The sequence below is a fragment of the Saccopteryx bilineata genome, chromosome 4, assembly GCF_036850765.1.
Source record: "Saccopteryx bilineata isolate mSacBil1 chromosome 4, mSacBil1_pri_phased_curated, whole genome shotgun sequence".
Lineage (NCBI taxonomy): Eukaryota > Metazoa > Chordata > Mammalia > Chiroptera > Emballonuridae > Saccopteryx > Saccopteryx bilineata.
In genome coordinates, this window is record NC_089493.1 from 213,722,453 (window position 1) to 213,965,056 (window position 242,604).

General features: G+C 36.6%; 2 protein-coding genes across 6 annotated transcripts; one reads left to right on the forward strand and one right to left on the reverse strand.

Annotated features, from left to right (window-relative positions):
- The first annotated feature begins 18,907 nt into the window (after positions 1–18,907).
- RASA1 (RAS p21 protein activator 1) lies at positions 18,908–133,615 on the forward strand. The gene is made up of 25 exons (XM_066273755.1): positions 18,908–20,037; positions 75,031–75,183; positions 76,174–76,313; positions 76,916–76,982; positions 82,209–82,326; positions 85,584–85,615; positions 89,251–89,303; positions 90,499–90,649; positions 91,800–91,878; positions 99,912–100,032; positions 100,837–100,993; positions 106,898–106,985; positions 109,855–109,932; positions 111,731–111,888; positions 112,380–112,456; positions 113,782–113,954; positions 114,275–114,434; positions 116,184–116,326; positions 118,134–118,249; positions 118,999–119,085; positions 121,372–121,439; positions 124,046–124,134; positions 125,526–125,603; positions 128,425–128,559; positions 129,794–133,615. Exons 1-25 carry the CDS (start codon positions 19,523–19,525, stop codon positions 129,875–129,877), a joined length of 3,120 nt encoding a protein of 1,039 aa, XP_066129852.1. The 5' UTR covers positions 18,908–19,522; the 3' UTR covers positions 129,878–133,615.
- CCNH (cyclin H) lies at positions 92,992–168,644 on the reverse strand. Of its 5 annotated transcripts, none has more exons than XM_066273758.1 (9): positions 168,089–168,358; positions 165,742–165,864; positions 161,785–161,858; positions 160,092–160,302; positions 157,435–157,598; positions 142,986–143,056; positions 137,211–137,322; positions 134,795–134,855; positions 92,992–93,257 (listed from the first exon to the last, which is right to left on the reverse strand). In XM_066273758.1, the coding sequence occupies exons 1-9, from the start codon at positions 168,122–168,124 to the stop codon at positions 93,144–93,146; spliced, it is 966 nt and encodes a 321-aa protein (XP_066129855.1). In that variant the 5' UTR covers positions 168,125–168,358; the 3' UTR covers positions 92,992–93,143. The 5 variants fall into 5 exon arrangements, with proteins under 5 accessions (XP_066129855.1, XP_066129857.1, XP_066129853.1 ...); XM_066273760.1 differs by lacking the exon at positions 168,089–168,358 and adding an exon at positions 166,049–166,139 and having other exon boundaries at positions 92,993–93,257; XM_066273756.1 differs by lacking the exon at positions 168,089–168,358 and adding an exon at positions 168,387–168,644 and having other exon boundaries at positions 92,998–93,257.
- Positions 168,645–242,604: the final 73,960 nt, after the last annotated feature.

A 242,604-nucleotide genomic window follows, 5' to 3' on the forward strand; every position in this document is an offset into this window, starting at 1 on the left:
AGAACTTTTTATTCTTATGGCAATAGGAAAGAGCAAGATTGTTGGCAGCATTATTCAATGGCAGGTCACTTCTGTTTACATATCATTGGCCAAAGCAAATCACATGACCAACCCTGACAATGGGGCAAAGTATAGCCATTTACAGGAAGGCACTACAAGTCACATAGCAAGGGGTTGGGACATATAATCCTCTAACAGATAAACAGGGAGCAATACAAACTACTGATCATATCCTCTGAGGCTTCAAAATTTTGAGATATTAAAAACAAAAAAACAAAAATACCTCTGTCATCTTTGATTCTCACATTTAGTCAGTTACAAACTCCCTACTATTCTTTCTCCCAGTTTAGTCTGAGTACTCCTTATCTGCAGATTAACCTAAGAAGAATCTGTGATCTAAGATAAGTGAGGGAATACTAAATGAAAACTAAGTCAAAAACATGATTTTTTTGACTGGGCTCCAATAGCTTCATAAAAATTACATCTTAGTCTACTGAAAAACTTACAGATGTGGTAATGGATTCCCTGATAAGTTGGGTGAGTTATTGTAATGATTACAAAAGAAACCAGAAGACAGATGTTGGATACATCTTCTGATTGAAAGAATACTGTGGTAGAGTGACTGGCAGGTAGTTTAAACTTCAGAGCATTAGTTTTCTTATTTACTGAATGAAATTAGCAATATCTATTCCATAAGGTCATTGACAGGATTAAATGAAATGAGATAAGACGAGATGACATATAACACAGAGTAGAATTAAAAATATAGCTTTTTTCTATTAAAAAAGTTTAAAGAAAGCCCTGGCTGGTTGGCTCAGCGGTGGAGCATTGGCCTGGCGTGCAGGAGTCCCAGGTTCGATTCCCGGCCAGGGCACACAGGAGAAGTGCCCATCTGCTTCTCCACACCTCCCCTTCTCCTTCCTCTTTGTCTCTCTCTTCCCTCCCGCAGCCAAGGCTCCATTGGAGCAAAGATGGTCTGGGCACTGAGGATGGCTCAGTGGCCTCTGCCTCAGGTGCTAGAATGGCTCTGGATGCAACAAAGCGACGCTCCAGAGGGGCAGAGCATCGCCCCCTGGTGGGCATGCCGGGTGGATCCCGGTCGGGCGCATGTGGGAGTCTGTCTGACTGCCTCCCCGTTTCCAGCTTCGAAAAAATGGAAAAAAAAAGTTTAAAGAAATACATAACAAATACCCCAGTTCCCAATGAAACTTTAGAAAACATTTTTAACCAATTGTATTGAGTGTAGAATGGAAACAATCAATTAACTTTTCCTTTATTTATTTTGTTTTTTAATATAAGCTTATTAAATTGATGAAAAAATATTGTAGACTTTTTTTTTTCAAAATATTTTTTAAAAGCATATATAGTACACATGGGAAAATGATAAAGGAAGGTTTAAGAGTATTTATTGCTTGTTGAACAAATATACTTAAGCAGTATTTAATAAAGGATATGTCTGCACAGAGAGATTACTGTACTTGTTCTTTCACTGTATTATTGATTTGGATTTGAGTGATAATATGCATGATTTGCTTTTCACATTATTGGGCACTATATCAGTCAGGGTTCTCCAGAAAAATAGAACCAATAGGAGACCAATAGATGATAAATTGATAGCCAAATAGACCTACTGACCTATCTATAATCTATATCTATCTATAGATACTTATCTATAATTGTCTATCTCTCTCAAGAGATCTCTGTATATATGTATTAGAGAGAGAGAGAAAGAGAGAAAGAATTTTATTTTTTGGAATTAGCTTATAAAACTGGAGCTGGGCAAGTTTGAAATCTGTAGGGCAGGCTTGAAAGCTTGGAAACTTGGTAGAAGTTGACCCTTGAGTCTTGAGGCAGAATTTCTTCAACAGGACATTTCAGTTTTTGTTATGAAGGCCTTCAACTGATTCGATAAAGCCCAGTTACATTACTTGTAGTCAACTGGTAACCACATCTTCAAAATACCTTCACAGAAACACCTACTGTAGATAGTATTTAATTGGGTAGTATAGCTTAGCAAAATTGAAACACAAAATTAACTATCACAGATAACAAAAGGATAGAAGAAATAGTCAATATATTGTATTACATAATGTGGATATTAAAAAATCTTGAAAGCTCGTAATATTAAACCCAAACTATAAGCCTTGGCAGGTTCACTCAGTGGATAGAGTGTCAGCCTGGCATCCAGATGTCCTGGGATTGATCTCCAGTCAGAGCACACATGAGAAGCAACCATCTGTTTTTCTTTTCCTCCCTTTCCTCCTTGTCTTTCTCTTCCTTTTTTTCAGCCAGTGACTCAGTTGGTTGGAGTGTCAGCTCCAGGCACTGAGTATAACTTGGTTGATCCAGACATCCATCTCAGGTGCTGGTTGGTTTGACCATTGGCCCCAGACAGGGGTTAGCAGGTGGATCCCAGTTGGGGCACTTGTGGGTGTTTGTTGCTCTATTTCTCCTCTTCTCACTTAAGAAAAAACACATAGGCCTGACCTGGCTGTGGCGCAGTGGATGGAGCGTCAGACTGGGATGCGGAAGACTCAGGTTTGAGACCCAGAGGTCGCCAGCTTGAACGCCGGCTCATCTGGCTTGAGCAAAAAGCTCACCAGCTTGGACCCAAGGTCGCTGGCTTGAGCAGGGTGTTATTTGGTCTGCTGTAGCCCCCCAGTCAAGGCACATATGAGAAAGCAATCAATGAACAATTAAGGTGTTGCAATGAAAAGCTAATGATTGATGCTTCTCGTCTCTCTTCGTTCCTGTCTGTCTGTCCCTATCTATCCCTCTTTCTGACTCTTTCTCTCTGTCTCTTAAAAAAAAAAGAAAAAGAAAAACACACAGCCCTGGCCAGTTGGTTCAGTAGTAGAGCATCGCCAGGTGTGTGTAAGTCGCAGGTTTGATTCCTGGTCAGAGCACAGAGTACACAGGAGAAGTGACCATCTGCTTCTCCATCCCTCCTTCGTGTGTGTGTGTGTGTGTGTGTGTGTGTGTGTGTGTGTGTGTGTCTCCCCTTCTCCCATGGCCATAACTCATTCGAACAAGTTGGCCCCAGGTGCTGAGGATTGCACCATGGCCTCGCCTCAGTTGTTAAAATAGCTCAGGTGCCGAGCAATGGAGAAACGGCCTCAGATGGACAGGGCATCGCCCCATCGTGGGCTTGCTGGGTGGATTCTAGATGGGATGCATTAGGAGTCTGTCTCTCTGCTTCCCTGTCTTTCACCTAATAATAATAAACAAGCAAACAAAGAAACAAAAACACAAAACACCCTAAATGAACGCACCAGATTAAATACTATATGAGTTTTACAAACACTGGGGAGACTTACTGTATTTCCCATCTATAAGACGCACCTTAATTTTTAGACCCAAAAAAATTTTTTAATGTATTACATAAAGTTATTGAACTCAAGTTTTTTGGAGGTTTTTTTTGTGAACTCAAGTTTTATTCATTATGAAATTCATACGTCTCATCAGTGTCAAAACTCCCATCCATTAGCTTCTCATCATCTGTGTCTGATGACGAATCATTGTCTTCATATATTGCCTTGTCCTCAGTTCTATCTATGACATTTGAAATGCCACACTTCTTAAATGACTTGACAACAATCTCAGTCTTGATATTATCCCAGGATCTTTTCATCCAGTTACAAACTTCTCCTATAGTTGGTTTCTTCACTCTTCCTGCTTGGTGTCAAATTGTCCCCAGAAGACTTCATCCATTGGTTCCATTCATCTCTCATGGCAGCTTTAAAGGGTTTGTTAATGATGACATCAAGTGGTTGGAGCTGGGATGTCAAGTCTCCAGGTATGACGGCAAGTTTTGTTTTTTGCTCTGCAGCAATCTTCTTTGTCTTTTTTTTTATGTGTGCCCTGAACTGATCAAGCACCAATAGGGCAGGTTTGTGTAAGAGCCCACCTGGTCTCCTTCTCCAAACTTTCTCAAACTAGATCATCACCCCATCCTGATCCATCCAACCCTTGTCATGAATGTGGATAATCACTGCTCGAGAAATGTCTTCTTTGGCATTGTTTTGTGTTTGAAAATTAGCATAGGAGTCAGCTTGGTTCTGTCAGCACAACAAGCTAGACAACAGCTCTTTTTATGTCCATTTGTCTTCAGTTTTCACTACCCTTCTTATCAACAGTTCTATTACTTGGAACATCAAATTGAAGGGGGACTTCACCCATATTTGCAAACTGTCCCAACTCTAACTGATGTGTCTTCTGACATTGAAAGACAAAACGATGAAATTCAAGGACCTTCTGCTCATAGCTTCCAGGTATCTTTTGGGCAAGTTTGGTGCATGTATGCATGCATGCTTAGCCCCTTCCATTTCATTAAACTGAAGCACCAATTGTGTCCTTCTTTGAAATCAGTAACTTCTTTTTCATCAGCAATTCTTCTTGCCTCATGCTGGACCATCTTTGTGAACAAAGAAATTCCCATTGTCCTTTGCTCTTCAATCCATGTTTTCAATTTCCTCTCTAAATGAGGCCATTTTGCTGACTTGTCTCTTATGGTCTTCTTCTTCTGTGGCATTTTCAGCAGGTTTCTTTTTCCCAGAGCCAGCCTTGGATTGAGTTCTCAGTTGGAGGAGGACAAACTTAAGTTCAGCAGCACAATTTCCATTCACTTTTGCAAACTGTATCATTTTTAACTTGAATTCAGCACTGTATGAAAATCTTTTCTGAGCCATTTCTTGGCAGAACATGGCAAAATATAACCTACTGTAATATACTGGTAACAAGTGTGAAACAATGAGTGCAAAGGCAACAGTGCGAAAAAGCAGGAAATGCAAGTAAAAAAATCTACAACAATGAGCTCAAAAACAAGGGTGAAAAGCAGGAAATGCAAGTAAAAAAATCTACAACCAATGTGTAAGATACACCCAGTTTTTAGACCCCAATTTTTTTGGAAAAGGGTACGTCTTATACATGGGGAAATATGATAATTTGATGAACATTCATAAGGAAAATATTTCAATAGTAATTAATGTAAACTCAGTGTTTTTCAAGGGATGTGAATCGCCAAGAATCCTAGTTCCCTCCTTTCTTCCTTCCTCTCTTCCTTCCTTCCTCTCTCCCTCCTTCCCTCCTTTCTTTTTTTCCTTCCTTCCTTCCTTCTTCATTTTTTTCCTATTATTTTTTCCTTCCACAGAGATGTATTGAGCACTTACTATGTGGCAAGCAAACAGAATATAGCAGTTAATGCAGGTAGAAATTGTGCTTTCATGAAGCTTACAATCTAGTTGTAGAGGTAGACAATAAATAAGAAAACAAATAAAAATATCCTATAATTTCCAGCACTGAAAAGCACTAAGAAGAAAAATCAAACATTGTAAGTGGAGGTTTTTCATGGTTCGAGAGGTCAGTGAAGACCTTTATGAGGATATGGCATTTGAGCAAACTCCAATGAAGGATGTAAGCTAGGCAAAGCTCTGTTGAAGAGTATTGTATGCAGAGTGTATAGTAAGTCTAAAGGCTCTGAGATAGTAGGATTCTTGAGCAAGACAGTCAGTGTGACAGCACTGCAGTAGAGGGTGGAATTATGTGGTAGGGGCTGAGGTTTATGAGAGGGCAGAGGCCATGTCATATAGGGCCTTCTAGGTCATGGGAAGAAGTCTGAACTATATTATGTGTGATGGGAGGATTTCAAAAAGAGATGTAAGGGGATTTGATCTACATTTTAAAAAGGTCATTCTTTCTAATGTGTATAGAAGAAACAAGAGGAGTAAGAGTGAAATCAGGAAGACTGCTAGAAGATGCCATTACAGAATTCTAGGTAAGAGATGATGGTGGCTTCGACTAGGCAGTAGCAATTAAGATCGAAATTCAGTCAAACACAGGATATATTTTGAAGGCAAAGCTGACAGAATTCCCTGATAAGTTAAATATGAGTTGTGAGAGAAAGAGGAATCAATGATATTATCTAGGCTTTTGGCCACTAAAAGACTGATGATATCTTAGCTATATGGGGATACTTGGAGAGGAGATTTTATGTATAGTAAATTTAAGAGTTCTATTTTGCATATGAGATATTCAAAGGGAGATGCGAAGGAACGGTTTGAGCTAATAGAAGAGGCTAGGGTTGGAGACATTTTTATTTTATTTATTTATTTATTTACTTCTTCATTGAATTTATTAGGGTGACATTGGTTAGTAAGATTACATAGGTTTCAGGTGTGCAATTCTATAATAAAGCATCTGTTTATTGTACATATTGTGTGTTCAACAACTTTTGGAGATATTTATTTGGGAGTCATCTGCATATAGTATTTGCTATTTAAAGTCATGGATATAGATTAAGCTATTTTGAAAGAGCAGTAGACAGTAAAGAAAGCCAAAGTTTTTCCTAACATTAGAACTTTGGAAGATGTCTTGGAGGACTTATTAGTTATCTTCAAGTATTTTAAGGGCTCTATGTTCAATATAAATTTAGAGACATGAATTAAGACCAATGTGAGGAAGTCACCAGGAGCACAGTTCTGCTCAATAAAGGCAAAAGGCAGAAACTGCGGGACGAATCAAAAACAGGAGGCAAGTGTGTTCCAAAAGGAAAGTTTATTTTAAAAATGTTAGGGTAGCCCTGGCCAGTTTGCTCAGTGGTATAGCGTCGGCCTGGCATGCAGGAGTCCCAGGTTCAATTCCTGGGCACACACGAGAAGTGCCCATCTGTTTCTCCACCCCTCCCCCTTTCCTTCCTCCTTCCTCTCTGTCTCTCTCTTCCCCTCCTGCAGCCAAGTCTCCATTGGAGCAAAGTTGGCCTGGTTGCTGAGGATGGCTCCATGGCCTCTGCCTCAGGTGCTAGAATGGCCCTGGTTGCAACAAAGTAACGCCCCAGATAGGCAGAGCATCGCCCCCTGGTGGGCATGCCAGGTGGATCCCGGTTGGGCGCATGTGGGAGTCTGTCTGACTGCCTCCCCGTTTCCAATTTCAGAAAAATACAAAAAATAATAATAAAAATAAATAAAAACGTTAGGGTACAGGCAGGCTGAGACCAGCAAAAGGTCAGCCCTGAGGAAGGGATGGGGCAGGGGTTATATGGATTCATCAAAAGGCTTTGGGCAAAGGTGGCTGCAAGATCCCTTCTGTTTGTGGTTGGATGGTGCCACAGCTCCTCAAAATTATCTGCACTCTGATCCAATCGTCCTTCATCAGCATCCAGTTACAAAGGAGGTCTGAGCTGGACTATTGAGTAGGCAAGTCCTTCCTCCTCCCTCAGGCCTGCATTGTGTTTAAGAAAGATGGTGGCTGAGCAGCCATTTTACCAATCAAAAGGGACCCACTTTCTAACATTTACAGCTAATGCTTAATCTTCAGAACATTGATTCACTGAAAATGTTCACATTTCACCAAGTCACAGCCTTTCTATAAAGGCCACCTATATTGGGTAGGGTTTATACTAGAACAGATGATCTCCAATGTCCTTTTCAAGATCTAGATCTTAATGTTCTTAGATTTTTGTTTTTGTAATGGTCATCTTTATTCACAGTCTTTAGCAGCTGTCTATTTGACTCAAGATAAAATCCAAATGCCTCTGATGAGGTCTTTAAAACTTCCCTAACTTTGCACTTATCTTCATCTTTCTTTCTGATTACAAATTCTCTGCTCTGCTAAGGCTGGTTTCTTCCTTCTCTACCACAAAAAAATGTTCATCATGTATTCTCACTTTCCCTTATCTCCTTGCCTAGATATCCAGTCCCTTTCCTTTCATTATTAAAGGAATTAATAGAAAACATTAATAAAAGCTTTAAAAATACAAATAAAAAGCTTTATTCCAGGACACAAACTACGTAACCCTTTTGAATTGCCATTTCATTAATCTAACGTGTTAATTCATTTTGATGGATATTGTTGGGCAGATAAAATATATTATGCTCACTTTGTTAAAGATGGCACTGCCCATGTGGAAGCCTGTTGCCCAGGTGATATTAGTTGCTTTTCTTGCTTGGGATGGGCATGATTATATTAATGTGTGTTGGGGGAGGGCTTTCGCACCAAAAGGTTTTAAAAGAAAGAGAGATCACGTTGTTCCGGAGAAGAGTGATTACGTTCTAGGAGTAAGGCCATGTGGAGGAGAGGAGAAGCAGCCAAGATGGCAAAATGCTGAAGGAGAAGCCACTTTGTGCAGAGTTTGTGCAGAGAAGGAGATGGGAAACAGAGGTGAATAAGGCTGGTGAGGTTAGAAACCTTAGATTCTAGGAAACTTGAATAAGTCAGTAGCTTTGTGAGCCCTGAATGAGTGGGTTTTGGAGCCCAGTGTGTGTTTTTACTTGACTGCTGGGTGCAAGCTAGAATTAAAGCTAATGGCCCACCAGTTCTTGGCTCTGTTGTTTCATTACTGACTGTCCGAATCAAATGCAAACCTGCATGGGCCAGGCAGCTGTGATGGTGGCCGTGGCTACTGGCTTTACAGATATTAAAAATTAAATATTAAATTTTACATTGTAGTGTATTATTGTAAGGTGACCTACTTTTTTACAATGAAAAGAACAAAAATAAATTGAAAAAAAACAATATCATAAATAAAAGAAACATTTTATTCATTGCAACAATATACTATAATATGATAAATGCATAATAAAATATTTGTAATATTTTATATTGTAATTATGCTTACATGCCTATTAATTTTTAATAATAATTTTAAGAAATATGTAATAATTGTAATAACATTATAATAATAATGTTATCTAAATGGGTACTTTCCACTGAATGAATTTTTTTGTCAATGTATCATCTTGTAACAATATATTGGAAATATCTGAACAAAAAATATCCTTCATATTGAATTTTATGGCACCTGCTGCAAACTAGAGTATCAACATTCAATCTCGATTTCTCACTTGTCAAAAAATCATTAGCAATTGAAAAATTCTTTCAACTGCTGCATTAGTTCCAGGGCAGCACAATGTAAATTAAATAAGAGTAAATAAATTTTCACATGGAATATGTTCATTTTTGAAATGGCTGAATATTTCACCCATGTTTTATCAATTTTGACATGTTCATTTTCCCATTATATTAATTTTTCAGAATTTAAATATACATTCAATCTTCTAATTTCTTCAAAGAGACAATTGTTGTCTATTTTGATGTTTGGCATTTTTTTAGATAAAAATCAAGACAAGATTTTATATCTGTCCAATATACTTGTGATGAAGTAAAAAAACAACAACATTGAAAACTGTTATTTCCCGTGATGTTTGTTTCAGACTGTTCTTCAATATATTGAAAACATGTCTGGTAAAAATTCTGCACTTTTTTGATAAACTTTTCTGTTATGCCTGGATTTGATCCTCTAAGTCTGACAATTTTCTTTTTATAATTAAAGGAAAAAGTTTTTCTTCAAAACATGATTTATATTGAAGGATAAAGTCATTCAAAATAAGACTAACTTCCGTAGCTGAAATGTGTTCACCTTCAATATTTTGAATTGTTTTGTGAAAAATAGATGCTTGATTATGTACAAAATACATTAATATCTCAGATATTTTGTTATAGAAAAATGATTCCAGGATTTTAGGACATTTGTCTAACCTTAAAAAATATGAACGGAGAGGCTCAAATAATTGTAGAACATGCTCTATAGCGGGTGTTAGAGCAAGCCATCTGACTTTTAAATATCCTAAAAGATTTTGTATTCAACATTTGCTTCTTCACAAAAGTATTTTAAAGTAGCAACATGAATGGTAAAATGACCAAAATGCAAATAAATTGTAGTTATTATTACTTCTACATCAATTGGCATGGCACATGATGCTGTGTTGATTGCATTTGACAAAATATATGCATTACAGCCTGTTCCTAGTATTTTCTTTTGGAGTAACTCTTGTAATTTTACATACACATTATTCACCCCTTTGTGTCTTTGCCCACCAAAATGTGTATTTGTATTATCAGCCTTTAGTGCAACAACTTTGCCTATCAAATTGTTTTCATTTATTACATTGTATAGATGGTTTGACAAAATTTCAGAAGTTTCACCCTCAATGGATTCTAAATTTAAAATTTTTACTAGAATGCCCTTGGTAACATTAAAATATCTTACTATTATTGGATACAATTTAATTTCATTATGATTTGATGCATCAGATAAAATCTTTACAAATGCAGAAGTTTCCAAGTCCTCAGTAAGTATTTTGTCACAGTAATTTTTAAATACTGATTTCAAAATAACCTCTCATTTTGTCCTGGCACTTGAAAATTTTGCAGTGTGAAACTTTTTCAATAATTTAGTTGTACAATCCATACTATGAAAACTTTTGTGAATTTTGGTATGAAATGCAAATGTTCCCTCCATTGCAGACAACTGTTTTTCATCTTCAGAATAATTTGAAGTTTAAAAAAAATCTTGTTACTTTACAACTGGAAGCTGATGTATCTAATGATTGCTTATGTTTGTTGGTGGTCGTTTCATGATCGCTGCTCTGCCCCCAATTGCAATACAAAATTCTCCACTGCAAATATTGCAGAAGACAATGGTATCTTTCTTTGATATGAAGAATGGAAATTCCTTTTTCAATTTGTCATTGAAATGGTATTTTCTCTTTTTTGATTTTTCCATTACTTAAATGAAATTAAAAATAAAATATAGAACTACACGAATAATGCAAGCACATTAGGAACTGAAAACATTACATCATGGTAGGCGAATTTTCCAGAAGCTAAATTAACAAAACTAAATATCAAACAAAACCACTAATTTGGAGTGATATTTGGGTGTATTTATCATTTTCTAATTTAAAAATGTCTGTTTTATGCAACTATTTAGTCAAAATGCATTAATAGATGTGGTTTGAGGTTAGATTTCCACTTTAAAACTTGAATTTTGGAAAAATACTTGTAAATAAAATGATTAGTATTTGGAAATTATTAAATAGATAATGAATTAATAAAACGTGAATTGTGCTTACCTATGATTGAATGTTCAGTGAGAAAGAAATAATCGTGAGTCTACAATGTCATATGTGCCGTGTCATTTTCAGTAAAGAAGGACTGTCCTCCCTAAAGGAGGACGATTGGTCACTTGAATTATTGTTACCATCTCAGAAATACCAATTTAATCCTCTCAACACTTTCATTCACTGTAATAGATACAATTTATTGAGCTTCTACTTTGTTACATTATCTCATCATCTCAAATCCTCATAAAAGCACCTACAGGTAGGTAGGTATAGAAGCTGTCAGCACCCCACCCATATTCCCTTATCACTTATCCTTCTGGTACAAAGCCATGGAACATTCCTGATGCCTATTCGGGAGCTTTCACTTGCCTATAAGCACATGGGACATCTTAGAAGTGTAAGCACTTCTAGGGTCATAGAGTCTAGGAGCAGCCTTCACAAAAGATAGAAGGGAGTTGGAAGATAAGTACCCAGCTTTCTCACTCCTTATGTAGGATAACTCTGAGGCATGATTAACTTGGTTTCTTAAAGCTCCCCCATGGAATTGAGCCCCTTTCCCACAGGGTTTACCTATTTGATAACAGATCCTTTATTGGCTTCCTTCCCTTCCCTGCCCTGTCACCCCTTCCCCTCTCTGCAACCGGGCTTCTTGGGATCACTACCAATTTACAATCCAATTCAGGTCTCAGGTTTGCTTCTGGGGAAACTCTAGTTAAGCTAATAGATACTTCTATTCCTACAGTTAACAGATGCGAAAACTGAGACTCAGAGAGGTTAAGAAACTTTCACTGAGTGATAGATCTAGTAGTGGCGCAGGAGGGACTTACGTATAATCTACCTGATCTGGCCTCCCAGGTTTAGGGCTGATTGACTCTCTGCATTATCATATTGCAACACTCCATGAACCCTCAACAAAGACTCTGTCAAGTGACTCTAAAATCTTGACCAAAAAAAAATTCCATTCAATTTAGTCTTTCTTTCCCTAATTATAATCTTAGTGTTAAATACTGCATTGATGTGGCTAATTGATTAACCGCCTTCCTCACCTTTAATTTGTGCTCCATGAGAGCAAAACAAAGACCATGCATGTTTGGGTCACCATTGTTTCCCTGATACTTAAACATCTGCAAGTGGAAGCAAAGAAGCAGTGGAAGCCACAAGTAAGCAGAAATCAAGAGGTAGGAAGGTGTGGGAAGAGGGGTGGTTGGTACCGCGGGTAAAATAATCAGAATCAGTAGGAGTGGTGGTTGTATTGAACAGAGAACAGAACAAAGTAGTGACAGAGTACTCAAGTCATGGAAATGGTGCTGCCACTAAGGGAGATAACAGCACAGTTCCCAGTCTTCAGATATAACCGCAAGTATGCTGGGTAGTTTCCCAGCTGCTTTTGGATCCCGAACAATAAGTTATTATGGTTCCCTTAGTTGTGGGACAGTTTTCTTGCCCTGTTTTACTTCCCCAGGAATATATATTATAAACCTTGAGGTGAGTGGACCACACCTTTGGAACTCAAAATCTTACAGATCTGTCATTTGACAATAATATTGTCATAATTTTTCAGAGTTGTGAAAAAGACAATGGACAAGAAAGCACTTTAATAACTTTAAAATTTTGTACAAATTCAAGGCATAGTTTTGGGGCCACTTTTAATAAAGCATTTTATCAAATTATTGTTTTCAAAAACACTGTTTTAATATTTTTTCCTGAATATTTCCCATTTGGTGGTCAATATGGTGTTTTATGTCCAATGTATAATCACTTTTGCTTCTATTATCTAGTTCACAATACATGTTAAAAAATGACAGTAAATATATTTGGAATCAAGCAATGTATAGATACTCTTAGAAAATCACCCCTCTGCTCAGCACTGCTCCTGTGGTAATGTGCATTACTGGGAAATAATGAGTTCTCACTCATCCCAGCCACACTATAATGAACACTGAAAGAACATCTTAGCCATTTGTACTAAATAGCCTTAGTAGGTCAAAGAGTAGGGTACATGAAATATAAAATGGCTCAAGTATAGCAACATTCCAAAGTACCAATATTTCACAGAAATAAGTTAATGTCAGTACCAAGCCCATTACCTCCTTGGCACACACCTGTTCTGTGCATTCAGTGGCCTGTCACTACAAAGACCAGTAACTTTCTACCTGAGGGCTTTCTCTAACTATTGCAGATGCCTGCACACAAGTCAGTCCAGAGATTTTGGAGAGGAGATGCTCAACCAATGACAAATGGGAGCCTATAAATAAAAACCACAGTTTCTTTATCCCCCACAGTTTCTTTAACCTACAACTCTCAAGTAGGTTCTGTGCTTTTTTCCAGAGCTCATCAGTGGGATTGAGCCCCATTACTCTTACCAATACCTGCTCATTAACACTGATTAATACTGTACTGGCTTCCTTCCCTTCCCTATTGTCTCACTGAAATTTCCTGGGATCACCTCCCCCCCAAAATGACTTAATACTAATGGCATAGTTTCAGATTCTGCTTCTCTGGAAACTCAAATTAAGATAGCTGGTCTGCAGATGAATGCCAGCTTTTTAATAAATCCACAAAAAAAATGAATAAGAAGGATATGACATACAATGCACATTTCGTGAAGCTAAATTTATGTAATTAAATATATATATATTTTAAAACCTGTAATTATCATATTTCCTTCCCTTTTTTTTCTCTCTCCCTCCCTCCCTTAATTTCTTCTGATGTACTTAAAAGTTTCACCATATTTTATCTATAATTGTCTGAACTCAAGGCTCCATTTAACCTTTTCATTGTATAGGCATTTTAAAGACAATTAGAGAGGCTTGTGTATTCAATGTGCTAAGGGATTTTAGAAATGAGGGTATACCTGGAGATTCTCAGGTAGATCTAAGAATGCAATCTGAATTAATGACTTTCTAGGACTTGTAAGGGGAAGACGTCAAAGGCTAGGTGGATTCCATGACTGTGCCTCAGGTGATGTTTAAATCGTAGCTGGTATGGACTAAGAATGGTAGTATAATTATGAGAAAAATATAGACTGAAGGCTTACTTACCCTGACCCCCCAATTTCCCTTCACCTGGAAGCATTGCACTTGCTTTTTTCTTTTACTTCTATCTTGGTTCACTAACAGGGGTCCCCAAACTTTTTACATAGGGGGCCAGTTCACTGTCCTTCAGACCATTGGAGGGCTGCCACATACAGTACTCCAGTACACTGACCACCAATGAAAGAGGTGCCCCTTCTGGATGTGCGGTGGTGGGGCTGGATAAATGGCCTCAGGGGCAGCACGCGACCCGCGGGCCGCAGTTTGGGACGCCCAAAAAGAACCAAGACACAGAAATGAAATATAGAAATGTTCCTGGTCAGAGAAAAATAGTAGGCAAAGAAGGACAGAATAGAAATAAAGAAGGAAGAAATTTTCTGATAAAGAATAATAAAAAAAAGAAATGATGCCTGACCCGTGGTGGCGCAGTGGATAAAGCGTTGACCTGGAATGCTGAGTTCGCCGGTTCGAAACCCTGAGCTTGCCTGGTCAAGGCACATATGGGAGTTGATGCTTCCTAGATGCTTCCTCCCCCCTTTCTCTCTCTCTCCCTCTCTCCACTTCTCTCCTCTCTAAAATGAATAAATAAAATCTTTTAAAAAAATGAAAAATCAGCAAAATAAAAACAAGAATAAGGATAAACCAAACATTTTTAAAAATACATTTTCCTACTCTTCTTTGAAAAGAAGGGATACTTAGATCCAACCATTCTAAGCACCTTCAACCATATATAAGTTTAGATGTTCCAAGAGGGCTCCTGATTATTTTCCCTTAAATTTATTTTATAGCCTCAGAGATTGCATTATTCTTTAATTTCTTCAATGGTGTTTATAACTTTAAAAAATCTTATGTTGTTAGACCGCATACTGTAATATTTGCAGGACTATTTACTTTTTCATCAAAATAACTTTCTTTAACCTGTACCTCCTCAATGTTATTTTCTCAAAACATCTCTCTAGTAAGGAAATTTGTTGTCTGGAGGATTTTAAGATGAGGTCAACAAATGTAGTAGGGATATTAGGGGTTAGGGATAAAGGCTTTCTTTCATGTTTTTGACACTCTTTAGATAAGCTTAGAAGGCTATTTGTATAGTAAAGAATGTACTGGGGCATGAAACAAAGTTTGGGACTCTTTAAACACAGCTGTAAGCTCTTTATCATTTCTTGTTTAGTCTTCCCCTAAGAAGCTACTTACATATTTGCTGTAAACACCTTGAGGTTCTCTAAAATTGTATTACTGACTCAGAATTATCTTTCGCATACTGAAATATGACAATATTTAAGAACGTATTACATTCATATTTCAGTCTCCAATAAAATAAGAATAAGCCAAATTTTTTTTAATTATTGATAAATGTTCAGATTCTTTTCATCCACTAGTCTTTGGCATTTTTGATCAGTTATTCTTCATTAAATATTATGTTTAATTCACTCTCTGGAGTAACTTTTCTTAAGTCATAGATATTGAAGATTGTTTTACTAAAGGTAAAAACTATTTTGAATTTTCCTCTTTTTTTTTGTATGATATATTGTTCTGTTTTTCAGTATCTCCCTGTTTAATATTATCTGTGAATTTTTAATTTTTTTTAAAAAGCTTAGTCTTTTTTTTTTACGATTTATTTATTTTTTACATTTTATTTATTCATTTTTTTAGAGAGAGGAGACACAGAAAGAGAAAGAGACAGAGAGAGGAAAGAGATAGAAAGAGCAGAGGGAGGAGCAGGAAGCATCAACTCCCACATGTGCCTTGACCAGACAAGCCTGGGGTTTCAAACCAGCAACCTCAGTGTTCCAGGTCAATGCTTTTATCCACTGCACCACCACAGGTCAGGCTATTATCTGTGAATTTAATTAACAGATTGTTTACTTCCCTTTGTTAACTGATGTTACATAATTCCACACCTAACACCAATTCCTGCAGAATCCCTGTAAGGCTTTTCTCTACATAAATATTTCAGTGTTTTTTTTAAATTGTTCTTCAGTTTTGTTTTGTTTTCTTTTCTTTTTAAAGATTTTATTTATTGGCTTTAGAGGGAGGAGAGAGAGAAAGATGGTGGTGAGAATAAGCGAGAAGCAGCTCATAGGTAGTTGCTTCTCTCATGTGCATTGACTGGGCAAGCCTGGGGTTTTGAACTGGTGATCCCAGCATTCCAGGCTGATGCTTTATCCACTGCATCTCCAGAGGCCAGGCTATTCTTTAGTTAAAAACTAAAGAATACTTGGAACTACAAGGAGAATATCTATATCAGGAAATTCAGGGAAGAATAAAGGAAAACACAGAAGTAGAAACTGAGGGAGGAAGAGAAAAAGAAAGAACGCTAAGACTCTAAATAAGACCAGGACAGAAGATTAGGTGAGTAGAAAAAGAAAAAAGGCAACAGACGAAAATAAACAATGTAGAAACATTTAACCCTTTTGGAACAAAAAGTCACTGAGGATAGATCACTGATTTGAGATTAAGGAAGTACACAAGGGAAAGTAAAATTCAAAGCTTAGATCTATCCAATAAAAGGAATAATTTGAAAATACCTCAACAATATGTGGTAATCTTTTTTAGATGAAAAGGACAGGACCATACTAAGATTGAATAAAAGGTAAGATTAATATTGGATTGATTTACACATAGACTTTTAGTCGTTCTTTCCTACTGGTTGAACAATTGATGGCTGAAGATGCTAGCTGAGCACCTGGCGAGGATACTCAGGGTTGGGCTAGGGCTAGGCAGTAGACTACAGGCTGTTATCTGCAGTATATAATATTGCAGTATTATAGTCTAGTATTGTAGACAAACACACAAGAAAACAATATAACTCAGTATCTAACTGGTGTTGAACTGCATTAAATATTGACCTTTAATTGCCAAAGAATTTTCAAAAAAGGGCAAGGAGGTAATTCTGCACGTTAGATTAGTGAGCCTGAATTGAAATCTCAGGCAGCATAAAGATGGCGTGTGAACACTTAGAGAAGAGAGATCAGTGATAACCAAGAGCTGGTGATAACCTGCCAGTCCAACCTCCTACAGGCAAAGGCTGATGGTGGTAATTAGGGTGGGAGTGTTGGGAAGATTGGGATGCTAACACACAGGTTTTCAAACACAGACAGGCACATGTAAATTAATTGGCAATGGGTGAAATAGGTTTCTTCTAACACCGAGGATCTAAATTAAAAAAAAAAAAAAAAGTGTTTTCAGGTAGGTCACTGTAAGCCTTCATTATTCTCTTTAGCATGAAATTATTTCATTATGTACATTCTCATTTCCTAACCTCCTTTCCAAAAGAGTACAAGTTTGGTAACCCAATACCGTCAATCTCTCACCCACCTACATTGGGTTGGCTTTCTTATGATTGATTTTGTCTTTCTTTCAGATCCATTTTTAGGTATTGCATAACTCCTTTCCTGATTAGCATAGTATAAAATAGTGGTTCTTTAGTGTGGAAAATTTAAGGCTCACTAAAACATAGATTGTTGCAGTTTCTGATTCAGAGGGTCTGGGACAAAATTTGCATTTCTAACAAGGTCCTAAGATAATGCTAGTGTGAGACAACTCTTATGACTAGTCCATCTTCATTCTCCCAAGCCGTACATGGCATAAGAGGTAAGAACAATGAAGGAATCCTTGGGATTACTTTTCAATCAAGTTTGTCACTGATTTGGTAAATAGATTTATGCAAATTTCTAAAGTAAATGTTTTGATTGCATCTTGCCACATCTTTCAGCTGTCTTTTTTTTTTTTCCTGGGCCTCTATTACAGCCCCTTCCCAACCCCAAGTGCTCCTATGTTGGTTTGATCATCCTTAGCAGAGAAAATAATGAGCTCAAAGATTATTTAACGGAGTTTAATGTGGGATTCTTCTTGGGAGTATTTACAAGAAAAGAACAATGTATGAATCCAAAAAGGCAAATTATTAATACTGTAATTTCAAACAAAGGGAATGATTCCTCCACCAATATGAATGCATATAATAGTTTATATATATTCTAGTATAAAAGACAAAACAAACCCCATCTCTTTGGCTATATTAAGGGTGAGATTTCAATTTATTGATAATTTTTGAACCCATACGTTACTGGCACTTTAGGACCTTCTTTGGCATTTGATGTGTTGAAAGTGCTCTGGTATCGTATGTGCATTGTGGAGCATGCCCTGCTCTGTTTTAAACATAAGTAAGGACATAGTGCAGATTGGTGTCCTATGTAATATCCCTTCTCTCCACCTTTCATTAGTAGCTCACAGACTTGCAGTGGCACAGGTGTGTGTGCGTGCGCGCGCGCGCCCAAGAAAGCGGAGGGAGGCGGCGGTGTTGGTCGGTGAAGAAATTGTGTACGACTGCAGAAATCTGACTTCACAACTATTATTTCCACCAAAATTCTTAAGCTTTCCATATAGCCTCTTCTTTATCCGTTTCGTTTTCTCCTCTTGAGTTTCAGAATCTAGTGTTTTATTTCATTTTATTTTTTAGTTTGAGTCAATAATTTACATTATGTAACGAAATGAAAATATTGATAGTATTGCCTCAACCTTGGAAGCAGTGGGCTACACCTCCTACTCCGATCCTTGGCCATTAGGTTTCTGCGCCGCCGGTAAGGGTCAGTAAGCAGGGCACTGCCTTCGCGGCGTCTTCCTTCCTTTCCTTTCCCCCTTTCCGTCCTCTCCGCACTCCTCACCCCGCTCTGCACGGTGCCGGGCCGCAGCTTGCTTAGTACCCCGTCCTCCCCTCCTCCGGCCCCATCAAACAAAACCCAGCGAGACAGGCGCGCGTCGCTGGCGACACCGATGGGAAGAGCGGACACACCGCCACGCGCTCTACACCGTGTTGGACAGCTATACCCGGTCTGCACCGCGCGTCCCCGCCGCTTCCTTCCCTCCCGACTCTTCCTTTTCCTCCCTCCAGGCCCAGCCCCCTCCCGCCCCCGCGCCGGGGCCGCGCCTGCGCAGAAGTCCCCTCTCCCTCCTTCCCCGCCCTTCCTTCCCTGCGCTCCTCCTCTGGTGCCCCGCCTTCCTTTCTCTCGGGACGATTTCACTGAGAGCTCCAGGTTGGGAGCAGTTGGGTCGATTTCCCCACTACCCCGCCCCCCTTCCTCTCTTCCACCCAACCCTCTTGTGTGCAGCCGGGTGGAGGATGAAGCGGCTGCAGCGGCCCCGGCCCCAGCAGCGGCCCCGGCGGTGGCTGCGGTGGGGGTGGCCGGGACTCGGGTGGTGAAGAAGCGCTGGAGGCGGCGGCGGCGGAGGCTGGAGGAGCGGCAGCTGCCCGGCCGCTTCCCCTGTGCTTCCCTTCCTCTTGAGCGCAGCCAGGAAGTTTGTGGCTTCTGTGCATGTGCGCCCGAGTGCGGGTGTACAAGGTGAAGGTTGGGGCGGCAGTCGTGCGGGCGTGGGCATTTTTGCCCACTTCGCTTCCCGTAACCGGGCAGCTCCGGAGCCTGGGCTGTGGCCCGAGGAGGGGGCGCGGCGGCGGGCTCTCGCCTTTTGTTGTGTTTCCTCCGCCTGGGGAATTGAAGTGGGGACGCGCCCGGGTGGGGCGGCTCGGAGCCCGGGCCTGCTGGCCCCCGGGGCTGCCGGGCGGGCAGGGGAAGGCTGAGGAGAGCGGGCTTCAACATGATGGCGGCCGAGGCCGGCAGCGAGGAGGGCGGCCCGGTGACCGCGGGGGCAGCAGGAGGCGGCGCGGCGGCGGGCTCGAGTCCCTATCCCGCAGTGTGTCGGGTGAAGATCCCCGCGGCCCTGCCGGTGGCAGCCGCCCCCTTCCCTGGGCTGCCGGAGGGTAGAGGGGCGGGCGCTGGGGATGGAGGCGCCGCTCTGGGGTCGGGATTCCTCGGAGCCGGGTCTGCGGCGGGGGGCCCGGGGGGCGCTGGACTGTCAGGGGTCGGTGCTGCTGCGGGCGTGGCTGCCGCCGCCGGCGGACCTGGCGGGGACATGGCTCTCACCAAAGCCACCGCTTCGTTGCCCGCTGAGACTTTCGGGGCAGTCGGCGGGTTCCCTCCTCTGCCGCCTCCTCCTCAGCTGCCCTCTTTGGGCGCGGGCCTGGGAACAGTGGACGAAGGTGACTCTCTAGATGGACCAGAATACGAGGAAGAAGAGGTGGCCATCCCGCTGACCGCTCCTCCAACTAACCAGTAAGTGAAGACCGCTGTTCAGGGACTGGGGAAGGTGGCTCCTAGAAAACAGTGGGAAAACGTACTCGTTCTGTCAGCCGTGACTTCTTGAAAAGTTTTGAAACGTCAAGTTTCCTGCGTAGGGATTTAATTTGATCACTTATCTTCCCTACAGGCATACTCCCTGGCGTCTTTGTATGTTTATTGCTACTCTGGGGAGATGTAAAGTTTTTAAGATAGGAAGCATGAAAAAATGTGTATCAGGTGAGAACTTCCAAATTGAGATGGCGTCCTGGGTTTCAGCTGAGCTTGCAGCTACCAAGGCAGTCGTATATACATAGTATTATAATCTCTGTATGTTCTGTTGAAACTAGATGATTAGTGAAAAGCTTTGAACATAAGTATTTGAATGAGTTTTGTACTAATATAATTTGAAACATGCCTTGGTTGGAATGCTTTGTTTTTGTTGCCCTGTAAATGCAAAACTTCAGCCTGTTGAAACCATAGGGATGAAAAAAAGTATTTGGATGACATGAAGACGTGCGTCTGCGAGAAAGGAAAAGTGTTCTGTGAATTATAGGTGTGACTAAGGCCCATACTCCCAACAGTATCTGTAACTTGTGTCTTAAAATTCTCATTCATTAATATCAGTGCGATTCTTTATAGTTACGACTCTGTTAAGTACGAAATTGAAGTAAAACAATATACATTTTGTTGATGGCCAATATAGTATTCTATTTCAAAATTAATTTTGACAGTCTACTGCAGAATATATAAAACAAATGACTTTTCTATTGATATATAGAGTCAGCACCTCTCTTTTACTCATTCCCTTCATTAGTCAGCTTAGGTATGTATTATATACAAAGGTGGACTTGGACGAGAGGAAGATATTCATGGGAAGTGGTATAGTAGGCAAAAATTGATTTATAGATCTCTCACATATGGCCTAAATGAACTTTAGAATTTGACAGCCTTGGTGAGTATCAGAGGAAAAAGGATTTAGTTCATATGTTGACACTTGAAAGTATTATTTTTTAATTTTTTGAGAAAGTTTCTTTGGAGAATTTAGGAAGGAATTAAAAAACAAATTAGGAAAAGATTCTGTAGTACTAATTTGTTTTTGACTTATGGCTACATCTTTTGATACTTACATGGAAAGGTAAAGTTAGTCTTTTGTTAGCCGTGGTATAGGGGTATTGCCTTCCTTTTATATCGTCCATTAGAGTTCTTTTTTACTTTTGTCTAATTTTATGTCATGTCTAATTTTCCAACTTATCTCTAGTATTGCAGACTTTTCTGAAGGTTTTCTGAGAGTGATAAAAGTTCTAATTTTGCACACTGTTTACACATCTTCAACCTTTTTGCAAAAAAGCAGTCAGTGAAATATTAAGCTCAGCACTGTGGTTATGACAGGCAAATCAGAACTTTTTATACTGAAAGAATATAGTCTTATGCCAGTTCATAAGTGAATTGAATAGGCATATTTAGTATATTGTAGTTCTAAACTTTTGAAAAGTAGAGTTTATTTTTGTAGAGCATGTTTAGATTTACAGCAAAGTTGAGCAGAAAATACAGAGGCTTCCCATTAACTTTTTAATAATAAATATGGGTGACTACATAGGAAAAATGGTGTTTGTGAGTTCATCATGTGAGATTTTCATTATTACATGTATTTGAGAATAAAATTATTTGTGTGACTATTGAGGTTTGTTATATTTCTGAAAAGTATCCTCCATTTCTAGTGTGTTTTTTAAATTTGCCACTGAGAAGTACAAATTTCCCTCTTTTCTTTATCTTAGATATCAACCCAGAGTCACTGGAGGCAATACAGTGTAGTGGTTAAGCGTGCAAATTCTGAAGTTAGACAAGATTTGGGTTGGAATCCTGACTCTACCACTTACTAGCTGTGTGATCTTGGAAAGGTCAGTTTCCCCATCTGTAACATGGGGATAAAAATTGTACCTTCCTCACTTATCTGGTCATTTTTAAGGTTTAATGAGAACCTTGAACATATTCAGTACAGCGCCGGGACCATAGTAAGTGTTCAACAAATAAGTGGTCTCCCAAAATAACAATAATATAATTTTATTATCATTAAATTGCCTACTAATTCTATTGGTATAGGGACTACCATACTAAAAGCTATTTTAGAGAATATTTTGAACTCCAAAGGCCTGTCTACAATGATTAATTATATTAAAATTTTTATTTTAACTTTATAAAGGCTTCCATCAAATTAAGTAGGTTTATAGATGAAATTTGTGTTTGTTATAAATTCCTATTTTTAAATGAAAATACCTTAATGACTTGGTTAAATGACAAATCTTTCATAAAAGTATGAAATGTTTTTGTAATTTAATGTAAATTAATGTTTGTTTAATTAATGACTAGTTGTCTTAGTTATTGATAATTTTGTTTGGAGGTTCGGGTTACAGGATTGAGTCCACAATCGTTTATTAGACAAGGGTTCATCGGTTATAGAGTTCAACCTTGTATCCATCTAGTTTGGTGCTTACAAGTGTCAAGTGTTAATATATATATATCAATAAGTACAAATATGATAATACTATAGTATTTGTATCTTGTTTTTCTGTGTACATGAATCATTAGTCTCATGTTTATTATTGCACATTTTAATTAGATTGGCCAGAAGAATTTGTATAATTTTAACTATCATACTTATTTGAATATTTTCCTTCCTGCAAGTTTAAAGAAAAAATTTAAAAAGAAAAATAATTCTTCCCATATAATTTTATGCTGTAGAAGTTTCTATATCTAAAACTGGTAATGAATATTCCTTTGCAAAAGAGAGAAGTGTTAAAGGAGTTTGTCCTTGGTACTCCCTGTAATTTTATGGAGCTGCTCTTCATGGTTCTTGTTATTTTTTTTTCTCTTCCCTAGAGGTGAGGAGCAATAGTAAAGGTGTATTGTTTTCTCTCCACCCTCAGTTATATAGAGAGAGTTTTAATTTTGAGCCTGCGGTAGTAGCAGGAGGCCTATCCTACCCACAGATATATATTGCCTGGGCGGAATCCTACCGACAGATATATACTGCTTGCTCTTAGTGTATTTGGAAAACAGAGTAATTAGTTGCTACCATTTTAAAACTGGAAACTTCACATTTAAGAAGGCACAATTTCCAGTATCGCTTGAGAAGTCACAGGTTGCTGTTCCTGCTGGAGAGTAGATTGCTAGAATTGATGGAGGTTGTCCCTTCTAGGTGGGTTCTGAGTTCTTCATTTTGCTGTAGTATCCACCAGGTCTGCTTTGCCTTTGATATTATTTGTCATCTGGCCTAGATCTTATCCTGGACCTAATATGCAGGCTTCTCAAGCCTGAGACTTGAAGAAAAAAGAAATAAAGAATATAAATAATGCCTTTCCCCCCCTTAAAAATCATCTTACTGTCTCTATAAAAATAAAATCATTAAAATCATTTTTAATTAAGTCAAAGAATTGTTAAAGTCAATGTTAGGACATGTAGTATTCATTTCCTTTGTCACTGATTGTATTATAACTATGGGTGAGTCATTATTTCTTAATGAAAATGAGGGTGAGAATTGCAAGGATCAGTTATGGAGAGAGTGGTTGCTGACCAGGACCCAGATTTTGTACCATATTTGTAGGACAGCAATGTAGTAGATGCTTAGTTTGAGCAATTACAACAATAAGCAAGATGCCCCTTAATGAGAGTTTTCCGAGAGAGTTTTAGATCTAGTAGGAAGTTAAGGAAACCAATTATTGTGATTCAGAATAGGTTAAGATAAATATGAGTGAAGTATGAGCAAAGGGTCATGGGGGTTAAAAGAATGAGAAATTTATATAAATAGGATTAGTAAAGTCTGAAGGAAAGTAGCAGGTATAGTTTCCCTGCTGCTTAATTTCTTTTCTGAACATGAAGTAATTGGTTTCTAAATCCTTTTTTTAAAATTTCATTAGTGAGCAAGAGAGAGAGAGGGAGGGAAGGAGATAGAAACCAAGACAGAGATAGGAAGGGAGAGAAGAGAAGTATCATCTTGTAGTTGCTGCACTTGGGTTGTTCATTGATTACTTTTCATACATGCCTTGACCCCGGGGGCTTCAGCCGAATCAGTGACCTCTGGCTTCAAGCCAGCGACCATGAGATCATCTCTAGGATCCCATGCTCAAGCTGGCAACCCCTCGCTCAAGTTGGTGAGCCTGAGCTCAAACTGGTGACTTTGGGGTTTTGAATCTGGGATATAGGTTGATGCTACCACCTATACCACTGTGCCACTACCATTTCAGTGGTTTCTAAGTTTTTTCCCTAATAATTTTACCACCTAAAAAAGAATTATGACTTAAATGAATATATACTAACTTTTGACTGTAGTAAAGAGTTTGCCCTACTGCAGGGATCCCCAAACTACGGCCTGTGGGCCGCATGCGGCCCCCTGAGCCCATTTATCCGGCCCCCGCCGCACTTCAGAAGGGGCACCTCTTTCATTGGTGGTCAGCAAGAGGAGCATAATTCCCATTGAAATACTGGTCAGTTTGTTGATTTAAATTTACTCGTTCTTTATTTTAAATATTGTATTTGTTCCCGTTTTGTTTTTTTACTTTAAAATAAGATATGTTTTTTTACTTTAAAATAAGATATGTGAAAAAAGTTTGGGGACCCCTGCCCTACTGAATTCTTTATTTACCTGTGGTCTGAAGGGAGGTTGAAAGATGTGCCTATAGTTACTAAGATTACAGAGCACACAGCCAAAGGCTAGAATTGGCCTGGATCATTGAAAACCAGACCAACATTATTGACAGACAAAAAAGAAAAAGGATAGCAGTAAATTAGCAAGAAGAAAGGGAAAGCTAAGAGAGGATGAGGGTGAGAGAGAGAGAGAGAGAGAGAGAGAGAGAGAGATATGGTTAGGGAGGAGGGGAGAAAGGGGCAAGAGATAGAGAGAGGAGGATAGGAGGAAAGGCTGGGGTGGGGGGGAGAGAGAGAGAGAGAGAGAGAGAGAGAGAGTGTGTGTGTGTGTGTGTGTGTGTGTTATGCCCAGCTGTCCACCAGCTATTTGAGCCATCCCAGCTGAGGCCACAGACCTTGGAGGTAGGAAGCCACTTTGGATGTTGGATATTATAGCCAACAGATGTCACACAGGTAGGAAGCCACCTTGGATGTTGGATGTTGTAGCCAACAGATGACACATGGAACATCCAAAGTAGCTTCCTACCTTGTAGGTCTGTGGCCTCAGCTGGGATGGCTCAAATAGCTGGTAGACAGCTGGGCATAACATCCTTCCCCCCCACCTCCCCTTTCTACCTCCCCCTCCCACCTCTTACCCTCTCTCACCCTCCCCTCTCTCTCTTCCTATAGCTTCTCTACTTTATTACAATAGCTTGAGCTTGTTCACAGCATGGCACCTGGGTTCCACAAGGGATTATTCTTAAAGGACAAGCCTTCCTGTGTCAACACTTACCAAGCTTCTGTGTTCATCCCATGTACTAATATTGTGGGACCAATGCTGGTCACATGACCAAGTCCAGCTTTAGTATGAGATGTTGGTAATAGCTTATTGTTTGAAATGCAACGGCATTAATCCTGGGAGGTGAGCTTTCTTGGGAGCACCAAAGTTATACCCCGTGTATTCATTTACATGTGATAATAGATGTACTAGAATGCCTCGTGATAAGGAAGGAGATGGGAGAAAGGACAAACACCTACTAGTTCTTCCCTTAGGCTCAGCGTGGGAATTGTCTTTTATTAAATATCCCTCCACAATAGATTTTGCTTAACACCGTTATGTTAATTTTAAACCAAAAATATTAAGTATGGATGTTGATTTTGCTCATTGTTTGAATATGCAAATGTATAGAAGGTAGGTGTGTTGTCTTGAAATTATGTGCAATACATTTCAGTTGTGGGCTAAGTTAAAAATAGTTGTCAGATACAGTTTACTTCTCGATATGTCTGATCACATCTCAACAGGTTTTTAGGTGGTTGAGTGATTGTGATTTTTGTGAATAAAACAGTGAACATTATGGGAGACAAAATATAAAAGAAGATTAGACATTGATGATAGAGAAATAAGATGATAAAATTAATCTGCCGACACATTTGTACAGATGTTTCTCAAATTAGAGGATAGTTGTGGAAGAGTTGAAAGAATGAAAGTGTATGAAAGAATGATACTGAAATTTTGTCCTATAATCCTTTTTACTGAAGATTAATAGAAAGTTTGATTAGCTTTTGTAGCATTGGTGTTTGATGTTATAATAAGAGTGATACACACCAGTACATAATATTGTAGTGATAGAGAAACTTTCATTACCTAGGTACAGAAGCCAACCCAGGTAGAATGGCTTGCTTAATTTCATCATAAAGCTAGGTAGTGGTAGAACTGGGGCAGAATCCAGTGTCCATAATTTTTCATATATGTTCTAATTTGAGTAATATTTATAATTAACATTTTTGGGGGAGGGGATGGAAAGGCAGAGGCCCAGTATTGACTTATTTATTATTGACCAAATACTAGGTACTTTATATAGAATCTCATTTAATGTAATTCTCACAGCTGTATAGTGTGAATGGATAATTTATGTTTTTATTATTGAGAAAAGTTAAGTGATAGAACTGGAATTCTAATACAAAAAGTATACTTTTTCCTTTGCTTTGCCTCCCTTTTCCAGTACATGTAACCTGTGTACCTGTACAAGACTTAATATACTTAAGGGCTGGCCAGTCTCTGGGTGTGATGATCCCCCCCCCCCAAAAAAAAAATTCATAGGTTGAAGCCCAAATCCCCATTGCAGCTGTATATGTAGATAGGGCCTTTAGGGAGGTAATTAAGGCTAATGAGGCCACATGGACTGGTCTGTGATCCAATAGGACTGTTGTCCGCATGAGAAGAGGAAGAGACAGCAGGCATGCACCTGCACTGAGAAAAGGCCATGTGGATTCACAGTGAGAAGGTGGCTACCTGCAAGCCAAGGAGAGAGGCCTCACTAGAAACCAACTCTCTTGGCATCTTAATCTTGAACTCAGCCTCCAGAACTGTGAGAAAATACATTTCTTTTGTTTAAGACATTCACTCTTTGGTATTTTGTTATGATAGCCCAAGCTGACTAATAACATTGGGTAACCCTGCATCTTTAAAAATGACTTCAGATGACTTTGGAGCAGACTGAATGCACATCTGCTATTTGAGAAACAGGGTCCTCATTCTTTCATTTTCTTTCTTTCACTATATAAAAGAAAAACTTTTTTTCAAATTAATTTTGTTCATTGATTGCTATCTCATATGTGCCTTAACTGGGGGGCTCCAGCTGAGCCAGTGACCCCTTGCTTAAGCCAGTAACCTTGGGCTTCAAGCCAGCAAACTCCAGGCTCAAGGAAGCAACCATGATGTCATGTCTATGATCCCATGCTCAAGCCAGCGATCATGTGCTCAAGCTGGTGACCCTGTTTCAAACCTGGCTCCTCAGCATCTCAGGCTGTCGCTCTATCCACTGCGCCAACGCTTGGTCAGGTGAAAGAAAAACTTTAATCCTTATACTTTACCTTCTTTCTTTATGAGTTAGTGACTTATAGCTCCTCTTTTGATGATACCCATGTTGAAAGATGGAACATATTTAAATGATGTCTCATCATTACTGTGTAAAAAGATTCTACACATGACCATGGATGGTAGCCATGGAAAATCCTATGGGTGAGACATTACTCTAACAAGTTTTCTGTATTCATTCTGTAGTCATTGTTGTAACATTTAATATTACTTTTTGTGTGTGTGACAGAGACAGAGAGACTGAGGGATAGATAGGGACAGACTGACAGGAAGGGAGAGAGAGATGAGAAGCATCAGTTCTTCCTTGTGGCTCCTTAATTGTTCATTGATTGCTTTCTCATATGTGCCTTGATGGGAGGGGGGGTTTACCGCAGAACCAGCGACCTTTGGGCTCAAGCCAGCGACCGTGGGCTTTAAGCCCGTGACCTTTAGGCTCAAGCCAGTGACCAGGGGGTCATATCTGTGATCCCAGTGACCCCGCACTCAAGCTTGTGAGCCTGCACTGTAGCCTGATGAGCCCTCACTCAAGCCTGCGACCGTGGTGTTTCGAACCTGGGTCCTCTGTCCCAGTCTGATGCTCTGTTCACTGTGTCACCGCCTGGTCAGGCTTAGTATTACTTTTAAATTTCTTTTCTCTTATATAGCTGTCCTATACTAAGGGAATGACCTAGAAAACCCTGAAAGTCTTTTTTGTAGAAATAATCCACTAGATTGGGTGCACAGTCAAGAAATTATATAATAATAGAACCATATCTCTCTATCCATGTCTACTGAAGTATTGATTTATCATGATTTTTAAAAATTTATATGTCTTATTTTGAGGTAAAGCAGATTCACTTTCAGTTGTGAGAATAACAGAGTTGTACCCTTTACCCATTTTTTTCTCAATTGCAACATCTGGTATTACAGCCAGGAAATTAACATTGATAAAGTTCACTTATCTTATTCAGATTTCACCAGGTCTACATACACTTGTGTGTGTGCATGTGTGTATGTGTAATGTACATTTAGTTATATTAAGTTTTATCATGTGTAGATTTAGTGACATAAGGAGAGATACAGAACACTTTCATCACTTCCAGGAACCTTTATGCTACCTTTTTATAACCAAATTTACCTCCCTTCTCCACCTCCTCCATCTCTAATCCCTGGCAACCACTAATCTGTTCTTTATTTTGTCATTTCAGAGGGTATATAAATGGAATCATACAGTATGTAACCTTTTGGGACTAGCATTTGGATTTCAACATAACTCCCTTCAGTATTCATTTAGTTTATTGCATGCATTTATCTTTTGTTCATTTTTGTTGCTGAGTAGTATTCCGTGGTATGGATATATTACAGTTTGTTTAACCATTCACCCATTGGAGAATATTTGGGTTATTTCTAGTTTTGACTGTTATGAACATTTATTTTTGTGTGTGAACATAAGTTCATTTTTGTCAGATAAATGCCCAAGAGTGCAGTTGCTGGATTGCATGGTACTTCAATGTCCTGTTTTATAAGTTGCTGCCTGTGTGTTTTCTAATATAGTGGCTGTGTCCTTTTATACATTGTCAGTAAATGAGTGATCCTAATTTTCTATACTCATACCAGCATTTCATATTGTCACTATTTTTTATTTTAGCTAAAACCATAGATATCTAGTGATATCTCATTGTGGTTTTAATTTGCATTTCCCTAATGGTTGATGATTAAATTTTTTCAGGTGCTAATTTGTTATCTGTATATCCTCTTTCGTGAAATGTCTGTCTATCTCTTTTGCCTATTTTCCTACAGAATTTTTATTGTTGAGTTTTGAGAGTTCTTTATGTATTCTAAATATTAGTCCTTTGCTTGATATATGGTATGCAAATATTTTTTCCATTCTGTAGCTTCTCTTTTTTGCCTCTTAACAGAGCAACAGTTTTTAATTTTAAAGAAGCTTACTTTATTTATATTTTCTTTTATAAGTTGTATTAAGACAAGTCTAAGAACTCTTCACCTGGCTTAGGTCTCAAAGATTTCTCCTATGATTGTTTCTTACAGTTTTTGAGTTTTACAGTTAAATCCATGATCTATTTTTATTTAATTTTCATAAAAGATATGAAGTTAAAATTGAGGTCCATATTTTTGCTTGTGGATATCCAATTGCCCAGCAACATTTGTTGAAAAGTGAATGTCCTCCTTCCATTGAATTGCTTTTGCACTTTTGTCAAAAATCAATTGAGCATATATGTATATAGATTTACTTTTGGATTCTTGTGGTCCGTTGATTTATATGTCTTCATCTGACATTTATTTTATTTTATTTTATTTTTTTATTTTGAGAGAGTGAGTGACACAGGCGAGGGTGAGAAGCATCAACTTGTAGTTGCTTTCACTTTAGTTGTGCATTGATTGCTTCCAAGAGAGGAAGGAGAGAGAAAGAAGCATCAACTTGTAGTTGCTTTCACTTTAGTTGTACACTGAGCTGCTTCTTGGTTTATTGACCAGGGCAGTGCCAGTGTCTCCTTGCTAAAGCCAGTGATCTTGGGCTTTTCACGCCAGTGACCCTGTGCTCAGGGCCAGCGGCCTCAGAGTTTTGAACCGTAGACCTCAGCGCTCTTGGTTGGTTCTTTATCCACTACGCTGCCACTGGTCAGGCTATTATGACATTCTTGATTAGTGTAGCTTTGTAGTAAGCCTTAATGTTGAATAGGGTGATTTTTCTCACTTTTCAGTAAGGTTTTAGTTACTTGAAGGCTTGTGTCTTCATATACAAATTTTAGAGCAAGTTTGCCATGTCAAAAAAAACTTTGCTGAGATATTCATGGGATTTTATTAAACCTATAGATCAGTTTGGGGAGAACTGATATCTTGACTATATTGGCATGGTATATATTTCCATTTATTTAGGTCCTCTTTGATTTCTTTTGTCAGCATTTTATAATTTTTAGTGTATCAGTCCTGTATACCTATTGTTAAATTTATACCTAATTTTTTTGTTTCCTTTGGAGCAGTTTTGTAATGTTTCTGTTTTAATTTCAATTTCCACATGTTCATTGTTAGTATATATGAATGCTATTGATTTTTGTATGTTGATCTTTTATCCTGTGACCTTGCTATACTTACCTTTATTTCTAAGAGGCTTTTTACAGGTTTCTTGAAATTTTCTACAATTATGCTAACTGCACATAGTGACAGTTTTGTTGCTTTTTATTCTTATGTTTTTTATTGTCTCATTGCGGTGGCTAGAATTTCTATTATATTGAATGAGAGTGGTTATAGCAAACTTCCTTGCTCCGTTATACGTCTAAGGGGAAAACTGTAGTATTTCATCATTTAGTATAGTAACTATAGACTCTTAGTGTGAGTCTTGCTAAGATTGATCAGTTTTTTTCATTCTTTTTAGAGGATTAACTTTTCATTTCATGCATTTTTCTCTATGATTTTATTTTCAATTTCATTGATTTTTATTATTATTTTCTTTTAATTTTACCCCCATTTTTTCTAGTTTCTTGAGATACGAATTTAATATTATATTTGAGACCTCTTCTGTTTCTTTTAAAAAATATTTTATTTTTTACTTATTGATTTTAGCGAGAATGGAAAGGGAAGAGAGAGACGGGAAAGGGATTGAACTGGCAACCTCTATGCTTTGGGATGATGCTCTATCCCACTAGTACGAGACCTCTCCTTTTTTTTTCTTTAATAGAAGCATTAAATGCTATATACCTTTTCTTCTTAGCACTGTAGCTCACATCTTTTGATATGTTGTCTCCATCTTCATTTGATTCTGTTTCTTTTTTTTTTAACTTTACTTTGAGACTTTTTCTTTGACTTACGGATTATTTAGAAGTGTGTGATTTAATTTCCAAGTGTTTTGAGATTTACCAGTTATCTTTCTCTTATTGATTTCTAGTTAAATTCAAGTATGGTTGGTAAGGGAACGTGATATTATGATTTTAATACCTTTAAATGTATTAATTTTTTTAATGGCTCAGAATATGGTCTGTCTTGTGAGTGTTCCATGAGTGCTTTAAAAATGTGTATTTGACTGTTATTGTTGTAGTACTCTATATATGTCAATTAGATCTTTTAAAAATTTATTGTATTTAGAATTTTCATTCTTCGCTGATTTTCTATTTAGTATTTCTGTGAGTCTCTTGAAGTTCCTAACTACAATTATATTTCTCCTTTTAGCTCTATTAGCTTTTGCTTCATATATTTTAGAGCTACAGTTTTTGGTGTATACACATTTAGAATTGTTTTATATTCCTGGTGGATTGATCCTTTTATCATTATCTAATATTCCTTTTTTGTATCTAGCAATTATGTTTGCTCTAAAGTCTGTCTAAAACTAGCAAGTCACTTCTTCCTGCTTTTACTTTGTGCAAATGCACTTTTCCCTTGTCCTTTTACTTTTCATGTCTTATTTTCAGTGGGTTAATTACAGACAGTCTATAATTGAGTCTTTAAACAATATTTCACTTGACCAATCTCTGCCTTTTTTGATGTATTTTAACTTTATATTTACAGTAATTATTGATATGTTAGGACTTAAGTGCCATTTTATTGTTTGTTTCCTATTCTCTCTGTTTTTTTTATCATTTCTCACCTTCTTATAGGTTACTTGAACATTTGTTAGGATTTCATCCTCATTTATCTATAATGTATTTTAAATATTTCACTTTATAGTTTTATTACTGGTTGTCCACTAATGGATATTAAAATGTACATATGCAGTTTACCACAATCTATTGGTATAAACATTTTGTCCATTTGAAGTGTGAAAACTAATCCTTTCATTTAGATCCCTTTATCCTCCTACTTTGTAAATATTGTTGTTTTAAATATTTCTGCCATCCAGTATATTGAGCAGTTCATCAGAGGGTGTGGATATTTTTTTATTGTGGTAGTCTATACATGGCATAAAATATATTATTTTTATATGTACAATTCTCTTGCATAAAGTACATTCACACTGTTGTGCACCCCTTACCCCCCCTCTCCAGAACTTGACTATCTTACCATCTGAAACTCTGTACCCCTTAAACAGTAACTTACCATTCCCCTCTTTTTCACCTCTTGGCAACCGCCATTTTTCTTCTCGTCCCTATGAGTTTGACTACTTTAGGTACCTACCTCATAAGTAGAATCGTACAATATTTGTCCTTTTTTAACCAATATGTCATTTAGCCTAATGTTTTCGAGATTCATCTATGTTGTAGCATTTGTTGGAATTTTCTTTTTTTAGGCTGAATACTAGTCTGAGTTTATCCCGCATTTTGTTTATCCATTTATCTATCAGGCTTTTAGTTTCTACCTAAGAAAACTAATTAAGGTGTGTAGAGTAGAATGGGTACTGCACTTACTTACTTAGGGATATAGCAGTGCTTATGACTGCTGGTTAGAGAAATAAAATTTAAACTGGTCCATAATAGTTCTTAGGAATCATCAAAGAATTCTCTACATTTGTTATTGCTGGAAATCAAAGACGAGTTAACTATGTGGTTTGACGTTTACTTTAATTTTGCATGAAATTCAGAACAAAGGATATAAACCTCATATTAACAGGTGACTATATCCTTCTCTAATTAGTACTAGTATTCCCAAATATCATGTTTTCATCATAGAGCCATTATTGGAATAATTATAAAAATGAATACAAAATACCTATTATTTTTATTTTGACATTTTTTAGGGTCTTAACTTATATAACGTGATAAAATAACTTTAACATGATAGTGTTAGAAATAATACAAAATCTTAGAGTGCTGTGGAGAAATTATACCTTTTAATAAATTAACATTGCTTTTTATGGATGTGGGAATATTTACCTAGTGCACATGGCCTGTGAGTGACTTCAACAGAAGAAAAGTTGAAATGAGTAACTAGCAGGCGTATGGTGGTGTGTATATATATATATATTTTTTTTTGTATTTTTCTGAAGCTGGAAACGGGGAGAGACAGTCAGACTCCCGCATGCGCCCGACCGGGATCCACCCGGCACGCCCACCAGGGGCGAGGCTCTGCCCACCAGGGGGCGATGCTCTGCCCCTCTGGGGCGATGCTCTGCCCAGACCAGAGCCACTCCAGCGCCTGGGGCAGAGGCCAAGGAGCCATCCCCAGCGCCCGGGCCATCTTTGCTCCAATGGAGCCTTGGCTGCGGGAGGGGAAGAGAGAGACAGAGAGGAAGGGGGGGGGTGGAGAAGCAAATGGGCGCTTCTCCTGTGTGCCCTGGCCGGGAATCGAACCGGGGTCCCCCGCACGCCAGGCCGATACTCTACCGCTGAGCCAACCGGCCAGGGCCTATGGTGGTATATTTTAAGTGCCATGTTAAGGAGCTTGTGCATTGTAGTGTAGAGTGTAGGTATATGGAATAAATAGAATGCATCCTCTTCTACTTTACTTTTCAAAACAGTTTTTTTAAGAAAGGATTTTAGTCAATGGCCTTTCTTTTTCTCCTTCCCCAGTCCAACCTAATTATTTACCAAAGTTTTTTTCTACCTCCTAAATTGCTTTATAATCTAGCATTTCTTTTGTCTTTTATGACTTTTAAAGCTTTTAGAATATTCTTAATTTTCTCACTTTTCTTGGTCATGTACTCTGCTAGTTAATAACTCATTATCAATGTTTTTTAATTCTTAAAATTACATTCAAGTAAAAATTAAGAAATTTATCGTATATTGTGACATAGAACTTGTGTGTGTGTGTAAACACAAAAACATGAAACACAAATTACATAAAATAGCCTTTTTAATTACTACTTGTGGCTCATTCTACTACTTCCTTTGTAACTCTGTTCTATTCTACTTAAAAAAAAATGAGATGCTCAGCAGTTTTCAAAAACTACTTGATGTTCCTGCAAGGATGGTTTTGTAAAGACAAATGTACTCTTTCTTGAAACCTTTCCATTTAGACAATAAACCTGTCCAGTTTAGACAATAGTGGCTTTCAAACCTAATTTGACCATGATTCACCAAAAGAAATAGATTTGTCTCTGACCCAGCATGCACATATAAACAGATACGTAACAGAAATAAAAGTTTAATGAAACAAACTCACCCTTACTACCAGTGATGCACTTTATACAGAGTTGTGTTCTATTCTGTCTTCTATTTCGCTTGATTAAAAAAAAGTGCTGTTTGTGACCTCTTAAATTGTTTTCTTGTTCCAATGGCTTGAGGTCTGCAGATTGAGACAAAAAATTAAAGCTTACTTTAGTATGGCATATAATGCCAGTTTAACCTGTTCTTCAATATTTTGTATTTCTGCAGTACTATACTGTTTGTTTTTTAAATTTGCTATGCTGTTTTGTCTGTTTACTGTTTTTTTCTGTGTGAGTTGTCCTTCTCCCTACTTGATCGTGTGACAAGTTCTCATTCATGCTTCTGAATACATCTGAGACATTACTGAAGGTGTTGTATTATGACAAAAATAAAGGTTTCTTCTCGAGCACTGACTAGTGATCTCATCAAACAAACTTGGAAAGAAGTGTTGTCTCAGAAAATTAACTGAGAGTAGGGTATCTCAGTTAAATTAACATGTGATGAATTACAGTTGCTTTCTGGTTAGAAAGACTCGACATTAAAGTGGTTGTTATTATTGACATGTTTAAATAATGGGATTGTAGCAAATGAAATGCTCACAATGTAATCAGAAAATGGAACCTTAAGAAGGTTAGCTTGTCAGTGATCATCTAAGTTCAAGGGAGTGGGTTTTTTTTTTTAAGCCCAAAGATGAAACATGTTTGTTTTCTGTTATTTTTTTATTGCATGTGTATTTTTATGAAATACATAATTAACTACATCCTTTTGTCCAGATTTCATGCTCAATAAGGAACCTCCCAAGCAAGATTTTAAGTTGAAAAATCTGGAGAGAAGTTCCAAGAATAGTGTACTTAGTAACCACATATCCTTTTCTTTACATTTTGCCTTACTTGTTTATCCCTTTGTTTTTATACATACATGCTCTTTCTACTGAACTGTTTGTGGATTGTAGCGATCAAGCCGCTTCCCTCTTAAATACTTTATCATGTATTTCCTAAAAATAAGGACAATCACTACATAGCCAAATATAATGTTATAATTGAACATTAATATAATAGTCATATACAGCTATCCTCTGTTCCTATAATGTTCTTTATATGTTTATTTTAATGAATTGCATTTGTTATTTCTTTTGTCTCTTAATCTAGAACAGTTCCTTCAACATTTTTTCCCTTAATGATACTGTTATTTTGAAGAATCCAGGAAAGTTGTTTTGCAGAATGTGTCTTACTTTGTATTTGTCTGATTCTTGACTCATATTTAGATTTGGGGTAACCATTCTTGGCAGATATACTCTATAAGTCATCTGTACCTGTTACCTTGCATCCAGGGATGCATGATGTCAGTGGTCCTATTGATGATGTACATAAGTTTGAACTTAGTTTAGGGGATTCCACCAGATTTTGCCATTAAAAAAAGGTAATTAATAAATAATATGTACCCAGTGCCATTAGCATTCATGATTTTTACCCAAATCAGTTATACCAGCGGTTCTCAACCTGTGGGTCACAACCCTGGCCGGGGTCGAACGACCAAAACACAGGGGTTGCCTAAAGCCATCGGAAATACATATTTTATTTAAAAATGTATTGTATAATAAATATGTATTTTCCAATGGCTTTAGGCGTATAATAAATATGTATTTTCCGATGGCTTTAGGCGTATTATAAATATGTATTTTCCGATGGCTTTAGGGGTATAATAAATATGTATTTTCCGATGGCTTTAGGCGACCCCTGTGTTTTGGTCGTTCGACCCCCCCCCCCCCCCCGCGGGGGTCGCGACCCACAGGTTGAGAACCGCTGAGTTATACTCTGTTGTAATGGTATTGTAAAAGGAGGATTTTTTTGTCCTCTGTCATTTTTTTGAAACTTTTTAGTTGGCATTTATTGTTGCACAGCCCTATGATTACAGTTTACTTCCTACTTAGCAGGCTTCAAGGGGAGAATAAGATGGGAAGAGATATGAAGGCTTTTATTTTTTGTTACTAATAGAAAAACTGTTTTGGTTTCCACAATAGTCAATTATAAGCTTTGTTAGGATGGATCTATAACTTAAGTTAGTCAACTTTTGAAACTTAAGTAACTTGCATTTGAGTTGCAGACCTGGGAGGAGAAGTCATCATGGCTCCTGTTACTTTAATGAAATCTCTTGGCATCCAGCAAGTTATTTCTGCCTAGCATTTTACCACTTTGTTTCATGTGTTTTTTACAGTGATTGCTTCTAAATAATAAGGGCTAGGAGGGTGCTTATCAGAAAAGGTGTCAATTCAATGGTTAAAGGTAATGGTTAAGTAACAGGAATGCTGTTTGAATAAAAGAGCGGATACTTGTAAATAGGCTTAAAAGGAATGATGGATCCTGACCAAGAGGTGGCGCAGTGGATAGAGTGTCGGACTGGGATGCAGAGGACCCAGGTTCAAAACCCCAAGTTCACTAGCTTGAGCGCCAGCTCATCTGGTTTGAGCAAAGCTTACCAGCTTGAACACAAAGTCACTGACTTGAGCAAGGGGTCACTCGCTCTGCTCTAGCCCCCTGGTCAAGGCACATGTGAGAAAGCAATCATTGAACAACTAAGGAGCTGCAACAATCGATTCTTCTCATCTCTCTCCATTCCTGTCTGTCTGTCCCTATCTGCCTCTCTCTCTCTGTCACCAAAAAAAAAAAAAAAAAAAAAAAAAAAAGGAAAAGAAATGATGGTGTTTTTTTCCAACTCACATTTTAAAAATTAATAAACTTGAGTCTTTAGAGAAATTTTAAGTTCAAGGCCAAATTGAACAGAAAGTGCCGAGAATTCTTATATATTCCCTCTCCCCTTGCGTGCACTATCAACGTCCTCCACTGTCAGCGTCCTGTAGCAGTGGTGGTACTTTTGTTAAGATTGATGAACCTACATTCATCATTATCACCCAAAGTCCATGATTTGCATTTAATTCACTCTTGGTGCTGTACATTTTATGGGTGTACATTAAATGTGAAATATATGTACCTACCAGGGTAGTATACAGAATTGTTTCACTGCCCGAATAGAGCTGCCTGTGTATTGCCACCTTTTTATCATTTCTCCTTCCCCTCTCCAATCCCTGGCGCTCTTTTTATTGTCTCCATAGTTTTGCCTTTTCCAGAATGTCATAGTTGGAATCATACTGTATGTAGCTTTTCAGTTTGACCTTATGCTTAATAATGTGTATTTATGGTTCCTGCATGTGTTCTCATTGCTTAGTAGTGCTGACTGAATAGTATTCCATTGTTTGGATGTACAGTATCTCAGTTAATTTCTCCATTCACTCACTGAAGCATATCTTCATTGCTTCTAGATTTTGTCAGTTATGAATAAAGCTGCTATAAACATCTATGTGGAGGTTCTTATATGGCCATAAGTTTTTGATTCTTTTGAGAAAATATTAACGTGCACAGATGCTGTACTATATGGCAAAAATGCTTAGTTTTTAAGAAACCCCAGAACTCTTTCATCGTGGCTATATCATTTTCATTCCCATGAGCAATGAGTATAGGTTCCTGCTGCTTGTCATCCTTGCCAGCTCTGGCTCAGTGTGTGGGAATTGGTTATTGGATTTGGTTATTCTAGCAAGTGTCAGTGCTTATAGATAGAATGTGTTTTCTGCAAATATTTTCTCCCAGTCTGGTTTATCTTCTCACTCTCTTGACATTGTCTTTCATGGAGCAGAAAATCTGAATTTTAATGAAGTTTAGTTATCTATTATTTCTTTTATGAGTAATGATACCTTTGGTGTTGTATCTAAAAACTCATCAGTATACCTAAGGTCATCTCAGTTTTTCTCCTGTGTTATTTTCTAGGACTTTAATAGTTTTAAGTTTTACATTTAGGTCTATGCTCCATTTTGAGTTAATTTTTAAGATTTTTTTTTCTTTTTTTACAGAGACAGAGAGTCAGAGAGAGGGATAGATAGGGACAGACAGACAGGAACGGAGAGAGATGAGAAGCATCAATCATTCGTTTTTCGTTGTGACACCTTAGTTGTTCATTGATTGCTTTCTCATATGTGCCTTGACCGTGGGGCTACAGCAGACCGAGTAACACCTTGCTCGAGCCAGCGACCTTGGGTCCAAACTGGTGAGCTTTTGCTCAAACCAGATGAGCCTGAGCTCAAGCTGGCGACCTCGGGGTCTCGAACCTGAGTCCTCTGCATCCCAGTCCGACGCTCTATCCACTGCGCCACTGCCTGGTCAGGTGTAAATATATATTTTTAATATTTTTCTTTTTTTAACTTATAACAGTACAGTATACATTACTGTATATAGTTCAGTAACAATACACATACAAAATATGTGTCATTGACTGGTTATGTTATCAGTAAGGTTTCTGGTCAACAGTAGGCAATTACTATTTAATTTCTGGGGGAGTCAAAAGTTATATGCAGATTTTGAACTGCTTAGGGGGGGGGTTGGTGCTTAGTTTTTAAGACACTAGGCATTATTCAAAGGTCAACTCTAGTTTGTTGATAGTTACACAATAACTTCCTGGGATTTTGATTGGAATTACCTACCAGTGGTCTGTAAACCATGGCTCGAGAGCACATGCAGCTCTTTGGCCTCTTGAGTGTGGCTCTTCCACAAAATACCACGTGCGGGCGCTACCTTGATAAGGAATGTATCTACCTATATAGTTTTAGTTTAAAAAATTTGGCTCTCAAAAGAAATTTCAATCGTTGTACTGTTGATATTTGGCTCTGTTGTCGAATGAGTTTGCCAACCACTAGCCTAGACTGTAGATCAAGTTGGGGAAGAAATGACATCTTGACAGTGAGTGTGTGTGGGCATGGGTTATCTCCCCATTTTGTTTGTCATGATTTTGTAGTTTTCCTCATATAGGTCTTATACATATTTTGTTAGATTTATACCTGTTTTTTTTTTAAGGTGCTAATATAAATAGTAATGTGTTTTAAATTTCAAATTCCAATTGTTCACAGCAGGTATATAGAAAAGCTATTGGCTTTTGTATATTAACCTGTATTCTCCAACCCTGCTTAATGTGTTATTAGTTTCAGACATTTTTCTGTTGATTTTTTTGGATTTTCTACATAGACAACCATGTCATATGTGCATAATGACAATTTTATTCCTTCCTTCTCAATTGTATACCTTTTATTTCCTTCATGTCTAATTCATGAAGACTTTCAGTGTGATAATTAAAAGGCATGGTGAGTGAAAACATACTTGACTTGTTCCCAATTTAGTGGGAAAATTTCAAGGTTCTCTCCATTAAGTGTGATGTCAGTTGTAGATTTTATGTCAAGTCCATTAAAGTTGTGAGATCTTTACCATATGATTTTTACTCATATGTGGAATCTAATGAACGAAGTAAACTAACAAACAGAATGGAAGCAGATTCATAAATAGAGACTGACAACTGTCAGAGAGGAGGGGAGTTGCCAGGCTGGATGAAAAAGGTGAGGGGATTAAACAAGCAAACACAAACCTCATAGACATAGACAACATGTGGTGATTACCAGGGGAGAAAGGGGGCAGAGGGAGGTAGAAGAGGGTATGGGGTTGATAAATGGAGATGGAAGGAGACTTGACTTGGGGTGGTGAACACACAGTACAGTATTACAGATGATTTATTATAGAATTGTACGCCTGAAACATATGCTTTTATTAACATATATGCTCCAATAAATTAAGTAATATAAAGTTAATACTGTACTGCTTCACAGACAGTACAAGTACTTATAATAATAAAACATTTGTAATTCCTCCTTCTTGTCTCTTGTATCATTTCTCATTTATTTTACTTATACATAAGTTTATATATGATAGACATAAGCATACACAATCAAACACATTACTGCTATCATTTGAAAAAAATCTTAGATCAATTAATAAGAAAAATTAATCCTCTATTTTACCTTCATTTGTTTATTCTCTGATATTCTTCTTTTTTTATGTAGATCTGAGTTTTTGACCTATATATCATTTTTCTTAAAGAACTTCTTTTAACTTTTTTTTGCAAATCAGATCTGTGAACAGATCCCCTCAGTTTTTATTAGTCTGAGATATTCTTTATTTTTCCTGCACTTTTGAAGGATAATTTTACAGGGTACAAAATTCTAGGTTGGTGGTTTCTCTCAATACTTCAAATACTTTACTCTCTTCTTTCTGATTTTGGAAAAGAACTTGATTTTAATTTTTATCTTTGCTCCTCTATGGTTAAAATGTTTCCCCCTCCGGCTTCCTTCAAGACTTTATCTTTGATTTTCTGGAGTTTGACTATGATATGCTTAGCATAGTTCTTTTGTTTATCTTGTTTGGTGTTCTGCGTTTTCTGGTTTTGTGGTTTGGTGTCATTAATTTGGGGCAATTCTCAGTCATTATTACTTAAATATTTCTTGTCTTCCTTTCTCTTTTTCTTCTTCTGGTATTCTCACTACATGTATATTACATATTTTGTAGTTGTCCCATAGTTCTTGGATATTGTTTTCTCTTTTTTCCCCCAATTTTTTTTTCTTTTTAGTTTTTGAAGTTTTTATCATGTCCTCAGTTGTTTTCAGTCTGTTAATGAGTGCATCAAAAGCAATCTTCATTTCTGTTACATGTTTTTGATCTCTAACATTTCTTTTTGATACTTTTGTAGAATTTACATTTTTTTTGCTTACATTAACCTGTCCTTGCATGTTATCCACTTTTTCCATTAAAACTCAATACATTAATAGTAGTTTTTTAAAAATGATTTCTGGAATGCTGGTTCCACCATTCCTGCCATATGATTTTGGTTCTAAGGCTTGCTTTGTCTCTTCAAATTATAGTGTGGTATTTTTGTTGTTGTTGTTTTGTTTTTCCTTTTAGTATGCCTTGTAATTTTTGTAGAAAGGTGTACATGATGTACTGGGTAAAAGTAACTTTGTTAATTAGGCTTTTAATAATGTAGTGTTAATGCTCACAGGGAAGGAAGTGTTCTGTAGTACTGTGGTGAGGACTTGGTCATATGGAAGCCTAGAGCTAGCTGGAGTTGAATATTTCCCTTCTCTCCGTGGGTTGAATTCTTGATGAATAAAAACCCAGCTGGTTAGCCTCTGCTATGTTAATTTCTCTCTGGAGCCGGCCTTGTTATGAAGAACAAGAATGCTCTGATGTTTTTCAAAATGGTTCCTTTCTTTCCCCATCAGAACATGAAGTGACTTTTCTCATCTCTTCACTGCAAGGAGCTGATAGAACTCCAGAAAATAAAACTCACGAAAGTGTTGGAGGGTTACCCTGCAGTTTTTTAACTCTTGAGGGTTGGGCTACCCCAAGCCTCCAATCATTTGTCAATTATAGTTTAGGTTTTTCTATCTGTTACTAGTTCCCAGGGTGGTTTCTGGGTTTCTGCTCAGGTAAGTTACGCTTCTCTTTCCCTCCTTCCCTCCCTCCCTCCCTACCTCTCTCCCTTCCTCCCTTCATCTTCCTTTCTCTTTCTTTTCCTTTCTTTCTCTCTTTCTTATTGATTTGTTTATTCATTCATTTATAAATAAGAGGAAGGGAGATAGACTTCTGCATGTGCCCTGACAGCAACTGAGCTGTCCTTAGTACCCAGGGCTGACGCTCAAACCAGTCGAGCCACTGGAGGAGGGAAGGGAAAGAAAGCAGATGGTTACTTCTCATGTGCGCCCTGACTGGGTATTATACCCAGGACATCTGCACTCTGGCCGACGCTCTGTCCACTGAGCCTACTGACCAGGGCCACTTTCTCAAGTTTTGCAGCAGTTTGTCCTGTGATACCACTCGTTTGATGGATCTAAGAAGAAGTTTTTTTTTACTTTATTTTTTAATTTGTTCAGCTTTTAACTTGTATAGTTGTGACTCCTAAATTCTTTATGTGCCTGACTAGAAACTGGAAGTAGCTTAAAGGAATCTAGAAACTGGAAGTAGCTTAAAGGAATCTTAATTTTAAAAGTTTTAAAGAGGTTAAAAAGAATTTGGTTTGTGGGAATTGGGAGGCTAAAATCTTCAAGAATGGTACCTAGGAGGGGGATAACAAAGAGAAGCAGCTTTTTCAAAATAGCAAAGATAAGTAATTTGAATGAGAATAATTTTATTACTAATTATAAATATTTAGGTATCTTTTAAAACAGTCATTTAGCTTGGATTTCTTGTTTCTACTCAAATATATTTAAAAACAAATTATGCTTTATTTTTTAACATGTTAATGTATTTAATCAAAACCTAGAGAATTAAGGTAGTGATTATATCATTAGATGAAAGCATTTTGAACAAATACAATGAATTACTAGCCAGTCAGCAGGTGTCCACTGTTTCTTAACTCTCATAGAATTTTGTAAGTTGTGGACGGCATTGTTCAGTTATAGGAATTGGTACTCTGTGACTTTTTTGACAGTTAAATAACTTGTGTCCAATGCTCTTGGGAAACCAGAATAGTACAGGATTATGTTTTTGTTAACTCTGCTTTTCCTAAACTTAATTACATGCTTAGTGGAATTCTTGGCAGAACATGTTTGGAGAATAGTGAATAACAAATAGCTAGGTTTCTATCCCCCTGTTACTTACAGGGGAAGTAATATACAGGAAGAACCCATAGTTTAGTGTTTGGAAAATCTGAATTTCTGTTTTTAATGCTTTTAGTATATCAGTGTATTGGAAAATTTAGTTACCTTATGATTCAATTTTCCTTTTGTGAAATATAACTTTCCTCATTTTTAAATTTACACTGATGTTGATGTTTTATAATGATCAGAAAAGCTTTAATAAAGCACTTACGGCTTATATATGATTTCTTTCTTTTTTTTTTGGTAACAGAGAGATAGATGGACAGGTAGGGACGGACAGACAGACAGGAAGGGAGAGAGATGAGAAGCATCAATATTTTGTTGCGGCACTTTAGTTGTTCATTGACTGCTTTCTTGATGTGCCTTGATGGTGGTGGTGGTGGTGGTGATGGTGCTACAGCAGAGCGAGTGACCCGTTGCTCAAGCCAATGACCTTGGGCTTCAAGCCAGTGACTTTTGGGCTCAATCCAGCAACCATGGAGTCATGTCTATGATTCCGTGCTCAAACTGGTGAGCCCATGCTCAAGCCGGCGACCTTGGGGTTTTGAACCTAGGTCAGTGGTTCTCAACCTGTGGGTCGCGACCCTGGCGGGGGTCGAATGACCAAAACACAGGAGTCGCCTAAAGCCATCGGAAAATACATATTTATTATATGCCTAAAGCCATCGGAAAATACATAATTAGTATACAATACATTTTTAAATAAAATATGTATTTCCCGATGGCTTTAGGTGACCCCAGTGTTTTGGTCATTCGACCCCTGCCGGGGTTGCGACCCACAAGTTGAGAACCGCTCCCCGTCCTTATCTGACACTCTACCCACTGTTCCACCACCTGGCCAGGCTTGTATATGATTCTTATAGAAGAAGGTGAACATTTGATTCCTGCCTTTTGGGGGCAGGTGACATTCATGTGAATTTCCACAGAAATCTGAAACGTGTATAAATATTCAAACAGTAAATGAAGTACATACGTGAGTGGTGTGTTAATGCTACGTAGAGGCAGCAATACAAGGAACTTATGTTTTTATGTAATTTTTTCTTTGCACACACTATAATATGTGGCCAGGTTGAGATGACAATAAAACAAGAATAAATATATATTTTAATATTACTTATTAAGATTTAAAGGGATAAGAAGTTTGCTTAGCAGAGAAGGTCATCTAATTTATCAATGACAAATATGATAGAAAAATGATAAAAATATTTTGGAAAAGATATGCAGTGTTTTTTAGATAACATACATACTTTTTTTTTTTAACATACATACTTCTAATTGCTTTGTTCTAAAAAAGTTAAAACTGTATTTTAGAATAATTACAATAACTGGAGATAAAGAGCTTTTTATATGGAGAGACTGAAGTATTGTTTTTTTATTGAAAAAGTTTCAAAATGATGGATATGATGAAAGTTTGCATAATTTCTTAATGAATGAAGAAAAGTGAAAAGTGGTAACAAAATTCTGAGAGGTATAAAAATGCATGTGTCCAAAATACAGAAGCATATATTCCCATCATATCTCTGAGCTCAGTAATCATAAGTTGTTAGTCATAGGAAGACAGAAGAGATGACACAGGGCTGGGGCCTGGCTCTGTGTCACCCACTGAGACAGCTGCTCGTACTGACCATAGAGTCTTAGGCTGTTGAGCTGAATGTAACATATATTTGCAGAATTTACAACAGTCTTAGTGCATTATTAATACTATGTATTAATACATATAAATATATTATTTATATTATTTACTAATATCTCTTCAATCCATTTTTAAATCAAGGAACATAATATTACCAGCATCCTAGAAGTCCTTTGGGCCTACTCTAATACCCATAGTCCCTCCCTTAATGATAAACACAATACTAACTTCTTATAGTATACATTTTTTGGATTTTTAAATTTTATAGTCATTGAATTCTATAATATGCATATTTTTGTATCACTTCACAAACTTTATGAGGTTTATCCATGTTTCATGTTGCAGTATTTCACTCATTTCATTACTTGTAGTATTACATTGTGACTGTACCACAGTTTATTTTCCTATTATTGATAGACATGATATTTAGATTATATCCAGTTTTTTCTATTATAAATAGTATTACTACAAGTTTTCTTGTACTGTTTTTTGATCAGTATGTATATATCGTTATGTTAGTTGTATGCCTAGGATTAGAATTGCTGGGTCATAGGGTATTCATATAAGCTTGGTAGATACTGTTAAATAGTTTTGCAAAGTGCTTGTACCAGGTTACATTGTCAATAGCATTGTTTGAGAATTGCAGTTACTCCACATTTGTGCAACACTTGTTATTGTTTATTCTTTTCATTGTAGCTAGTTTGGTGGGTAGATGATGAAATAGCCCTTTTGGTTTTAATTTTGATTTTCCTAATATGATAAATAATGATGGTGTGCATGTTTTTATCCTTACTGACTTATTTGGATAACTTCTTCAACCAATTGTCATTTTTCTGTTGGCTTTTCTTTATTTCTTACTGATTTCTAGTTCTCTATCCTGGCTATGAGTCCTTTGTTGGATGTATGTCTTATAGATATTAATTTTGTATCTTGCTTTTTCACTTGCTTAATACTGTCTTTAATGAACAGAAGTTCTGAATTTTATTATATCAATTTTTCTCTTTATGATTGGTGGTTTTATTTTGATGATGTTTAAATAATCTTTGCCTGCCCTAAGGGTGTATTTTTGCCTTTTTTTTTATAGAAGCTTTATTGTATTATCTTTCACTTTTAGACATAACACACATATGGAATTAATTTTTACATATAGAGCGAGGGAAGGGTTCAAGATTTTTTTTTTATAACTATATTATCTAATTGAACCAGTAACTAAAAAACCTTTTTCAGGTTAATCATTGTTGTAAATCATAGTCAGTCTTTGTATGAGTCTGGTACATGTTGCTTCTATTCCTTTGGTGTATCTATTTTTGCAACGAGTCTTGATAAATGAGAACATAGCTCATTGCCTTTTTTTTTTTTTCTGTAGAATCTATAGGATTTCTGCCTTATTACTAAAATTGACAGTTTATGACTTTTTTATTCTTTTGAGTACTCTTGCTAGACCTACCAATTTTATTATTCTTTCCAAAAGCCGACTTTTGATTTTTTTCTGAAGCTTTCTATGCTTGCCTTTTTCTTTTTTTTTTTTTTAAGTGAGAGGCAGGGAGGCAGAGAGACAGACTTCAGTCCCCCATCCCTCCACTCCCACCATAGGGAGGCAAACTCCCTGTGGGGCGATGCTTCGCCCATCTGGGGTCATTATTCCATTGCTTGGCAGCTGAGCTATTTTAGTGCCTGAGGCAGAGGCTATGGAGCCATCCTCAGCCCTGGGGCCAACTTGCTCCAACCCAGCCAAGCAGCCAAGGCGGCTGGAGAAGAGAGAGAGGGAGAGAGAGAGAGAGAGAGAGAGAGAGAAGGGAGAGGGGGAGGACTAGAGAAGCAGATGGTTGCTTCTTCTGTGTGCCCTGACCGGAAATTGAACCTTACGTCCACATGCTGGGCCAATGCTCTGCTGCTGAACCAACCAGCCAGGGTATATGCTTTCTTTTGATTTCATTAATTTTGTTTTTCTACATTCTTTCTTCCTTTTTCAGGTTTAACTTTTTGTCCTTTCACTTTCCTTGAGGTAGATAATTGTTGTCATTCTCCTTTCTTTGATAAAAGCATTTAAGGCTACGTATTTCATTCTAAATATAGCTTCAACTACATGTCACAAATTTTGATTTTTTTTATCATTTATTTAAATATTTTTTGTTTTCCATTATGATTTCTTCTTTGATTCAACAGTTAAGAAGTATGTATATTTTTTAATTTCCAAATAGTTGTTATACTGATTTTTTTCTTAGCTTCTTTTACCAACTATTAAGAGAAGTATGTTAGAATCCCAAATTAGTATGGTTTATATTTTGATGTTATGTTATTGGGAATATACCCTGTTAGCTTAACTTAAATTCCTGGTGAATTGGTTTATTATTATTATTATTATTATTATTATAAAATGCCCTTTATTATCTTTAGTAATACTTTTTGTCTTGAAATTTAGTTTGTCTGACATCATTTTTCTTTTTATTAGTGGTAGTATGGTATAAACTTTTTCATCTCTTTTATTTAAGATGTATGTCTTATGATTGTGTTTTATTTTTTAATTGATTCAGAACAATCATGATCTTTTAGTGGTTGCCCTGGAGATGACAACACATTTCAGTTTACTGAAAGTGTTTACTTTTACAACCTCCCTAACAATTTTAAGAACTTTACATAGATCACTTGAACTCTTATACTTCTCTTGCTTTTAACATTGCTCTGAATTTTTCATTGTGCATATGCTTTAATACACATTAGGTATTATTCTTATATACAATCAATGTTTGTTTAGATTTTCCCATATACATAGTTACTCTTTCTGCATTTCTATTGGGAACCTTTTTTTCTTTTTTTTTCCTGTGGAACTTCTATTTCTTTTAGTAAGCATCAACTGGAAACAAATTTACTTTCTGTTTATCTGAAATCATACTTGTTTTTGGTTTTGAAAGATAGTGTTTCTGGGCATAAAATTCTAGGTTAATAGTTATTTTCATTCAGAAATGTGAAGATAACCCATTCCTTAACCTTGCATTGTTTATGTTGGTATGTCAGTAAGGATTTTAATTGGTATTTTTTTTAAGATAATGTCTTCTTGTTCTGGTTACTTTTAAAGTTTAGTATTGTCTTTGGTTTTTAGCATTTTTACCATGATGTACCCAGGTGTAATATTTTTCTTCTTTTTTCTTCTTACTTTCTTCTGAGCTTTTTTTTTTTTAATATATTTTTTAAAATTTTTATTTATTCATTTTAGAGAGGAGCGAGAGAGGGAGAGAGAGACAGGGGGGAGGAGCTGGAAGCATCAACTCCCATATGTGCCTTGACCAGGCAGGCAAGCCCAGGGTTTCGAACCGGCAACCTCAGTATTTCCAGATTCTGAGCTTCTTAAACCTGTGGGTTGATAGCTTTTGTTGTGGTTGGAAAATTTACAGCCATTTTCCCTTACACTCTTGTTTTTCTTCCATTTTCTTTTTCTCCTTCTGAGACTTCACATATACAATGTAATCTCTTTTTAAAAATTATGTTCCATTTATCTTTTATTCTCTATTTTTCTAAGTGGGAGGAGGGGAGACAGACCGATTCCTGTATGCACTCTGACTGGGATCCAGCTGGCAGCCTCTATCTGGAGCCAATGCTCTGTCCATCTGGAAGATATTCTTGCAACTGAGCTATTCTTAGGACCAGAGGCAGAGGCTCCACGGAGCCATGCTTAGCTCCCAGGGCTGATGTGCTCGAACCAATCAAGCCATGGCTGCAGGAGAGGAAGAGAGAGGGAGAGAGAGAGAAAAGGGAGGGAGAAGGGTGGAGAAGCAGATGGTTGTTTTTTCTGTATACCCTGACTGGAAATTAAATTCAGGACATCCATATGCTGGGTGGATGCTCTACCACTGAGCCAACCGGCCAGGGCCTTTAAAAAAAATTTTTTTGTATTATCTATCCAGTTTTTTTTTTGTACTTTAGTAAAGTTATTTTCTGTAAAAATTGTCCATTTATTAGTTTGTTTTAACTATACCTAATCAGCTTTTCATCTCATATATTTAGTTCTTAATTTTGTGAATTTGGTTATTTTTTAATCATTTCAGTGTTACGGTTAAACTTCATGTTTATCTTTTTAAAATATTTCAATTGTTAAAATTATCTATTTCAAATTTATTCACTTATGGGTCTGAAATTGATAATTTGAGACTTTTTCCCCCTTTGATCAGTTTTGCTAGAATCTGTTGACTTTATTAGTCTCTCCAACAAACAGTTTTTGATTTTTTTCTGAAGTTTTATATTATACCTTTAATTTTAGAGTTTTGTTCATTTGTTTCCTTTTATTGTGTCCTGCTTTTTGTTATGTTGCTAATTTTCAATTAAATGCCAGACACGTGTTTGACAGTTTGGAGTGGGTATGAATTGACTAAAGAAGATGATCATCCTTTCTTCACTTAGCAAATAGAATGCAGTCAAATCACTTTAATCACAGATTTTTCAGATACTCCATTTGCTGTGCAGAGTCTCTGCTGAGCATCATCCCTGTAGCTTTAGAATTCAGTAAATGTCTTTAGACCGGAATAGTTCAGTCTGTGGTTCAGTTCTCTCCATGTCCCTCTTTTTTTTTTTTTTTTAATTTTTTTTATTTATTCATTTTTAGAGAGGAGAGAGACAGAGAGGGAGAGAGAGGAGAGAGAGACAGAGAGAAGGGGGGAGGAGCTAGAAGCATCAACTCCCATATGTGCCTTGACCAGGCAAGCCCAGGGTTTCGAACCGGCGACCTCAGCGTTCCAGGTCGACGCTTTATCCACTGCGCCACCACAGGTCAGGCTCCATGTCCCTCTTTTATGACCAGAATACTGGGCTTTCATGTCTCTGTTAGGTATTTTACCAGCTTTGTTAAACTGCTAAAACCTCTGGTGGATTCTTTTCCTCCCAGTATGACCCAGCAGAAGAACTGGGTCTTTTGCAGGAATTCTCAGCCTCTTGCTTTGTGACCATAATCAGTAAATACTCTGAAGAAAATGTGGCGAAGAGGCTGCAGAATGGCCATCTGCTTTCTCTGAATTTTAGCTCCTCAAGATCTGATTGCCTCAGCAACTCTTAGATGACTTGGAATGGAAAAAGCTTTTTTCCTTGTATTTTATTAACCTTTCGTGGTTATTCTTGTTAGGAGGATTAATCTGCTACAATTGCTGTTACAAGTATTACATGAATACCTCTTGTGAAAAAAAGAACATGGGCCCTGGCCGGTTGGCTCAGTGGTGGAGCGTCGGCCTGGCGTGCAGGGGACTCGGGTTTGATTCCCGGCCGGGGCACATAGGGGAAGCGCTCATTTGCTTCTCCACCCCCCTCCCCTCCTTCCTCTCTGTCTCTCTCTTCCCCTCCTGCAGCCAGGGCTCCATTGGAGCAAGGATGGCCCGGGCGCTGGGGATGGCTCCTTGGCCTCTGCCCCGGGCACTGGAGTGGCTCTGGTCCCGGCGGAGCGACGTCCCGGAGGGGCAGAGCGTCGCCCCTGGTGGGCGTGCCGGGTGGATCCCGGTCGGGCGCATGCGGGAGTCTGTCTGTCTCTCCCCGTTTCCAGCTTCAGAAAAATACAAAAAAAAAAAGAAAAAAAGAAAAAAAGAACATGGACAAAAAATGAGCAATACAGAAGTCTCCACTTCTTCATACCTCCACAATCTCACTGTTCTTAGGAGTGACCATCGGTGTTATATATCTATGTATGTTTGTTAATACATATATATGTGATTATTATGAGTGATAAGATTTTAAAGTTTTTCAATAGGCGATATATATGTGAACAAAGTATAAAAGTGCAATGTGTATAAAAAGGTATGAAAGTTCTTTTTTCTTTTTTTTTTTTTTTTTACAGAGACAGAGAGTGAGTCAGAGAGAGGGATAGATAGGGACAGACAGACAGGAATGGCGAGATGAAAGCATCAATCATTAGTTTTTCATTGCGCGTTGCAACACCTTAGTTCATTGATTGCTTTTCTCATATGTGCCTTGACCGTGGGCAGACCGAGTAACCTCTTGCTGGAGCCAGCGACCTTGGGTCCAAGCTGGTGAGCTTTTGCTCAAACCAGATGAGCCCGCGCTCAAGCTGGCGACCTCAGGGTCTCGAACCTGGGTCCTCTGCATCCCAGTCCGATGCTCTATCCACTGCACCACCACCTGGTCAGGCATAGAAGTTATTTAATAAAAAAAACCTTTGTACCATTGACTCTCGGTTCTTCAGTTTTACTTTCTGAGGTCAAACATTTACCACATTTTTGTATATTTACTTACTTAACAGGTAAAATTTTTATGCCCTATCTCATGCCAGGAACTCTACTGGATGCTTAGGACAAATAAATGAACTTGATGATACCTGATCCTTTGGAGGTTACATTTTGCTGAATGAAAGACAATAAATAAAATGAATAAATTGTACAAAATACTAGCAGTAATAAGTGCTATGACAAAAAAACAAAAGAAGAAAACATTGAATAGGATAAAGGAGTAGTACCAGAGGGAGAGTGCAATTATATTTTATTTATTTTATTTTATTTATTTTTATTTTTAATTGATTTTGAGAGAGAGAGAGACAGACAGACAGAAACATCAATCTGTTCCTGTATGTGCCCTGACCGGGAATTGAATCTGCAACCTTTGTGTATCAGGACGATGCTCTAACCCAGTGGTCCTCAAACTTTTTGAAGTCGGGGCACATTTAAAATCCTACAAATAATTGTAGGTGCACTATATGCAAATTTCTGAGAACTATGTTATTAAGTCAAATATTAAAGAAAAATAATAAAGTCCAAGCGTGCTTTTATGGTAATTAAACAAAGTAAATACGATAAAATTAAATTTATTCTGACAATAAAAAATTTTTGTTACATTTTTTGAGTTATGCTTTTTAGAATTAATAAAAAAGGGGTTAAAAAATAAAAAAACTAAAAATTATTTTTTTATATATATAGATACATTCTTAGTAAGATTTAGTAAATTTGGCAAGTCCCAGCATGAATGTGTTGTTTTTTCATTTATACATATCATCTTAACTTTACACCAAAGGATAGAAAAAACTTGCCTCCAGTCTTTCCGGGGAACATGGGGGGCAGTGTAAACAATCCAGCACCACAGCCTAACAGCCTTTTGCAACCTAATCAGGCAAGTGAGGTGGGGGGTTGGGCAGACTGTCAGCTTACAGCCAATTCCCCACACCTGTTCCCCAAAAATCTAAACTCCAAAAACCCTGTTGGTTTTTTGGTCCCCAACAGGCACATATTTCTCTGGAAGGAATACCATAGGGCACACCTGGAAATCTTCTAGGGCACACCAGTGCACCCTGGCACATACTTTGAGAACCACTGTTCTAATCAATTGAGCTATTTGGCCAGGGCAGTGAGAGTGCAATTTTAAGTAAGATTGTCAGCCTGACTTGTAGCGGCACAGTGGATAGAGCATTGGCTTGAGACACTGAGGTCCTGAGTCTGAAACCCCGAGGTTGCCAGTTTGAGTGCGGGTTTGCTGGCTTGCGTGGGGTATCCCATGATCGCAGGCTTGAGCCCAAAGTTTGCTGGCTTGAAGTCCAAGGTTGCAGTCCTGAGCAAGACATCACTGGCTCAGCTAGACCCCCCAGTCAAGCAAGCACTTATGAGAATCAATGAGCAGCTAAAGTGATGCAACTATGAGTTGATCCCTCTTCTCTCTCTCTCTTTCCCTCCCTGTCCTCTCTCTCTGTCTTCCTTTCCCTGTCTTACATCCTCTCCCTTCGTCTCCCTCTCCCTTCCCCAAAACTAAATAAATAAAAATAAAAAGTTTGCATTGTCAGGAATAGGACTCACTGTTTTGTTTTTTTTGTTTGTTTTTTTACAAAGACTATATTTGTGTGTTTGTGTATCTTTGAACTACCTTATTCTTTTAGTATCTACATAGTTTACTATTGGGAGTACAGTAGTCCATCTTATTAACAACAGGATATGTTCTAAGATGTCCAGTGCATGCCTAAAACTGCAGATAGTACCAAAACCTAAATGCTGTTGTGTTTTTTTTATCTGTACATACATAGCAATGATGAAGTTTAAATTATAAATTAGACACAGTAAGCAATTAGCAACAATAACTAAAAATATAATACACTTATAAAAACATACTGCAATAAAAGTTATGTGAATTTGTCTTTCAAAATATCTTACTGTATTGACCTTTTCACCTAAAGGAAGCACTTTATAGCTTTTTTTTGGCATACCCTATTGCCGGCATCACTACTTTTGTGCTTTGGGCTATTATGAAGTAAAATAAGGGTTACTTGAACACAAATACAATGATACCCTGGCAGTCAATCTGATAACCAAGACAGCTACTGACTTACGGGTGGGTAGTGATAATTGTGGATACCCTGGACAAGGGGTGATTTATGTCCCAGGTGGATGTGATCTATGAGACATTCTTAAATAATCGCTGAAATTCTGTTAAAGGTGAGGAACATAGTAAACCTCAGGTAAAACTAAGATATTAAAAATATTTTTTAAAGAATTCTGTAAGCCTATAATTAAATTAAAATAATTAGTAATCTAAAGAGAATGGAATTGATCATCAAAATATTAGTAAGCAGAAGAAAGATGTCAAGCTAGGAAGTTAAAATCTGAAACAGTATAATAAAATAACATTTGAATTAAGTTATTTGTAAATAATATACTTCATAGTAGAATTGATTATATATAAAAACAACGACAAGCAAAAATTTATAAGTAATGGAGGCTGGGTGGGCTTGGCATGAAGAAATAGAGAGGAAAGGATGAAAATTTTGTTTATAATATTGGGAATGGCCTTGTTTTCCATAAAAAAGCTGACAGGCTTACCAGGGACTGTTAAAGATGAAAGATGTGATCGCTCCCCTAGGGTTAATAGCTACTTCTGGTCCACTTGCCTAGGATATTCGTTCTGAACCATGGGGTTTTTTTGAGACCCTTTCAGGAAGTCTGTAAAGTCAAAATGGTTTCATAATAGTAAACCATTATTTGCTATTTTCACTTTAATGCAGTTTCAGTGATGGTGCAGAGGAATGGGAGGTAACACTTTGGTACTTCTGTATAAAGCAATGCAGAGCCATCAAACTACTGGTAGTCTTGCATCATCACTGCCCTACACTTGCTGAGCAAAAGAATAAGAATAAGATATTCAATTAAGAATATCTTTGATAAAATGATCTGGAGATGTTTTCTCTGAATCTGTATATTCTCTTTTTTTTGTATTTTTCCGAAGCCAGAAACAGGGAGGCAGTCAGACAGACTCCCGCATGCGCCCGACCGGGATCCACTCGGCATGCCCACCAGGGGGCGATGCTCTGCCCATCTGGGGCGTCACTCTGTTGCGAACAGAGCCATTCTAGTGCCTGAGGCAGAGGCCACGGAGCCATCCTCAGTGCCTGGGCAAACTTTGCTCCAGTGGAGCCTTGGCTGCAGGAGGGGAGGAGAGGGACAGAGAGGAAGGAGAGGGGGAGGGGTGGAGAAGCAGATGGGCGCTTCTCCTGTGTGCCCTGGCCGGGAATCGAACCCGGGACTCCTGCACGCTAGGCCGATGCTCTACCACTGAGCCAGCTAGCCAGGGCCTGAATCTGTATACTCTTAATTGATCAATGTCACCCCATTAAAATTAATTGTCTAAATAAAATTTAAAAAAAATTCTCCCAGGCTTCGGGAAAAAAAAAAAAAAAGAGCCACATCTGGCTTGTAAGCCATAGGTTTGCTACACCTGAACTAGAAAAAGAACAAATACAACCCAAAACCAGCAGAAGAAAGGAAGTAATAAAAATCAGAGCAGAAATAAACAAAATAGAGAACAGAATAACTATAAAAAAATTAATAAAACAAGGAGCTGGTTCTTTGAAAAGATCAACAAAATTGAGAAACCCTTGGCACTTGGCAAGACTCACCAAGGAAAAAAGACCCATATAAACAAAATCCAAAATGAAAGAGGAGAAATCACCACAGATATCATAGATATACAAAGAACAATTGTAGAATAGTATGAAAAACTATATGCCACCAAATTTAACAATATGGAAGAAATGTATAAATTCGTAGAACAATACAATCTTCCTAGACTGAGTCATGAAGAAGCAGAAAGCCTAAACAGCCCCATAAGCAGGGAGGAAATAGCAACAACTATTAAAAATCTCCCCAAAGACCCTGGCCGGTTGGCTCAGTGGTAGAGCATCGGCCTGGCGTGCAGAAGTCCTGGTTCGATTCCTGGCCAGGGCACACAGGAGAAGCGCCCATCTGCTTCTCCACCCCTCTCCCTCTCCTTCCTCTCTGTCTCTCTCTTCCCCTCCCGCAGCCAAGGCTCCATTGGAGCAAAGATGGCCCGGGCGCTGGGGATGGCTCCTCGGCCTCTGCCCCAGGCGCTAGAGTGGCTCTGGTTGTGGCAGAGCGACACCCCGGAGGGGCAGAGCATCGCCCCTGGTTGGCGTGCCGGGTGGATCCCGGTTGGGCGCATGCGGGAGTCTGACTGTCTCTCCCCGTTTCCAGCTTCAGAAAAAAGAAAAAAAGAAAAAATTCTCCCAGCCATCCAGTAAAAGGGAGGACAAGCAAAAAAAAAAAAAAATCTTTGACAGAGAAGTAAAAATTGTTTATTAAGTTGCAGTTCTTGAGTGTGTGTATGTCTTTTCTGTGTGGTGAAACAGAAAATACACATAATGCTGCATCCCTAAGTACATTGTCTTGAACAAAATCAATTGTGTGATTAAGTTGAGAGTAGATTAGCCTCTTTTCTTATATACACTATGTTTACTATAAAGAATGACTAATAGATAACTATGGTTAGTCAGACTTGAGTATTTAACAGAAATTTTCTTGAAAAAGAACAAAGTGAGCCTTTCACTTTAAGGAAAATAATAGGCAGTATTTGGTGCTTTCAAGTAAAATTTGAGCTTTCAAGTAAAATTTAGAATTTTGGATATCTTGTACCTGCAACTTTGAAAGCTTCCTAAATAATGACTTTTCTGAGGATATACAGTATATATATATATCATCAAATATATAAATGTATAAAATATATAAAAATATATAGCTATAAAAATATATAAATATATATTAGATTTATTATGACACTATTAAACTTTAACATTTTTTTCAAAATATAAAAATTATTTGGGTGAAATATTTATTACATACAGTGGTACCTTGACACACGAGTTTAATTTGTTTCATTGCCGAGCTCGTGACTCAATTTGCTTGTGTGTCAAATCAAGTTTCCCCATTTAAATTAATGGGAATGCAATTAATCCATTCTGGCCCCCAAAAACGACATGAATTTTTTGTTTTATATGCTTTTAAATAAGAAAATGTGCTTTATAAATAACAAGTACATACACACACACCACATACACGCAATACACACATAATAAGAGAGAATGTAAAGAAATAAACTGGTTTATGAAGTATATTTACCTTCAAGGTCAGGTGAAGGTGCTGGCGGAGGGGGAGGAGACATTAGCATAACAATGGCCCTTCCCAAGTGGGAAAGTAATTAGCAATTTCACAGACAGCTGCCCAGCACCATTTTTAACAATAAAGGTGAGCAGACTCAACACAAATTCTACAAACTCATTTGGTCAACATTCCACCCCTTTTGTTCACTTTGCAATTCACACCACAGGCATTCCTGTGCAAAGTAGGCACATCACACAAATTACAGCAACAGCATAAGTTATACAATTTCAATTGTTACCCCCTCCATCAGAGTCTCTCATATTGTCCAAAAACCACATGTCCATCCAACAAGGGAGCTGGTGCCCCCTCTAGTCGCAGTCCAAGAGTCAGTCCACGCACATGGGGCCTCAGGCCTCACCCTCATCCCTACTATCCTGGCAGCTCTTAAGACGCTGCCCCAAGGAGGAGCACGTGGTAATGGCGGCCAACATTTCCACCTCTGCTCCAGAGAGCATGCTGCCATCCACCCCTATATCCCATAACCGTAGCAAGTCTCCCCGGATCTCAGTAGGTAGTCTTTGCTGCTGGGCTTTTATCTTCTGGAGTCTTTGGATGGCAGCTTCAGCCCCTGTCTCCTCATCCCCAGAAGAGGAGCTGGAAACGCCTGCTCCACCTACTCAAAATCACTCCACCTGCCAGGCTCCAGTTTAGGCTCCTGCAACTTCTGGTGCAAACTGCAACTCACGAACTTGTAATTCCTGCTCCAGAGACTGCTCCATTTCCAGGTACAGCTCGGGAACCGAGTTCCAGGGTCTGCATCTCTTTCTCCCGTCGCCATTCCAACTGCTTCCGGTCCTTGGTTTGCAGGTCCCGGGCAGCCTCTTGCACAGAGCTCTCGGTTTCCTCTCGCAGGACTGTAAAAGTCAGCCAGCCCACGGTCCCCAGAAGGACAGCCATGGGGAACCAAAACAACCACCAGTCCTACCCACTCCTCAAGGGTGGTGGCGGTTCCATACTGATCTGATCCTAATCCTGCTGCAAACTACCCCAAATGTAGGGCCAGTAGTCACGGCAGTCATGGCCATTCACATGCAGGTTCCCATTAGATTCAGACAGATGGTAAGCAAACAGTGGGGCCAAAAAATAGTGGGCCATTCCTTTATTCAAGACTTGTACAGGCCACCGAGCAAATACACACAGGGCTCCCAAAGCCACCTACACATTCTCCGGTTCCATAACCAGAAGAATCTTCTCCGGTGTCTCCTAGAATCAAAGGCCCCCACCAGTCTCAGTCATCTCTGGTTCCCCAACTGCACACCTTCTCCCTTCTCCTCTCTGCACAAACTGGCTTCTCCTTCAGCACCGGCCATCTTGACCCCTCCTTCAGCACTCTGCATCCTCGCTGCTCTCACTCTGCCATCATGGTTTCTTCTCTTCCTTCCTCTCTCCTTTTTAAAACTTTTCTGGCTCCTAAACCTTTCCTCCAGCCTTCATTAGCATAACAATGGTACTTCCCAAGCAGTAAGGTAACCTGAAATTTGCAATCAACTACCCTGCTTTGAGGGCAAGCACACATGTGGCTGCCCAGCACCATTTTTAACAATAAAAGTGAGCAAACTCAAAAAACACATTTTACAAACTCATTACAAACTCGTGATTCAAATATCTGCTCGTTACTTAAAGCAAAAAATCCTGCAAGTGACTGCTTATCTCTCAAATTGCTCGTGATTTCAAGTGCTCATGGGTCAAGGTACCACTGTACTATAAACTTACTATACCTTTATAAGCTGTACTCATTTACAGAATAAATATAGTTTAACATATATATATTTTTCCAACTTATTTTTTCAAAAAAGCAAAATCATTTGTGAAGAATTCTTTCTGTGCTCCAGAATGTTCTAATAATGTTGCACTCAACTAAGTGGCATACTCATATTTAAATTTCTGATAATTTTAAAAGAATAAATCTAATGTTATAAGGGGTAACATATATTAACTTTAAACATTTTCTTATTTTTAATTCTGTTAAGGGATAATTTAAAAATAATAAGCCTGACCAAGTAAGTGGTGGCACAGTGGATAGAGCATTGACCTAGAATGCTGAGGACCCAGGTTTGAAACCCCGGGGTTGCTGGCTTGATTGTGGGCTCATCCAGCTTGAGTGCGGAATCATAGACATGACCCAGTGGTCATTGGCTTGAATCCAAAGGTCCCTGGCTTGAGTCCAAGGTCACTGGCTTGGGTCACCAGCTCAGCTGGAGTCCCCATATCAAGGCATGTATAGGTAAGCAGTCAATGAACAACTAAAGTGCCTCAACTAAAAGTTGATGCTTCTCATCTCTCTCCCTTCTTGTCTGTCTCTGTCTGTCTCTTTTGCTAAAATAAACAATGAATAAATAAAAAAAAAATATAACAAATTTAGACTTTTCTTGGGCTAAGAAAAATATGTATATTGATAAACAGCCAAAAAGATTTCAGGTCCATATTTCAATATATCATTTATTTGAAATGCTACTAGTCCATAAACTGCATATAGATGTTTCTCACATGGGCAAGTATAATAGCTAGAATTTGAAACAGACATGGCATTTCAGTAAAACAATAAAACAAAGTAGTGTCTTTTTATGCTGAACCTTAGAAGAAAAAGCAGCGGTCACCTAGAAAGGATAATATACACATGGGTGCTTTTCAGTTGTGTCTTTTACTTACCAAAGCCAGGAGAGGTCACTTTTCTGAATACAGTGCTACTTTTTTTCCAGGGTTACACCGACTACCTGAAAAAAGTCCTGTATGTTAGTTCTGGCTGCAACTTTTCTGATGATATTGATGGTTATGGTTATTGTTGTAGGTTCCTACCCTCCGGTTCAGTGATTTTCTAGGACTAACAACTCAACACAGCTGTTACACTTACTGTAAAGGTTTATTTTAGTAAAAGGATACAGATTAAATGAGCAAAGAAAGGCAGTGCCTAAGCAGAGAGTAGGAGAGACTAAATGCAGGCTGCTGGTTTTCCTCTCCCATTAGAATTAATACAAACTGTGTTAATTATCCTAGCAGCAGTGTATGACAATACATATGAACTATTACCAACCAGGAAAGCTCACCTGGTCCATGGTGTCCTGAATTTTTTGTGTGTTGCCGGGACCACGAGAGGGAAAGTTGGTTATGTAGGTTTGGAGCCCCCTTGGTGGCCAACCTTAGTTACTTCATCAGTTTGACTTCAGAAAGCAAACATGTGGCCCCCACCACAAATCCCATTGATAGTGTAAGGATCTGGCATAGCCCTTGCTTCTCAGTAAACAAGACATTCTTATTGGGCTAAACATTTGAAGGATTTAGAGGTCTAGATAAGGTTCAGGTGTGTAGAGTTTGGACATCTGAGGCCTACTTGACAGCATAGTGGTGACATGTGATTTTGATATTACAAAACTTGTTAACGCTTGGAATATTTCACGTCACAGTGAACCAATCAGTATTATTTGAATCAATCAATTTTTTTGAACCAATCAATACTTCCAAATGACTTGCATGGTGCTACAAAATATGCATGAATAAATAATAGACCAATGAATTTTAATGGATCAGTGCATAATGTTTATTATAAATGTGGTTAGATTGTAGTACATTTCTTCTGACTTTTTAGGAATTACATTAAGTATCAGTCTTTGTTAACTGTGAACCAAACAGGGCCCTGGCCAGTGTGCTCAGTGGATAGAGTATCAGCCTGGTGTGCAGACGTCCCAGGTTTGATTCCTATCAGGGCACACATGAGAGGTGACCATCTGTAGGCTTGTAACTGGGATCTCAGAGATAAATGGACAGGGATTTGAATGCTGTCATCAGTCTCCATTTTCATCTCCATATCTGTTAGGTCCTGTCAGCCTTATTCTTTATTATAGACTGGCTCTTCTAAGTGGTAGAAAACAGAAAATAAAACCTTTTCTTTGATGTTGTATCCTATAGCTTTTGTCAGAGTGACTTTTGCTTCTAGTGTGAAAAAAAATACTTGAAGTTTTGACTCTGCTTGGTTCAGTTGCTCACCATAGAAGGATCGATTTTGATGAAGTCAGGTTCTGCAAATACCATGAAAGCTTTCTCAGAAACCGTGTTGTCAGAATTGGGGGACGAAGAGGTCTCAGAGAGAGTGTGAATCTGTTTTCCTAGAATGTGATAGGTGATGAATAGGCAATTCCCAAGTCAGCATTTTTGAGTGTCAGCAAGCTGTATAGATTGCAAACACATATTATGTGAATTTAGAGTAGTAGGGGAAGGTAAGGGTATCCAGGTGAGGGCAGTATTTCTACTTTGGTTTGTTTTTGTTTTGTTTTGTTTTTTAATATGTGATCACAAGCATTATGTGGTAGGTGGTTTTTAGATTTAAAACATCCCTTTGAGCAAGAGTGGCCTTTAGATGATTTCTTTGAGGAGGTGGATTTAGCTCTGCCTGATGGCATAGATATTCCTGGAGGGCAGAGTAATGAAAAGATCTCTGGAATGGGGGTGGGAAGGACAATGCAGGTTGTGCACATAGCTTGAATGGGGAATGCAAGACATGCTCCAGTTTGGCTAGATATGTGGATTCCAGTCAGGGATTATGATTTCAAAATTTCAGTATAGGCAGGGAGTTTTGACTACTTTGTTTTACTTAACCTTCCACCTGTCAATGCCTACTGTGTTCGGAGAATTGTGCTGACTGCTAGATTAGAGACTTAAATGCCCTCAATATCTTTTAAGTGCCTTTTAATTTAATGGAGAAAACATGTGAAAATGACTGACTATATTACAGATGTAAAAAAAAAAGTGTAAGAAATAAGCTGGGATGTGGTAGAAGATGAATTATGACCAGAGAATTAAGGAGATGGCACTTGAGCTGGAATGACGTGGATTTCCATAGGCAAAGGCAGGGGTCCCCAAACTCTTTACACGGGGCCAGTTCACTGTCCCTCAGACCGTTGGGCCGGATTATAAAAAAAAACAATGAACAAATCCCTATGCACACTGCACATATCTTATTTTAAAGTAAAAAAACAAAACAAGAACAAATACAATATTTAAAATAAAGAACAAGTAAATTTAAATCAACAAACTGACCAATATTTCAATGGGAACTATACTCCTCTCACTGACCACCAATGAAAGAGGTGCCCTTTCCGGAAGTGCGGCAGGGGCCAAATAAATGGCCTCAGGGAGCCGTAGTTTGGGGACCCCTGGGCAAAGGGATGGCAGTATGGGCATTCCAAATGAAAGGAATTGGATGGTCTTGAGAGTGCATGCTTGAAATGTTTTGGAAGTGGCAAATAGTACTCTGGGGAATGAAAAAGTCCTAAAAATTACTGAGTGCCATGCCAATAATTTGGACTTAATTCTGTAACCAATGGGACCATTCCAGTTTTTGAGTTGTGATTCAGGGGTAGCTGTTTCTGAAGGTATTATTACAATTGTATAAGGCAGTGTTTTTGAACCAGTGTGCCGCGAGACATGGTCAGGTGTGCCGTGGGGAAATTAAACATAGGTCCCCAAACTACGGCCCACGTGCCGGATACGGCCCGCCACCAGCCACCTCCATCCAAACATAAACATTCCCCTCACAATCCCTCCAGCTATCAGCAACAGGAAGAGTGGAGGCACAGGGAACCGCTCACTGACCAATCACCTCCTAGGATTCATCCCAACCACTAGCAATGAACCAATAGTAGGCCACCTCTCATCCACACCCAGTAAGGTCCCCGCTCTGGCTGCCACACACTTGTCTTTGTGTGTCCGCAGCGAGTACTTGAAGCTGCTACTCCTCCCCATGGTCCCGATTTCTAATCCTGGTCTGGATTGGAGGTAAATGTTGCCACCACTAGATGAAGCCTCAGCATCAGCGGTTATGTCTATTCCGATAGTGTATATAGATATTTGACCTTTTTCTTTTTAAAAGAGGCCCCCGCAGAGGGTGATATACAGTGCATCACAATGTTATCTAACTTTAAAGCTAAAGTTTGCTGATCTTCCTTTGGACAGTTTTTGGTTATCTGTTGCCAAGGAGTTCCCCATTCTGGCCAACAAAGCTATTTTGACATTGCTCCCGTTTTCAACCACATATCTATGTGAGCTGAGCTTCTCAAGCTTGACTGCGATAAAATCTAAAAACAGAGAGAGACTGAGAACTGTTGAGGAAGAGCTTCGTGTGTGTCTTTCTACCATTCCTGCCAGGATATCCCTTTTGTGTTCATCGAAACAGGCCCAGGTTTCACACTGAGTATAAATACATTTAGAAACTGTATTATTAACTATACGTATAATATGTACTGTGTTAGAGTGTCATTTTGTGTCATTTTGGTAGGTGGTGTGCCCCAGGATTTTGAAAATGTAAAAAATGTGCTGCGGCTCAAAAAAGGTTGAAAACCACTGGTATAAGGAAATGCAAGAGCAGTGAAACTAGGCGACCTGTTGCAGGAATTGCTACATATCATGAGAAAAGGCATTCATTGACAATGGGAGAGGAAAAGATTAGTGAGATAAGAGGGCATTGAGAAATTGGAATTTTAATGCTTTTTGATTATGTATGAAGGAAATGGAGCAGTGTTTTTCAATCGCTGGTCTGTGGACTGGTCTGCCAGAAATTTTGTGCCATTCTGTGAATGAGTTAACTACCCTGATGTATGAAGATTTTGAATCCAGTGATCTTAGTCGAATTTGCTTGTGATTTCTGCCTTAGCGATCCCTGACATTATTCTATTTTCACTGGTCCCAAGTGTAAAAAGGTTGAAAACCACTGGGGTAGAGGAATTAATGTCAGAGCTGCTGATGAGAGGTTTTCACTAGGTTGAACCATGTGTAATTGGGTTTTTTTTGTTTGTTTGCCTGCCTTTTTTTTTTTTTAACCTTAGAAACCAACATTAAATGGTTCTACCTAATAGTTTGGGTGAGTGGATTGATGTATGGCTTGAGTAAAGATGAGAAGCAGGAGAGAAAGAAGCAGTTAGGAGAAGGGAGGTCAGAAGAATGAGGATGGTCTTTTTTTCTTGAGGGATTCAAGTTGTCTGTTGAGATGTTCAGATTGAAAGTTCCAACACCTGTTGTTAATGAAGGACTATCCTTAAGGTTGGCAGGAGAAATAGGGATGAATTCTAGTACATGGCTTATTACTCTAGCTATCATGACTGGATACAAGTATGATGAATATTTGACCTAGATTACATAAGTGGTGCATATTTGGAGGTCTTAAAAGAGTTTTTTTTTTAATATTATACCAGTTTTGGAGGACAATTATATATGAGAGGTAGGTAGAATGAAGTTCATAAATTATTTAAAATAAATTTATATTTAAATAAACATTCTGATTTTCATATTTACTGTATTCATAAGTACAGAATTATGTTGCAGCTTTTATTAATGGCTAACAGGCAAAAGCTTGCTTTTAAAAATTTTTGTGTTTTTAAAGAAATACGCTCTTTTGGGGTTTTCAGAGAACATCTCAATCTGAAATAAATATACAGTATTGTTTTATATTTCATGTATATTTAAATATACAGTAATGCTTGATATGAGGGAGGGTTGTACAACTGCTCTTTGTATTTTATGTACTATTAAACAAGTAGCAGCTTGAGAATAATAATCTTGTTTTCCATTGTTTTAATATATGAGTAATCAAGCAAATTAAATTCTTTGTAACATTTGGTTATTTGTTTTGCTTGAGAAACAGTGTTGATGTAAAATAGGGTATATGACAGGTAAAAAATAGACCTAATTTTGAGAAATGAATATGTAGGCTGACCCTTCAGCTTCTATTAGTGAAAGTTCACTTTCTTTTTTTAAGTTTAAAATGAAAGAGAATTTACTAGTGAAGCAGCAGGATAGAAAGAAGGCTACTCAACAGAGCCACCAAAAGTTGACATTTTTTTTATTTTTTTGAAGTTGGAAACAGGGAGGCAGTCAGACAGACTCCCGCATGCGCCGACTGGGATCCACCCGGAACGCCCACCAGGGGGCAATGCTCTGCCCATCTGGGGTGTTGCTCTGTTGCAACCAGAGCCATTCTAGTGCTTGAGGCAGAGGCCTCAGAGCCATCCTCAGTGCCCGGGCCACCTTTGCTCCAATGGAGCCTTGGCTGCGGGAGGGGAAGAGAAAGACAGAGAGGAAGGAGAAGGGGAGGGGTGGAGAACCAGATGGGTGCTTCTCCTGTGTGCCCTGGCCAGGAATCGAACCCGGGACTCCTGCACGCCAGTCCTACGCTCTTCCACTGAGCCAACTGGCCAGGGCAAAAATTGACATTTTTAATAAGACTTTTCTCTGACTTCTTAATTTATTTGTAATTCAATTTATTTGTAACTTCATTAAAACTTAGAAAAAAAGTAGATATTCAAATCTAGAAAAGTTATCCATTAGACTGAAATTTTTGTGTATAAATTTATAAGATTATTAATGTTTAGTTTCTTTGTGTTAGATCATGAGCCCACATCTGTTTATTTGAAAAGACAAGCTAGAAAAGTATAAATTTAAAGCAAATTTGAGGAATAATTATTAGCTTGTACATTGACTTTCCAGCCTGTAACAGGTGCTCTCTAAGGCATCGTTGTTCTGCCATGGTTCTTACCTGGAGAACAATCACTTCTTTGGATGGTTAATATGGTTATTTTATTAAGCGCCTATTGGTTTCATAATGCACTTGAGAAATGTAAAAACTTGTTATGAAAAGAAAATCAATGTTTCAAAAGGTAGTGGATAGTTCATTCTGATTTTCAGGTAGCAGCAGACAGTTATATTTGACTATCACAGACATACTTCAGAATTGAAATCACTTTCTCTTCTCTGAATTCTGCACCTCTCTTCTTCAAAGGTACATTGGAGCTTTTCATGATGTCCTTTGAATACCGAGTTGAATAGTTTGTATTTCATTTCATCATGGATAGATGGCTATTTGAGATTTTTGAGTTAATAGAATGAAATTATTAAACCTATAGTTTAGGAAGAGCCTTTTTGGATGATGAATCTTTCTGCAGTTGTAGGAAGAGTTGAAACAGTGTGAGAAGAAAAGAGGGCCCAAACTAGAGTAATCAGTGCTGGAATGGAAAATTGAAAAATAATTTGTTGGCAGTAGTTTAATGGGTTGAGAATAGTAAGGAATCAAAATTGCTTTTTCAGTTTTGAGTCTGAACACAAGGAAGGATGCTTATGCCATTAACAATAAGAGGAATAAGGAGGAAGAGGAGTGTGTGTGTGTATGTTCATAGGGATAGTTGCTAATTTTTAAGATTCAGATATTCACCTTAAAATGAAGATTCTTAACTTGGGCCTGAAGCTTAGGAGGAAACCCAGGTTTAGAAAGATGAATTTGGGGCTCATACTGATAGATGTTATAGTTTGAGCTGAAGAGGTATTGATATTTTTGTGAATAAGAGTAAATAGAGAAATAGAAAATTCTGTTGAAATAAACCCATAGGAAATGCTTTAGTGTTAGAAAGTCCTTTGGCTAAATTTCATAATCTTTTACCTTTTTAAAAAAAAATTTTATTTAAAATATTAAATTTAACAGGGTGACATTGATCAATAAGAGTGCATAGGTTTCAGGTAAACGTTTCTACAGCATAAGCTGTTGATTATGTTGTATGCCCAGCACCCAAAGTCAGATCATTTTCTATCACCACATATTTGTCTGTCTTAATTCCCACACCACATCCCCCTCCCCCTGGCAACCACTTCACTTTTATCCATGTCTATGAGTCTCAGTTTTACATCTCACCTATGTGTGAAATCATACAGCTTATAGCTTTTTCTGATTTATTTCACTCAGTTTAATGTTCTCAAAGTACATCTGTGTTGTCATAAATGTCGCTAAGTCATCATTTCTTATGACAGAGTAGTATTCCATTGTATATAGGTACCACATCTTCTTTATCCAGTCCTCTATTGAGGGACACTTTGGTTGTTTCCCTGTCTTGGCCACTGTGGATAATGCAGTGATGACCATGGGGTACTACATGTGTCTTTACATACCAGTGTTTTTGAGTTTGGGGGGTATATCCCCAGTAAAGGGATTGCTGGGTCATATGCTAATTCTATTCTTAATTTTTCGAGGAACCACCATACTTTCTTCCATAATGGTTGCATTACTTTACATTCCCACCAGCAGTGAATGAGGGTTCCTTTTTCTCCACAGCCTCTCCAGCACTTGTTATTACCTGTCTTGTTGATAATAGCTAAGCTAACAGGTGTGAGGTGGATTCTCATTGTAGTTTTGATTTGTATTTCATGGTTAGTGAAGATAGCATCTTTTCATATCATCTGTTGGTAACCCCTTATCAGAGCTGCTGTTTACAAATATCATCTCCTATTTAGCTGGCTGCCTATTTGTTTTGTTGTCATTTTCCTTTATTAAAAAAAATAAAAAAACTTTCACCTTTATTTAAAAAAGTGTTATGAAGGAAAAAACACCTTGAGAAAGTATAGAGGGTTAAAACCAGTATCTAAAACAGTGCCTAAAATATAGTAGGTACTTAAGAGAGATTTGTTGAGTGAATAAATGTAGTTTGGTTGGGATAGGGGAGTTGCAGGAGAATACGGGCATGTTGTGGAAAACTTTGAGTGCTATGGAATAATGTCTCCTCCCAAAAAAGAGTCATTGCTGGAACCAGGCGAGAGAATAGATCTGAAAATATTTTGAATTTTTAAAATGTTCTTTGAGACATAGTTCTGTTTAAGGAACTGAAAGAAGTTCAGTAAGTAAGATTTTAAGCCTAGTTTAATTGGAAAGCTTACATTTCCATTTCATCTGATAAGAATGAGACTTGGAAAATATATTTTAAAAGTTTAAAATATTCTTATGTTTCTATATCTATATATAAACGGTTTCCCTGTACTTTTCCCTCTGTCTGTGACATCTTTCTCATCTTACCTTGCTTTCTTTAAATTAGTTACTACTCATCTTTCAGGTTTCTGTTTAGCAATCAGTTTTTTCAGGGAAGTATATACTAAAACCCTAAGACTGATACTTTTCTGTATGCCCCACTTTCTAGTACTTACTGTATACCAGATTGCAATGTTTGGGTTTTGTTTTTATTCTCCACTAGATCATAAACTTCTGGGTCAGAGTGTTCTTTGGTATTAACTTGTTTTTCTACCATAGCACAATGCTTGGCATATAATTTGTTGGAAATGGACTAAATAAAAGGAAATGTTCAACTAAAGTTTGCTTTTAACCTTGAGATTTGGTATTTTAAAGGTATATGTCTTAAAATACAGGTAAAAAATGCTTTAGCTGCAATAGGTAGGAATCACCATATCCTCCAAAGTTTAAAATTGAGCACTGTGAGAGTAAAAAAAATCAGTGTGTCCTTTTTTAAAAATTTTATTTAGAAAATTAAATTTAATGAGATGACATTTATCATTAAGAGTATGTATGTTTCGGCCCTGGCTGGTTGGCTCAGTGGTAGAGCGTCGGCCTGGCGTGCAGAAGTCCCGGGTTCGATTCCCAGCCAGGGCACACAGGAGAAGCACCCATCTCCACCTCTCCCCCTCTCCTTCCTCTCTGTCTTTCTCTTCCCCTCCCGCAGCCGAGGCTCCATTGGAGCAAAGATGGCCCGAGGCTCCATTGGAGCAAAGATGGCCCGGGCCCTGGGGATGGCTCCTTGGCCTCTGACCAAGGCGCTAGAGTGGCTCTGGTCGCGACAGAGCGACGCCCCTGGTGGGCGTGCCAGGTGGATCCCAGTCGGGTGCATGCGGAAGTCTGACTGTCTCTCCCCGTTTCCAGCTTCAGAAAAATACAAAAAAAAAAAAAAAGGAGTATATATGTTTCAAGTATTTCTATAGCATTTGAACTGTTAATTATGCTGTGTGCCCATCATCAAAAGTCAAATCATTTTCTGCCTGTTTTTTTTAAGTGAAGGATTGTTTCAAGGTAGTTGCTCCAGATTATGGAACAGATGGCAACAAGTGATTTCACTGCCCTAGGGTCATGCATTTAGTGGTATGACACTAATGTTGAAGTTCTAAGAAAAATTCAACTGTGGGAATTAGTAATTTTTGAGGAATGAAATTACATAGCTATTATGAGATTGAGGATGTGAGGTAGGAACTGATGTTAGCATCCTGCTAGAGGTATTGTGCTTTTTCTTATTTTTTTTAAACATGTTTAGTTATTGCATATCATTTTTGGAGAGAATGTGGCTTTTTCTATTCTTCATTATCTATTTCTAAGGTGATGGGAGTTAAGGGTAGTGAGAACAAGAGTTGGTTGTATGCATTTTTTTTAAGTGAGAGGAGGGGAGATAGACTCCCACATGCGCCCCCACCAGGATCTATCCAGCACCCCCATCTGGGGCTGATGCTCATGGCATCAGCTGAGCTGCCCTCAGTGCCCAGGGTCAGTGCTCGAACCAGTCGATCCACTGGCTGCAAGGGGGGATGAGAAGTGATGGTCGCTTCTTGTGTTTGCCCTGACTAGGAACCAAACCCAGGACTTCTGCATGCTGGGCCGATGCTCTATCCACTGAGCAAACGGCCAGGGTCAGTTGTGCGCATCTTATTTGTTTGTTTGTTTGTTTATTTATTAAAATTTAAGTGAGAGGAATGGAGGCAGACAGACTGACTCTTACACATACCCGACCAAGATCCACCTGGCAACCCCCCCATCTGGGGCCTATGCTTGAATCAGCTGAGCTATCCTTAGCATCCTGGGCCAATGTTCAAACCAGTCAATCCACCGGCTGCAAGAGGAGAAGAGAGAAAGGGGAAGAAAAGCAGATGGTTACTTCTCATGTGCCCTGACCGGGGATTGAACCCAAGACGTCCGCACGCAGGGCTAGTGCTCTATCCACTGAGCCAACCGGCCAGGGCTTTCCCCTTTATTTTATAAAGTCGATTTCTTTTCCTTAATCATCAGCCCAGATAGTACGGCTGTAGGAACTATGTTTGTTAAAAATAAATATCGGGGCTTTCGGAGAATATGGTAGTCTTAATACATTTGTGTGTGTATGTCTTTAAACCAGAAATAACCATTTATCATATTTCCCCATGTATTTTTACGGTTCCATGTGTAAAACACACCTTACTTTTGGGGCCCGAAATTCGGGAAAAAAAAGACAAGTACGAAAAAGCGGGAAATGCAAGTAAAAAAATCTACAACAATTATTGCAAATACAAGTGTGAAAAAATAGCAAATGCAAGTAAAAAAATTAAAACCACTGTATAAGATACACCCAGTTTTTAGACCCCAAAATTTTTGAAAAAGGATGCGTCTTATACATGGGGAAAGATGGTAATTTCAGAAAGGACAAGCGTGTGTAAGCAAATCTGATTAGCATCTTTGAGTGTTGTAGAAAAACTTAGAAGTTTGTATTCAGTAATAGGATCAAGCACACAGAGTCCCCAGTGATTCTGGTGATAGATTTATTGGCAATTGGATTTCTGGATTTGTATTTCTTTGTAAGGACTTTGGTGCCTGTTGGTGACATATCTAAGTGGAAGAGCACTGTGGAAAGTAAAAGTGATCTGCTGGGAACTTCAGTTTGGTCTCGTTTTTAGAAGGAAGCCTGTTGATGGTAGCACTGTTTTAACTGTTTTCTACTGTAGTAGACAGTTTCGATTTGAGATCGTCAAGTTAGTTTTAAATAAATGTGCAGTTTGAATGAGGTTTCCATCTGTATTCAGACTAGGTTGTTTGCTCATTGCATAGATTATTCTTCCTGATTAGGAGAGACCGTCTAACAACTAATGTACAAAGGCCTCTCGTAGGCCCCTCAGATGTTATAATGTACATCATATGTTTAGAAAACCATTTATGTGATTCTAAATTTAAAAGTACAGTGATTCCTGCAACTAGTCTTTTTTGTTGTTGATTCATTTAATATATAATTTTATCTTTGATATTGTGGTATTTTAGAGAAAGTGATTGTGTATTTTCTAAGGAAATGAAATTAAGGGACTTCATATATGCCTGTATCATTTCTCAACCAAAATTTGCAAAGCAAGCTGAGAAAAATTTATTCTTAAATTCCCTGCTGCTTAAACTTTACTAGTCTTGAGAGAAAAAGAGAATAAATTTACTTTTACTTTTATTTATTATTTTTTTTAAGTGAGAAGGGAGAAGATAGACTCCTGCAAGCACCCTGACCGGGATCCACTAGGCAACCCTATCTGGAGCTGATGCTCCATCAACTGAGCTATTCTCAGTACCTGGGCCATTATTCGAACCAATTGAGACACTGGCTGTGAGAGAGGAGAAGGAGAGAAGGCGGGGAGGGAGAGAGAGAAGCAGATGGTCACTTCTCTTGTGTGCCCTGACTAGAAATTGAACCCAGGATGTCTGCACGCTGACCAGTATTCTGTCTACTGGGCAAACCGGTCAGGACCTAAATTACTTTTAGATAGGAGAACATTATCACAGTATTTAAAATGCATACTGTCCTTGGCACCCTCCAAATAATACAGAGGGGGACAAAAGTAGGTTTACAGTATGAGTACACAAAACATAGTTTATTCTTGTATGTTTATGAATTATTGTATTATTTTCCATATGAACAACTGTAATTCTACTTTTGGCCCACCCTGTATATCCATTTTAGGGAAAGAGTGGGCCTATTTGAAGGTTTCCTTCATGAGTTGCCAGGAGAAATGGAAGAATTTCTAGTTTATAAATACTGTGATGCCTCCAGCCCCAGTTAATATGTGTGATCTGTAATGCTTAAAAGGTTTGGGAAAAGAAATGTCCTCTTAAAAACAATGCTTAGCAGCAATAAGAGTGGAAAATAGGAAGATAATTGTGGCTTAGGTGATTTTTTCAAATTAATCATTCATTATACAGCAGTCATAAAATTTATGATTTTCATTAAGTTGTATTAATCAGTCCTGTAGTCTTTTTTGTTATATATGGTATATAATTTATATGTTGCTATTAGTACATTTAATAATACCAAGCCAACTTTCTGAGCTAGGTACTGTTATTATATGCCTCTTGTAGATGAGGAAACTAAGGTTCAGAAATTAAGTAATTGGCCCATGTCTGTACAGGGAGCCAGGCAGAGTTAGAATTCAAACACAAGCAGTGGCTCCAGAGTTTTTACCTGACCCCATTCTACTATAGACTAGAATAGTACTTACTCATTTTCATATTTTTCTTTGAAGGAGTTTAGAACAAATAGTTAATTTTTTCTGAAGTTGAGATAGAGATTATTTCCCCTGTTTTACAAGTCAGGTACAAAATGTTGTGACTTGACTATAGTTATGGAGATGGTTTCTGGTAAATCCTCGTCTCACTTGTTGGCTTAGTCTCTTTTGAAGGAGTTTAGGGGGTGTCACTATAGCCATTTTCCTTGAGCTCTGTCAGCCTAGATTGTTTTCATATCCTTTTAGACAAAGATAGTATAGTTGTCAAAGATTAGAACTTTCTTATTTGTGGACATTAAAGAAAATAATCTTTTTTGCATTGGCAAAGAGGTCAAACTGGACTTCTAAAGTCTTTTCTAGTATTTTGTTTTATAATTTCATGTCTTCTTTTCTTCAACAAATACTTTTAAAATTAATATTACTAAGTACCACGTTCAGTCTGTGAGTTATAATTGCCACAAATATAAGCAGAGTAAAAAATTTAAGTGATTTAGCTCATAAATATTTGGTAATCTCATGTTACACTCAGAGTATCTTCATGTCCCTGATATGACACTTCAGTTACTGTGTTCCTTACAAGTATTCTAGATTCCAGTTGCGTTTCTTGTTGCTCTTGTTTACTTATTTGAGAACAATCACTAGCAAAACTACCATTAAAGAAATATAATAAAGCTTTGATTGTACTGTATAGACTTAGAGAAATAGTGTGCATGATTAAATAAATGTTTTCATTTCCTTGTATTGATGCTACTGTAGCTATTAGAACAGTGAGAAAGTATAGCATTTTTATTAAATTGAATTTTTATTCAAATATTCACTAGGGAAGTGACTCTTTAGGGAGTGTTATATCTATGGTATGGCGGTTATGTTTTGAGAGGCATATTATGCTTTATCTTTTATATAAAATGCATTAAATTACAGATTTCACAAAGGGTAAGCAGCTTGTTTCTGGCTGCTGAAGTTAAATATATAATTCTCTTTGCGATTTTGACATTAAAAGGGAACTCTGATTCTCCTGATGGGTGAATTACTGTATGTTTATCAAAAAGGTCACAGGTTAAGAATAGATTGAGAAACATGGTTTGAAAGTAGACCCAAGGAATGATTCTCAATGGATATAGAGTGTACTTAGGTTCTGTAAATTCGTGAAGTATTTGAATCAAATCATATCACATTGGATATGTGATTTACTTGTAGAGCAGTTATAACCATATGTGATTAAAATAAAATTATTTTTATCTAGTTTGATACTGATTGTTTTGATTTCCAATTTTTTAAATGGATAAAAATTGCCTATTGTATCAGCTTGATTGAATTGCTTTTTATGCTTCAGTAATAGCTTTAAAATAACCTCTGCAGAAACTTTAAAGTACTTTTGTTAGTATAATTTAGCTTGATAATTTAAAGTAAACAACAAAGATAATTCAAGAAATTCTGAATTTTTAGACCATTCAATTTATTTTATTTTTTTTAATTTTTATTTGTGTGTGTGTGTGTGTGTGTGAGAGAGAGAGAGAGAGAGAGAGAGAGAGAGAGGCAGGGACAGACAGGAAGGGAAATGAGAAGCATCAATTCTTTGTTACAGCTCCTTGGTTGTTCATTGATTGTTTTCTCATAAGTGCCTTGATGCGGGGTGGAGGGAGGCTACAGCAGAGAGAGTGACCCCTTGTTCAAGCCATCAACCTTGTGCTTCATGCCTGCGATCTTTGGGCTCAAGCTAGTTAGTGACCCTGTGCTGGTGAGCCCACACTCAAGCCAGTGACCTCAGAGTTTCAAAGCTGGGTCTTCTGCATCCCAGTCTGACGCTCTATCCACTGCACCACCACCTGGTCAGGCTCAGTTGTTTTTCTAGACTATCCTGACACTTGTAACAGTGAAATGTTTTAATCCTTTTTGAGGATCTATTGTTGGAATGTTTCAGTTTATACTCATAATCAAGAATTGACTTGTTTTTGTATTTAAAGCTTATGAGCTTTTGGCATGAAGGGAATCGGTAATATTCAGGGAACAAAGTTTTTTTTTAATGTCTCTGTCTTGAATGTAATACCCATTTCAATGTCAAAATCTTACAGAAAGTACACAGATGTAAAAACAAAATCACAAATAATATCTTTTATATATCAGTAAAGGTATCCGTTAGGTACTTATTATAAATTAATAATTGTGTATTGCCTTACATACCTCTGTGTATGTGGTTTCATCAGGTGAGTTCACAAAGTGAAGGTAACTAAATATCTTTTAATTTTGATATTTTGCATAAAGCACAACAGCAATTTAAGAACTACCAAGTACACAAAAATAGGAACTTCACTTAAAATTGTCCTTGATTTAAACTTTGATGTTTAAATCTGCTCTGTGGTATAGTTTCACTGCTTTGGCAATAAAGAATTACCAGTTTTATATACTCAGGAAGTTCCATATGTTTTCACAACTGAGTAAATGCCTGTCCTGGAATTCAAAATTTTGTATGGATCATCTATTGTTTAATTTTAGCTCTTTAAGGAACTTTTAATGATTATCAACCTAAACTTTCTTTTAGATTAATGAAACACTCTTCGAAGTTATATTTACTTGTTAGTAATCCCAGGAAATGGCTGAAATGAGACTAGAATTTTAGAGAAAGGCAATGTTGATTGTTCTTTCCCTTCTAATACTGTTTACAATTATGTTTTTCCTATTCAATTATAATGAAGTTTCATGATTGCATTTTTCATTATTATAGTTTTATGTATAGATTTCTAGATAAATGGGTTGATTTTTAGAAGAAAGCTAAAAATAATTATGTGGAGAACGGCTAAAGCTTTTTAAAAAAATAAACTAAGGAGTCAAGAATAATACTTAGTTTTTATTATAGCAAGCTTACAGAAATAGTCATAGTAGTTTGGTAGTTTTGACTGACATATTATTGCTAGTTATTATAGTAATATTAATGTTTATTATTTACCTTGGAATGTTTCAAATTAGACTCCCAAGTATCAGAGGATAAGTTTGGATGACTAACATATTTAGGAGTGTGAGAATATTTCGTAAAAATTACTTTATAGATTCGTTACCATGACCATATGAAAATTCCAGTCTGTTTCTACGTGTGCTTCTCTTTATCTCAATCCATGAGGCTTTTATAGGCATAGATTGGTAGCATGAATGATGCTAGAGTTACTGCCAGTCATTTAAGCCTATTGTCTGGTAATATGGTTTGAAATAAATAATATCTTTATCATTTTAACTTTCCTGCTCTCAGTTAAAATGACAAAGATGCTATTTACTTCTCACATGTTCATTAAATAAATTTGAGGAGTTGAGTTCAAATGAGTGATTATAGAGTAGATAATCATAAGATCAAAGGGAATAATGAGCTTCCTGATGAAATAGGAAATTAGAACAGTAGCCATTAGCTTTAGCTACTGTTTTCCTATCCTAGGGCAAAACACTAAAATGGAATAAAGTTTTATTGTCCCACAGGCAGCATGTGCCTTGTTCCTTAGTAGGTAGAGAAGCAGTAAATCATTTTGTTTCCATTTTTCCATCTTACTCTTGTTTTTCTAAGTAAGGATTTGATTGTACATAATAAGTGATTGTGTCTTGAACAAATAGACATAATCCTGGCAGTAGAGAGATGGGCACAAGTGGAGGAGATTCATAGGTGAGATGATAAGGCCTGAGCTTATAGAACAAATTAAAAACTTAATAAATGAATTTTTTGAGAGTCTGCAAAGAACAATTGAGTTAAAATTGGAGTAACTGTTCAGAATAAAATGTAAATGTTCAGGTTACATGTGTGTATTTAAAACCTCTAGTAGTATGTTTTCCAACTACCATAAGTATTTTTATGATTGCTATTTTTATTCTAATCTCTTAATTTTCCCCCTTAGGTGGTATCATGGAAAACTTGATAGAACTATGGCAGAAGAACGCCTCAGACAGGCAGGGAAGTCTGGCAGTTACCTTATAAGAGAGAGTGATCGGAGGCCAGGGTCCTTTGTACTTTCATTTCTTAGCCAGACAAATGTTGTCAACCATTTTAGGTAAGTCTTTATTCTTACCATAAGGCTGTATAATGTAGCTATTTTGCTTTAGTATTCATAAAAATATCTGCTTTAATAAAGATGAATGACTGACATTTAAATAATGGAAAGCATGAATCTGTTTTCAATGAAATGATTTAATCAGTGATTGAGAGTAGATGTTGAATGTTTACATTTTTGTTTAAAAAGATTACTATTATTGGGTATTACTGTGCTAATCCAAATATAATTACCACTTTTAAAGTATAAATTCTTTAAATTACAAGGAAACTTTGAGTGGTAAAGTGGAAATAACAGAGTAACAGATAATATAGAAAACAGTTTTTAAGAGTAAAGGTATGTGCTTTTAATTTATTTTAGCTATACTTTTCTTAAACTCTTTGTAAATGTTCATTTCAATTAAATGAACATGTAGATTTTCAAGTACAGATATCGTCTGTGTGTATAAATATATTCACATATTTTATTTGATTTCAGTTTTATAGGCAAGATTGAAAAAAATCACCCAGTTGCTTATAAGTTACCTGATAAAATGTTTATATACTCTTGATGTTTACATTTTAAAATAAGCTCTAAGAGTACTATTATACCACATATAGAATGGAAATTATTATAATCTGTAAATATTTCAAGAGATCTATAAGCTGCTTTTAGCCAGAGAAAACTTATTAAAATTGCTATTCAGCCTTTGTATGGAAAGTGAGAAGTAACTGAGGATGAAGTCACAAATATTTTAATGAATTATGTAATAGAGGTTTATAAGTGTTATATGTACCCTGTATTTCATTTCAAATGCACACATACATATTTTAGAAGAAATAACGTCAAGTAATTTAGCACATGGTGATGACATTAATAAGTGGTATGTTAATACAGGGGTGCCGATAAAAGAGTATGTAAATAATAGATTTATAATTTCTTTATGGAACTTGGTCTTCAAAATTGTCTCTAAATATTTTTGTTATACTCTGTTTTTTCCTGTACAAATAGGATTATTGCTATGTGTGGAGATTACTACATTGGTGGAAGACGTTTTTCTTCTTTGTCAGACCTAATAGGTTATTACAGTCATGTTTCCTGTTTGCTTAAAGGAGAAAAATTGCTTTATCCAGTTGCACCACCCGAGGCAAGTAAAACTTGAATAAAATATCTTTCAAAACTTTTATTATTTTACTCTAGTAATTGGTTTAGCTCTTGTTCAGTTTCATGTGATGTTTATTTAATATAATTCAAGAGTGTTGTATTACATTTTAATTCTGGTTGTATCAGAACAAAACTCATAAATAACTTCTTTAAAAAAGAAAAAGTTGTTCTTCTGTAATTTTGTATTTAAGTTACTTGATTTTTTATAATACTATATGGTGATAGCCTAACAAATATTTTTGAATGAATGACGAGTAATAAGTGATTTCATGGTGCTAATGCTGAAGTTGCTGCAAGATTCTGACCTTCTATATTATCAGAGAAAGGTTAATTTATATGTTCATAGAGTTTAATATTAATGATTGTTCATATTACTGGATAAAGCATACTGGTTGTACCGTTAATTTTTATAAAAACAACAAAAATAAACATATTTAGGCTTTGAGTATTTGGAGCCTCAGAAAAAAACAATTCGAATGATACTGTTTGGGTTTTATTGGGTCTCACCTAGTGTGGACATACTTGATTTAGCTTTGACATAAGAAGTTTATATATCTTCTATAAATCACTTTTTATGGTTTTTAGCCAGTAGAAGATAGAAGGCGTGTTCGAGCCATCCTGCCTTATACGAAAGTACCAGACACCGATGAAATAAGGTATTTATAGCATGTTCTCATTTACTGACATTTGAAATAGACAATTGAAAGACTGGGTAATTTATTGCTCTTGGACCAGTAAGGTTTTGGAATTTGTGGAAATATGCATCAAGGTAAAAAGTGCCTTAATATTGAGTCTAATATGCTTGTACTCCTAATTAGCTCTATTGGTTCAAATGGTCGTTTTGGATCAGAGTGGCCACAGTGAAGGTGACAGGTGAAATAACATAGCTTCTATTAGACTATTTCTAACACAGTAAGGAGAATTCTGTTATATTCTATACTTTTAATTTTTATTACATGACATTTATGCCTGAACTGTAAATGCCTCTCAAATGATTATTAAGCTTCTGTTTTACATTATGGGTGAATAAATTTAAGTATTACTAATGGTATAGAACTATAGACCATAGTAATTTTTTTGCTTTTATTTCTATATAATTTGATTTATATAACTTTACAGTTACATTATTGGTGTCTCTATAAGCTATTTAACTTTTTAATTTTTTTTTTTTTCTTTTTTCATTTTTCTGAAGCTGGAAACGGGGAGAGACAGTCAGACAGACTCCCGCATGCACCCGACCGGGATCCACCCGGCACGCCCACCATGGGGCGACGCTCTGCCCACCAGGGGGCGATGCTCTGCCCATCCTGGGCGTCGCCATGTTGTGACCAGAGCCACTCTAGCGCCTGAGGCAGAGGCCACAGAGCCATCCCCAGCGCCCGGGCCATCTTTGCTCCAATGGAGCCTTGGCTGCGGGAGGGGAAGAGAGAGACAGAGAGGAAAGCGCGGCGGAGGGGTGGAGAAGCAAATGGACGCTTCTCCTGTGTGCCCTGGCCGGGAATCGAACCCAGGTCCTCCGCACGCTAGGCCGACGCTCTACCGCTGAGCCAACCGGCCAGGGCCTAAGCTATTTAACTTTTAATAGAATTTTTTTTTTTTTTTTTTTTTTACTGGTAAAATTTAAAGGCTATTTGAGTAATTACTGGTCCTGAATATAGAGTTTTTCATTGAAATCAACATCAGCATTTAAAATATTAGTTAAAACTTTTGAGGAGTATTGAAATATTTATAGAAATATGGCATTTTAAAGATCAAAGATTCAGGTATCTGGAATCTCCAAATTGGAATTCCATTTTATATGAAATGTCCTCAAAATAACTTTTTAGTTCATATTGGCACACCTTTATTTGGGATTTAAGCTAGAAAAGTTAATAAAAGAAAGAACAGAATAAAAGTATATAATAAAAAACAGCTGTAAACTACAAATTTAGGAATTTTGAATGATTTGTTAATTTACTCAAATTTATCCCCATGGGGGGTCATCTAGGACAATAGTTTTCAAAGTGTGATCCATGTGACCTGTGGATACTTGAGACTATTCAAAGGCTTTATGAAGTCAAAACTTTTTTCATAGCAATACTCAGACATCATTTGCCTTTTTGACTGTGAGATTACTCAATGGGACCAAAGCAGTGAACAGTAAAACTGCTGGCGCTGCAGCTAGCACAAATCAAAATAGTGGCACCAAACTACCATGTCCTTCACTGCCATACTTTTGTAATTAACAAAAAGAGCCAGTTTCAGATTGTTCTTGATGAGACAGTAAAAAATATTTATTTTAATAAATCTCAGTCCTTGGCTATGTCTCTTTTTAATATTCTATGTGATGAAATGGGAAGCATTCATAAAGCACCTCTGCTGTGTACTGAAGTTCAGTGTCTTAAAAAAAGGAGTGAGCTCAGAGCTGAACTAGCTACTTCTTTTGTGCACTACATTTTTACTTAAGAGAATGACTGACAGGCAAACGGTGGTTATTCAGACTCTAGTATTTGACTTTTTTGTTTTTTAAAGAACAAAGTGAATCTATTACTTACGGGAAATAATTGGCAATACTTATTGCCAATGACAAAATTTGAGCTTTCAAGCAAAAATTAGAATTTTGTAAACCCTAGTATCTGCCATCAGGAGTTTGGCAGTGTTCTAAACACTTAATGACTTCTTGATGAGAATTGTGGTAGTATTAAAGAATGTGATGTTTTGATAATGTACAATGTGTTTACATCTGGAACATCTGCATAGTTCAGTAAACCAGTATTTTCTAAATGATCAATGCACGATATAACAAATTTATGCACAGGTATAAATCCATTTGAAGTATGAGATAGACAAATAGTTGTCCTTGAAATGGGTAGAGAGAGTTCATTGGTACGTAGTTTTATATTCTACATTGCAACTTAACTTTCAAGAAAATACCACTTGTTGAGTTTTTGTCATATCATATATAATTATTTGAAAGGCTATTAAAATATTCATCACTTTCACAACTACATATTAATATGAATCCAGATATTCTTCATGTACTTTAAATAAAATATCACATTGCAGTGGCTTAAATGAAGGAACAGACACAAGCCATCAGTTGCAGTTAAGCCACACCTTGAGATTTGCAAACTGTAAAACAAGAATATTTTCACAAAACTTTTTAAAGTTATAATTATTTTTTATATTCTTTGTTACCATGTAATTTTGAGGTATATTATTTTAAAAGAATCAGTGTGTATTTTTAAATATTTCTATTTTAAATATGGTAAATATCAGCAGATATAATCCATATAAATGAAAACCTTTTTAAGGTATTAGTTTTTTTGGGGTTTTTTTGTATTTTTCTGAAGCTGGAAACGAGGAGGCAGTCAGACAGACTCCCACATGCGCCTGACCGGGATCCACCTGGCACGCCCACCAGGGGGCTATGCCCTGTCCATCTGGGGCATTGCTCTGTGGCAACTAGAGCCATTCTAGCGCCTGAGGCAGAGGCCATGGAGCCATCCTCAGCGCCTGGGCCAGCATTGCTCCAGTGGAGCCTTGGCTGCAGGAGGGGAAGAGAGAGACAGAAAGGAAGGGGAGAGGGGGAGGGGTGGAGAAGCAGATGGGCGCCTCTTCTGTGTGCCCTGGCCGGGAATCGAACCTGGGACCCCTGCACGCCAGGCCGACGCTCTACTACTGAGCCAACCGGCCAGGGCCTTAAGGTATCAGTTTTTAAGAAGGTAAAGGATTGCTGAGAAACCTCCCCCAAACTGAGAACAACTGATGTAGGAAAATGAAAATTTGAATTGTATACATTTTAATTCTACGATATAAATATGTATAAGTTATGAGTCTTTAAAATTTGGATATACCTGTGAAGTTTTTTACGTAAAAACATCTGAAGATTGATGAGATTAAGCAAAGCACTTTAACCTCTTTTGGTTGGTAAAAAATGAAAAATAATATGGAATGAATGTTATAATTATTTGTGCTTGTAAGATTTTTATTTTTTTTGTTTTTGCTGCTAGTGATACAGCAATAATAACAGAAGTAAAAAAAGATTCTTATGACTGTTTTCAACCAATAAATGATACTTGTCACTTCTCATTTCCCTTTTATTTCTTGTTCACATGTACTTCCTTTTTAATCATTCATAAGTATTTCCTTGGATATATTAATTAATGTGGTTGGTTCTAAAAAGGAATAATTTACGTGGTTAAGTGGTAATATCTGCTACTATTCAGCTAGTAAAATATTGGTTACTATTAACAAGGATTGTAGAAATCAAGATAGAATGTACCCAATCTCCCAACCCCACCAAAGGGCTTAAGCAGAGAAAATACTTCTATGTATGAGACACACGCTCACATACACATACACAATACATAGACACAGACAATAGTATGGTGACAGCCAGAGGGAAAGGGGATGGTGGGAGGTGGAAGTGGGGAAAGAGTAAATAAATGGATGCGAAAGATTTTAATTTCGGTGGTATGCATACTATGAAGTGTGCAGAAAATAAACTAAAAGTAAGCTATTAAAAAACTGAATGTAATATTCTTTTTTTATTCAAATAGAGTACATTGAAAGTGGTGTCTGCAGGTTTTCTGTTTTTGAATTTGTCCAAGAAACTAAAGCTTCAGGTAGTCTAGCAAAAGTTTTTTAGACTGACCTAATAGAACTTCAGTTTGTGAATATTAAGAGTGAAAGAAAAATTGATAAATATATGACAGCTATGAGTTTTGATATAGGGTCAGTCTTGAAACCTTAAGCCTTCAGAGGCATTTATTTGTTCAAGACTAAAAAAAAAAAGTTCAAGGAATTACTGATGGTTTTATATTGATGACATACATCAACAACATACTCCTCCTGTGATTGTGTAGAGGTTGAAAACATCTGGATTCCAGTGGAAAGAAACTAGATAATGTATGTATCACTCTACTTAGAAATTGATAAAAAATAAGCAGGTATTCTCATAATACTATATGTCCTTTGGTAACACTTTTAGAGAAAGAATGCTGTACTTGTTGGGTCATAGATGTCTGAATGAATTAAATAGAAATGATTTTAAAAATAGAAATAGAAATGTTTTTAATGAGAAAAATGTTAATTCTTGTAAGCATCTTCAAGACAAGGCTAATTATGCTTATTTAAAATAAATTTTTTCTAAAGGAAGTATATCCTTATTAAAGTAAGTATATGTGTAATGAATTATTTATTTTATGTATATAATTTTATATTTAACTTATCTTGAAGACAGTAATAACATTGAAATTGAAATTTTCAAGATAAGCTTTCTTGGAGTTATATACCCCAAATACACATGTAATTATTGTTTACAAAAATTCTAATTTGAATCTAACAATAACCCAGGCATATAGATAGTGCAGGCACCTTCATTAAATTCATTTTACCTGTGAGGAAATTAAGATTCATATTTGTAATTGTGAAAAGTTTTACATGTAGATAATGCCAGAATGTGGTATGGTACACAATTACTCAAGTGTCCATGTTTAAATTTTTTTTTTTTTCATGACAGAGACAGACAAAGGGAGGGACAGATGAGGACAGACAGACAGGAAGGGAGAGAGAAGAGAAGCATCAATTTTTCCGTTGCAGCTCCTTAGTTGTTCATTGATTGCTTTCTCATATGTGCCTTGACCAGCGGGCTATAGTAGAGGGAGTGATCCCTTGCTCAAGCCAGCGACCTTGGGCTCAAGCCACCAACCATGGGGTCATGTCTACGATTCTGTGTTCAAGCTGGGCCCACGTCCAAGCCAGTGAGCCTGCGCTCAAGCCAGTGGCTTCGGGGTTTCGAACCTGGGTCCTCTGTGTCTGACTCTGTCCACTGGGCCACCACCTGGTCAGACCATGTTTAAAATTTTTAATTTCAGTAACTTTATAATTGCTATTTTCAGTTTCTTAAAAGGAGATATGTTCATTGTTCATAATGAATTAGAAGATGGATGGATGTGGGTTACGAATCTAAGAACAGATGAACAGGGCCTTATTGTTGAAGACCTCGTAGAGGAGGTGGTAAGTTTTGTTCTGTTCTTTCAAAATTGCAATTTTTTTGTAAAATTGTGTAATTTGTCTGTAATCAAGGAAATTATCTACGCATACATTTTTATTTATGAAAAACCTGAATTCACAAGTACAAGGACTTATTATTAAAATGTATCAATAATTGCTATTTATTGTAAAAAAATAACCAAATTCGCATGTTTTAATCTGTATTTGCCAATTTTCAGAAGGTTTTTATGAGTTTCTTAGAATTGAAAATGTATTAATATTTGTGCTTATTTGTGTTTCTTTTTGTCTTGATCTCCCCCATAAATGTTATGTCAATGATCATTAAATCTCAAATTCTTTATCTCCCAAATATATGCATAATTTTCTAATAACCTTGGAAAAACTCAGTTATGTTACAAATATATTACCCATGGTTCTACATTTTAAATATTCCACTTATTTTTATTGTTATCACATAATACATTATTAACAACAGTATAAATAATCATGTTTTTAAATTTTTAGATAGGTCATCATTTGCATTTCAGGAATATACTCAGACATCACTGAAACATAGCAAATGTTATTTTACAAATTTGGGATTTAACCTTTCCTTTTGGATTTGTCCAGTGAAAAGGATTGGATTTTTACTATCTTTTAAAACCCTCAGAGCTACTGTTTTTAAATGATACCATGAATTTAGAAATAAGCTATGAAACCCATGTCCCAGGAAGACAGCAGTGGAAAATATATATATATATTCTTGCTATTAGTTTTCTCTTCTGCCTATTCTGGCAGCCAGATCTTGATATGGAGAAGTAAAACATCTGAGGAAAAATAGGAGGAGTTAAGGGAATGGTATACAGTCCATAGTCATAGTCACATAGTTACAGTAGGAAAGCTGGGATTAGAATTCTTACTGTATTCTATAGTAGGAGAGATATTCCATATAGGCAAGAATGTTCAAACTGAGGACACTTACTCTATATATTTTACTACAAAATTTCTTAGTTAAAACTTTATGTTGGATTTTCTTCTCCCTACTCTCTAATATCCCTCCCCCCATTATTCTGATTATTTAAAGGAATTATATTATAGTTGACTTTTCTTGAGCTGTTGGAATTTTGGGTCAAATTTAACAAGATAAACTTTAATAAGGATAAATGAAAATTATCCGTGAGTATAGAAAGAAAATTGCTCCTTATAAGATAAGGAGAGGTGATCTAATGCCATTACAAGGAAAGAAAAGAAAAAGTTAATAACTCAGTATGAGTCAACAATGTGACGTGGCTGCTAAGAATGAATATATTATTACCTAGAATTAATAGTAGCCTAGTTTCAAGTTGGAGTTATAAACAGTTTTTACTCCAATATTCAGAATAATGTTTCATAATGATACTCATTGGAACACAGTGATTCTTTGTAGATCAAAAAGCCATTGGAGATTGTCTAGATTTCAGGCATTCAGTTGATGGTTGGATTTAAGGAATTTCCCATTCTGAAATTCTAATTACTGTTCTCCAAGCACATTTATAGACTTTTTATATCTTAGCTCTAGAATGTAAGCCTCTGAGTTTTGTGTCTGATTCAGTGATATATCCCATTTCCTGGAATAGTGTCTGACATTAGTAGGCATTTAGTAGGTAAATGTTTATTGATTGAATGGTTGTCTCTATACCTATTCTTTTCCCTCTTCCTCGACATTCCTGTCCTGCTAGACTGCCTTATAAAATTAATCTTTATCCATTCAATTTAGGTGTTGCCTTTTCTTTCATAGATTTTTTATTTATTTCTAGATTTAGGCTAACTTGTTTTCTCACGTGTCAATAGCACCTTACTTTTATATTCCATTACATTGTAAAAAATTAATTGATTGTGTAAACCTCTTCTGTAGAGATTAACTCCTTATGGACAGTGATAATCTAATTTGTTATGTAATGATTTTTAGCATACAGCTTTGTATATAATAGGCATTCAGTGAGTGATTTTAATTTAGTTAGGTATTCAAAAATTTTTTTTTTAATTTATTGATTTTAGAAAGAGAGAGGAAGGGCGTGATAAAGAGACGTCAGTTTGTTTTTCCACTTACCTATGCATTCATTGGTTGATTCTTGTATGTGACCTGACTGGGGATAGAACCCACAACCTTGGCGTATCAGGATGATGCCCTCTCTAACTGAATTACCTGGCCAGGGCTGGTTAGATGTTTAGTAAGTAAGAACCAAATTGAGAGAAGTAAATCCATGTACAGTTGGACTATTTTTCTACTCTATCATTATTTAATGAAAACTCAGTGCCAGATACTGTGCTTGGTTCTAGGGCTACAGTTTAACATATACAAGGTGGGGAAATAGTAGGTTTACAGTTATTCATGTGAAAAATAATACAATAATTAACTGTGTTTTGTGCATTCACAACAGTAAACCTGTTTTTCCTCCACCCTGTTTATTCAGTGAAAATTATATGCCCACTCTTGTGTTCGTGATTGTGTTGGTGATGAGTGTTAACAGAAGCGCTAACAGCTTAAGATGCTTATATCAGTATAATAGAGTAACACTGGTGTATATTAAATATGTGATAAGATTGTCAAGTAGAGTAAGGTAAAGTTCAAAGATGATGAAAAAAGAATGTTCTTTCTATTCAAAGTAAAAGTTTGTATTTACATTTTAGGGATTCATTGTTTTAGGAGATGGTATTTGAGATAGATCCAGCCTAGATGGTTTAGATTTTAACTAACAGGAAGCAGGGAGTGGAAAAGGACATTGTAAGTAATAAAGAACAAGCAACAGTATTGGGAGAATATAGATTAGCAAAATAGGTAGTTATGTGTGACAATGATATAGATACCTAAAGAGAACTGATAGTGTGAGACTAGAAACATAGACTTAATTTGGTTGTAAACTGAGGAATTTGTAGGCAGTTAGAGGGATAATACGAGTTTAATTTTTAAAAGTGGTTTTTATTTGTTTTGCTGTTTCTTAAGTTAAGGCAAATTGATAAATCCATTGTGGTGGAGTTGGGCACAGAGATAATTATACTTGTTGGGCTGCTAAATAGTTTAATAAAAGGGAGGAAAAGGGCCTGAATTAGAATAATCACAGTAAAAGAGAATAAGGAGAGAGTTTTAGGAAGATAATTCTGGAATAGAAACATCTTTTCATATATCTATAAATTGATATAAAGGGCAAGGTAGAGATGTTTGAAGGTATGATTTTTATTTTTAATAAAAATAGATTAATAGTTAATTATATAAAATACTATCTTAATGTCTTCCCTTTTAGGGCCGGGAAGAAGATCCACATGAAGGCAAAATGTGAGTTTGAGTTAATTATTAAAAGGAAAAAAATATTGTAAGCCTACTAATTGGATAACTTCAGCCAAAAAATATTTTGAAAGAAAATGGATACTTTTGGAGTTGATTTAAATTTAATTTGGCTCAGAAACTGCTGTTTAAATATTTTCTTAAGGACCTAGTGATAAAATCTTATTTTTAAATAATGAAGGTGGCTTCTACCTATATAGAACTTTTATATGACCAAACTATTCAAAATTCCTCACATTTTAATTTTCTTATTGACTTATAAATAGCATTTTTGGTTTTTGTCACAGGGCTTTTATGCATTTTATGGTTTAGGTATTTGGGGGAACAGAGAACTTTTCTTCAAGATCATGGTTCTTTACCATATTAATAAGATTCCACAAGGACTCTCTGTCCATAATTTTTTAAAGCAGATATTAAGTATCTTGGAAGGTCTAATTCAAAGACCAGATAATATTATTACCCCTGCTACTTGCCACATTCATCTTTTATATTCCGGAAGTTATTAGCTGTAACCAGTAACCTTTTAATGGGAAATCATTCCATGTGCTGTTTCACCTTTGCTTTAATTTTATTATTGTCCTTGAAGATCTTAACCCTAATCCCAATTCTGTTTGACTCATTTTAATGGACTATTTTATCTTCAAATATCTTTTCAGTGGAACATTTTTTCTTGCTGTTCTGTCAGCATTAATGGATGGAATTTAAGGCTTACCTCTCAAATGTTTGCTTATTTGGTTCTGATATTTAGAAAAAAACATTAAACTGAACAAACAGTCCTTTTAAAGTCATTTATTTAGTTCCCCACCCTTCTTTAAGTGGAACATATGAGATATTTTTCTGAATTCATTTTCTCTATCATTCAGTGTAGCTGCAAAATAAGGTCCATCAGTGAGACTGCATTAGTTTGAACTTTCCCCACTACTTCTATCAGGAGTTACAAATTCTAGTTAATGTCTGGTGATACATACAGATAATGGAAGCAAATAAAATGGGTCAGGTGTATATGTCCCCATTTTTCTCAAATTACAATAATCTTCATCTTTCTTCTTTTCTCTGTTGATAGAGATTAAGGTCATGGAACTACCAGTATTTCTCTACCAAAAGAAAAGAACACTGTCATTCTATTACATTAGGGAAGACTGTGGGATGTCAAAATTAGAAAGTATTTGCCTTCAGTATGGTGACTACTCTAACTGATATGTGCAAGAAAGAATGGGCATCTAGTGTTGTGTGAAATCCTCTTGTATTTCCAGAGCTGCTGGAGAGCTATATTATTATCCCTGTTAAAAATAATACCATATATTTATTTGAAAGACGAAAACATGTCAAATGCTAGTAAAATGTCCAATGCCATTTATTTAAAGCTATATTCAGTTTTCTCTTAGCATGAAATATTAATCCCACTGTCACCTGGAAATTTTTTTAATTTACTACCGTTGTGATTGTTGATTGTTTAACATCATTTTCTACTCATTAGGTATTTAGTGTAAGCTAAATCTACATTGTTGATTTATGTATTTGTCAGTTTCTAATTTCTTAAGGTGGAGACTGGCAGTGAGGCATCCTCAGTAATGTTCATTATTGCCTTTGAGATTAAATAAGCAGTATAACTTTCACTGTGGTTTATTCAGCTCCCTGTTTCTATGATATAGGTGCCAAGTCCTCATAATTTTATCTTTTAAAACACTTCTTAAACCTGCCTTCTTCTCAATCTTAAACAACTGTATTCTAGTTCAGGTCCGTTATATCTCTCACCAGCACTTGATGTAGCAGCAACCTCTAAGGTGGTCTTCCTTAATGCTTTCGTCTGCAGATCCTTTCTCCAGTGGCCAGAATCTTCCACCTAAAACACATACCTAACTGTATCGCTTTTTCACTTAGAATTTTAACTGGTTCTCTACCATCTTTACCTTAGTTGAGCCTAAAGGGATCCTCTGATCTAGCTCTTGTGTCCTTTTCTACTCCTATTGCTTGTCACTTCTGGTATTATACTCTTCAGCTTGTGGATTTCAGATGCATAATACGTTTTTTATTCTTTGTTCAAGCTACTTCCTAGGCCAGAAATTCCCTCCGTTGTTTTTGGTCAATTCCTGTTCTTACTTAAAGGCTTAACTCATTTTTCACTCTTCCAAAGAAGTCTTCCTTTACCTTCTCCAGTCACAGAATCGGTGCCCTTCTCTGTCAGTCTAACAGTGCCTGCAGCACACAGCTCTCGCTGGGCCTTATATATTTTCTATATTATTTTTATAATTATACCGTATTTCTGTCCCTTTTTCTTACCAGTATGTGAATTCTTTTAAGAAAACAGATGCACCTTTCTATATTTGGTGCAGCTCATGTGCTTGAAATACATACATGTTACATAATAAATGTATGAATGAAGAAACTCAAATCTAATCCTTCCAGAAAACAACACTGCCAATTTGTTCTCTAAACTCCATTTGTTTTCTACCCTCCTTTGAATTTCTTTTTGTTTTTTCTAGCTATAAAAATATAGGATTGGCCTTTGCATTTGCTCTGAGAACCTCAGGAATCTGAATTAGTGAGTTAATGTTTGGCATAGAGTTAAAGAGAGAATTTTAAAAGTTTAACACTTCATTCATTCACATTTTATGTGAAAGGTAAACATTTAGTTACATTTTAATACTTTGATCAGTAATAGTATGGATAGTTTAAATATGTGAACTGTCTCTAAACCTATAACATTGGGTTTTAGAGCTCTTAACCTCTTTCAGACTGGTAGTATTTTTACTTTCCAACTTAGTTTTTAAGCCACTATTAAAAACATTTGTAGACCCTAACAATGTATGACAAAGTAGTAGAGTTGATGTGGAATTGTCAGCTTGGGATTGAGTGTTAATCAGCAAATAGATAACAGTACTTCAAGTAAATAAGAGATTTTAAGCAATTCATTTACTAGCAGAAATTTATACCAGATATGTCATTTTATTTTAAGGTAAAATTCAGTTAGTGACTATGCTATGGTTGACTATAATGACATTTATGATAACTTCTAAAGGCTTATTTTAAGTATACAGAATATAAAGTAGTGTTCTAGCAATCTAATTTGCTAGGTTATTAGCCCAAATAGAATTAGGACTACTAAGTCATTCTTTTTCAGTTCTTGATAGTGGAATTTATTCTTTCTCATCTTAATTTTTCTGATTTTTCAATAAAGTATGAATCAGATTTGTTTTTTATTTGAAGAGAGAACTTACCATATGGAAATTCACTTTGAGAGAATAAGAGAATTTATTCCCTTTTTTGCCCTGGATAATTCTGTAGTGGCCTCGACCTGTACCACTTTTCCCTCCCAATAGGAAGAAAAGAGAAAGCTATCTAGGATGTAAGGGTGTAGCAGTTTGTCATTATCAGAATTAAAATCATGGCTGTTATTGTATTGGTAATTAATATGGAAATTGTAGTTCATACTAGATAGCCTCTAATTTTTCTTGTTGAAATTATGCATATTTATAAAGTATAGTAACATAGAAAAAGGAGTAATTGATCAATTGTGTTGCATTTATTTTATTATGTCAGCTTGAATCACTTTTTTTGTTTAGTTTTGATTGTATAACAGCCAAAAAGACTTTTTATTTATATATTTAATTTGTTCTTTTTTTAAGATGGTTCCATGGGAAAATTTCCAAACAAGAAGCTTATAATTTACTAATGACAGGTACTTGTATATTCACTTACCTTTTCTGATGTCTGTTTAAAAAGAATAAAAAAACAAACCAACTATTTTTTTATGTATTTTGCCTATAACATTCACTTGATATTTATGCACATAGTAAAATTTCTTACCCAGCACTGAAAAACTGGTGTTTGTATTTTTTGGTGTGTTTAGTTGAAAACATGCATGCAGTATAATGTTCAGTGGAACGGGTGTTCCTTCTGCCCTAGTCCGCTGTCCTCTTCCCCAGAAGCAGTACCAGATGAGAGGCTTTTACCCTGCAGTTTTCTGTGTCTCCTTCACCCCTAACTACATCAGTATACATACCATTCCACACACACTCATAGGAACATGCAACATGTTAGGATATATTTTGGGAGATCATTTCATATCTGCATATATAAATTTTCATTCTTCTTTTAATGACTATGAGCCCATGAGCTTTCCATTGTATTAAAACCAGAATTTACAATCAGTCTCTAATAGAGGAATATTATGTGGTTTTCTTTTTTTCTTTGCTGTTCAGCTGCAGCAAATGTTATTGCATTTATCTTTGTGCACTTAGAGAATTATATAATTGGGCCTTATTTAAAATATATCAATTTGAACATTTCCCAACTGTTGTTATAGAGATATACAAAGTAAAAATTGATTTGTATTCTGAGTTTATATTTAAAACAAAAGCCATCATGTCATCATTCTAACTAAACAGTTAAGACAATTAACTTACCAAGTATTTCTTCAGTAGACCATATCATATTAGGATCTGAGACAAGTTTACATGTAATCTATAATTTAGAAGTCTTAGTTCTTTAAAAACAACCACAGTTCCAATAGTTTCTATAGTAAATAAACTACTGATTGTTAAGGATGTGGTATATTTAGCCTGTATTCTCTAACTGTGCTTAGATTGTTTTTTCAAGATTGACAAGTATAGACATTATTAACCAGAAGTCACTGCTGCAAACTTCTGCCTTGTATTTTTATATAATAAAGACAAGCAATATCATGAGTGGTTGTGACTCATAAACCAGAAAAAAATTTTAAATGTCTTGAAATTATCTTTATTATAAAACAGTTTTATGGTGAAAATTAGCATATGTTTATGACTTTTGAATGTACTTTTGTAATTATAGTACTTAACACTTCTTTTTCATTTGATAATTAGGTAATAAAACTAACAGCTTAATTTTTACAGTTGGCCAAGTCTGCAGTTTCCTTGTGAGGCCCTCAGATAATACTCCTGGTGACTATTCACTTTATTTTCGGACTAGTGAAAATATTCAGCGATTTAAAATATGTCCAACACCGAACAATCAGTTTATGATGGGAGGCCGATATTATAACAGGTAAATTATGAGAAATCTTTAGTTATCTCTTTTGGCAAAAGTAGTTGAAATGTCAGTAAATAATTATTATATTAGATTCAGAATTAAAGTTTGAAATTAAAATTTAAAGTTAAAAGACCTTTAATAACTTGGTAGTAATGTCCAAGAATTCTTTAGACATTTTCCAACATGAATATAAGTTAATAATTTGTTTTCTTCAAACAATTTATATAATTTTATGTACTCACAATTATAAACCTACTTTTGCCTCACCCTGTATCCATTCCAGCTATTCTGTCCATAGGAAGAACTATGAAAAAAATGAAGTATGTCCACTTATCTATATCTGTATTTCAATTATTGAATCAGTAGGAAGAACATGAATTAAATCAAGTGGGAGATTAATAGACTCGTTTCCTAGAGGGAATCTCTAAAATACCCATTCTTTTAATGTATTAAAGGAATGTTTAAAATTTTAGGATTTAAATATTCAAGATAATAGAATGGCCTACTGATTATAGAGAAACACAGTTTTTATTTTTTAAAAACTCATGTCATGCTAAACTTTTTGTTAAAATATTTGTCAATTGGTTTTGGTTTTGCTTATATTTCCCAAATATTAAGAATATTTTATATCACTTTTTATCAAAATAATCAGTAAGCCATTCCTGCTGTAGCAGCAATCATACATGTAAGATTTGCTCTTGGTCTTTTTTTAAAATTTATATGTTTTATGACCAAACTCTATATTATTATTATTATTATTATTATTTATATAATAAATTTCTTAAGTATACCTGAACTCACTACTTGCTAATAAATGCCATTTCTGTCACTTCTTCCTTTCATTCTGAGAAATACTCTTATTAAAAATTTTAAATGTAGACTTTTAATTCCTTTCTTATGTAACAGTACTCTTAAGTATGTGTATGGAGAAGTTGAGTCTCTGATTAAGGTATTCTGATTGTAAACCAATATTGAGAAATATCTCTGTTTTTCTAAAATAATATAACTATTATGATCATATATCTTATTAATGTATTCTGGTTATATGCTTTGAAAAACTGATGAATAGATAATGTTTGCTAACAGGGTATTCCTGTATTTTCAAGATTCGCATTTTTATGAGACAATTTATGTTAATATAAATATTCATTTTTATTTTAAACAGCATAGGGGACATCATAGATCACTATCGGAAAGAACAAATTGTTGAGGGTTATTATCTTAAGGAACCTGTACCAATGCAGGTCAGTGTTGTTTTTTTTCCTTTTGCAATAATTAGCATTTTATTTCAAAATGCATTTTTGGTAGTATGTTTATATATACATACTCATGCGTTTAAAATTAGTTAAAATTAAAACCTGTGGGTTATTTAAATTCTTTCAGAAAATAAATAGTAAGAGAATCTCTTAGTTTTTGTTTACATATTGGTTCTAGATAATTAGGAAGTCCTTATGGTTTTTGAGAATGGAAGCATTGGTGGGGGCAGAAGCCGAGTTGCACTGGGTTAAGGAGTTAGTTTATTGAAGGCTAAATAGTATAGACAGCTAGGAGAAATCACAGCTAGGTATATCTAGGTGAGTTTGGAAACTAAAGAAACAAACAAAAAAAAATAAGATAGCTAGAAGCAAATGTAAGATCCAGAGTGAATAAACCTTTTCTTTGTTTATTTGTGTAGGTTTATGGTAAGAGAGATCTGCGCATGTCTGTATACTCTGGGTAAAGCCAGTTATACAAAGAAAAGTGACATTGGTGATTGAGGGATGGGTAGTGGCCATTACTGATATACTAGTTCCTAGAAAAGGCAGAGTGACTAAAATCCAGAACATGAGAGGAAAACCAGCCTTGAACAAGTGAGCCTGTTGAATATTAGTTGCTTAATGCATAGGGAGATTAATTAGCCTCTGTTTCCTTCTTATAATGCTTTCTGAAGTTTGTGGGTAAAGGTTGTAGTAGAAGTTAAAAAAGGGTGTAGCCATATGCTACTAGTAGTGGGGATGCATTTTGAGAAAGCGTTGTTAGGTGATAGGGTCTTTTCGCCATCATCCTAGAGTATATTTACACAAACCTCGATGGTATAGCCTACTATTCACTTAGGCCATATAGTACAGTCTATTGCTCCTAGGCTACAAACCTGTACAGCATGCTACTGTACATGTTACTGTACAAACCACATGAGATTAAATCAAGTACAAGAGAAATGATAGAGTCAAGAGGTGTAGTAAACATGAGATGTATGAGATTTTTGAAGGCATAGCACAGCATAGTGTGTTATAGTAAATTTTTTTTTGTAAGTAGAGTCTAAAATAAAAATATAGTAAATGCATAAATCAGTAACAGCCATTTATTATCAAGTATTGTGTACTGTACATAATTCTATGTGCTGAGACTTATATGACTGACAGCACAGTAGGTTTGTTTACAAGTATCATTGCAAACACGTGGTTAAGCATTACACTGTCACATTATGACAGCTACAACATCTACGGTGTGACTAGACGACGGGAATTTTTCAGCTCCATTGTTGTCTTATGGCTCTACCATCATATATGTGATCCATTGTTGACCAAATGGTCATTAGGCGATGCTCAGCTGTACTTGAAGACGAGTGATTTATGATTTTTCTCTGTGGAAAATAAAGGGACATAAAGAAGGAATGTGAGAGGTTTTGCATATCCAGCTAAACTTGTCCAGTGCTTTGTAGTGTCTCTAACTTCCTTTTTTCTCTTCCTAACAAGCTAGTTTGAGATGGCTATACCTAATACTCATTGCAGTTGCTGAGGGGGAAATGATCCTAATGCTTAATACAAATTCAAGAATTATCATAATCATAATCTTGTCACATTTTAATATAGGTGGGCAAAAGTAGGTTTACCGTTGTCTTATGGAAAATGACACAACTATTAATAACATGATGGTACAACAATAAACTGCTTTTGTACTCACAGCTGTAAACCTACTTTTGCCCACCTGTATGTCTTGGTTCATTTCCTCATGCTTTTCTGGTGGAATGTAAGGTCCACAAGAGCAGGAGTTTTGTGTTGTATTCTCAGTGCCTAGAATGGTAACAGTACCTGGCATTAGATATTCAATCATATTCATTGAGTGAATGAATGTCTGCTCTAGCAGAAAGTACCCACTTCACCCTCTGTATTATCACTAATGTCTCTGATCTCATGGTGCTTGTTGCTATTTCCATGTCACTCTCTTCCTCTCTGCCTATATTAGCTGCTAGTTTAAGATCCATCTGAAGTTTTACTTCCTCCTTGATATCTTAAATAACTCATCAGCTTTACTGGACCACTGTTGTTGGTAGTTCTGGCAGACCTTGGCTATTCACTATTCTAATTACTGCATATGTAAAACTAATTTTTTTTTTTCTTAAACCACATAGTGTTGTCTAGGCTTTCTAGAAATCATTGCTCAGGATCTTTTTTATTAGGGGTCAGAGATCCGTTTACCTCCGAATGACAGATCCTGTGACTCATTTCCATTGCTATATCCTTAATTCTGATTCATATTGGCTGCCTGAGTTAATGATGCTTTAAATTTGTTTCATAAGTTCACAAAATTTATTGGTCTACAAATTGTCATACATTTTTTTCTATCATGAATTTGTGCTTAGAATTTTCTAATTCTTAAAATTAGGAAAATAATGGTGTGACAGTTAATAGCAAGTGACATCTAATAAACTTTTTGTACTTAAGTTATAAGGTTGTTTTAAAAATTATTTCAAATATGCAGTGTGATTCACTCTTGTTACAATTTCATACATGAACAAACTTTAAATTGTTGTTACAAGTGTAAGTGCCTTGAATGTATTAAATACTTCAGAAATAAGATGCTGATTACAAAGCAATTTGTTTACTACATAAAAACCATTATGTGCTGTTTGAAGTATATTAGTTTGGGTCTGGAGTAAAAGTAAATTACAGTAGACTCATGCCTACCCTTCCTGGCAAGATCTCATAGAGATACAAAGACTAGTAATACCCTTTTATTAGTGGAAAAACTGGTTAGCTAGAAAGTCAGTTCACTTTCCATGAGGTGAGCCTGCAAACCCCGACAGGAAAGAGCTGTAACAAAAAGAGCATAGGCCTAGCTTGGTCTGCCGGCTTTGCGGAACTGACACTTCCTGAGACAGACATTAAAAAAAGAAGCAGTCTTTTGAGACAGTTCATCCCACAATAAAAGTAACAGTTCTCAAGCATTATATGTTTTAGGCACTGTTTTTTAAAAGAATTAATTAAAAGTATTTAAATTTTTTAATGAGTTGATAAGTTGATACTATAATTATACCTTTTTTATAGATAGGGAAATTTACCTGAGAGGCTAAGTAAATTATTTAAACCAGTGGTTCTCAACCTGTGGGTCACGACCCCGGCGGGGGTCGAACGACCAAAACACAGGTCACCTAAAGCCATCGGAAAATACATATTTATTATACGCCTAAAGCCATCGGAAATACATATTTATTATACAATACATTTTTAAATAAAATATGTATTTCGGAAAATACATATTTATTATACGCCTAAAGCCATCGGAAATACATATTTATTATACAATACATTTTTAAATAAAATATGTATTTCCTATGGCTTTAGGCGACCCCTGTGTTTTGGTCGTTTGACCCCCACCGGGGTCACAACCCACAGATTGAGAACCGCTGATTTAAACCATCAAGTCATTCTTGATTATTTTGTTTTCTCCTATACTCTATAGCCAAACTCCACAGGAACATCATGCTGACTCTGCCTTCACAATATATCTAGACTATCACCATGGCCGGAATCTGACTTACCTGTTTCTATCCTTGCCCCCTTAACCCTTAACATTGCACAACAGGCAGAGAAATACATTTCTAATATGAGTCAGTTCGTGTCAGTCCACTCTTTAATACTTGCAGATACTCTACATTTCATTCACAGTAAAAGCCAAAGTCCTAACAAGGGCATCTAAGACACTAGAGTGACGTTCCATTAGTTTTATATATTTCTCTCTCTCTGCTACCCTTCTCTCTCACTTGTCTCCACTCATACTTCTGTCTTTTAAAATATGCCAGGTTCTTTGCCCTAGTTTTCACTTCGCCAAAAGGGTTTTTTTCTCAAGTATCCTCTTGCTGTACTCTTAGTTCTTTCACATTTTGCTCAAAACTTAGCCTCACAGAGGCTTACCATACACCTTATTGAATACTACTACTTGACCTACCCTGTAAACCACTTACCATCGGTGAACATATAATTTATTATCTCTGTCCCTCATTAGAATACAAGTTATTTGGGGGTAAGAATCTGATTTGTTTACTAATATATGTCAAGAACCAGAACAATGCCTGGTACTCAACACACATTTATCAAATTAATTTATTAAGTGGAATATTTCTAGTCATTAAATGACAAAGGTATTTGCAACTGAAGTCTTGCTTCATGAGCCTGCATACCAAACTTCAGTGCAAAAACTTGCTTTTGTGGCTGTCAGACTCTCAGAATCAAATTATCTTCTTCCTTGAAGAGGTGTATGTAAGACTTCCTTCTCCAGAACTGTGCAGAGTGGGCCCAGAAGCCTTCCCTACTATCATCAGTGGGTACTAGAAATTGGAAAGCAAAGTTGTGTCCTTGCCTACAGTATCTTCTAATATAATGGAATCCTGTGGGATTTTTTTTGTCTTTATATCAACCCCAACCTTAATATAATTTATTGAAGACCTATATAAATTTTCTCAAAATCAGATATTTAAATCTAAATTAGTATAGTAATATGTCTTATAGCAAATTACAAGTATGTCCTATTCTGCAGTTAATACTAAATATTATCACTATTGAAATAACTATTAAATAACTACTACTAATCTATAGAAATAGGAAAATAGTTATCACTATTTATCATTTGGGCCCAATGTATCTTTTTAAATTTTTTATATTCTAAGTCATTTTACAAATAATATGTAGAAGTAGGAATAAAAGGACAGTCCCAAAACAACGTTATTAGAAAATTTAATAAGAATTTAAATGTTAGCAAACTCAAATTTTTGTTTGACCTTTCTATGAAGGGCTTACCTACCTGAAATGGACAGTTGTCTTTTAAATGCAAGTAATTGTTCATGCACTGTCATGTGTGGACCTGGAACCATACCATCTTGTAAATCCTAACTGCAGATTTCAGATACATTTTGAATAAGTTCTTGTTTACAGTTACTCTGATTCTTCTTGCTCTTTTGCTATCAAAATGGAATCATGAGTCCAGATTTTAAATATATCTTTTCTGTTTTCTTGTTGATGATACTTTCTTGTTTCTATATTTCATCATCAAATGCAATTCTTTTGAAAACTTTGATGGCTCATATTTTTGTTGGAGAGTACAGTTTTCTTTGCTTTTGTAAGTTTAAAATATTTTTATGTTCATCAATTGCAATGACCAATGCAGTAAATTTTTAAAATTTCTGCATTATATGTCTCTTTCCAATAAACTTTGGATACAAATCACCTTTTGTCTGTTTACAAATCATATGAAGTAAATTTTACTGCACAGGCATAAAAATGTAAAGAATAGTGTTATTTCCTTTGAGCAGAAAAAGATAATCTAAATTTGTGTCACAAAGTATTGCATGATCATATCCTTCCTATTGAATAGTTAACAAATGGAAATACCATATTTCTTCCCTGTCCTAGAAATATATTGTTTACACATTAATTCTTGAGTTTTCAGAAAATTATCAAAGATAATGTCTTTTGAAGAATTATAGTCTTACCAAAATCAATTTTAACATAACACTAGATCCCTGCTATCTGTTATTTTGCATTCACCTTCTGATTGTTTTAATAAATGTCACACATTTCTTTGTCAGTATTTTCTTGGTTATAATGAACAAAGAATTAAGAGTTCTGCAATTACAGCCTCAGTGACGACTAATTAAAAAAACAAAAAGTCTGCACAAAGGAGAAGTGCCCATCTGCTTCTCCACCCCTCCCCCTCTCCTTCCTTTCTGTCTCTCTCTTCCCCTCCTGCAGCAAGGCTTCATTGGAGTAAAGTTGGCCCGAGTGCTGAGGATGGCTCTGTGGCCTCTGCCTCAGGCGCTAGAATGGCTCTGGTTGCAACAGAGCAATGCCCCGGATGGGCAGAGCATCGCCCCCTGGTGGGCGTGCCGGGTGGATCCCGGTCGGGCGCATGCGGGAGTCTATCTGACTGCCTCCCTGTTTCCAACTTCAGAAAAATACAAAACAAAACAAAAAAAATAAAAAGGTTTTTTTTCTTCTTTAAAGGATAATAGTACTTTGCAATGTAGTTTAAAAAATAGCCAAAGGGTGATGCTATATAGATAATTTATTTTACTGTCACATCATCCTCTAGGCCAAAGATTGGCATACTTGTTCTGTAAAAGGTCAGATAAATATATATTTTAGGTTGCTTGAGCCATTCTGTCTCCGTCTGTTACCAAACCTTGACTTTGCAGTGTGAAGCCACCACAGGTGCTACATAAGGAATGAGAGTGGCTGTGCTCCAGGAAAACTCAGTGTCCCGCAGCAGTCAGTGGGCTGAATCTGGCACACGCAGCGTGGTTTGCCAACTCCTGCTCTTTAGCATGCTTGGGAGTAATTGTTGAGTAATGATGAAATTGTACCTGGAATGATGAAACAGCAGACTGTTTCAAGATATAGGGAAAATAAGATCCATGAGACTCTCATGTCTTAGATTTATAAAAGGATCACATGGGCCCATAAAATCTGTAGGGATAAACTCATAAAATATTAATCCCTGAAAATAGAATGCTCAAAAAAGAAACTAAAAGACTAAAACCGAGTCTAGGGTACCTGATAGTAATATTAAAGATTGATTTATTTTGGAAAACTGATTACAAAGGCACTTACATAGTTTTGATGTCATAATTCTCTTTGTTATTTGGTAGGGTGGGTTAGCAGTTAAGATCTCTGCATTCCTAAAAGTCAGTGTTACATAAAGTCATGCAATAAAAACCACAGGGTAATGGGAAAGTTTGATTAGGGGCACAACATCACATCTTCATCACTGACACTTAAAAATAAAAACCTAATAAAAATGTAGCATTGTTTTTAATACATACTAAGTGGTTAAGCAGTAAATACTACAATAAATATGGCACTTGACCTTGAAAACGATCTGATTTCCTTGTGGAAGTCACATTGGAAAGGTTTTGAATATTGTGAAGTGGAAGGAAGGGAGTGGTCTGAAATCAGATGGCAGTGTAATACCAGATGTGGATGGATGGGCATGGCATGTAACACTTGGGGATCTGAGGAGGATCTGAGGTGTGTTTTGTATATTCCCACGTATCTCAGTTCGAGTGCAGTTTTCTGCATTCATTGAGTGTTTCTCACAGATGTATTGATCCATAAGCAAACAGGATTTTATGTTTAAATTGGTTCCTAATTCAATATCCTGGGACAAATTTATGTTTTCAAAACAATGTTATTTGCTGTAAAACACAACAAAATTAACTGTACTGTAGTCCCCCTTTATCAAGGGGAATATGTTCCAAGTCCCTCAGTTGATGCTTGAAACCAGTTAATACCAAACACTATGCATACGGTTTTTTCGTGCACATACATACCTACCAAAGTTTAGTTCATAGAGTAAGAGATTTTATAACAACAGCTGATAATAATAATATAGTGTAATAGAAGTGATTTAATTTGGTCTCTCAGAATACTTTACTGTGGGCACTCACCCTTGTGATGATGTGGATGATAGTCTGCCTGATGAGATAGAGGGAGGTGACTGACACATGCACTGTGACAGTGCTGGGCGACAGTGTGGGTGCTGGAACATGGCGCTGTGATAACCTCGGCCACTGATGGGAGATGGCTAATGAGCGAGTGGCAGGTCCAGCGTGGATCACTGGGAAGGGGGTGGTTCACGTCCCAGGTGGAGTTTCATCGTGACACGCAGAATGGCATGCAGTTTAAACCTATGAATTGTTTTATTTCTGGAATTCTCCATTAACTGTTTTTGTACAATGGTTGACTGTGGGTAACTGAAACCACAGAAAGCAAAAACAGAGATAAAGGGGGATTCTACTATATTTTTGAAAATAGCTTATTGTCCGTGTTCTAGAGAAATGGTAAGGAAACCTTTTTGACAATTTCTGTGAGAAGCAAATGATCTCTTAATATATGTTACATTCTTTTAGGTTTAAGTACTTAAAATATTTCTCAATTTATGATTTTTAATTTGTAATTGAGTAGATTTTACTTAATTTCCATCAAGAATTCATGAAACAATTTTAATACTTTTAAAAACTCAGGATCAAGAACAAGTACTCAATGATACAGTGGATGGCAAGGAAATATATAATACAATTCGTCGAAAAACAAAAGATGCCTTTTATAAAAATATTGTTAAAAAAGGTTATCTTCTAAAAAAGGGTAAGTGTAAATTTTAAGACTAAAGATTTAATTTCAGTATTTTATCATTTACAAGAGAAGAATTGTAAATACTGGGTATTCAACTTATCAGTGAGATCATGTATTTAATAAATTGTTTTGACCTGAATTATTAGTAACTGGCCTTTTAGACCTTTTTTCTAAGCAGTCTTCAAAATCTAGATATATTAAGTCCACATTTCCAAGCAGAGTTTTAGGAAACAAAGGCACTTACATAGTTTTCTTGATGTCATAATTTCAGTTATATATATATTTGATGTATATGTTTCCAGTTACATCTTTAAATCCTGAGGTTGGCTCCAGTGCTGTGTTATTTGATTTGCCTCCTCCCTACCCCATACACCCCACCCCTCCCTTTTTTTTTTTTAAGAGGAACTCACTACGGCACCTGGCAACTTCATGGTATTGATGTTTCTATTATATATATTTGCCTCTATTTGACATTCATAAATGTTAGGGGGTAAGAGGGGGGTACATGGTTAGTGGAGGAGTTTTTTTGACTGAAAAAATGAATCGTGATAAAAATTTTAAAGAGTTTATCATAATGAAATTTCCAAGGATGTAGTTTAGGTACCCTAACAAGCAGTATAACAAATGTCATTTTTCTACAGATAAATTACAAACAGTTATGTCATTTTATAAGAATTAGTGTGTAATTTAAGCTTTGGAATAAAAATCGAAGTAGATTTAATTTTTAATTTCGGCATAGGTAATTTTTATGATTTTAATATATATGATTTCATAATTCAACATTTGGCTAAGGGAAAACTTTTACTTTATTAACAGGGAAAGGAAAACGGTGGAAAAATTTATATTTTATCTTAGAGGGCAGTGATGCCCAACTTATTTATTTTGAGAGTGAAAAACGAGCTACAAAACCAAAAGGATTAATAGATCTCAGTGTATGTTCTGTCTATGTTGTTCATGATAGTCTCTTTGACAGGTAAGAAACTGGTTTTCTATTTCTTTTGTAATTGTTTTCTTAATAAAACAGTATGTTCAGATCACTTTAAATCATAGCAAACCAATTTTGAGAGCCCTAAAACTATCTAAAAATGTCAGATTTACTTTCTAGGATAATTTTTGTCTTCCTTACTTATGTAAGCTAACCTATGCACCAAATTCTACTCTATCAAAAAATAAATAAAGAATAAACAAAACAGAAACAAAAGCAAAATTAAAAAAATAATTCTACTCCAATGGATTACACAGCAATCTTCAGAGTGACATTTCCTGTAGTAAGACTTAATCTGTATATAGCATGTGTCTTCCCTGTCCCTACCACCAATCTTGAGTGACTACCTGAGGCTAGTCATTTCCCCATTTATCACATTCTCTGTTAACTTTAGTGCATCAGTAGTATAGGTTTAGTCAGTTGCGTATTATTGATAGACATGCTTCTAAGAAATTTGACATTGAGAAACATTGAAATGTGAAAACAGTTGCTTCAGTAGGAAAGAGTATTACAGATTGGATATTAAAAACATTTTTCTTCCCTTAATTACAAAGTTTAAATATATATATATATAATGAATATACTAAAACTATATATCCTGAACATCACAAGGCAAATCCAGTTCTTGATTACATCTATTTTTTTGCTCAAGTACAATAGTGTTTCTTTACCTTCCAGCATCAGTATTATCAATAATTCATTCTAGAGTCTTTAGATACATTGACCATTTTTATTACCTATTCTTATGATTAATAAAACACAAAGCAATTAAAACATTTTTAACAACTTATTTTTCTGCTGTAGGATGGCATTTCTCTAGGCAGATCTAGTTTTATCCTAATTAAATGGGTAACACTACATGAGAAATACTTACAGAACTATAATCTTGCATTTCTTTTTCCAAATTGTGTTTCAGAGATTACATTAGTGTTTTTTGTGATTTTAATAGATAGTCAATTTTTTTTTTAACTGGTTAAAATAGGTTTATGAGATGCTGAACTGAACAAAATAGTTTCTTAATGACACGACTTTTGGAGCCTTAAGTAGTGTTTATATTATGAATCGCTAGAGGTGAAGTATAATATGAAGTATTTCATGAATTCATTAGATGGACTTTGATACTTTCCCTCTTTTTTCTGGATACTTCCTAATACCTCATAAAAACAGCTGTTCTAAAAAGCAAGAAGAAAAAACAGTTTTGGTAAGAGCTCTGGCTGCTTTTCCACTTTCTGCCTCGTCTTCTTTGAGTGTGCTGGATTCTTTCTCAGACCAGCTTCCATCATGGTACCAAGGTGGCAAATAATACCAGAGAGAGAAGTGAGCATTACCTCCAGAATGCACTGTTGAGCCACTTGACAGTTTCTAGTCTTGGGTTACCTGAGGTAGCAAAAGAATGGGATTTCCTTCATAACGTTGAGAACATTGCATGCCCAGCCCCGCTCCTGGAGATCATCCTACCCGAATAGTGCGAAATGGATATTGGGGAGACAGTCACACTGCTTGCTCCGTAGTTTATTTGTGAACATAGTTTATGAACAGTTGCAAAAGGGAGGAGAATTTGGGAACTAGTTTATTGAGATGAGTAATATAAAATAGGTGGTTTAAGCTGAATCTTGAAGGATAAGTAAGAAGTCATTCAAAGAAACCAGGAAGATATTTTGGAAATAGGGTTTTAAGTTTCTGATTGATCAAGAGGCTTCATGATAGGAACACTTAAAGGTTTTATATCAGAAATTCATTCTGGAAAATAAGCAATACAGAGATACTTTTATATGTAATACTTTGTAGACCTAAGTTCCATAAGAAATAATATATTTACATGGAAATTAGAATCCAAACTGCTTTAGCTACATGTTTTCAGTTCTATGGGAGGAAATGGGATCAGAATACCACTGTCCTATTTTATACCAAAGTATGTAAGCTGTACAGAGTTTATGATCTAGAAGAAAAAAGCTTTTTGGTGAATGATTCTTACTTTGCAGATTTATTGAAGAATGGGTAAACTTCAATATATAAGTCATGCACAAAAAGACATTAATGTGTTCTGACAGTTTTGAATTCAAAGCAGAAATTCAACTTTGGAAAATGAGGTTAAAATGATTCACTATCACTAGTAATATTTATAACTTGAATAATATGAATCTTAAAGAATTATTAAGTTTGAGGAAAAGCTAAATATTTTGACATACTTTATATGAACAGTTGCAATTGGATTGAAAACCTGTTTGTACTATCAAAAGAAAAGTCAACATTATATTTGACAATTAGAGAAAAGAACTGCCAGAGTTAAAAAAAGATCAGCTTTTTTAAGTGCAACTTAAAAAGACTGAATCACCCCTACTCTGCTTAATAATATCAAGAAAGGAGTTTCTGTCTAGCACTGAAAAAGCAGTGCATACACAATTTACCATTTGCTACCAGATCATAGCTTGCTTGTAGTGCAGTTTCTTGTTGAAGGTGACTTAAGAATTTGAAAGCATTTGAAAAAGTCTGTCATTAATTGTATTTAATGACACCAAGTTTAAACTTAATAGGAAAAGTTGTATCACAGATCTCTTATTTTAAAAAAGTGAAGGTTTTTGTCTTGTTTTATTTTTTTTTGTTTGTTTGTTTGTCTTGTTTTAAATATGCCAGTTTCCCATCAACTGTATTTTTGTATGCCTTACTGTGAAATATATAGTTGGGAAGTGCCAAGAAAGACTGAATGCCAGAGAAACAGCATCTGTAATGTATATTTCAAGGAAGTGAAAAGACACTTCTACAGGCTAACAGGACTAGTGAAAAATAGGTTAATACCAAGTTATCTATCATAAAACACAAAAATCATAGCACAAAAGGGGAAATTGTGGATAAATGCTATTATCTTCTTTGTTGTGTTATATATGGCAGGCATTGAACATTTCTTGCTTTGTGTAAGCATAGAATCCAGTACACTGATTGACCTTTAGCATTTAGGTTGAAATCTCAGGTGAAGTTAAAGGCAGCTCTTTGCAAAAGATGTGAATGGTATGCATGCTCAGCCTGTTGTGAAGGAATGTGGACAGCTCTGCTCGTTTGGCTGTTTTGCTGCCTGCTTTAATTGCACAGCTGTACAAGTTTTTTGGATTATTTTCAATATTAAGAGATCTCTTAGCACTCTGTACCTTTATATGAGGTTTCTGAGTCTTAATACTGCTTTATAGCTTTTATTTTAAATTTGTATTGAATGTATTGGGATGACTGATTAATAAAATTATATAGATTTCAGGTGTACAGTTCTATAGCACATCATCTGTACACTGGGTGCTCACCACCCTAAGTCAAGGCTCCTTCTGTCATCATTTATCCCCTTTACCTTCTTCTACTGCTTTAAATTTGAAATAACCACTTCACAGGCACAAGGTAAAGACATTTCACAGATACAGAGTTCATTGTAATGTGATATATATAGGAATTTATACATTTTTATCATTTCACTGTTTCAGTATTGTTTTATCTTCATTAGGTAAGAATTTTTGGCTGGATATTAAACTCTAGGTTGGCAATTATTTTCTTTCAGCATTTTAAAGATTGTTTTCTGCCTTGCAATATTTTGTCATTCTGTTTCTGTTTTAGAAATAATATCTTTTCTTTTCAAGGAACTTTTATATTTCTCTGGATGCTTAGATTTTTCCTTATCTTAGATTTTTAGCAGTTAAGCCAAAATGTGCCTACTGTAATTTTATTTTAAAATTTATCCTGATGTTTATAGAGATTCTTTAAACTCAAACCTGATGTCTTTTGTCAGTTCTGCAATGTTCTGTTTCATCTCTGGGATTTGTGTTACATATTATATACCTTTTAACTATGCCCATTGTGTCTATTATATAGTTTTCTATGTTTTTCATCCTTTTTTATTCTCTGTGCTTCAAGATGGATTTTCTTTTTTGTCTTCTAGTTCACTAATCTGTTCTTTTGAAATTAAATGCATTTATTAAAGTCTTAATTTTATTATATTTCTCAAATTAGAATTTCCATTGTTTTATGTCCGGTTATCTGAAAAGTTTTCTATTTTATCTATTTTCTCAAACATTTTAATTACAGTGTTTGAAAGTATATCTAGTCTCTATTTGATTATATGTAGGTCTTTTTCCTTTGTCTGATTTTACTTTGGGTTTTCAGTCATTTGATCCTGATTCCTATAAAGTCTACTTACATTTGATCTAATGGTGGACATTGTGTATGAAAAATTGCAGAAGCTAAAGATAATGTTATTGCTTTCAGAAAGAATGTTCTTCTGCCAGAAATTTACATAGGGGTAGTACATCTTGATTCTCAGAGATGAAGCAGAAATACCGGTGAAGGCTATTTCTGGTTGTCCCTTATTCTGAAGGCATAGCTCTGCTCTGCAGGGGACTCAACAAAAAACCTTCTCTTCTAAAAGCCCTGAACTCATTTAATTCTCCAGCACTGTGAAGCTGCTGAGTATGCAGGTTAGCATTTTAGCATATTTAGCTGCTGCTTTCTATTTCACATCTCAGGTTTTAAAGGTATATGCTTTTCTTGCCCTATATGGGTAGGAATCTGCACATACCGTAAAGGAAAAATTGTGGAGAATGTCAGGCTTACCTCATATGAACTTGGCACTTCAAGTCTTAGCTGCATTGATTGTTCTCCGGTGACTTTGATCAGTTCTTTTTAGTTTAGTTTTGTTTATATTTTATCCATCTAGGAGGTTTAGTCTAATATCAGCCACTTTCAGAATCAGAATATTTTCATTTACATTTTCTATTATTTTATGATATTCTCAAAGCATGAAAAAGATGGTTCTTTTTGGTTAAAGCAAGAAATAGAAATAACATTTGTTGAGTTTCAAAAACATGAATGCCTTTACTAAACATTTGGTAAATATTTTCAAGGGTAGTTAGAAAGAGCACGTCTTCAAAAAAGATATAAACTATTTGATATTGTACTTAACCCTTTGAGTAGTATGAACGTTCATGTACATCTTTGTGCCTCCTGACCATCCAGATAACAAAAATTTTCATTTTAAAAATGTGTAAGGCAACATTAAAAAAGGCAAATGCATGTTGTTCTTGTTTCCATAAATTGGTTATTAAACAAAACTCCCATGGGTCAGCGAGCATTAAAAACACTCACTGCTCAAAGGTTACATGTTCTGTGAATCAGTGCAGTGCATAGATGAGGGTAAGGACCAGTATTTTTACTGTGTGAGTCACGGTGCAGTGCACAGATGAGGGTAAGGACCAGTATTTACTGTGTGGGTCACAGTGCAGTGCATAGATGAGGGTAAGGACCAGTATTTACTGTGTGCCATTGTCAGGTCATCTGACACTCAGAACAGGCATAGATGATACTTCCATTAACACATGAGGAAAAACCGTCAGTTGTAAAAAAAAAAAATTGAAAATACATAAAATTATAAAGAAGAAATTTAAAATCCAGCACCATCTACTGTGAGATAACCACTAAGAACATTCTGGTCAATGAACATGTCTGTAATCTCTGTCCAGTGAACGTCTGTATGTTCTGTGTCCTACATGAAGCAGGAAGCTTAGAAACATTTTACTTACTTTACAAACTGATTGGATTAGCTATGTGAAAGTCTAGCATTTCTGCTTCAATTTCTTTGAAACTTTTCTTTCTAATGTCTTTTAAAATTAATTTACACAGTTTAAAATTTTTAAACTTTGAAAGATTAATAAAATTTTAATAGTGCAGACAAAATTTTCTAAGTTATATGCAGCTGACATTTTGTTTTTAGTAATGATGTACAATGGAGTATTTATCTAAATTTAAAATTGTTAATTTCATATAAGTTATAGAATAATATATTGTGATTTTTTTTGAGTGGCTTATGTGTTTATTACTTTCTGTTAAGCTTTCTAATAACTTTTTTGTTTGTATTTAAAGGCCAAATTGTTTTCAGATAGTAGTTCAGCACTTCAGTGAAGAACATTACATCTTTTACTTTGCAGGAGAAACTCCAGAACAAGCAGAGGTAAGTTAATTATGTCTTTAATGTAAACAATTTAGACCATCAGTTACAGTTGACATACAATATTAAGTTAGTTCAGGTATAGAATATAGTGATTAGAAATGTATATACTTTATGTCTATGTTTTGTTTAACTAGAATAGAAAACTATTGCACTTAAGATAGTGATAATTACTGGCCAGTGTCACCCCAATAAATTCAGTGTCACACCAATAAATTCAATAAAATTTTTTTAAAAAACTAAAATGATAAAAAGGTCTAAAATCTAATCATCTTTTTATTTTAAGGAATGAGAACTTTCATGTGTAAAACATGTTTTTGAAAGAAATGCAAAAAAACACAGTGAAGGGCTATTAGGAATTGAGAACTCTATTTTAAATTGACCTTTAAATATTTTGTGATTTTGCGTACAACTGGGAATGCTTATTTAAAATCCTCTCTGTAGAAAGGTTATAGACATTCTCAGTATAATTGAAAGGTAAGCCAGTTAGTTTTGCTGACAAGTGTTGTTATTCTTAACTGGTTGAACTCCATATCTAAAAACAGAAGTTCAGTCATCAAAAAGAAAACTATTTTAGGAATTTTCTATTCTCTTAAGTGTAATGTCTAAATGTATTCTGTAGGTAAAATGTCTACTTTCAGCACTAGCCATTAATCTATGTGCAATGCTCTTCTAAAACCCTTTACTCAATTTTAAGTAATGCTGTAAAGAAGTAATGCTTTAAAAAATCTCCTTTAAAAATATTTTGATTTCTTTGAACCATAATATTTCCTGGTGTTCAGTGGTATTTTGTAGAAATATGGCTATATTTCTGCTTATACTCTATGGAAAGAACTTTAAGGTGGTTAAGATGTCAAAGAGGTCTATTGGAAATAGAAGATAAATTTAGCAATTCTGGATATGAGACAGATGCTTTTAAAACTGTGGATCATCTCATAATTTATGAAAGTATATGACTAATAAATTATGAAAATACCTTAGACTGTAGAATAACCGTGATGAATGAACTACTGTTTTCTGGGTCATAATTGAGTGTCATATTTGAAGTTTTTGCACAATATCTCAAATGCTCGGCATATAAAACACAAAACCATATTTTATATTTATATATCCCTAATTTTTAGATGAAAAAGTAGGCCTGAAAACATTTTGTAACTTCCACACTTTTATATTTAATGTTAGAAATTGAGTTAGGAAAGAAATTTAAACTTTAGTATCCTATCTTCTAGTATTTACTTTTTCCCCTTTTTTTAAATAAAGATGTATTAACATACCTTAATGATATTTCAGTATGTTTTGCATGCCTCACTTTAGTTGTATAAATAGAACATTTGGTCAGTTGACCTATATGCAGTTAGAGTATTGTCCTGCTACACCAAAGGTGTGGGGTCAACCCCCCTCATCAGAGCATGTATGGGAAGTGACCAGTGAATGCACAACTAAGTACAACAGATGGATGCTTTGCCCCCCCTCAACACACCCACATCTATCTCTCTAAATCAATCAATTTAAAAAAATACAACTTTTTCTTGGTGTATTTATATATATTCTTTTATATTCTGTATTTCCAAGTACTACTTAAGGTTAAAAAATACCACTGGTATGTATATCCAGTTTTTGTTACTTTGATGGCTATGAGATCCCTGGTTATTCTTTTCTATTTATAAAATCTGTAATAATTGTTCTTTTTTTTTAATTTGAATTTATTGGGGTGTGGTCTTAATTTGCTCTACTATAAAGATGTTTCTAAACATTGAAAGAGTTCAGATTTATTGAAATAACCCACAAATTAGAGACACTGAATAAAGCAATGGTATAAAGCAGTGGTATAGTTTTCTAGAAACATGCTCAAGTGAAATATTTAGATTTATTTATTTTTTTTAGCGAGAGAGAGAGAGAGAGACTGACTCTGCCAGGAAGGGAGAGAGATGGGAAGAATCAGCTTGTAGTTGCAGCATTGTAGTTGTTCATTGATTGCTCCAGCTTAGCCGGTGAGCCTGTTTTCCAGCTGGCATCCTCAGTGTTTTGAACCTGGGACCTCAGCATCCCAGATCAACGTTCTATCTACTGCTGCACCACTGGTCATGCTATTTAGTTTTATTTTTGATAAACATAAAATTTTTTTCTCCTTTCTCTAGAGCACTCAATGGCTAAACATTAAAAATGTAGCTACAATTTAATTTGAATATTAGATTGAAAAACATTTAAATCTAATGCTATATTTGAAAGACTTGCAAATAACTAAGACCCCCTTATAAATTTCTACTTATATTGTGCTCTAAAAAATGCTTATCATCAACTGCCTGACCTGTGGTGGTGCAGTGGATAAAGTGTTGACCTGGAACACTGAGGTCAATGGTTCGAAGCCCTGGGCTTGCTTGGTCAAGGCACATATGGGAGTTGATGCTTCCTGCTCCTCCCCCTTTCTCTCTCTCTCTCTCTCTCTCTCTCTCTCTCTCCCCCCCCCTCCTCTCCCCTCTCTAAAATGAATAAATAAAATCTAAAAAACAGTATGCTTATCATCGAATTAGTCATCACTTTACCTATTGGTTTTGCAGTCAGCCCTTCTTTCATAAAGGACATTAATTTTGCCTTAGGATACCTAAAGTGTAACAGCTTACCTATACACAAAGTTTTTTTTTTGGCTAAGTAATGGTCACTCATTGGTATACTTAACATTAATTTCTACAGAATCATTTTTTTTTGTCATTTTACTTTATTGGGGTACAAATATATTAAAGTATACTCAGTATACTTTGAGTTTAGAATTGGCAATCTTAAGGGAAAAAGTATCAAATTACAAAAAGTTGATTGGAAACTAAACTATAGTTTAGTATATTTCTTTGAATTGCTGTTATTTATTTTTTTGTAGGATTGGATGAAAGGTCTGCAGGCATTTTGTAATTTACGGAAAAGTAGTCCAGGGACATCTAATAAACGCTTGCGTCAGGTGAAACCTAACTTTTATTTGATATGTGCCTGTCCCATTTTGTTTTATTGCTTTGTTCTTAATTTCTATATAAACTGTTTTGGGCAATATTTCAAACTCTTTAGAGTTCTTAAGAGAAATTAATCTTGTCAGGCATTTTAAAACTCCCACTTGCTTCAGTAGCAGAGGAAATAGTTTTTTCTTTATGAAAGAGAATGTTCTCTATGTACCTGCTTAGTATTTAGTTCATAATGCCATCTTTTGAATACATACCAAGGGGGGGTTTTCTTCCACTCAAAATAACAATACCAAACCAACAGTAACAATGTATTATGTGGGCACTTTTTTCTTTAAAAAAATTATTTTGGCCTATTTCAAAAATGTGGAACTGAAGGCACTTATTGAAAATATCATCTTGAAGTATTCATTTGTAGAAATTGTTTTTGAAACGTATTACATAACTGTGCTATATATACTGTCTTATCGGAACCTTGACAGTACCCTCTGTGTTCATTTATGGAGTTAAGCTAGGCTTTTTCCATGTATGTAAAGTCAACTTTATATCCTCCACTTCCTTTTTTCTTTATAGTTCTCCTTAGATTAAGTTTTAAAAATTTAAGTAATTTTTACATTCTTGGGGTTTTGAGGAAGTTTAGTGCAGCATTAATTGACCACAGTGACTCCTTTTACTTGTGGCAATTTCTAATAAGCTTGGTGACTTTAACATATTGTTTTATTGGAAATGGATAAATGTTGCTATTTAGGTGACTACAATTGATATATTCTCTGTAACCAAAAGACTGATTCCTCAAGGAAATTACCTTATACACATAATCACTGTGTGTCCTCAAAATATTTTAACAGGTTGTAAGCTAGGGAAAAGCATTGCTGAATTTTTACAGATCGTGTCTTGTGTGAAATTATGATTTATAAGTATAATATGATATAGAGCTGTTTCTCTTGAACCCTTCATATGTGTCAGGTACTCTGCTATGTTTTACACATATTATTTTGAATCTTTACAACATCTTGCATTGTAAACTTTGTCCTAATTTTAGAACTGAGGAAGGTGAGGTTCAGAGAATCTGACTTGCCTAAGGCAAGTTGTAGGTGGCAGGAAGGAAAAGAGGACCTGATACTAGAAGGTAGCTGCTTCAAGTCTTGGTGTCAAAATAGACCACTGCGTTTTCGAATGTGTCCTTTTCTGTGTTTTAAAAATATATTATAGGCCCTGGCCAGTTTGCTCAGTGGTAGAGCGTCGGCCTGGCGTGCGGGGGACCCAGGTTCGATTTCCGGCCAGGGCACATAGGAGAATCGCCCATTTGCTTCTCCACCACCCCCCCCTTCCTCTCTGTCTCTCTCTTCCCCTCCTGCAGCCAAGGCTCCATTGGAGCAAGGATGGCCCGGGCGCTAGGGATGGCTCCTTGGCCTCTGCCCCAGGCGCTGGAGTGGCTCTGGTCGCGGCAGAGCGACGCCCCCTGGTGGGCAGAGCGTGGCCCCTGGTGGGCTTGCCCGGCTGGATCCAGGTCGGGCGCATGCGGAAGTCTGTCTGACTGTCTCTCCCCGTTTCCAGCTTCAGAAAATAAATAAATAAATAAATAAATAAATAAAAAATATATATTATAGCTGTGGAACTCTTGATAGAAATTAAATCTTCCAAATGAGTCTTAAAAAAAAAGTTGTATTACATTCTTTCTGCAAAAATATTCAATAATTAGAGGAATAACTTGTAAAACAAAATTGTATCCATAGTAATTGTTTTTGAAACCTAATGTATAATTCTTGATATCTGATATAACAATTTTTGTGCTTTCTTTAGGTCAGCAGTCTTGTTTTACATATTGAAGAAGCCCATAAACTCCCAATAAAACATTTTACTAATCCATATTGCAACATCTACCTGAACAGTGTCCAGGTAGCAAAAACTCATGCAAGGGAAGGGCAAAACCCTGTATGGTCAGAAGAATTTGTCTTTGAGTAAGTCTTATTTTATCATTACATTTAGTCATTTTCTTTTACCATATAGCATTTCTGTTCCCTTTTTTGGGTGGGGGTTTCTCAACTATCAAAACAGGTTACCAAGTTAAGGCATTCTAATAGTACATATATTTTTTTCCCTGTGGTATTTCTTCACATTAGTAACGGGCTGTGTCCTTTGCTTTTCACCTAGTCATTAACATGAATTAACATTACTGACAGGTCCTAAACAACTTATTAACACACAGAGAAAATGTTTACAAAAGTTTCCAGGGTTTATTTGAGGTTAAAGATGGTAGAGAAAGTGTAATTTGCTTGTATTTCCCTACATCAAGCTATAAAACATGTTTTGAATCTTTTATTATTGTAAATCTAACACATTCAAGTTGTTCAGTAGCAAAATAGGGGCCTTACTGGATATTAGAAATAAAGGAATTAGATAGTTTGATGCCAGGACATTTTGTTAATTCTTTTTCTCCTTGCTCCTTTAGTGATCTTCCTCCTGACATCAACAGATTTGAGATAACTCTTAGTAATAAAACAAAGAAAAGCAAAGATCCTGATATCTGTAAGTTGATATAAAATTTTTATAAAGTGAAAAATGGTTTTTATACTTCTAAAATTCATATTGAGATGTAAATCTAAAATGAAAATTCAAAAATAAAATACAAGTACAAGTAGCATAAGTTGAAGTCTTTTTTTTTTTTACTGCCAGAAGTATCAATAGTTCTTGATGAGACTAAGTTGTACATGCTCTGAACCTAAGCCGCTGAGATTGAGTCCCATATCTATTCACCTTCCCCTCCCCAGTGAGTAGGAAGAACAAGAACATAGTAACAGTGGTTATCTTTCTATTCCTTTATCCCTTTTTTCTACTTTTATGTTTTTCCTACTTTCCTATACTTCGCATGTAAGTGGAGAAAAGCCCTCTATTTATAAACATTGTCTTTACACATGAGTGCACTGTTCACTTGGGTAGTCAGACCCTCCCAGGCTTTTCTCTCCGCAGCGCGCCTCCTCCCAGCCTGTGCTAAAACAAGTGGCGGTGGGGTTAGCCCTTTACATAGGTAGCAATTAGGTCAGAAAGTCAGGTTTAGAGAAAGAGTTTTATGTATTGACAAGGAAGAGCCTGACTTTTTCATTATAAAATGTTCATTCTGTAATTTCCATATTATTTAAATGTTTAACATTTTTTAGTGGTTCCCATTACTTTGAAGATAAAATCTAACCTCTGCCCCCAGTGATGACATAAAAGAAAGACCCTTTTCTGATCCACGCTTCCCTTTTTGCTCTTACTATGTAATCTTTTGTATAGCCTTCTCTCTAGTTGTACGACCAGCTTTCTCATAGCTCTTACATTATCCATGGATTTTAAAAGCATCTCCCCTACCTTCTACTTGGACTGAGCTTGTGGCCCCTACCTTCTTTCTCTCTTCTCTCTCTTTCTCTGCCATTATCCTTAGCTACAGGTTCAGATCCTATTAAAAGTCAGCTTAAGGGTTACCTGTTTGTAATGGATTTTTAACTTCTATGTGCTGAATTAGATTTATTTCTGTGTACTCCATTATCATTAACCACTGTTATAGCACTTATCATACTGTACCATAATTGATTTCTTGCCTTCTTGGCTAGACTATGAGCTCCATGCAAGTCAGAGACCATGTCTGAATCATGTCTGTTTCCATATCCCTGCCTGTAACAGTCTGGCACATAGCAGACATTCAGTAAATGAGTGAAGTAACCATTTGGTATTGAATTTGTGGTATCACTGAAAACTTAATAAAAAACATTTAACACTACAGAGGAGGCAAAATATCAGGAAAATTTACTTGTGTGACTAATTTATAGTGTCATCTTTTTAGACAGTAATCATTTGATGTTTTTCTATCAAAGTATTTATGCGCTGCCAGTTGAGCCGGTTACAGAAAGGGCATGCCACAGATGAATGGTTTTTGCTCAGCTCCCATATACCATTAAAAGGCATTGAACCGGGATCCCTGCGTGTTCGAGCACGGTATTCTATGGAAAAAATCATGCCAGAAGAAGAATACAGTGAATTTAAAGAGGTATTAAGTTACTTACCAGTCTAATTATTTGTGATGGTTTAACAGAAATATTTAACATTTAATAAAAGATCCATTAAGTTAAATGTAGTAATTCTATAGCTTAATGCACACTGACAGGCAGAGAGGGTTAGGGTCTTTTGGAAGGATGAGGTCAGTCTTAAAGACAAAAATACATAGGCTACGACACATTTTTTAAAAATGTTTATTCAATAGGACATAATTCTAAATATCAGAACATAAAAGAATGTATTTTCTGTTCAACTCACTGAGAATGCTTAATGCTATATACTTTCAATAGTCTTTCTTGATGTCATTTGTAGCTTATACTGCAGAAGGAGCTTCATGTAGTCTATGCTTTATCACATGTATGTGGACAGGACCGAACACTATTGGCTAGCATCCTGCTGAGGATTTTTCTTCATGAAAAGCTGGAATCATTGTTGTTATGTACACTAAATGACAGAGAAATAAGCATGGAAGGTATAGTATGAATGTGTTAGTATGAAACTTTTAAAAATTGGTCAATAATTAGATTTTACATATCAAGTATATGTGGATTATATCTTAGAATATATTAAACCATTAAATCATCTTGCAAAATAAGTTATTCTTTTTCCTTCATTAAAAATTAAAGTTAGAATGTCAGTTCTGATTCTTATGCTGGCTAATATGGGTGGTTGGTATTTCTAATACAGGTTTCTGGTGTGGCAAATTGGTATTACAAGTCATAAGTGACTTCTGCGTCCAGCTCAGTGGCTCGTAGTGCTTTATTAAGAATAGTTTGGCCTGACCTGTGGTGGCGCAGTGGATAAAGTGTCGACCTGGAAACGCTGAGGTTACTGGTTCGAAACCCTGGGCTTGCCTGGTCAAGGCACATATGGGAGTTGATGCTTCCAGCTCCTTCCCACTTCTCTCTCTCTGTCTCTCCTCTCTCTCCCTCTCTTTCTCTCTCTCCTCTCTAAAAATGAATAATAATAAAAAAAAAATAAACAAACAAAAAAAGAATAGTTTGGTATACATATCATGTTCTCTTGTTTATTTTTCCTTACTGATTGCACAAAAATTGGGTGTCAGCTGAATTTTATTTCTAGAGTCTACAGATAGGTAGTTCCCGGCAATGTAGTTTGGGACACAGTGCTTTGTAACAGCTTATAGATACATCAGAATAACCCGTTTTCACAAGAACTTTGACTCAGTAATAGTGCTTGCCTCTATGCTTACCCAAATAAACTACAAAATCTAAAACTATTTCTTTCTAATCATAGAAAATGTAAAAATACGTAGATTTATCAGGAAAGATAAAGTGGTGATAGTTATTTTACACTGAGATGGTCTTTTCTAGAAATACTTATATTTTTTTAAGGATTTTACTGAAAGTCATTAGGTATGTTGACATGTTTTAGGCTTATTTTAATAATTTATGTTGGGATTTTATGTTGCTTTTTTTTTTTATTTATTTTTGTTTTTTTTGTATTTTTCTGAAGTTGGAAACGGGGAGAGACAGTCAGACTCCCGCATGTGCCCTACCGGGATCCACCCGGCACGCCCACCAGGGGCGATGCTCTGCCCCTCTGGGGCATCGCTCTGTCGCAACCAGAGCCACTCCAGTGCCTGGGGCAGAGGCCAAGGAGCCATCTCCAGCGCCCAGGCCATCTTTGCTCCAATGGAGCCTCGGCTGCGGGAAGGGAAGAGAGAGACAGAGAGGAAGGAGAAGGGGAGGGGTGGAGAAGCAGATGGGCGCTTCTCCTGTGTGTCCTGGCCGGGAATCGAACCCGGGACTTCTGCACGCAGGCCGACACTCTACCACTGAGCCAACCGGCCAGGGCTATGTTGCATTTTTATTAGGAAATTAACTCAGATTTTTCAAAGCATGGGCTAGTGGACAGCAAAGCTGGATTCTGGTCCTAGTTTTGTCACTAACTGGCTCTTCGGTCTTAGACAAGGCACCTAACCATTCTAAGCCTTTATTTATTTATTAGTTAAAGAAATAAGAACATGCTAGTATTAATCCCTTCTGTTTATGAGCTAATAAAGTAATAAAGCCTTTTGAAGAGTGAAATGTATAGAATATAGGATGTCATTATAATCAATACTTAATACAAATAGTCATACTTAAATGGTTATAATTGTTGAGAGAAAATGGTTGAGAAAAAAATGAATTCATTTAATTTCCAGCTGGTTCACATTAGTACAATCCTTTACAAATATTCTTTTAAAATATTTACGTAGATGAAGCCACTACTTTATTTCGAGCCACAACACTTGCAAGCACCTTGATGGAGCAGTATATGAAAGCCACTGCTACACAATTTGTCCATCATGCTTTGAAAGACTCTATTTTAAAGATAATGGAAAGCAAGCAGTCTTGTGAGGTAAAGAATTTAATGTTTTAAGTTTGAGTAAAAATCATTTAATAGTTAATGCTTTATAGTTAATTATGTTTTATGAAAAACTTATTAGCTTCCTAAAATTATTAAATTATACCTTTTGTAATCCACTTTAAAAATGTTATGTAAAAGAGTTTTTCACTTTATTTTGGGATAAAAAACCTCAGATTGCACCAAAAACTCATGACAGTACTTCATCATTTCTCCTACTGTACTAATGATAAAAACTATATGCTACTTCAGAACGTGTGAATAACAAACCGAAGTTTCTGCAGGAGCCTTGTTTTAAAACTTAAATTCTTGGTAGCATATCATAACATTTAGATTTGCCCTTAAAGAGAATTTTTGTAATATGAGATAATCCTCTCAAAAGAATTAAAAGGGGGCTGTAGTATAAATTCATAATAAACCATTAAGATCAAGAGTGGAGTCTCAGATACATGGCTATTCTCTCATTTCATTTTGATGGTAGAGCAACTACAGAAAATCTCAAACATATTTGTAGATATATAATGAAAATAAAATAGGAAATTGCGTTTGAATTAGCAGTGTGAGAGCTGTCAAATGTTAATACTGCTCAATTTTTACTAATTATCTTAAAGGGAATAAAGTGATGATTTAATATTGAAAACCTGGGGTAGCACCACAGTTAGTCTAACTGCAAAGGCTACAGAAATTTAGCAAGTTTGCAGAATGCCTGGGTGCTGGATCCAGGCTGGGAAATTTAGACTTCTATAGATGCATATACTCCATTGATCCTATATCAGCATACTTACATTTCAAGAGAAATTTTGAGAAAGGTTCAGTCATTAAATAAGTCTTACCTCATTCAGAAAAGCCAATTTTTTTTCTTCAAAAAAGTAGAATTAAGATAGATTTTTATGACAGTATGATGTTTCTTCCTATTTAAATAGCCAAAATCAGATATACACAACACATATGTACAGATAACAGGGCAGCAATAGCCAGAGGGGAGGGGAGGGCTGTGGGAGGAGGAGGGACAGAGAAGTGGGGGTGGAAAGAGACTAGGCATGGGGGGCTGTAATTTAAATCAGTAAATACTGCTAGTATATTTGTGACTACATGGCCGCTCAAACTGGATTTTTTTGTCTTTAAGTTGAAATACTATTATTTAAAATAAAGTCTAATCCAATTTTATGTATATGTAAAAATAATCTATGGTAAAATCTGGTAAATGAATAGAACTTTATAATACAGTACTGGTATCAATTCCAGAGCAACTGAAAATCGAATAATTATAGCTTGCTCTTTAGTTGAATACAGTTGAACCTTGAACAACAGTGCAGGACTCATTCCCCCACAGTCAAAAATCTGCATAGAATTTTTGATTCCTCCAAAACTTAGTAGTTCCTCTGTATACATGGGGGGGGGGGTGGTTCCAGGATCCCCACAGCACAAAGTCTATGGCTGTGCAGTTCCCTATATGTAAAATTGTGTGCATCAGTGCATATAGTAGCCACCTGCATCCAGACTCCCAACCAGGAACCAAAAAGGAAAGGTATTTATTAGAAAAGTCTGTGCATATAAGTAGGCCTGTGCAGTTCAAACTGATGTTGTTCAAGAGTCAGCTGTAATTCGGAATTCACAGTAACCCAAGAAGTTTCATGGTGTAAACTACTTAAAAATTCCCATTTATACCTCCCTCCAAAAAACTAATACAGATTGAAAAATGGAAAAATAGAGAACCTTGGAAACAACTGTTTGATTTCCATGATTCATTGGTGTTTATCACTGCCAAGATGCATTTTTAATGATTTATTCCTTCTCTTAGTTAAGTCCGTCAAAGTTAGAAAAAAATGAAGATGTGAACACTAATTTAGCACACCTATTGAACATACTTTCAGAGCTTGTGGAGAAAATATTCATGGCTTCAGAAATACTGCCACCGTAAGTGGTAAAATTTTAATATGATTAGGAATTGTACATGTGCATTTTGAAAAATTTGTTATTTCTAAAACATGTAAGCTTTTCTACTGTCCTAATGTTATGATACCTTGAAAAGAGGGTTATAATCTTTACAAAATGAACTGTTTTTAAGGAAAAAGAGTGACTTGAAGAAATGCATGAAATATTTACATTAAATAAAACAAATCATGTTTTTATACAAGCCTGTATATCTGATTTACATAACCTGGGGAATGAATACAAGCATGCAGTCTTAATTTGAGGAAATGATAAAAGACACGTATCTATCCAGGCTGCTTAATGGCTTCCGGTGTTAGTGAACTCAGTCAGGAAGAAGTTGTTAACTTAAGTCAATCAACATCTATCTCCCGGGAACCTGTACTCATTAGTTCCTCTGTATCCTCATCTTGATACTTTTCTCATTATCCCTTTAGTAGTACGAACATTCATGTATGTCCTCACTCAAAGCGTTAACAAAAAACTGACTACTCAAAGGGTTAATAAAAATGGTAGATTTCTTAAAAGTAAATGGTGGAATTTATTAAACTGGTTAAATAAATTAATGGTGGAAACTTACTTGATTCTTTTTATTATTTTGAGCCCAAGTACTTTTTGGGGGTAAAGGCCATCTGCATTAAAATGTCATGTATTTGGTAAATTAAGCTTAGGGTATAATGAGATCAGTATTTTCACTTGCTTTCTGGATTGAGATGATTGTGTTATTTTGGCAGGACACTGAGATATATTTATGGCTGTTTACAGAAATCTGTTCAGCACAAGTGGCCTACAAATACAACCATGAGAACAAGAGTTGTTAGGTAAGGCTGAGCAGCTCATTGTTGGTACATGCTAAGAGTCAAGTGGATAATTATGAAAATTTCAAGACTAACAGTATACAGTGTACAATTCAAGACCATTTTCTTCTATTTGGAACCCTGCTGAATATTTCCTTTTTGAGAAGTTACTATGAGATTCCTTAGATATCTTTTGCATTTTCTTAAAAACCTAAACATTCATTTATAGTAAACTATTTGGACTTTTTATTTTATAAAGGTTAAAAGTTACAAAATCTGTTGCTAACTTTATAACACAAATCTGCATATATAATATATATACATGTCTATAAACAAGGGAAGCAGTGACACAAAGGGAAAATAGAAAAAAATATTAATTTGGTGCTAAGAAGAGCGATAATTGAACCATTTAGGTATTCATTGGTTTGTAAGACAGTCTGTGACTGTGGGCTAATCTCCACCAGAACCTGTAGTTCTGAAGTTGTACTGCAGTATACTCATTGGGTAATTAAGAGGAATTGCAAAATTAGTGGCTAAGACAGAACTAAAGACTCAACTTCTTAAACTCGATCTAATATTCTTAACACTATTGTAGGCTTTTCTTAAGCTTACCCCAGTTCATTTAAGCCAATTGGAAATTTGGTGAAAAAGCATTAGAGATTATAGTAGTCTAATAATAATAACGTAATTTATTATGTGGAATATATATGGCCAGTCATGTTGCATCCATAGCCAGCCACTAAAAACACCATCTTACAGTTTTGAAAATGTGTGTTAAACTGGCCCTCTACCTAAATTTTGTAGAGGCTGCTACTTTTTTTTCAGATAAAGTCTTAGAATCATATGACATAAATTTTTCAGAATTGTAGATTACATATTTCTCGGCTTTAGTAGTGATTGACAGTAAAATAGAATTATAAGCATATGTTTCAGCACAGCTGTATGTGTGATGTAAATTAACACTTTTATAAACTACAAGTTTCAAACAAGTATATTTGCGAAGGAAGTACAGCAATAGATTCTGCTTATGTGGATTATTTGATGCTGTACGGTATTTTAAGGGGCATTTATTTCCAAGGTGATTATTTCTCTCCCTAATAAGCTTTTAAATATATGCATAGGTACCTAATATTCCTCTTAAAGTTGAAAGTAGATTTGCATACTGAAAACTGTTCATGGATTGATGTTGCCAGGTTATATTTTAGACTCCTAGACCTATTTAAGTATCAAGTTTGTTCAAGTAGAATTTATACCAGATTCTTCATAAATCAAAAATAAACCCAAATTTAAAGACAGTAATTGATTGTTGCTGTATATTCTAATTGTATTAATGCTGAGAAGTAGGTTTTTCACTTTCTAAGAGTCCAAAATTCGCATAGTCGTAAGTTGGAAGGTAAATGCTGAGAAAGTTGGGTTGTCCACTCTAACAGAGAACAGAAACTGTTGAATATTTTAATCTCGAAAAGGATTTTTATCAACTATTTTGGGAATAATGTTTGTCCTTACAAGGGGCAAGAAGTCAATTATTAGTCTGGATTACTACTAAAAGGAAATTAGAGAAACGCTGTCGACATGACAATATATACTCCTGTCAGTAACTGAGGGGGCAGGCTGGGAAAAAGCTAAACCAGCTTGCAGTTTTACATTATTCATTGTTCCCCGAGTAAGATAGCAAGAAAATCACAGACAATGTTGGTGAGCCATGTCCTTTTACACCACTTTTTATTTTTGTTATTATTTTGTAATTTGAGAACATTTTTTTAACTTGAGAAAGCCTAACATCTTTTTATTTATGACCGTGAAAGCTTTACAGCATTCTGTTGAAATGTAATCTTATTTTTATGACTCATCAACAAAATCAATAGAACCAACTTGATTTATAACAGACTTTACTAGGTTGTTCTGTTTAAATAAAAAGAAGTGCGAGAATGGAAGTTCTAGGATCTTCCAGGACAGCGTATCCATAAAAAGGTTTATCTGTGCTCCTGTAGTTTTTCTGGAAATTCTTAATGTTTTTAAGAACACAAGTTTCTCAAATTAAATTTAAAATGTATACTAGAATGGAATAAATAATAGCCAAGACAGTAAATACTATAGATAGAATTTAAATCTGTCCAAAGTAAATCTAAAATTCCAAATTCTGCAAAGGTGACTATGTTTCATAAGATACATATGTTCTTAAAGGAAGATATTTTTGCTGTTTTCTTAATGTTTGTGGTTCCTATATTCAAAGTTCATGGTTCTATAAGTATTAAAAGTTTTATTATTTTAATTAGTTTTCTAAAAAATATTTGTTTTCTTCCCATTCAGTGGTTTTGTTTTTCTTCGACTTATCTGTCCTGCCATCCTGAATCCACGGATGTTTAATATCATCTCAGGTAATTATGTTTTGATAAATTTAAAAATTTAAAAATTACAATAAGCCTGATCAGGCAGTGGTGCAGTGGATAGAGTGTCAGACTCGGACGTGGAGGACCCAGGTTCGAAACCCCAAGGGTCGCCAGTTTGAGCAAGCCCTCTCCACCCCCCCCCCCCCCCCCCCCCCCCCCCCGGTCAAGGCACATATGAGAAAGCAATCAATAAACAACTAAGGTGCCTCAATGAAGAATTGATGCTTCTCATCTCCCTTCCTTCCTGTCTGTCTGTCCCTCTCTGTCTGTCACCAAATAAATAGGATAAAACTTAATTCTATTGGTAAGGTTGCACATTATTTTATGTTTGGTTTTATTAAATACCCAATTATGTATGAGACTTGGTATGTAAAATACTCCATGGTACCCTTCCTTTTCTTTTTCCTTCCTTCTGCTACTTCACCTTTTCTTGCCATTTTGCTCTTCCCTTTCTTTTCCATCTAATATCTGAAGCCTGAGATGGCATTACTGACCACTTTTATTTTCCATCTCTACCTGTGATTCAAACTTAATATGACTATTTCCTATCTGTTTCCTAGTTTTTTCAGGTTGGGAAGAAAAACTTTCTGTGAGCTACAGCTGCAGTAGTGATCTGTGAATAATTAAAAAGAAAGTGGCTCTTTAGAGATTAGAGATTTTCCTATAGAGATTTCTTGTCACCAGTTATATCATATAATGTTAATCAGCCATTTTAAACTCTGATAAGCCAGACTCAGCAATGACTTTCAGATGTTGTAGGTGATATTTGTGACTATGAATGTAATAATGATCTGTTATTAAAAAGCCTGTGGTGGCGCAGTGGATAAAGCGTTGACCTGGAATGCTGAGGTCACTGGTTCAAAACCTCAGGGCTTGCCTGGTCAAGACACATACAAGAAGCAACTATGAGTTGATGCTTCCCCACCTTCTCTCTCTCCCTAAAATCAATAAAATTAAAAAAGAAAAAGTTAAAAGAAGGAACCTGAACCATTTTTATCTTAATAGTTTGAAGCTCAAAGTTGTATTAAAAATTTTAGTAATATCTTAATTTTTATCTTTATAGCCATCTCATCTCTGTCATTGTCTTCCGTTGCTACTAAAATGGCTGAATCTATGTTCTATTAAGAATTAAGGGTTTAGGCCTGACCTGTGGTGGCGCAGTGGGTAAAGCGTCAACCTGGAAACACTGAGGTTGCTGGTTCAAAACCCTGGGCTTGCCTGGTCAAGGCACATATGGGAGTTGATGCTTCCTGCTCCTCCCCCTTCTCTTTCTCTCTTTCTCTCTCTCTCTCTCTCTCTCTCTCCCTCTCTAAAATGAATAAATAAATAAATAAAAATTATTAAAAAAAAAAAAAAAGAAGGGTTTAGAATTCTTTTGGAAAGATTTGAGTGTTGGCCTTTGAACCACTATTCAATACTATTGATAGTGTAACAGCTTAAGCTACAAAGAGCACAGTTTAGGTTTTTTTGGGTTTAAGTGAAAGGAGGGGAGGGAGATACTGAGACAGTATCCCACATGCATCCCAACTGGTATCCACCCGGCAACCCCCAACCAGGGCTGATGTTCAAATCAATTGAGCTATCCTCAGCACCCAGGCCGACTCGAACCAATCTAGCCACTGGCTGTGGGAGGAGAAGAGGGAGAGTAGGGGCCGGGGAGAACAGATGGCTGCTTCTCTTGTGTGCCCTGACTGGGAGTTGAACCCAGGATGTCCATATGTCGGGCCAACACTTATCACTGAGCCAACCGGCCAGGCCCATGTTAAATAATTCGTTTCAGGGTTTATATTTATTTAATAGCCACACATACTTTTCATTTATATCCTACAATCTGTATTAAGTCTGTATTTCCTGACTAATCTTTTATTTTAAAAGCTTATTAAATTGCTATGTTCTTCTCTTAAAAATAGAGGAGAGGTCCTAGTCTTTATTTTTGTTATTGAGCTTTAAAATGAATTATTTGGCCCTGGCTGGGTGGTTCAGTGGATCAAGCATTAGCCCGGTGTACCAGAGTTGCGGGTTCAATCCTCAGCTAGGGCATTTTTGAGAAGCAAGCTATGTGTACACAACTAAATGGAATAACTAAGTGAAACTAGTTGATTCTCTCTTACTCTCCCTTCTCCTATTCCTCTCCTATCCTCTTCTCTCTCTCAAATCAATGGAAAAATTAAAAAATAAATAGTGAAGTATTTGTAGTCAGTGGAGATTTGGAGCCGAGAATTGATCAGGTTGCAAATTGCTAACCTGAGTAGGTTGATACTAGCTTTGTAAATTGTCACAGAGAGTGTAGTGACAGTTTGTTTCTAGTGATAAGCTCAAGCTTGAGGTGTTGTGACCACCACTGGGGAATTGCTGAGTCTGGTAGCACCCTTTCCCCAAAACTAAAAGCACTGATAAGCGTGTTCAGTATTCTCCCTTTTACTCAAGTTCTTTTGAATTATACAGGTTACACATTAAAAAAAACCCAAAACACTTTCTGAATGGGAGAACATTAGTATTTTCAACAGTAAAGAATATTAAAGTCTAAGATTGTAATGGTTTTATCTGGAAGTACTTTTGGAGTTGGCCTCATCAGCTCTACCCAATTCTTACAGATTCCCCATCTCCTATTGCTGCAAGAACACTGATCTTAGTGGCTAAGTCTGTGCAGAACTTAGCAAATCTTGTGGAATTTGGAGCTAAGGTAAAAATGTTTTGATTCTTTAAAGTATCTATGAATGAAACTTGGATAAAATTATAAAATACAGCTTAAGTATATTTATAACATTTCTTAAAAAAACTTGTTTTTGTTGGTATGTTGATATATTTTTAATGTTTAGATTTTACATTTTAATAATGGAATTTTAAAAACTAGTTCTAGCCATTATAGAAATCTATTTACCATTTCCAATACACTCATATCTCCCACTTTTAAATATAAAAACCAGCCAGCCTATGTTTAAATACACTCAAATCCATTTTTAAAAATTTATTTCACAGTAAACATTCATTTTGAATTTTAAAACTTGGATGGGCTTTTTAAACACCCATGTGGGATCCTACAACCTAAGAACTGTTAATATTTGGGTAGGGATCATATTGTTACCTGCTTCTGTCAATTTGTAACAACTTCATTTAACTGTCTTTTTGTTCTTAACGATTATTTACTATGCTGTCATGTATATAGATGTTAAGTAGTTCTCTTGGATATTTACATGGCTTCTGATTTGCCCCTATTATCAATATTGTTGTAACAAGTGTCCTTATATATACTTCCTCTCAAATGTATCCAGTTATTTCCTTAAAGTAACTTTGGAATAAACTAAGACTTTTTGCTCCCCATAGCCTCGAAAGATAGGCATGATATAACTTTTTATATTTCATTGCTGTTAGAGAAACTGAATAATTTTTTCATGTCTCTCTTTGGAATTAACAAGTGATGTCTTGAGCAGCATCTCCTTAATGAGTTTCTTACTGATTTGAAGAGAACTTGTGTTAAAACCAAACTACCCTTTCCTGTTTGACACCATTTTTAAATAGGCTTAAGATTTTAATATGAGGAGCAGTTTCGATGTATGCTTAGCTTTTGAATGTATCTGAGCCCCAAGATAGGTCTAGGTCATCTGTTTTCCTAGGCAGTCCTTATCACACTGTAGTTGAATGCCCTGTCTGCTATATTCCGACCAGTGTGAGCCCGTGTTTGTCTTAGTGCTTGGCAAATAATCGTTTCTCAGTAATTATTTGAATGAATTACAGTATAAGCAGTTTGTGTCTGCTAGGCTGTGTGTTCTACTTTGTGCTCATTCCAGAATATATATTCTTCCATTAAAATAGTCCAGTTCCTTAGTATAGCTGTTTGCTTATATGAGAATGAAAATATTGTCACTATATGATTCTTGTGAACATTTATTACTAATGGACAGATGTATAAGGATTCTTGCTACATGTAAATTTGTTATATACACTGCTCTCAAAAATTAGGGGATATTTTATCACTTCATATTCATTTTGAAATATCCCTAATTTTTGTGAGCAGTATACATCAGATCAGTGTTTTTGATGCATCTAGTAAGCTTTTTATTTTTATATTTATAGGAGCCCTATATGGAAGGTGTCAATCCTTTCATCAAAAGTAACAAACATCGTATGATCATGTTTTTAGATGAACTTGGGGTATGTATACAAATTTTTCAAGTACTTTAATACCTATAGTATAGCCAAGTGAACTCATTTTAGCAGCAACTTTTAGATTTTCTATCCAGAACTAAAAAGAGCTATACATATTTTCGTTTACCTTCTTAAAGAAATTCTTTAACTAGTTTTATTCTTACACTGAATTTATTCTTAGTGTAAATGGTTTACACAGCAAGCATACATGATTGGGGCTTTTCAATTTGTGTTCTTTTCTAGTTTCTGTTTTTGTCTTTCATTATTCTATTAGCCACCTAACTACTGTGACATTCTTTGGCTGCCTTAGCTACTTTTTTGCTTCTGTTGTGAGGAATTTGAAACAAGATGAATGACCTACAATTCTGATCATTTTCATAAGTAAATGGACCAGAGAATGTGTGTTCCTGTGGCTTTCTAATGAAATACATGGATTTGCTGTTAACACTTTAGTCAGTGGGAATATCTATGCCTTACTTGGGACTTTATAAAAGTGATTATGAAATTAAGAATAGAGTTTTAAAGAAAATAAAATTTCTAAGGCCCTAGATTCCTTAGTAAAATTTACTTTAGTTATAAATGTTCAGATATTGACTTAATTTAAAACAAATATATTAGCAGTTCAGTTCATAAAGATATATAGAAACCAGAAGGGGAACAGATATGGACTTGAAACAGGTGTATGGCATTAGGGAGGACTAGGGTAAAAGATTGAGGTGCTTGTGTTCTGCTTTATCGCATTCAAATTCAGTTAACAGAAACAGGTCCCACCTCACTGTGCAGTCTAACCTATCAGGTCTGCCTGTGGACCCCTACTTGGCAACCTCAGGCATGAAAAAACTGTAAGTTACTTACAGCATAGCTTCATATTTATAATGAAATAGAGAAATAAAGGAGCAAATACTGTCTATTTTATTTCCACATGTTAAACTCCTGAGACATTTTAAAGATAGAAATATTTCTAATGTCTAAAAGATATGGTTGGACAGTGATTGGAAAACATTTTTACATGTTTAAGGAGCTGTGTGAAAACCGCTTACCAATATTTAAGTCATTTGTTTTATCCTAAGCCATATTCCTAGGTTTTCAGATTCATGGTTGGGATTCCATTTTCCATATTGTCGTAAATGTCTACAGTATATCTTTATCACTTTCCTAGTAATGACACATGTAATCTAGCTTTTCAAAATGCTTGGAACCCTGCTATTTTAACACTCTTCCCAGCCTCCTCGTATTCTTCTGTTCCTTTACTAGCTGTAGAAATCAGATTTAACTTTCAAGACTCCCCTCAGATATCTTCAGAAAGGCTTTGCTGAGCCCTGAATCTGAATTTCTTTTCATTTGCTTCCAAAGTATCCTCTACATGTCATGTATATAATTAATTCTGTGTTACTATGAGTTTACTTTGGTTATGTCTACTACACTATAAGCTCTCTGAAGGCAAATACTAGTGCCCTTTTCTATAATCCTCATTCACTGAACAAATAAGTGAATGAGTCATTTAATAAGAAAGAATGAATTATGTTCTAATTGTTTCTTTATACTGTATTTAGGAATGTTTAGCAAATACCATCACCATTCTGAAGCCCAAGTTAAATTTTATTCTAAAGGCTCAAAATAGCATCAGTATTAATGCTAATAATCACTATCAACTTCTGATATAGACCATTACTTTATGAGCCCTAGCTGAAGTACCATAAACATCACTATCATTTCCATATATTTGCAAGTATTTGGGGAATAACTCACAGATAATTAATTATATATAGGCCTGACAGGTTCTCATCCCATTTTTATAATGTAGCTCTTATATATGCTGATAAATTTTGACAAACTACAGTATTAATATAATGAAATTCAATCTGAAAGAATGGAGGAATTTTAAGTTTAATCCACATTAACAATCAGTACTTAACATTGTTTGGCATGTGTTCCAGATTTTTAAAAAAAAACAAAAAACAACTCTTACAAAGTTTAGGAAACCTGTTTATTTAGAATAGCAACAATAACACACAATGTTCTATAATGCTGTGTAGGAAACTCAACTGGGTTTGATGTGAATACCAAAGTCACAGATCAGTTTATTAGAATTAGCACTGAATATTACATATAACTTCTGAATACAGTGTGTCCGTAAAGTCATGGTGCACTTTGACCAGTTACAGGAAAGCAACAAAAGACGATAGAAATGTGAAATCTGAACCAAATAAAAGGAAAACTCTCCCAGTTTCATACCTATTCAGTGCAGTTCAATGTGGGCTCATGCACAGATTTTTTAGGGCTCCTTAGGTAGCTATCCCATATAGCCTCTACAGACTCGTCACTGACTGATGACCTACCAGAACGGGCTTTCTCCACCAAACTGCCGGTTTCCTTCAACTGCTTATCCCACTGAGTAATGTTATTCCTATGTGGTGGTGCTTTGTTATAAACGCGCCAATATTCATGTTGCACTTTTGTCACGGATTCGAATTTAGCAAGCCACAGAACACACTGAACTTTCCTCTGTACTGTCCACATCTCGACTTGCATGGCCGTGGGCTGCTCCGCTGTATACGCAGTGTTACGTCATAATCTGTGCATGCGCACATGCTGCCACCTCATCCTACAGAAACTGGGAGAGTTTTCCTTTTATTTGGTGCAGATTTCACATTTCTGTCGTCTTTTGTTGCTTTCCTGTGACCAGTCAAAAGTGCACCATGACTTTACAGACCACACTGTATATTTTGAAAATATTATGTGTTAAAAATTCTACTATAACCAATATCTTTTCAGAAGAGAATTTAAGAGTTATATTTCTAAGTGCAGCTTTATGATTCCTTTTAAGAATGTTCCTGAACTTCCAGACACTACAGAGCATTCTAGAACTGACCTGACACGTGATTTAGCAGCATTGCATGAGATTTGTGTGGCCCATTCAGATGAACTGCGAACACTCAGTAATGAGCGTGGTGCACAGCAGGTAGGTTTTAGCACGTTTTCCTTAACAGTGATGTTTTATTAGCATTTAAAAATCTCAGAGTAGACATACGGGAGTTGATGCTTCCATCTCCTTCCCCCCTTCTCTCTCTGTCTCTCCTCTCCTCTCTCTCTCTCTCCTCTCCTCTCTCTCTCCCCCCCCAAAATGAATAAATAAAAATAAAATTAAAAAATAAAAAATAAAACATCATTCAGACTTAAATATATAAAAAAAATCTCAGAGTAAGTAGCTGAATTATGGTCAGCATTTTTATAAGTTATATTACATTTTAAAGAATGAACCATAATCCATAAGATCTCAGCAGACAGGAATAATAACAAGCTCAGCCTAGGATTATATATTTTTGATACTGCAGCAATAGTCAAATCTTGCTCTTGAATCTAAATTAATGTTAACTTGACTGAAAAGTGATGTTCATATACTTCAGTGGCATGTGTGAAAATGGCATATGAACTAGTAAGTCAAACAGTAATTGGCTTTTACTTTTGTCTCACACAAAGTACATGGCCAAGTGACTCACAAACTGTCAGAAAAATGAGAATTATTCAGGAAGCTTAATAAAAATACTTCAAGCGCTAGTACAGAAGTTCTAGAGTGTGACGTTAGAAATAGCCATTTCTAATGAGCTCTTCCTGGGTAGCCTCACTACACTGGCCAGCCAACCATTTGGCAGGGAGGGATCTCATAGCAGAGATTCAAAGACTGACTTTTCTTCAACTTGATATTCCAAAGTTAAGTTTAAGATAATGATTTGGCTCATTAAGGTTCTTAATCACTTTAGAAACTTAGTGTACTATGGGCCTACTTATGTGCCTATGGCATGTATGATGTCTCCTTGCTACACTGGGGCTAGTTTATAGTACTTGCTATACATGCTAAAATTCTTACTGTAGGGTTTGGGCCGATGTCAAGTGTTCACTAGACTCTAAGCTGTTTGCCCTTGCTTATTGGGTTTAAGATGTGTGTATCGTTTATAATGAGAAATCTGTTTTCTTGCCTAAGTCTATACAAGAATGCCAAACACATGAATTTCTGGTCACTTTAGTGTAAAAAAAATTCTATTTTAACACTATGACCAAAACTATTCAATCCTTTGGAAGCTTTCACAATTTTGTTTTCAGTAGAATGGTACTATTACGGCCTTTTTCAAATCCACATCTCTATCCCTGACTGAGCTTTCATTTACTAATTTTTATATCATTTTTTTCTTGTCTAGCATGTACTGAAAAAGCTTCTGGCTATAACAGAACTGCTTCAACAAAAACAAAACCAGTATACAAAAACCAATGACATCAGGTAGCAGTCTTCACCCAAGTGTTCTGCATGGATTCAGCATGCCCACCACTGTAATTTCACATCAGTATGTCTCCTTTGCTCTTGCCAAAAAATAGCACACCTTTCCACATTCCAGTGATGTGTGAGCTATGCAAAGAAAACTCTAGATTCTGCTGGTGAGTGTGCCAGCAGCTCTGTAAGCTATCTGTGCAGGATATTGCACTTTTCCACATATGGAATCCATCTTTATCAGCCTCTGAGCCTTGGTGTGCAGATCACCTTTCATACAGCAGAATGCTATGACTATAGCTTGAACTTCAAGAATGTATTTTCAATACATCCAATTGCCAAAGTTTTGCTGTCTTGGAAACAGAACTATGAAATCAACTGACAAAAAGCATTCTCTATCAACAATCGAGTATAACTGGATTGCAGACTGTTCTGTTATCTTCCTCATATTAGGAATATGACCATTTGACTGTTCAATGACTATTATTTGTATTTACAGTTTCCAGAGTTTGCCATCATAATAGGAACAATCTTTGCTGTATACTTTTTAAAAATACTGTGCTATTTCTCTTGCTGGAATTGTTGAAAGAAAATATATAGAATGGATGGATCTTCTGCTCATCAGCTTTATTTTTTAAACATGCCACTTATTTGTTCAAACTCAAAGATTGTATTTAGATCTCAATGCTTTTTTAAAATGTTTACAACAGTAAATATTTTGAATTCAATAAATACTATTGGTCATTGTACTGATCAATGCATGTTACCCATTCATCCATTTTATAGATTACCAATTTCTTTTGTATTTTTAAGAAAACATAGAATGCTTTTTGTTCAAAGTATTCATTAATTCCAAGTTGATTTTTTATAATTTTGTCAAGTCACTTAACAGTTACTCAGCTTTGAACTTCTGACTACTTGTATCTGCTAGGTATTTAGTTTGTATAGTTTTATTTGCTTCTGTATGTGTATTTTTGTGAAGTATTCAAAAGAGTTAAGTTAAAATAAAACCAAGGGATATAAAATAATCAATTACTTCTGTCTAAATACAGGTAAGCATTTAATTTCGTTTTCTTCCTTATTTACAGACAGTTGAAACTGTACAGGGAGGAGAATGGAAGGCGTATAAAAAGAGCAACGGCATATCAAAGTGGGGAGACAGGAGCTAAGTGACACAAACTGCTCACAAAACTTTATGAAGTGATAAAAAAAATCCCCATTTTTGTGAGCAGTATATTAGGAAAAGCATTTCCAACAGCAAATAAAGTTTTCTTTTAAACTTACTCATTTTGGAGAGGGGGCAGGAACATGAAGCACCAATTCCCATATGTGCCTAACTAGGCAAGCCGGGGGTTTCGAACTGACCACCTCAGTGTTCCAGGTTATGCTTTATCCACTGCACCACCAGAGGTCAGGCCCGACAGTAAATCAATTTTTTAAAGGCCTCTATCCCAAGAGCAGCAATTTGTCAATCAGAGGGATAGAATAAAGTGTTAATGTAGGAAGTTTCTGGGGAAGATTTCTGTGGAGCAGCTAGCACTGGTGTAGTATAAACATAGTTGAACTGTGGAAGCTAAAAACTGAACATACCCTGTACTACTTTTTCAAGCAATTCCAGTTTTCCCTTTCTTGTATCTGTACCATATTACTTTCCTCTTTTCCATCCCTTGTGCTTTTTTCACTTAACAACCATAATAGTATCCAACTTGGTGTCCTTCCTTCGTGTCACAGGATAGACCTGGAAGGGGTATAAATTAGTGACATCTCTGAAATACCTATTTTGACAATATTTAGAAAGGTCTAAAACCTTAGTGTTAGGCAATTTGGTTCTCTCCCTGTAATCACACTACAGTCTCTAGCAGTACTGACCTATCATATGCCATTCCTCAGTCTGAAATGCTTTTCCCTCTTCAGCCTTTTACTTCTTTAAAAAACAAAACTTAAAATATGTTTGTCTCTTAAGCTATAATACAGGGGTCCCCAAACTTTTTACACAGGGGGCCAGTTCACTATCCCTCAGACCGTTGGAGGGCTGGACTATAAAAAAAAACTGAACAAATCTCTATGCACACTGCACATAAAAAAACAAAACGGGAACAAATACAATATTTAAAATAAAGAACAAGCCTGACTAGGCGGTGGCGCAGTGGATAGAGCGTTGGACTGGGATGCAGAGGACCCAGGTTCGAGACCCCGAGATCGCCAGCTTGAGCGCGGGCTCATCTGGTTTGAGGAAAAGCCCACCAGTTTGAACCCAAGGTCGCTGGCTCCAGCAAGGGGTTACTCTGTCTGCTGAAGGCCCGCGGTCAAGGCACATATGAGAAAGCAATCAATGAACAACTAAGGTGTTGCAACGTGCAATGAAAAACTAATGATTGATGCTTATCTCTCTCCGTTCCTGTCTGTCCCTCTCTGACTCACTGTCTCTGTAAAAAATAAATAAAAAATTAAAATAAAGAACAAGTAAATTTAAATCAACAAACTGACCAATATTTCAATGGGAACTATGGGCCTGCTTTTGGCTAATGAGATGGTCAATGTCCGGTTCCATATTTGTCACTGCTAGCCCTGATGCGTGCATCCCGCGTCACCGGAAGTAGTACTGCACGTGAGCGATGCCACGCTTTGCGGCGCGGCCACATACAGTACTCCGGGAGCATAGGATGTGGATGCATCCTGTACCTCTCACCACCAATTAAAGAAGTGATCCCTTCAGGAAGTGCGGTGGAGGCCGGATAAGTGGCCTCAGGGCTGCATGCGACCTGCGGGCTGTAGTTTGGGGACCCCTGCTATACTAGGAAACCTGTTCTTTACTTTTGCATTCCTTACAGTAACTAGCTAGTCAATCATGAAATAAAACATCTACACTGGGGCTTGGATAAAAAAATTTGAGATAAATGTGGCCTTTGCTCTGATGCCAGGTTTAGTGACCTAAAGAAACAAGGTAACAGCTTGTTTCTGAACAGCTATCTCTGAACAGCTTCCAATTGTCTCCAGCCCCACAGCACTGGTACTTAACCTGAACTAGAAGAGGATCAATATAGGCTTCTTCCACTCCATACTTCCTGAGTTTTATTCCTCTTACTCAATGAGAAGGACACTAAAAATAAATCAGAAAAACTCTACCTAAAATGTTATTTTTAGAGAATACACAAATAGTAAACACTGCCCTCAAATACTAAGGTGTTATCAGAACAGTACCTAGACTCCAATGGAAAGCGCAACAAGGGATGCAATGAGTGAAGAGGGTGTATCCATAAAAAAGACCCAGGGCAGCTGAGTTTCTCAGAATGCCTCCCAACCAGTTTTCCAGAGAAAAATATGACATCTATAATTTGGTTCCAACTTAGAAACTGAGTAAGATTACAGTTAATAAACAAATGTTATAATGGCCAACATTTATTGAACAGTTAGTATATAAAGGCGTCCTAATTAATCCTGTGAGCAGTCAGCATTATTTTCCTCATTTTCACCTTGGGAAACGGGCACAGAGAGCGTTAGTAATTTATCATGATCCACACTAAAGCCATTTGGTGCCCCAGTCTGTGCATTTAATATTTTTATATCCACTCCTTTCTTTTAATTAATTTAATCTGAAAATTTTCTAGTGAAATATACATATAGATTCACTCAGGTAATCTACTAGGTTAATTATAAAACTGAATATATGATTTGCTACCACCTTTTTTACTTTTAGCAACTTAAGGTTTTTATCTGGACAGCTATTAAAAACTGCCTGTTTGATTGCTTTCTTTGTTAAAAAAAAACCATTAAGAAATGTTTGCAGTTAACTAATTGAGGAAACAAATATTCCTGGTTGACAAGCTTTCAGTACTATGAAACAGTTGAAGTACATTCCATAGTTCAGTAAGTAGTAACATACAAATAGCTAAGTATATCAGGATGGCAGCTGAGAAGCCATATATAAACATTTCTAGAGGGCAAAAAGCATTTCCTAGCATGTTTAAAGCAGACTACTACATCTTGTTTTTCTTGGTGCCTTTTTTCAAAACAGATGTTTGCTTATTGCCTTTCGTTTAAAACAAGAGGCAAATTTACAGCTTTATTTTGGCTACTATAGAAAGACTAATTTGATATGAATCAGGTGCTATTATTCTGGGTCCTCTGAAGATGTTTTATTTCACATGAAGGCTACCCTGAAAATAAGGAACTTCCAAGTAAATAGTTTACTATATTTTGATGCTTTCACATTATTTCATTTTAAATGCCAGATCATCCTTGATTTGTAGGCATTGACAAATCAATTGTAAATAGTCAGAGCGAATCTACCAGGTCATCATCAGTCCATTCTTCCTAAGAAGGAAAAAAGATGTAGTAAGGATAACATTCTACTTAACCGTAACCAGCACTGTTGACCTTCTTGCCTCCTTTTAGGAAAGTCTTCTCCTTTTCCTATGCAGATTACAGAAGATAGATAAACCAGGAAAATCTGTAGATTTTTAATCATATAGTAAATATGGCATGGTCTCACCAGACATTCCAATGTCAGGAACAAAGGTTATAGTAATAACCTTTTGCCTCTGATTATTTATTTATACCTGACTTGCCAGGTATAATTCTTTTTAAGGGTAGGAGAAGAATCCTTGGAGAGTAAGAGATAGAGCAAAATTTTTTTAGGATGTATGTCTATCCCTGCTGCTTTTTATGACCATAGGATTCTTCATAAAGTAACTATTATACTGCTTCAAAGAGACTAAGAAAGATGTGAGAGAAATTCCTGTAATTAATAGACAATGTACATGAAGGATACAAAAAAAAAAATGAAGGCTTTCAAAACCACCCTCCACACATACATCGTGTGTGTGTGTGTGTGTGTGTGTGTGTGTGTGTGTGTTAGTGCTTTCACCCTGGGAGTAATAAAATCCTGAGTAGCAGAATGCATAGTAATAACATTGACCTTTGGAGAACATACCTCCTCCTGTTTGGATTTCTTTGAGACATAATCATCATCTTCATAGCCTTTCCTCTTCTTCCTATAATTAGGTAACCATCAATAATCTAACAACTGGCAACATAACTATAAACTAGCAAGGCTATATGAAATACTATGTATCTACCGATGAACAAAGTCTTAGATACATGGAAAGAGATGAAGAATTAGGAAGATGAAATCTTTCAAATTAATCTTTAAATTTAATGTAATTCTAATTAAAATCATAATAAAAATTTTCATGGAACTCGGTAAATCTAAACTAACTCTGACCTGAGAAAGATTATGCAAAAATAGCAAAAGGAATCTGAAAAACATGAAAGTCCGGGGCCCATGTACCAATTCTCATCCAAACACTATTTGGAAAGACTGGTAATTAAAAGTGTGGTATTCACAAAGAGTTTTAATAGATTAAAATGACTAGAGCAGATAGCTTTTTAAAAAAAACTATGTAGGAATTTAATAAGTAGAAAAAGTTATGAAATATTAAAAAAAAACAGCTGCTACAACAGGTTATTTAAAAAAGATTGTTACCTCAGACTATTCATAAACAATTCTAAATGTTTTTAATAGCTAAAAAGGCAAAATAGATTAATTTACATTAAAAGGCAGAAGTATAAAAGCATAAAGCAAATGACAGATTTCCTTATATATCACAAAGTGACAAAAAAATGGAAAAATATAGGTGCCTAATACATTAAAGATGTGTATGAGTATATAAAATATAGAACTACAAACCAAAATAACAACAAAAAAATGGGCAAGGGTTTTAAGTAGCAATACAGAATGAGAAATACAAAATGACTGTTAAGAACATCACAGTCATAGGGGAAATGCCAAAATACTGGTCTGCTTTTCACCCAGATGGGCAAGAGTTAAGTACTGATACTATTAAATGTTGTACAATATGTATGAAAAGAAGAAACTTTATTTCATACACAAATGCAGAGAAAAGGCTGGCAAAAGTAAACAACCTCTGAGGACGAGATTGGGATTTGGGTTTTGGTCAAAGAGAACTCTGTTTTACCTGTATTGACTGACTTTAATAATGATGGTATAGTTATTACTTGTGTAATAAAAAGATAAAAGAATTTTAAAGACCAAGAAAATATTTTATTCTAAAGTAGTGCTTTTCAGTTGCTCTATTAACCATTTTTAGTGTGCGATAAGTACAGAAACTGTGAGAAGCTTCCACAGAAAGTTGGTAAGTTATGACTGCCCAATCAAATAAAACTGAAACTTACATGTCTTTTTTCTTCATTTTTCTAGTAATGTTTTATTTTACAAAAGTATAGGTTTGTAATGAATCCAGTCCTGTTCAGTTTAAGAAGCACCATTCAGATACAAATAGAAATGCAAAATTTGCTGGGCACAGTACAAAGTGCATAGTAATTTCACTAAGATGTAAACTGGCAACTAAGAATTTTGGGTTATGGTCCATTCAGTCATCTAGCTAGAAAGGTAGGATTAATAGTAGTAGTTTGTGGTCTAATGCAGGGGTTGAAAACTTTTTCATTGAAGGGCTAGATAGCCTGCAGCGCAGCTAGGATCAAACCCAGCATGTACAGGTTTCCCTATGGATACAGACCTATGATAAAGTTTAATTTCTAAGTTAGGCACAGTAACAGATGAACAATAATAGCTAGTAAACATAATATACTCTAGTAAGTTCTGTGGTCTCTCAAATTATTGTACAGTATATACAGCATGGATATGCCAGACAAAGGGATGATTCATCCCAGCTGAGACAGCAGGATGTCACAAGATTTCATCACACTACTCAGAATGATGCACAATTTAAAATTCATGAATTTTTTATTTTTGGAATTTTCCATTTAATATTATTGGACAGTTGACAAAAATTGAAAAGCAAAACTACAGACTGGGAGCAGGAGGACTACTATACTTTCATTCAAGTTAACATCCTTCTCTGTAACCACTCCTTCATTCTTGTCAGTTACCAATGAAACCCAGGAATGAAATCCTCCAATTTTATGTTCTGTGCTAAGCCATGGTTTGCAGTTTTACCATTCCTATTACATGCCCAGATTGCCAACTGTTTAAACTCCTAAATGATTAGGTTTAAGTAAATCCTTCAATTTGCAAAGCATCAAGATCCTGAATATGGTGATTTACGCATTCAGCCTACAAATCAATAAGAGACATTATGGACGTTCTTTATGGCTGCAAAAAATAAAACTAAGACAAATCTAGCAGCACATCTTCATATATAATGTTCACCACTGCAAAGAAAATATGCCAAGTTTCCCTAGAGTAGCTAACAGAAATAAATCTGGAACTGTACACCTGTTCCATAGATGAGATCTCAGACTGCAAAGAATCCAAAAAGTAAAAGGGCAAAAAGAAGTTCAGGGATTCCCATATCAAAACTACTTACGTAATTACATTAAGTGCAAGCTCAGCAGAGTGACATCTCTCCAACTTCTGTTTCAGAACAGCAACTTCTTCAGGTCTGGGTGGTTCATACTTTTTTACCAAGTTTCTCATGCCTATGTGGATATACAAAATGACTCAGATAAAAGGGAGTTGAGTATTTTCCCATCTTTGTAAAGAATAACATAAAACACTTGAAATGATGTGGTTCTTTCAGGATTTGTATTCTGCTTTATAATACAGTGAACACTATACTTCTAGCTCAAGTAGTATCAGCTATCTGCTGCTTAGCCCATATCATGTATTACATTAAGGTAAGCACCCTCTCTCTATAGCAGGAGTCGGGAACCTTTTTGGCTGAGAGAGCCATGAATGCCACATATATAAAATGTAATTCCATGAGAGCCATACAATATGTTTTAACACTAAATACAAGTAAATGTGTACATTTTATGTAAGACCAACACTTTTAAAGTACAATAAGTCTCTGAATTCTTTTTAATAACGTTGTTATGCTGTTGCTAACCAATGATGAATAAAGTACTTCTTACCATTAATGCGACTTCTGGTGCTGCATGGTTTTGCTGATGGCTTTGTAGTCTGGTTGATATGTGCTGAGGTTAAGCTTCATGCAGGCATTGAGACTTCCACCCGTTAAATGTGATCGTAGGTTGGTCTTAACTTTCTTTAGATGTGAGAAAGACCGCTCACATGCATATGTAGAGCCAAACATTGTCAGTACAGCAATACTCACATGCTGCAGTGTGTGGTATGTGACGGGAAGCTAGTTCCAAGTTTTGACAATTAGCTGGTCCGCGGGTTGAAGTTTTTTCATTATTCCCCACTTGTGTTTGCTCGCCAACTCTGCTTGCTGTCATGCAAGTCTTTCCAAATCTTCATTCAGTGACTTGACCTTATTCACCCACATGTTTGAGGACTTCAGTTCAGCAGCTTGTAGCTCAAAATTTATGACGGAGACACCGGGGATGTAACTCAGGTCGGCGCTGTCCATGGCACACTCGTGTGGGTGGGTGATGAATTTAAAAAGACTAGTGCACTCATGAAATTCTCCAAAGCACGCTTTGAATGACTGCAGATTAGATGTGAAGCCCGTTATCTGCTGGAGATCAAGGTGTTGAGCAGGGTCACTAGCTGTGCATGCATCTTTAAATTCTCCCAGTTTTTCAAACTGTAGTAAACGACCTGTTTCAATGTTGGCGATGAAGAGTTCCAGCTTGTTTTCAAATGCAAACACTGCCTGTTGAAGGGATAAGACTATATTTCCAACGCCTTGCATTTTCACATTGAGCTGGTTCAGATGTTCAGTGATGTCCACAGATAGTAGAACTTCAGGAGCCACTCAGTGTTAGCTAACTCAGGATGCTGGATGTTTTTCATTTCAAGGAAAGTCCAGATTTTGCTCAGACAAACCGCAAAACAGCTGAGCACCTTCCCTCTTGACAACCAATGCACACTGCTGTGCAGAAGCAGACCAGAATAATTATTCCCAACTTCATCCAGCAGTGTTTTAAACTGGCGATCATTTAAAGCTCGGGCAACAATAAAGTTGACCAACGAAATGACCAGCGACATCACCTCACCAAGCTGCTTGCCACACATCTGATCACAAAGCGCCTCCTGATGTAGAAGGCAGTGAAAACTTAGGATGGGTCTCTTTTCATGTTCACGAAGAAGCGCTATGAATCCTGTTTTTCCCCACCATGCACGGAGCACCATCAGTACACACTGAAATAAGTTTATCCATCGGTAGATTGTTTTCTTTAGCGAACTCAGTGAAAGACTTGAATAAATCCTCCCCTCTTGTTATCTCTTTCATAGGCAAAACAGCACGACTTTCTTCACGTAGTGTGTCACCAACAGCATACCTTGCAATCATACTGAACTGGGATATATGGCTTACGTCTGTTGACTCATTCAAAGCGAGAGAAAAGAATGGTGCTGCATTTATGTCCTTCACTTGTGTTGCCTCAATTTGATTTGCCATCATGATGGTATGATCATGAACAGTTCTTGCCAACAGAGGCATGTCTTTTATTCATTTGGTTATCTTGTCTTTATCTGAAAAGTCATCAAAAAGTTCATTGGCAACATCAAGCATGAATGTTTTGGCATACTCCCCATCTGTGAATGACTTTCCATTTCTCACAACTGCTAAAGCACCAGCCAAGCTAGCCGAATTCCAGTCACCTTGTTGGGTCCAAACATGGAGTTGCTGCTGAATAGCTTGCACTCTGCACAGTAGCTCTTGTCATGCTTTCTTCCTGCTGTCCCCCGCTGGATATTTCGATGTAAATGTAGTATGGTGTGTGTCGAAGTGCCATTTTATATTTGACTGTTTCATCGATGCAATTTTATCATTGCATATTAGACTCACTGCAGAACCTGCTCTCTCCACAAAGGTGAATTCCTCTGTCCATTCCTGCTGAAAAGTACGATACTCCTCATCTTTTTTTCTTTTAGCCATCTTCGTTGCCAAAAGGGTTTCTGCAATTAGCTAGCTGACTACTTGATTAAAAAGAGGGAAGTTTACTTCCTGACCTCACAACGACCTGTGTACCTTATGCATTATCCAATAAAAATTTGGTGTTGTCCCGGAGGACAGCTGTGATTGGCTCAGCCACCCGCAACCATGAACATAAGCGGTAGGAAATGAATGGATTGTAATACATGAGAATATTTTATACTTTTAATGTTATTATTTTTTTTATTAAAGATTTGTCTGCGATTTAGATGCAGCCATCAAAAGAGCCACATCTGGCTCGCGAGCCATATGTTCCCGACTCCTGCTCTATAGTCTAGTATTTTCTTCAAATCCTACTGTGGTCACTTACCCCTGCATGACTTAGTCAACGTGCTTTGTTCCTTGCCACCAACCATGTTCATAGCATTCTATCCTATAGATCAGGGGTCCCCAAACTACGGCCCGCGGGCCGCATGTGGCCCCCTGAGGCCATTTATCCGGCCCCCCCCACACACACTTCCAGAAGGGACACCTCTTTCACTGGTGGTCAGTGAGAGGAGCATAGTTCCCATTGAAATATTGGTCAGTTTGTTGATTTAAATTTACTTGTTCTTTAATTTAAATATTGTATTTGTTCCCGTTTTGTTTCTTTACTTTAAAATAAGATATGTGCAGTGTGCATAGGGATTTGTTCATATTTTTTTTATAGTCCAGCCCTCCAACGGTCTAAGGGACAGTGAACTGGCCCCGTGTGTAAAAAGTTTGGGGACCCCTGCTATAGATGGTGGGTCAAGAGTGTACTTCTTGTTGACAAAAAACACCAGTATTACATAACATGCAATAAAGGGAGGAAGCTTACTAAAAATATGTCAATTGATGATCTTTTGCTTTACTAACATACAGAACCTATTCAATGAAACATCACCAAGAAAACAAAAATGTCCTTTTTAGGCCAAAAACAAGACTGTCAGTGAATTAGCAGAAACATCATCTACCTGAATTGTTCATTATTCAATGACAATAAGCCAAAAATATAAATCTCAAGACTTAACGGGAATGATGATAAATCCAGGGCTTAATATTAGCCAGCCACATGCTCCAAATGGGGAACTGTATGCTAACTTGTTTCATAACACACATAAAGCAATGTTTTCAACTGAATTAATACTTGTGACTCAATACCCTTAGGACAGTATCTGTGTTCTGAAAAATTATAAACATACCTTAGTATCATTAAGGTTCTGAGTTTTTTTTTAAGAGCTATTATTTCATATTAAAATAAGTGGAGTAAAGTTAATGTACTGAGAAGAAATCAGTAATAAAACTGGCAGTTATAAAAGGATTACTGTGGGTAATATTGAAGGTCCCTTCTACCTACTAAATTCCACGATCCTAATTAGTAATAGCCAAACCACAAATAGCTTTGGAAGTGAACCCTCTAGTGGTGTAACTGAACACCTTCAGGTTTATGATTTATAAATCACAAATCCATCGTTCTCAATAGAAAGGGAGGAAGCCCTCAGGATCATTTCAAACAGATATCAAGAAATAATGCTTTGATATCCTGAAGCATCTTAAATTTTAAAGCATAAAAATCACTCCCATTTACTACTACCATCTAAGATCAAAGATCTTCAACCTCACATTTTACTGGTTTATTCAGCATTTAATTATAATTAACAAGGATATTGGCACAATTTGGGTGACAAATACAATTGACTTTTAATCCTAAAGAATAGCCAAATAGCCCTTAGCTTTCAATGTGATAGCCAAGAATGAAGACTAGAGAGGACTGGCTAATACTCTCCTCAACCCCTAAAACAGGGTTTCTCAACATAAGCAGTATTGATAGTTTGGGCTGATAATTCTGTTGTAAGAGGCCATATTAGTTTTCTGAGGCTATTATTAAAAAATTACTACAAACTTATTAGTAAGGCTTAGACAGGGGTCCCCAAACTACGGCCCGCAGGCCACATGCGGCCCCCTGAGGCCATTTATCCGGCCCTGCCGCACTTCTGGAAGGGCACCTCTTTCATTGGTGGTCAGTTAGAGGAGCATAGTTCCCATTGAAATATTGGTCAGTTTGTTGATTTAAATTTACTTGTTCTTTATTTTAAATATTGTATTTGTTCCCGTTTTGTTTTTTTACTTTAAAAAAAGATATGTGCAGTGTGCATAGGAATTTGTTCATAGTTTTTTTTATAGTCTGGCCCTCCAATGGTCTGAGAGACAGTGAACTGGCCCCCTGTGTAAAAAGTTTGGGGACCCCTGGCTTAAGACAACAGGAATATATTCTCTTAGTTCTGAAGCCCAGGTATCTAAAATCAATTTCACTGGGCTACAATCAAAATGTTGCCAGGACCACACTTTCCCGGAGGCCCTAGTGGAAAATCCATTCATTCTCTTTTCCAGCTTCTGGTGGCTGCCTGCATCCTTTGGCTTGAGGCCATAAACTAATTTTCAAGGAAGCATCTTCAAATCTCTGCTATCTTCACAATGCCTTATCTGTGTCAAATCTTCCTCTCTTTCTCTAACAAGGACTCCCATGATTGCATTTCAGCCCTATCTGGATTTATCACATCTGAAAAAAAACTTTTTTTCTCCCATATATGTTAAGATTTATAGGTTTCAGGGATTAGTACAGTACATGGCTATCTTCCAGGGAGCCATTTATCAGCTTGCCAAGGGGGTATACTGTGAATTTTAACATGTTTAGCAGCATTCTTACTTATACTCATTGGATGCTATTAGCAGCCACTACCACACCTCAAGTTATGACAGCCAAAAATGTCTCCAGATATTGCAAAAATCGCACCCAGTTGAGAAAGTTTTTACAATAACAAAATGACTAGCAAATGACACGTTAACAAGTTAAAGCTGATTTATCTACAAAACAGAAGTTAGAAATTTAAATATTACCTTTAAATCAAGTTCCCTTTAGATCTTTTCAGTGCCTATCATATATTTGTAGAAACTCTAGAATAACTGTTTTGAAACTCAACCCTTTCTGAATCTGATAAGTTCTATATGTATAAAAACTGTTTTTTACATATACCTTTCTATTTGTTTCCCACCATTACATCCTTCATGCCTCAAAGATTATAATTCAATGAAAGTAAATATACTGCTCACAAAAATGAGGGGATATTTTATAGCTTCATATTCATTTTAAAATATCCCCTCATTTTTGTGAGCAGTATATAAACAATATCTGTTACCTCAATTTAAATATCAAGATGATATTTTACAAAATACCTCTGTTATATAGAATATTTTGTAAGGTGTTCTTTTACTTACTTTTCATTATATCTAGTAATTGTGACAAGCAAGTTCTATTCTCTTTCAGCATCAGACTTTCTGATAAATAACTGGCAAAAAAAAAGAAAAAAGTTTTAATCTATTTGGATTCATTATAGCATCTTGAGAAAACCTGAGAAGTTATTTTCCTCCATATTTAATTCATCAAGGTCAACTTTCAAATTAATTTACAAAGTATTACAAAACAATAATTTGGACTCCACAAAACTATTATTAAACTAATTATTAAAATGTTTAATATTCAAAGTTTCATTCAATTTCAGAGGTATGAAAATAACAATAGCAACAATCATTACTTTTAATGTTAAATGTTTAGTATATCAACATTATGAGTCCGAACCTCATTTTACAGATGAAGAATCTGAGTAGCAGGAACAGACAGGCCATGACCATGTAACTTGCACAAAGTCATATGGCAAACAGGTCACAGCTGGAACTTGGCATTACTAAGGATTATCTCTCTTCTCAATACCAAGTTCATGTTAATTATAGTTGTTGTTCTTGGGGCTAATAGCTACTAAAACCAGTAAGAATATCACCCCTTGCTTTACAAATCTATTATACCTTTTTTGAATCATGTCCAAATCAAAAGTTTTAATACTTTTTCATATGGCTACGAAGCCCAGTTATTCATTTTTCTCAGAACCAATGACAGTACATGAAGCTAATTTTTTATTTAAATATTTGCTCTGAGGTTTTATGTAACTAAACTTGATATATAATTGATCACAAGCCCAAGTGAACAGATTTTCAAGGCATAAGTAGTATTTCAAATGTGAATACCTTGAAATTAAGTTTACTCTTGGATGAAATAAAATTGCAAAAATAAGAAAACCATAAATTCAGTGAAAAAGAAGAAAACTCAGAACTAACCGTAGAATATCCTATGAGTTGTAATCTAAAGCATTATCCAGAATATGACAACAGCACAGGGCTGTCCCTTTTTGAAACCAATTAATAATATAAAAGCAATACAACTCGCTTCGTTCAGGATGGTAGACTAGGTAGACATTGTGCTTGCCTTCTCTCATGACCATATGAAAATTACAACAAAATTATAAAACCATCACAGAAAACCATCTGAAGACTAGCTGAACAGAATTCCTGTGAGAACAGAAAGAAGCCATGCCAAGACTAGTAAAAGGAACAGAGATGCAAAATGGGCTGGTCCATCACCCAGGGGGCAGTAATTAAGAATTAGAAGGGAGGCTTCTGGCCAAAATGGAGGCATAGGGAAACATGGTATTTGCATCCTCCCCCAACCATAACAAAATTACAATTAGAGACCACCCACCATTGAGGACTACCTGAAATCTAGCTGAATGTATGTCTTAAAACTAAGAATACAAAGAAGAAGCCAGGTTGAGACTGGTGGGAGGGGAGGAGATACAGAACAGGCTGGTCCCATACCCACATGTAGTGATTAAAAATTGGGAAGGATATCTTAGCTGTGGAGGTCCTCTCTGAGAAGAAAGGAATCCCAGCCCACACCAGGATCTGAGGCCAGGGTTCTAGTGTGGGGAAGAGAAGGCCCATACCTTCTGGCTGTGAAAACCAGTAAAGATTGTGGTTCAGTAAGATGAAGGGCTGCTGAAGTCTCAGGTGATCCTGTTTTTTTTTTTTTTTTTTAATTAAAGATATTACTCATTTTAGAGAGAAGAAGAGAAGGAAGAAGAGGGAGGGAGAGAGAGCGAGAGGGATGGAGGAAGAGGGAGGAAGAGGGAGAGAGAGAGAGAGAGAGAGAGAGAGAGAGAGAGAAGGGGGGAGGAACAGGAAGCACCAACTCCCATATGTACCTTTACCAGGAAAGCCAGGGTTTTGAACCAGCAACCTCAGCATTCCAGGTCGGTGCCCAGGCAATCCTTTTAAAGGGCCTGAGCATGAACTTACATGGACTGACTCATTCTGACTCCCAGCACTGTGGCAATAGCTCAAAAGACACTTAGGACATTCAAGGAGGTACTGAATTGTCTGGCTCTGGGGTGAGGGACTAGAGGAGCAGCTTTCACCCAAAGTGCTGGCAAAGGTCATTGTTCCTTTGTTGAGCCCTCTCCCTGCAGATGCAGACAGGCACCATATCTAAGTCTCCATCAACCTAACAGTGCTTGCCCCAACCTGGAAATTTCCTGAGACTTTGTCCTACAACTGTCCTGTCATGGCTCATGCTGTGGACTTTCTTATACTGTCTCAAATGTTCACAAACCCCAAATAAGCAATATCGGGCCTGAGCATTCTACATACCTCCTGCTGAGTGGCCCCAGTCCTGGCACTACCAGCAGCAAGACCAGTTCACAGCTTAGCCTCTTCTGGGCAACTCCAAGCCCAGCACAAGGACCAGCCATCTACAGATCACTCTATACCTCATGCTGCATGGCCATGGGCTGCACACAGATGGTGTGACCTTGGTCTACATGTCCTGGGAGGCACCAAAGCCAGTGCACAAAGTAGCCAGATTCAGACCATCCTGGAGCACCACCTGACAACCGCATGAGTGACATACTCAGGAAGTAGAACAGGTCGGCAACAGAGCCCTGATGAAGCAAGTTCTGCTCGGCAGCGTCAGCCCCTGCACAGCAGCTCCATCCCTGGAGTCACCAATCTTCCTGGGGGCTGATTCTTCCCATTCATGAATCAATGGCAATCAAGGCTCAACTACAACAGAAGGTTGTACACAGCTACCACAGCGAGTACATCTAGAGCACCTGGCTTGGGTGACTGGAGAGGCTGCATCACTGGATCCTACAGGACATCTGCTACATAAGGCCATCATGCTAAGGCTAGAAAGCATAGCAGATCTACTTAAGTACAGTGGTACCTTGAGATACGAACAGACCAACATACAATTTTTTTTAAGATACGAGATGTGACTTGGTCCATATTTTTGTTTGAGATCCGAGCAAAATCCCAAGATGAGTCATGATTCAGGAAGCTGCTGCTAGTTGGCACGTTGGTGCACAGGTCCAGTATCAGCAGTTTGATATATGGGGTGACTGACTTACGAGCTTGGTTACAGAACGAATTAAATTCATATCTCAAGGTATCACTATAGATATAAAAAAAAAAATACAGAGAGGCAACCAAAATGGGGGGACAAAGATACTTCAAATAAAAGAACAGAGAAATCTCCAGAAAAAGAACTAAATGAAATGGAAGTAATCAAACTACCAGATACAGAGTTCAAAACAGTGTTTATATGATGCTCAAGGATATACAGTGAGAAGTTCAAAAGCATAAAAAAAGAACATAGAAACCATATAAAATAAACAGTCAGAAATGAAGAATATAACAACTGAAATGAAAAATACACCAGAAGGAATCAACAGCAGATTAGATGAAGCAGAAAATCCAATCAGCGGTTGGGAAGACAAGGTAACAGAAAACATTCAGAGCAGACAGGAAAAAGAATTTTAAAAAATGAGAAGATAGTTTAAGGGACCTCTGGACAACATGAAGTATACCAACATAGGGGTGCCAGAAGTTGAAGAAAGGGAGCAAGGGATTGAGAACCTATCTGAAGACATAATGACTGAAAACTTCCTTAATCTGGTGAACAACAACAAAAAATTCCAAGTCCAAGAAGCACAGAAAGGCCCAGAGAAGATCAATCAAGAGGCCCACACCAAGACACACAGATTAAAACTGCAAAGGTTAAAGACAAAGAAGCTTAAAAGTTGTAAGAGAAAATCGGTCAGTTACCTACAAGGGAGCTCCCATAAAACTGTCAGATGATTTCTCAACAGTAACTTTTGCAGACCAGAAGGGATTGGTACAATATAGTCAACGTGATGAAAAAAGTACCTACAAAGATGACACTACCAAGCACAGCTATCATTTAGAATTGGAAGACAGAGAAAGAGCTTCCCAGACAAAAAATAGCTAAAGGAGTTCATCATTACCAATTCAGTATTACAAATATGTTAAAATGATCTTTCATCTTTCTCTGAGAAGATAAAAAATATAAATGAAATGCTAATCTTTATTATATGCAACTGAAGTGTCTGTCGCCAATAGCTTATTGGTTGCTTGCGTAACTGTACTAGCCAATGGGGTGAAGTTGCCACGGCATTCAAATAGTCCTGCCTTCTGGCATGCCACCTCACAAATTGAGGTTAAAGATTGGAGCAATTATTATGTTGTTAAGAAATCCTAACACCAGAAGGGGTCTTTGCAATGTGTCATAATAGCTAAGTCTTTGGCTCCTCTAAAGGTGAAATACATGTCATTCCAAGAATTGATTTGGCTCCATCTCAAACAGGGTTGCCGTTTCAATTGAGACGTAGACAATTTCCTGTAAAACTTGCCTTTGCTATGACCATCAATAAGTCTCAGGGCCAAACGCTTAAGCGTGTTGGCATTTTTTTTTACCTGAGCCTGCATTTGGACACGGTCAACTTTATGTTGCCTGTTCAAGAGTTCGTGAGGCCTGACCTGTGGTGGCACAGTGGATAAAGCATCGACCTGAAAATGCTGAGGTCGCCAGTTTGAAACCCTGGGCTTGCCTGGTCAAGGCACATATAGGAGTTGATGCTTCCAGCTCCTCCCCCCGTCTCTCTCTTTTCTCTCTCTCTCCCTCTCTCTCTCCTCTCTAAAAAAAATGAATAAATAAAATAAAATTAAAAAGTTATAAAATTAAAAAAAAAAAGAGTTCGTGAAAGAACGGGCGTAAAATTAAAAATAATTGATGGTCCTCTTCAAGGCGAGCTTAAAAATGATGGAAAGATCTACACAAGAAATGTTGTGTACAAAGAGATCTTTGACATGTGAATTAACATTTTATTATTTAAATCACCTTTATTTATTGAGCTAGCAGTGGCTCTTAAGAAATGTACCGCCAGTGGTTTCCTTCATTGCACTCTACTTTAAGCAATTAAGCAAGTAGAAGGGGGAAACCCCATGGGGCAGTAAGCAAAGGGGTTTCCTCGCCGCCTGCCCTGGGTAATTCAGTTTGAATTAGCAGACACCTTTGCACAAATCATTTTAATTACAATTTATAATATCTAGAACAGAGGTCATTTCGTATGACCGCCAGGCTTTCTAGTAGATACATATCTATCAAAAAGTTACTATAAATGCAAATAGATTAAATGTTTCATTCAAAAAGACTGATTAAATGAATGGCTAAACAGATATGAAAACAAGGCACTTACATGTGTACTGTCTACAAAAGACTCACCTTACATCAAAACACACAAATACTGAAAGTAAGAGAATGGATAAATATTTCATAAAAAAGGAAACAACAAAAAACAGGACAGTGATACTCATATTAGACAAATCAGACCCTAAAACAAAGGCTATAATGAGACAAAGTAGGACCTAGCAATTCCATTTCTGGGTATTTATTTGAAGAAACCCATAACACTAAATTAGAAAGACCTATATGCATCCATAAGTTCATTGTAGCAATATTTATAATAGCCAAGATAGAAAAACAACTTAAGTGTCCATCAATAGAGCAATGGATAAAGAAGTAGTGCATATATACGGTGTGTGACAAAAGCAGGTTTACATTTGTTTGCATGAAAAAACAAAATAATTTAATAAATAATACAAGAATAAACTGTTCCATGCACTCATACTGTAAACCTACTTTTGTCTCACCCTTTAAAATGGAATATGACTCAGCCATATAAAAGAATGATATCTTGTCATCTGCAGCAACAAAGATAGGCCTAGAGGGTATTGTGCAAGTGAAATAGTCTAACACAGCGGTTCTCAACCTGTGGGTTGCGACCCCGGCGGGGGTCGAACGACCAAATGCCATCTGATTTCACTTATATGTGGAATCTAAAAATCTAAACAAACAAATAGAATTGAAACAGATCAAAAATACAGAAAACATTTTGACAGCTGCCAGATGGGAGGATACATGAAAAGGGTAAAGGATAATAAGTACAGATTGGTAGTTATAGGATAGTTATGAAGATGCAAACCATAGCATAGGGACTATAATCAATAATATTCGAATAAGTATGTTTGGTGTTAGGTGGGTACAAGTTTTATCAGGCTAATCACTTCATAAGATATATATATATAAATGTCCAATGACTAGATTGTACACCTGAAACTAACAGGACATATACCACAAAAGGACACCTTGCCACGACTGAGAGATATAAAAGATCTACCTAATATATAAAAAACATACAGGGAAGCAACCAAAACAAGACAGAAACGTGTCTCAAATGAAAGAAGACAAAGATTAAGGAAAAATAAATAAAAAGGAGACAGAGTGACGTCACGGAAATGGCGCCGTGAGAAGCGCGTCCGACAGCTCTCCCCTAAATCACAACAAATTTATCAACTAGAAACAGAAAAATTTATCCTCGGAGCATTCCGGAGTTCCACACAAACTGAAAGCAAAAGGACTGTTATCACTTGAATCTGAGAGACGAGGGTGTGGAGGAAGCTACCGCAGCAGCGACGCTCATTCAAGCCGCGAGGGAGTGCGCCTGCGTGCTATCAATAAGACCACCCTCAGATGCCGATAAGAAAGAGGAAATCGAATATTATGGATACAAAAGAAAGAGGTAACACAAATAGATGTGGAAAAATCTATGGAGAAAAGACTTAACATATTGGAAGCCTTGGAGCTAAATGACAGAGAATTTAAAATAGAAATCTTAAAAATACTCAGAGATATACAAGAAAACACAGAAAGGCAATATAGGGAGATCAGAAAACAACTCAATGAACACAAAGAATATATTACCAAGGAAATTGAAACTATAAAAACAAATCAAACAGAAATGAAAAACTCAATTCACGAGCTGAAAAACGAGGTAACAAGCTTAGCTAACAGAACAGCCCAGATTGAAGATAGGATTAGTGAAATAGAAGACAAACAACTTGAGGCACAACAGAGAGAAGAAGAAAGAGACTCAAAAATAATAAAAAATGAGAAAGCCCTATAGGAATTGTCTGACTCCATCAGAAAGAATAACATAAGAATAATAGGTATATCAGAGGGAGAAGAGAAAGAAAAGGGAATGGAGAATATACTCAAACAAATAATAGACGAGAACTTCCCAAGCCTGTGCAAGGAACTAAAGCCTCAAATTCAAGAAGCAAACAGAACACCAAGTTTTCTTAACCCCAACAAACCCACTCCAAGGCACATCATAATAAAGATGACACAAACCAATGACAAAGAAAAAATTCTCAAGGCAGCCAGGGAAAAGAAGAGTACAACATATAAAGGAAGGCCTATTAGATTATCATCAGATTTCTGAACAGAAACTCTACAAGCTAGAAGAGAGTTGACCCCAATATTTAAAGCCCTGAAAGAGAGGAACTTTCAGCCAAGAATACTATACCCATCAAAGCTATCCTTCAAGTATGAAGGAGATATAAAAACATTCACAAATACAGAAAAGATGAGAGAATTTATCAACAGAAAGCCCCCACTCCAGGAAATACTAAAGGGGGTTTTCCAACCAGATTCAAAGAACAAAAGAAAACAACACCACAAGTAACAGCTCCACCAAGAACACAATAAAACCAAACTTAAACTGTGACAACAAAGGAAAAAAAGGGGGGAGAGGATGGAGATTAACAGTAGCAAAGGATGATGAAGTGCAGAAATACTTATAAGATAGGGTACTACAATGAATATGGTAGGTACCCTTTTCATTACTTAATGGTAACCACCCTTAAAAAAACCACCACAAAAACACTTGACTTAAAAAAGGTAGCAACAGAGGAAAGAAGTATGGAACACAAACAAACAAAAACAAATGATAGAAAAACAAAAGAGAAGAATCAAGCTAGATACAAAACGAACAGAAAGCAATTTATAAAATGGCAGTAGGGAACCCACAAGTGTCAATAATTACACTAAATGTAAATGGATTAAACTTACCAATAAAAAGACACAGAGTAGCAGAATGGATTAAAAAAGAAAATCCAACTATATGCTGCCTACAAGAAACACATCTAAGCAACAAGGATAAAAACAAATTCAAAGTGAAAGGCTGGAAAACAATACTGCAAGCAAACAACACCCAAAAAAAAGCAGGTGTAGCAATACTCATATCTAATAATGCTGACTACAAGACAGAAAAAGTACTCAGAGACAAAAATGGTCATTTCATAATGATTAAGGGGAAGTTGAATCAAGAAGACATAACAATCCTTAATATATATGCACCAAACCAAGGAGCACCAAAATATATAAGACAGCTACTTATTGACCTTAAAACAAAAACTAACAAAAATACAATCATACTTGGAGACCTCAATACACCGCTGACGGCTCTAGATCGGTCATCCAAACAGAGAATCAATAAAGATATAGTGGCCTTAAACGAAATACTAGAACACCTGGATATGATAGACATCTACAGGACACTTCATCCCAAAGCGACAGAGTATACATTTTTCTCTAGTGTACATGGAACATTCTCAAGAATTGACCATATGTTGGGCCACAAAGACAATATCAGCAAATTTAGAAAAATTGAAATTGTACCAAGCATATTTTCTGATCATAAAGCCTTGAAACTAGAATTCAACTGCAAAAAAGAGGGGGAAAAACCCACAAAAATGTGGAAACTAAACAACATACTTCTAAAAAATGAATGGGTCAAAGAAGAAATAAGCGCAGAAATCAAAAGATATATACAGACAAATGAAAATGAAAATACGACATATCAGAATCTCTGGGATGCAGCAAAAGCAGTAATAAGAGGAAAGTTCATATCACTTCAGGCCTATATGAACAAACAAGAGAGAGCCGAAGTAAACCACTTAACTTCACACCTTAAGGAACTAGAAAAAGAAGAACAAAGACAACCCAAAACCAGCCGAAGAAAGGAGATAATAAAAATCAGAGCAGAAATAAATGAAATAGAGAACAGAAAAACTATAGAAAAAATCAATAAAACAAGGAGTTGGTTCTTTGAAAAGATCAACAAAATTGACAAACCCTTGGCAAGACTCACCAAGGAAAAAAGACACAGGACTCAAATAAATAAAATCCAAAATGAAAGAGGAGAGATCACCACAGACATCATAGATATACAAAGAATTATTGTAGAATACTATGAAAAACTTTATGCCACCAAATACAACAATTTAGAAGAAATGGATAAATTCCTAGAACAATGCAACCTTCCTAGACTGAGTCATGAAGAAGCAGAAAGCCTAAACAGACCAATCAGCAGGGAGGAAATAGAAAAAACTATTAAAAATCTCCCCAAAAATAAAAGTCCAGGCCCAGACGGTTATACTAGTGAATTCTATCAAACATTCAAAGAAGACTTGGTTCCTATTCTACTCAAAGTCTTCCAAAAAATTGAAGAAGAAGCAATACTTCCAAACACATTTTATGAGGCCAACATAACCCTCATACCAAAACCTGGCAAGGATGGCACAAAGAAAGAAAACTACAGACCAATATCTCTAATGAATACAGATGCTAAAATACTAAACAAAATACTGGCAAACCGAATACAACAACATATTAAAAAAATAATACATCATGATCAAGTGGGATTCATCCCAGAATCTCAAGGATGGTTCAACATACGCAAAACGGTTAACGTAATACACCATATCAACAAAACAAAGAACAAAAACCACATGATCTTATCAATAGATGCAGAAAAGGCTTTTGATAAAATACAACACAATTTTATGTTTAAGACTCTCAACAAAATGGGTATAGAAGGAAAATATCTCAACATGATAAAGGCCATATATGATAAACCATCAGCCAACATCCTATTAAACGGCATAAAACTGAGGACTTTCTACCTTAAATCAGGAACAAGACAGGGTTGTCCACTCTCTCCACTCTTATTCAACGTGGTGCTAGAAGTTCTGGCCACAGCAATCAGACAAGACAAAGAAATAAAAGGCATCCATATCGGAAAAGAAGAAGTAAAGCTATCACTTTTTGCTGATGATATGATCCTATACATCGAAAACCCGAAGGACTCCACAAAAAGATTATTAGAAACAATAAACCAATACAGTAAGGTCGCAGGATACAAAATTAACATACAAAAGTCCATAGCCTTTCTATATGCCAACAATGAAATATTAGAAAACGAACTCAAAAAAATAATCCCCTTCATGAATGTAACAAAAAAAATAAAATACCTAGGAATAAACATAACAAAGAACGTAAAGGACCTATATAATGAAAATTATAAAGCATTGTTAAGGGAAATCGAAAAAGATACAATGAGATGGAAAAATATTCCTTGTTCTTGGATAGGAAGAATAAATATAATCAAAATGGCCATATTACCCAAAGCAATATACAAATTTAATGCAATTCCCATCAAAATCCCTATGAGATTTTTTAAAGAAATGGAACAAAAAATCATCAGATTTATATGGAACTATAAAAAACCCCGAATAGCCAAAACAATCCTAAGGAAAAAGAATGAAGCTGGGGGCATTACAATACCTGACTTTAAACTATATTATAGGGCCACGATAATCAAAACAGCATGGTATTGGCAAAAAAATAGACACTCAGACCAATGGAACAGAATAGAAAGCCCAGAAATAAAACCACATATATATGGTCAAATAATCTTTGATAAAGGGGCCAACAACACACAATGGAGAAAAGAAAGCCTCTTCAACAAATGGTGTTGGGAAAACTGGAAAGCCACATGCAAAAGAATGAAACTCGACTACAGCCTGTCCCCGTGTACTAAAATTAATTCAAAATGGATCAAAGACCTAAATATAAGACCTGAAACAATAAAGTACATAGAAGAAGACATAGGTACTAAAATCATGGACCTGGGTTTTAAAGAACATTTTATGAACTTGACTCCAATGGCAAGAGAAGTGAAGGCAAAGATAAATGAATGGGACTACATCAGAATTAAAAGTTTTTGCTCAGCAAGAGAAACTGATATCAAAATAAACAGACAGCCAACTATATGGGAACTGATATTTTCAAACGACAGCTCAGATAAGGGCCTAATATCCAAAATTTACAAAGAATTCATAAAACTCAACAACAAACAAACAAACAATCCAATAAAAAAATGGGAAGAGGACATGAACAGACACTTCTCCCAGGAAGAGATACAAATGGCCAACAGATATATGAAAAGATGCTCAGCTTCATTAGTTATTAGAGAAATGCAAATCAAAACTACAATGAGATACCACCTCACTCCTGTTAGATTAGCTATTATCAACAAGACGGGTAATAGCAAATGTTGGAGAGGCTGTGGAGAAAAAGGAACCCTCATTCACTGTTGGTGGGACTGTAAAGTAGTACAACCATTATGGAGGAAAGTATGGTGGTTCCTCAAAAAACTGCAAATAGAACTACCTTATGACCCAGCAATCCCTCTACTGGGTATATACCCCAAAACCTCAGAAACATTGATACGTGAAGACACATGTAGCCCCATGTTCATTGCAGCACTGTTCACAGTGGCCAAGACATGGAAAGAACCAAAAAGCCCTTCAATAGAAGACTGGATAAAGAAGATGTGGCACATATACACTATGGAATACTACTCAGCCATAAGAAATGATGACATCAGATCATTTACAGCAAAATGGTGGGATCTTGATAACATTATAAGGAGTGAAATAAGCAAATCAGAAAAAAACAAGAACTACATGATTCCATACATTGGTGGAACATAAAAATGAGACTAAGAGACATGGACAAGAGTGTGGTGGTTACCAAGGGTGGGGGGGGGGGGAGGGAGGACATGGGAGGGAGGGAGGGAGAGAGTTAGGGGGAGGGGGAGGGGCACAGAGAACTAGATAGAGGGTGACGGAGGACAATCTGACTTTGGGTGAGGGGTTTGCAACATAATTTGATGACAAAATAACCTAGACATGTTTTCTTTGAATATATGTACCCTGATTTATTAATGTCATCCCATTACCATTAATAAAAATTTATTTAAAAAAAAAAAAAAAAAAAAAAGGAGACAAGCAATCTATCAGGTACAGAATTCAAAACACTGGTTATAATGATGCTCAATGAACTTAAGGGAATAACAGATGAACTCAGTGAAAACATACACAAAGAGAAACCATAAAAAGAACCAGTCTAAAATTTAGAATACAATAACTCTCTGGTCGGCAAACTGCAGCTCATGAGCCACATGCAGCTCTTTGGCCCCTTGACTGTGGCTCTTTCACAAAATACCACATGGAGGTGCTACCTCGATAAGGAATGTACCTACCTATTGATATATAGTTTAAGTTTTAAAAAAAATTGGCTCTTAAAAGAAATTTCAATTGTTGTACTGTTGATATTTGGCTCTGTTGACTAATGAGTTTGCCAACCACTACAATAACTGAAATGAATACATTAGACAGCATCAACAGCAGATGAGATAAAGCAAATGATCAAATAAGTGATCTAGAAGATTAAGTGGCAAAAAGCACCCAATCCTAGAAGTATAAGAGTAAGAGCAAAATCAGAAATAAAAGTGATGACTGACACCACAGAAATACATAGGGTTATAAGAAAATATTACACACTTCTATGTCAACAAACTGGACAACCTGTAAAAAATGGATAAACTCCTAGGAAAATACAATCTTCTAAGACAATCAAGAAAATATGGAAAATCTGAACAGAATAGTAAGTACTAATGATGTCACCAAAAAACTACAAAATTATTATTCAGAAATCATTTACATTTTAAATACCAAAAACAATCAGAAAGAAAACCCCATTTATAGTTGCATCAGAAAAAACAAAAACAAAACCCTAGGAATACACTTAACCAAGGAGGTAAAAGACCTGTACTAGGGAAACGCTAAGACAATGAAGAGACAAATAAATGGAAGCCCATGCTATGCTCATGGATAGGAAGTATTAACATCATTTAAACATCCATACTACCCAAAGCAATTACAAATTCAATGTAATCTCTATCAAAAATCCAATGGCTTTTTTCACAGAACAAATGATCCTAAAATTTATATGGAACCACAAAAGACCCCAAATAACAAAGGAATCTTGCCAGCTACAAAGTTGGAGGTATCACACTACCAGGTATCACACTATACTATAAGGATATGGTACTAACATAAAAACAGACATGTAGATCAATGAAACAGAATAGAAAGTCCAGAAATAAGGCCATGCCTATATGATCAATTAATCCATGACAAAGGAGGCAAGAATTTACAATGGGGTAACGATAATCTCTTCAATAAATGGTGCTGGGAAAACTGAACAGATACATGCAAAAGAAAATAGACTTTTGCTGGTGGACACACTGCTGAGTAAGCATCATTCAAGTCTCCTCTCCTGCAGTAGCCATGTCTAAGTCAGTCTCTCAAAGAGCCAGAGCAGCTACAGAAGCTCTTTACTGGAGGTTGAACTTTTAAAAAACCAATGAAAGTCTGAGGAGGCATTCTGAGGAATGGAGAATACTCCAGAACTGTGTGGTGATGAGTTCCCAACACCAAGTGATCCCGACCGAGGCTTTGGTTTGTCACATCTGCCACTGTGGAGGAGGTGGCCACACAAGGGGGATGGAAGAGTTGTGGAACCAAAGAAGGCTATTTTAAGAGAAGATTGTCAAAGACCTAGTGCCCACTTAACTGTGAAAAAGACTTTTGTCAGTGGCATTAAAGAAAATTGAAGAACATCACCAAAGAGATTATTTTGATCAGTATCAGAAAATTAAAATGACTGAAATCATGACTGACGAAGACAGTGGCAAAAATAGGCTTACTTTTTGTAGCCTTTGATGACCATACTCTATAGACAAGCCTATCATTCAGAAATACCACATTGTAAATGGCCACAACTAGGATGTAAGGAAAAGCCCTAGCTAAGTAAAAGATGGCTACTGCTTCATCCAGCCAGAGGTCCAAAAGGTTCTGGAAACTTCGCAGGTTGGTGTGGAGGTTGGTTTTGGTAGGAATGACAACTCTGGTCATGCAGGAAATTTCAGTGGTTGAGGGAGCTTTGGCAGCAGCCATAATAGTAGTAGATATTGTGGCAGTGAGGACGGCTGTAAATGGATCTGGTAATGATAGAAGCAACGTAGGATGTGGCGTAAGCTACAATGGTTTTAGCAACTACAACAATCAATCTTCAAATTTTGGTCCCATGAAAGGAGGAAACTTTGGAGGCAGAAACTCTGGCCCCCTATGGTGGTAGAGAACAATACCTTGCCAAACCACAAAACCAAGGTGGATTTGGCAGATCCAGCAGCAGCAGTAGCTATGGCAGTAGCTGAAGTTCTAACAAAGCTTAGCAGGAAAGGAGGGCCAGAGAAGTGACAAGGTAGCTACAGGTTACAAGAGATTTGTGAACTCAGCCAAGCACAGTGGCGGCAGGGCCTAGCTGCTACATAGATTTTAGACAGTATCATAGGTGATATGAAGGACTATTTTCACAAAGTGAACCTTACTTAACTCAGATTCTAGGATGGAATAAACTGAATGATCTAAATTAAAATGCAAATACCTTTCCATTGTAATTCCTGCTCTGGATGCACTAGATAAAATGGCAGTCAAGGCAATTTGCGAAGGTGTGTATAAAAGGTAAGCATCTGTCAATGCGACTCTATTAAGAAAGTCATCTGCTGTTTTCCTCAAAATCTCTGGATTCTCCAACATGGGATAGCGGGTCTAGAAAGTAAGTTCACAAATGTTATACTTATGAGGGTTTAATGGCATAACAACAATTCAACATATTTGTATTAACTAGAAAGTGCTTAAAACAGGATGCTTTTATAAAATTAATTCCTTTTCTACACCCCAGTATCAACAATCTTTCCATGGAAGATTATTTTGTACTCATCACTGGAATGTACTGAAAGTACAGTCATTAAATAAGAAACAGATGCTTTAAGATAATATAACTCAAGTTCCCAGCACAGTACTTGACTATTCTGATTTGTTAATCCGGCTGCTGTCCTTTTCCACAAGAGGAAGGGGAAAGGAGTCATTTAGAAATCCCATTGGGTCTGAACTGGATCTAAGAAATATATACTCCCAGGTAAACTCTTCCCAGTCAACCCAGTGATTCTTATCTTTATTATATGCGGCTTAAGTGTCTGTTTGTTGCTGATAGCTTATTGGTTGCTTGCGAAACTGTACTAGCCAATGGGGTGAAGTTGCCACGGCATTCAAATAGTCCTGCCTTCTGGCATGCCACCTCACAAATTGAGGTTAAGGATTGGAGCAATTATTATGCTGTTAAGAAATCTTAACACCAGAAGGAGTCTTTGCAATGGGTACAAGACTAGAGGTTCTCCAATTGAAAAATAATGTCATAATAGCTAAGTCTTTGACTGGCTCCTCTAAAGGTGAAATACATGTCATTCCAAGAATTGATTTGGCTCCATCTCAAACAGGGTTGCCGTTTCAATTGAGACGTAGACAATTTCCTGTAAAACTTGCCTTTGCTATGATCATCAATAAGTCTCAGGGCCAAACGCTTAAGCGTGTTGGCATTTTTTTTACCTGAGCCTGCATTTGGACACGGTCAACTTTATGTTGCCTGTTCAAGAGTTCGTGAAAGAACGGACGTAAAATTAAAAATAATTGATGGTCCTCTGCAAGGCGAGCTTAAAAATGATGGAAAGATCTACACAAGAAATGTTGTGTACAAAGAGATCTTTGACATGTGAATTAACATTTTATTATTTAAATCACCTTTATTTATTGAGCTAGCAGTGGCTCTTAAGAAATGTACCACCAGTGGTTTCCTTCATTGCACTCTACTTTAAGCAATTAAGCAAGTAGAAGGGGGAAACCCCGTGGGGCAGTAAGCAAAGGGGCGTCCTCGCTGCCTGCCCTGAGTAATTCAGTTTGAATTAGCAGACACCTTTGCACAAATCATTTTAATTACAATTTATAATACCTAGAACAGCGGTCATTTCGTATGACCACCGGGCTTTCTAGTTAAGACATTAGGAACCAAAGCACCACCTCATTTTGATTTGAAATTCCTCTACTTAACATTTACTTTTGGGAAGAAGCAAATGGAAATAAACTTTATTTCTAGATTATGCCTAAGAAACATGAAAGTCATCATATTTCCTGACAATTCTTATCCTTTTAAGATGAGCCCTGAATCCTTGGATTTACTGTAGATATTCACATTCAGATCCCCAAGCAGTAAGAAATCTTCTCTATAATTTGAAAAAAAGTATCAGATACAATTGTGTAGTAACACCTAGGTCTTGTTATATCCCCAAATGCCTGAACTTTGATATGATAAATTCAGACATTCCACTCTGACCACAGTGCTCCTTTTCCCAATTCATTTGCTCAATTATTTCACGGCTGTTTTCTTTAAAACCTTTGGTCCCTGGATACCCCTCTATTTGCTCCTACTCAGCCATGTCCTTTGGTCTTATTTCCCTCTTGAATTTCCTGCCTCAATAAGCTGCAAACACATTTCTAGCAAAACTTTCACTATATGCTAATTCAACAAACTTTCTGCTTTGCAACCATAGCCAGATTTCTTGGTGCTGCTAAAACAATACAACCAAGAGGTCTAGTATAATAAAATGAGGTTCCCTAATCTTAATAGGGCTCGCCTCACTGACTATAATGTTACATAGAAAATCAGTTTGATTACTCAAGATATCCAGCTCCTCTTTCACTGTCAAAAGAAAATAACTTAAGTTGCTTTTGTCAATACTTATTACACTTTTATGCCTACATACTGATTCCTGATCACAATGCACTAAAGCTAGAAGTCACTTAGCAATCTTATAGTTTAAAACTTAAAAAATATTTTATGGTTCTTTAAATGAGATCTATGACAGGATACTTGAGTTATCAGAGTTATCCTAAGTTTTTAAAAGCATTAACTCTAAATCACAATGGTCCCCATTATGATTCCTGGATCAGTATTTGTAGATCTACTAAATTAGAAGCTTTGAACTTCTAATTTAGCCCAGCAAAGAATTAACAAGCCTTCCAGGTGATTCTGATGCAGAGTGAAGTTTGAGAAATACTGCCCTATTGTCAAGGCAACATTCTTTTAGCTGAGCCCATGATGTAGCAATTAAGATAATTAAAAGTTATAATAAAATTTTGGATTCTTTGGTTACAGAATAATAGCAATGGATTACAATCTACCAGTTTTCTTTATATCAACAAGATTACCTTTAAATCTATGAGAAAGCCCTCAAATGGTCTATAAGGATTGTGGACAATAAGGTGGAAATTAAGTTGCTGTATAAGAAGCAGTTCATATTCCAAAATCTGTTCAAGTGCCTTCTCCTGTCCCAGAGGACTCTCCCGCAGATTTCCAACAAACTGTGGACTAGATACATTGAATTCATCTACTTTACAGGCCAAAAATGCACAAGTGAGCCTAAAGGAAAATAGAAAGAATGAAGAATCTTAAATTCAGAATAGAATGCAAGTCTAAATTACCCTTTTACTAGAAAATTTTCTCACACACACACACACACACACACACACAATCAGGGATATGAAGACATTTTGAAAAATATTATTTTATTTCTAAAAGTATGTTCTAAAATTGCCTAATATTCACAAGTGGCTATGGTAGGCATCACAGGATATTAAAAAAAAAATACGAGACAGATAAATTTTCCTGTTCAAACTTTAATTCCATAGGAAACTATAAAATGAGGTTGAATCACATAATATTACCATAGCATTCAACCATTATAAACTTAATGGCAGTTTCATATAGTTCAACCTAAATATCTGGAAGAACAAAACAGTTGAGAAATAGGAGCACTTTTGTATCAAGAAATATAAATGGGCCCTGGCCAGCTGGCTCAGTGATAGAGCGTCAGCCCACTGTATGGATGTCCCATGTTCGATTCCCAGTCAGGGCACACAGGAGAAGCGACCATCTGCTTCCCTCTTGCAGCCATGGCTCAATTATAGCAAGTTGGTCCCAGGCACTGAGGATGGCTCCATGGCCTCTGCCTCCGGCACTAAGGAAGAATGGCTCTGGTTGCAACAGAGCAAAGGCCCCACATGGGCAGAGCATTGTCCGCTAGTGGGCTTGCCGGGTGGATACCAGTTGGGGCGCATGCAGAAATCTGTCTCTGCCTCCCCTCCTTCTCACTGAGTATTTAAAAAAAAGAAATATATAGATGGAAGAAAAAAAATACAATAGTACACACATATGTACTATATGAACACGGGATAAAAGGTTCAATAACTACCTTTGGGGAAGGCACATCAGTGGAAGTCTCCAGCATTTATAATCCCCTATTAATAGGGGAGTATTAATTTAGGAACAAACTCTCGTAGCTACTACATAAACTTCAGAGTGAGAAACTAGTAATAAAATTATCACATACATCAAGATTGGAAGTAACAAGGGCCTGACCTAGGTTGGTAGAAATGGGAATGAAAAGGAGAAAAAACAAACAGGGACAATGTGATTGACAGCAAGCTCTTTGATGAGTCATACTATTTTCAATTTTATATTTAACAGGCATAGCGCTCAGCAGACAGCAGTGATATGAATATGGACCTGTAGGATTTATAAACTAAATGGATACAGGAGGAGTCAGCACCAGGGACTCCCATTCAGTGAGGGGGAGAAGAAAGGTGCCGCTACTAGAAAGGGGTGGCAGGGAAGCTAACCTGAAAGAAAACATAGTCTGAATTTGGACCAGTTAAGGTTCAAATGTCATCAGAATTATAGGGAAGTGTTACAAAATACATAAGGAGTCTACCCAAGGGAGCTGAAGTTCAGAATAGAGTGCAAGTCTAAGGAAATCACCCCTGACTAGAAGTTCATTTTCACACACACACGTAGTGTAAAGATCTTCTTAAATAAAAATCAATAAACTACACTTATACTCACATTATTATCCGGGGGTGATATTCCATTACTGAGTTATTAAGATAAAAACGCTTGAAATACATACAAGCTGTACCCTAAAGTTAAAAATATACTGTTATCAGAATATATTTATACATACATGTTAAACTCAGTTTAAACAAAAACTTATTCATCAAAAATTTCTTTGAAAATATTTATTTACAAAGATATACGTATGCCATGTTCATTGCAGCACTGTTCATGGTGGCCAAGACCCGGAAACAAGTGAAGTGTCCCTCCATAGATGACTGGCTAAAGAAGATGCGGTATATACCTTAGAATACTATGCAGCTGTAAGAAAGATACTGCCATTTGTAACAACATGGACGGATCTCAGAATATTATGCTAAGAGAAATCAGTCAGTCAAAAAAAGCTACGAACCACATGATTTCACTATGTGGGATATAGAAATGAATCTCACAAACAGGGTGGTTACCAAAGGGAAGAGGGGTAGTCAAGGGTACAGAGAATCAAATATACAGTGACAGAAGATAATATGACTTTGGGTGGTAGGCACATAATGCAATATATGGCTCATATATTATAGAGATGTACACTTGAAACTTTTATGATCTTATTAACCAATGCCACTCCAACAAATTTAAAGTTTCTTCGAAAAAGTTATTCATACAAAATACCAAACTTTAATTCTTCTTTAACCAAAATAAACTGTGATAAAATGTTACAAAAATACTGCAGCCAAAGGACCCTTCGCTGTCTTTCACTATTCACCCTGACTTATCCTTACTATGGTTACTGGCTTATTAAAAAATGTATGGGCCCTGGCCGGTTGGCTCAGTGGTAGAGTGTCGGCCTGGCATGCAGAAGTCCCGAGTTCGATTCCCGGCCTGGGCACAAAGGAGAAGCGCCCATCTGCTTCTCCACCCCTCCCCCTCTCCTTCCCCTCTGTCTCTCTCTTCCCCTCCTGCAGCGGAGGCTCCATTGGAGCAAAGATGGCCTGAGGCTCCATTGGAGCAAAGATGGCCCGAGGCTCCATTGGAGCAAAGATGGCCCGGGCGCTGGGGATGGCTCCTTGGCCTCTGCCCCAGGCGCTGGAGTGGCTCTGGTTGTGACAGAGCGATGCCCCGGAGGGGCAGAGCATCACCCCCTGGTGGGCAGAGCGTTGCCCCTGGTGGGTGTGCCGGGTGGATCCCAGTTGGGCGCATGCGGGAGTCTGTCTGTCTCTCCCCGTTTCCAGCTTCAGAAAAATACAAAAAAAAAGAAAAACATGTATGTAGCCCTGGCCAGTTTGCTCAGTGGCTAGAATACTGACCCAGTGTGCAATGCCCCAAGTTCGATCCCTGGCCAGGGTATACAAGAAGCAACCATCTGCTTCTCTTCCCTCTCTCCTTTCTCTCTCTCTCCCCTTCTCGCAGCCAGTGGCTCAACTGGTTTGAGTGTTGGCTCCGGGTGCTGAGGATAGCTTGGTTGATTTGCACACTGGCCCCAGATGGGGGTTGCCAGATGGGTCCCAGTCAGAGCACATATGGAACTTTGTCTATCTCCTCTCCTCTCACTTAAAAATGAATGAATGAATGAATAAATGTTTATTTTAGAATTCAGAGTAATAAAAGTGGCCAAAATTAGAAGATTTAAGGAGGAAAAGTATAAATGTTCAAAGCTTAACCAATCACTCTTGTAAAAATATTGAGTCTAACACAGTTGGAGCCATTAGTCTTCTCTCTAAAGCGACTCCAGAAGTGTGATATTAACCATGATCACTGCTGCCAAACCAAACAGAAGCAGCACCTACTATTTACTGACTGCATCCCATGTGCCAAGCTCTGTCCCAATCACAACTACCATCTTATTTTAATCCTTACAATGACTGATAGAGCGCTATCTTCACTTTACAGAGAAGGAAACTGAGTATTAATGTGGTTAATGGACTAGTTCAAGGTCATACATCTTAATACAAAACAGGGCTGTACTCAACAAAGATTTGCCTGTACTTCTAACCATTATCTCATCTAGCTAGAACCAATGAAATAAACATTTATCTATTTCATGATGGAAAAGAAAAAATATTTCCTTTTAAATATTTTATGTAACACTAAAAATAAAATTCTTCACTAATTCTTTATAGCTAAGCATTTTGTATAAAGACAAATTCCACAAAGAAGTACATTCAAGGATTCAGTTTCTGCATTCTTGTGTTTATGAGAAACACGAGTCTGATGTGTCCGAACGATTTCTTCAATGTTTGGGTATATATTTGAAAGGCAAACTCTCATTTCCTCGTCAATACATTGAAGAATTCCTCTCGTTTTACTCTTTGTGTTGAGGGTAGAAAGTCCCTCAACACAAAGAGTTCACATAAATAGGATATTAAAAATTGTAGTGAAATGGCCTGACAGGTGGTGGCGCAGTGGATAGAGCGTCGGACTGGGATGTGGAAGGACCCAGGTTCGAGACCCTGAGGTCACCGGCTTGAGCAAAAAGCTCACCAGCTTGGACCCAGGGTCGCTGGCTCCAGCAAGAGGTTACTCGGTCTGCTGAAGGCCCACGGTCAAGGCACATATGAGAGAGCAATCAATGAACAACTAAGAAGTCGCAGCGTGCAGCGAAAAACTAATGATTGATGCTTCTCATCTCTCTCTCCGTTCCTTTCTGTCCCTGTCTATCTCTGCCTATGTAAAAAAAAAAAATTGTAGTAAAATGTTCAAAGCTTTTTTAGATATTGCCACATATTCTTCTTTTATAGAAATCCAAAAGGCTACAAAAGACAATTCCTTACGTTTAATCATCAATCCAAAACCCCCACCATACATACCATCTTAACTTCACACCAAACAAAGATAGAAGAAATTTGCCTCCAGTCTTTATGGGGAACACGGGTGTGTGTGTGTGTGTGTGTGTGTGTGTGTAAACAATCCAGCACCACAGCTTAACAGCCTTTTGCAACCTAATCAGGCAAGTGAGTGGGGGGGGGGGTTGGGCAGACTGTCAGCTTACAGCCAATTCCCCACACCTCTGTCCCCCAAATATCTAAACTCCAAAAACACTGTTGGTTTTTTGGTCCCCAACAGGCACATCTCTCTGGAATACCATAGGGAGCACCTGGAAATCTTCTAGGGTGCACTAGTGCACCCTGGCGCACACTTTGAGAACCATTGTCCTAGGAGGCTACTCCCTACTGTGTACCAAGTTATTCACTCTGTATGACTTTAAAACTTCAGACTTTCAATTAAGAGACTTCCATATTTGATCTTAACAACAAATCTGAGATAATAAGGAAAAAGTATTATTTACTACTCCTTTTTTGTGTATCTTTCAGCTTTTTAATCTCAGCTTATCTTCTATAAACAATAAACAGAAACAATTATTGGGACAGAGTATGTAAATCCATATAGCCAGAAATTCTACGTGTTTCTTCTCACCACTGTCCCATCATAGTAAACACACACAAACACACACACACAGATGGGATCCTCAGACCCATATATCTGAAACAATCACAAAAAAAATTTTTTCCGCAAAGAAAATCTCCAGCTTCTATTACTTATGGCATGAGCTTCACCTGGGGCATATGATTACAAATGATGAATGAATGCATGATTTCAAATGTGTGATACAAATGAAAAAGTACTATACGAGTCTATGTTCTCGTTCCAGTTCTACTCATTAATTGAAAACCTGGAGGAAAAGTAATTAAACTTTTCCTTTCTCTATAAATTGAGGATGTCATAATCTATCTAGCAGACCTCAAAATTCTTCTATTAAGTGAGAATTGAGACACTTTCTAAGATATAATACAGGAATTCATAATTTAAGAAATAGATAATGTGACAAAAACTTAAATACATAAATTATATATTTATATAACCAAGCTGCATTCCTGAATGAAGTGGATACAGAACTGAGTTACAAATTTTGAAGAGGTCATTATTTCAGAAGTCGGTTAAAGGACACTATACTTCTTCACTACTATAACTTACCACCACAGACCTCGGCATTGCTGGCTTAAACACTGAACAAAATTCCAGTAATCTTTTCTCATAGTATTTGCAGAGTGTCAGTTCTTCATGAGGCTCAAGAAAGACTGGATCATTTGGAAGAACCTTTATAGATCAAAAGTTACAATAAAATTCAGTAAATTAAATAATCTTAAAATATTTATCTCTTTTCAGAGTAGTTTATATCTCTAGTCAGAGAAAAATATACCACACCTCATTTTTTCTTTATAGGATTGCTAATTATTACAAAAATAGCTTAAGGAAAATATTCAATAAACTAAAACCATACCTTCATTCCAGAATTTCTCAGAATGTCAACTGGATATTTGCTTCATTAAGGTATAAGTAATCCTGATGGAGTGTGTGCATATGCTCACAAGTATGATAACATGATTTACAAATTAAAAAAAGATACACATTATTAATAGTTGGAAAATTTTCAAGACCTCCTTCTCAGTCAGTCATTAAGTCACACAAGTTGAGGTAAAAATCAACATGACTCAAGAATAATCCTGACTCTGAAAAACATAACCTCTCATCCCTTTGCAAACTCTCTACAGAACACACCAGGTGGTTAACAAATACAACTTTACAACAAATATCCATTAGGTGCTGTTACTGGTTTAATTAAAACTACCGAAATGAAAGATACGTTGAAGTCCTAACCCCCCAGTACAGGCTTGCCTCCAGACCACTGCAATAAAGCAGATAGTAGTCTTTCTGCAGGTACAGTCTTGCCCTCTTAAAAAACAAAACAAACAAAAAGACCCACAACAGCTGGGAGGCAAAAGAAAGTGAAACTCAACAAAGCAAGGTATGCCTGTGCCTCAGAATGAATGTATGTGACCTTATTTGGAAATATAGTATCTTCAGATGTAATTAGTTAAGGTAAGGTCATACTGGAGCAGAGTGGCTCCTATTGCAATGACTGATGTCCTAAGAACAGGTGAGGCCCTGGCCAGTTTGCTCAGTGGTAGGGCGTCGGCCTGGCGTGCAGGAGTCCCAGATTCCATTCCGGCCAGGGCACACAGAAGAAGCGCCCATCTGCTTTTCCACCCCTCCCCCTCTCCTTCCTCTCTGTCTCTCTCTTCCCCTCCCGCAGCCAAGGCTCCATTGGAGCAAAAGTTGGCACGGGCGCTGAGGGTGGCTCTGCGGCCTCTGCCTGAGGCGCTGGAATGGCTCTGGATGCAACAGAGCTACGCCCCAGATGGGCAGAGCATCCGCCCTGGTGGGCGTGCCGGGTGGATCCCGGCTGGGGGCATGCGGGAGTCTGTCTGCAGCCGGTTTCCAACTTCAGAAAAATACAAAAAAAAAAAAAAAGGAACAGGTGAAGATACAGAGACACAGGGAGGGGCTGTGTAAAGATGAAGGTGGAGGATGGAGCTATGCTGCCATGAGAAAAGGAACACCTGGGGTGATCAGAAGCAAGAAAGTAAAGGAAGAATCTTCTAGAAGTTGCAGAAAGCACTGATAGGCCAACACCTCCATCTCAGACTTCTATCCTCCAGAACTGCGAAATAAATTTCTCATTTTAAACCACCTAGTTTGTCGTAATTTTTTTGTGTGTGACAGCCCTCGGCAACTTACACAGGTACTAATTTTAGAGGTGGCATGTAATTGCAGTTTAGAGTAGGAATGCTGGAACTAGTGGCTCTGCCACTTACTAGCAACTAGCAAGATAGCCATGAGAGGCTAGTCAACCGCTCTGTACCTAAGTTTCCTCAGCTATAAAGGGAGAAAAATAATAATAGCTACCTCAGGGGGTCGCTGTGGGGATTAAGAGCTAACTTGGTAAATGCTCAGAACAGTTAAGTATAATGTTACTACTTTGAGCAGCACAAAAATAAAGTGATACTAAATAAGTGACAAAGGTAAAAATACAGTATCTCAGTTTCAATAGGTCTGAGACATGGAATAATTGCTGGAGGGAAGCCAGCTAGAATAGGTGTTGGAACTTATGAAAAAAGATGAAAGAGAAATGGCTGGAAGCACGTAACAGAACTTAGCTGGCAGACTACAATCCAAACCATCTAAGTCAACTGGTTTGTGCTAACAGTCCCTCGTCTCCCTGCCTCCAACTTAACCCATCCAATCCATTCGCCACCAGGATGCCAGAGGGCTCCTTCTAGTACAGAATCCGATCAGGTTAACTTGCCATTTAAAATCTTTCAAAGGTTCCCCATAAAGGTTCCTCATGAAGTTTAAACTCTTTATTTCCGCTTACAAGTCCCCACCTCCTAGCCGATCCTGCAGAGATGCTCAGCTTCCACTACCCACACCCGGGGCACTCCAGGAACCTGCCCTGAACCTCTGACCTCCCACTTTGCACCTGTGGCTCGGTCCGCCTGGAATGTCCTTTTCCCATCTTCCCTGCATCGACGCCTGTGAGAAGACCCTACAGTCCCTTCTCCGCCATGTTACTGGTTACCCGTCTGCCACTCCACAGCGGGAATGGCGTTGTCCGTCTCTGTACCTACAGCACCGGCGAGGTGCTCGCCAGTTCATTCAACAGACAACCGCGGGCCGCAGGGGGAAGTGTGCAGAAGGTCGGGGGAGTGGGGGCGGGGGTCCCGCGCAGTTCCGGAGCTGAGAGTCCAGGAGAGCCGGCCCGCCGCCGGCGCCCTCACCTTCCCGTTTGCCACCGCTTTGCATTTGAATTTGCGGTTGGCGTCGGCCCGCAACCGTGCCAGATGCTCTTCACTGGCGAAGGTCCAGTGCCGCTTCTGGCTACTGTTGTGGTACATCCTTAATTCAGAGACCAGGCCCAGGACCTACGGAGAAAAACACCCCAAACGCTACACCATGGCGAGAATAACCTGAAGCGCGATAACTAAAGGCGGGATGGCGCGGGTGCGCGGACGCCACTGTCACGTGGTAGTGCCGTCCACAATCGCGTTTCCGGGACGGAGTAGAGCGCCTCGTGCGTCGTCAGGACACCTCCTGCTACGTAAGTGGGCGGACCCTACGGATATGCACCTCCTTTCGGTGAGCCTCGGCACTAGCTCCGCCCCTTTTCTACATAATTTAAAGGAGGAACGACAGGCAGGTTTGTCCTTAAGAATATCAACTGAGGGTGTGGAGAGTATCACATAAGTAAGTAATTCACATGGAGTAATCAGAAGTGGGGAAAGGACTTGGGAGGCATCAACTTTTAAATGGAGTGTTCAGAATAGGCCACAATGAGAAGGTGACATTGAGCCGACTTGAAAGAGTTGAGGACTTAGGCCTGTCAGTCAGGTGGAAGTGATCTTGAGGCAGAACGGTCAGGGTCTTACGACAGAGTGCCTGGAGCCCTACCAGAAATCTCTGCCTCAAAGATACTAGAGCGTGGCTGGAAAACCAGAAGCAGTGCACGTGTTGTTTTTGTACTGTTCTGCCACTAATGTGACCCATTCTTTTTCTTTGCCTCTTTTCTTCCCTTTCTGTTAGATGGGGTTGCATCCTGCCGATCTCCATTGCCTAACTCCTGAAGCCATGATGTGTGGTAGTTTTAGGGTTTTCTTGAGATTCCCATCTTCATGATTACACCAAGAAAATCTTATAATAAGCTATCTGTTAATACTTTATAGATTTACATTTTTTTTGTTACAAGTACTTTCAAAATTGCACTTGATACAAAATTTACATTATTTTCAATGTTTTTACTTGTTTTGATATTGGTGCATTTAGGCACACTATTCTCCTGTGCATCATACATCATGTGGGAAAGATGGATTTACTTACAGCAAATAGTTTTTCTTTTTTTAAACCAACAAATAAAAGCAGGTAAAAATGATGAGACACAAAGAGTTTAGCTATTGAAAAGACCACACAGCTAAAAAGAGGGCAGAATAACTCTAACTTTGATTTATATGAAAATTTTTAGAGGCATAAGAAAGAGGAGTAATTTTCCTTCTTTTTTGTTTTATTTTGGTGAGTGTAGTTAAGGGTGGAGTTTTCCAGAATTATTTGAATTTCTTAAACTTATACCATTTATAGTTTTTGACTTTGGAGTTCCAGACACTCCCTAAACATGTGTCCATGACTTGGATCAATAAATTGACTAACAAATGAGAGAAAACAAGAATGAAAAAGAGGCCCTGGTTGGTTGGCTCAGTGAACAGAGAGTCTGCCTAGTGTGTAGATGTTCTTGGTTTGATTCCCAGACAGGGCACACACAGAAGCAACTGTCTGTTTCCCTTCCCTTCCCTCTCCCTCTTCTCTTTCTCTTCCCCTCCAGCAGCCAGTGGCTTGATGGATTCAAGCATAGGCCCAGGGCACCGAGAATAGTTGGGTTGGTCCAAGGGTCAGCATCAGGCACTAAAAATAACTGTTAATTCAAGCATTGTCCCCAGACAGGGGTTGCCAAGTGGATCAGGATGGAGGCATGTGCAGGAGTCTGTCTTACTATTTTCCCTCCTTTCACTTAAAAAAAAATTAAAAAGAATGAAAAAGAAAATAGGTGTTAACCTAAAAAAACAAACAAACCAGTGAGAAGCAACAAGCATTTTTTTGAGATCAAAGAATAGCTATTAGGGAACCCAAATAGTGTTCTGATTATTGGTGAAGGCAAGAGGTTTTTATGAGGAAGGGAAGGGAAATAATTGAATAAAAGAAAGGAACTTCTATTGGTGCTAATAAGCTAAATTCATTTTTAGCTATACATGGTGGTGCTAATTCTCAAAACTGTACCTCATTTTCAGTCCTTATGGTCAGGATGGCAACTTTTCTGTTAGCTGTACAGTTTTTGGAATATAACGTTGCTTTGGTTCAGTTCAGGAATTATTTTGCCCAGTTTAAACATTTCAAAGCTTTGAGCAAAAAGATATACAAGGCAGTTCCTTTGGAATGGCTGCCCTAGGTCTGTTTTAAATGGTTCCTCTATGTCAACTTTTTACTATGTTAAGGAAGGATATGGCAAGTTATGAGTCAAATGGATTGTGAGCACCCTAAAAAATTGTATAATGGAAAAGAATAATTTAAAACGAAAATCAGAAAGGTACAGAAGATAGGCAGAAAAAGAAGTTATTTAGATAAGTTAATGTATGCACAAAATCTTAGACTCATGACTGTTATGTATACTGTGTCAATTCTCTTTATTTTGTTTTTATGAAAGGCATTTGACAACTTTAGTTTTATGTAAAAGGAAATAAAATGGGCATTTGGATGGGTGGCAGAATTTGATTTCCACAGGGATATGAATAAAATTGCTGAATGTCATAGGTCTTAGGAAGACAAATATGAAAATCCTGGTGTTTCTGGTGTAACTTTTTAAAAATATCTTTAACAAATCTTAGTCTATTAAAGTCAACATTTATACTTTTGAGATGTAGAAAAAATTGCACCTGTGTTAACCAGATACAGAATAAAGTTGTTGCTGATGCCCTAGCATTAATATGTGTATTTTATTTCTTCTTGTTAGGCGTGCCAGGCTGGATTCTGAACTAGTCAATCTGCCTGAGTGACATTTCCCTATTCAGCCTGTTGAGTACAAATCTACTTCCTGTGCTATCTCTACAGCAGAAGGCAGACTGTGGACTTATAAGTTGATGTCTTACCTATTTTCATTTCTAGTTCCAACTAAAAAGTAGCAAGTGTTTTTCTCCACTCATATTTTATTCATAGAAAAGTTCAAACATTAAGGATAGAGAGAAATTTATTTTAACAATTATCAATGTGTGGCCAATTCCCTCTTACTCCTTGCCCTTCCCCATTACATATAAATAACAATTTCTCTGCTACTAGATGGAGCTGTTTCAAACAAACAAAAACAAAACAAACAGAATTTACATTCTATTACCCAGAAGAGTATTGGAAAAATTCAAAACTTGAAAACAAAGATATTACTAATTCATTAGGCACTCCTCTGAAGGGAATGTTAACAGGAAAGATCACAATGACTTAAGTAAACACAGTCTCATTTATTGTGCTGCGGTTATTAAATTGTGGTATAGTATGGATTTTAGACAAACTAAATATTTTGACTGCAGGCATTACCTTGAAACCAGGGTGGCCAATTAGAAATCAAGTGATACAGAGCAGTTGGCATCTGTTGGTCACCACAGAAAGGCTTTATACTTGCTTACGTGCATCCCAAAGTTTCCCATGAGAGTATTAAGAATTTGTCTTTCTTGCTTTATGACAGTCTTCCCTCTTCTTCAGGCTCTGACCTAGTGATCTTAATGTTTTGGGATAATAAAAATCAGACTGCCTAATTTTAGGAGTAAAGGAAGGAAAGAGGATAAGAAGGGTGAGGGAGGAAACCAATAAATATATGTACAAACTAGAATAATTTTGAAGTACAATAAGTAGACTGATTAATTTATAGTCCTTATTTCCCAAGCACATCAGTATACTTATATCCACATAGTTTCTGATTTCAGTGCCACAGGAAAAAATAAAAAGGTGCTGGTGGTGGACAGAATAAAAACATCTATGCTCACAAAACACACAATGTCTTTCTTGCTTTAAAATCTGACATAAGCCTGATCAGGCAGTGGCTCAGTGGACAGAGCATCAGACTGGGACATGGAAGACCCAGGTTCAAAATCCCAAGGTCACCGGCTTGAGTGCGAGCTCATCCAGCTTGAGTGCAGGCTCATCCAGTTTGAGCGTGGGATCATAGACATGACCCCATGGTTGCTGGCTTGAGCCCAAAGGTCCCTGGCTTGAAGCCCAAAGTCGTTGGCTTGAGCAAGGGGTCACTCGCTCTGCTGTAGCACTCTGGTCAAGGTACATGTGAGAAAGCAATCAACGAAAAACTAAAGAGATGAAGGAGTCACAACGAAGAATTGATGCTTCTCATCTTTCTCCCTTCCTGTCTGTCTGTCCCTCTCTGTCCTTCTCTCCGTCTCTGTCTCTCTCTGTCATAAACAAAATCTGACACGAAATTGTACCCCTTCATTTACTGAGATGGGTTTCTGACCTTCTAAATATAGCTTTGCAATGATATACAAAAACAATTGAGCCCTTTGCAATTCTATTTGATAATACAATTAGCATTGACTCTAAAATTCTTTCCCAGTTATTTCCCCCAGTTTTCAAGTTGAACTAAAAGAAGAATTGCCTGCTGCAAATACCTAGTTTCTCCAAAAGAAAATTCTACTAAAGAAAAAGAAATAAAAACAACAAACAGCATTTAAAAATACCCTTGATCTAAATGTAACTCTCCCATAGATTGAAACACTTTTTTGTTTGTTTGTTTTAGGACTAAGAGTAGGTGTAAAGAGGCTTAACAGCATATTTAGCATCAAATTCTCTAAATTCATGTCCATTTCAGCACATCTTACTAAATCACACCTATATTCAAGGCCTGGCACTAATTGTTAGGTGTTGGTGATGACAGTGATGGGGACAGTCTTCCCTCTTCTTCAGGCTCTGACCTAGAGCCTAAAGATGTTTTATAGCTCCTACTTCAGAGTCCGTAGAGTGTAGTAGGACAATTATGCACAAATACAGTCAGTCCTCTGTCAATGACAGGGACCTTGGATAGGTCTAAGAAGGAAACAAGGTAGTAAGATTTCTTATCCCTGAATGCTAATACCTGGTGCTAATGTAGAGAAGACACCTATATGGGTTGAATCCAATGGAAGACCCAAAGCCTAGTTCCCTTGGCCCCAACCAGCCATAGTTCAGTTCAGTGGCTTAGTGTCTCTTTCTGCTAGCCAGTGGTAGGTGGTCCACCTAAAGGTAATTCCTGTGCATTTTTTAAAAATTACTGTTAATCCAAAAACAACAACAACAACAAAAAGCCGGAGTTTTTCTTAGGCTTAGTTCTGTTATAATTATGATTGGGAGTGTTCTGTTACCGCGTTATCCTTTTTCAAAAACCTATTAATCAAGAGTGAATACATCTCTTATACAAAGTACCACATTATCATTTCTAACACAGTTTTGTAACAATTTAATGGGGGTGGAATTATTTCATTTATGACTCAGTAGATCTAGTAGTGTTTCAAAGCTCAGGATCTGAAATCAGAATACCACCTTGACTATTTACAACTGAATGTTCTTGGGAAAGTCACTTCAACCTATTTTACCGAGTTTTATCCTTTGAACAGTGAAGAAAATACAATAGTTGTAGCTACCTAATAAAGTGGTTGTGAGGATTAAATTAGTAGATGCATGTGAAGATACAGCAGAGTGACTGGCTTCCTCAAATTGTTCAGTAGTTATTAGTTATTACCTAATGGATATACAGGAAAGGCTAGTTTGGAGGATGTAACATTTATGTGAATTTGAGTTTTTATTGATATTGAGGGAAAGGGCACTTTAGGTGGATGTGATCTTCTTAAGCAGAGTAAAGGGGTACAGATTACAAAGTACATATCTAGAAGCCAGAGAAGAACATAATTTGATTGGAGAATAAAATGAATTAACAGATATGAACTAGTAAGAAGATTAGCAATGAGTCTTGAGCACCAAGCTGAGTAATTTATGAGTAAAATTTTTTGAGTAGGAGAGTAAAATCATCAGCGTTATATTACTTTAATTTGGAAATTATCTGTAGCCTTTTTGATAATGAAGACTTTATAAAGTCCACATTAAAATAAAACAAGAGGGCCAATTCTTATGGTGAGGCCCAAATGTCTTCTTTTGGGAGTAACTACATCAAATTCAGGATTATAAAGGTGAATTTCCCGCCATGCTCCCAGATAGGGAGATAGGCAGTATAGCATATATATCATACAGCATATGCTATATGGGATGTAATACATTTATATAATACCTTTTGTGTGTGTATAATCAGGAGCAGGGCCTGCCAGTCTGTGTTTATAAAAATCTTAGGTTTTGCTGATGATTAGCATTAGGCTTTAATTTTTTTGCAAATGTAAAATTTATAAGACTTCAGATATGATGGAGAACAGTCATCTGTGAGCCTGTTAAAATGCAAACCAGTGATTCCCATACAGTAGAGCCCCAGGAGTCTGGATTCCTAAACAAGAGTTCTCTTGAGTTTAGTGGGTTTCAAACATTGGTGTTTAACCTACCCAGTTGGAGAGCTTGTAAATACAAAGATTACTGGAGCCATGTCCAAAGAATATAGATTTCTCACTAGTTCCCAGGGGACGTGGGAACTTGGACAACACTTTGAGAACTGCTATTTCAGTTGTGTCAATGCAGTTGATACGTAAAGCCCAGGTGATGGAGAAACGACAGTTCCCTTATCACAGTTGGCCTACCTTTTACATTACATTGATGAAAGGAAACCACATTTTTATTTCAGGTTATCTCTGTGAGATAAAATAATGAAAGATGTTTAATCATTTGTTGGCCTTATGTTTATACACACACAAAATGAGCAGGGTGAAATTTAATATCCATTTGAAAAAAAATTAATAAGCACATCCCCACTGGCTGAAAAAGGTGAAGAAAAGAATTTATTCTCCCACAATTAGATTAAAGTATCCTTTGGTAATAGAGTAATAAAAATTGCCAACCTCTTTAATTATTATACCTCTGTTCTTGTAGAATATAAAATTTAGATGATGAAAATAATGGAGAGCTAACTTGTTTTCAGGATCTCTATTCACTGCTTTGTGTTCTAAGACAGAAGTCAGCAAACTATGGCTCACAGATCAAATCCAGCCCATGTCTGTTTTCATAGAGCCTGCAAACTAAGAATGGTTTCTAAAATTTTTTAAGTGGTAGGGAAAAATACTATTTAATAACACATGAAAATTATATAAAATTCAAATTTTGGTGTCTAAATCATGTATCAGGGATTATATTATATATTCGGAGACTGTGTGTGTGTGTGTGTGTGTGTGTGTGTGTAATTTATTATAAGGAATTGGGTTACACAGTAATGGAGGCTGAGAAGTCCCATGATCAACTGTCTGCAAACAAGAGATGCAAGAGAACTGAAGGTGTAAGCATTAGTCGGAGCACAGAAGAGCAATGTCCCATCTGGAAAACAGGCAGTGTGAATTCACCTTTACTCCCTCCTCTTGTTCCATTCAGGTCTCCAACAGATTGAATGATGCCCCCCGCATTGGTGAGGGCAATCTGATTCACTTAATCTACCAATTCAAATGTTATCCAGAAACATTGTTGCAGACACACCCAGACCATGTCCAACCAAATACTTGGGCATCCCCTGTTTTAGTTACTTTGACACATAAAATTAACCACCACAACAATAGAGTTTTATTGGAACACATCCATGCCTGTTCATTTACATATTGTCATTTATGGCTGCTTTCATTCTAAGGAGCAGAGCTCAATAGTTGCAACAGAGAACAAAAGTATTTATAATCTGACCCACTAAGGAAAAGTTTGCTAACTGATGTTCTAATAAAGTGCTTTTATACATTTAGTATAAGTACACATCCCCTGGGATTCTTGTTAAAATGCAGACTTTAATTTAGCAGCTGGAGACCAATATTCCCCATTTCAGACTCAGTCCCAGTCCAGGCCAATGCTGGTGATCTGCAAACCACGTTCTGTTGCTCCTGTGCTTGTTCCAGTCCCTTTCAGGTCCGTCTAGCTGAGAACCTGTTACTTCTGTTACTTGTTCTAACTGTTCCAGTTTACTGTGATCTCTGCTTCATTGTTCTTTGCTTCACTCTTGGCCTTTAAATGTGATCAATATTGCCTTGTTTGACTTTTTATTGTATGACTATCTTAACACCTTGCTCCAAAGATTTAACTTCCTCCAAACAGCGATCCTGTTTTTTAGACATCAATCACCTATGATGCTCAATCACATAATAATACCTTACATCTGGAAAATATTCTAAAAACATTTATTAGATTAATTACTGTTTCACCTCTAGAAAAGACAATTTTTATCAGCAACTCTCAATAGAATGAGGTAATAGTTTTTTGATATATCGATGTGGTAAATATTATGTTTCTTCCAGAACAAAGCTAGTTTTGGAGAAAAATATAAAGTTTGAGTTGATATGTTAAATTAGATTATAGAATTGAAATTTAAACTTGGTTCAAATCTTGAGATGAAAAGTACAACTTAATTATGAGCTGGAAAAGTGCTTATTGGGCAGGTTGTCCAGAGGCTGGAGAATTAGAAATGCAATGTTATTTTCACTAGTTTAATAATTTCATTTTTAGAATTTGCTTTAAGAGATATTAAGAAATTACAATAGCCAATCATGTATAAAAGTTTACAGCCAATGAAGATGTTTTATTTTGCCATTAAGAATCACATATTCCAAGCTTTTAAAGAGTTAGGTGAGTAGTTAAATAAGATTAGAAACTTCTGCAGTCACAAAAATTAATTGGTTTATTTTGCTTTTCTAATCAACTTAAAATTTCTACCTGAATTATTTCAGTATAATGGTATGATTATCAAGCAACTTTCAAGGAAACCTATTGAGATAAAAAAATAATAATTATAAATGTTCAGCATTTCAAGTCCTCAAAATCACAGTATATTTTTTTACTCAAAAACAACTGTGATAATGACACTATTTAATAGATTTTTAGACTTACTAAATGCAAACAAATACCTTTTTAATAAATGTCCCCAATGAAAAAAGAAAAATATATAGAGAATGTCCCCAATTATAAAGAAAAAAAAACTATAAAGAAAAAAATTGTAAAGCATTATAGCAGATTTGAATAAAGTGTCTGAGTTCTAGAACTTTTCAGGTGTCAATACATATTTTTCTTCTTTCAACACATTATTTTTGTCTTTTTAAAATTTATTTCCACTAATATTCTCATGTTAAGCAAACAAGATTAGAAAGAAAATAGCAATCAGCTAACTAGATACATCACAATTTATCCACATGGTGGAGCCATGTGGCTAGATCCTGGAAACAGCAGTGTTTTCAAATAATTTATGATAACTCCAACTAACCAAATTTCTTGTTCCTCTGTGCAGTTTTCTCTAGTGCTATTAGTTTTGTTCCTCAGTGGTACAATCTTGTTCCATTCCAGTCTTCCACAGCACGGGTTCTCAAACCTTGGCTGCACTTTAGATCATCTGGCAGTGTTTAAAAACCATTATGCATGAGGTCCTACCTGAAGCTGACTGGACAAGAATCTTCAGAGTACGCTCTTAGCATTGGCAAGTTTCAAGGCTCCATTTGTGATTCTACTGAAAAAAAAGTTTGCAAATCAATGCTCTATATTCCACTTTAGATAGCTTTCTATATTATAAATTTAATCCTGTCATTCCTCAGTTAAAATCATTCATTGGGTCCTCATTCACTTTAGAAGAAAATCAACTTCTTTAGCAAGGTAAACAATCCCCTATAAAATCTTACTACATGTCCAGTGCCGTCAGCACCATCTCCTGCCCCTCAACACACACAGAGACTCAGCCTACACAATTACTTGCAGGCTTCTAAATTCACCAAGTTTTTTCACACTTCTAGTCTTGGGTTCATACCTCCAGCAATTATACAGTAGGCACTAATTAATATTTGTTAAATGATTAAATAAATAATGTAAAATGGTTTCATCTCATTTAGGACAGGTGTGTTTATTTCTGTCCAACAGCCCCCAGTGTTTGCTCACATTTCAGTGGCTTGGAGTACAGAATGTGGCATTGGATTAACCAACAAATGTTAAATATATTCTAAATAGACACTGTGTTCTGCCAGCGTATTCCATTCAAAGGGAACATTTGAAAATTTCTTCAGGAAAACCTGCTTCTGTATTGTACTGCTTTTCAATATAAAATTTTCGGCTCTAACACCTGTGGCTAAGTCCACAGACTGCCCATGGGTGATGAGGTTCTGTGGTTATTCTTTTTAAATTAGTACATCTTCAGACTCACTGGCAAGTCATTTAGAATCTTTGCTCTTATGAGACCTAACGGCATATTTTAAAGGCTGAATATTCTTGAACAGTAAGGTGTGGTTTTAGTCAGGGCCACCTGCTTACTATTGGGCACAGTAAGCATAGTGTCTGATGACCACAGTGCGTTTACAGGGTCCATGAACAAGTTTTAATATATTTTAAATCAGAATTAAAAATAGACCTTTAGGTCAAACAATTTTTTAATATAAAATAGTAATTTATTAATCTTTATGCCAACAAAGTAATACAATACAATATTTTTTAGTGAAGGAAGGGGCTCCACAAAGTCTAAAGCACCTGGTACCCGGGAATGTCATGTCGGCCTGATTTCAGTGAAACTAGAGAAGGGGCTTCCAGCCCTAAAGAGTCTCGCCATCAGTGCCTGCCAAGGACATGAATGCTGACCGTGGCCACCAGGGTGTTTTAGTCTTTACTTTTTGGCCTTCAGTGTCGACCCCAATACAGTCCTTTTCTTCAGGAGAAGTAGAGGTGGTTGCTGGTACTATGTCAAACACCTGGAAAATCCCCTCTAATCATCCCCTTAACCTGCTTTTTCAGTATAGCATGCACTGTTTTATATCCAAGTGAGTTATCTTACATAGAAGAGACACGTTTCTGAAGTTATAACTCTACTGTACTTGAATCAAAAGGTGTCAATATGAGGAATGAGTGAAAATTGTCATAAATACAATACAGTCCTACTCAGTCTTCAGACAGTTTTTTAAGATGCTCTCTAGTGATAAAGGTTGCCAAAGTTTTCAAGTTTATGAAAATAAATTATTTGAAACTTTTAATCATTGCAAAGAACTCATATTTAGCTGAGGAGCACATTTAATGTCAAAATCCATTATTAGAATGTTGAAAGTATTTATGTGCAATTCTAAACAGGTGGTTTTGCTTTTCTAACATAGATTCAAACTTGCTTGATCAACTAGTGCTCTTGTGACACTGGAGAGCCTTAATATATTTCTTTATAAGAGATAAATAATAAACTTTATTCTCTTCACTGGATTTACCAGGCCATTCCTTTTTGGCTATAAGAATGTTTTAGGGTTGATGTTTTTAATAACTAAAATATGTTTAGAATACATTTCTTGGCTATATAAAGCACCTTTTTTTTAAACCTCAGTGCCATGCTCATAAATAGTAGGAGGCTCTTAACTATGTGGGGTTGGCCCTGTAGTTGGCATTCAAGTTGCATAATTAATAACAATAGGTCTTTCTTTGTATGAAATAAACTGATAATATTGATAAGGTTAGTTTTTAACTTTAAAGTGAAAATGAACCCATTATTATCTAATTTATTGTCACTATTTCTTTCTTTGGTTTGCCCGGTATCTTTTTCCTTCTTCTGAGATTTAAACTCAACATTTAGTAAAGAATTATAACCATATACACCGTGTCCACAATGATGAATCCAAGGAGTGAGCACATGATACATACTGTGCTGATCAAAGTTCAACTTCAGTTAGAGGGATGAGCCCTTTATCGCTACCAGTGAAGATGCAAGGATTTGAGTTCAGGAGATGCCAGTCGTGGTGATTCAGCCTTGGACAGTAAGTTCTAGGCAGATAAGTGGAAAGAATAAAAGACAAGAGGAAACCAAAGAAAAGACGGCAGGAAACAGAGTCCTGAGTAGAACATTCAAATGTCCTCCAGTTCCAATTCCTGAGGTCCTTGAAAACCTTGGTTTTTGCCATTTTTGGTCTCTATAATTCTTTTCCAGGCTATGAGTCAGTATAATGTCCTTCAAATATACCTTCTAACACACCCACCCTTCTCCTTTAACACTTTCTTATGCTAAACTTATAGAGCCGTACTTTTAAATAGAATATTTTAAAACACTAACTAAGAATTAAACTTCAGGCATATTAATTGATTGAAAAAATTGAAGCTATTAGGATTAAATAAGATAATATATATCAAACATTTTATTATTGCCTGTCATATGGTAATTCAATATGCTTCAATTATTTTTTATCTTTCTTTTTTTTATAAATAAATTTTTATTAATTTTAATGGGGTGACATCAATAGATCAGGATACATATATTCAAAGAAAACGTCCAGGTTATCTTGTCATTCAATTATGTTGCATACCCATCACCCAAAGTAAGATTATCCTCCGTCACTTTCTATCTAGTTTTCTTTGTGCCCCTCCCCCTTCCCCTCTCCCTTCTCCTCCCCTAACCACCACACTCCCGTCCATGTCTCTTGTCCTTATGCCCCACCAATGTATGGAATCCTGCAGTTTCCGTTTTTTTCCGACTCACCCACCTCACTCCATACAATGTTATCAAGATCCCACCATTTTGTTGTAAATGATCCAATGTCATCATTTCTTATGGCTGACCAGTACACCACGGTGTGCATGTGCTACATCCTCTTCATCCAGTCTTTTATTTTTTTTTACAGTGATTAAAGCCTTTAAGCAAACTGTTGGCCAATACAGCAAGAATCCATAAAAGAGTAGTGTTCTTAACATGTTCACCAAGTCCAAGTTGGCACCATCACCATTCCAAATCCCTGCAAATGCAACCCAACCCCAGTTCAGTCTGTTAGGAGCTGTCACAAGTAGCAGGAGTCCAGGAAAAGTCCACATCCAGGAAAAGTACGCATGGCACTGGAATTGTTGTCACAATTCTATACTATGCAGCTCACATCCAAGATCCAATGACTGCTGCTTCTAGCTGGTAATGATTTAGGTAGACTGGAAAAGCCACCTGCAGCATGTCTGGAGAGATGAGACCAGGTTTCTTTTCCCTGGAGCTCTGCAACTGTGGAGTGGTAAAGAGAACCTTGGGATACACTAAGCTGGGTGGCAAAGGTAGATTCATAATAGAAGTTGGCAAAAGGGGGAAAGAGAGCTCTAAATTAGGAGTAGGTCCCAGCCTGAAATATAAGTGGGGCATTGAGGTAGGAGGAATAAAGGAAACACTATATATTAAACAAAGCAGCAGAAAATAGGACTATCAACACCCACAACAGAGATCTTCGAGGGAAGAATAAAAAACCTGACTATTCAGGCAAAACATAGTTAAGTGGCCCTTGTGCAAATGAGATCAGTTTACGTGCTTCTTGGAAAAAATACCCTAGGCTCATCCACAGTGTCATAGATGGGGCCGATGGCCCTGGGCACCTTCGGCCTTCAGTGGCAAACCCAGCATTATGGGCAAGGTTAGGTCATAGGTGGCTGGAGCAGGGCTGGAAGAGACTGAACCCTCCCTTAGAGGAGTGAGGGGGAAGCCTACCTTCCAGTGTCCCTTTTTCCTCACAGCAAAGGCATGTAAGTCTGGCAGGCTTTAGCTCAATAACCTTCCTTTCCACTATTGAAGCAGGACCCAGATGGCATCCTATGAGACCCCTTTGGGGTGTTGGAGCCTTTAAGGGCATATCCTAAAAGCTGGTAGTTCACCTGATCTCTATTGGGCTTTTTCTGCCTCTTGGTATCTTAAAAGCCATGCTCAGAAGATCTCGCTGAGGGGTTTGAGGATCCCCATCCGCCTATATAAACCTTTTCTGTATATCTGGAGCTATTTGGAAAAAGACAAATCAGTGTTATTGGCTGGATCAAATAAAAGAAGGTAGAAATTTGCAGGAGAAAAGGATTTGGTGTCTCCTGTTAATCAACATTCAAAAGAAATTTAAAAATTTTTAAGTAAAAAGCATGATATGGTAGACCGTAGGAGTTCCAGGATATGACGCCCCTCTTTTAAGTTTTTTTTTTAATTGACCTTAAAATATTTGCTGAGTACACTTTAATAATATCTTGACTTTAAAGATTGTAAGAATACACATAATTCGAAAGGTTTGACAAAATACAGTAAATGCATTTGCTACATATGCAGGAGCATTGTCAGTTTAACCAGTTTAGGAAATCCAATAATAGAAAAATGCGTACAGACAATGAGCTATAACATACTTAGCAGCCTCTCCTGTTCTGACAGAGGTTACTATAAATCCAGAATAGGTATCCACTGTAAGGTGGCCATAGGAATATTTGCCAAATGAAGGTATATGAGTAACATCCATTTGCCAAAGTTTTCTTGGTAGGGGTCCTTGAGGGTTAACTCCAAATGAAGGGACAGATTATAGTATAGGACTCCTTCGATAGGATTTCCCAATCTGCCATACTGCTTCCCAAGAAAGTTGAAAATGTTTACACAGGGCTGCAACGTTCTGGTGATGAATAGTATGAGACTGAATTGCTGGATCTGTTATGGTTGCTCCAAATAATTTTCTTTTGGGTAGCTTGATCAACAAGGGCATTCCCTTGTGCTAAAGCTCCAGGGAGCATGGAGTGAGCTCGAGTATGTCCTATAAAACATGGAGCTCTATGTTGACATACAAGTCTTTGAAATCCCCAATCAAGCATCAGAGTACTGACTAAAACATTAGGACTGACAAACAACACTCCTGTATTTTTCAAAACATCTCTACCCGACAAATTAACTGGCCATCCAGGGAGCACATAAGGCTTAAAATATCCAGAATGACCTTCTTAATCTTCCCAATGTAGAAAACTAGAACTTTGTTGAGGGGATTTACTCTGCCCTATACCTTGTAATTCTGTGGCTGCTGCATGACTGGGCCAGGAAGGAGGCCAATGTAGCTTAGCAATAACATATAAATCAGCTCTAGTATCTAAAAGTCCTTTAAATCTATGCCCATGTATTGTTAGTTCCATTTTAGGGTGTTCCTGATCTATTTTTATTAAATCCAATTGGCAAAATTAGAGGTGCCAAATCACCAATTTTCTTGGGGCCCCTTTTGCAGGATGAGGCCTGAAAAGCAGAATTAGCATCTTTATACTATTCTTCTAACTGCCTGTATTAGCCATGAGACAAATTTATTTATTTATTTTAATAGGATGACATTGATAAAATTGTCTTCTGTCACTTTCTAACTGGTTTTCTTTGTGCCCCTCCACTCCACCAATCTCCTCCCTTTCCTCCCTCCCACGCTGTAACCCCAACACTTTTGTCCATGTCTCTGAGTCTCATCTTTATGTCCCACCTATGTATGGAATCATGTAGTTCTTAGTTTTTTCTGATTTACTTATTTCACTCAGTATAATGTTATCAAGGTCCATCTATGTTGTTGTAAAAGATCTGATATCATCATTTCTTATGGCTGAGGAGTATTCCATAGTATATATGTACCAAAGCTTTTTAATCCACTTGTCCTCTGATGGACACTTGGGCTGTTTCCAGATCTTTGCTATTGTGAACAATGCTGCCATAAACATGGGTGTGCATTTCTTCTTTTCAAACAGTACTATGGTGTTCTTGGGGTATATTCCTAACAGTGGTATATAGCTGGGTCAAAAGGCAGTTCGATTTTTAATTTCTTGAGGAATCTCCAACTGTTCTCCACAGTGGCTGCACCAGTCTGCATTCCCACCAGCAGTGCAGGAGGGTTCCCTTTTCTCCACATCCTCCCCAGCACTTATTCTGTGTTGTTTTTTTGATGAGCGCCATTCTGACTGGTGTGAGGTGATATCTCATTGTGGTTTTAATTTGCATTTCTCTATTGATTAGTGATGTTGAGGATTTTTTAATATGCCTATTGCCCATATGTATGTCCTCTTTGGAGAAGTGTCTATTCATTTCTTTTGCCCATTTTTGGATTGGATTGTTTGTCTTCCTAGTGTTAAGTTTTACAAGTTCTTTATAAATTTTGGTTATTAACCCCTTATCAGACGCATTGTCAAATATATTCTCCCATTGTGTAGTTTGTCTTTTTATTCTGTTCTTATTGTCTTTAGCTGTGCAGAAGCTTTTAAATTTGATAAAGTCCCATTTGTTTAATCTGTCTTTTATTTCACTTGCCTTTGGAGACAAATCGGCAAATATATTGCTGCGAGAGATGTCAGAGAGCTTACTGCCTATGTTTTCTTCTAAGATACTTATGGTTTTATGGCTTATATTTAAGTCTTTTATCCATTTTGAGTTTATTTTTGTGAATTGTGTAAGTTGGTGGTCTAGTTTTATTTTTTTGCAGGTAGCTGTCCCGTATTCCTAACACCATTTGTTGAAGAGGCTGTCTTTACTCCAATGTATGCCCTTAACTCCTTTGTCAAATATCAGTTGTCCATAAAATGTGGGTTTATTTCTGGGTTCTCAGTTCTGTTCCATTGATCTATGTACCTGTTCTTATGCCAGTACCAGGCTGTTTTGAGTACAATGGCCTTGTAGTATAACTTGATATCCGGAAGTGTGATACCTCTCACTTTCTTCTTCCTTTTCAAGATTGCTGAGGATATTTGTGTTCTCTTTTGGGTCCATATAAATTTTTGGAATATGTGATCTCTATCTTTGAAGTACATCATTGGTTTTTAATCAGTATTCAATTGAATTTATAAATTGCTTTCGGTAATATAGACATTTTAATGATGTTTATTCTTCCTAACCATGAGCATGGTATATGCCTCCATTTGCTTGTATCTTCCCTGATTTCTTTTATCAATGTTTTATAATTTTCCAAGTACAAGTCTTTAATCTCCCTGGTTAAATTTATTCCTAGGTACTTTATTTTTTTGATTGCTATGGTAAAGAGGATTGATTCCTTAATTTCTCTTTCTCACAGTTCACTCTTGGTATATAAAAATGCCTCTGATTTCTGAGTATTAATTTTATATCCGGCCACCTTGCTGAATTCATTTATCAGGTCTAGTAGTTTTTTGACTGCGACTTTAGGGTTTTCTATAAACAATATCATATCATCTGCAAATAATGATAGTTTTACTTCTTCTTTTCCAACTTGGATGCCTTTTATTTCTTTTTCTTGTCTGATTGCTGTGGCTAGGACTTCCAGAACTTTGTTGAATAAGAGTGGTGAAAGGGGGTACTCCTGCCTTGTTCCTGATCTTAAGGGGATTGCTTTTAATTTTTACCCATTGAGAATGATGTTGGCTGTGGGTTTGTCATAGATGGCCTTTATCATGTTGAGGTATGTTCCCTGTATTCCCATTTTGTTGAGGGTTTTGATCATGAATGGGTGCTTGATTTTATCAAATGCTTTTTCTGCATCTATTGAAATTATCATGTGTTTTTTTTCCTTCCTTCTGTTTATGTGATGAATCACATGATTGATTTGCGAATATTGTACCAACCTTGCCTCCCAAGAATAAATCCCACTTGACCATGGGGTATGATTTTTTTCATATATTGCTAAATCTGGTTTGCTAATATTTTGTTGAAGATTTTAGCATCTAAATTCATCAGGGATATTGGCCTATGGTTTTCTTTCTTTGTTTTGTCTTTGCCTGGTTTTGGAATCAGAATTATGCTTGCTTCATAAAAGGAGCTTGGAAGTCTTCCTTCCTCTTGAATTTTTTGAAATAGCTTGAGAAGGATAGGAGTTAGTTCTTCTTTGAATATTTGGTAGAATTCACTGTGAAGCCATCAGGCTCAGGACTTTTTCTTTTTTAGGAGTTTTTTGACGACTGTTTTAATCTCATTTATTGTAATTGGTCTGTTTAGGTTTTCTGATACTTCCAGATTAATTTTTGGAAGATTATATGTTTCAACGAATTTGTCCATTTCATCTAGGTTGTCTAGTTTTTTGGCATACAGTTCTTCATAGTATTTTCTTACAATATTTTGTATTTCTGTTGTGTCAGTTGTTATTTCTCCACTCTCGTTTCTAATTTTATTTATTTGAGTCCTCTCTTTTTCTTGGTGAGTCTGGTTAAAGGTTCATCGATCTTGTTTACCTTTTCAAAGAACCAGCTCCTGGTTTCATTGATCCTCTGTATTGTTTCTTTAGCCTCTATGTCATTTATTTCTGCTCTGATCTTTATTATTTCCTTCCTTCTCTATCTCTGGGCTTTACTTGCTGTTCTTTTTTTAATTCTTTTAGATGTAGGGTCAAGTTGTTTATTTAAGCTTTTTTTAGCTTCTTGAGGTATGCCTGTAATGCTATATACTTCCCTCTCAGGACTGATTTTGCTGTGTTGTATAAATTTTGAGTTGATGTATGCTCATTATCGTTTGTTTCTAGGAATTTTTAAATTTCCTCTTTGATCTCATTGTTTACTCATAGGTTATTTAATAACGTGCTATTTAGTTTCCAAGTGTTTGAGTATTTTTCAGTTTTTCTGTTGTGGTTGATTTCTAGTTTAATGCCATTGTGATCAGAGAAAATGCTTGATATGATTTCAATCTTCTTAAATTTGTTGAGCCCGCTTTTGTGCCCTAACATGTGGTCTATTCTAGAGAATGTACCAGGAGTGCTGGAAAAGAATGTATATTCTGCTGTTTTAGGGTAAAAGGTTCTGAAGATATCTATTAAATCGAGTTGATCTAATATGTCCTTTAAGTCTGCTGTTTCTTGGTTAATTTTCTTTCTTGAGGATCTATCTAATGATATTAATGGGGTATTGAAATCCCCTACTATTATAGTATTGCTGTTGATCTTGCCCTTTAAATCCATCAAAGTCTGCTTTATATATTTAGTTGCTCCTATATTAGGTGCATAGATATTTATAACTGTTATATCTTCCTGTTGGATTGCTCCCTTTACCATTATGTAGTGACCTTCTCTATCTCTATCTGTAGTCTTTGTTTTGAAGTCCATTTTGTCTGATATAAGTATTGCTACCCCAGCTGTTTTTTCATTTCATTTGCATGAAACATTTTTTCCATCCTTTTATCTTCAGTCTATGTGCATCTTTTGATTTAAGGTGTGTCTCTTGTAGACAGAATATGTATGGGTCCTGTTTTCTTATCCACGCAGTTACCCTATGTCTTTTGATTGGATCATTTAATCCATTTACATTTAAGGTTATTATTGATATATAATTGCTTATTGCCATTTTATTCTTTAAAAATGTATTCCTCTTTTGCTATATTCTTTTTCTCCTTTGATCTGTTTACAACAGGCCTCTTAGCATTTCTTGCAGCCTTGGTTTGGTTGTAGTGAATTCCCTTGAGTTTTTTTTTTTTTTGTCTGGAAAACTTCTTATTTCTCCTTCAATTTTAAATGATAGCCTTGCTGGATAAAGTAGTCTTGGTTGTAGGCTCTTGTTCTGCATTACTTTGAATATTTCTGGCCATTCTCTTCTGGTCTCAAGTATTTCTGGTGAGAAGTCAGAAGTCATCCTTATGGGAGCTCCTTTGTAGGTGATAGTCTTTTTTTTTTTTTTATCTAGCAGCTTTTAATATTTTCTCTTTATCACTTAGCTTTGGTATTTTAATTAAGATGTGTCTTGGTGTTGATTTCTTTGGGTTTCTCTTTAATGGAATTCTCTGTGCTTCTTGAACATGTGAGACTTTTTTTTGCCTCAATTTAAGGAAGTTTTCAGCTATGATATGCTTGAACAAAGTCTCTATCCCTTGTTCTTTCTCTTCTTCTTCTTCAAGAACCCCTATGATGCAGATGTTATTTCTCTTCATGTTGTCACAGAGGTCTCTTAGAGTTTCCTCAGACTTTTTGAGTCTCTTTTCTTTTTTCTGCTCTGCTTCCATGCCTTTATTTATTGTGTCCTCTAACTCGCTAATTTAATTCTCCGCTTCATCCATCCTGCTTTTAATTCCTTCTGTTGTGTTCTTTATTTCAGATATTGTATTTGTCATTTCTGACTGATTCTTTTTTATTATTTCAATGTCCTTTTTTATATTTGCTATCTCTTTATTTAGGTGTTCGTAATGACCATCTATTGTTGTTCTAATATCTTTGAGCATCCTAACAATCGTTATTTTAAACTCTGCACGTGGTAATTTGGTTATATCTGATTTATTCAGTCCTTTTCTGGGGATTTCTCTTGGTTCATTTGTGATGCATTTCTCTGCTTTTGTATTTTCTCTGTATAAAGGAAGGTTTTGTCCTCTGGAGTCCACTGGATATGGCCTCTGTTCCCTAGGTATGGTCTGTCTGCAGGCCCAGCACCCCCTCTTCTGTTGCTGTCTAGGGCTTTTGGGTTTGGGAGTTGCCGGTGCCTGCCCACTGTGGCTGTTGCTATGGTTTCTATGTCTCCTTCACTGAGTGGCTGTGATCACATGCTTGGTTGTGCTAGCCTTGGTGGCCTTCGCCTTTGCCCTGCCCCCATGGGTGGCATTATGCTGGGCCCTGAGGGCAGTGGCTAGCACCTTTGCTCAGCTGCGGGTCTCTGCCTGTTTCTGGCCTTTCGCCCTGCCCTTGCAGGAGGAGCCCTCTTGTGGGGCGGCTGCTAGCCTTGGCTCCACAGGCCAGGTGGGACTGTGTGCCCACACTCAGTAGTGGGACTCCGCTTGTTCTGGACTTTTGGCTCCACCCCCGTGGGAGGAGCCAGCTCCCAAGTCAGGCCACAAGCCTCAGTTCTGTGGGCGTGGCAAGGCTGTGCTCTTGTGCCCTTGCTCAATGACCAGTTTCCACCCCTTCTTGGGTTCCCACCCTTCTTCTGTAGGCTGGATTGCAGGCTACCTGCAACTGGGCTTGACCGCTTTTGCATGCCTACTCCTCCCCAGCCGGGCAAGATTGAGCTCACACCTGGGCCTAGTGGTGGCCACTTGGCTTCTGCCCTTGCCGACAGAATTGCGCCTCCATGTCCCGCCGCTGCCCACCCTCCGGCGGCCCTCAGCCGTGTGGGGTGCGGGCACTGCAATTCCGACCCTAAGACTCACTACTGTAGACCTGAAAGCTCCCTCCTTCTAAGCAACTCTGCTCTGAGTGCTGTGGGAGAGCTTGTTTGGCTGGTGTCCTGCTTCCCTTTGCTGGTATTGCTGTTTCTGGGGGAAATATTCACTTCAGATTTGGAGAATAACTCATCCCAGGGGTTAGGATGGCTGTCTCCCAAAATGATTCTCCCTGTGCCTCCTAGATTACACTCTCTTTCTGCCACTCCAGTCCTCTCCTCTCTCCCCATCCCCCAGAGCCCCGGGTGAGTGGTTGTGAGAGAGGTTTTCTGCGCGGTCCCTTTAAGAGGAATCCTGGGTATGACAAATCTGTCTCTTTCTCACAAACAGTATCCTGACTTGTTTCCAGCTAAATACTGTCCATACACCTCTTCTAGGCTCTGGGGCTGCAGGCTGGAGCTTTGTTCCTGGGGCTCAGGACCCTCCCCTCTCTGCTAAGCTCACTTCTCACCATGCGAGTGGGAGCTGGGCAGCCATTTGCTCCGGGGAGCTGGGCAGCCTTCTCTGAGTTTCTGCTTTTCCTACCAGTCTCGGTGTGGTTTCTTCAGTGTTCTTTGGTTGAAGAGTCCTCTTAGTTTAGTCCAAAGTTGGTTTTTCCAGATGATAGTTCTTAAAATTAGTTTGTAACCCACTTTGGTTCTGGGAGGTGATTGTATGTATGTTCGCCTACTCCAGTGCCATCTTGTAATCCCCTCTTTCTTGATTACTTATACATCACCTGTTTTGAGAACTGTAATAATTAATACATATGATTATATAATTTTAGAAAATTTAATTTTACAAGACAAAAAGCCAACTTGAATACATTTTTTACTTAACACAAATACCTTTTCCAGATAATGAAATCTATCTAGGCCTATACCTAGAGTATACAAAGTCCCAGGCAAATATGGAAGGGGAGCTGTCTATGTTGCTAAATTGATTTTAAAATGCATTAGAAATTTACATGCTCGTGTTATAGTGATATATATATTGACAAAAATTTAGAATAGTAGTAAAAAGACTTTTATGTTTTTTTGTTCAATCAATACACCTGAGAATTTTTTGTAGTATCTGCCAAAAACCATAAAGCTCAGAGAGTTTAGTCTACTTAAAATCTAAGAAGTCGTTTTTGTCTTCATTTCAAGGATACTAACAAAAGACAGGAGACTCTTGGGTCAGAGACAAAGGAATTAATTTTTCACTGCACAAAAAACAGCATGGTCATCAGCATATTTGAACTAGTCCTCTTTGCCACGTCCCAGTGAATGGTACAATGGCCCAGATGGCACCTGCATGTGCAATGGGTTGAATTACAGGAGAGGATCCAAGGGCAAGCATTCAGGACTTTTGAGCAACTAGCAAAACATTATAGCAAGCAGCAAACCACTCAGCCCTACGTCCTATTTCCCCAGTCTTGCTGCAGTTACTTTGACCTACTTAGTGTTTATGTGACTAGTTACAGAAATCAATCAGTATTAGAAGATGGATAAACATTGTAATCTGGCACAGAGAACAACAACAGGATTGATTGCTCAGGGGCCACAGCAGATGGCCATTCGCAATAGTGTGCAGGCATCATCTCTTCCTGTTCAGGCTCAGGAACCGCTCCTTCATCTTCAGTACATTCCTAGCTAATCACATATTTCTGATTGAAAGATAAAAGGCACTAACATTGTTATTACTCACAAGATCATAGCTTTTTGGAACCTGTTTATGTTGAAAAATATAGATTCAGCCTCTGCAGCTCCCTAATACCATTTATTTAATTCTGGTTACATGATTTCTCATGACTGCAACAACCATGGTGCCTCCCGTGATTGCTGGCTTCCAAAGACTCTCCCTGATGTCAGTGTGCTGCCTTGATGATGACCATAAATGTAAACCTCGCTCAAACTATTCAGGAAAATGTGCACAACAATTCATTTTTCACTCATGTTAAATTTACCATTTAAAGTTTCATAGCATAAACATAGAAAAACCTGTCCTCTAAACAGGTCTTCTCTTAAACTCTTTATGCTACAAGCATTATATTCCTAGAATGTTGTCTCATTCATTATTGACTGCCTGTCTTCCTTCTATACACTGCCACCAGCAGAGAGAATAAGTGAGGGTCTTTGGGGAAGGGGAGAACAAAGAAAAACCAGTCCAATTTGTTCAAGGAAATCATCTCAGGAGAGCATGGCATTATCACATTGATTGAAGGCAAGGGCAGTTATCAATCCAAAAAACTTGGGTAAGAAGTACATCCATATTTAAAGGTCTGCAGACATGTGGCATGGAACCTGTAGAGGCAATGGGTGACTGCACTAGGGGCCAGTAGCCAGAGGTACATAGAGTAAGGCACACCTGTGGATACCAGACTAAAAGTGGCACTGTAGTCAGATTAGATTTGAGAAAAAGCTTACTCAAAAACCTACACACATAGCTCAAACCCAAGGTTTGGCAATAGGTCCTTGGTAAGCCAGTCCTGAATTTGTCTTATATCTGATGATAATGTCAATCAACATCTGCTGCCTCTAAGTGCCGTTATGGCTACCCAATCTCATGTGATCCTGCAAAAAGAACTGTTAAGCTGACATTGGGTGTTACCCACTCCTCAGGCTGTCCTCCTGGAATAGGGACTAATGTGGGATACAGGTCAACCCTGTCAGCATGAGTACCAGAGCTCCTTGAGATATTTTGTTGAGTTCAAATTCTGGAAAGAGGGCCAGAGTGTTCCCCAAAGTGGAGTAATGGGGACTGAAGCTCTTATGGTTCAGAGAACAATGCTTAGATGGCACCATCAGCAATGGCCAGTATTATGGACCAGAGGATGCTTTAGAAAATTTAGAGAAAGGTATTTGAAAGTACAGAGCTCTTCTGGAACTAGATATATGCAAACGTCTGCAATTCTACAGTGGACCATTTTATTGTTTCAATTCTAACTTTTTACATTTTTAAGTTTTATTGTATCAATTCTAACTTTTTACATTTTTAAGTTTTATTGTATCAATTCTAACTTTTTACATTTTTAAGTTTTCAAGTTTAAAATCATTTTATATTTGTTGTTTTTTACAGAGACAGAGAGAGATACAGAGAAAGGAAGAGATAGGGACAGAAAGATAGGAAGGGAATGAGACAAGAAGCATCAATTCTTTGTTGTGGCACCTTAGTTGTTCATTGATTGCTTTCTCATGTATGCTCTGACAGGTGAGGGGCTACAGCAGAGTGAATAACTCCTTGCTCAAGCCAGTGACTTTGGGCCCAAGCCAGTATGGGCTTGAGCCAGTGATTCTTGGGCTCAAGCCAGAGACCATGGGGTCATATCTATGATCCCACGCTCAAGCCAGCAACCCCATGTTTAAGCTGGATGAGCCCAAGCTCAAGCCGATGACCTTGAGGTTTCAAACTTGGGTCCTCCACGTCCTAGTCCAATACTCTATCTATTGCATTACCTCATGGTCAGGCTATATTTGTTTATTTTTTGTGTTAGTACCTCTTTAAAATCATTGCACCACTCAGAATGCAATGCTAATTGAAAAAATTTCTTCTAAAATATAAATAATTTTCCAAGAATTTGATGTACTTTATCAGTGAAAACAACAGATATTCCATGTCATTGAGATGAGAATTTATTCAACTCCTGAACCTACTCTCAATAAATAATGGTTCAGTGTTTCTCTCACTCCCATTTAAGTTATCATATTTAATATTTGTATTTTCTAATTTTACATGGATGGCTCAGCTGATCTATAGTTGCTAATTAAAACAAGTTTGAGGTTAATGAGTGGAATGTGCCTATAATAGATGTATGATCTAACCTGTATTTTGTAATTGTGTTCTGTAATTATATCCATTATTTTATTTGCACCTCACAATAAATATAGGCCACATGATTAGCTGCCTTTGACAGATGAGGAAGCTAAGGTGAATGACTTAAGGTTGTTCATGGTTATATTTGGTTATAATTGGTGTCGCAGCCATGAACAGAGCTGGGCTTGCCGGTCTCCTCATCTGGTGCTCTCATGCTTTTGATAACCACCATGTGCTTTCCTCAGGCACACCTGTCATGATTAGGTCAGTATTTATTGTAAGTGTTTTTCAATTTTCACTATATCAAAAAAGATAACATGTCATTTTTTCTTTCTTGATGCCTTTATTCCTTCCAGGGAATATAGTTTTCATATTCAATAGTGAACATTAAATACATCTATTAAACATGATATATGACAAGAAATCTATATCCTATGTTCAGAATTTTACTGTTACCCAACATTCTGAAAGCATGTCAGTGCAATGAATGCTGTGGATCCTTCTGCCAGTCACCTTTTAACCACCCACATATCACAGCTTCTCAGGGCTGTAGATGGGAGGATCCTGCTGCATGTCAGATTTGATGCCCACATATCCCTTTCTTAATTCTGAATAAAGAACAGAAAGTATTAGTATCCTTATATGCTTGGTAACTGATAAGCAAACTTGGCTCCCTATTTTCAAAAGAAGTGAGGCAGTCACAACCCCCGGGAGGTCCATCAGGCCTTCTTATCACTCTACAAGACCCAGGGAATCAATGGGCTCATCATGATCTCTGAGGTGTGCAGGCTGACGGTACATAGTTATGGGGTGGTACAGAATAGTGGAGCACAGCAGACACTCTGCTATTTAGTAACTGTGGGTTTTGGTCAATCTACCTGTTTTATGTTCATTTGTGCTCACATCAACATGTAGTTGTTTTTTTTTTTAGCAGAATTTCTTTTAAAATCTTGCCTTCATTGGAATTTTATAATAAAGATCTCCAAGGTTCTAACAATGGTTTTATGGAAGTGCAGGTTCATCTGCAGAAGGCTGGGGAAGAAGTAACTTCAGTGCATACTGGAAACAGAAGGTAAACCTTCTATACTATTGCTTTTAATTCTTTATTACTTCCCATTTTTTATTATAAAAGTTCAGTTTTAAAAACACTTTTTCCCACAATAGCTAATGTTGTATATAAGAAGAAGAGACATGACAGCCAATGGTATACCTTAGGAAAAAATAGATGCAAGACTTTAGTATGACTTTTTTTTTATCATGCTGTGTTCTTCAGACCCAATCAGGTGCTACTTGCTAATCCTCACAGAGCATGTTAAAGAATGGTTCTAGTGATACAGGACCAATCTGTCTTTATGTCCCTGTTTCTTAACTTCCACCTCACAACCACTACAAACAGTTATTAATTCATATCTGAATTTCTTAAAGGTTGAAGAAAACTAAAAGTAATGGAGACAGAACTACCAATGCATGTGTTAGATATGCTTTCCCAGAATCCAAATGGAAAGCACCCAAAGATTTCCATCTTTCCTTAGGGGCCTCTTGGGAAGGTGGCTTAGTTCTCAACCTCATTCTTTCTCCAGATTTCTAAGAGTTCCTCCTTAGCATTCTCTCCAACAACTGTAAGAAACTCTCTACCTTACACACAAGGATGAATTTTATCACAAAATCTACTTCCTTCCCTCCTAAAATTCTATTCTTTGAGTATGGTTCAAGAGGAACAATATAGACTTAGCACTCACTCCAAATCTTATAGAAAGGTCTAGAGTGGGTGTGGCTTTTCCAAGCTTCGTCTCTAAAAGTTGTCTGAATAGTGTGAGTTGCAGATGGTGTCTGGTGTCTTTACTTTCACTGTTTAATGAGTAGCAGTTGAATCACACACACACACACACATGCACACACACACGCACACACATGCACACACACACACACGCACACCCCTCTCCCAAGGCAAATATTAATGTTCAGGGACAAGAAAGACTAAAGCCATAAAAAAAAAGAATTTTCTTTCCTGCAATTTATAAAACCACCATTATACAAATTTTTTCTTGTATTTTTTTAAATTTATTCCCATAATCATTTAACCCCCATCTCCAAATTGTGTCTCTTAAAGCTATGAGGTATACTAATTCATAGGTTTCTTATGGCTGCTTCCTTAACCGTATGTGACCAAACCAAATCATGGATATCATTACTTTTCTTTTTTTCAATTTTTCCACTGATTTGAAAGAGAGAGAGAGAGAGAGAGAGAGAGAGAGAGAGAGAGAAGGAGGGAGAGAGAGGGGGAAGGGAGAAAGAAAGAAGCATCAACTTGTTGTTTCACTTAGTTGTGTACTCATGAATTGCTTCTCATACATGCCCTGACTAGGGTCAGACCAATCACCTCTGGTGCACCAGGTTGATGCTTTAGCCAGTGAACCACATGGCCAAGACATCATGGACATAATGCTTTTAAATAATGCAACATTATTCTTTTTTTCAGATCTTCGGGGCAAATGGTAGCGGAGGCAAGAAATGGTAGGAGAAGAGTTTAATTTATTTTAGTTAACACCTGTAGAACTGAAATGTTTTGAATAATGTATACTTGGAAATACTGTGTAAAGTAATAGCCAAATAAAATTTGTTTTTTAGAACTATTGGAAGCTTTAAACTTTTTGTATGCTTAGCAGTATAAGGTAAGCACTAAACTTGATATTGAATTTTAGCTATGCAACTAGAACTCATTTAACACAAATGTATCAAAGGGATAGGAGCAATTATTTGCATTTTGTTGAAGAATGAACCTCTGTTTAATGATCATTTTAATTGTTGAAATAACAATAAAGAAGTAATATATTGTTTGAGATGAAGATTTAGAGATTGTGAATCTGCTATATTGTATTTTCTATTTTTGGTATGAACCTCCCTTTTGTAAAAATGTTACTGCTTATTTAATTCTGACATGCAGAAACATGGAAAGAGCAAGAATATTGACTAAGTAAATGCAAATTGCCTAGTCAGGGCAAAAGAATGATGTAATTATAATTCAATATCTAATTTTTCCATAGCAAGTAACACAAATCCTTGAAATTAGGGCCAAATGAAACCTAAATTGATATAAAATATCTGACCAGAGGGATATAAAGTTCCTTTGATATTATATTATCTGTTAAACTCTAAAATATATATAACCTAAAATAAATAGATTTGAGATTTTAAACTTTTTATTCTAGATGAAGTTTAGATTTACAGTGATTATTTGCTAAACTATTGATTTTATAAATGTATATTTCTGTCTCTCATTTGTGATAGCTGTGCACATATTTTATCATCTTTTCTTGCATTCATATATTTTTGTGAGAAAAACTCTTGTTCTTTCACAAATATATATTATGAATGCATATACTTTTGAGTGTTTTCCACATAAGGTTTTCAAATTTTAACTCTGTGGCCTGGTAGTATACTCCAGGCAGACACTCTTTTAAATAGTTTGGTCTTATTTATGGGATGAAATAGTTTCAGTTTCTGGTGCAAAGTAAATCACCAACCGATATATACATCTTGTAAAAATAAATAACAGACTAAAATCAAATATCCAATCAAGCCTACAACCTGTCCTATTTATTAATGTAGTCCATTAATATGTGTTAAGTACTTATAAAAGTGTCTGGCATATAGTAGACACAATTGATTTCCTTTGCCCCATAATTGTAAAATGATAATTTTGAACAGCTGCAGTGGTTTTCACGTAAGCATTATCTGGGAGCTTCAAGAAGTCTCCATGTTTTGGCTCCGCCCTCAGTGGTATACATAATTTTCTTTTGGAAAATTTCTCTGTTGGCAAACTGAGACAATTAAAAGCATTTTTTGTTGTGCTTTTTTTTAGACAGAGAGCAGAATGGGGAAGAGACAGAGAGAGAGAGAGAGAGAGAGAGAGACATCAATTAATTAATTTGATGTTCCACTCACCTATGCATTCATTGGTTGATTCTTGTATGTGCCCTAACCAGGGATCAAATGCACAACCTTGACTAGTTGGGACGACGTTCTAGTTCTAACTGACTGAGTTACAAGCCCAGGGAAAGCTTAGGCAGTTCTTAAAAACATACAGCCACTGCCATTTGGTAGCTATGAAATAGATTTTATGACACTGGAGTTTAGAAAACCAATAGAAATTTATAGATCAAATAAGTCTCCTATTCTTGCTATTTAAAGTTAAATTCAAGAGATATATTACCTAACCAACATTTTTACTGGGCTATCACATTTTTATTAGCCTCATCCACTCTTTCTAATATCACCACAGTTTCTCTAGTGCAATGATTTTCAACCTTTTTCATCTCATGGCACACATAAACTAATTACTCAAATTCTGTGGCACACCAAAAATTATATTTTTTGCAAATCTGACAAAAAATAGGTATAATTTTGATTCATTTACACTGGACGGCTATTGTGTTAGCTAGTGTCATTTTTCAAATTTGACAGTCTCAGGGAAAAGAGGTCAGTGCCCCTGACTAAATAGTCAGGTATTGCATGTTTTAGAAATTCTTGTGGCACACAAGTATGCCTTTTGCAGCATACCAGTTGAAAATTGCTGCTCTAGTGGCAGGAAAAAATCATCCAGATATTACCAGATAAGTCAATCAAATCATTCAATTAAGTGAAGTACATACATTTATAGACATATATGTATTAGGTGAATTGTAGAATAATCAGAAGCATAAACTTAATACTTAACATCAAGGAATTTGCAGTTAATTGGTTATTTTTTTAAAAAGCATTTTCTTTCTTTCTTTTCTTTTTTTTCTTTTTTTTACAGAGCCAGAGAGTCAGAGGGAAGAACAGATAGGGACAGACAGACAGGAACGAAGAGAGAGATGAGAAGTATCAATCATTAGTTTTTTATTGTGACACTTTAGTTGTTCATTGATTGCTTTCTCATATGTGCCTTGACCGTGGGACTACAGCAGACCAAGTAACCCCTTGCTCAAGCCAGCGACCTTAGGTCCAAGCTGGTGAGCTTTTGCTCAAACCAGATGAGCCCGCACTCAAGCTGGCGACCTTGGGGTCTCAAACCTAGGTCCTCCGCGTCCCAGTCCGATGCTCTATTCCCTGCACCACTGCCTGGTCAGGAAGGTATTTTAATTATATTAAAGATAATCAGATAATTATTTAAGTGTAGGACACAAAAGGACTATGGAATTTTATTACAGGGTACATAATTATTTTCAACTAGATAAATCAAGGAAGCCTTCTTTATGGATTTGAGCTTAGAATTAAAAGATGGTAAGATTTGGACAAGCAACTCTAACATAAAGAAAACACAAATTGTGTCCAGGGGTTATGAATACACTCATTTGTTTGATGCATTAATTTACTCAATCATTTAATTATGTATTAAACAATATAAATTGAACACTTGGTCCATGCCAGGTACTCAAATAGACTGTGATAAAATGGTAAAGAAAATGGGCACAGTCCCTGCCCTTGTGGGTTTTCAATATTCCAGGGTGAAGTGAATGGCAAATGACACTAGAGCTTGAGAACAGGAACTTGCTGTATTAAAGACATTTGTCGAGAGTGACGTCACGGAAATGGCGCCGTGAGAAGCGAGTCCGACAGCTCTCCCCTAAATCACAACAAATTTATCAACTAGAAACAGAAAAATTTATCCTCGGAGCATTCCGGAGTTCCACACAAACTGAAAGCAAAAGGACTGTTATCACTTGAATCTGAGAGACGAGGGTGTGGAGGAAACTACCGCAGCGACGCTCATTCAAGCCGCCAGGGAGTGCGCCTGTGGTGAGTCAGCCCATATACTTGGGAACCGCAAGCCGCCGCGAGCCCCAGCGAACCGCCACCGCGAACCGCCACCGCGAGCGGCCGCCACGAGCCGCCGCGAGCGCGCCCGGTCCGGTTGAGCACCGCTGACGTTCCCAGCGGCCCGCTCACTGCGAGTGGGGGTCGCCGGCCACCGGAGCCCGGAGCGCCCCATTCGCGCACGTGCCTTGGGCATTCCACGCGCCCAGGGCACCCTACTGGCCCGCACACCCAGGGGGCTCCATTATCCTGCGCCTGGTGCGGTCCAGCCGCCAGCGGCGGGGCGAGCGGGAGAGGCTTGGGAGATTCTCTCCGTGGGCGGGGCACCTCACCCAGCCATTCAAGCTAACAATCAAGCGTTGGGGGAGGGGCGCGCGCAGGCAGCCTAAAATTCCTTCAGAAACACAGCTGCGACCCAATCACTGAAATTAGCTTAACCCATAAAATCTGCGCACCCTCGGTTCTAATTGATAAGATCTCTCTCAGTTCAGCGATCCAAGACAAGAGGCGTGATATTTTTTAGTGCCTCTCGCTAAAGGGACGGGGGCAACTTCTGATTGATAGAGCCTCCATATTCAGGGATAAACGCTAACAAGAAGAAGGACTTGGCAGATAATAAGGTCTATACTACACTAGTCGTAAGCAGAGACTAGTGCCTCTTCTTCCCTGCAAAAACAGGCTACAAAGTGTGGAAAGCCTGGGTTGAGAGGTCCAACTAAATGATAGGCGCTGAACAGTCACCTTGACAACAATTGACTCCCACCCCCGCCTGATTACACTGGAGGCCCTGACTCTCAGAGCCTTTCCCAAAGCCTTGCACTGAGTGGGGATAGAGTGGGGATTTCCCAGCTCTTTGAGCCTCTTACTCCCCAGGCAGAAGCAGTTGCAGCCTTATAGCTGGATCACCAGGCTGCTAATTCAGAAAGGGGGGACTAGGAGAGAGAATCCAGGAAAGCAAACTCTCTCATCGTTGGACCCTGCAAACGCCAACAAGCCTTTACTTCCAGCAAGACTAAAGCCAATTATATGACGTTGCCATAGAATCCCATCAACTGCAAATCCCTACCTAAGAGTGACACAGGGGCAGAGCCTGGGGTACAGAGTCACCGACTAGGAAGAGGGAGAGAAAAGAAAAAGGAAGAAGTTAACCTCTCAAAATCAAGAAAAACCCACAGACTTTACAACTTGATCCACTAATTTTTTGTTGTTGTTGTTGTTGTTTGTTTCTTCTATCTTTTTACCTTTATTTCCTCCACCTCGGTCCTTCTATTCTCTGCCCATCTTATGCTTCCCCTTTCTTGAACTACACTACCCATGAGTGTTGCATTTTATTTTTCTTCTTCATCCTCACCCTCCTTTAAGGTTATACTCCAAAACACTTAACTCTCACTCTCTCCTCTTTTGTTTTTTTTTGTCTTGCTTTATTTTGTTTTTTTCTCCTCCTATTTTATTTCTTCCTTCGTTTTTCTCTTTTTCTTATTTTTTCCTTTCTATTCGTTTTTTCTTTTCTCATTTTACTTTCCTCCCATATAATCCTCAATCACGAACAAATTAGTTAATTTGGGACTCAAGGCTTTTTTTTGGCTTTATTTCTCTTTTTTGCTTTTGTTTTTATTTTTTTTTCTCTTGTTTGTTTATTTTTGTGGCATTTTGGGTCCTCCCAACCCAAGGTCTCCATTGTATTTAGTCTTCGCTCCACTTAATACAACAGATTTTTACTTATTATTTTTATTTTTTCTTCTTTATTATTCTTTTTTGGTCCTTTTTTCTGATTCCCTCTTATCCCTCTCATTATATCTCTTAGTTGACCATCACATACAAGCAAATCATCGTATGCTTGTCTAAGATTTTCTTCCTTTTTTTTTTTTTTTTTGCATTTAGTAGGTCCCTACTCCCTTTTTTTGCCCCTTGAACTCTTCACCCCAAATCAGGCCCTCCATTATAGGCACGATATTTCCCTGAGGAGGGGAGAGGAGGGAAAGAGAAGAGAGAAAAAAAGGGGGAAATAATAAATTATTACTGTTTTTTTTTGTGGGGTGTTTTACCCTTTTTTTTTTTTTCTTTTTACTCTTTATTAATTCTAATTAGTGCTATCAATAAAACAACCCTCAGATGCCGATAAGAAAGAGGAAATCGAATATTATGGATACAAAAGAAAGAGAGGTAACACAAATAGATGTGGAAAAATCTATGGAGAAAAGATTTAACATATTGGAAGCCTTGGAGCTAAATGACAGAGAATTTAAAATAGAAATCTTAAAAATACTCAGAGATATACAAGAAAACACAGAAAGGCAATATAGGGAGATCAGAAAACAACTCAATGAACACAAAGAATATATTACCAAGGAAATTGAAACTATAAAAACAAATCAAACAGAAATGAAAAACTCAATTCACGAGCTGAAAAACGAGGTAACAAGCTTAGCTAACAGAACAGCCCAGATTGAAGATAGGATTAGTGAAATAGAAGACAAACAACTTGAGGCACAACAGAGAGAAGAAGAAAGAGACTCAAAAATAATAAAAAATGAGAAAGCCCTATAGGAATTGTCTGACTCCATCAGAAAGAATAACATAAGAATAATAGGTATATCAGAGGGAGAAGAGAAAGAAAATGGAATGGAGAATATACTCAAACAAATAATAGATGAGAACTTCCCAAGCCTGTGCAAGGAACTAAAGCCTCAAATTCAAGAAGCAAACAGAACACCAAGTTTTCTTAACCCCAACAAACCCACTCCAAGGCACATCATAATAAAGATGACACAAACCAATGACAAAGAAAAAATTCTCAAGGCAGCCAGGGAAAAGAAGAGTACAACATATAAAGGAAGGCCTATTAGATTATCATCAGATTTCTCAGCAGAAACTCTACAAGCTAGAAGAGAGTGGACCCCAATATTTAAAGCCCTGAAAGAGAGGAACTTTCAGCCAAGAATACTATACCCATCAAAGCTATCCTTCAAGTATGAAGGAGATATAAAAACATTCACAAATACAGAAAAGATGAGAGAATTTATCAACAGAAAGCCCCCACTCCAGGAAATACTAAGGGGGGTTTTCCAACCAGATTCAAAGAACAAAAGAAAACAACACCACAAGTAACAGCTCCACCAAGAACACAATAAAACCAAACTTAAACTGTGACAACAAAGGAAAAAAAGGGGGGAGAGGATGGAGATTAACAATAGCAAAGGATGATGAAGTGCAGAAATACTTATAAGATAGGGTACTACAATGAATATAATAGGTACCCTTTTCATTACTTAATGGTAACCACCCTTAAAAAAACCACCACAAAAACACTTGACTTAAAAAAGGTAGCAACAGAGGAAAGAAGTATGGAACACAAACAAACAAAAACAAATGATAGAAAAACAAAAGAGAAGAATCAAACTAGATACAAAACTAACAGAAAGCAATTTATAAAATGGCAGTAGGGAACCCACAAGTGTCAATAATTACACTAAATGTAAATGGATTAAACTTACCAATAAAAAGACACAGAGTAGCAGAATGGATTAAAAAAGAAAATCCAACTATATGCTGCCTACAAGAAACACATCTAAGCAACAAGGATAAAAACAAATTCAAAGTGAAAGGCTGGAAAACAATACTCCAAGCAAACAACACCCAAAAAAAAGCAGGTGTAGCAATACTCATATCTAATAATGCTGACTACAAGACAGAAAAAGTACTCAGAGACAAAAATGGTCATTTCATAATGATTAAGGGGAAGTTGAATCAAGAAGACATAACAATCCTTAATATATATGCACCAAACCAAGGAGCACCAAAATATATAAGACAGCTACTTATTGACCTTAAAACAAAAACTAACAAAAATACAATCATACTTGGAGACCTCAATACACCGCTGACGGCTCTAGATCGGTCATCCAAACAGAGAATCAATAAAGATATAGTGGCCTTAAACGAAATACTAGAACACCTGGATATGATAGACATCTACAGGACACTTCATCCCAAAGCGACAGAGTATACATTTTTCTCTAGTGTACATGGAACATTCTCAAGAATTGACCATATGTTGGGCCACAAAGACAATATCAGCAAATTTAGAAAAATTGAAATTGTACCAAGCATATTTTCTGATCATAAAGCCTTGAAACTAGAATTCAACTGCAAAAAAGAGGGGGAAAAACCCACAAAAATGTGGAAACTAAACAACATACTTCTAAAAAATGAATGGGTCAAAGAAGAAATAAGCGCAGAAATCAAAAGATATATACAGACAAATGAAAATGAAAATACGACATATCAGAATCTCTGGGATGCAGCAAAAGCAGTAATAAGAGGAAAGTTCATATCACTTCAGGCCTATATGAACAAACAAGAGAGAGCCGAAGTAAACCACTTAACTTCACACCTTAAGGAACTAGAAAAAGAAGAACAAAGACAACCCAAAACCAGCCGAAGAAAGGAGATAATAAAAATCAGAGCAGAAATAAATGAAATAGAGAACAGAAAAACTATAGAAAAAATCAATAAAACAAGGAGTTGGTTCTTTGAAAAGATCAACAAAATTGACAAACCCTTGGCAAGACTCACCAAGGAAAAAAGACACAGGACTCAAATAAATAAAATCCAAAATGAAAGAGGAGAGATCACCACAGACATCATAGATATACAAAGAATTATTGTAGAATACTATGAAAAACTTTATGCCACCAAATACAACAATTTAGAAGAAATGGATAAATTCCTAGAACAATGCAACCTTCCTAGACTGAGTCATGAAGAAGCAGAAAGCCTAAACAGACCAATCAGCAGGGAGGAAATAGAAAAAACTATTAAAAATCTCCCCAAAAATAAAAGTCCAGGCCCAGACGGTTATACTAGTGAATTCTATCAAACATTCAAAGAAGACTTGGTTCCTATTCTACTCAAAGTCTTCCAAAAAATTGAAGAAGAAGCAATACTTCCAAACACATTTTATGAGGCCAACATAACCCTCATACCAAAACCTGGCAAGGATGGCACAAAGAAAGAAAACTACAGACCAATATCTCTAATGAATACAGATGCTAAAATACTAAACAAAATACTGGCAAACCGAATACAACAACATATTAAAAAAATAATACATCATGATCAAGTGGGATTCATCCCAGAATCTCAAGGATGGTTCAACATACGCAAAACGGTTAACGTAATACACCATATCAACAAAACAAAGAACAAAAACCACATGATCTTATCAATAGATGCAGAAAAGGCTTTTGATAAAATACAACACAATTTTATGTTTAAGGCTCTCAAAAAAATGGGTATAGAAGGAAAATATCTCAACATGATAAAGGCCATATATGATAAACCATCAGCCAACATCCTATTAAACGGCATAAAACTGAGGACTTTCTACCTTAAATCAGGAACAAGACAGGGTTGTCCACTCTCTCCACTCTTATTCAACGTGGTGCTAGAAGTTCTGGCCAGAGCAATCAGACAAGACAAAGAAATAAAAGGCATCCATATCGGAAAAGAAGAAGTAAAGCTATCACTTTTTGCTGATGATATGATCCTATACATCGAAAACCCGAAGGACTCCACAAAAAGATTATTAGAAACAATAAACCAATACAGTAAGGTCGCAGGATACAAAATTAACATACAAAAGTCCATAGCCTTTCTATATGCCAACAATGAAATATTAGAAAACGAACTCAAAAAAATAATCCCCTTCACGATTGCAACAAAAAAAATAAAATACCTAGGAATAAACATAACAAAGAACGTAAAGGACCTATATAATGAAAATTACAAAGCATTGTTAAGGGAAATCGAAAAAGATACAATGAGATGGAAAAATATTCCTTGTTCTTGGATAGGAAGAATAAATATAATCAAAATGGCCATATTACCCAAAGCAATATACAAATTTAATGCAATTCCCATCAAAATCCCTATGAGATTTTTTAAAGAAATGGAACAAAAAATCATCAGATTTATATGGAACTATAAAAAACCCCGAATAGCCAAAACAATCCTAAGGAAAAAGAATGAAGCTGGGGGCATTACAATACCTGACTTTAAACTATATTATAGGGCCACGATAATCAAAAGAGCATGGTATTGGCAAAAAAATAGACACTCAGACCAATGGAACAGAATAGAAAGCCCAGAAATAAAACCACATAAATATGGTCAAATAATCTTTGATAAAGGGGCCAACAACACACAATGGAGAAAAGAAAGCCTCTTCAACAAATGGTGTTGGGAAAACTGGAAAGCCACATGCAAAAGAATGAAACTCGACTACAGCCTGTCCCCGTGTACTAAAATTAATTCAAAATGGATCAAAGACCTAAATATAAGACCTGAAACAATAAAGTACATAGAAGAAGACATAGGTACTAAAATCATGGACCTGGGTTTTAAAGAACATTTTATGAACTTGACTCCAATGGCAAGAGAAGTGAAGGCAAAGATAAATGAATGGGACTACATCAGAATTAAAAGTTTTTGCTCAGCAAGAGAAACTGATATCAAAATAAGCAGACAGCCAACTATATGGGAACTGATATTTTCAAACGACAGCTCAGATAAGGGCCTAATATCCAAAATTTACAAAGAACTCATAAAACTCAACAACAAACAAACAAGCAATCCAATAAAAAAATGGGAAGAGGACATGAACAGACACTTCTCCCAGGAAGAGATACAAATGGCCAACAGATATATGAAAAGATGCTCAGCTTCATTAGTTATTAGAGAAATGCAAATCAAAACTACAATGAGATACCACCTCACTCCTGTTAGATTAGCTATTATCAACAAGACGGGTAATAGCAAATGTTGGAGAGGCTGTGGAGAAAAAGGAACCCTCATTCACTGTTGGTGGGACTGTAAAGTAGTACAACCATTATGGAGGAAAGTATGGTGGTTCCTCAAAAAACTGAAAATAGAACTACCTTATGACCCAGCAATCCCTCTACTGGGTATATACCCCAAAACCTCAGAAACATTGATACGTGAAGACACATGTAGCCCCATGTTCATTGCAGCACTGTTCACAGTGGCCAAGACATGGAAAGAACCAAAAAGCCCTTCAATAGAAGACTGGATAAAGAAGATGTGGCACATATACACTATGGAATACTACTCAGCCATAAGAAATGATGACATCAGATCATTTACAGCAAAATGGTGGGATCTTGATAACATTATAAGGAGTGAAATAAGCAAATCAGAAAAAAACAAGAACTACATGATTCCATACATTGGTGGAACATAAAAATGAGACTAAGAGTCATGGACAAGAGTGTGGTGGTTACCAAGGGTGGGGGGGGGAGGGAGGACATGGGAGGGAGGGAGGGAGAGAGTTAGGGGGAGGGGGAGGGGCACAGAGAACTAGATGGAGGGTGACGGAGGACAATCTGACTTTGGGCGAGGGGTTTGCAACATAATTTGATGACAAAATAACCTAGACATGTTTTCTTTGAATATATGTACCCTGATTTATTAATGTCATCCCATTACCATTAATAAAAATTTATTAAAAAAAAAAAAAAAAGAAAAATATCCCAATTCCTGGTGTAAAATTTTGGCAACTAGTCCATTAAAATAACTAAATTAGAGTAAAAAAAAAAAAAAAAAAAAAAAGACATTTGTCTTTATTGTAAAAGCAATGGGAAACAACAGAAAGATTTCATGTCAGATGGTGACATAATCAGATTTGTGATTTGAAAATAATTCTGACTATATTAAGGAGAATGGTGGATTGGTTGGTGATTTTGTTGGAGGCTAGTACAGAATAAAATCAAGAGATGACTGTATTCTTTTTTGACAGAGACAGAGAGATTCAGAGAGAGGGATAGATAGGGACAGACAGATAGGAAGGGAGAGAGATGAGAATAATCAATTATTAGTTTTTCATTGCAGCACTTTAGTTGTTCATTGATTGCTTTCTCATATGTGCCTTGACTGTGGGGCTACAGCAGACCAGGTAATCCCTTGTTCAAGCCAGTAACCTTGGGTCCAAGCTCAAACCAAATGAGCCCACACTCAAGCTGGTGACCTCAGGGTCTTGAACCTGGGTCCTCCGCATCCCAGTTCGATGCTCTATACATGGCATCACTGACTGGTCAGAGAGATGATTGTATTCTTGACCAAGATTATTATGGTAAGCTGGAGAAAAGTAGAAGAGAAATATGTGTAGGATGGAAGACCAACATAACTTTATGATGATTTAGATGTGTGAGATGGGCAAGAAGAAATGTCAAGGATAGATCCTACTTTTTTAATTAAACAACCAAATGGATGCTAGGACTATCCACTGATACAGAACATCAGAACAGAAAACACTTCAGAAGATTAGAAGTTTAGTTTGGATAGGCTCCTTCTAAGGTGTCATTAAGATATCAAGAGATGACTTTAAATAGATGTATATACTTATAGGCTTGGGACTTCAAGGAGTAATAAATTAGTGATTTATCTGGTGTGACATTCTGTGTTTTCTGAGAATCAGATGCTGATTTGGATTAGAAGTGCGAGAGGTTTATTGATCAGAGATGTGAAGGGTTGATAATTCCTATGAAAGACAAAGGAGTGAAAAAAAATAGTCATAGTCATGATGTTGATTTGATACCTGACAGGAAAGAAATAGATTGCGAAGTGAGAGCCTTAGACAATGATGCAGATCTGACAAAGTCTTGGCCATCTCAATGGTGAGCCCGATCAAAGACTAGCTGTTAGTGAAACCCTCATTGAGTAGAAGTGGCCAGGCCCTATCATCCCCATTATATTCAGTCACTGGCTGGGGCTTCCCAGGAAAAGCATAGCCTTGGTTTAAATACTATCATGAGTTTAGAAAGACCTACAGCTGGAGTCTGTCATCTAACAGCCTGCCTCACTGCTGAATGACAAGTTCTTTCTTAAAGGGAACTCTGAGTCCCACATCTTCTTAATCGTCATATCTATCATAAATGCTCACTGAAGACACGCATGTGAATAATAATAAAATAAAATTTAAAATATGACAAAAAAATGAGACTATAAGAATAAAAGTAGTTGGAAAATGATATAATAGGAGTAAGTTGTTTCAAACATCACATGGCATAAAATTATATACATTGAGTAGAAGAAAATGCAAATATGCTTCTGAACTTTCTAGTTGCCAACGAAAGAGGAAATATAATCAGCTATATGATTCACAGTGTCCATAATACAAAAATAAATCAATTGCTTAAGAAAAGCCAATTTTTTTTGATACTGCAACAAGAAAGGGTCTTCATAAAGAGCATACCATACAAAGTGATGGGCATCATCTTTGCAATCATTCTTACAATACAGGGGATCTTAGAGTTATGACACAGTTTGGTTCCTATGACAGTGACATAACCCGAATTTTGGTCTAAGTCGAAACACACCCTCACCTAACACAAATGGGACACGTGCTTTTAACAGTCCAAAATGGCATAGGTAAGTGTGCTGGGAAATGCCAACTCCCTCACTCATATGCCACGTCACTGTGTATTCTTCTGCCAGGTGCAACCAAATTAGTTCGCCCACGTAGTCTATAAGTACGTTGCTAATGGCATAAGCCGAAACACTCATGTCTCAATTTTTTTAAGGTTTTATAGGAGTGTCACAAACTTGAAACATCATATGTCAAGACTATCATTACCCGAGGACTCCCTGTAAACACAGGAAGAATTTACAGAACTCTGAATCTTGCCCTAAACATTCCATACTTTTGACCATGGCTACTGCAATTTCAGCATTGAAAAAAATTTAAAACAGAGTGAACTGAATATTTTTTATAAGAAAACATTTAAAAAGAAAACCACTAATCTCAATAAAGTGTTCATATGACATCTAACCAATGGTATTTTTAGCTTCATCTTATAAAATCCTCATATAAAATCTTCTATATTTAATATTTTCTCTCTAGTAAATTTGTCTTTGTGTGGTGGTTTTAAATTGTGTCAACAAATTCTTTTATTCTCCCTTCAAGAGATATAGCTTAATTTCCCTCCTTGTCAAATATCTTTTTTCTAGTGAATAGAATAAAACCAAAGTAATGGTATATTTTAGGGATATTTTTCTTAAATATATTTAGTAAATATAGATATGTTCTTTTTAAATTTTAGTCAATGAATTTATCATTCTAAGCAGTATTTTAAGAACTATTCAAACTTTCAAAAGCAAAGAGTCACAACTTATTTAATCTTATTTTTTGATAAATTGAAAGCACTTTTAAATAAACTCATTAATATAATTTCTGTAAATGTCATTTTATGAGCAAGTATGGGATAGTTGGTCAAAGTCAGCAGCTTATTGGCTGTGCAACTTTGGGGAAATTACTCAATATACTGTGCCTCTGTTTCTTTCTCTAAAAATGGGAATAATAATAGAATATACCTCATAAGATTATTATAAAGAATAAATTAATTTATGTAAAGTACATAAAATAGTCCCTGACATAATGTAATCTCTTCATAAATGTTAGAAAAAATATTAGGTTTAGGGTCCTGGCTGGTTGGCTCAGTGGTAGAGCGTCGGCCTGGCGTGCAGAAGTCCCGGGTTCGATTCCCGGCCAGGGCACACAGGAGATGTGCCCATCTGCTTCTCCACCCCTCCCCCTCTCCTTCCTGTCTGTCTCTCTCTTCCCCTCTCGCAGCCAAGGCTCCATTGGAGCAAAGATGGTCCGGGCGCTGGGGATGGCTCCTTGGCCTCTGCCCCAGGCGCTAGAGTGGCTCTGGACGCAACAGAGCGATGCCCTGGAGGGGCAGAGCATCGCCCCTGGTGGGCGTGCCGGGTGGATCCCGGTTGGGCGCATGCGGGAGTCTGTCTGACTGTGTTTCTCCCCGTTTCCAGCTTCAGAAAAAAATACAAAAAAAAAAATTAGGTTCAGTAGATATCCTTAAAAGGTTCATTTTCACTAACTATATTCTCCCATCCAAGTACTAACCAGGCCCGACCCTGCTTAGCTTCTGAGATCAGACGAGATCGGGCGCGTTCAGGGTGGTATGGCCGTAGACATTCACTAACTATATTCTAAAAGATTATTTCTTAAAACAAGTTTTTGGCAAATTTGATTAATCCAACAGTCAATTTTACCATTTATAAATTGGTTATTAAGTAAATTAATTTTAATGGATTAACTTTCTGTTAATTTCTATTATTAATGACTATTTATATAGTTATTGTTTGTGATTGTGCTTTAAAATTTTACTTTTCCAACTATCATTCTCTATATGCTTTACATGATTAAGTATGCAATTACTATTTTTGAAAGGCAGTAATTAGTATAAAAAGTCCTTGAAGATTTCAAAAATTGGTATTCAATGCACATATAATTGGAAATCTGATTCACTGACCAACCAGAGAAAATTTCTTTGATGTATCTCTAACTGAAAAATAAAATATTAAAAGCATATTGTTTTATTATTTCAAACTTGCCTATAAAGTTACAGAAATACATGTGGAAGGTATGCATTATAAGTGCAGGAATTTAGTGAAGGGAAAAGCACAAACCTTGAATTCGCTAAACAGCAATAGATCCAGAGCCACAAGAACAATCTCTTTGGCTTTGCAGCACAGTACCATGTTTTCTACTTCCATTTAACAGAAAATGTTATCATATACTACTTTAATCTAGGAGAATGAGAATACAAATCTCAACCTTGTTTGTTTTTTTTGCTAGCCCAGTGAAGAGTGAACATTAATTAATAGTTAATAAGTGAACAATTCAAGCAGCCTGTTCTGGACCAAAAACTATTCTTAAAGATGGAAAAGCCATATTAACTACAGTAAGCTCTAATATCCAGCTGGTTCTACTGATCCCAAATCATAGGATTTTTGCTTTGCAAGGGGCTCTGTAAATCATCTAGCCTGAACCTTCAATTGAGGCTATTTAAGGGAAGTTTTTAGAGACTTCAAAGGCTTCATAAGACCGTATATTTGCTAGGACTACTTATTACAGCTAAATCCTCCAAGGCTTTTGAATGTACCCATGTACTGAAGAAATTATTCAGCTGTTGAAGGTCACTTATTAAAATGTGGCTCTGGGCTACTTGGAGAAAAAGAAAAGTGTAAAAGGCAAGGAGAGGCTGAAGGAAGCCTTGTGTTAGGGGAACTCAGCTGCTTGCTGTCCAGGCTGTGGCTTAGGTGTGCAAGGTCGATTTTACACACAATAAGCAGGTGGCTAGTCTACCAGGCGATAGGGTACACTTGGTTGTCTAACATTAACATGATGTTACTTTATTCTTCCAAGTTATGGAATCATTTTGTGACTTTCTTTAGCCTTTGTTTTTTCTAGAAGAAGCTTTGGGTTTGAGGAATTTCCTGCTAAGAAATTTATGAACTGAATATCATAGATACTATTATGTGTAACACTTATAAAACTGAGACACAAAGGGTCTAGTCTTGCATAGGTGTAGCATTTCACTCTTCTCACGTATCCTATCTCTTAGGCTCCCTAAATTCATGCTCCCTTCTCCTGCGCTTTACCACGTGGGAACTGCCAGCCACTACCCCACCTCCCACCTCGTACAGCCTCCTGTGAAAGGTACTTTGTCTCTTACTGTTTTTACGGAGTGAATTTTACTCTCTCTCTCTCAGAGAGCAGGGAGCAGGAGAAGCTAAATGGTACATACCCAAATGCACTTACACTGGGCTATTGATGTGGGGCATGGCATAGTGAGGGGAAGGGTACCAATTTCACACATGAATTCTTGTCCCACTAGAGGTTATGTAAAACATCAAACATCATTTCACTATATAGGGAGTCTCCTCAAATAGCTCTGCTGTTTTCATGCATCAGTGACTAACATTTGAACCAAACAGACCATAAGTTAATTCAACAATTTTCAGCTTGTAAATGCTCTGATTGGTCAAGCACAGAGTTGATGCCTCATGATATCTATGAGAACTATTACCAGATTGTATCTGTAGTTTGTGTCCAACAATAAAATCATAATGTTATATTCATATGAGGAACATTATGGATACAGGGGAGACATCATCAAAAGGGTTGCACCCTTATGTCAGGATCTGGAGTAAATTAAAGCAAATTTGGGACACTGAGCTGCCAAGTCCTGTCCTGCCCAGGCCTGACACATTTTATTCTCTTCTGTAATCACAAGTGTGACTTGAAAATGGGTGTTTTTGCATACTTGTATGTGTGAATGCAGTCCCTTGTAGCCACTAGCACATGTGTATATAGCAGTTCTAGGGTACTGGTTCTGTATCTCATTTCCCAGAAGTTACTACCATACCGATTTTCTGAGAAATGTATATGTAGCAGGATAATATACCAGTTTTTATTCTTTTTGTTTTCTGTTCTAATGCCATGCTGTGATGTTGCCCTTCTTGAGAGGCAATGATGCCAGCTAGTAGGGCAGACAGGCTGAACACAAAGATTAGAGGGAAGTGGTTTCCCTAGCAACAAAAACCATGTAAGGGAAGCCACACTACTTATTCACCACTCAAGTCTCTTTTCCTCTGCTTTAAATAACACAGAGGATCTGAATGCTAATTAAGTATCTGATTGTGGATTATTTCTGTAGCAAACCAGCAATGTCCAAAAAGAATTTGAAAATTTGACAATTGTGCAATAAACTTTTATAAGTTAATAGACACCTCCAGAAATCTCTCCTTCCTGTCAGTCTGTCATTGCCTTAGCACGTTTCAGACATGGAGCTAGGAAACAGTTTGCTCTCTCACAAACAAAGCAGGTAAAAAACTTGCAAAGCCAGAATTTAAAAAAATGATTAGAAAATTCTCATTTTATCTCTAATGTTTAAAAATTATCCTTTCTACACTAGTGGCCAAAAAATAACCTGTAGATTAATTGATATAAGAAAGGCAAGAAAGTCACTCTAATTTCATTCTTGTTCTTAATAGAGATTTTATTTTAAAGTATTAAATTATTCTTTCTGAATTCTGTGCTTATTTTATTGGTTTCTTGACATTATAGTATTAATATTTTGATGTAATTACTAGTTGTTTATTAAGTATTTATTAAGTATTTATTAAATGTGAAGTGATATGCTGAATATGGCTGTCCATATTTGCTGATCAGTGCTTTATATATAATTATACCTATACATCTCATCCTACACAACTAGGTAATTTTCATATTTGAGATTGCACACAGCCTAAGTAAAAAAGCTGTTATCATAGCTAAAAACAACTATTGATCAAAAAGGATTACGTGCCAAACTATTACCTCTCAAACACTGACACATCTTGAATAATTAGTTGTTGTCTATTATTTTATTAAAATTTCTGACTTACTAGAATAATTAACAAGTAATTCTAGCCTGACAAGGCTGTGGCACAGTGGATAGAGCATTAGCCTGGGATGCAGAGGACCCAGGTTTGAAACCTCGAGGTCACTGGCTTGAACATGGGCTCATCAGCTTGAGCGCGGGGTTGTTGGCTTGAGCATAGGGTCATAGACATGACTCTATGGTCACTGGCTTGAGCTGAAAGGTTGCTGGTTTGAAACCCAAGGTTGCTGGCTTGAGTAAGGTGTCACTATCTTGGCTGGGGTCTCCCAGTCAAGGCACATATGAGAAAGCAATCAATGAACAACTAAGGTGCCGCAGTGAAGAATTGATGATTCTCATCTCTCTCTCTTCCTGTCTGTCCCTCTCTATGTCTCTCTCACTAAAAAGAAAAAAAAAAAAAAAGGAATTATATAATCCTAAAAATATTTTTAATTTGTTTAAATGTATAGAACAATGTTGTCTAATAGAAGATAATGTGAGTTCCAAATGCAGGCTTTGTATGTAATTTTCAATATTCTAATAGTTACTTTTATAAAAAGAAAAAGTGACAGGTGAAATTAATGTTAATATCTTATTTAAATAAATGTCTAGAATATTATTTCCACACTGAGAGTTTTACATTATATTTTTTATACTCATTTTTCAACATCTCACTTGTATTTTATGCTTAAGATCATCTCAATTCGGACTAGCGCCCAACAGCCACATGTGACTGGTTGTTACCATATTGGACAGCACGGGTCCAGAACATAAAATGTTACCAAAGGTAGTTGAGGTTCAGTTCCTTGGAAGTTAAATTGCTAACCCTGTTATTTAAAAAATCTTTCTCAAGGTGTTTGGAAAGGTTAATATATTGGCAATGTCTTCTGGAATCAATATTCGGTGCTCCTATAAAGGTGTTTAAATTATTATTAGAACTTTTCCAAGTTCTTCCCAGAGACTGTAATTAAGTTGATGATAATATAATTACAGAGACTAGAAACAAATGGCAGTCTATAAAATATTCTTGGAAAAATTCTCTGCTGATATAGTATTTCAGGTTGTTTTATTAGCATTATAGAATCTAGACTATTTTACAGGAACCATGACTTTGCTGAATTTCTTTAGAACCTCTATTTTGGAATATAAATGTATACTGTGTGTGTTCAGAGTGACTAAACTGAGGAAACCATAAGTTTTTCTAAGGGAGGTTTCATTTCAGCCTACTTGATTACAGAGAGATAGATACTTGCCTTCCCTGAATGACATTACAGAGAAGTAGACAAAGGAAGGATATAAGTGGTTTATTTCTGCCAATTGGCTGAGTTATGCAAATTTCTTTTTCCCCCCGAATATTCTGCAATATTTAAAAACTATTTTCAAGTATACAAATGATAGAGCATAGAATTTTACACTTGAAACCTATATAATTTTATTAGCCAGTGTCACCCCCATAAATTTAATTTAAAAACATTTTTAGAAAGGCTGACTAGCAAGAATCACAACACTTTTTAATTAATTTTCATAGATGAAGATACCATAATTACAAAGGTATCTAGAATAAACAGGAAACTATTATGTGAGCTCACAAATTCACTTATAAGGTTTCTACTTTCAAAAAAATTGAGATAATTATTTCATTCGAAGATTCTGCCTTTTATTATTCATTAATTCTATCAATGGCACAACTAGATTTTCAAGAATCTATTCTCAATAGAAAATTCAAACAAATCCAAATTGTCAATGTTTAACAATACCAATTTGTGAATTTAAGTGAAAAGTTATCTATTACAAAACAGATGAGACTAATGGAAGGACCAGATTTCTACATATATTAGGGTGAAAGTAGCTTGTAAGATATTAAAGAAAGCAGCAATAAATAATTTATGGGACATTACTAGTAAACAATCATTTGTTTAAATTATTGAACCAATACATATTTTTAGAACTCCCATTACATGCACATTGCTTGTCGCACAAAAAGTAAAAACCTAAACACAAACCAGATGTGAATTTTACATTTAAGGGTCTACAATTTAGTGGGGGACAGGGGAAGACCATTAATAGCTATAATGGAGGGCCAGATTTTAGTGTCACAGAAAAAGAATGAGGCATATAAGTAGAGAAAATACTAGCAAAGACAAGGTTCTTGAGGGAACACAAGAGAAATCTAATTTAAAAGTGGTGATAGATATTTAAACATTTTTCAAAGATTATGTTCTGTGTGGAAAGAAGTCTTACCACACTAAAAATGGTGATTCTATGTTGTTTTTAAGCATCAGTTACAACCTAACTAAGGAGTCTCTTTTGATCATAGCTCCCGGTAAAATAAATTCTATTTAAATCGCAAGCATGTGCCAGATTCTCAAGTTTGGTGCTAAGTTGGGGAGTCAGATTCATTAATTCAGTTATTGTATTGGTCAATACTGATATTAGTGGCATTAAGATTTAGCCAGCAAGCCTGACCAGGCACTGGTGCGGTGGTGGTGCAGTGAATAGGACCCAGATTTAAAATCTTAAGGTCTTCTCCTTGAGCGTGGGCTCATTCAGTTTGAGTACGGGATCACCAACTTGAGCACTGGATTGCAGGACTTGAGTGTGGGGTCATAGACATGACCTCATGGTTGCTAGATTGAACCTAAATGTTGCTGGCTTGAGCTAGGGGTCACTCGCTCTGCTGTAGCCAACCCCCCCCCCCCCATCAAGGCACTTATGAGAAAGAATTCAGTGAACAACTAAGGAGCTGTGACAAAGAATTGATGCTTCTCATCTCCCTCCATTCCTGTCTATCTGTCCTTCTCTCTGACTCTCTGTCTCTGTCAAAAATAAGTTTTTTATTTATATTAATTGTGAGAGCTTAGTTAAAATAATATGAGTTAATATTTGATGTATCAGTTAAATATATAGGCAATTTTAACCAGTAAAATTTGACTTTGTCTTTTATATCTGGTATTCTACTTATATACTGTCTATATTAGATTTTAGAAATTTTCTCAGTTATGTATTCTATTACTTATATATTTAGCTTGAAGCCCCTCTAACTCTCCCCACAAATTTGATAAGTATTTAATTTGTTTTATTCTGATTATTTTATATTTTGATTATATCTCATTCATAACATATAAGCTTTTTGTACCTTTACTGCATCAAGGCTAAGATAGCAAGCAGTTCAGTGTTGATTTTTTTTTATTATTCATGTTCCTTGCTGATATCATGGTGCTAATATTTGGGATTTCCCATGATAGGCTAACCCACTTCTTGCCTCTGTGAACAGAAAAGACATTGGTTTTAGACTGGTGATATATATACTGGTAGAAGATGCCTTTTGTGCTCCATATCACATCCCCTCAGCCTGCATCTGACTTGAGCAATAAGCTATGTGGATACTTTCTATACACAGCTCTACCTCAAGTGTCTACCAGGCCTCTCTGCTTTTATATTTTAGCCTTTTTGTAAGCATAGGACTCTTCAGCCAGGAGTGGGGCTGAGTGAAACTGCTGGAGAGTTAACACTTCTGGGAGCAGCCCTCAAATGGAGGGGGACAGGAGTTGATGCCTATGCCTCATCTGTCAAGAGACAGTTCTAAGGTGATGATTTCTCAGAAGGTCCCCAGCTCTGTGCAGCCCCAGTTGTCTACAACTTTAAAGAGCTTCCTAACAGCATTTATTGGCTATCTCTTTCTTTCTGTCTCACTTTCCACTCCCTCATTCCTGCTCCTGGGTATCATCTCCCAAATAAACTACCTGCATCCAAGTTTTCGACTCAGCTCTGCTTTTGTGATGGAACCATATATCAACGTTCCTAGGAAGAATTAGGTACTTTTAAAAAATCAAGATCGGGTCATGAGGTGACTAAAGAACTTACATCAGAGCCCCTCAGTAGAAAGCCAAGATGAGAAAATCAAATCAGAGCCATGTGTGTGGGAACGAACTATAATTAAAATGCTAATTTATAAATCAGTTGTTCTAAATGTGAGATGCATTCCTCACAATGATGGTTGGGTTTCCAGATAACAGAAATAAATTAAGCTCACGAATAACTAAAAACAATTTAAGTAATAAATGTGACTAATGTTGTTCTATGAAATCACATTGCATTAGTTTGCTTGGGCTGTCATAATAAAATCCCACAGACTGGCGGCTTAAACAACAGAAATGTATTTTCTCACACTTTTGGGGGCTGGAAGTCTGAGACCAAGGTCTCAGATGATTGGTGTCTTCTGAGGCCTTGCTCCTTTGCTTGTAGTAAACTGCCGTCTCCTCCCTGTTTTCACATGCTCTTTCCTCTATTCATGTCTGTGTCCAGATCTCCTCTTCTTATAAGAACATCAGTCATATCAGTAATTACCTCATTTTGATCTAATTGCCTCTTTAAAGACCCTCTCTCCCAGTAAACATACATTCTAAGTTACTTGGAGCGAAGAATTCAAATATAAATTTGAGGGGAGGGATACAGTTCACCCCATAACACAAAGTATTCAGTTACAAAGTATTTGATTCATGTAAATAAATAATAAACATCAATGAGCTCTCAATTCAACTTAAGAATTTGAACATTGTAAATACCTTTGCAACCACGTGTATTCTCCTTCCCACTTCTATCCCCTGCTTCCCTCCAAGAAGCAAATGGTACCTTTGAATTATTTTACCAATAATTTTTTTTTTCTGAAGCTAGAAACGGGGAGAGACAGTCAGACAGACTCCTGCATGCGCCCGACCGGGATCCACCCGGCACGCCCACCAGTGGGTGACGCTCTGCCCACCAGAGGGCGATGCTCTGCCCCTCCGGGGCATCGCTCTGTTGCGACCAGAGCCACTTTAGCACCTGGGGCAGAGGCCAAGGAGCCATCCCCAGCACCCGGGCCATCTTTGCTCCAATGGAGCCTCGGCTGCAGGAGGGGAAGAGAGAGAGAGAGAGAGAGAGAGGAAGGAGAGGGGGAGGGGTGGAGAAGCAGATGGGCGCTTCTCCTGTGTGCCCTGGCCGGGAATCGAACCCGGGACTTCTGCACACCAGGCTGACACTCTACCACTGAGCCAACTGGCCAGAGCACCAATTATTTTTTTATTAGACTAGTCACATATGAATGTATACTTAATGCATTGAGGTTTTTTGTGTTTTATAAAAATAATACCATTTTTTACATAGCTTTATGCAATTTTTTTTACCTCACAATCATGTGCCTAAAATTCATCTATACTGAGCATGTAGGTATAGTTTATTTATTTCACTCATGTGTGATAGTTCTTTAGGCAACTGTATACATACATAGGTATTCATTCTCCATTTGATAGAATTTAGCTTGTTTCCAGGTTTGTTTGTTTTGTTAGTTTTTTTTTTTTTTGGTCCCAGGTTTTTTGATTATTAACCGTATTGCTCTTATTGTATCTATCTCTTTCACATACTTAAGAGAGAGTCTCTATGCTCAGGAGTAGAATTTCTGGGTTGTAGGGAATGACTATTTACCTTTACAAGATAGTTCTGAATTGTTTGCCAAAGTGGTAGTGCCAATTTATGTTCCCACCAACAGTGTCTGATATTCCTCAATGATTTGTATTGTGGCTAATACATAATATTTTTATGTTTATAAATTATGCCAATGTAAATGTAAAATAATATCAAATTCTGTTTTCTAACTTATATTTTCCTGACAACTAATAATTGTTATGAGTCTCTTTCCTTATGTTTATGAGCTATTCATGTTTTCTCTTCTATAAAATATTTTTTCTTTTTTTTGGCTTAGTTTTTCTATTGCATCTTCTTTTTATTTATGGATTTTTTTTTTCTGTATCTGGAAACTAATCCTTTTCTGACCATATTGTTAGAAATATTTTCTTGCAGTTTATGGTATCTTTTCATTTTCTTTATTTGTATTCTGATGAACAGAAAAATTTAATTTTAATGTGTTTGAATTTAGCAGTCTCTTTTATAATTATTTTTTCTGTATTGTTCAAAAATTCTTCCCTATATTGAGACTATAATTTTTTCCTAAACTTTTTGTCTTATGGAGATTGATTTTAATGTTTTGTTTAAGAAATCCTTTCCTATGGTTTATCCTTCACATTTATATCTTTATTCCTTTGGTAATGGATTTTTAGGTATGATATGAAGTAAGGACATAATTCCATTTCCTTCTACATAAATAATAAATTGTCCTATCAATATTAGAATGAAGTCCCACTATGCTTTTGTATCTATTGATAAATATTCCAATTGGAACTAAAACTTTAGAAAAATGAGGGAATATATAAATAGTTTTAAGACTATTAGTACATAAACAGTCAGTAGGCTAAGGCAAGCAGTTTTTTTTTAAGTGAGAGTGGGGGAGATAAAGAAACAGACTCCTGCATGCACCCTGACTGGGATCCACCCAGCAATTCATCTGGGGCCATGCTTGCAACTGAGCTATCTGTAGTGCTTGAGGTGGAGGCTCCAGGGAGCCATACTCAGTGCCTGGGGCTGATGTGCTTAAATCAGTTGAGCCATGTCTGTGGAGGAAAAGAGAGAGAAAGAGAGAAGGGAAGGGGAGGAGAGGCAGATGGTCACCTCTCCTCTGTGCCCTGATAGGGATTTGAACCAAGGACTTCCACATGCCTGGTTGATGCTCTACCACTGAGCCAACAGGCCAGGGCCAAGACAAGCATTTTTCAAAGCTATAGTGGAAAGGAAATATTAGAAGAAATTAAATAAAACAAATAGTAAATGCATGTCCAGTTAGGGAGAAGACAGAGAGATGTATTTTAAATTAGAATGACTTATAATGTACAGAACATTCACAAGCATGAATGTAGGATTAGAAACCAGTGAACTGTAACTTAAAAATCTACACGTTTTTATGAAATCCTTTGTTTATTGTCCAGTTTAGTTCTTTCATTTTGTCAGGTATACATGTAAGACAGAGGATGAGTGATTCCCCAAAGACAAATGGTGAGTTGAAGGCAAAGCTGTAATTATAGCTTAGGTTGGACTTGGGGGGTAATAGACTTTTTACCAAATAAAAATGACAGGACCATACAAGTTTGTTGTTTTTATCCATCAATACAGTTTGATGACTTTTTTGGACTATTCCTTTTTCTTAAATGTATATAAGTGTAAACTGCTGACCTGATGCAAAAAAAAAATGCATTTTGAAAATTTTATTGTTTATGCCTGTGACAAGGAGGGAAGTTTAAGTGAAAAAATAATTTCTTGTATCATATTTCTAGCATGAGCAGAATTTCTCTTTTAAAGCTTATCAGTTTGCTTCACTGTGGAATACGTAAGCAATAAAATATTTCTCTTGATAAACAAGTTGAACTTTCTCACCCCCAGTTAGCATGAATAGTTTTGTTTGACTACTGACAGATAATAGTTTGCGGATAGCTTAAAAAGGAACAAAAAATGCACATGTTTAGCTTCACTAGACTTCTTTTATAGTTGATAAAATTGTTACAAAACTCACAAGCTATGATCCATATATTTATTACTTGAGCTTCTGTAACTTTATTTTCCCTTGTGGAAAAAATAAAAGACCACTGCTATAATAATTTGTCTTATAGATAGAATTTTTATTCTTTTACAAAGATGCTCTGTCTAGCATATGGGTTACAGCACTTGGCTGCCAGGAAATTATTTCTCAGACTATCTGCAAAAGTGACTTTTCCTTTATAGATATACATCAGAAGTTTATGACTCTGGTGAGAAGTTCTTCCTTTCTTCTTTAAAACAAAGTTATTTTGCAGATGGCTAGTGAGCCATTAACTTCTCAGGTTTATAAATTTATATTCAAATTGTTTAATTTTTTCCATCCTTAAAACTTGACTACACCTAAACATCATTCTTGTATTGAAAGATGGGCCAAAACCACAAAGTGAGAACAGATAATTTTATGGGGGAAGTGAAGAACAGGATGAAACAAAAAGAAATTTTACTGGTAAGAATTTATCTTTAAATAAAAATTTAAAATAGTCTTGTAATCCCACTTTTAAAATTTCCTTTGTTCCCACCAATTAAAAATGTCCCTAACTAAGATACCAAGATGGCAGTGGAGTAGGCAGATGCACAGACTCCCAGCTCACGCCATCAAACTAGATTACAAATTAATTTAGGAACAATCAGCATGAAAAACCAACTTTGAACTAAAAGAACAGGTCTCAAAAACCAAGAAGCAAAGAAGAAGCCACACTAAGCCTGGTAGAGAGTGTGGAGGCATGGTGGAGGCTCCCCTGCTTCCAGGAGCAAAGGGGAGGGTGAAGCTGAGAGCCCAGAAGGGCTCTTATTACATGGAGAAGAGCAGAAAATATTGCTCACAGCCACTTGCCTGGGGAGCTGGGAATGTGGTGGGCTGAGAGGACTGGCTGGTCTTCCAAAAGGAAAGTGAGGAGAGTGAGAGATAGATGGTGATAGGCAGAGGAATGCATAGGATGACCCAAGAAGCTGATTCACCCAGTGCAGAAGTGGCTATAGCTGGGGGAGGGGTTGATCCCTCCACACAGCGCAAGCCTAAAGTGGATCCAGGTGATCCACCTCCAGAAAGCTCTTCAGCTTCAATCAGTGCAAAAAGACACAGCTGAAAACAGGAAGTGGGGAGGAGGGGCAGTAACTTAGTCTCCATTGAGATCTGAGATACACCTCCCCCTACTGAAGCTGAGGAAGCACCCCACCCCAGAGAGTAGCTGGCAGATCATGCCTTCAGAGACTCAGGTTACATCCACCACATTCCTGGATACAATTTCAATTAAACCCCTGCTAAGATCAGTAAACAAGATTACCACAGAGTTAAGAAAACTGAGAAGAAAACAAACAAATCAAGACTTCACAGCAGCTCTACTAGGTAAGGAGACCGCAACTGGAAGAAGCCTACAAGTCAAAGAGAGAATAATGGGAAGGCAGAGAAGCATAAGTCATATGCTTCAACAAGATAAATCCTCAGAAAAAGTCCTGGATGAATTGAAAGTAATCAAATTATCAGATGCAGAGTATAAAATAATAATTGTTAGGATGCTTAAAGATCTCAAAGCTACAATGGATGGACTTAATGAACACCTCAATAAAATAATTGTAAGCATCAAAAAGGACATGGAAATTATAAAGAAGAACCAGATAGAAATAACAAACACAATATCAGAAATGAAGACTAGACTGGAAGGAATTAAAAGCAGGCTGGATGAAGCAGAGGATTGTATCAGCGACTTAGAGGACAAGATAAGTGAAAACACAGAAACAAAAGCAAAAAGAAAAGAGGATCAAAAAGTCTGAGGAAACTCTAAGAGAGCTCTGTGACAACATGAAGAGAAACAATATTTGCATAATAGGGGTTCCTGAAGGAGAAGAGAAAGAACAAGGAATAGAGAAGCTCTTTGAAAAAATTATAGCTAAAAATTTTCCTAAATTGATGCAAGAAAGAGTGACACAAGTTCAAGAAGCAGAGAGAACCCCATTAAAAAAGAACCTCAAAAAACCCACACCAAGACATATCATAATCAAAATACCAAAACTAAGAGATAAAGAAAGAAATTTAAAAGCTGTAAGAGAAAAAGTCAATCACCTACAAAGAACACCCATAAGGATGACATCTGACTTCTCAATAGAAACACTTGAGAACAGAGGGGATTGGCAAGAAATATTCTAAGTAATGCAGAACAAGAACCTACAACCAAGACTTCTTTATTTAGCAAGACTATCATTTAAAATTGAAGGAGAAATAAAAAGCTTCCCAGACCAAAAAAAAAAAAAAAAAAAAAAAGAAAGAAAGAAAAGAAAAAGAACTCAAGGAATTTATCACAACCAATTCAATGCTTCAATAAATGATAAGGAGCCTGCTATAAACATAACAAAGCGGGGAAATATACACATATATATTAAAAGAAGAATATAGATTTAAAGAAAATAAGGTAATAAACAACTACATATCACCTGACCAGGCGGTGGAGCAGTGGATAGAGCATTGGACTGGGATGCCAAGGACCCAAGTTCAAGAACCTGAGTTGCCATCTTGAGTGAGGGCTCATTTGGTTTGAGTAAGGCTCACCAGCTTGAGCCCAATGTCGCTGGCTTGAGCAAGGGGTCACTCGGTCTGCTGTAGCCCCCCCCCCCCAGTCGAGGCACATATGAGAAAGCAATCAATGAACAACTAGGGAACCACAATGAAGAGTAGATGTTTCTCATCTCTCTCCCTTTCTGTCTGTCTGTCCCTATCTGTACCTCTCTCTGACTCTCTCTGTCTCTGACACACAAAAACAAAACAAAATAAAACAAAAAACAGCTACATATCAATAATAACCTTAAATGTAAATGGATTAAATGACCTAATCAAAAAACATAGGGTAGCTGAATGGATAAGAAAACAGGACCCGTATATATGCTGTCTACAGGAGACCCACCTCAAAACAAAAGACACACATAGACTAAAGTAAAAGGATGAAAAAAAAAAATTTCATGCAAATGGAAATGAGAAAGAAAACTTAGGTAGCAATACTTATATCTGACAAAATAGATTTTAAAACAAAGACTATAGTAAAAGATAAAGAAGGCCACTACATAATAATAAAGGGAGCAATCCAACAGGAAGAGATAACCATTATAAATATCTAGGCACCTAATATAGGAGAACCTAAATATATAAAGCTGACTTTGATGGACATAAAGGGCGAGATCAACAGCAACACTATAATAATAGGGGATTTCAGTACCCCACTAACATCACTAGAGAGATCCTCAAGAAAGAAAATTAACAAAGAAACAGCAGAATTAAAAGACACACTAGATCAACTGGATTTAATAGATATCTTCAAAACCTTTCACCCTAAATCAGCAAATATACATTCTTTTCAAGTGCGCACGGTACAACTCTAGGATAGACCACATGTTAGGGCATAAAATGAGTCTCAACAAATTTAAGAAGATTGAAACCATATCAAGCATCTACTCTGACCACAATGGCATGAAACTAAAACTCAACTACAATAGAAAAACTAAAAAACAGTCAAACACTTGAAAACTAAACAGCATGTTATTAAATAATAAATGGGTCAACAATGAGATCAAGGAAAAAATAAAAAATTTCATTGAAACAAATAAAAATGAGCATACAACAACTCAAAATCTGTGGGACACAGCAAAACCAGTCCTGAGAGGGAATTTCATAGCATTACAAGCAAACATTAAGAAGCTAGAAAAAGCTCAAATAAACAACTTAATCCTGCAACTAAAAGTACTAGAAAAAGAACAGCAAATAAAGCCTAGAGGATGTAGAAGGAAGGAAATAATAAAGATTAGAGCAGAAATAAATAACATAGAGACTAAAAAAAAATAGAAGGTCAATGAAACCAAGAGCTGGTTCTTTGAAAAAGTAAACAAGATCAATAAACCCTTAGCCAGGCTCACCAAAAAAAAAAAAAAAAAAAAAAGGACTCAAATAAATAAAATTAGAAATGAGGCTAGAGAAGTAACAATGGACACAACAGAAATACAAAGGATTGTAAGAAAATATTATGAAGAACCATATGCCAAAAAATTAGACAACCTAGGTGAAATGGACAAATTTCTTGAAAAATATAATTTTTCAAAAACCTATTTGGTCAGAAAACCAAAATAGACCCATTATAACAAATGAGATAGAAATAGTCATAAAAAACAACAACAACAAAACTCCCAACAAACAAAATCCCTGGGCCAGAGGGCTTCACAAGAGAATTCTACCAAACATTTAAAGAAGAACTAACTGCTATCCTTCTCAACCTATTTCAAAAAATTCAAGAGGAGGGAAAACTCCCAAGCTCCTCTTACAAGGCAAGCATAATTCTGATTCCAAAACCAGGGTCAACAATGGGTCACAACACAAAGAAAGAAAAACATAGGCCAATATCCCTGATGAATTTAGATGCTAACTTTCTCAACAAAATATTAGCACTGGATCCAGCAATATATAAAAAAATATCATATATCATGACCAAGTGGAATTTATTCTAGGGAGGCAAGGCTAGTACAATATTTGCAAATCAATCAATGTGATTCATCACATAAACAAAAGTAAGTACAAACACCTCATGATAATATCAATAGATGCAGAAAAAGCATTTGATAAAATCTAGCACCCATTTATGATCAAAACTCTCAGCCAAATGGAAACACAGGGAACATACCTCAACATGATAAAGGCCATCTATGAGAAGCCCACAGCCAACATCATACTCAATGGGCAAAAGTTAGAAGCAATCCCCTTAAGATCAGGAATAAGACAGGGGTGCCCCTTTCACCACTCTTATTCAACATAGTTCTGGAAGTTCTAGCCACAGCAATCAGACAAGAAGAAAAAATAAAAGGCATCAAATTGGAAAAGAAGAAGTAAAACTATCATTATTTGCTGATGATTATGATAGCATACATAGAAAACCCTAAAGTCGCAGTAAAAAAACTACTGCACTTGATAAAGGAATTCAGCAAGGTGTCAATATATAAAATTAATACACAGAAATCAGAGACATTTTTATACACCAACAACGATCTGTCTGAAAGAGAAATTAAGAAAACAATCCCCTTCACTGTTGCAACAAAAAAATTAAAATACCTGGGAGTAAATTTAACCAAAGAGGTTAAAGACTTGTACTCAAAAAATTATAAAACATTGATAAAAGAAATCAAGGAAGGTACAAACAAGTGAAAGCATATACCATGCTCATGGTTAGGAAGAATAAACATCATTAAAATGTCCATATTACCAAAAGCAATTTAAAATTCAATTCAATTCCTATTAAAATGCCAAGGACATACTTCAAAGATATAGAAAAAATATTCCAAAAATTCATATGGAACCAAAAAGAACACGAATAATCTCAGCAATCTTGAAAAAGAAGAATAAAATGGGTGGTATCACACTTCTGGATGTCAAGTTATACCACAAGGCCATTGTACTCAAAACAGCTTGGTACTGGCATAACAGGCATATAGATCAGTGGAACAGAACAGAGAACCCAGAAATAAACCCGCACCTTTATGAACAATTGATATTTGACAAGGGTGGTAGTAGCATACAATGGAGTAAAGACAGTCTCTTTAACAAATGGTGTTGGGAAAATTGGACAGCTACCTGCAAAAAATTGAAACTAGACCACCAACTTACACCATTCAGAAAAATAAACTCAAAATAGATAAAAGACTTAAATGTAAGTCATGAAACCATAAGCATCCTAGAGGAAAACAGGCAGTAAGCTCTCCATCATCACTCGCAGCAATATATAATATTTGCTGATTTATCTCCACGCACAAGGGAAATAAAGGAAAGATAAACAAATGGGACTATTTCAAACTAAAAAGCCTTTGTACAGCTAAAGACAATAAGAACAAAATAAAAAGGCAAACCACACAATGGGAGAACATATTCAACAATATGTCTGATAAGGGGTTAATAACCAAAATTTATAAAGAACTTGTAGAACTCAACACCAGGAAGACAAACAATCCAATCAAAAAATGGTCAAAAGAAATGAATAGACACTTCTCCAAAGTGGACATACTGATGGCCAATAGGTAAATTAAAAAATGCACATCACTAATCATTAGAGAAGGGCAAATTAAAACCACAATGAGATATCACCTCACACCTGTCAGAATGGCGCTCATCAACAAAATAACATAAGTGCTGGTGAGGATGTGGAGAAAAGGGAACCCTCCTGCACTGCTGGTGGGAATGCAGACTGGTGCAGCCACTGTGGAAAACAGTATGGAGATTCCTCAAAAAATTAAAAATCGAACTGCCTTTTGATCCAGCTATCCTATTTTTAGGAATATATTTCAAGAACACCACGTCAACGATTCAAAAGGAGAAATGCATCCCCATGTTTATGGCAGCATTGTTTACAATAGCCAAGATCTGGAAACAGCCCAAGTGTCCATCAGTGAACGAATGTATTAAAAAGCAGGGGTACATATATACAATGGAATACTATAGGGCCATGAAAAAGAAGGAAATATTACTTTTTGTGACAACATGGATGGACCTGGAAACTATTATATTAAGTAAAATAAACCAAGCAGAGAAAGAAAAATATCATATGACCTCACTCATATGAGGAATCCGACGAACAATATGAATTGAGCGGAATAGAGACAAAGGCAAGATCAAATGATCCAGAAGGAAAGCGGACAGAGAGAAAGGGGATGACAAGCTAATAAGGATGGGATTAGAGCAGAAAAGGAAATCCTGGAGGGAATGTGGGGGGGGGGGGAGGGCACTATAGGAAGGGGGACAGGGGGGATGTACTGGGGAACATGGGGGGGAGGAGGTATTTGGGGGGGCACTAGAATCTATGTAAACACAATAAATTAATTAAAAAATGTCCCCAACTATATTGAAGTGTAATTTATATAAAATAAATGCATTCATTTCAAGTGCACAGTTTGATTAGTTTTGAATAATATGCACACCTAGCTAATTATTACAATCAAGATACAAAACATTTTCAATATCCAAAACAATTCCCTGCTGCTTATTTACCTTGCTGTCCCTCCCCTGTTCTCTCTGGCCCCAGGCAACTGGTGATCTATTACTATTGTTTAAACTTGCCTTTTTTTGAGTTTTAGATATCAAAAAATAAATACTCATTTGCATCTAAAGTCTTTCACTCAGCATAATGTTTTTGATATTTATTCAGGTTATTGAATGTTTAGCATTATCTGTTTTTAAAATATTTTACCTATGCTAATGAGTTTGTGCATGTATCTCATTGTTGTTTTAATTTGCACTTCACTAATGACTAAGTATCTTTTTATTTCCTTATCTGCCATCTATTTTCTTTTGTGAAAGTTCTGTTAAAAATCTTTGCTTGAATTTAACTAGATTGCTTATATTCTTATTATTGAATTTGAAGACTTCTTTGCATATTCTGGATTTAAGATGAATTTATTACAAATATTTTCTCTGTGGTTAGTATTTGGTTTTTAATGGTGTCTGTCATTGATTAGAAGTTTTAAATTTGATAATATTCAATATATCATTTGGTCTTTTGTACATTTTTGTTCTACCTAAAAAATTTTCACCAACCCTAAGTTTGCAAAGATATCCTCTTTAATTTTCTTCCTGAAATTTTATAATTTTAGAGTTTAATTTAATTCTATGAAAATTTTCTAATTAATTGTGTTTCACATGAGAGTTGGATCAAGATTCATTTTTTCTTTATAGAGCTACTATTTTTCCAATACCATTTGTAGGCAACATTATATTACTTTCATGCCTTGCTGAAAATTAATTGAGGCCTTGGCCGGTTGGTTCAGTGGTAGAGTGTTGGCCTGGCATGTGGATGTCCCAGGTTCAATTTCTGGTCAGGGCCCACAGGAGAAATGACCTTCTGCATCTCTACTTCTCCCTTTCTCTCTCTCTCTCTCTCTCTCTCCCCTTCCTGCAGCCATGGTTCCAGTGGAGCGAGTTGGTCCCAGATGCTGAGGATGGCTCCATAGCTTCGCCTCAGGCACTAAGAAGAACTTGGTTGCTGAGCAATAAAGCAATGCCCCATATAGGCAAAGCATTGCTCCCTAGTGGGCTTGCCGGGTGTATTCTGGCCAGGGCACATGCCAGAGTCTGTTTCTACCTCCCCTCCTCTCACTGAATAAAAAAAAAATTAATGAGGATATACTATGTGGGTCAATTTTTGGACTCTATTCTATTCCATTGATTTATTTTTTATTTTTTATTTCTGTGATAGAGACAGAGAGACAGAATAAGGGACAGATAGGGACAGACAGATAGGAAGGAAGAGAGATGAGAAGCATCAATGCTTTATTGCAGCACCTTAGTTGTTCATTGTTTGCTTTCTCATGTGTCCCTTGACCCGGTGGCTACAGCAGAGTGAGTAACCCATTGCTCAAGCCAGCAACCATGGGGTCATATCTATGATCCCAAGCCAGCTAACCTGTGCTCAAGCTGGTGAGCCCACACTCAAGCTGGGACCTCACAGTTTCGAACCTGGGTCCTCTGTGTCCCAGTTCGATGTTCTATCCACTGGGCCACATCCTCCTGGTCAGGCATTCTGTTCCATTGATTTGTTTGTCTATCCTTGTACTAAATACAACATTGTCTTGATTATTTTATAATTAGCCTTATGATGAGTCTTGAAACCAGGGAATATAAGTTCTTCAACATAGGCTCATTTTGGTTCTTTGCATTTCAGTATGAATTTAATAATGCCTTTGTTAATTTTTAATAAAAGCCCATGAAATTTCTCACTGAAAGAGCATTACATTTATATAACACTTCTGATACAATGTGCCTTAGTTTATTCAAGCTGACATAACAACATACCTCAGACTGAATGGCTTATAAACAATAGAAATCTATATCTCATAGTTTTAGAGGCTGGAATTTGATCGGTGCAGTGTTCCTGTATGGTCAGGTTCTGTGTTTCGTGAGAGACTGCCTGCGTTGACTCTTAAATAGCAGTAGTCTAGCTGTAACTGCATTGCAGAAAGGGTAAGGGAGCTTTCTTAGGCTCCTTTTATAAGGGAATTATTCCCATGACCTAATTAATCTTATGACAGAATCACCTCCCAAAAGTCCCAACTTCTAATGCCATCACCTTGAGGGATAGGTTTCAACATATAAATTTGGAACACAAAAATTCAAACCATAGTACAATCCAAGACAAAAATATGAGGCAAATACATTCAGTTTTTCTGGCAGCTTTACTAAAAAATAAAAAATATATACATAACATATAAAATTAACATTTTATTTAATATATAAATATTATTTCAACATAAAAGTCTTTTGTGTGTGTGTGTGAGAGAGAGAGAGAAAGAGAGGGACAGACAGATAAGAAGGGAGAGAGATGAGAAGCATCAGTTCTTCATTGTGGCACCTTAGTTGTTCATTGATTACTTTCTCATATGTACCTTGACCAAGGAGCTACAGCAGATGGAGTGACCCCTTGCTCAAGCCAGCAACCTTAGGCTCAAGCTGGTGAGCTTTGCTCAAACCAGAGGAGCCGGCACTCAAGCTGGCGACCTGGGGATTTCGAACCTGGGTCCTCCACATTCCAGTCTGATGGTCTATCTACTGTGCCACAACCTGGGCAAGCAACATAAAAGACTTGATGTAATATTTTACATTAGCTGTACCTGGCCATGCATTGCTGTGGCCCAGACTGGTTAAATGGAAAAGAAAGAAAGGAGAAAGCACATGTTTCTAATACGTTTAATTTTACAATGCTTTGGGTATACAATATTTTTTGTTGTTCCATTGTTTGTGCAGATACAGAGATTGTCTGGTTTGCCAAGTCTAGAACACACAACATATAATTGTCCATGTGAGAAGTAATCTGTGTGTAGATCTAAAGCACATAATTCTAAAGATTGGCCCTGAGCTTTGTTGATGGTGATGGCAAACACCAATCGAATTGGGAATTGCAATCTCTTACATTGAAATGGCATATCCGTTGGAATCATAGGAATGCGAGGAATGAGGGCATCACCTTTGCAAAGTCCTGTCAAGATTCTTGCTTCTACGACATGACATTGCTCATTAATTTTTTTACAGCGCACAAACCCAAACACTTCATGTCTTACCATGAAATCCAGTAGTGATTTCAGCTTCTGTCTGAAAACACGTGCTGTGATGTCATGCCTATCCACCGGTGATTGGCCAAGAAGTAAGAGCTGTTGTATATCATCCCAAGCTGGACTGCATGTGAATGTAATGAATAGGTCTGGATGCCTGTAGTGATGAACATACGCAATTGCATCTTGAGCATAATTATGCATATGATGTGGACTGCCTGTATATGAAGATGGCAAAATCGTTAGTCCTCCAACATTACTTGTATTACCGTCATTTACAACTGCATCTCGCAAATGAACGTATTCTTCAGAGTGAAGCTTGGTCTGAATCAAACGGATGAATATTTAACATTCTGTTTCAATTTTTGCCTACATTTCTACGATGTATTGGTGAAACAATTGACGGCATTTCAAAATGTCATTGTCTTCATTCTCTTGAATCATTCATTGTGCTGCATTTCATATTTGTTTCTTTGCCACTGACTGGATTCATCATCTTAATGTTGAAGTGGTATCAGCACCATCCCAAAAAATGATTGGATATTGCAGGGCATTGTAGCATTGATGAGTTTCTGCAAGTTTTGTCAATTGATTGTTTCTCTGATGAAGAACAATATCTCTAGTTGGAATTGATCTCCGACTATAACAATTGCCACTTTGTCAATAGTTGGAGCATTGAATTTTCACACATGTTCTCCAGCAGCCATTTTGTCAGCATGAATAACAATCTTGTGTGTATCAGATGGCATCATGTCAATTGCTGCTTTGAACAAATGCACTAAATTGTTTTTTTTTTTTTCATGAAGAAACTCTTGCAGTTGGGAAATGATGGACCTTTTTATGACGGTAGAAATTCTGCAGCATGCATTCAATTCATCATTGCCATCACTGATGAAATACATTTGTAGGAATTTATGTTGACCATCTGGGAATGGAAGCGGGGAGCCGGCTTTATGATACATTTGTCCTTTCACTTTGAAAGTTGGCATGAATTGAGCTGTTACAATTTCTGCACCGAACAATATCATTCGGAAGCATGAGTTCTATTTCCTGATGTTAGATAGGAAATGCTTTGATTCGGTGGTATATCTGGCAAGCAAAGTTTTTGATGGCTCTGGTGGTTCTCCAAGTTGAGGCAGTTTAATTTTTCTGGCTATGCAACACATTCCTTTTGTTTCTTCATTAAATTTCAGAGCCTTGCAATAAGGACACACTTCAGTCAGAGTGCCCATAAGAACATGCCAGCTCAAACTATAATAATCATCAGCTGGGTTGTACCGGAATGCAAGGCGATTGTAATCATGTGATTGCTGAGCACAGAGTCGTGTTTGACACTGATCTGCTGTTTCTTGTTGATGTCTTTCAGCCTGTCACGTTCATTCTGTTGAGAACAAAGCAAATCTGAAGCTGCAGAATGAGATCGCAACTGTGCATCAAGTCTGGCTGCTCTTAAATGAATTGTAAATCAGAAACATTGAAATGGAATCATAAAATATTTTGTATAGCATGTGTTGCTTTTACGTCCAAAAGATGGCTCTGTTTTTTCAAAAAAGGCATGTTTTTACCTATCACAGGTGTGACATTTATATCTATATAATTGTTGGTATATAAAAAAGAGCATTTATTTGAATGCAACATTGTATCAAAATTTCAAAGCAATCAGTGAAGGACTTTTGGAGATTTAAGGTTTTGAACAAACTAACATTTATATTTTTATTTATATAGATTTTTTGGTGCTAAGTCATTGAAATTTGGTGTTTTTGCACTTACAGCACATCTTAATTCAGTCTAATCACCTATCAAGTGTTTAATAGCCTCATGTGACTAATGGCTACTATACTACTAGCTAGGGTAGTGGTATACTGGTGGTAGTCCCCACTGGAAACACATGAATAGATTGTCAGGAGGAGAAATTCCACAGAAGAAGGGGGTATTGATATTAGAATTCTGTAATGTAGCAGGGTGCTGTTTTAACAAAATAGGTGCCATGCAAGCATTTCTAGACACTAGAATTTTATTTGGTGTCTATTTTTATTAAAAAAAAAAATTAAAGGCCAAGCGGTAGTAAATTCAGTGTAACTATAGAACAATTTGGGGAGAATTAATACATTAACAGCACTTAGTTGTAAATATTTATTATAGCATATTTTAATATATTAAGTACTTATTTTAGTTAATTTCAAAACTTTATTTCTATTTCAAATCATTTCTTCTCTAGTCCATGAATTATATAGAAGTGTGTTAACTTCCAAATATTTGGGGATGTTTCAGATATCTTTCTGTATTGATTTCTATTTTGACTCCATTGTAGTCACAGAACATACTCTGTCACACTTCAGTCTCTTTAAATTGGTCCAGATATGTCCTATCTCAATGAATATTCCATATACACTTGACCAGAATCTGTGTGATCAGAGACTTCTAGGCTTTTGAAAAGTACTGACTTTCAGGTATTTAAGGTATAGAACTCTCATTTAGTCATTTAGAACCCTAATAATTGCAAGTGACAAAAACTAAGTAATAAACAAATACAAGGAATGTCTCATCTCATGTAACCAACCCACAGCCAATGCAAGGGTGACTTTGGACTTTGAGATGACAGGATTCAGAGGCTTAACAAAGTCAGGTTTCTTCCTTTCACTGACTCCTATCTTTGATTCTTCTGAATTTCACACTTTTTCTATCCTATTCTAGATGAATTTTGGGGGGGAACATAACTGTAGACCATCTCAGACTAAAATCTTCTATCTACATAATTTAAAAAGCAATAGGAAAAGCCTGACAATCTCTAATCAAATTCTACTAAAAAATCTTCTGGTCCAACATGAATCACCCATTTGGAGCTGGAATAATTTCCACCCTCGGGGATGGACAATAAGTTTGGCTCATTTTGAGTTCCACTCAACTTTTAGCTAGGGTAGTGGTATACTGGTGGTAGTCCCCACTGGAAACACATGGATGGATTGTCAGAAGGAGAAATTCCACAGAAGAAGGGGGTATTCATATTAGAATTCTGTAATGTAGCAGGGTGCTGTTTTAACAAAATAGGTGCCATGCAAGCATTTCTAGACACTACAATTTTGTTTGGTGTCTATTTTTATTTAAAAAAAAATTAAAGGCCAAGGGGTAGTAAATTCAATGATTGTTTCCTTACTTTTTAGACTTGGAGATCTAGCTTCATCAGCTATGCAAATATAGAATTAGAAGCACTTTTAAGTCTATAGATAAACTACACTATTATCACAGAGGTAGAAGATCTGATTCAGTCTCAATAAATCAATACTTGAGACAGAGTCTACTTAAATAACAACAATTACATTTCAGATAAACTGCATGACCTGTTATGTACCCATGAGCTACCTCTTTTTAGAAATAATTCTCAATTTAATGTAAAAAATTTACTGTTTTAAAATGTCACCAGACCCTTATAGTGCTACAACAGGGTTTAGTTCTTCATAGAACCTCATATCAACTAAAGGGTGCCATGCTTCAGGTCAAAGAATATGTGACTTTGAAGACTAAACTCTCATTTTAAAATTCCTCTTTAATTCACGTTAGATTACACCATAATGCAAGAAAAGAAAGAAGCTGAAGATGTTGTCAAATTTAATGGCACAAGTTACACAGAATTGGCTAATTAAATAATAAGAGGAATCTGACATATTGAGGTTAATGTCAGAATTCATCAGTGTGAGTACTATTTGACAGGGGTGATAAATCTTGTTCTGTAGGGTTGATATTTTTCAATACCCTAGGACATACTAGGGCATTCAAATATACTGAGAGGGCTGGATTAGCAGCAGCCCAATTTAGTGATACCTTTTGGGGGGCATTCTAATTATCACATATCTGGGATATTTAAAGAGCTTAAACTGAATTTGTGCAAAGTGATAAAAGATGGAGAAGATAATAGCCTGTGATTACATGTATAAAGACACTTATTATAGAAGGAGATGCTGATGGAGGCAAGAGTTGAGTAAGAAAACAGAACTGTTATATTAAGAGAGTTTCCAAGAAAGAGGAAAATGGGGACAAATTATTTTCAGGGCTTACAATTCACTGTCAAAGTCTCAATAAAGCATACTTCAACTAGTCAATGTCAACATTTTATAGTAAATCATTGACTTGGATCTTTAATGGTGCAAGGAATTGAATATACGGAGTTATTTTATATTCACAGAGTTTTTCTAATCACTGTGTTAGCTCCCCCCTTTTCCTCCTTCTATGATATTTTCCTTCTATTATACCCTCCACTTTTCTATTGACCCCACTGCCTGAATTTGTTTTAAGAAGTGATATAGCACACACTAGCCTGCAGGAAATGTTATAAGCTAATTTATCCTTAGTACAAAAATCTAGAAATTTAAAATAAGAGAAGAAATACTATGTTATTAGTGTTACCATCCACTCACGTAACCTTGGCCTTTATGAAGTCATGGGGATAATCTACTAAAGACTAACTACTCTGATTTACGGAATCTAAGACAACCTACTGACCTCAGAGTATATAATGGAATCATGGTAAATAGAATATAATATATTAAACTAAGCTCTCCAAAGTTTCACAAAATTTTATGTATGCTCTTCTCTCATTGAAACAGTTTTCACTTTGCCACCCAAGTTTAGCCTTCTCATCTTTAGCAAGGATGGAAGAGGAAACCTGAAAATGAGAGCTTCACTTCCAATATGGATATGATTATCTTCAGTAGTCCCATCCTAAGGATTTGCAGATGGTGACCACTGATAGTTCCAGCCAGTACACACTTAAAGACTCAAGGACCCCAGTTCCTGTGGTTCAGGGATATCATTCAGGTCTTTTGTGTTTTCTCTAATATCCAGCACCAAGAATTAAGTTGTGCACTAAGAACACACTGGTACTACTTTGTAGCAGATATATTGAATCATAATGAATAAAGGTTGTTAATGCAGCATGGTTAAACACCAGTAGTAATTGTCATGAATAACATTATCTGCAGAGTAAAGGGCAGAGGACTGAGGGCATTATTTAGAGTGTAAAACTGGAGAGAAATACAGGGATGTGAATGATCCACTCTAAGATCTTTGCCTGTAGCCTGGACACACAAGATTGCTTACCCCAATTCAATTTGTATAGCCCCCATTTTAAAAGTCATTTCAATAAGCCCACCAAAAGCTAAGGCTTAGATTTTTTGTTTTATAATTCAATATCTGTTGGACTCCATTTTAGAGATCACTCATATATATATTAACTTTTTTGAGTTATTGAAGAGCAATAGAATGAGGCAGAAAGCAAGATCATTGTCTTATTAACTTTATCAACAACAGTAGAATCAGTAGTAGCAGCAACAAACAAAATTGTTTCGTGTTAGTGACTGAGGTTGAAGGGAAGCATATAGCTCAGCACCTTAATGGGCTTATGATTAATTTCTAAATATCCTTTATATAAGGAAGTATTTGAGTAAATAAGATACAAAAAGTACTATCTACTTATAAGTGGCATTTAAAAGTTTTATATGTTACTGAAGTCTTAAATACATTTATCATGTAGAATTACATTCTGAAGTGTGCCTTTAAAAAAATAAAAAAGGCTTCCATGTATAGTACATCAACCCAGCTTGTTCTTGCCTCTTACCTTTCTTAAAATTAAAGTTCAGTATTTATAAAAAAAACAACTAAGAGACCTTTCACCTTTTAAAAGCCACATCTAGTATGAGGTTAAATAACCAATGTACTAATATCTTATCAATTGCTTAAAAGAAGAAATAGACCCTTAAAAATATCTAAGCAAAATTCAAGGAGAAATTTGGATATCTGTAAGAAACAGATTTATTTTGGGCATGAAATGCTAGTATAGTTACTAATATACTAATGCAGAAGTCCTATTTAAAGATATACAAAGCACCAATATGTTTAAAAGTTTTGTAAGATATATGTAGCATGAAAAGTAGACTTCAAAATAAGATGTAATATGATCTCAATTGGGTTGTATGTATATATTTATGAAATTTGTGTATGTATATATGTATGTATATATGTTTATATATGTACATATATATTAATATGGTAGTTGTAGGCTTATAAAAAAGCATTATAAATTCTTTATAATTTTTTTCTTCAAAAAACCCATAACAAACACATATTATCTTTATGTTAAAAGTTATAAAAAATAAAATTATTCATGTGTTATCAGTACATTTAAGCTGATTAACTGATATACCATTTAAGGAAATTGTAGGTGGAGTTGATTCTATGCAGTAGGCTATCCTGCATTCATTATGAAATGTAGCACTAGAAATACACTGGAATTTTTAGTCACAGTTATACTTTCAAACCATAATATGTTACATAGTAGTGTCATAAGCAAAGAACAACAGCAAGTATATTTATAGAGAAATATCATTAAGATGATAAGAATTAGCATACAATTAAATAGGACTTAAAACTAATATACTTAAAATTTAATTTATTATGTTGACATGGTTTCAAGTATCCCACTCAGTATAACACCTTCTACACACTGCTTCATGCCTCCTATGTCCCATGCAAAGTCTCTTTTTACCCCTTTTCACCTCCTTGCCCCCTCTTTCTATACCTCCATCTGCCCATTCCTCTGACTATTGCTACCCTGATGTCTGTATATATGCGCTATGGATATATGATTTTGTCTAGTCCCTTCATCTTCTTTGGTCCTGTTCCCTCTCCCCCCTTTGCTCTGACAGCTGTCCATTTGTTCCCTGTGACCAGCCTCTGTTTCTATTTTGTTCCTCAGTTTATTGTGTTGATTAGAGTTCACATATAACTGAGATCATATGGTATTTGTCTGTCTCTGCCTGGCTTATTTCACATAACATAATAATCTCCAAGTCCGTCCATGCTGTTGCAAAAGGTAAGATTTCCTTCTTTTTTTACAGCTGCATAGTATTCCATTGTGTATATATACCACAGCTTTTTCATCCACTTGGCCACTGATGAACACTTGGGCTGTTTCCAGATATTGACTATTGCAAACAATAGGGTGTGATAACTTCTTTTGAATTAGTATTTTTGGATTCTTAGTATATATTCATAGAAGTAGGATAATTGGGTCATAAGCCAGTTTTATTTTTAATTTTTTTAGGAATCTCCATACTGTTTTCCATAGTGGCTGCACCAGTCTGCATTCCCACCAGCAGTGCAGGAGGGTTCCCTTTTCTCCACATCCTCGCCAGCACTTATTCTGTGTTGTTTTGTTGATGAGTGCAGTTCTGACTGGTGGGAGTTGGTATCTCATTGTGGTTTTAATTTGCATTTCTCTGGTTGGTGATGTTGAGCATTTTTTCATCTGCCTGCTGGCCATCTGTATGTCCTCTTTGGAAAAGTGTCTATTCAGGTCCTTTGCCCATTTATTAAGTATATATGTAGGTGATGACAGAGCTGGTTGTAACTGATAGTAGTTTTTTATTTTAAAACCTAAAATCAGATAATTTTAGCATCGTATAACTATACAACCAAAACTTCCAACTTATTTTTTATTATGGGTTACTAGTGTAATTATAGAATAGTTTTGTTTCTCATTTTTGTCAAAAAATGAACACCCTAAGAAAATAAAAACAAGTGTTTGAAATTGTAAGACAGATAAAAAAGTACAAATAAGAAGTATACTACATCTGAAGCAACTTTCTGAACTGTTACTTACCTATCTGTCTTTAGCTGGTGAAAAGTTTACTAGGTAAATAGTAACAAACGAGTGGCTTCTCAGAGTACTACAAGCAAGAGGGTGAAATTGAATATGGATTTAACACATATTTGCAAGTATGATTTATGATAATTCCAAAATTATTGCTCTTATGAGGTATATGAGTTATGAGAAATATGTCTTTTTTATTTTTATGTGGTTGGGTGATCAATAAAATGTAGGTTGCAAGTAAGAGTCAGAACATTAATTGATTGTTCATAATTTCAAACATAAGAGAAAAATATTTTTAGAGAATAATATCCTTTGCTACAGATTTTTTTTTGAAGTGTGTACAAAATCTTTTCTAACAGCTTTGATATAGCTCTGGGGGCTGACAACAAACATTTACTGTTACTCACTGAAAAATAAATGTCATTTAATAATCACTGACTTACAAAGGTTATTAAGATTGCAAGAAAGTATATGTTCAAATTAGAGTAACTGGTTCTGATAACTCTGGGTAGATTTTTCTGACTAATAACTTTATTCTGAAGTTTCATTTGAATTATTTTCTGTGACCTTTTTAGTTTTAGAAAATAAGTAAAGCTTTGAATTTTGCACAGAGAAAATATACTTTGAACTACTTATTTTGTATTTGGAATTGGTCCTCCAAGGTGCAGGATGCTTGTTGACTCATTGGTTGAAATAAATAATTTGACTATAACATAAAACTGAATTTATTGTTTTTCTGGAGCAAATAAAACTAATATTCACCTATTTATGGAGTGTAATGATTATATTAGTTCTATAAGGTAGAGATAAATACTTAAAAATTATCCATATATAAAAGTTCTATATATTAATCATATTTTCCACTTAAATCTCTAAGATGCAGATCAATGTAAAAAGGATAGCTACACAACATACCAAAACTGTCCTTTAGAGTTGAAAACAACTTTACCAATATATACATTATTAAAATTATTGGGAAGATTGTTGTGGACCGGTAATGGCAAAAAGCCATTATAGATTCAAGGCTTGGCAGGGGGCTTAAGTTCTACCCCCTCCATCTCCATATTTGGCTTTGATGCTCTGTGTTTGCACCCACTCCACTTCCTTCCTTGGGTTGCAGGAAGCAATATACATACCCTTCCTCTGACTCTTTGTTTTCAGATGTTTGTAAAATTCACTAATGTATACTGTTTTTGCCTTGGGAGAGTTCCTGTCTTAGCCTTTGATGTGCAACTTTGTATCAGGGTCCTTGATATGCATAGGTCCATATAATAAAGCGAACTGAGGCTGTGAGGCACTCAGATGCTGCCAGGCAGTTTGAAGAGTCCTCCCGGTCCCATTGGTTTTGTTCTGACAAAGTGTGTTTCCTTAATTCCGCACCGTTATTTGGAAGCTGCGCTGGTCCGCGGCAGAAGATGGCAGCTACACACATGACTGCTGTGCTATGTTCTTAACTCCAGTAGATAACTACATTTCCTGAATCAGTAGCTGCTAAGTTGGTAGACAGAAATGTAGAGAGATGGGCCCTAGAAACCTTACCTCTTCTAGAACTAAATGGAGAGGGCAGTACTGATATTTCCTCTCTGGATTGGACCAGGAGCAAAGAGTGCTGAAGCAACAATCAAAGAGCATATTTAGACTAATTTTGGCTCATGGAGATCCATGTGGTTATCTCTGGATAGTCTATCGATTTACTTAGTGCCTGAGAAGCTACAGAGGAATCTGATGAAGTAGGATGGCTGAGTTCTCTCTACCCTGTGGTTAGATTGGCTAGGACGCTTACCTTTGTAGTTGAGGGATCTAAAAGGAGAGAGACCCCCTTCTGTTATCAGTCAGGGCCTTGGTGACTTGCTGGCTACTCTGCAGCTACCATACAGGGGTAGAAATTGCTTGATTACTACCACTTTTGAAATTACTACACTGCTTAAGATATCTCAGTGTCCATCTGAATTCCAGTGAGTAGTCAAAAAAAAAAATCAATTCATTTAAGAGGCTCCAGCATCCATACAGAGAAAGAACTAGAAGAAAAACAGAACTATTAGAAGAAACAAATGAGTGGATAAAGCGTCGACCTGGAAATGCTGAGGTCGCCGGTTCGAAACCCTGGGCTTGCCTGGTCAAGGCACATATGGGAGTTGATGCTTCCAGCTCCTCCCCTCTGTCTCTCTCTCTCCTCTCTCTCTTCTCTCTAAAAATGAATAAACTAAAAAAAAATTAAATTAAAAAAATTAAATTAAATTAAAAAACAACAACAAAAAAAGAAACAAATGAAAACTTAAATTTAAAATACAAGTAGGCCTAAACCTATGATGGTGCAGTGGATAAAACATCGACTTGGAATGCTGAGGTTGCCGGTTCAAAACCCTGCACTTGTTTGGTCAAAGCACATATGGAGTTGATACTTCCTGCTCCTCCTCCCTTCTTCCTCCCTTTCTCTCTCTCTCTTTCACTCTCTCTCCTCTCTAAAATGAATAAATAAAAAAATTAAAATATAAGTAAAGTATAATAACCTAACTTTATCCTTAAAGAACTAGAAAAAACATTAAACCAAAAACTAGAAGAGCACTTCATCATAATAAACAGCATTTATGGAAAACCCACTGCTAACATCATACTCAATAGTAAAAGAATGAAAGCTTTTCCTCTAAAATCAAGAACAAGACAAATATGTCTGCTTTTATAACTGCTATTCAAAAGAAAAAAAAGGCATCCTATCTCTGTTTCTAAATTATATGATTCTACATAAAGAAAATATCAAAATACACACACACATACACACACACACACACAAAACCGTGTATGGAAGATTCAGTATTGTTATGATGTCATTACTACCCAAAGCAATCTAAATATTTAATGCAATATTAACTGTTTCTTCTAAGAACTAAGAAGTTCTTCTAAGAACTATTTCTTCTCTCCCACTAAAGACCATCAGAAAGTATGTTGAGCTTATTGCTTTTCTCCATTATGGAGAGGGTTAGAAATCACTTAGAAATAGTTGAGTTGTGGTCGGGCAATTATGGTAAGAGTCTAGGAAGCTGTCTTTTGTTTGTTTGTCTTGCTTTAGTCCCACTTTATCAAACACAAAGTGACCTTGTCTGTTATTGGTGTTCTATCAGGTTAAGTCCAACAGGAGAACACCTCTGTCTAGCTGTCTGTGCCAGGTAAGTAACTGACACCATCAAGGCCTAGCTGTAAGTGTTAGGACAGTTCCCACATGTCAAGGGCTGCTTTTCTCTTGCTCAAAATCAATCCTGCAGAAATATTTATACTAGTGTCAGGATCAAGGAGTATGTGTATTTTAAATTTTAAAGATATTCCCAAAAGGCTGTACCAACATATATCCTGCTGACAGGGGAGGGGTGATGAAAGGAGAGAACGAAAGCCCCGGTGGGAAATTTCTCTAATGAATAACTTTGCTCAGAGCTGATGCATATAGCCATGATGCTTTCATTCGTTATTTCTCTGAAGGGAAAGTAAGTCGGAGGAAAACCGGGAAAAGTCTTTACTACCTAGAACCTTAATCAAAGCCTTTTTATCTCTGTTTTTGGACTTGGGTCAACATGTCACTAAAATGCAAAATAAGAGCAAAGGCTCATGTTTTTTTCATATTTTTGTCTTTAATTTTCTACAAAATGGGGAAGGAAATATTTTGTTATAAATAATCCTTTAGAAATATATCATTCTATTAGAAGTGGAACCTCTGTCTGCCATTTTTTTCTGAGAAAACAGACCTGCTGCTGCTCTTACAATTCTCTGGCGGCTGGTAGTTCATTATCACTTTCAGATTTTAATTGATGATATATTTCTTGCTTGGTATTTGACTGAGACCAAGGAAGCAAGAAGAAAGGATTGTTTCTGGTAGAGAACAATGAATGAAAAAAGAAAGAGCAGGAGAATAGCATTGCAGAGCAGCATAGAGAGGTATCACAAGCCCTTTAAGTAGTCCATAAGTGTGAATTTATCTAAATTAGTTCCCTACTGTATACATCTTTTTTTTTTTTAGAGAAATTTGATATAGTGGCTTACACTATATAAAGTATACTTGAATTCTCTCAATTTTAGGAACTCAAAAGGAAAAAATATACATTTTATTAGATGTGATTCTAATGCTTTCTGGTCTCTTGAAAAATGCCATTCTCTATAGGTGTAACAAGATCTTAGTTTGAGAGTCATCCTAGTAATACTTGTAACATATAAGCAGAGATTACTTTGCTTAATGCTTTGATGTACCAACAGTTTTTCTTTTCTTTTTTCTTTTTCTTTTTTAGATAAATTAATAGTCCTTATATCACTGCAGTTGTAGAAAAGCAATCACTATTCTCAAGGACATCTCAATGTTTAAAAATTAATTTTTTCCGCTCTTAATTATCACCTGTCTCCTCTTCTTTTTAGTTGGTCATTTGTTTTAATTTTCCCCATAATGGTAAAAAGGCCTCAACATAAAGATGGACTGAGAACTAAGCTTGTTTTATTCTAAATGCATTCCTAAGTTA

Excerpts from the sequence above, each read along its gene's own strand:
- RASA1 (XM_066273755.1), top strand. The coding sequence starts at position 19,523 with ATGATGGCGGCCGAGGCCGGCAGCGAGGAGGGCGGCCCGGTGACCGCG. Across the intron at positions 100,033-100,836 it reads AGGTTATCTTCTAAAAAAGG|GGAAAGGAAAACGGTGGAAA; the intron begins GTAAGTGTAAAT and ends CTTTATTAACAG. Across the intron at positions 111,889-112,379 it reads TCAGAAGAATTTGTCTTTGA|TGATCTTCCTCCTGACATCA; the intron begins GTAAGTCTTATT and ends TTGCTCCTTTAG.
- CCNH (XM_066273756.1), bottom strand. The coding sequence starts at position 168,503 with ATGTACCACAACAGTAGCCAGAAGCGGCACTGGACCTTCGCCAGTGAA. Across the intron at positions 165,865-168,386 it reads AAGCGGTGGCAAACGGGAAG|GTTCTTCCAAATGATCCAGT; the intron begins GTGAGGGCGCCG and ends TGATCTATAAAG. Across the intron at positions 157,599-160,091 it reads GCTTTCTCATAGATTTAAAG|ACCCGCTATCCCATGTTGGA; the intron begins GTAATCTTGTTG and ends CTTACTTTCTAG.